This window comes from Thermobia domestica, chromosome 4 (assembly GCF_964235325.1).
Source record: "Thermobia domestica chromosome 4, izTheDome1.hap1.1, whole genome shotgun sequence".
In the NCBI taxonomy this organism is placed as follows: Eukaryota; Metazoa; Arthropoda; class Insecta; order Zygentoma; family Lepismatidae; genus Thermobia; species Thermobia domestica.
Genome location: NC_137457.1, coordinates 156,793,651 through 157,082,008, shown reverse-complemented (window position 1 = coordinate 157,082,008; position 288,358 = coordinate 156,793,651). Strand labels below are relative to the sequence as shown.

At 34.8% G+C, this 288,358-nt stretch overlaps 1 long non-coding RNA gene across 1 annotated transcript; it reads left to right on the top strand.

Annotated features, from left to right (window-relative positions):
* Positions 1-46,209: 46,209 nt before the first annotated feature.
* On the top strand, positions 46,210-287,844 carry LOC145683389 (uncharacterized). The gene is made up of 6 exons (XR_014131070.1): positions 46,210-46,336; positions 60,028-60,115; positions 209,701-209,727; positions 224,663-224,689; positions 229,144-229,167; positions 287,698-287,844. It is a non-coding gene; the product is annotated as an uncharacterized LOC145683389 (long non-coding RNA).
* The last annotated feature ends 514 nt before the right edge of the window (positions 287,845-288,358 follow it).

The window sequence follows — 288,358 nt, the reverse complement described above, 5'->3', positions numbered from 1 at the left end:
GACTAGGAAAAAATGACTTCTCACGAAAGAGGGTAATAGTATCCCGGGCAAATTGTAGCTTATTGCTAAACTTCATTCTACTACACAATAAATTTCACCTAAAGAGGGTAATAATTAACAAGGAAAAAATGAATTCTCACGAAAGAGGGTAATAATATCCCGGGCAAATTTTACCCTAAAGCTAAACTCCATTGAACTACATAGTAAATTTCTTCTAAACAGGGTAATAATTGACCAGGAAAAAATGACTTCTCACGAAAAAGGGTAGTAATATCCCGGTAAAATTGTACCTTATTCCTAAACTTCATTGTACTACACAATAAATTTTACCTAAAGAGGGTAATAATAAACCAGGAGAAAATGACTTCTCACTAAAGAGGGTAATAATATCCCGGGCAAATTATACCTTATTGCTAAACTTCATTCTACTACACAATAAATTTCACCTAAAGAGGATATTAATTAACCAGGAAAGAATGACTTCTCACGAAGGAGGGTAATAATATCTCTGGCAAATTGCACCTTATTCATAAACTTCATTCTACTACACAATAAATTTTACCTAAAGAGGGTAATAATTAACCAGGAAAAAATGACTTCTCACGAAAGAGGTAATAATATCCCGAGCAAATTGTACACTATAGCTAACCTCGCTTGAGCTACACATTAAATTTCTCTTAAAGAGGATAATAATTAACCAGGAAAAAATGACTTCTCACGAAAGAGGGAAATAATATCCGACGTAAATTGTACCCTATTGCTAAATTCGCTTGAACTACACCGTAAATTTCTCCTTATGATCACAATAATTGACCAGGAAGAAATGACTTCTCACGAAAGAGGGTAATAATATCTCGTTCAAATTCTACCCTGAAGCTAAACTCGCTTGAACTACACAGTACATTTCTCCTAAAGAGGGTAAAAATTTATCTAGAAAAAATTACTTCTCACGAAAGAGGGTAATAATTTCCCGGGCAAATTTTACCCTAAAACTAAACTCCATTGAACTATATAGTAAATATCTTCTAAACACGGTAATGATTGAGCAGGAAAAAATGACTTCTCACGAAAGAGGGTAAAGTTATCAGTGGCAAATCGTACCCTATAGCTAAAGTCCATTGAAATTCACAGTAAATTTCTCCTAAAGAGGGTAAAAATTTACCAGGAAAAAATGACTTCTCACGAAAGAAGGTAATAATATCCCGAGTAAATTTTGCCCTATAGCTTAATATCATTGAACTACACAGTAAATTTCTCCTAAAGAGGGTAATAATTGACCAGGAAAAAATGAATTCTCACGAAAGAGGGTAATAATATCCCGGGCAAATTTTACACTAAAGCTAAACTCCATTGAACTACATAGTAAATTTCTTTTAAACAAGGTAATAATTGACCAGGAAAAAATGACTTCTCACGCAAGAGGGTAGTAATATCCCGGTAAAATTGTACCTTATTCCTAAACTTCATTGTACTACACAATAAATTTTACCTAAAGAGGGTAATAATAAACCAGGAGAAAAAGACTTCTCACGAAAGAGGGTAATAATATCCCGGTCAAATTTTACCCTAAAGCTGAACTCCATTGAACTACACAGTAAATTTGTTCTAAACAGGGTAATAATTGACCAAGAAAAAATGACTTCACAGCGATGAGGGTAATAATATCCCTGGCAAATTGTACCTTATTGCTAAACTTCATTGTACTACAGATTAAATTTCTCCTAAAGAGTGTAATAATAAACCAGGAGAAAATGATTTCTCACGAAAGAGGGTAATAATATCCCGGGCAAATTTTACCCTAAAGCTGAACTCCATTGAACTACACAGTAAATTTCTTCTAAACAGGGTAATAATTGACCAAGAAAAAATGACTTCACAGCAATGAGGGTAATAATATCCCTGGCAAATTGTACCTTATTGCTAAACTTCATTCTAGTACACAATAAATTTCACCTAAAGAGGGTAATAATTAACCAGGAAAAAATGAATTCTCACGAAAGAGGGTATTAATATCCCGGGCAAATTTTACCGTAAAGCTAAACTCCATTGAACTACATAGTAAATTTCTTCTAAACAGGGTAATAATTGACCAGGAAAAAATGACTTCTCACGAAAAAGGGTAGTAATATCCAAGTAAAATTGTACCTTATTCCTAAACTTCATGGTACTACACAATAAATTTTACCTAAAGAGGGTAGTAATAAACCAGGAGAAAATGACTTCTCACGAAAGAGGGTAATAATATCCCGGGCAAATTTTACCCTAAAGCTAAACTCCATTGAACTACATAGTAAATTTCTTCTAAAAATTGTAATAATTGACCAAGAAAAAATGACTTCTCACGAAAAACGGCAAAGTTATCCCGGGCAAATCGAACTCTACAGCTAACCTCGCTTGAGCTACACATTAAATTTCACCTAAAAAGGGTAAAAATTGACTAGGAAAAAATGACTTCTCACGAAAGAGGGTAATAGTATTCCGGGCAAATTGTAGCTTATTGCTAAACTTCATTCTACTACACAATAAATTTCACCTAAAGAGGGTAATAATTAACCAGGAAAAAATGAATTCTCACGAAAGAGGGTAATAATATCCCGGGCAAATTTTACCCTAAAGCTAAACTCCATTGAACTACATAGTAAATTTCTTCTAAACAGGGTAATAATTGAGCAGGAAAAAATGACTTATCACGAAAAAGGGTAGTAATATCCCGGTAAAATTGTACCTTATTCCTAAACTTCATTGTACTACACAATAAATTTTACCTAAAGAGGGTAATAATAAACCAGGAGAAAATGACTTCTCACGAAAGAGGGTAATAATATCCCGGGCAAATTATACCTTATTGTTAAACTTCATTTTACTACACAATAAATTTCACCTAAAGAGGATATTAATTAACCAGGAAAGAATGACTTCTCTCGAAGGAGGGTAATAATATCTCTGCCAAATTGTACCTTATTCCTAAACTTCATTCTACTACACAATAAATTTTACCTAAAGAGGGTAATAATTAACCAGGAAAAAATGACTTCTCACGAAAGAGGGTAATAATATCCCGGGCAAATTGTACACTATAGCTAACCTCGCTTGAGCTACACATTAAATTTGTCCTAAAGAGGATAATAATTAACCATAAAAAAATGACTTCTCACGAAAGAGGGAAATAATATCCGAGGTAAATTGTACCCTATTGCTAAATTCGCTTGAACTACACCGTAAATTTCTCCTTATGATCACAATAATTGACCAGGAAGAAATGACTTCTCACGAAAGAGGGTAATAATATCTTGTTCAAATTGCACCCTGAAGCTAAACTCGCTTGAACTACACAGTACATTTCTCCTAAAGAGGGTAAAAATTTAACTAGAAAAAATGACTTCTCACGAAAGAGGGTAATAATTTCCCGGGCAAATTTTACCCTAAAACTAAACTCCGTTGAACTATATAGTAAATTTCTTCTAAACACGGTAATGATTGAGCAGGAAAAAATGACTTCTCACGAAAGAGGGTAAAGTTATCAGTGGCAAATCGTACCCTATAGCTAAAGTCCATTGAAATTCACAGTAAATTTCTCCTAAAGAGGGTAAAAGTTTACCAGGAAAAAATGACTTCTCACGAAAGAAGGTAATAATATCCCGAGTAAATTTTGCCCTATAGCTTAATATCATTGAACTACACAGTAAATTTCTCCTAAAGATAGTAATAATTGACCAGGAAAAAATGAATTCTCACGAAAGAGGGTAATAATATCCCGGGCAAATTTTACCCTAAAGCTAAACTCCATTGAACTACATAGTAAATTTCTTCTAAACAGGGTAATAATTGACCAGGAAAAAATGACTTCTCACGAAAGAGGGTAGTAATATCCCGGTAAAATTGTACCTTATTCCTAAACTTCATTGCACTACACAATAAATTTTACCTAAAGAGGGTAATAATAAACCAGGAGAAAATGACTTCTCACGAAAGAGGGTAAAAATATCCCGGTCAAATTTTACCCTAAAGCTGAACTCCATTGAACTACACAGTAAATTTGTTCTAAACAGGGTAATAATTGACCAAGAAAAAATGACTTCACAGCGATGAGGGTAATAATATCCCTGGCAAATTGTACCTTATTGCTAAACTTCATTGTACTACACATTAAATTTCTCCTAAAGAGTGTAATAATAAACCAGGAGAAAATGACTTCTCACGAAAGAGGGTAATAATATCCCGGGCAAATTTTACCCTAAAGCTGAACTCCATTGAACTACACAGTAAATTTGTTCTAAACAGGGTAATAATTGACCAAGAAAAAATGACTTCACAGCGATGAGGGTAATAATATCCCTGGCAAATTGTACCTTATTGCTAAACTTCATTGTACTACACATTAAATTTCTCCTAAAGAGTGTAATAATAAACCAGGAGAAAATGACTTCTCACGAAAGAGGGTAATAATATCCCGGGCAAAATTTCCCCTAGAGCTAAACTACATTGAACTACATAGTAAATTTCTTCTAAACAGGGAAATAATTGACCAGGAAAAAATGGCTTCTCAAGAAAGAGGGTAATAATATCCCGGCAAATTGTACCTTATTGCTAAACTTCATTCTACTACACAATAAATTTCACTTAAAGAGGGTAATAATTAACCAGGAAAAAATGACTTCTCAAGAAAGAGGGTAATAATATCTCGGGCAAATTGTACCCTATAGCTAACCTCCCTTGAGCTACACATTAAATTTCTCCTAAAGAGGGTAATAATTGACTAGGAAAAAATGACTTCTCACGAAAGAGGGTAATAATATCCCGGGCAAATTGTACCTTATTGCTAAACTTCATTGTATTACACAATAAATTTCTTCTAAAGAGGGTAGTAATTAACCAGGAAAAGGTGACTTCTCGCGACAGGGGGTTATAATATCCCGCGCAAATTATACCCTATAGCTAACCTCGCTTGAGCTACATTAAATTTCTCCTAAGAGGGTAATAATTGACCAGGAAAAAATGACTTCTCATGACAGAGGGTAATAATTTCGCGTGCAAGTTGTACCCTAAAGCTAAACTCCATTGAACTTCATTGTAAATTTGTTCTAAACAGGGTAACAATTGACCAGGAAAAAATGACATCTCACGAAAGAGGGTAAAGTCATCCCTGGCAAATCGTACTCTATAGCTAAAGTCCATTGAAATTCACAGTAAATTTCTCCTAAAGAGGGTAAAAATTTACCATTAAAAACGACTTCCCACGAAAGAGAGTAATAATATCCCGAGTAAATTTTACCCTATAGCTTAACATAATTGAACTACACAGCAAATTTCTTCTAAAGACGGTAATAATTGACCAAGAAAGAATGACTTCTCACGAAAGAGGGTAAAAATATCTCGGTCAAATTTTACCCTAAAGCTAAACTCCAATGAACTACACAGTAAATTTCTTCTAAACAGGGTAATAATTGACCAGGAAAAAATGACTTCTCACGAAAGAGGGTAGTAATATCCCGGTAAAATTGTACCTTATTCCTAAACTTCATTGTACTACACATTAAATTTCTCCTAAAGAGTGTAATAATAAACCAGGTGAAAATGACTTCTCACGAAAGAGGGTAGTAATATCCCGGGCAAATTTTACCCTAAAGCTAAACTCCATTGAACTACACAGTAAATTTCTTCTAAACAGGGTAATAATTGACCAAGAAAAATGACTTCTCACGAAAGAGGGTAGTAATATCCCGGTAAAATTGTACCTTATTCCTAAACTTTATTGTACTACACAATAAATTTTACCTAAAGAGGGTAATAATTAACCAGGAAAAAATGACTTCTCACGAAAGAGGTAATAATATCCCGGGCAAATTGTACACTATAGCTAACCTCGCTTGAGGTACACATAAATTTCTCCTAAAGAGGATAATAATTAACCATAAAAAAATGACTTCTCACGAAAGAGGGAAATAATATCCGAGGTAAATTGTACCCTATTGCTAAATTCGCTTGAACTACACCGTAAATTTCTCCTTATGATCACAATAATTGACCAGGAAGAAATGACTTCTCACGAAAGAAGGTAATAATATCTTGTTCAAATTGCACCCTGAAGCTAAACTCGCTTGAACTACACAGTACATTTCTCCTAAAGAGGGTAAAAATTTAACTAGAAAAAATGACTTCTCACGAAAGAGGGTAATAATTTCCCGGGCAAATTTTACCCTAAAACTAAACTCCATTGAACTATATAGTAAATTTCTTCTAAACACGGTAATGATTGAGCAGGAAAAAATGACTTCTCACGAAAGAGGGTAAAGTTATCAGTGGCAAATCGTACCCTATAGCTAAAGTCCATTGAAATTCACAGTAAATTTCTCCTAAAGAGGGTAAAAATTTACCAGGAAAAAATGACTTCTCACGAAAGAAGGTAATAATATCCCGAGTAAATTTTGCCCTATAGCTTAATATCATTGAACTACACAGTAAATGTCTCCTAAAGATGGTAATAATTGACCAGGAAAAAATGAATTCTCACGAAAGAGGGTAATAATATCCCGGGCAAATTTTACCCTAAAGCTAAACTCCATTGAACTACATAGTAAATTTCTTCTAAACAGGGTAATAATTGACCAGGAAAAAATGACTTCTCACGAAAGAGGGTAGTAATATCCCGGTAAAATTGTACCTTATTCCTAAACTTCATTGCACTACACAATAAATTTTACTTAAAGAGGGTAATAATAAACCAGGAGAAAATGACTTCTCACGAAAGAGGGTAAAAATATCCCGGTCAAATTTTACCCTAAAGCTGAACTCCATTGAACTACACAGTAAATTTGTTCTAAACAGGGTAATAATTGACCAAGAAAAAATGACTTCACAGCGATGAGGGTAATAATATCCCTGGCAAATTGTACCTTATTGCTAAACTTCATTGTACTACACATTAAATTTCTCCTAAAGAGTGTAATAATAAACCAGGAGAAAATGACTTCTCACGAAAGAGGGTAATAATATCCCGGGCAAATTTTACACTAAAGCTAAACTCCATTGAACTACACAGTAAATTTCTTCTAAACAGGGTAATAAATGAACAAGAAAAAATGACTTCTCAGGAAAAACGGCAAAGTTATCCCGGGCAAATCGTACCCTATTGCTAAAGTACATTGAAAATCACAGTAAATTTCTCCTAAAGAGGGTAAAAATTTACGAGGAAAAAATGACTTCTCACGAAAGAAAGTAATAGTATCCCGAGTAAATTTTGCCCTATAGCTTAATATCATTGAACTAGACAGCAAATTTCCCCTAAAGAGGGTAATAATTGACCAGGAAAAAATGAATTGTCACGAAAGAGGGTAATAATATCCCGGGCAAAATTTCCCCTAGAGCTAAACTACATTGAACTACATAGTAAATTTCTTCTAAACAGGGAAATAATTGACCAGGAAAAAATGGCTTCTCAAGAAAGAGGGTAATAATATCCCGGCAAATTGTACCTTATTGCTAAACTTCATTCTACTACGCAATAAATTTCACTTAAAGAGGGTAATAATTAACCAGGAAAAAATGACTTCTCAAGAAAGAGGGTAATAATATCTCGGGCAAATTGTACCCTATAGCTAACCTCCCTTGAGCTACACATTAAATTTCTCCTAAAGAGGGTAATAATTGACTAGGAAAAAATGACTTCTCACGAAAGAGGGTAATAATATCCCGGGCAAATTGTACCTTATTTCTAAACTTCATTCTACTCCACAATAAATTTCTCCTAAAGAGGGTAATAATTAATCAGGAAAAAATGACTTCTCACGAAAGAGGGTAATAATTTCTCGGGCAAATTGTACCCTATAGGTAAACTCGCTTGAACTAAACAGTAAATTTCTCCTAAAGAGGGTAATAATTGACCTAGAAAAATGACTTCTCACGAAAGAGGGTAATAATATCCCGGGCAAATTGTACCTTATTGCTAAACTTCATTGTATTACACAATAAATTTCTTCTAAAGAGGGTAGTAATTAACCAGGAAAAGGTGACTTCTCGCGAAAGGGGGTAATAATATCCCGCGCAAATTATACCCTATAGCTAACCTCGCTTGAGCTACATTAAATTTCTCCTAAGAGGGTAATAATTGACCAAGAAAAAATGACTTCTCATGACAGAGGGTAATAATTTCGCGTGCAAGTTGTACCCTAAAGCTAAACTCCATTGAACTTCATTGTAAATTTCTTCTAAACAGGGTAACAATTGACCAGGAAAAAATGACATCTCACGAAAGAGGGTAAAGTCATCCCTGGCAAATCGTACTCTATAGCTAAAGTCCATTGAAATTCAGAGTAAATTTCTCCTAAAGAGGGTAAAAATTTACCATTAAAAACGACTTCCCACGAAAGAGAGTAATAATATCCCGAGTAAATTTTACCCTATAGCTTAACATAATTGAACTACACAGCAAATTTCTTCTAAAGACGGTAATAATTGACCAAGAAAGAATGACTTCTCACGAAAGAGGGTAATAATATCTCGGTCAAATTTTACCCTAAAGCTAAACTCCAATGAACTACACAGTAAATTTCTTCTAAACAGTGTAATAATTGACCAAGAAAAAATGACTTCACAGCAATGAGGGTAATAATATCCCTGGCAAATTGTACCTTATTGCTAAACTTCATTGTACTACACATTAAATTTCTCCTAAAGAGTGTAATAATAAACCAGGAGAAAATGACTTCTCACCAAAGAGGGTAGTAATATCCCGGGCAAATTTTACCCTAAAGCTAAACTCCATTGAACTACACAGTAAATTTCTTCTAAACAGGGTAATAATTGACCAAAAAAAATGAGTTCACAGCAATGAGGGTAATAATATCCCTTGCAAATTGTACCTTATTGCTAAACTTCATTGTACTACACATTAAATTTCTCCTAAAGAGTGTAATAATAAACCAGGAGAAAATGAATTCTCACGAAAGAGGGTAATAGTATCCCGGGCAAATTCTACCCTAAGGCTAAACTCCATTGAACTACACAGTAAATTTCTTCTAAACAGGGTAATAATTAACCAGAAAAAATTGACTTCTCACGAAAGAGGGTAATAATATCCCGGGGAAATTGTACCCTATAGCTAACCTCCCTTGAGCTATACATTAAATTTCTCCTAAAAAGGGTAATAATTGAGTAGGAAAAAATGACTTCTCACGAAAGAGGGTAATAATATCCCGGCAAATTGTACCTTATTGCTAAACTTCACTCTACTACACAAAAAATTTCACCTAAAGTGGGTAATAATAATCAGGAAAAAATGACTTCTCACGAAAATGGCTAATAATATCCCGGGCAAATTATACCTTTTTGCTAAACTTCATTTTACTACACAATAAATTTCACCTAAAGAGGATAATAATTAACCAGGAAAGAATGACTTCTCACGAATTAGGGTAATAATATCTCTGGCAAATTGTACCTTATTCCTAAACTTCATTCTACTACACAATAAATTTTACCTAAAGAGGGTAATAATTAACCAGGAAAAATGACTTCTCACGAAAGAGGTAATAATATCCCGAGCAAATTGTACACTATAGCTAACCTCGCTTGAGCTACACATTAAATTTCTCCTAAAGAGGATAATAATTAACCAGGAAAAAATGACTTCCCACGAAAGAGGGAAATAATATCCCAGGTAAATTGTACCCTATTGCTAAATTCGCTTGAACTACACCGTAAATTTCTCCTAATGATCACAATAATTGACCAGGAAGAAATGACTTCTCACGAAAGAGGGTAATAATGTCTCGGGCAAATTGTACCCTGAAGCTAAACTCCATTGAACTACATAGTAAATTTCTTCTAAACAGGGTAATAATTGACCAGGAAAAAATGACTTCTCACGAAAGAGGGTAGTAATATTCCGGTAAAATTGTACCTTATTCCTAAACTTCATTGTACTACACAGTAAATTTTACCTAAAGAATGTAATAATAAACCAGGAGAAAATGACTTCTCACGAAAGAGGGTAATAACATCCCGGTCAAATTTTACCCTAAAGCTAAACTCCATTGAACTACACAGTAAATTTCTTCTAAACAGGGTAATAATTGACCAAGAAAAAATGACTTCACAGCAATGAGGGTAATAATATCCCTGGCGAATTGTACCTTATTGCTAAACTTCATTCTACTACACAATAAATTTCACCTAAAGAGGGTAATAATTAATCAGGAAAAAATGACTTCTCACGAAAGAGGGTAATAATTTCCCGGGAAAATTGTACCCTATAGGTAAACTCGCTTGAACTAGACAGTAAATTTCTCCTAAAGAGGGTAATAATTGACCTGGAAAAAATGACTTCTCACGAAAGGGGGTAATAATATCCCGGGCAAATTGTACCTTATTGCTAAACTTCATTGTACTACACAATAAATTTCTTCTAAAGAGGGTAGTAATTAACTAGGAAAAACTGACTTCTCACGAAAGGGGGTAATAATATCCCGCGCAAAATATACCCTATAGCTAACCTCGCTTGAGCTACATTAAATTTCTCCTAAGAGGGTAATAATTGACCAGGAAAAAATGACTTCTCATGACAGAGGGTAATAATTTCCCGTGCAAGTTGTACCCTAAAGCTAAACTCCATTGAACTTCATTGTAAATTTCTTCTAAACAGGGTAACAATTGACCAGGAAAAAATGACATCTCCCGAAAGAGGGTAAAGTCATCCCTGGCAAATCGTACCCTACAGCTAAAGTCCATTGGAATTCACAGTAAATTTCTCCTAAACAGGGTAAAAATTTACCATTAAAAACGCTTCCCACGAAAGAGGGTAATAATATTCCGAGTAAATTTTACCCTATAGCTTAACATAATTGAACTACACAGCAAATTTCTTCTAAAGAGGGTAATAATTGACCAAGAAAGAATGACTTCTCACGAAAGAGGGTAATAATATTCCGGGCAAATTTTAATCTAAAGCTAAACTCTATTGAACTACATAGTAAATTTCTTTTAAACAGGGTAATAATTGACCAGGAAAAATGACTTCTCACGAAAGAGGGTAATAATATCCCGGGCAAATTTTACCTTATTGCTAAACTTTACTGTTCTACACAATAAATTTCTTCTAAAGAGGGTAATAATTAACCAGGAAAAATTGACTTCTCACCAAAGAGGGTAGTAATATCCCGGGCAAATTGTACCCTATAGCTAAACTCGCTTGAACTACATACTAAATTTCTCCTAAAGAGGGTAATAATTGACCAGGAAAAAATGTCTTCTCAGCAATGAGTGTAATAATATCCCTGGCAAATTGTACCTTTTTGCTAATCTTCATAGTTCTACACAATAAATTTTTTCCTAAGGAGGGTAATAATAAACCAGGAAAAAATGACTTCTCACGAAAGAGGGTAATAAAACCCCGGTCAAATTGTACCCTATAACTAAACTCCATTGAAGTACACAGAAAATTTCTCCTAAAGAGGGAAATAATTGACCAGGAAAAAATGACTTCTCAGCAATGAGTGTAATAATATCCCTGGCAAATTGTACCTTTTTGCTAATCTTCATAGTTCTACACGATAAATTTCTCCTAAGGAGGGTAATAATAAACCAGGAAAAAATGACTTCTCACGATAGAGGGTAATAATATCCCGGGCAAATTCTACCCTACAGCTAAAGTCGCTTGAAGTTCAGAGTAAATTTCTCCTAAGAATGATAATAATTCACCTGGAAAAAATGACTTCTCACGAAAGAGGATAATAATATCCCGGAAAAATTTTACACTATAGCTAACCTCGCTTGAACAACACAGTAAATTTCTCCTAAGGAGGGTAATAATTGGCCAGGAAAAAATGACTTCTCACGAAAAAGGGTAATAATATACCGGGCAAATCGTACCCTTTAGCTAAAGTCGCTTGAACTTCAGAGTAAATTTCTCCTAAGAAGGGTAATAATTGACCAGGAAAAAATTACTTCTCACGAAAGAGGATAATAATATCCCGGACAAGTTTTACACTATAGCTAAACTCCATTGAACTACACAGTAAGTTTCTCTTAAGAAGGGTAATAATTGACCAGGAAAAAATGACTTCTCGCGAAAGAGGGTAATAATATCTCTTTCACTCCTATAATGCTACAAGCTTGTAAGATGCTCCCTAAGGAATCTATGGAAATTGCCAATAACGGCAGTAAGTTTTGTGTTCCCTAAAGTTTGTAATGCCCGCAGAGAACTAGAGAATATCTGCTGACAGAAATGAATGTCATTCAATGATTCATTTCATTTTTTTCTTTCATTGCAAGCGAGTGTTCCACGAGCGTCATTTGGGCAGGACAGGAAAGTGTAATTTCCAATCTTTTGAGATTCATAAATACATATTGTTTGAACAAATGTATAGTAATACACTAATAAAAAAGTGAAAATTTTTGTGGCGGAGACTCCCCCCGGATAAAATCTAAAATGATGCTGCTTTTAGCAACACACCTATAGAATTACGATAGCAAATTGCTAGAGAGGTTACATTTGGTTTCAAGAGTCGCAGGTTTGATTTCAAGACATATGAGTTCCTGGGCGACATTGAGAGAGACAGACAGAGAGAGACAGAGAGAGAGAGAGATTGAAATATGGAGACAGAGAGGAATGATTTATATACACAGATTTAGAACTGGGGAAAAATGACCGGACAGTATTCGTATTATGACGAAAATTTTGATTTTCTAAAAAAGAAGAAGGAAAAGTTTGGAACTGCGAGGATCACATCAGGCAGTTGTCGAATTAAGGTGTAGAACACTTTTGAGAGCATCAGATGATTGCGAATGAAGAAAAAGATCTTGAGAACTGAGATATTAAGAATTAAAAAAAATCTCCAGCTTCCGAGACGGGTTTCGATTCGCGAACCTTGAAATTAGCGAGCCATGACTTTATCCATTCTGCTACGGAGAACTCTATACTCATGCATCTTAATGGGATATTCCAAACTTTGACTTGGTGGAATCGCCGTTCTGATATGATATAAACCTCTTGTAACTTGCATAAAGAACATAATGTGCATAATGAACTTCTCCTTGTTAAGGACACTTTTTAGAGCAGTAATTCTATTGTGTTAATTAGGTTACATTTGATAGAAGCATCTGATAAAATAGTGCCAAACACTGTGCGTCATTGTCTGTTAGGTGAATGGTTAATGTAAGTTACTCCTACTTGTATGGTCCGAGCTTCAAACCAAACAATTCTTATTGATTATTTTCTTTAAGGTACTCACACTGTACACTCCAAAAGTTCAATTTTGAAGTAATGTAGTCACAGGTTGTTTAATTCGAAAGTATTTCAAATATGAAATTTGTTATTACATGCGTTTCTTTAACTTGCAATGTTTCAAACTTGATATTAAATCTTACAACCTTAATGTAACTCATTTCCCTACGGCATATCATAATTAATGTTTGCACAACGACGACAGGCAGGTGTTAATACAAAATTCAGTTTTTACTATAATGTATGCATATATATTTAGAAATATGACTGAGAAAATCGTACAGTGCAACATTGACTGTTAGAGGAATTTGAAACGAATTTACTATACATATAAATTACTCTCTCAACAATCTACTGTAGGGACTAAGACACTGAAACCCTTCCAGGGAAGGAAAAGGGTTATAAGTTAAAAAAAAAGTAATAGAATACAAAAAATATTATTGAAAAATTCATAGTTTTCGTTCTCGAAGAGATGAATAGTGACTACCAGATGACACTCCTCACTTGTTTTTAGCCTTGCGTAAATGGAAAATTGTTTTAAAAGAATATTTTACATTCAAGTATGATTGTTTAAAAAATAAAGCTTCTCATTCAACATTATGTTTTATAGTTATTTTCTATTGCATCTCTTATTTATAATAACATATTTTCTATGTTTGTTGTATTCTATGTAATACGTTTCTTAATTACATTTTACGTCTTACATTTGAAGAGGAGCTTATGACAATCCAGAGCAGCAGGGACATACACAGAATGCAGGCCTTGGCAATCCAGAGCTCCTGCCCCACGAAATTACTATTTTCCTGTAAATTATATCTAATTTTAGAGCACTGTTCAACAACGATAATGAAAATTGAACAAAATCAGCTAATTCTTATTGATTTTGTGGTGCTGATCATGAATTTGAAAGTTATTTTCGAATATTAGCTCAACTTTTCGTTTTACAGCCATGTCTAATAATAACGCATTTAAAATAAACATATTCGCTTCGTTTGGGGTAAAATGTTACACTTATCTGGCAACATTGGAGAAACTATATGAACGCTTGGTTTCATTGTGTTCCTTATCTCAGTAGTGTTCTGCTATTGTTAGTAAAGCAGGTTTAGTGTAGTTATCAGCATTTTGGGTGTGACGTTTGTGTAGTGCAGGACATAAAAATACCACTACAAGTACGCAAAAATACTGGTTATTCGAATGTATATTTTTAAATAGTTGTCGGAACTATTTCAAGTGACACTTTGAGGATTTCAATAAACAAAAATGCCGCGAAATTCTGTAAACTGTGCAGATAGCTTCTGCTACGTGTGTGGGGAAGTGACATTTTCCTCACAAAAGCAGACTATAACAGTATTGTTGCTTTATATGTGAATGGGACAGTAGAGATCGTGGATCTTATTACGGCAAAAGTGATTGGAGTACCAGAGAAACTCTTCATCCGGGAGTGAAAAATGTGCAGCATGAACCACTGGTAGATCGTAACCGAATTTTGCTTCCCCCTCTACATATTAAATCAGGTCTTACGAAAAGTTTTGTTAAGAGCATGAACCAACAGGATGAGGCCTATAAGTACCTAAGAGGACAATTCCCTGGATTAAGTGATGCCAAAGTTAAAGAGGGTGTTTTCATAGGGCCACATATTAGGCATCTATTCAAAGATCACAAGTTCGACGAAATTCTCCAAGGTGAGGAGAGAGCTACGTGGGAAAGCTTGAATAGTGTTTGTTCACAGTTCTTGGGAAGACACCGAGTAACAAATTACAAACAACTGGTAGCAAAGTTGTTATTGTGCTACGAAAATCTTGGTTGCAATATGTCTCTGAAACTCCACTTTCTTCATTCACATCTAGACTTCTTTCCCGAATATTGTGGAGCAGTAAGTGATGAACATGGTGAGCGTTTCCATCAAGATATTGCAGCCATGGAGAAGAGATATGAAGGAAAGTGGAGTTCTAACATATTGGCCGACTACTGTTGGACTATTGCAAGGGATGTTCCAGATGTAACCTACAAAAGACAAGCCAAGCGAAGACTCTCAAAATAAAATAAACATAATCCTGTACAAAGGATCACTTGAAACTTTAGTCTACATTGCAGTGTAGTTCTTCCACAAAAAGGTATTTGTATATATGTTTCATGTTTTGGTGTTAATACTGATTTCTATTACGGAACTGTTAATGTTTAACTTGACCACGGTTACTTTATTTTCTGTATCGCTGTGAAACTGGTATTTGCGCAATTTTGAAAAAAGGAAGTACCAGGGTATAGAAAGCTATAGGTTAGGGTACTTCTTAACTGCCCAGCTATCACATCACAGTGAAATAAATAAAAAAGTTAAATGTAGGTTTTTACAAGGATTTTTCTTAAATGTTCTATAAATATTTATACATTTGTATATATTATACAGCTACTGTTGTACAAGGGCGTTTCTTTTTCACAACCTGAGCTAAGAAAATTTTTCTATTACCATTTCCTTTCATATTATGCTTAAATGAATGTAAAAATCGCAATTTCAAAGAATTTGCATACTTTCGATTAAAATTTGTTGAACAGTAATAGACATTTTAATAAAACATGCCCTCAAAAAGCCTTGTCTACGCCCATACAAAGCAGTGAAAATTTTAGAAGGTGAGCAGTAAGTAATATTTCCCCAGAAGTTATATCTCAGATTTTTCCGAGTGTGATATCAGTATTAGTGCATTATCACTTTTCACCCGCAGTGTATTGAAACGGACTAAAAGAAACTGGTTCCCCCTATGACCTCATGTCAATAGGGTCAACCTTGGACATATCCATATCTAAAATATCACATTTTATGTCACAGATCATGAAAGCTATCCATTCGGCACAAATATAGGATATTGTCAATTCTCTTTACCTGTCACTCTCCCATTGTCAACTCTATACACACCAAGGCTTGATTTGGACTTACACATCATCCACAATGTCAGTAATCATCTTTGCACATGAATTCGGCACTAATATTGTTCGTATTTGACGTCTTTTACATGCCATCCTCACCTCTTGGTTGGGGTTGTTTCAATGTACCGCCCTCATAACTATGGAGAAATTTCAAAAAACGTAAGTATAACAATAAACTACCATTTGAGAAATAAGTGTACAGGCGATATTTTTCGGAGAGGAATACGTTAACTGGTATCAACGGATCAATATATTGCCTTTTTAAAGTAAGATCCTATACTCAAACACAAATCATGTCTTTCAAAGCTCTAATAGAAAACAAAACGAATCGTCGTATATACGTTACGTATTTGAAGAGAAAAAGAGCAAAACGTTGATTACACAAACGTATAATGGTATCATTTGCATGCAAATTTATAACTTATAACACGTGTTGGATTTTTCTTTTAGCTAAACTGAGTTTGGGCATTCCATATCTCAAGCATGAACGAAATTTAATACCAGTTAGTGAATTAAAAGTAGCCCACTCAACAGATTGTTCAGTACGGAGGTCTCAGTTACGATTCCCGATGGGAGAGCCTTAGAAATATTAAATGTCTTCGATGCATCTGTGTTTGTGTCCCTCTTGTTCAAAGTTACGGAAAATAAATGTAGAACGTGAATAACCGAATATAATATAGGTAAGTTACGGAGATACTTACGGTCCTTTTTTGAAATTTAAACTTGAATTTTCTGAACTATAAAATTTTATCATGACCGATAAAATCAGTGTTCCATCGTTAATAAATTATTACAAACGTAAACGTTTGCAATGTGTTATATACACGAGTGTTTCTTGACTCTTACTTAAAAGAGCAGTCTTAGGATAGTGGCATGAGCAGTCGTTTCATGAGTCAGGGGTGCGCGGTTCGAGACCCTCCGACGAAATTCAGAAATATTTTATAATTTACAAAGTTGATATTTTTGATGTATAATAATATAAAACACAGTCAATTTCTCTCGTTCTTACAAGTTAGAGTTTAAACGACTTCCTTCACAGGGGGAAAACTAACATGACGTCACAGTATACACTCACGATTCCTACTGAATGAAAACTTGGCGTGTTTCGCAAACAATTCATGAATACAAAACGGTCATCCTAAGGTACAGTATAAGTCATAAATTTGTTTGAAACGACTTTATGAAATTGTTTCTACGTTCTTCCACTCTTACTAAAAATAATAACAATATTTCCGTTCGTCATTTTCAACACGTCCCATATATTCGTTCAACCAAAATTGGTAAATACGAACTATTTTTTGTATATTTATGTTGTTAAAATATCAATATAACGCAAACATAATCCAATGTCTTTTACCCAAAGAAAGGGCGTTGCTATGTATCGCGATGAAGAGAAATCCTACTTAGGTTCCGTTAGGGCAATTGAAGGTTCGATTTTCATATTGTCTAGTAGCTGAAACTTTTCCCCCACTTTTCCCTCCAAAGTATATCTTATAAGACAATTCATCCTTATAGAGGGCCCAAAAATCTTCTTTTGATGTTTCGTAACTTCAGTATGCTTATTTGCATTGGAATAGGACGTAACATTTAGATCTCAAATATTCAGTAATAATAATAATAATAATGATAATAATAATAATAATAATAATAATAATATAGAAGACAAATTCCGTATGAGGACAGATTATATTAATATCTGTGAAATCGCACCTAGGGTTAGGCAAAAGTTAGAAACTAGTCGGGATTGGAGACAATGTATGGACCATCAGGACATATCCTCTGCATACGTTCCTACAGCTAGCTAAATGTTAAACGGAAAGTTTCCAGGCCAATTTCATGTAAAAAGTAGGAATACTGAACTTTAGAGGAGCCATACAATTTTTTTTTTTAAGTAATGGTTATGCCGGCTAAGCTACACAAGAAGTCGATGATGAGAATGAAATAAATATTGAAATAAAGAAGCTGGGATGGGCGAAATCCGGAGAAAACAACACACACGGTGTTTATTCAGCACAATGCCCACTAGGCGGGAGCTGGGTGGAAGAGGGTGAACCACTAAATTAACAACACTTAAGTAATAATAATAATAATAATAATAATAATAATAATAATAATAAATACAAAGTTTTAAAGTAGATCTAAAATTTGGAAAAACTTACTTAAACGTAGGGATTTCGGAGAAGGGTTTCCGTACTTTCAAGATACACCTCTGAAACTACCCACGTTTTAAACAAAAGCTTTCCACTAACGTTTCATGTAGAAAGTGTTCCACTGTATATTTTCAGAAAAATAACTGTAAGAGAAATAATTGAATATCACTCAACAGTAAGGCATATAATATACTAATTTTTAGGATATGCAGAGGTAAGTATAAAAGCTTCGCTTAAAACATACCTGCACAGACCATAATTCAATGAGCTGTAAAATACAAAGTAACAAAAAGCTTAGGAGATTCCGTCTAGAGAGTAATTGTTACTTAAACAATAGACATGCACTATTTGGAAAATCGTAACAAGATGATAAATGTTTACGATACTTTTCATCTCGTCTAGATTTTCATCTCTGAAGCGACATAATAATTTGAGTTACCGTTATCCCGTCTCGAATGTAAAATGTTAATTCTCATGTTATTTTGTTTGTTTTAGAAACAAGCTGAGAAATTTCTCTTCTCGTGGGGAACATTAAACAAAACAGAAATATTCTTGACAAATGTCACGATTCTGCTTGTAACTGTAAGACCGGTGCAATAATTAGCTCCTAGCTTAAATCTTCTACGAGAAAATAATAAGTATTATTATTACTATTATTATACCTGAAGTTTTAACACTTCAATTAATGAAACATCTATCAAAAACCCTAAAGTAAAAAACTGCCCGATGCCGATTCGAACCAGGAACCTATAGATTGCTGATCCAGTGCATTGACCACTGAACCACAATCACTACCCCGTAAATAAATCATCTTTAGTCTTGTTACGTTAGGTTTCTTTGACTCCGTTTGCAAAGTTGTATGTTGTATTTCTTTGTATGAGAACGTCTTTCTTATTTCTTTTATGATGATATAAATGAATAATCATCGGAAAAGTGCATATTAAGAACTTGAGTAAGAACTTGACCTTTTAAGAAAGAGTGAACCTTTGGTTCACAAGTTTGTTTCTTGTCCACAAGAGACTACAGATATAACAAGGTTAATTTTGTTATTTTGCACTCATATTTTGCACTTGCTTTCAAAGTAGTCACAATTAAGCGGGAAAGCAATTTTACCGTCAGGATTCATGAATTTTGTAACAAACAAGTCAAGAAATGAGTTACATGAATGATGGAAGAGTTGATATTAAAGTTGAGTGCTGTAAGCTAATGAAAAACATGTAATAACGTCTCTTATTTCAAAAGAATGTCAGCTACTTTTAATTCACTAACTGGTATTAAATTTGGTTCAAGCTTGAAGATCTGGATGCACAAACTCAGTGTAGAAAAATGCAACTACTACTAAAGAAAACACTAAACAACTACTCTACTAAAAGAAAAATGCAACAAGAATGGACGAGATTCGAAGGTATGACTACCAGCAGAAGAATCCCCTTTACTAATCCCTCATCTAACAAGCCAAAATGTTTAATAAGTTATAAATTTGCATGCAAATGAAATCATTATACGTTTATGCAATCAATGTTTTGCTCTTTTTCTTTTCAAAAACGTAACATGTATTCGACGTTTCGTTTTGTTTTACATGAGAGCTTTGAAAGACATGATTGGTGTTTTAGTATAGGATCTTTCGTCTCCTATAAAAAAACAATTCGAACAAATACAGCTCAATTCACACAGCAATAAAAAAACGTACTGCCTTTAAAAATATTAATAAAAGGGCGAAACTGTATCACGCACCCGGCGTAACTAATGGGAGTGTGGTGAGGGAGTTCTACAGCAAAAAGGGGCCCACTGAAGTTTCGTAATTGCACTTTGGAGGTTTTTATATAATGTCACATTTTTCCTTCAATGGCTAATATGCAACTACTTTAGCCTTAGATGAAAAAGAAGTTTGAAGAAGCTATAGACTCTTAAGTCTACTGAAAAGTTTTTTTCACGTCCCTGCAGCAACAACTTTACGTTTTCGAACAGTAATGAAAAACAAGATTGATTGAAAATTTACCTTAGAATGAAATAGATAAAGTTCTAATCTAATCTTATATAACTCTGTTTGATAGTAATGTTCAGAATTTGTTTAGACACCTATTCTTTTATAAGTTTACCTATGGTGCATGGGTTCCCTGGTTTGATCCCCGCTAGCACCGAATGAACTTTGTTATGGACAAACATTGTGTGCATGAGTTTTCTCAAGTTTCTCCCGTTTCATCCCACTTCTTCATTCCATGATTTCATTCATTTCTCAGCACCAATGTCACCATTACGGTAATCGGTATTAACGTGGGACGTAAAACTTAAATATTTCATTTCATTTTTCTTTTATAACAGTATCTCACTTTTCCTGTGCCGAGAGCAACAGTTAAGCGAGCATTCAGTGAATTAAATCACTGAGGCCTATATTGGTATCACAATTGTTCAGATGAAGTTAAGCATTTGGCAATTTTTACCATTGAAAGCGGAAAAAAAGGCAATACATTGATAACGAAAAACTAGTTAATGAATTCCTCTCCGAAAAAGATCACCTGTATACTTATTTTTCAAAAGGTAATTTATTATTATACTTACGTTGATTGAAATTTCTCCATAGTTATGGGGGCGAGACACTGAAACCACCCCTACCAAGAGGTGGTTTCAGTGTCCCGCTCCCATAAATATGTACATGTTAGAGTCGAGACAGAAGAAGCAATCCCCTGTGACGTAATATGGAATTGTGAACACGAAGTATTACTTAACACAGCAAGGGGTAGCAAAATTCCCCGACATGGCTCATATTAGAACATATTAGAACAATCCAGGTCCCGTCTGAACCGAAGTACTCAATATTCCACTTTTGCATTGCACGTGATGACCCGCGTATTTCCTAGCTGTGAAAAATTTAAACACCCCGAAAACTCGTTGTCTTTTACGGCAACATTTTAAGGATGTATTATTTCTCTTTTATGACCCTATTTTAACGTAAGAGATTACGTAGCATAGCAGGGCTAGTAAAAGACAATGAACACATTTTCCATCCCTTATGTAACAAAGCAGAAATTACATAAGACTACGAACACATAGTAGAGCTAATTAGGGTTTACCTTATTTTTCCTCCCCTACTTAATCATAGCAAGAATTACATAAGGCTATGAGCACAGAGACTACAAACTCATATTTCACCAGCAAAAACCGAGCTAGCGAAAACTACTAACGTAACATAGAATTATGTGGGGTGTACTCGTTATCATTTATGACCACTCTTTTCAACCACTCTTTTCGACCACTTTTTTTAACATATTAGAAATTGCATAAGACAATGAAAACATAATCCAATCAGAAATTACGCAGAGACAACCAACATCTATTTTCCCAAACATCTATGAATATAACAATATTGGCTATTTTAAATACTATTTAACATAGTACAGATTACTTAAGTCAATTAACTTTTATTGCAACCTCCATTTAATAGGAAGCAATAGCCGGAGTGTACTCATTCAATTTTATCAACCCCTATGTAACATAGAATAAATTACACAAATTGTACTACATGTCCCAAAAGCACTGACCATCGTGGTCAAATGTCAAATATTTAACTCGAATAACTCATAAACGGAGCAACGACTTGAGCTACTGTTTCCACATTTATTAATAGATCATCAACTTCTACATGTTCCAAAACTACTGACCATCGAAGTCAAAGATCAAATAATTAAGCATTAATAACTTCTAAACAGAGCAACATATTGAGATGTTGTTTCCATATTTAGATATATGTCACAAACTACTTCATGTCCGAAAAGTACTGATTATCGAGATCAAACGTAAATTATTTCAGCACTGTCTTTTTAACTACCTCAGAATGTATGTACCTACTCAAATAAATGAAAAAATAAATATAACTGTTGTACATTTTGTACCAACTAGAAAGAAATCAAAGATACTTTTTAGGTAGCTGAGAATTTTATACCATTTTGTAGTATTTAAATAAACAAAGGAGTAAATTTATACTAATCAGAAAAGCGAGAAAGGACCACTTTAACTAGCTCAAATAAACGAAAGAATAAATTTGTATCTTCTACGTTTGGTCCAACCAGAAAAAATGTGAACAAATGTTATTTAAGAAGGTCAGCATGTTATACCTTTTTGTGTTACACAAACAAACGAAGTAATAAATTTCAGTGGTTTATTTGCTTTTGTACCTACGTGAATAAACTAAGAATAATCATTTAAACTAGCTCAGTATTTTATACGGTTTGTACTATTTAAACAAAGGAAGTAATAAATTTGAGTGACCTATTGAGTATTGTACCAAGCAGAAAAAAGCTAAGGAGGGCCATTTTAGCTAGTTCATAATTTATTTACCTTTTGTAGTACACAAATAAGCAAAGGAATAATTGTCTACTAATGATTTTCACTAGCTCATAATTTATGTACCTTTTGTATGACTCAAATATACCAAGTTGAAAATTTGTATTAACCTGAAAAGGCGAAATGAGACCATTTTAAGTAGCTCAGATTCTATGTATCTTTTGTACCACTCAAATAAACGAAAGAATACGAAAAGAATCTACGTGTTCTACGTTTTACACCAACAAGGAAAAAATGAAGAAGGTTCATCATAATTAACTCATTATATGTGTACCATTTTGTAATATTCAAATGAACTAGAAATAAATTTGGATGTAGTATTTAGTTTTAGTACCAACTAGAAAAATGAACATGTATTTTAACTAGCTCAGATTTTTTGTATCTTTCGTACAACACAAATAAACGAAGGAATAAATTTGGGCTGAGTATTTCCTTTTATAAAAGTGGAAAAGTGAGGGGCAATTAAAGCTTTGTACTATTCAAATAAACGAAAGAATACATTGGAGTGGCCTATTCATTTTTTATCAGTAAGAAAAATGTGAAGAACTTTTATTTAACTAACTCAACATTTTATAATTTCTGTAGCATCTAAATAAACTAATTATAATTTTAGTAGACCCTTTATTGTGTACCAACCAGAAAAAAAGCGAAGAGGGACCATTTTAACTAACTCAATTTAATATCTTTTTGTACTACTCAAATAGACGAAAGAATAAATTTGGGTGCTCTACTTTTTGTACCAACGGGAAGAAACGAAGAAGGACCAATTTAGCTACCTGAAACATTTATTCCGTCTTGTACTATTTAAACAAACGAAATAATAAATTGAGTGACATATTGAATTTTGTATCAAGGAAAAATGACATTTTTAACTAGCTGAAAATGTCCATACCATTTTGCGATATGTAAACAAACGAAGCGATAATTGTGAGTGCCCTATTCAATTTTGTACCAACGAGAAATGCCATTTATCTAGCTCAGAATTTCTGTGTGATTTTGTGCTACTCATATAAGTATTGTTAACCAGAAGCGACGAAAAAGGGCCAATTTAAGTAGCTCAGGATTTATTTACCATTTGTACTATTCAAATAAGCAAAAGAATAAACTTAGGTGTCTAATTTTTATACCAACGAGTATCGGCATTTCTACTAGTTCAGAATTTCTGTACCTTTTTGTACCATTCAAATAAACGAAGAAATAAATTTGGATGGAATATTTAGAACCACAGAAACGGTAGAGTGAATAAAAGTTTTTTACCAGTTGAAAAAAAATGAAAGGTCATTATAGTATTTGTAAAATTCAAAGAAATGAAGTAATATATTTGAGTCGAATATGCAATGTTGTACCAAGCAAAAAAAAAAAGGAAGAAGGTTTATTTTAATTAACTTAGCATTTGTACCATTTTGTGCCATTTAAACAAACTGAAGATTATTTGGGTGGTGTATTTAGTTTTTATACCAACCAGAAAAACGAAAACTGAGCATTTTAACTACCTCAGAATTGTATATAATTTTGTACAACTCAAATAAACTAAGGAATACATTTGAGTGGGCTCTTAATTTTGTGCCAAGCAGAAAAATGTAAGATATACAATTTTAACTAACTGAGAATTTTATATTTTTTGTAGTATTTAAAAATTGAAGGCATAAGTTTGAGTGACCCATTTTTTGTGTCAAAAATGAAATAGGTCAATTTGAACTAACTCAGCCTTTTTATACCTTTCCGCAGGATTCAAATAAAAGAAGGAATTAATTTGTGTGGCCTACGTAGTTGTGGTGCTAGATTTTGTAGTATTGTATATAGTTGTCCCACCCAGAGAAAGGGGCATTTTAAAGTATTGCAGACCATTTTTTCTGATGCCAATTTTGTAATTCAGCGTTTTATAGTATTTGTGTACAAGGAGAGCCATATTACTATCGTTGTTTAGCCTTGAATGCTATTCCAAATGAACGAAGAAAGTCCATTAAGTTATTGCGCAATATATTTTTTAAAACATCCATCTTTTTATACTAACAGAAAAAATATTGTCTTAAAATTAGCAACACATTGTTGTGATATTTCGTGTGGTAAAACTATAGATTCATACACCAAAATGCTAAACAAGCTGCATTGCTACATAAGTTATAATTGGCTCTGCAGTCACTAAGTAAGGATCCTAGTTATATGGTTAATGGACTTCTGTTTACACAATTAAATCTTACGTTTAGTTATAAGTTAATAAAACACTAACGGCGATGCTAAACTGCAAGGTTTCTCGGATAATTACTAAATATTTGAATGTAAGATTAACCGAAAGGAGCTGCAATTAGTTACAGAAGAAAACATGTTCAGTTAGATGAGAGTAATGTCATACATGCAATTTTTACTTAAATATCTAGACCAGACTCCATAGCAATTAGTATTACTAAGGATAAAGACGTACTAAGGAAAATAAACAAGCAGCATGCCGTGCCATTTTGGATCATCGTGATGATAGAGGAAAACGCAGAAGAAAAACCAGGAGAGAATAATTAGATACAGTTATGAAGAAGAGATCATATCAAATTAAAAATCAGCTCAAATTATATATGTAAATATACATACATACATACACACACACACACACACACACATATATATATATATATATATATATATATATATATATATATATATATATATATATATATATATATATATAAGTAGTTGAAAATGGATCGATCTGGAACAACCTGGAACAAGATAGAACAACTCAGGAGCCCCTGGGAAATTGAGCAAGTTACACCGTGGACCCACGGTCTTTTACGACCTCCATTTTAGGGGTGAATTTGTTCCCTTTTATGAGTACTTTTTAGGGGGTGTACTCGTTCTCTTTTATGAGCACATTTTAAGGGGTGAACTCGTTCCCTTTTATGAGCATATTTTCCAACCCCTATTTTGAACTATGAACACATAGCATAGCAGATAATACATAAGACTACGTATCACATAGAAGATCAGATAACAGATAAGAATATGAAACATAGAAGGGGTTTATTCGTTCTCTTTTATGATTACTTTTTCAACCCCTAGCAGAGACTACGAACACACAACAGAGCAGAGAATACATAAAATTACGAAAGATAGTAGGGGTGTATTTTTCTCTTATATGAGCATATTTTCCAACCTCTATTTTAAGATAGCAGAAATTACATAAGATTACGAACACATAGAAGAGCAGATAAGACATAAAAATACGTAACATAGCAAGGGTGGACTCGTTCCGATTTGTAATCACTTTTTCAACCCCATAGCAGAGACTACGAAACATAGCAGGGGTGTATTCATTCCCTTTTATGAACACTTTTTACGGATGATCTACTTTCCTTTTATGGGCATATTTTTCAACCCCTATTTGAACATAGCATTAATTACACTGAGCCTATGAACACACAGCAGAACAGATAATATATGGCACAGCTAATAAAAGAGTATGGCTCATTTTTCAACCCTTTTTTACCATAATAGAAATCACACAGAGACTATGAAACATAGCGAAGTCTACCTCTGTTTAAACATAGTCCATTTTAGGGGTGGACTTATTCTCTCTTATGAGCATACTTTCCAGCCCTTATTCGAACACAGCAGAAACTAGAAAATAATGGCGAAGTACTTGTTCCCTATTTAACCCCTACTTCCCACAGAGGCTACGGACATAGCAGATTACATAGCAAAGGGGGTGTACTAGTTCTCTTTTATGAGAGCAGAAATTATATAAAAGTTCGCTCTTTTTTATGAGCCCATTTTAGGGGTGTATTCGTTCTCTTTTATGAGCTTATTATTCCACCCCTACTAGAACATAATCCATTTTAGGGGTGGACTCATCCTCTTTTATGAGCATCGTTTTCAACCCTTATTCGAACACAGCAAAAACTAGAAAGTAATGGGGATGTACTTGTTCCCTTTTTAACCCCTACTTCCTACAGAGGGTACGGACATAGGAGATTACATAGCAAAGAATTCTTGTTACCTAGGTCTTATAGTTTATGTGGGATACGTTCTTTCTATGACAATTTTAACCGATACCTAGGTCTTATAGTTTATGTGTGTACGCCCTTTCTATGACAATTTTAACTGATTTGGATGAAACTCGGTATATGGGGGTTTTCGGACATGCTGATTACGAATGCCATTTCTATTTTTACCTGGGTCTTATAGTTTATGTGGGATACGCCCCTTGTATGACACTTAAAACCCAATCACTCGTAAACGAAACAACATATTGAGGTGGTGTTTCCACGTTTGGCAATATGTCATCAGGTACTACATGTCCCAAAATTGGTGGCCATCGAGGTGAAAGGTCAAAATACTTAAGACCTAATAGTTCGCAAACGGAGATAAGTATTGAGATGCTCTTTCCATATTTAGTAATTGGTCATCAACTACTACAAGTTCCAAAATAATGACCATCGGGGTCAAGGCGAAAATACTTAAAACCTAATAACTCGAAAACGGAACCACATATTGAGCTGTTTCCATATTTAGTAATTGGTGACCAAGTACTACAAGTTCCAAAATAATGACCATCGAGGTCAAAGGTCAATATACTTAAAACCTAATAACTCGTAAACGGAGTCACATATTGAGGTGTTGTTTCAAATTTAGTAATTAATAATCAACTACAACAAGTTTCAAAAATAATGACCATCGAGGTCAAAGGTCAAATATTTAAACGCAAATACCTCTTAAACAGAGCACCGTATTGAGGTGTTGTTTCCAAATCTAGTAATACGACATCAACTATTACATGTTCCAAAAGTACTGCCTATCGAGGTCAATGGTCAAATATTTAAGCCTTAATAACTTTAAAGAAAGCCTGTGTGACCTATTCAGTTTTGTACCAAACAGAGAGAAGTGAAGAATGAATAAATATCACTGGCTTACTTCGAGAAAGAAAGCAAAGATATGCCATTTTATCTACCTCAGAATTTTATATCACTTTGTACTACTCAAATAAACAAAAAACCGAAGAAGGTTCATTTTAACTAACTCAGACTTTTATACCATTTTGTACTACTCCAATAAACGAAGGAATACCAACCAGAAAAAAAGAAGTGAAGATTAGGTGGATTATTTTCTTTTGTACCAACTGAACAGAAAAGAAGAGCTGCTTTAATTAGCTCATTATGTACTGTTTAAACAAACGAAAATTGACCATTATGTAACTTTTGAACTACTGAAATGTTTTATTTTGTATCAATCAGAAAAAAAACGAAGAAGCATCATTTTTACAAGTTCATAACTTCTGTAACGAAACAATAATTTCGAAGCTCTACTTTTTATACCAACGAGAAAAAATGAACTAGCTTAATAAACGAAAGAATAAATTTAAGTGACGTATTCAATTTTGTACCAATGAGAAATGCCATTTTAACTGACTCAGAATTTTACTACTCAAATAAACAATGGAGTATTTAGTTTTGTACCACCGAGAAAAACAAAGAAAGGACTTATAATTTCTGTCAACACAAAACCAATTAAACGAAGTAATGCATTTGAGTGACCTATTTAATTTGAAAAACCGAAGCAGGATCATCTTAACTAGCTGTGTATTTTATACATTTTGTACTATTTCAACAAACAAACGAATCCATTTTTATTAACCACAAAAAACAAAAAAGGACCATTTTAACTAGCTGCAAATTTTATATCATTCTAAACTAGTCTAATAAACGAAGGCATAAATGTGAGTGAGCTATTTAGCTTTGTACGAACCAGAAAAAAGTGAAGAAGGTTCATTTTATACCTTCTGGTGCTATTCAAGTAATCGAGGGAATAAATTTGGGTGGTCTATTTTATTTTTGTTCTCATTCGAAAAAAGCGAAGAAGGACCATTTTATACCTTTTTTGCCATTCCTATTTCCTTTTGTTCCAACGAGAACCATTTATAACAGGCTTAGATTTATATGCCTTTTTGTAATCTTTCTACCAAACAGAAAAAAGCTACACAAATAAACAAAGGAATAAATTTGTAATAACCACAAAAAGCGAAGAAATGCCATTTTTAACTAGCTCAGAATTTCTAGACCATGTTGTACTATTTAAAAAACAAAGGGATAAATTTGACTGTTTATTCAATTTTGTAGCAAGAACAAAAAAGGAACGAACTAACATTTTGTACTAACCAAATAAATGAAGGAATAAATTTGGGTATAATATTTAGTCTTGTACCAAGTAAAATAAGAAAAAGCAGTGAAGAACGAATAAAATTTGGATGGACTATTTTCTTATGTACCAACAAAAAAACAAACCGAAGAGGAGTAAATTTGGGTGACCTATTCAGTTTTGTACTACTAAAATAAACGAAGGAATAAAATTGAATGTTCTACAGAAGAAAACGGAGAAGGGTAATTTTATTTAATTTTGTAGTACTCAAATGTACAAAGGTATAAATCTGTGTAACCCATTCAGTTTTGTACTAATCAGAAAATTTGTTGGCTTTTTTTAGAACGACCATTTTATGTTTTGTATTGAGATTTTTTGGCTTATTAAAAAGCGAATAAATTTCTATGTTCTACCTTTTGCGCTCTACAAATAAACGAAGGAAAAGCAAAGAGAGATCATTTTATGTGCATTTTGTAACGAAGGAACAAATTTGAAGGAGGCTCATTTTAACTAATCCTGCTGCGAGTAGATCAATTAGTACATAGATTAAAAAAATATAAAACAATGTGGCATTATTGCCACTTTCATTTTCGAATACATACGGATTAAACCACTATGGAAAAAAATACTACTCTCTTCTTATGCTTATTTGGAGCAGACTTAAGAGGACCAACAATTAGAAAGCCTCTAGTAGGGCGTCGATTCAGTAAAGCCCGTTATGCTTTAGAAAACAAATTCTTTTTTCTACGGTCTTCGGCATGCATTTTAGACCAAGAGCAGAAGGATTAATATTTGTATTCCCCTGCTGGATAGAAATTCGATACTTGGAAATTGACCCAATAAGCATCTGTTAATCGGAACATCTGCAAAATATTCTTTGGTCTGTAAAATTAGTTCTAAACAGTCTTGTATTGGATCCACTCATCAGTATAGTAGTTAAAGATAATACCTCGTAATACCCTGTAAAGGCTTGTCTGAACCGTGAACAAAATCAATTAGATTGTTACCCAAAAATTTGGCAAATAAATATGTTGTAAATTTTAATGGAAGAATTTCCTGTATTCCATCTAAGACAATCTACACCCACGGAATCATCATTGTTACAAATAGTGTTAATATTATTGTCTTTCCATTCAAAAATTATAATACCTGCAAAATCTTGTGTAATATTCTGTTTGTAGATGTTCTGAAATTTTTCTATTGGTACATCTGCTAATTCCATCCTAGTACTTCTTACTTATATCTCCCAAATACTTTTGCACAATTTGTGGTACACCTCTTCCCCATTTAATTTAGCCTTAAATCTGAGAAATTAGATGGTATAAATGTGTTAAAAAACTACAAGCTTCCTTCTTAACTCTTTGGGCTTCGCAACATAATCCCCAAGTACATTGTCGCAGAATGGTGGTGTAATTGTTATCGGGTAAGTTTTTTGTTTACCTAATAACTCTCTCAGAGATCATTATTGCTGGTAGACTAGAAAATGTACACTACAATACACCTTTAAAACTCTTGTGCAATGTAACCTATTTAAATAGTTTTAATGTTCTTGTAAAATCTACTCTCATTCGAAAAATAAACTGCACTATTACAGATTATTATTATTTTATAATCACAGTGCAATACCGCTATTAATTGGAAATTCTTACACAATGTATCTTTCTTGTAAAACCTACTACTAATCGGGGAATTATTGTTATCGAAGTATAATGTAATACCACCTAAATTCTCTTAAGTTTATCTCAAATAAGCATAAGGAGAAAGTAGTATTTTTTGCTATAATGGATTCTGTATGTATAGCTTTATTGTGAGATGAAACATTTGTTATTCTTTTTCACCAAGTTTCCAAATACTGCGAGGTCCAACAGATAGGTATTAGGAGATACCGCAAAAATTCCGGTTTTACCACATCGTGTAAAGCAACCAAGTAAATCTGCAATCTGGATACTTGGCCTGAACTCGCACCCATGATTCCAAAACTGTAGTAGCTCATCCAAAGTGTCCTGTGTTCTCCCATAGCGAAAGAAGCGATAATATCTATCCATCAAATAATTCTCTACCACATTGTTATAGTGGGCATTATGCTCAAAAGAACATGGCTGTATACCATTATGTAACCGAAAATATCTAATTGTAGACCATTACGTTGTACAACAGGGATATGAAAAACTTCGGCCATTGTAAAATAATAAAAAACAATTTGTACTTATACTCTAAAATTCAAAACTATAACGCACACAACCAACTATGTGTTAAAGTTTTTAGTCGTTAATACAAAAGTAAAAAAGCCTTGGTACAAGACTAAATATTCCATACCTTCATTTATTTGAATGTTTTTTTCTCGGTGGTACTAAATAGTACAAAATACTCAGTTTGTTACAATGGTACAAACTAAATTCCTTCACTTTTCCCAGCTAGCACAAAAGAAAATATTCCATTCAAATTTTACTTATTCTTTACTCCTTTATTGCCCGGTACAAAACTAAATTCCTTCGTTTATTTAAGTAGTGCATTTCCCTACATTTTTTTAAACAGCACATTATAATATAATAAAATGGCATATCTTGTTCGTACATATGCCACTCAAATTCATTTATTCTTTCCTTTGACCTCTAAAATAATAATAATAATGATTTAAAATTTAATTATCCATTTTTCCACACTCTCTCTTCATCTCTACTTAATTAAAAAAAAACTATCGTTTCTACTATTACAGTATTTACCCATATGGAACTGTCTCAAAATTATCTATTCGTTTTCTTTTACTAGCTGTAACCTCATAAATTCTAGGATATGGATAAAGTTAGCAGATGCTTATTGGGTCAATTTCCAAGTATCAAATTTCTATCCAGTAGGGGAATACAAATATTAATCCTGCTGCTCTTGGTCTAAAATGCATGCCGAAGACCGTAGAAGAAAGAATTTGTTTTCTAAAGCATAACGGGTTTTACTGAATCGACGCCCTACTAGTAGCTTTCTAATTGTTGGTCCTCTTAAGTCTGCTCCAAATAAGCATAAGAAGAGAGTAGTATTTTTTGCCATAGTGGTTTAATCCGTATGTATTCGAAAATGAAAGTGGCAATAATGCCACATTGTTTTATATTTTTTTAATCTATGTACTAATTGATCTACTCGCAGCAGGATTAGTTAAAATGAGCCTCCTTCAAATTTGTTCCTTCGTTACAAAATGCACATAAAATGATCTCTCTTTGCTTTTCCTTCGTTTATTTGTAGAGCGCAAAAGGTAGAACATAGAAATTTATTCGCTTTTTAATAAGCCAAAAAATCTCAATACAAAACATAAAATGGTCTTTCTAAAAAAAGCCAACAAATTTTCTGATTAGTACAAAACTGAATGGGTTACACAGATTTATACCTTTGTATATCTGAGTACTACAAAATTAAATAAAATGGCCCTTCTCCGTTTTCTTCTGTAGAACATTCAATTTTATTCCTTCGTTTATTTTAGTAGTACAAAACTGAATAGGTCACCCAAATTTACTCCTCCTTCGGATTCTTTTTTTTTGTTGGTACATAAGAAAATAGTCCATCCAAATTTTATTCGTTCCTCACTCCTTTTTCTTATTTTGCTTCTTAGATAACTAAATATTCTAATCAAATTTATTCCTTCATTTATTTGATTAGTACAAAATGTTAGTTCATTCCTTTTTTCTTCTTGCTACAAAATTGAATAAACAGTCAAATTTATCCCTTTGTTTTTTAAATAGTACAACATGGTCTAGAAATTCTGAGCTAGTTAAAAATGGCATTTCTTCGCTTTTTGTGGTTATTACAAATTTATTCCTTTGTTTATTTGTGTAGCTTTTTTCTGTTTGGTAGAAAGATTACAAAAAGGCATATAAATCTAAGCCTGTTATAAATGGTTCTCGTTGGAACAAAAGGAAATAGGAATGGCAAAAAAAGGTATAAAATGGTCCTTCTTCGCTTTTTTTGAATGAGTACAAAAATAAAATAGACCACCCAAATTTATTCCCTCGATTATTTGAATAGCACCAGAAGGTATAAAATGAACCATCTTCACTTTTTTCTGGTTCGTACAAAGCTAAATAGGTCACTCATATTTATGCCTTCGTTTATTAGACTAGTTTAGAATGATATAAAATTTGCAGCTAGTTAAAATGGTCTTTTTTGTTTTTTTCTGGTTAATAAAAATGTATTCCTTTGTTTGCTGAAATAGTACAAAATGGTATAAAATACTCAGCTAGTTAAGATGATCCTGCTTCGGTTTTTTAAATTAAATAGCTCACTCAAATGCATTACTTCGTTTAATTGATTTTGTGTTGACAGAAATTATAAGTCCTTTCTTTGTTTTTCTCGGTGGTACAAAATTAAATACTCCATTGTTTATTTGAGTAGTAAAATTCTGAGTCAGTTAAAATGGCATTTCTCATTGGTACAAAATTGAATACGTCACTTTAATTTATTCTTTCGTATATTCAGCTAGTTCATTTTTTTCTCGTTGGTATAAAAAGTAGAACTTCGAAATTATTCTTTCGTTACAGAAGTTATGAACTTGTTAAAATGATGCTTCTTCGTTTTTATTCTGATTGATACAAAATAAAACATTTCAGTAGTTCAAAAGTTACATAATGGTCAATTTTCGTTTGTTTAAACAGTACATAATAAGCTAATTAAAGTAGCTCTTCTTTTCTTTTCCAGTTGGTACAAAAGAAAATAATCCATCTAATCTTCACTTCTTTTCTTCTGGTTGGTATTCCTTCGTTTATTGGAGTAGTACAAAATGGTATAAAAGTCTGAGTTAGTTAAAATGAACCTTCATCGGTTTTTGGTATATTTGAGTAGTACAAAGTGATATAAAATTCTGAGGTAGATAAAATGGCATATCTTTGCTTTCTTTCTCGAAGTAAGCCAGTGATATTCATTTATTCTTCACTTCCCTCTGTTTGGTACAAAACTGAATAGGTCACACAGGCTTTCTTTAAAGTTATTAAGGCTTAAATATTTGACGATTGACCTCGATAGGCAGTACTTTTGGAACATGTAATAGTTGATGTCGTATTACTAGATTTGGAAACAACACCTCAATACGGTGCTCTGTTTAAGAGATATTTGCCTTTAAATATTCGACCTTTGACCTCGATGGTCATTATTTTTGAAGCTTGTGGTAGTTGATGAAAAATTACTAAATTTGGAAACAACACCTCAATATGTGACTCCTTTTACGAGTTATTAGGTTTTATGTATATTGACCTTTGACCTCGATGGTCATTATTTTGGAACTTGTAGTAGTAGGTCACCAATTACTAAATATGGAAACAACTCAATATGTGGTTCCGTTTTCGAGTTATTAGGTTTTAAGTATTTTGACCTTTGACCTCCATGACCACTAATTTTGGGACATGTAGTACCTGATGACCTACTGCTAAGTGTGGAAACACCACCTCAATATGTTGCTACGTTTACGAGTGATTGGGTTTTAAGTGTCTTACAAAGGGCGTATGCCACATAAACTGTAAAACCCAGGTAAAAATAGAAATGGCATTCGTAATCAGCATGGTCGAAAACCGGTTAAAATTGTCATCGGTTAAAATTGTCATAGAAATTACGTATCCCACACAAACTATAATACACAGGTAAAAATAATTCTTTGCTATGTAATCTCCTATGTCCGTACCCTCTGTGGGAAGTAGGGGTTAAAAAGGGAATAAGTACATCCCCATTATTTTCAAGTTTTTGCTGTGTTCGAATAATGGTTGAAAATGATGATCATAAAAGATAATAGGTCCACCCCTAAAATGGATTATGTTCAAATAGGGGTGGAAAAAAAGCTCATAAAAGAGAACGAATGCACCCTGAAATGGGCTCGTAAAAGGGAACTAACTGTTATATAATTTCTGCTCTCATAAAAGAGAACTAGTACACCCCTTTGCTATGTAATCTGCTATGTCCGTAGCCTCTGTGGGAAGTAGGGGTTAAAATGGGAACAAGTACATCGCCATTATTTTCTAGTTTCTGCTGTGTTCGAATAAGGGTTAGAAAATAAGCTCATAAAAGAGAATAAGTCCACCCCTAAAATGGACTATGTTTAAAAAGAGGTAGACTTCGCTATGTTTCATAGTCTCTGTGTGATTTCTATTATGTTAATATAAGGGTTGGAAAATGATCCATGCTCTTTTATTAGCTGTGCTATGTATTATCTGTTCTGCTGTGTGTTCATAGCCTCAGTGTAATTTCTGCTATGTTCAAATAGGGTGTGGAAAATATGCTCATAAAAGGAAACGAGTTCATCCCTAAAAATGTGCTCATAAAAGGGAATGAAAACACCCCTGCTATGTTTCGTAGTCTCTGCTTTGGGGTTGAAAAAGTGATTTTAAAAGGGAACGAGTCCACGCTTTCTCTACTATGCTATGTGTTAATAGTCTCCATGTATTCTCTGCTATGATATGTGTTCATAGTCTCCATGTATTCTCTGCTATGATAAAATGTTCAAATAGGGGTTGAAAAAATAATCATAAAAAAAACGAATACACCCGTGCTATGTTACGTATTCTTATGTGTTATCTGCTCTTCCATGTGTTCGTAATCATATGTAATTTCTGCTATCTTAAAATAGGGGTTGGAAAATATGCTCATAAAAGAGAATGAATACACCCCTGCTATGTGTTCATAGTCTCTGCTAGGGGTTGAAAAAGTAATCATAAAAGAGAACGAATACACCCCTTCTATGTTTAATATTCTTATCTGTTATCTGATCTTCTATGTGTTACTTAGTCTTATGTATTATCTGCTATGCTATGTGTTCATAGTTCAAATAGGGGTTGAAAAATATGCTCACAAAAGGGAACGAGTTCACCCCTTAAAATGTGCTCATAAAAGAGAACGAGTACACCCCTAAAAAGTGCTCATAAAAGGGAATAAATTCACCCTTAAAATGTAGGTCGTTAAAGACCCTGGGTTCACGGTGTAAGGTGCTCAATTTCTCAGGGGCTCCTGAGTTGTTCTATGTTGCCACATCGATACATTTTCTTCTACTTATATATATAAGGAACGTTACGAATGCGTTACTTAACATTTGTATTGCTAGTATAGTAAGAGTCCTAAGGTACATTGTATTCATCCCAAATTTGCTTTTTATATAAAGCAGGGCACATTGTTTAGCATTTTGGCTCTGACTCCAGAGTTGTACTACACACGAAGTATCACAACAAAGTGTTGATTATACCTTTTTATGATTGTATAAAAGACGCGAATTTTTAGAACATGTAGCACCATTGTTCCTTTTTTGTTTATTTTGAATGGTATACAAAATGTGCACGAACATGGTAGTATGGCTCTCCTTGTACAAAAATAATGTAAAATTCTCAATTACAAGTTTATATCACAAAAATTGCTGTGCAAAACTTAAAAATGTCACTATCTCTGGGTGACACTAAAACATAAAAAATAGTACAAATTCAAGCACCACAAATTAGGGCCACTCAAATTAGTTTCTTCGTTTATTTGAATCCTCCAGAAATATATATGATGAGGTAGTTAAAACGGTGCTTTTTCTTGTTGACACAAACAAGGTTACTCAAATTTATCCCTTCGTTTGTGTAAATAGTACAAAAGTTATGAAATTATTAGTTAATTAAATTGTATTTCTAAGAATTTTCTTGCTTGGTACAAAACTGAATGGCCCACTCAAATGTATTCCTTCGTTTATTTGTGTATTACAAAATGATTTAAAATTTTGAGTTAGTTAAAACGGACCTTCTTTCTTTTTTGGTTCGTACAAAACTAAATAAATCAGCTAAATTATCCTCACTTTATATAAATGCTATAAAATGCAAAGCTGTTTAAAATGTACATTCTTCACTTTTTTCTGCTTGGTACAAAATTGAATAGGCCACTCAAATTTATTACTTCATTTCTTTGAATAGTACAAAATCTGTAATGGCCTTTTACTTTTTCCAGCTGGTACAAAATTAAATAGTACATTCAAATTTTATACGTTCTTCACTTATTTTCTGGCTCTAAATACTCCGTCCAAATTTACTCCTTCGTTTTTTGAATGGCACCAAAGGTACAAAGATTCTAAGCTAATAAAAATGGCATTTCTCGATAGCATAAAAAGTAATGTACCTAAATTGATTCTTTCGTACATTTGAAAAGTACAAAGGGTACATTAATCCCGAGTTTGTTAAAATGGTCCTTTCTCGCCTTATTTAGTTAGTACAAATGTATTTCTTCGTTTATTTCAATAGCACAAAATGATACAGAAATTCTGAGCTAGCTATAATTGCATTCCTCATTGTTACAAAATGGAATAGGTCCCTCAAATTTATTACTTCTTTTATTTGAATAGTACAAAAGCTTTAACTTCCTTTCACTTTCACCAGTTGGTTTAGAAGAAACAAAATCCACCCAAAGTTACTCTTTCGATTATTAGAGTTGTACAAAAGGTACAGAAATTCTGAGATAGTTAAAATGAATGTTCTTTTTCTCTTGTTGGTACAAAACTAAATACTCCATCCCAATTTTTTCTTCGTTTATTTGAATAGTAAAAATTTGTACAGAAATTCCGAGGTAGTTAAATTGAACCTTCTTCTGGTTGACACAAAAATAGGTCAGTCAAATTTTTCCCTTCGTTTGTTTAAATAATTCAAAATAGTCCTTCTTCGCTTTTTTCTGTTTGGTACAAAACTAAATATAATATCCAAATCATCCTCAGTTTATTCGAGTAGTACAAAATATATATCAAGTTTGAGTTTGAGTTGTTACTTCAATTAAAATTTATTCCTCTCTATTTAAATGGTCAAAATGGTATAAAATACTCAGCTAGTAAAAATGGTCCTTCGTCGTTTTTTTGTGCAAAATTAAAACACCCATTTTTCCTTCGTTTATTTGAATAATACACATGCTATAAAATACTGGGTTAGTTGGTATGAAGCTTTTTCACATATCCTCGTTGGTATAAAAAGTAGAACACCTACATTTATTATTTCGTTTATTGGAGTAGTACAGAATGTTAAAAAAATCAGAGCTAGTTGAAATGGTTTTTTCGCCTTTTTTGGTTAGTACAAATTTTCTATTTCGTTTATTTGAGGAGTACAAAAGGTACTTAAATTCTCAGCTAGTAAAAATGGTTAGTACAAATTTACCCTTTGTTTACCTGAGTAGTGCAAAATGTAAATAATAGTACAAAATGTAAATGTTAGTTTAAATAATACGGAGAATATAACATACTAAGATAGTTAAGATGATACTTCTTCAATTTTCATTCTCATTGGTACAAAAGCAAATAAGCCACTCAAATTTTTTGCTTGGTTTGTTTTAGTATCACAAATGGTATAACTTGCTTGCTACTTAAAGTGACATTTCCTGGTTGGTACAAAACGTAAAACATACAAATGTGTTCTGTCATTTATTTGAGCTTTGCTTTTTGCTTTTTTGTTAGTACAAATTTATTTCTTTATTTATATAAATAGTACAGAATGGTATAAATACTCAGATAGTTAAAATGGACCCTCTTCGTATTTTTGTGGTTCTTATAAAATTGAATAGATTACACAAATGTATCCCTTCGTTTGTTTCTAGAAGGTACAAAGAAGAAAATAATATAGAAGGTACAAAATTCTAAGCCACTTAAGAATGGTCCTCATTTTTTTTCTCATTGGCTAAAATAACTAAGCCGCTTAAATTTATCCCTTCATTTGTTGATATGCCATTTTAACCTTTGTTAAGTGAAATTATTCCTTTGTTTGTTTAAATAGTACCAAATGGTATAAAATACTCAGCTAGTTAAAATTGAGTCTCTTCGCTTTTTCTTGTTGGTACAATAAAGTACAACAGCCAGTTGAGTAGTGCAAAATTTATATAAATTCTGAGGTAGTTAAAATGACAGTTTTTCACTTTTCTCTGCTTGGTACGAAACTGAAGAGTTAACAAAAAATTATCCGTCGCTGTGTTTACAAGATATTAATACTTAAATATTTGACCTTTGACCTCGATAATCAGTATTTTTGGGAAATATAGTAGTTGTTGACCTATTATTAAATATGGAAACAATACCTGAATATGTGGCTGTGTTTACAATTTATTAATGCTTAAATATGTGACCTTTGACCTCGAAGGTCCGTACGTGGGGAATGTAGTACTTGATGACTTATTGTTAAATGTGGAAACACCATCTTCATACGTGGCTTCGTTTACAAGTTATTAGAGTTTAAATATTTTACTTTTGACCTGAGTGGTCAATAGTTTTGAGACATCGAGTAGTTGATGACCTGCTACCTGTTACCATCATCGCAATATGTGGCTCTGTTTGCGATTTATTCGCATTTAAATATTTATCCTTTTACCTCGATGGTCAGTACTCTACGGACAGGTACTACTAAATGGCCTATTACTAACTTTGGAAACACCATCTCAATACGTTTCTACGTTTACAAATTATTCGAGTTTAAATGTTTGATCTTTTACCTCGATGGTCAATAGATTTGGGACATGTAGTAGTTGATGTCCTGTTACGAAATTTGGAAACATTGTCTGAATATGTGCTCTGTTTACAAGTTGTTAATGCTTGAATATTTGAACTTACACCTGGATTGTCAGTACTTTTGTAACATGTAGTAGTTGATGACCTATTAACAAATGTAGAAACAGCACCTGAATACGTTGCTCTGGTTACGAATTATTCGAGTTTCAGTATTTGACCTTTAACCCCGATGGTTAGTGCTTTTGGGACGTGTAGTACTGTTTGTGTTATTTCTGTTATGTTACATGGGGATTGATAAAATGGAACAAGTACACTCCTGATGGTGGATCATATTCTCTGGTGTATTAAATAGGGGTTGCGATATAAGTTTATAGTCTTATGCAATCTGTGCTATGTTAAATAGTAGTTAAAAATAGGCCATGCTCTTTTATACATAGGGGTTGTGAAAATAGGTGTTCGTAACCTCTGTATAATTTCTGATTTCATTATGTGTTCATTGTCTTATGTAATTTTTCTTATGTTAAAATAGAGGTTGAAGAAAGTAGACACAAAAACGAAAGCACGTCACATTATTCTATGCTATGTTAGTAGTTTTTCCTATGTTACATAGGAGTTTTGCTGAAATATGCCGTATTCCAACCCACAGAAACGATGTTATACTGTCTGAAAAGAGTTCAGAAAAGCTGTGGCACGAAACATAACAAATCTCTGTCAAGAAAGTACGCCTGAATCGTTTCGCAAAGATAATTGATCTATGGTATTCGTTAGTCCAGAGTATGGGAATCTTTAGCATTTGAGACAGCGATTAAGATAAAACACACAGCTTTCAGGTTAGAAGCAATATACAGACATACAGAATTATAACGTTATCCGCCAATGCATACAGCAGAAAAGTCATAGATAGTATGTCGAAATACATACATTTGTCACCCCATTCGCTCACTGGAAATCACATATCAAGCCCGTTATTCACTGCATCCTGTGCATATTGTGGTTTACTTCCTATTGTACATCTGTTTCTTCTGCGGTCATGTTGATGTTGTACATTTGTTCATTAAAGTGCACGTACCCCATATTTCTAAATATTAGAGCCTCATACTTCCCTTATTTGGCAACAGTAATAACCCATCTCTTGCTTATGTTTTTTTCACTTTTTTTGCCAATTGTTTTAGTATCATAAAATTGTATAAAGGTTAGGTATAGTTTTGTGTTGTGTTTATACTACTTGCGTGACAGTACTGTTGTTTTGTTAGTCATGTATCACCCTCAGGTAGGTATCAGGAGCACTGCATGTATTACCTTTCCTCAACGTTTTAGGGTTATAACTCGGCACAGCATCATCCAGCCACTGATTGGCACTGATTGTTACTATCGCCACAATAACTAGCGATACACTATTAATCAGGGTAAAAATTTTCATAAATATCTAGCAGTCACGATTCGCATACGTCCACTTGAAGTATCTAGAGCAGACAATAGAAAGGAAAAAAGTGAAGTACGCCAGTGTGTAAGAATATTGGGTAATATAGAGCTCAGTTAACAAAAGTATATGAATTGCGTCCTGCTAACAAAATATTTATTAAATATATATATAAAGGATTGTAAATAGATAGTTATGTAATTTCTATGTCAACCCAAGATACCAGAAATTTGAGAATGCCATTTCCAAATCAAGTCTAAATAAACTAGAAGGAAAGGCGTTGTTGAATTTGTTATAAATGGCATTAGTAATTGGAAATAGTAGATTTAGTGTACTGGAACGCGGTGGAAACTAGTTTGATTGATCATGAGATTTGTATAAGGAGAACTCAAACGAGTATACGTTCCACTAATTTTCAGATACAACTTGTTAAATGGATTGGACGAAATGACTGGACGTGAGATGATGGTTTCTTTGCCTTTGAAATAAGAAAGAACTTAGAATACTTCCTATCGAGCGGACATAAGTCAGTACGAAGGATGAACATATAAATATGACTGGAGACCAGAATGAAAGGAGGAGGTGAATGTTTGGTGAGGACATGTGCCCTTTTGTCAAATTCAGGTGAAATACTACGGTCAGTTTCTAAAGTGGCTCTAATGTCATCTGAGTCTATAGAATGAGTAATTGCATTTTCAGGCTTCGGAACATGGTGGTCAAATGATTGTAAGTGAGCAGAGGTTAGCTTAGCTTGATAGTTGATCAAAGATTGAAGGTGTTGCTTTGTGTGCCAACCAATAAGCAGAGTGAAAATAGCTTCTAAAACTGAAGCAAAAAGAATCACGTTGTCGATGTCAGTATTGAGAGCTTGATTTTTGTGAATAAGGTGATAGAATGTGTCAATCGGTTGGCCAGGAAATTGATGGAAATTAGCTAATCTTTCCTGGGATAAGTTTCTGTGGTAAGTAAGTTACACGTTTCAATCGACTGGAGTTTTCTTCATAACTATAATTTTGTTGCATGTTATTCGGAGAAAGTAATTTTGTAGCGGCAGTGCATTCAAATTGGCGCTTATTCTATATTCACGAGAAAGCTTGCCGTGAAGCAGAAATTAATCCAAAATATATTCGCAGCTGCTACGAAAATGTGAATGTACATCAGTAGAAGGAATGGAATTAACCACAACACCCAGATCTGCTGTAGTAAGCTCCGTGATGACTTGCTTAAAACCATGTTGCGCGGTGGCCACAGTAATTGGTGCTAACGGAATCACCGATTGTGAATCAATACTAATTCCGATTGGCCTTATGATAGAGATAGGTTTAACTACCAAGTAAAACAGTTGGCGACTTTGGTGTGAAGTTCCAGTTTAATAGGAACGTGATCGCTGTCGAATGATTCCAGTACAATGATGCTAATAAAAGGAGACAGAGAAGACGAAGCTATTACTATATCAAGTTATGTTGGTACCTGGTCTCGTAAGTTGTGTGAAAATGTGAAATTCACCAGTAGTGGAAGTCTGGCTAAAACCAGGGAAGAGTTGTTTGTCGAGCTGTATTCGACGGTGAAAATTTAAATTTGCATTATAATATAATGCCGGGATTCCGTACCAAGGAAAACAAAGAAATCATAGTTGAGAATCTTTAATAGACAAACATAGACTTTAACAATTATGACAGTGAGATCTCGAAAGTAAGTTGTAGCTACAATGTATTCAGGAAGATTGAAAATTTGATGCATGGTAACAGTGTGGTATGATAGACAAGTGTTAAGACAAATAGCTGTATCATCGTACCAGCGTGGTCCGTAAGAAGCACCATGGCATAAATATTACATTTTGGTGTATAACAATTGAGGTAAGGAGCCAGATATGTTTCATAGATCACAAAGGCATGGATTTGTTATTCCTGTAATAAGTGCGTGGAAAGTGCTTGGCTGTTAGGAGGAGCAGATGTGCATAAATAGGAAGTTGTAAGCTATCTCGAGAAGAAAACAAAAGCAGTACATAAAAGTTGTAATATTATATATGATATTCGAGAACTTGGATTTCAAAATGAACTGTTGGTCCAGAATAGGAGGCTTGAGACAAAATATTAAACAATATGTTAGTTGCATGAATAATTCGATTCAGAATTTGAGTTCGAAGAAACTAATGTGTGTTTTGTAAACTAATTGTGAGAAAGTAGAGAAGATCTTTGGCTTTCAAAGAATGAAGTAAGAATTCGCACATGGAGTTGAGATGTTCAGCAGATCTTATAGGTGTAACAAGTTCTGGTTTGGAAGGCTCATGTTGTGGTTTAGTCTTGAATCTCTAGCTATGATTCGGGTGTTTCTCAGGTCACGTACTGAAGTGCTACCTTTTGATTGGGGATACCCTTGGTAGAATTATGTAACAAACAATATCTGTACGAGTATCGGTAGAACACAAGGATAAGGGTTGTGTATTACACAGTTGACATCTTTGGCATCGCAACGATTACCCTGAATCATCGTTCAACAGGGAAAACTTTGTTATGAAATTCCTAATAAATCTCTTTATCGGTAAGGCCTGATTTTACTCGAAAACTAGCCTTGTTACCCACATGCCATACAAAAAATTGGAGTTCATACACTTTAGTATTATGCCTCTGCGACTTTCCATGATTTCACGAATTTCTGTAAAAGGCACATTTTTAACCAACTGTTAAAAAACTGCGTGAACAGTGTCACAATTCAAGTCAATCATTAAACAGAAAATTATATACAGGATCCGGTTGGTGGCCTGTGATAAAGGTATTGACTGAGGTTGTTTCCAAGTCCTTGTATTGTCTGCTTATCTGATCAATTATAGGTGATATACTTTACTTTGTTTCTTTGAATTGAAATATTATTTATCATCTGAAAGAGACCGTGAGGAAATGAGATGACCGTTTTCAAACAGTAAGCATAACTAGGAGAAACAGAGGTGTTAAATGGAGATCGCAGGGTTCCGATAACAATCTTTGGACTACTTTTCTGATCATCACTAAGGCCGATATTAATTGGATTAATCTGACCAAGCATTGCTCAAGTCCGTCATGATAAGAGAGAAGCCTAGTGCCTACACCCAAACTAAGAGGGTAGCTGAATGAAGCGTTATCAAATGAGGATCAAAACGCAATTTACTCTTCGAAATTAAAAAAGTCGTTAATTAGTCAAGTGCCTAAGTTTGCTAAGTCCACACGTAACTTCTGAAATACTTCTTGATTAAGAATATGCTTGATTAGTTTGAAGGAAGGCTATTTGACAAACAGTCACATGGAATGACCTGTTGATGAGCTGTATGCACCTTCATCTCTCACCTTATTTCCATGTTGTTAATCACTCCTTTATTTTATTATTGACTATGCTCCATCATTATTTTAATTTTATCTTTGTAGAATGATTGTAGGAACATGCCTGTTGTTTTGTATGGCTGCGAAACATGATCACTTACGCTGAGGGAAGAACATAGACTGAAAGTATTTGAGAACAAAATCCTGAGACGAATATTCGGAAGCAAGAGGAACAGGAATGGGGAATGGCGGAAACTTTATAACGAGGAACTACATAATTTATATAGTTTACCCAACATTTTTAGGGTCGTCAAGTCTAGGAAGCTTAGGTGGGCGGGTCATGTACCTAGAATGGAAGAAAGTAGAAACACTTTCAAATTCTTAACTGGAAGACCAATCGGAAAACGACCATTAGGAAGACCTAGGCGCAGACGGAAGTGCAATATTAAGATGGATCTCGCAGAGATAGGAATACAAAGTAGAAAGTGGATCCAGTTGGCTAAGGATACAAGTCAGTGGAGAGCTTTTGCGAACGTGGCATTGAACCTCCGGGTTCCATAGGCCATAGAGTTAGTTAGTTAGTTAGTTAGAATGATTATTTTCTTTCGTCGCTGACTAAAACAGTGTTTGAAATTTAGTGATACTTAGCACCTTCAATGCTATACTAACCCAACGAAATATTATTATAGCATTCGTAATTGTGGTATGTCTGAAATGTTGTCTAGCGCAAAAATATTAATTGGGTAAAACATGGCATACATGAAGCCTTCCTATGTTGGATGGTAAGGCAGTATGACATTTATACTGACACAAGTACGACATTTTTAAAATAACCATGAGATGTAATGTGTTTGAATTGGTCGTTTGAAAACAGCGTAAATGTGATAATTGGGTTATATTTCGTATATTTACAAGCCAATACAAAAGTACTAATGCATACTGTGCTTCTTCATGTCACAAAATATATAATTGTTTTGCGGCTTAACGATTTTCTGCCTTTAAATGAGATTCCCAGCTAGAAACACGAAAACTAATTTTCTTGAAAACGACAGGTTTTAGCTGTCACATTGCCCACTACATGAACTACTTTGCCCCTGTTAGACAACTTATCATTTCGGGAATCAGTTAAGAAATGATAATATGGGTGTGTACACCTTCAGTGTAGTATTAAGTCTAGTTCATATACTGTAGGTTCTTTGGTCATTATAAACATAATGGACTGTAATATACAATCATCAAAGCTTTACATGTAACTTAAGGTGTAAATTGAACAAACAACGGCGATCACTTTTTCGAGGAGAAAGCAGTATCAGACTACTGTTACAAACTGCAACAGAGTAAGTTAGAGTTTCTTTCTAATTCTATTTCTCCCATCAGGGTAGTTTCCTACGTTTAAGTTGAGGTTTACACGCATGATGCATTTCTGTTTACCGATGACCTCACTATAACTCAACAAAATTTATGAGATACTAATCATGACAGTTCGTGAACTAATAAGATATTAGCGTTTAGATATAATTTATCATCTTCCTGACCATCGCAATTTACATTTTTCTGCTCTGTACTGCGGTGCCTTTATCTGTCTTATGAATTCGTTCATCAAGTTACAGGTGTCCATAATGATCGCGGTGGTGATTGTATATTACGTATATGAGTGTTAAGGAAAGTTTCGTAGACACAACTGACTGGGTTTGCACTAAATTGACAAGACTGGTTGTAGTATATATCGAACTTGATGATAGCTGTTTTAAGCAGCATAGCTCGTATTATCCGCTGCTATGGTTGCAAAATTATGGAACTAAAAATTTAAAAATGAGCAAGTGAGTCATATTTCAGTTATGCACGGTAATTTAGCTTAACGTTTTATTATATTAAACTTAATTGCATAGTATTGTAGATCAGGCACTATTTTTTTATATGGTAGTGTATCGAAATTATATAATATTAACTGAGTTTGTCATAATTTTATCCCAGTTATATAAGAGATTTCTTTATAGAAACTGAATTAACGTAATTTGTGCAGTGTGCAATAAATTCTTTTTTAGCATTTTCCTTCATATCAGTGCTTAAACCTCCATTCTCAACATTATAAGCATTTGATATATAGTTTAATGTACATAACATTTTCGATTAGAAGATTGTTATGTAAGTAACAAGTTTATAATCAACTATGAATTTCAAAAGGACCACAAAATAATATTTTCACTTATTAATTAAAAAACTTCTGTTTAACAATAGAACTCAATGAATGTAGTGTTTTGTTTTGTGAAAATAATGTATGAAGCGAGCTAATGTTTGTGAGTTGTATTGTTCATTGGAAGAATTATAGAAAATGTGAATAAGTACCCTTTTACGGGCAACCACTTACAGACTCGACACACATTTTATCTCCTACATTTTATGAAAATGGTAATGCTTTTCATATTTGATCTTGTATGTATTTTATAGAACAACTATTTGCACTTTCATTATTAAACACACTTACTCGTCACAAAGAATGTAATATGGACAAATGTAAAATAATATATATGCTTGTACATTAACAAAATTATTATTTACTCACTTAGATTTCTATGTAGATTTTGTTTAATTTTGCACCTTATTTTGTAATCCTTTACAATCTGCAGGTTTGTCTTATTGTATACAAAAACGTATATTTCAATTAATTGTATTTAGTTTTTCTTTTATGTTAACTGACCATATTGTATAGTATTTATTACCATGGATTAATACAAAACTTTTTTCTTGTATTATTAAAATTCCTTGTGCTCACACTTCATGCGATACGTTAATTTAAATATAGTAAAGAAGAACCATGTCATAGTGGGGTATTTTAATGAATGTAATGCGGAGGTATAAATTTCCTAATAATGATGATTAGAGTTTCGTAATGCAATAAATATCCTAAGTCTAACCATGGTTAGATTAAAATAAAATGAAGAAATATGTCTATATAAAATTTCCAGCAATGGTTAAATGTTTCGCAAATGTAAAATGTCTAAGACAGAACTATTTTTTTTAATGTAAAATATCATAGATAATAATAATGTTTATATTTTGAAAGTTCGTTAAATTTAAGTCGAGGATAGCTACATTTAAAGATATTTGAGTCATGTATAAAGATTGTTAAGTCCGGTCACATACTTTCAGTATATCTATTACAGAAATCTAAGAAAAAGCATTACACATAAAGGAATAGTACCTTGAATAGATTAAACTATTATATAAAAATTCGAAACAAGTGCTGCGAATACTAACGTTGGTGTAGAAACATAAATGGATTTTGTTTCAATGTATATTCGAATGCCTAAACTATACTTTTGTAAGTACATTCAAGAGGAAAAAGGCTACTGGTGTAGAAAATGACCGATAAGATAAAATAAAATTATAAATCCACTTTAAAGTAAAATTTATGAAATGAATTATCAATATTAATGTTCGGGTCAACAACATATAAAACTCTAATTTTAATACTTGATAAAATGAGCGTTTCCTAACCAAGAAAGCAACGACTCTTATTTAATAATTGAAGGGACGTATGCAATAACAAATAACTCGACTTACCTTGATTCCTCGTAAAACGTAGATAAAGAAGATATGATGAATTACTTCCTGTCGCTTCTACTGTGTATACAAAGTGTCTTCTGTGAGATAAGTACAATTTATACCTCATATCGTAATCTTACACTTTACGTTTATAAGCTCTCTAACTCAAAAGCTCCTTTTTCGGTTACCTTGTTGTGTTAAAGGGCGCTTCAATTACAGAGGAAAATGTGTCTGATTAATATCCAGTACTTTATCCCCAAATATTATTTAGTAATATTATTCTATTAAAAATAGGATTATTATTATCTTAGATGATTCGAGAATAAGCCTTCATAAATCTTCACATAGACACGTTGGTGAAATATTCAAGAATAATAGGAATTTTTAATTGCAGTCCCTCAATCGTTTATTAAGAAAATTCCGGTTGTCGATAAAGCAAAATATTCTGAAATGTTGCAATTGAATTTGATTTATTAAAGGATTCTTGGGTGGATAAAACACCTAAACCTTTAATACTACTCATTCCACCTATTGCACTACACGACAGCGTTACTACAATATAAGCTTTAAAGAACATAGGTGAGAAACAAATTATAATATACTGGATTTATTCCTGCTAGTGAAATAAAACTGCGATTCATGTTACTTTGTTTCTTTTATTTTTGTTCAATTTTTAAAATTCTGGCATAACTTTACTTTCTGTTTTGCACATATGAACGTCCTATTTGTTTTACACGTAACTCAACTGTTATGGTTTTAAGATCGAACGCAAGAGACACGTTGTCCTGAAGTTCTCTTCTTCTGTTTAGGTAACCATACTGAGAATCTAAGAAATCATTTTATAATTTTGTAAATATCATGAGACCCGGATTCAAGTCTCAGGAATCGGCCTCATCAAACTAAACGCTAATTTATTTTGAGAGTTCTACGTTTTAATAAATGATCACTAGGTTTTACTTCGAGCCCTAACAAAGGAATCGCACCTAGAAATTTATTGCGACATGAATTAGCAACGTACAAAGTATACACAGGGTCATCCATGTTCCTTCCTTTCTTGTCAAATAATAGGTATGATATACTTTGACCAAAGTCAAAGCTTTATAGTATTCGTTTGAATAATTAAATTATTCTTGGCATTCTGACAGACTTTCATCCCCCTTTTGATTATGTTTTCTTATAACATTGTTACATATTCTTTCCAACTTACCCATAATAGAAAAGAACAATCAGTTTGATATTGAAAACAAGTTTTTATGATGGGATAATAATGTAGAGCTTTCCGCCTTATTAGATGCCACTTTCCTCACTATCATAAATTAATAATCGTGATACAAATGGCAAAGAAGAACCAGTTGTCAAATTCTAATTTATGTTTGTGACATGAACACAAATGACTATTTCTACAAAATAATACTGACATAGATATTTCTTTAGAAGTTGAACATTTCAGGTGTAAATTTAACTATGTAACTTTATAATGTAATAATATCTTTAACATTATAATATTTGTTTCTTCCTTGTCAATTGTCACAAAATAATCACTATAAAAGTAACGTTAAGTCAAAGCAGCTGCGCAACCATCAACTGTTACTGGTAGTTTACTGTGCAAAATTCTGAAGGCAAATGTAGTTTATATCATAAATATAATAGCGACTTATTCACTTTAAACAAGATCCATGATTTCAATCTAAAATAAACAATTATATGGGCACCTCTTTTCTCAAGAATATTATGTACTACATTACTTTAGGACGCTTTATTCTTAGAAGTTTTGCCACTACTATTTTATTTAATTTTACCACTGAGCATGTCACAAATATCAATGACTAAAAGACGGTATTCTGATTTGCTATTTGAAATATACCATGGAAGTAGGGTGGTGACACTTGGGCGAGATTTTTGATCTACTGCGCATGTTCCGGTTTGTGTTCCATTTTCCAGTTCGTGTTCCAGTTTCGATTCTTGTTCTGGTTCCGATTCATGTTCAGATTCATGTTCCAGTAAATGTTCCGGTTCCCTCGAGCAGCGTACGCGCAACGAATAACCTCTTACGACTATGAACACCACACAGCAACACGCTTGCGCAGAAACATTGCACACAACTGCAAGAGTATGAACATGAAACTGACGGTGGTGTTTTGCCACACATTATCTAACATCAGGAATGTATTCGTTCTCTTTATGAGCATTTTTTTATCAGTGGCAGCATTGTAGAGGAAATATTAAGAAAATAACAACAGCATTTGACAAGTCTGGTACTTCACACCCACCCTCAGACAGTTTACGGAACTCTTGATAACGCATGCGCAATAAAATTATAATTCCAATTTAGTAGAAGCTACACGCATGCGCAGAAACTTTAAAGTTCAAATTACGCACAACAACAACATTATGAACATGACACTTCCGGTAGTGTTTTTCCACACATTGTATAACATCAGGGTATACTCGTTCTCTTTAACGAGCATATTTTTCAATGGCAACATAGTAGAGCAGATATTAAATACTAACACCATTTAACGAGTCTGGTTATTCACGCACACACAGACACAAACACACACACATACATATATATATATGGCTTACTTAGAACTTAATCTCGCTCCAGTTACTACTATATTTTCATAAATTAATAAAGCATAATATCATTAGCATCAAAGGTGGAAATTGAGAATTTGTTAAAGAAAAACTGTATGAAAAAACAGACGAGCGACAAGCTAAATACAGAAGACAGTAATGTCAACAAAATTGAGATAAATCACCTAAAATGCGTTTACTGTTTCATGTATAAAATAAGCAATTACATTTTAGAAACGTTATATGATATGATATATTAAGTGTTAGACCGTAATTAGCGAAATATTCACTAACCCGTAAATTTGAGTTATAAACACCAACCGAGTGTTCACCTGATTTATCACTAGAATCAGTGTTTATAGTTATCGCAGCAGGAAATATGTGAATAAAACGTGGAAAATGCTCTGCAGCTTATAGACCAATAAAATAATCATTAGACAGATTTTGCTATAATGTTTCATAATGTTGAAGTCTATTTAACATTTCAATCAACATATATTTTTCTTTGGAAATCATTTCTAAAGTTAAGTTGAGAAGAGAACTCGCCTAAATAATTGTTGTTAAATGAGATGTCAGTGCTTGGTTAAAATGAACCTCTAACGTCCACTTTCTTACGTTGTAGACTAGTATGAAATGCAGCACTAGCACTAGAATCACGAGTTAAATCAATGTAATGTTTTGTATAGAACGTGTTCCGTCAACATACAATGTAAAGACGTTCATACTGAAATTCTTAAAATTAAAAGGATCTGTCGTATAAATACCATTGAAATCAGCATTAGTAGCAAAACCAGTACAATACCTTTAGGCACTATTCTGGAGGACAGATCTAAAAGTGTGCTATCCTTAATACCCTGTGGTAAAGTTTCTGTTTTACATGATCCTTTCTTATAGGATATTTTACTCTAAAGGTAGGATTTTGTAATACATTATTTTGTTCCATTTTTACAACTAGGATACATCCATCTTTTTCACCAGCAGCGTTGCATCTGTAATTTTAATTTTTCCCACAGCAACAGTTTCGCCTATTAGACAAAAAACGCTTTGGTGGGTATTAACTTAATACGCAGTTGTACACCATTCAATAGAAAATTTCTTGATTGAATATATCACCGTGAATTTAACACAGTAGTTCAAATGGTTGTCTTAACTCAGTCAGAAGATTATGTTGTTTAAATCCTACATTCATATCGGCCACACTATCCATATGACTTGCGGTATCTTTAAACCACATAGCAGTCTGAAGATCTGTTGTTTTTGCATTGGCATCGTGATGTAATAGTTTTTCTATAAAGGATCGATAAGGATAAATATGCGCGGAGTAGGATATAAGTTGGTTATTCAGACATATTTTTACCTCACTGAACATTGCACTGTGAAATTAATTTAGAGGTACAATTTTCTTATCGGCAGAAGTTAAATTAGAATCATCAGCTTTAGTGATTTTACCTATAACACCTAACATAGTGTGTGGTAAATCAATATAATCATTAATGTGAGTGGTTACTACAAACTCTATTGGAGCATTAAAAGACGATAAAGCAACCGGTATATATGGCACTATTTCATTACCTATAAAATTTGTTTGAGTGTGGAAACTCGCAAATAAATATAATTCTGATTTCGTACACTCACACTGCATCTTTCTTACTATTAATATTTTCATTAGCTTATTTTAAATAACTTATTATTATTCTTCTTAATCACGACGTCGAAAATGTCATTTTACACATGCACCACCATATTGGAAGAGAAGTCGATTACCTGTACTATTTCTTAAATCAATAACAATTCGATCAAACTGTTTAAGCTGTACAGTGACATAATGGGGAGTTTCAAATATATGCACATTACTGTCACCGTACTCTTTAATATTTGTTTTATAAAATGTAACATTGGAGCAACAATATCGCCTACCAGTTGTAGTTGTACAATATCGCTATAAATATATATGTTTGCGGGTAGTGATTTTTGTAAATTAAGTGGATAACGCGCGTGATTAACAAGTGTAATATTTTCCTTTTCTACATGATCAAATCCTAGTATTTCGGTTAACTCGGAAGATAAAGGAGGAGAAGAACGTTTACGTGAATCAAGATCATCATTGGCTTTGAATTAAAAAAATAATTTGTATTATAAATCTTTATATGAGGGTACTGGTATTTTTTCGTGAATTTGAACTGATCATTGTGTAAAAATGTAAATCATATATAAGTATTAAATTAATTACTTTGTAAACTTCAATATCACTCCTCTATTAGAAATTTACCCTCTCCTGAACACACGATTTAGGTTGCTTACCGAAATGTCCTCTACCTTCATGTATCTCTATATATTATGTCACACGCATTTATATTATGTTAATATTTTTTGCTATTTTATTTAGTTCGTTCAATAATGATTGTCTCTCCCCCATATAACTGGTGCCAAGTAGCAGTTTGAAATGTTTGTTCAAGTATGCATTAAGATAGACTATATTACTATCAAACCCCACTAAATGGTTTTGTTTCTTTCCGTTGGTAGCACATTGTAGCAGCAGTTGTTCCAACGTGCCATGACGATGTTGGACAGCGAAAAAACAGCATGGAAGCAGACACACATAGGCAAGGGTGGACAGTGTGGCTTATCTGGAGGGAAAGAGTAATTACTTCAGACAACCACAACAGATCATTTGACGCATGAGGAGGCAAAGCACCAAGTCACAGATCCATGTTTTGTTGGGTATCCGAATTCAAAGAAGGCAAAGACAGTGCTGAAAAAACAAACGCACTGGAAGTCCTGCAACTGCACGCAGACAAAGCAATGCTGCGCGAGTGAATGATTTGACAATGAGCAGAGCAAAATCTCATTTGATGAACTAGAGAAAGAAACAGGTCTCTCGCGGGATTCCCTCTAAACTACCATTCATGAGAATATGTAGCTGCACAATGGGTGCCTAAAGGGCTCACCGTTGTACAGAAACAAAAGCGTGTGGAGATTTTCCAGCAGTTGATGCAACAGTACGATGAACATCCGACGGAGCTCTTTCAGTATCTGGTCACCGTCAACGAAACTTAGTTCCTCTACGTGACTCCAGAAAAGAAACGCCAGTCCATGGAATGGAGGCATACTGGAAGCCCTCCTCTCAAAAAGACATGGATGGGACTATTCGTGCGGAAACCAATTGCGATAGTTTTCTGAGATCAGGAAGGGATACTCTGGGTGAATGGCTTACTCCCAATACGTACATCGACAGTAGAGCTACTGCAGTTCACTACATAGACTCAGCCGGCGCATTCAACAACGCAGACAAGGAAAATGGGGCCGTGGCGTTCTTCTAAACACTACAATTCACGACTACATGTTAGTCGCCAGACAATTGCCGCAGTGTATGAACTAGGGTTTAGTGTACTCCCGCAGCCTCCATGCTCGCCGGATCTGACTCCTATGCTTTATTCGACACAAGAGGGCATGAGAGGTAAAAAGTTCAGCAAAAATGATGAACTCCACGCATTTGTCCTGCAGTGGCAGAAAGATACCCCCAAAGAATGGTTTGCAACACAAATAAGGAAGTTTCCAGAACGTTGGCAAAGGTGTATAGACATTGCCGGGGAGTACTTCTAAAATAAACTGTAACCGTTCCTTCAATAACTGGTTGCTGTATAAACAAATTAATTGTAGTGCCAATCATTTCTGAACACCTGAAGTAATTGCGTGTTTATTTAATAATGACGTTGTTTTGTATGCTTTACAGGTTTTCTAGCTAAATGCAGTATCATATGACAGTATAAATGAATCTAATATCGTTTAGATAAAATTGGTCGAATTCTTATTTAATAATTTTTTGCTCGGTTATGGTTTATAGGTTTTACTGTTACATGTAGCCTAATAGGGGAGTATAAATAGAAAGCAATAAGGTTTAGTTAAAATTACTGAACTTCTTGTATAACGGTGGTGGTCCCAGTTGCATATTCAATCATTTTGAAACTAATATATGTTATTTCTGTTTAGCAGTATTTATAAAATTTAGTAAAAGTGTATTAAGAGCAGAACAATTATAAACGGTTTGACTGAGAGTTCATATCCCCTCCAACTTCTTCCTATTGCATTTATCAATTCCATTACTATTGATTCTGTCTTAACATTCCCCTTGATACAGAAATGTGTTTTGGCATTGTTACTCCTATTATCTCAATTTTAAATTCCGAACCCTCAGAAAACTATGCGGGGATTTCATTGTGATGAAATAAATTGGTTAGATGCTTGCCAGAGTTTATATATATATAAACACTCTCAACGATTTTTACCCTCAAACATGTTTCATCAGATATTGCGGCAAACTTAAGTGGAGACTAGTGGTTCGAAGACAGCGGCAATCAGGCAGCTCGCGACAAACTACGCTACGCTAGGAGGTCAACATATTACCCTGATCTCTACCTCGTTTCTAAGAATGTTTAGATTATTTAGTCCATTTAATGGGAAAATTCCCTTTAAATCCCAACGGAAGTACCTCGTTGTCATACCATGATTTCACAACGTGCTACTTTTCCTGGGTAATAAGTATTATGTACACGGTAGAAAACAATCTGTGGTTATTTTAGTAACCACTAATTCACTCATTCATGTAGTGAGAACTTATGAGAGAGTGGGTCGCAGTGGGTTGTTAGAAATATAGACACTATCCCTTGTGCTAGTTTTCATTCCTCCTAACAAGAATTCAGAAACGCAGAAGCCAGTTTGGTTATGAATAGAGTTTCGAGTTTAGTCACATACTACTGTGATCTTCAAGAACTTCCTCATAATTTAATTAAGATATTTACATTTATCAATGGTTTTGGTTTTTACAAAATGACAGCAAGACACGCAACATCATCTCTTAATCAAATTCAGAAAAGTATTCGTGGTGTCTAGATAGCATATTCAGCAAGAATCAGAAGAGACGTAGGTGTTTATAAATAAATTGTTATCGTGAAGTATATTAGATTACTTTCGATTGTCTAAGTAATTATTTGTAAACGACTAAAGTTAGGAATAAATGTTTATATAAGAAGACGAGTTATAGAAATAGTATAAAAGACTCGAGTTTACTATTTGAGATGTGGACATACATATCAGCTATATCTGGGTAATAGGGTAAAATTATGGTGTTAAAATCTTCGTTACTTTATACAGACAACCAAACAGAATTCTTAACTTCATAAAGAATTTAAATTGTACGTACAATTGAAAGAAAAAAGATGAATAATCAAAGACAAGAAGAACCTTGTACGTTGTTAGCATCACTGTTGTTACTATGTAGATAATTTATCTTCATAGACAAATACATACTGCAAAATAAAATCATGAAGAACATATTTGAATGAAAGAGTATCACCATATTTGTCATGAAATACTTTCTTAAGTCATACATATATTTTCTCTTGTAGATAACACTCAGCAACATTCAAACATTCTTTCTGTTTCCTATAAATAATAACTGATTCCTATAGATTATTTTAAACTGATGTGATGTAATTGGAACTTGTGTATAAGTCTCCCGGCCTGAGAAATTGCTGATTAAAGTTTTATATACAATATGATTAATATACCAGATCAAACATTACAGTACTCGTAAATACCGTCTAAATTTTGGTGTATAAGTATGAAATTTAGAGGACAGTCTGCAGATACAATTCTGCTAATGTCTGGCCACGAGAGCCTCAAGCAGCCAGTTGCATCTTAGATTTTCATTTAGAGAAAATGGTTTTATGGAATTGTTCCTTCAGTTGAAGGTCTTTGTCACAAAATTGCCTACTTTTAAGGTGTTTGTTCCCTCGGGAAAGGTACTATGCTCGCCCATGGGCCCGAGAATATTCTTATTTGTTTTTATGGACAATTGAGAGCGGAGTAGACTCATCCACACATCCTAAGACATAAATGTAAATATAAACATTAACTTAGAATGCATATAAAATATGTATTTAAACAACATTAATGAAACACCGCATACAGTAGTGAAATAAAATAAGAATAGTGTACTGCTTTACAAAATGTTCTAATTGGCGTTAAATTTTTACGCACTTCCATGTTCTCTGTTACTAAAACAAAATAAGAAAACTTTCTTGCTTCACAAACTGGTAAATGTTATAATCGGTGTATTCTTTTGTACGCTCGCTCATGTTCTGTTTGCACTGTTCAACAATAGTCAAACTAGCATAGAGACCAATTCACATTTTCCCGTGTATTTATCTTCAATAGCGCAAGGTTTGGTTGATAAAATCTTTCACCTAGTTCCTCTGAAACTGAACGTGTTTTCGAGACAGAAGTTTGTAGCTAATGAGGAACTAAGTTTCATAGGCATGTTACAAACTGTTAACATTTTCTGTTCCCCAGAAAATAATTTAGTGAATTCTTCAGCAAAAAAAAAAAAAAAAAAAAAACGCTCATCATTCGTTTTCGCTCCGTGATACAGAAAAATACTGAATTCAGGTAACAGAAGCCACCGCCCTCTTTATCTAGAGACTTGACGAAAATCTTTATTAATCTCTATGTGGAATGGCAGTAAGTGCACATTCTGCGGTTCGACAAGAGTTTCGTAACTAGCAGTATTCTGTCTGGGAGTAAAAAACATCCAGGCTATTGTTTTCCGTTGCAGTGTTGATCGTTTGTCCTACTGTTATATTCACAGAAAAAGTAACAAAATCCATATACCAAGATTACATCCCTAAAAAAATGTCAAAAACTTTAAAATCACAAATGGGCCGTGGATGTTCCGCGTACTAAAATTTCTCAAGCGAAAGCATAATAATTCTTACGTTACTTACTTACAGCATAAGCAACCTTAACAGCAGAGTAGTTATTTTCATGTGTTACAACACTAGTTTTAGACTGAATTGTGAAAATCCATGAATAAATGCCAATCCTACACAGAACACCAAACCTTCGGGATAGTCGAAAAACTTCACTGGTTCACATCCGCGAAAACGATATGTAGCTACTTCTTGTGTTCTACTCTAAAAAGTTCTACTCTTGTAGTCTCGAAACTAGTAGTTCAGCCTGGGACTTGGATAAGTGCAAACAAAATATTTATTTTACTTTAAGATAGTAATTGATGCTGTGAAGATTTTTCAGTATATAAGGATCTTCCTTTCCTTCATTTCCGAAATCACAATCTACGGAAGTAGCACATTCATAACAAACTATCATTTTATCAAACTAGCTACTATTTTGCAGGCGAAACAGTTACAGGTAAGTGTTTGCTGTACTGACAAAATGGAATAGCGGAAGTCAAATTTGGGTATTATATTGACTTACAGTGTTCCATTTAGTCTCCCCCGAAGATTCACTGCACAAGATTTACAACTCAGATTTGGAGCCAATTTTTTATCCTGATCTCCGCTTTTGCAATGAAATTACAATTCATATGGTTTTATCACAAGCCGTGTTATATTTTTCGGTATACCTTAGTACACACAACACACACAATCCTTTCTACAAAAAAGAAATCTAAGGGAGATATTCAGCAACACAGTTTTATCTTTGTCCAACAAATTCAGATGTTAACAATAGGATGTGTATATTTTGAATACCCTTTTCGGGACTGGAAACTTTTTTAGCATTTTTATGAATCCCCTCTAAACTTCAACCGCATACAAAGGAAAAACACACTTTCGTATGGCATTGACGCATCTGTACAACTCATGTAACCTGCAAAATTTTAGCAAGCCCTCTCCGGCCGAAGAAATAAAATGGTCCAAAAGATATATAATTATTAGTGATTGTAATTGCTAGCTGCACATCCCGAACAATTGTGCGGATATCGCTAAAGGGATACATAACACCCCAGTTCTTCCTCCTGTAGGAAAATACAAATTCGCAAGTCAAAACAATAAAATGTAATTACAGTGATAAGGACTTCTACACAGTAATGCAAGTACACAGCGGAATGTGTTATAAACTCGAGAAGAGAAAATGAATATAAAAATTCCCTTTTCCTAATTTTGGGATAATGGAAGCTGATACAAATGAACGATTCATGGTTTTAATATCAGGGCACGAATTACGACTACAGTCAGTGAATAGCTTCCAGTACAGAAAACACTGTAACACAGTGTAATTGTACTACTATTCGTCAATAAAACAACAAAATACAATATGTGGAATATATAGAGAACTATTAAAGAAAGAACAATCACTACGAAATGACAAACTTATTCGGTCAACCGATAAATAATGTTATGAATAAGTATGCAACATAATTTACAGGTAACTTTCGACAAAAACAAGTTAAAAAGGGAACTATATGCGTGTATATAAGTCGTATATACTACTGCGTACAAGTAGTTTCGAAAGCCTAGAAACGTGAATTTGCATTTTTTTTACTTTGTGTACAAAACGACCATACAATATGTTGCTTACGTGCCGTAGTGGGAAAATCAGTTAAAACCTAAGATTACAGCTACTGAAAATCAAACTTAGGTATGTATAATATGAGGATGAAGACTGATGTCCTGCACGTATCCTTACCGTACAGGGTGATTTTATAATGTTAGTAAAATTCAAAGGATTCAATCTTGGAAAAAGTTACTAATATTAAAGGTAAGGTGAAAAGAGTAAGTATTAGGTTATGAGTATAAAGAAATAGCACTAATTTGAATGATTTCTGGGTGACTGGCGTCATTCTTGTAGTATGGAAGGAAAAATATACCTTTCAGGCGTCTTCGTAGTTCTGGATGATAACTCGTAAAATTGGAAGTAGTTGACAACGGGAATATTGGGTCCTCTTCACTCGATGTAACGTCTGGCAAATCTCCATGATTAATACCGCTTGCAAACGTGTCCTCTATAGTTTTGTTAAATGAGAAAACGATTAATCTTGAGATCAATCAACTATGAAGCATTTGCTAGGCTAAAGGAAATGCACGAAAGCAGGAAGGGAACGCCTTATGTTTATTCGTAGCTCTTGCTATGAATATAAAGAAATATATGTCTATCTGAGCTCTCTGGAAATGGAGAACATAAATGAGAAGCGTCTTGTCTTCATTGAATTGAAGATTTTTAATAATTTTAATAATATTCACTTGTAGAATGAAACAAGTTAGTTAAAAATTATAATTGAATTTAACAAATTGTAGCGGAAGTACATATAACAAAGGGCCTCTTCACACTTAGCAAAAAATAATAGTTATATTTTTCTTTCTTCTAATGAACAGGATGATCGATAGGGATAATAAGTTTTGTCTGTTCAATATAGTTTTCTTTTAGCAGTTTTCATCATAAAACAATCGATTAACCATTTGGTCTGCAACTATGTCATTCACAATTAAGACGGGTAGAATTCTCTCTTGTATAACGTTTGGTGGGTATACGATAATATAGAATTATGTTGCTGATAATATTTGGCATTGCTTGGGAAATGTATTGCAATCCTTAAGTAGACAGTTTTTAAAATATTTGAAATTCTTCTGATAATTATAGTATTGCAAAAGTACTGGATATTAATGTAAAAGTAAATGAAGGTAAACTATTTCTGAAAGGCTGTTACCACTGGACCTTAATTTATATGAATAAAATTTCTAATGGTAGTCAAGTTGAAATATAATGTGTTAAGATAATATCTTAAAACATTTAAGCCAAATTTCTTTTAACTTTAAGAGTTTAATGGGAAAAGAAAATGAATTATTCTGTTGTTCAGTGCAATTTTATATATCAGATATGTGGACCTTTATAACAATTAGAAAAAAAATATTACACTTTATGTTCTGCACCTTTGTGAAGCATGGGCACTTACGGTTAGGTAGGATAGCAAAATAAGCATTTTATGGAACTCATCGTGGTACATAATATAAAGAAATTTAAAATAAAAAAAATCCCATCTTGCAGGAAACCTTATGATGTCTTTGTCCTTTCTTAGTCGTAATAATCATTTTATATATTTTTGTAGTTTTTAATACTAAATTTAGAATATCAAAACCCGTTCTCGTCAATCATTCTATTTATTCAATTATATTTACTTCTAGATGAAGCAGCATATGGGAATGTTTTGGATTATTATTACTGTTCTGATTATCTACAACTTGTCAATTTCTGCTTCGCATTACCCAAATGGTAAGGATCGAAAAAGTTTGATTTTATGAGAAAAAATAAATAATATACTTTTAGTCGTAAGTGCACTTTATTTGGTTCAGAAAGACCATATATAATGATATTGGCATTTCTATAACATCTATAATGAACAGTTATGTAGGGTTTGCAGATGATATGTTGCCAGTTGTTCAATTAGAGAAGAAAATAAATATTAGAAAACTGTTCATTCAAATATACTGAAATATAGTAAAAGGTTTCAAATACTAAAATCAATTAATCTGTTCTATAAATTTTATTAACAATAAGAAACTATCTGACAATTATAAACAACTTGAAATGGCAATGTTTATAAACAACTTGAAATTTATTTATAATCAGAACTATACGTTTATAATCGATTCAAACACTTATTCCTCTGTAAACGTACAAATATGACATTAAATGCTCAACTAATTGTGCTTAGAAGAAAAAGACCATTTCAAATGTGCAATTCTTATATATTTTAATTTTTGGACTATAATATGACATATGAGCGGCCCTTTTCACCATATTCAGCATTCAATACTTCAATTACTCCGTCTTGAGAGACAATCAAAAATTACAAAAATACCACATGTATTTAGTATATAAAACGAAGTGAAAACTAATGTCTAATAATATTTCGAAATCCTCGTTATGAAAAAAAATGTTAAAAAATATCGCTGGGATGGATGAATAAATATATTTGAAACTTTTAATTATCACCTTGAAGTTAAATAAATAAGTCGATTTTGTTATTCGAACAATAATTTCTCAAAGAATGTTTCAGAGTATTCATGAACCTCTCCGCACTATACGCTTCAAGGAGTTAGGGTTGATACTAATCTACTTAACACTTAGACTAAACTAGAACAATTTTAAGTGTTGTGAAACGAAAACAGAAGCATTATCCATTTATAGAGGTTCAGGAATATCTAGTCCACTAAATACTTCTAAAAACCTCTTAAAAATCATTAATGGATTCAACACTTCGTTGTTTTTCATAGAACGAATCAATATGTATCGCCAACCCCTATTAGCGCAAATTCGTAGTCGTCTCACACAGGAATTCGGCCCGTAATGTCGAACTTGTAGTTTTCAGAGATTATTTTTTTCATATTTCAATATTAGCAGACTTATTTTTCCTTTGTTAATATTTTTCATTTTCTGGCACTAAATACAAGATTTATCATACCCTCTTACGTCTTCCACTGTGGAATCTCACTTGTAAATTTTTCGTTATTTTAATTAAAGTGCATCATGTCCCAGAATGTCTACAAGATATGTTTTTTCATAAAAGTATTCAATTACTAGCTTTTGTAGATGCTTAGGAATACATATTTTGTAGGGACAGTTATATGCTCTACAGTTTTTATCCAAATAGCACTGTTCAAAGTAGAATCAAGTACATTTTACCTTTACACATTCTCGCTTCAATTTTTAACAGTCCCATATTTATTCCTTTTAAAACATCAATGTTCTCTTTTATCAACGGTATATTCCAGGTATTGGCTATTCTCATTTTTTTCATTATACTCACCCCTACCTGTTTACGGACCTCAGAAAACTCTAAAGAATCCTTAACTCTCGTCAAAAGATCGACTAGCACCTAGTCCTGACACCTAATATGTTTCACCGGGAAAGACAACTAACATAAAGACTCTCCCAAAGTTCTGTATGTAAGTTAGTAGTATTTTAGCAATTCCTTATATCGATTATACACACTTGTAGTCAGTAAAGACCACGTACTAATTACTAATATAGTGTCTAACCAGGTTTATCAACGTAACCAAGAGAATAAATACAATTTCATATATACTCCTCTGTTGATCTGCTTCTGTCAGTTTTTTCGAATAAAAGGCTACTGTTAACAGACGATTTTCCCTTTCAAATTTCCAGAAGCAAACTACAGTATTCTTTCAAGTTCCAACACAATGCACATGGAAAATTTTAAAAAAAAACTCGCAGTTTCTAAGATTACATTATCAACATTTATTATAATTTATTTAAAGTCTTTCGCAGTTCTCTTTCCCATTCAAATTGTTTAATTAAATTCTTAAAGACGGAAACGAGATTGTAATAATCAGAAAAACAACAGAAACTCTGTTTTTCCTGAGAACTGCATGACTATTTTCAGACAGCTGAAAATCAACCTTTCTCTTTGGATTCGGAATATGACAAAGTAGTTATTTAACAAAACGGATGCTATTCCTATTCATATTTTCCTGATGTCACTATCAGCACCTGGAGTAGGACACTAAGCAACAGGACTAATATTGGTAAAGCATGGATTTTCTAAACTGCATCTACTTATATTAAGAGAAAAATACCATGCATTAGATAATGAATTTTTTGATATAATACATACCTGGCAAAAAAGTGGGGAGGGGTCGATATAGCAATAATACGAAATTAATTTCTAGCAACAAATCCTGGTTGGCTTAATGTAGACGTACCTAAACTATCGTCTCCAACATCAATATTTATTGTAAATTTGCCGTCTCGCTTTTGTTTACAGATGTTTACTTTTCGCACTAATTTACTAAACACAAAACATTCAACAATGACATAAGTATAAATTTAACAATGAAATATATCTTACTAACTAACTAACTCTATGGCCTATGGAACACGGAGGGTCAATGCCGCGTTTACAAAAGCTTTCCATTAACTTCTATCCTTAGGTAATTAATCCAGTTTCTACTTTGTATTCCTATCTCTGCGAGATTCATTTAATATTGTCCTCCCATATGCACCTAGGTCTTGTTAACCGTTTTCCGATGGATCTTAAAATTAAGACTTTGAAAGTGTATCTACTATCTTCCATTCCAGCAACATGACCTGCCGACTTAAGCCTCCTAGACTTGACGAACCTAACAATGCTGGGAAACCGTATAAATTATGTAGTTTTCCCTATAAAGTTTCCGCCATTCCCCATTCAAGTTCCTCTTGCGTCCAAATATTCGTCTCAGGATCTTGTTCTCAAATACTTTTACTCTATGTTCTTCCCTCAGAGTAAGTGAACATGTTTCGCAAACATAGAGAACAACAGGCATGATTATCGTTTTATATATTTTATTCTTCAAATTCTTTGACAGAATTCGGGACGACAAGAGATTTTGAACCGAATAGTAACACGAATTCCCTGCTTTTAGTCGACATTTAATTTCTTCCTAGTTACCATTTTCGTCTGTTAATACCGATCATATATATTTGAAAGTATCCAGTTTATCAAAATTATTATTTCACATTTTAACGCATCCACAATTTGCCGTATTACGGTCCCGATGCACTTACATCTATTTAGTTTTCTCTGCATTTACTTCTAAACCCATTTCCCTGCAAGCTTTTAATAAGATCTCTGCATTTCTTTCTATTGTTCTCCTATCATCCCCTATTAAATTTGCATCATCAGCATATAGCATAACCTGGTGAATACTGTTCAACTCTATGCCCTGATTGCTAGCTTTGATTTTCCTTATGGCGTATTCCAGTACTGTAAAATAATGAGTTAGGTAAAAATGGCGACAACGGATGTCCTTGTTTCAGGCTATTTTCGACGTGAAAGCTCATGGACAAAAATTTTCCTACCCAGACCTTACTTTGACATTCATTTAAACATATCTTAATCTCATTAGTTTTCTCGGTATTCCAACTTCTGTATGAACGTTGTGTAATGTTTTTCACCTAACCGAGTCGTACGACTTTCTAAAATCAATAAAAAAATTGATGTTTTGGGGTATTGTGTTCCCCCTTTTTATCGAGTTTTTAGCGAATGGTAAATATTTGGTCGATAGTTGATTGATTTTGTCTAAATCCACACTGATAATCTCCAATAATGTCATCTGCGTATAGGGTCAATCTTGATAATAGAATATTTGAAAGCATTTTACAGAGTGTTGACAAAAGAGAAATACCTCGATAATTATTACAGTCAGTTTTGTCGCCTTTCTTCTGAATTTCAACAATGATTGATTCTTTCCACTCTTTGGTAATTCTTCCTCATATCAGATTAGGTGAATGAGTTTGTGTATCTTGTTCCACAATTTTTCGCCTCCAGCTAAAATTAACTCAGCCGGAATTTAATCTACACCCAGAGATTTGTGTTTCTTTAATATCTTTATAGCGGTTTCTACTTCTATTCGGTTGGGTTCTGGAATATACGGTTCTGCGGTGTGTATCTCCTCTTCTCCACGTACACTAGTTGTTGGTGGCGTGTTCAGCAAATCCTCAAAGAAATCTTTCAATCTATTTAAGATGCTATTCGCATCAGTGAGAACTGTCTCCTCAGATTTCTTTAATATATAAGCACGAGGTTGTTAGCCTGTCTTTCTTCTAAAAGTTTTGAAAGTTTGCCGCCTGTGAAATTTTGTGTAGTTATTTCATTCGGATTTTGTAGCTAATGTAATTTTGCCTGTTTGCTCTGTCTGCTAGATTAAGGCATTCCTAGTCGAACCATGGTTTGTTCCTACGTATTTCCGCGTGTCCCAATTTTTCTATTGCTGAACTTTTAATGCTATCTTTAATTTCAATCCAAGTATCCTCAATACTCGTGCAGTGCGAATCTTCTAAAACCAAGAATTTATTCGAAACTTCAATCTGGTATTCTTTTCTTACCTGCCTCCCTTCTAATTTTCATTAAGTAGAATCTCTACGTTTTCGGGAAATGAGTATTACCTTTTTCAACGATAATATCTCTCTTGTTATCGCTGCTACCAGGTAGTGATCAGTGTCACAATCAGCTCCTCTAAACTACCGGATATCAATTATGCTAGATTGCCTTCTTCTTTCTACTAAAACGTGATCAATTTGATTGTGTGTTTTTACCGTCTGGTGATGTACAAGTGTTTTTATGAACGTCGCAATGTTTTAATTTTGTACTCTTCACGATTAGGTTTTTGGATGTTGCAAAGTTCACGAGCCTAACACAGTTGTCATTACTTTCCTTATGCTGACTTCTTTACCTATAATCGGTTTAAAATATCCTCTGGTCCTACCTTCGCATTGAAATTTCCTAATACAATTTTCATATGGTATCGCGGGAGTTGGCAAATATGCGTTCCACTTCTTCGTAAAAACTCTCTTTTATATCGTCATACTTATCTTCAGTTGGGGCATGTAAATTAAAAACAATGATATTGCACCACCGTCCCTTAAGAGTAATAAAAGAAAGTCTGTCAGTAACAAATTCAACCCGTTTAATTGCTGTTAATATTCGTTTGTGAACAAAACCCCTGTTCCTAACTGGTAATTTTATTTGCTTCCCCGTGGGAAAAGAACGTAAAATTTCCGGAATTCACATATCCATTTCCTTCCCACCTAAGTTCCTGAACTCCTACTAAGTACATCCTGTATTTCTCTAACTCACTCGTTACGGATTTTAACGCGCCTGCTCTATAAAGACTTCTAATATTCTAGGTTCCAAATCTCACGTCCATTTTCTTTTGCTGAGATCGTGCCAAGTTATCAGTCCTTGTCCGAGGTTTTTGTAAATATTTCTGAACAAGTGCTTTTTTTACAGAATAATGTTGTTAGCCTTACCCAAACGCCCAAGCTGGAGGACCACTCCTAGTCGGCTTTCCGCGACTGCTTTCTCAGTATATTCGCAGCTAACCTCTATATCTAGAGGCGTTCTCCTCGATCAGCAACCTGAGGACGCGCCATGTCGTGGTGACAAGAACCCACGTCATTCACTGATGATCTCAAATTATATTCTAGAATTATTTAAACTAAAGACTACATACAACTACAACAACACCTACTGTGAGTTCAAATATTGTGCATTGACAACATTTTAGTAAACAGTGTGTATCCAATTGTAAATCCTTTCCTTTCATGAGAAAAAAGCAATCTTCTCACCTTTGATTATGCACTGAAAGAAACTAAACTGTCTAGGCATCGTACATTTAAATATTTAGTCGCTAGTTTTGATCCTGAACTGAATTTCATGCAGCACTTAAATATTGTAACAAACAGTGCTTATAGAAAATTAAATTTAATGTACAGAACAGGGGGAGACTTTTTCAGTGAGACAACGTTAGCAACACTTTATTACGGATATGTTTGTCAAAGTCAGAACATTGTTCCATTGTATGGACACTCAACAATAAAGAAATACATTCAAGAAATAGGGAGCGTTCAAACGAAATTCTTGAAAATTCATACATAGAAGAACGCTAGTTTTTATTCCAAATATTGTTCACGCAATGATCTAGAAAATAACATTAATTTCCAAACTTTAGAAAAACGAAGATGGATGTTGGAATTCTTATTCTTATAAATGCTACTTAATAATAAGATTGATTGATTTTGATTGGTAAGGAGTTGGTCTAGAAATATCACAGAAGATTCCCACTTGCAAAACCAAAGCAAAGAATACAAGGAATTCTTATTGTCCGAAAGCCAGAAGCAATATATTATTTAAATCAAATATATGGACGCTACATACGTTATATTATGACATTGCAAATAATCCTGATCAAGTGGATGTATTTAGTTTATCAGAGAACAGGTTCCAATAATATGTGAAACAAACAATTTTCTATAGAAACCATTAAGAATTGTATGTACGTAACATTTACTGTACCTACACAACACTATAATTGGGTATTAAGTCTCTTGTGTTGTATATTAAATAAATAAATAAATAAATAAATAAGAGTTTGGAGAGAACAAAAAGTGTTATTAAACACCATTCCTCACATCGGATTATTTCTAAAACAAACTAACCTAACTTAATTTCAAGTTGTATCGTATGTCAGTTGTCTACAATGTCCCCATTTATTCGCATGCAAATATCTATTCGGAAATATGTACAACTTCACATACACATATTAATCTAAGCATAAGTTACATTTTATATGGAAAGAACACTGTGGAAACGTTTGAACGCCATGACAAATGTAACCATTACTCTGTCAATGGTGCAAACAGACAGAAATTAAACTGGACATTTCGGTTGAACTCTGTATACATTAATTACTATATTAAGTTGTATATAAAAAGTCCGAAGTATGAGTGTAAACATGCGGAAAATACCGTACGTACAACTGACCCATAAATAAAGACGATAAGTAACACATACCCCCACTTTGAACTTGGTGTTCCATTTTTGGTAATCTAAACTTAGGAAGTCATATCTTACGTTTGATTTGCATTGCCTTTCAACCAATTATTTTATTAGATTCAACACTGTCTTATTACTTACAAAGTACAAAAAACTGTAATTCCCATTTACATTGTGAAGCAGAACTAAATACTCAAATATAATATGCAACAATCATTTCTCCTCTCAGCACAGACCTTGCCGCCTAGCGAATTATACTACTTCAGAGACATGTACTACAAATTTCAAAAACAGAAGAACAGCGATTCCCATTGTCGAAACCGACTCACTAGAGCAAAAATAGGCACTGGGAGAAACCGAGTTGATGCAAATGCATACACCTTAACCAGTGTTGTGTTAAGTTTTCCAATTCTATTCCGTAAAATTCTAGCTCACAGCTGAATACACAAATCGCGCGTTTCGGTCCAAAGGCAGAAGCGCATTCATACTTCATTGAATGCTGACATAATCCACAAAGTACAGCTATTGTTTACATTCCTTGTCTTTTCTCTCTCTCTCACAAATGCTTAGAAGAAGAGAATTTAAATACCAGTAACTACTATCCACTATTTCTTTTTTCTTCGAAACTACACCCAGAACATTAGTGTCGGCAAAGTTTCTACTTTCAGTCCAGGAAAATAGCATTTCTTCTTTCTAAACCATCTTCAAAGATAGTCTTAATTCTTGCGGCCATCAACATGTGACACAACTTTATTGTTTACGTTATTATTTAATTAATTCATATTATTGATGTTACGCAATGTGTATGATGTTCTATATGATGTTCTGTATGATGTTTCGCAACCATACAGAGCAACAGGCAGGATCATCCTTTTACATTTGAGCTTCAATTTCCTCGATAAAATTCCGCGACGACAACCGATTTTGAAATGAATAGTAATGCAAACACCTTATGTGCAGTCAACATTTATTATTATTATTATTATTATTATTATTATTATTATTATTATTATTATTATTATTATTATTATTTTGTGGACTTCTTTTCACCTGTTAATACTGATTCCAGTCTTTTAAAAGTACCCGCTTTAAAGAATGTATTATTTGATATTGGGTCGCGTCAATAATTTCAGTATTAGGATCCCGACGAGCTTTCCAGTAGTGTTCTCTTCGTTTACTTCTAAATCCATGTCGTTGTAAGCGTTTAATAAGACCTCTCCATTTCTTTCTTTTCTCATCCTATCATCTTCCATTATATTTACATAAACATCATATGCCATAACATTGTGAATACGATTCAGCTCTAGCTCTTGTTTCTCGATTTTCCTTATAGCGTACTCCAGAGCGAAGTTGAATAATTATGGTGGCAATGCATATTCTTGTTTCATGACATTCTATATGCTAAAGCTCGTGGACAGGAATTTTCCTACTATTGACTTTTTAGAAAAAATCTTAAGTAATCTAACTAGCTATATATTTGTTAGTGTTAGTACTATTGATTTCGTCCCATTCGGTGAACAGATCTGAAACGTCTGGAACTTGGCAAAAAAAAATCTTACCAGAGTTTTGTGTTAAAAAGAGCAAGAAATTAATAACTAAATGATATTACATCCATATCTGGCTTCAACTATAATTTACATGAAAGAAGGGCTTCAGTACACAGCGGAAATCATTTTACTTTACCACGGAAAAGAGGATAAAAAGAGTACAATTATGTAAGTTTTGTCTACAGAAAAAAATATTTATTCTGATTTTCTAGTTTGAAAACTACAATGCTTTTCTTGCTTTTCTCAAAAATTTGTTTGACTCAATCCCGTTTTTCATTAAATGATTAATTATTACAATCTAATTTATCGTCTTTCATTGAATTAGAACATTTATTGATTCTTCTCACGCTTGTGACAATTAATCCTTGTTCCACATAAGCAGAATGAGTTTGTGTATATTTCTATACTTATTACACAAATATAGCAAATATAAATTACTATACTATTATTTACTATAGTGCCACATACATAGATATATAGTGCTGGTATACAGTGATTTTCTCTTTTGTCAAAACAAATTGAAGCGAACTAACCAATACAACAGAGTACTAAAAACACGTATGGGTATTGTTAACGGAAAATTAATACAGCATACAAGTAAAATAACACGTTTAATTAAGTATAGATAAGAATGCTACATCCACGTTTCTCTGAGTTCTTCGAATACTTGATGGAATATTACTTACATAGATAACTGAAGCCGACATATCTAACATTGGATTTTGAATATTCTTATTTAGCATGACTGTGAAAGAAAAACACTGAGCTACAATTTCCTGTGATAGAATAAAGTCGCTACATTTCACCCTGGCACTGTAGCTCGAAATCCTGCTGAACACTTCATAATTGAACTCACTTTCTAAGCACGTACGTTTTGCTACAGTATGAATAAACAATTACGAGAATATATATACTGATTCACATCCTTGCACAAAACTTATCACTCAAAGTGCTCTCAGTTTGGTTTCCTCCGTACTAGAAATAGCAGACTCAGATGACAGCTTTTAAAGGATTAACATGATTCCAAAAGAAAAGCTGGTATCCTACCGACATTATTTCTCGTATTTCTAATGTGCTTAGCGTCGTACGACTTACCTATACAAGGGGTCGTGCTAAACAGTGTGTGCAAACTGCGATTTGCTGTCTTTCAAAAATACGAATTTGAACACTGTTTATTTTCCTTACATAGTAATACCACCATCCTAACCATGACGATGAAGATGTCATACTTGTACTTCAACCATGTGACATTTATGACTCCCGATGTTGATAATTTACAGCGAACACGACAAATAACGGTATTTTAATTTATGTTCGTTGTTTACCACATCGAGAAACATCGAGCCGAATAGAAAGATGCAAATATAATCGACTAAAATAATATTTAAAAGAACATTGCGCTTAGAACTGGTTTACATTTAATACAAAAGACATTCTTATGTATTCTTGTTGGCATTTTAATATTTATGACAATGTGTTTTAAGTCTGTGAGAATACATAAGCTTTTTTGACGTTACTTGGACTATTTGAATTTGGAAGATGGTAAATGAACGTTAAGTCTCAAGAGGAAGCGATGACATGTGTTGTATTTCTTATATGTAACTTGTTAAATTGTCAATTAAAATTGAAGACTTTGGAACAAAAACCCGTCAAGACATAAATGTGAAAGCGTAAAGAATATAGCTTCACAAGGATTTCACTTCATCCGATTTTCTTCAAACTTAGCACATATATACTAGACGGAAAATAAATCGAAAGGTATGTTTTGTTTCTTTCGGGAAGTAGGTTAAGGGAGACGAACGGCAGGTTTTCAAAAAAAGCACCCTTGATTGAGAGACGAAAATCCGCCGATTCAAAGATGACTTCAAACTAAGAAATATGTGGTTTATTTTGTTTCTGCGAGGAAATAGTTACAGGGACAATGCCCCCTTCGAAATCACAAAGGACCCCGCACAATCCTAACAGAAATTGCATTTCGGTGGAATTCTGTTTTCTAAAACTTCCGAAGATAACGATATTCTGGATTTCGGTAAAAATGACTGAAATCGTGACATGTTGTAGATATTGTGATCCTGAAAAAAGTTTCAATGGGAAAACCAATTTTTGAGAAAACCAAATGAAATACGAAGCCAATTTTTCAAACCAGCCGAAGATACTGATGAAAATGACAGAAACTGTGATATGTTGTACATATTATCAGCCTGAGAATAGACTCAAGAGGTACGATCACCAATGACTGACCCATTGGCAACTATACGGACACATTTTTGAAAAAAAAACAGAAGGTAACGTTATTCTGGATTTCGGTAAAATTTCTTGAAACTATGATATTTTGTATATATTGTGACCCTGAGGAAAACTTTTAACTAACACTCACTGACCGTTTGGCCATTATGAGGCCACTTTTTTAATGTAACCGAAGATAGCGATGTTCTGGGTGTCGGTGAACATGACTGAAACCGTGATATGTTGTAGATATTGTGATTTTGAGAAAATATCTTTATGGACACTACCAATAATAACTGAAAGTTCGGCCACTTCGAGGGCAAAGTTTTGAAGCCAGTAGAGATGAAGAAAGTAATACTTAGGATTTTGGTCAAAATGACAGAAGCTACGATATGTTGCAGTTATTTTTATCATTAGAAAGAAAGTTTAAATTGAAAAAAAAAACACAAATCAGAAATCGTTTGGTCACAAAAGGGCTACTTTCTTGGAAATAACCGAGTATAACGATGTTCCGGATTTTGGTAAGAATAAGTAAAAATGTGATATATTGTAGATATTCTCATAGTGAGAAGATGCCTTATTGTGCATATCCATAAGTTATTGACCGTTTGGCTACTACAGGTCAAGATTTTTAGAAACAGTCGTGTATAACGATAATTTTGATTTCAGTGTAAATGAATGAAACTGTGATCTGCTGTAATTGTCGCGATATTGCGAAAAATTCTCTTGGATTTCTGAACCATTTAAAGTGAACCGTTTAAAAATAGTCTGACTTAGTCAGAAGCATAACTTGAAACAATAATACAGTATAAGGTTTTCATATAACTTATCATGAAGCAATTAGAGAATTAAACTCGACCATCATACTCACTTGCACAAAACTCAGAAAACAATCGGATATTGTATGGTTTCTATTTTTAAGTTTCCTAATATTGTTTCTATCGTAAGTTCTTAATATTTAATCCTAAGCTTCAAGGATAACAACGGGGTTCCACGCTCAACTAGTATTTGCAACAACACTTAATTATTTTAACACGCTGATCGTGAGTGAAAGATTCCATGATGGAAAATCACCCCAGTATGAATACACTCTATTAATATGGTGTAATGAACAAGAAATTCACAAATTATTAAACGAATTTGCAACCATATTCACGTGTTATAGCTTTGCAGCTCTGAACACGTTATAGCTCCTATTGATCTCTCAACACGTAGATCTTATATCGTCAATGAATTTCGAAAAGAAAAGCCCCTAAACTTCTGACTGAGTTGATACTGAGTTTAACGTCGCTTTCACCAGCTAGCATATATGATCCGTGACGTACTTCCTAAATGGAATCCTAATCACACGAGCTCCGCCATGAATTGAACTAGGCTATTCCAAGCCAAAGATGAGTATGCTAGCTGATTATCCATGAAGGAACTTAAGGAATTTTTTGTCAGAGCAGATGAACAGGAAGTTGGGTGAGGATTTAAAAGGTAAGAAACGAAAGATTGCTGACATTAATTGAAATCAGTTTACAATGTGACGCAAATGTACGATTCGGTCATGGAACCGAAGCTTTCAATGCCTCTTCAAAACAAGTGTCTTAAACTGTATTGTGAATCAGCGAATAGAAGCATGGAAAAAATAAGAGGAAATGGTATGAATGTTTATTGTGTATTTTTAAAGTAATTTTGGGACGTTGGAGTGGAAGCCATTTATCCTACAATACCACTGGCACATGAAAGCAACTTCTGAGAATTAATTCAGATATATTTACGATTATTTTTATGCTCACTGCTAATAAAGAAAAGTTTACATTTTTCTTTCCGCCTTTGTTTTCCTATAAGGAGTAGTACAAAACATAATCCGAGCAGCATGTAATATCTTAGTAACAAGGGAATCAAAAATTACAAAATGCTATATATTTCTAACTAATAATATTAATTTACCTAAAATTTCCACTGAAAACAGCGAAAACAACTTCTGACATCTCATATTCAAACTTCAATGAGGTAAATATAATTTTGATTTCAAGCCTCTAAGAGAAATACTTCAAAGAGAGACATTCCTATTTTGCTTCAAACACCTTTCTAAATAAAAAAAATATACAATATACTTCTATCAGAATGTCATTGCAAAGGATATCCACAATAAACTTTTGTTTATTTCCAATATCACTTACAGGTAAATAGACCTAGAGTCAATAAATTAATTATGTGTTGATTGCGATAAATCTGACGTTCATTGGCACTTACAAAATAAATATTGGAATTTTTAATTATCCACCGCACTCTGTGTACCTTGTTACCAAAATAAAATTCCAGGATTGAAGAAACGGATATCTCTTACTACAAGAAAAATTACTAAACCACCCGTTTTCCCAGTGTTCCAATATTACAACAATTTTAAAGTTGACGTAAATAGCTGCTCAGCTGCGTACATTGTATCGCGGTTAGTTGGGAACGTGCCAACTACATTCAAAAGGAATGGAATGAAGAGGTGATGTACTTGTTTACTGCTCTATTAGCTTTTGCATCTCACAGTGGTGACGTCATTGTCAAAGAAATTTTACTTACACCATGGAGGAAAGAAAGTAAGAAAATATTTTTTTATATATAATTTTGTCCGTTTGTTGCCTCAGATACCTTGATTAATAGTAGTTTCAAGTCATATTGAAGATTTATAAAGAAAGTAATAATTATAACTTGTACAGTGTTATCTAAAGTACAATGTTCCAATAATGGAACACCAGGAACAAATGGGTCCATTATTTTCATTATTGTAAAATTTCATTTCTGTATCACAACTTGAAATTTATGTTACTTTTTTTATTAAAATATAAATAATTTTGATTTCCGCACGATTTCTCTGTTTATATTTGCTTTGTTTCCAGCATCGTCGCAAGCACTCATATTATTCTAAAGTATCGAAAATAGTTTACAATACTATTTGGTTGTAATTTTATACGACTATTTGCACTATTTGGACTCGTACTATTTGCACTATATAATATAAATTCTTTTCTGAAAAGGTATGGAGCATTGATGTATGCTGTATGTATAATTCATCACTGAACTAGCTAGTTTCACGCATGTATTTGGTGCACTGAGTCTGAGGTTCAATTCCCTTTGTAGTAGGATTGTACATTCTACAGAGATACCTGATGCTTTTATGATTTGTTACGTAACAAAGAAAAACAAACACTTCCCTTGAACAGCAGTGTATGACCTAGAGCTTAAGATGGGATTTGGATCACATATGCTATTGCCTGGAATCGAATTTGGGTCTCCTGCAGCAAATGTGAGAACATTAACCATTTAGTCATAAGAGATTATTATTATTATTATTATTATTATTATTATTATTATTATTATTATTATTATTATTGTATGACAATTCATTTTTTATTTGTTTGGTGTATGTGTGAATCTCGAGGATACCTCGTATAGTTTCAGTCATACGCTAGACGAATTGTGAATACACCTCAAGAGACTGGCTTGGGAGAATACGTTGTAATGTAATTGAAAAATTGCCTTCCAAAAGGTATGTATTTTAAGATATACGTGGATAGACTATTTTCATAACTTTCATTAGCAAGTGACTTAGCAGAATTGGGTATTGGTTTCACTGGAACTATTATGAAGAACGGAATAGAGAATGGCCCACTAAAAGATCCACATGATGCAAAAGTGGATTCCACAGGAACAAAAGAAAGAAGGCGGGGGGGGGGGCATTTGATATCAAAACTGACGCAGCTAGAAAATGCATGGTGGTGGAATTGAATGAAGATCGCGTAGTTCATTTGGTAAGCACATGGAATACTGTAGAGCCTGCTGGTTCTCCAAAGAGTTGGATTGCTAGGGAGAAGAAATTACCGGTTCCACAACCTAATATTATTTCAAAGTATGACAAGTTCATGGGAAGAGTGGATAGGATGAACGAAGACATTGAAAGCTACACAATTTCAAGCAGATCCAAAAAATGTTGATGGCCTGGTTTTCCATTCTGTATTGATACCCCTTTCCACAACGCTTGGCAAACCTAAAGGAAAACAGAAACAAACCCACCATTAGATTATCTCGGCTTCACAAAAAGTATAGTCCAAACATATTTGCAGAAATATAGTTCTCCACCATCTTTAAGCGCAAGGGCAAAAAAGAACGTCGGCAGCAGTAACTAGGATACGAATGCCAATATTAATAGATAAGACAATACGATTGTCAAGCAAGGGATTTCTGTCTCGCATCCGTAGAGTTCTAAGACATGACATTTCTGATCACTTGATATCTGCGGCTTCAAACCTTACCACACTCAGATGTAATTTGAGTTCTTGAATTGGTCAGATCTCTCGGCATGAAAATCAAACGGTATATCCTAAATATTAACCTATATTGAATTTGCATAAATGTGAAAATTTAACATGTTAATATTTTATTCATATACATCACTATTAGAACTATAGGATACATAGTTTAGAACCATTAGAGAATATTTATATTCATATTTTGTATTAAACATTTATATTTTATACTGTTCGTCCAGTATTTCATACGATAATATTTCTACGAAAAATATTTGCAAAATAAAAATATGAAAATTGATCGTTTCTTTCATAACGATATTTGTTTCTACAAAAAGTAAAGGTACACAGGGGTGTTTTATTTGTAGAATAAATTACATATATAACAAACATTACTGTCAGGTTCGTTCCTAATGTTAGAGTTTAGGAAAAAATCTCACTGGTACCGCTCGGTCCTGATGTTCTAATATTGGAGCATGGCCAAACAGCCAAATTCATTACGAAAAGAGGCAGAATTTAATATTAATCGTACAAAAAGAAGCCTCTCATTCAAAAAAAAAATTTAAAAAATCTAAAGTAATAAAAATCGGGCAAAAACGGGTTAATTAAGATAATCAATGTATGAATTGCACATACGTCGAAACCTATTTATTATTTCGCCAAATATATGGGCAAGGAATGTCGTCTTTCAATCGGATACGAAACTTAACGATGATGTGTTGCGTTATTATATAATGTTGAGAAAGTGCTTTTACTTGAAGTAAATAATGTTTGTTTCGGACGAGAAACGCATAAGAAATGTAGTACCGACTGAATAATTTTCATAGTACGGGCTGACAGAAGTGTTGCCATTGCATTCCGTAAGTAGAAATACGTGTTGATTTATTAATATGAATGCTAGGGTGGCTGGAAAACAAATCAAAGTTCTTTTTAAAAGTAACGATTTGGTTTTCAAAGCAATGTTTATGGAGGCAACTTCATAAGTTTTATCCATGAGGTCAACTTAATTAAACGCAACACGGAACAACTTATTTTGAAATTAAAGAATAAAAATTGATTATTGACATATTTTTTTCTTTGCGTAGCGATATTAATACTTGAAAGGCATACTACAGAGAAATAAAAGAAGTTTGTTTAAGAAATACATTTCTATTGAACACTTTGTTACTATGGGCATTACGACGTATTGAAATACAAGTATTTTCTTTGGATATAGTCATAACTGAATACGCGTTGAAGCGGGGTCCTTACTTTAATGAAAAGAAGGGTAGTGCTATTTGTTATCGGACTGCCAAAGATACATCTGAATCTAAATTCATTGATCACGTACAATGGCGACGACAAATAGTGATGACGTCGACTCAATTTTATTAAATTAGAGAAAGAGTAAATGAGAGCGAAATTGGAAGTCAAGGGAAAAGGTAAAGGAAGGAGAGGAAGAAGAATTGTAAGAACATAGAAAGTTAGAATGATCCTATAAAGGAAATGTATTGTCTCAGAAGTAGTAGAAAGAAAGTGGAAATTAATAGGGAAAAAACATTGAATTGTTTATGGTAAAAATGGAAGGAGTTAAAAGATTTAGGAAAAGAACAGGTTAATTTAATAAGATTATATAGAAAGTGGTTTAAGTAAATATTTAGAATATTTCCATTAACATTCAGTTTCACGAATTTAATCATATAGTTACAAATTTAAAATTAGCTCATCTTATGAGTCCGATATATACAGCAAGAGATTGAATCTCTCGTGCTATTACTTCGAAGGATTGAATTTCTCAAACGAGTTCCATTTCTCGTAGGTTTACCCAATCTCACTTGTATAGATTGTCCATGTTGGCACTCACTCAATGTCTATGCACGCTTTACTTTCTTGGATTAACAAATAATTTTGATAATTCTATTGATTAATACACTTTTCGTATTCTACAAGCTTAGAAGTTGAAACATGTCACATTGCAATCTTCACAATAAGAGTTAGAGCAATTACATTTGAGGTATTGGAAGCATCACTATTCTAGTCGTCAAGCTACATAATTCTCGAAATACTACTCGGTGGACGGAATGTTTGTGCAAAAGTTCAATCTTCTACGTTCAAAAATAAGCCCGCCAAAAAATAATGAACATAAGGCTTAAAAAGGCTTAAAAAGGGAAAAAATACATTTTAACATTATGACGTCATCACCTCCTATGTCTGGACGCAAGGCGGTCTGAAACCATATGTAATGTCTTCTACAATGTCTCTGGACTTGAAAAACAAAAAAAAACCGGACCAAAAAGCTCAAATAGAAGAGAAATAACGCAATGTGCCATGAAAAATGCGTATGGTATAAATTGTACCAAGGATCCGGAAAGGTACTGATAAACATTTCTAGAAAAAACATCTGTATTGTTTCGATGAAATACTGTACTAATCAAGAGAACTCTTTATGAAGAATGCAGTCACTGAAGAACTTAGGACTCAGTTACGGAAAAAATTAGGTAACGAGCTCAGCTGTGTTATCTGCCGGACACATCAGGAGCCCGCTGCAGGACTATTCGGTTTTACACAATAACAAAAGGAAGATCTACTGCAAGTAAAAGGACGCAGATGGTGCAAGTGCAAAAGCAGTGATCATGTTTTTTGTAGCTAAGTTGTGGAAAGATTAGCTGTACCTCAAAAACTGTGCAATGTTGTGCACGGAATGAATCGAGGGCAATTAGTATGGGATAAAATTACTGTTTTTGACCTGTGGTTCAAAAAATACACACTACACTTCAATACGTGTGTTTATGTTAACACGCTTTATTCTTAATACTTCATGCATGCAATTAGATTCAATTTATCAGAAGTTGTAATTTTATTAAAATTACAATTAAAAAAATTAATTTTGTTAATTTTATTGATCCGTTATTAATAAGATAAAAGAAACATGTTTAACAAATTTCGGAAAAGAACATAAAACATGGAGTTTCGTGTTTTGAACATTATATATCAGCAAGTAACACATATATCATTTGAACATAAATGTATTTTATTTAAAATTATTTTATATATGCTTAATTTAGTTAAATTTTGTGGTGCCTCACAGGCACAATCTTTGCACTCACGTAACAACAATTTCACGGTGTACTGAAGGGTTAATCATGGCAGTAGATTTTGTGCTCCCCAAAGTCAGTAATCCCTGCGAAGAGCTCTAAAGACTACTAACAGAAAAGAGTGTTATTCATTTCTTGTCAATAATTGCAAGGAAATGTTGCAGTTGGCGTCATTTGGGCAAGACACAAGAATGTAATTGCCCCCTCTTTTAAGATTCAGAAATACATATTGTTTGATCAAATGTGTAGTAATATAACAAAAAGACTTCAATCCCACATCAGCGCAAGTAATGTTTGTAGTGAACAAACACTGTGAGATTAGGTTCTCCCGTTTCATCCCACTTTTTATTGCACAATTTAGTTTTTTGCTTATTGTCTGCGACTTCTTTATCCTCCCTGCAAAATCGTGGGACGGAAAGCTTAAAAATTTCATTTAATTTTGTTACTAATAAAAATGAAACTATTATGTCGGCCTAGAACCTCACCCATCCCCCCTCACACCCGGGCAAAATCTAAAATGACACTGCTTTTAACAACAAACGTATACAGTTACCATAGCACATTACTAGAGCGCATACATTTAGCTTCCAGATTCGAAGGTTTGAACCCAAATTCATGGACGACATTGAGAGAGGCAGATATAAAGACAGAAAGGAATGATTTACACATATAAGTTTATAATTGGAGAGAAAATGATCGGACAGCATCCACATTATGATGAAAATTGTGACATTGTGAAACAGAAGAAGGAAATATTTCAATCTGCAAGGATCACATTAGGCAGTTGTTGAATTAAGTTGGAGAATCCTTTTTAGAGCATCAGATGATTGCGAAGGTAAAGAAACATCAAATATGAGGAGAATTAAGAATTTAAAAATCTTTAGTTTCCTAGCCGTGTTTCGAACCACGAACCTTTCACTTATCGATACATGACTTTATCCACTTAATATCAATGTACTCTGTCACTAATATGACATAGCAAAATTACATGGAGACAATATTTGTGTAATCACAAGGCAAATTTTCACAAGCACAACTCATGACCTCCCGGTCTTTCCCGACAGGTGGGACAGAGCTGCTTGCAAACAGCCACTGAAAGACTGTCTTTCTAGATCGATTGAAAAATATTTGCGGCGTTCCCGTTGTAAAAAGTCAAAATATAAGCATTCATCATTCCACGGCATGGAATGATGAACATATAACAATGTGGTACCAACTAACCAGAGGACCGTATTATGTTTGGCTTTTGGGTAATACTGAAATGCAGGAAAGAATAGGAGATCTGCGGTAAATAAAGGAACAGGTGTACGGCAGATCAAGCTCAACTACGAAGGAGGAGGATCCAAATAATATCGGCACCTGAACATGACATAAAGCGATGGTGTAGTGTGTCGGAGTGGCCACAATATTTGCAGGTGAGGGTTGTGGTAATGTCCAATGCGCAGAAGTCTTTCTTGTGTGGCAGGCAGTTGATGAACTATGGTCGTCCATACTGCTTGTGTGTGCAAAGGGAGGACATTGGTTCTTAGATTTTGCCAAATATTGCGCCATTGTTTATTGGGGAACATATCCTGTACCCGGACTCTCACATCTACAAGTGACGCTCTCCACAATTGCTGGTATAAGGATTGGTGAGTATATGTAGTAGGGGAAGCAAGCTCACCAGAATATGTCCATGCTTGAACAAGATTGGTGACATACGTAGGACATAAGTTGCCAAATCTGCAGAAAGGCGGATTCCTTGGTTGGAAGTATTCGGGGCAGAAACATTCGATCCACACCCGTGTATAGTCCATGTGGGGCACAACGTCTTGATACGCATCTACCATGTATAAAACTTGACTTTTAAGACGAATGTTTACGAGTTCAAGGCCTCCTTCGCTGCGAGGAAGATAAATAATGTTGTGGAGGAGGCGGAAGAAGTAGCCCCGCCACAGAAACCACATAAATACAGATTCAATTCGGCGAGCAGCATAAACAGAAGGGAGGGGAAAAGTGCGCGTGTAGTACCAAAGTTTAGCAGCAACATACTGGTTGAGATATTGAATCTTATGTATTATATGCTGACCTCGGAACCGTTGTAAGTATAGCATCTGCTTAATCTGATGAATGATAGGACGTCAGACAGCATCAATTTGTTTGCGTACATCGCTATGAAAAGTTATGCCGAGTACTGTTAAAGCATCAACCGTGGGAATGTGAGAGCGCGAATCAGGTAAGAAGGGTAGGGAGAATCCGTGAAATGACAGTAGTTTGCTCTTGTGTTTATTGTATGCCAAGCCGGAGCACTGGGTGAACTCGTTAGTTATGCGGATGGCGGTGAGCATATCTTCGGGCGTAGTTCCTATTAAGGTTACGTCATCCGCAAATCCGAAGACGTGTAATTAATGGTATTCCGGTATACCGGGAGAGGTAATCTGAGGCAGAGCCCGGAGATAGGTATCTAGAACTATCACAAAGAGGCTCGTCGAGATGCTATCGCCTTGCCGTAATCCGCGTTGCAGAGCAAATGGGTCGGAAAGATGATCATTGATCTGTACTCGACATTGGGCCGATTGGTATAGTTGTCTTATGACTTGTTGAAATTCAGGAGGAAATCCCCAAGCGTCTAAAGTTTGAAGAAGAAACCCGTGATCAACGCAGTCATATGCGGAAGAAAAATCTATGCAATGACCCCCGCTTTAATGCGCCGAGTTTGCACGTACGCTATAAAATCCCGTAACGAACGTAAGACATAACATATGTTATATTTCGGGTGGGTGGTTGCCTGATATGGACTAATATACTTTTGCAATATGGGTTTTAAACGTGCCGTCAGAATTTTGGTGAACAGTTTAAAATCGGTAGGCAGTAAAGTGATGGGTCTGCACTCCTGTACAGTCTGGGAAATGGCGAATTTCGGGATAAATATTGTGATTCCGACGTTACCGCGGATGGGGCCTCCATTTAAATAGGTATTAAATAACTTGACTAGGGTTTCTGAAAGAAAGGACCAGTATTGTTTAGAGAACGCGTACGGCAGACCTTCATATCCTGGCGCGCCCTTTCCTTTTGTTGCCTGGAAGGACATCCACATTTCCTGAGAAGTTATGGGGCGCATGAGATCACGACCCTCTTCCTGCGTAATCAGTTTGGGAATAATCGACAAAAACTGAGTTGTAACATTGGTGTCAGAAGGTCGGGGTTGTACTAATTTATGGTAATACTCACGGAAAACTTTTAGGATCTGAATCGAATCACTAGTCATATCACCATTCGGGAGACGGAAAGCTACTATTGTGGCCTGTTTCCGCCGGTGCAATAGACGCGCAACGTCGTAAATAGTAACAGTTTCCTGGGCAAGCCTATGGTCTCATTAATAAAAGTAGGCATGAGTGTGGGAGCCTGGAGATTTTGGAGTCGTAGCTTGAGCTGTTGCACGGTGCGTTTATTCTGTAGTGAGGGGGCCGCACACCATGCCTGACGCAATGCCTCATAGAGGAATTCAAACACCAACTGCCGATCGAGTCGTGTTTCGTGTCCTTTGCCTTGGAAGTACTTAGGGATTTTAGGTTTAAGAAATGTCGTCCACCAAGAGGCGAGATCTGGAAAATATTGTTGCATCCGTTCCCAATAGGAATATTGTTGTGCCAGTTCCTCCCGATAACCGTCATGGTGAAGAAAGGATGTATTTAACTTCGAGTATCCTCGCCTGCTAAGGGCTGGCAAGGATTGATCTGTTTTTATGTGGAGCTTGATCGCTGCATGATTGGTGAAAGATGGTATAATAGTCTGTACGTCAATAATAGTGTGAAACAAGTCAGGAGTGACGTATATTTTGTCAATCCTACTTTTCGAATGTGAAGTACAATGGGTATAAATCCCCGGTGAATTGGAAAGAATGACTACATCCCTTAAGTGATAAGACCGCAAAAATTCCAAAAATGCGGGACAAGGGGTTGGGCGGAATTGAATCTGCGCTGGTTTCAGTGGTATTCCAATCAGCCATGATTACCATACGAATATTAGGAGGCAGAAATTGTGGCAAACTTTGTCCATAAAATTCAGCCCGTTCTTTCTTAACTGTATAGCCAGAAGGAGAATATAGTCCGACGACCAGGTGCCCCTGTATGACACAATGAATAATACGTCCGTCAGGGGAGAGAGTAAGATTGGTATGCCCCAATCCTTTTCTGATAAACATCCCTACTTCAGTAGTGGGTCCTAAATTAGCAAACACATCATAGTCCAGCATATTGTGAAATGAATCATGTATAAGTTCTTGCACACAAACTACATCCGGTTTATGGCATGTGAGAAATTGTTTTAAATATGCTTTTTTATCGTCACTACTTGCGCGATTTAAATTTATCGTGAGAAAGGATAAAGAGTTTATCACAGTCATATAGAGGAAAATTTCGTAGTATAACACTTCTGTGCAATGTCTATATCTACGGAAGTTAGCTCTATTCAAAGTTAATATGAGTCTAAAACTAAGAAGTGAAGCAAAAAATAACTTACAAAATCCATGATAGATGTTAATCAATATGTGAAGTGCTGCAGTTAAAATAAAACACATACGTCGGCGGTAGATTTAAACACAACTTACACTCAAGGATTTCCTGTTTGTATAAGTGATAAATACCGCTGTTCCACTCTGCACTCTTGCACTATTAGAATCGGAGGGCACTTGTGTTGTACACACGTGACGTAGAGAAAGAACAGAACAAAAAGGAGGCACACACCACACTACTTGGGGTGAATTCGTATCCATTGACCTTGAAGACCAATACCTTATGTATCTGTTTCGAACACCGGCTTTGGGCGAGTACGTGGATCTCGTTCGTAAGACAGAGAGACTTGGCTGCCTTCCAAGTGAGTATTCAGTTCTTCCTTCCGGGATAATCTGCGTCTTTTTTGTTTAGAAATAAAATCGCTAAATTTAATTCTTTGTGTCTCATGCTGGAGAAACTCGCTTTCAAAGGGTTCAAGATGCTCTTCCTGTGTATCTTTCGGGATCTCGCTATCCTCAACTGGGATAGGGGTTTGGTTCAACCTCCATGTTGTGTGAGGTGATATGCTGCTCTACTCGTATGCCGGAGGCCTCTGATGAAGTCGATAAAGACACTCGTTTACTGGGAAGTTGGGTATCGTCCTTCGCTTTCTCAAGAGACGTTATTGTAAGTGCAGGAAACTCCTTTGGGTCCGGAACCGAGGATGGATGCTCAAGATCATCTTCTTGGTCACCAGATTTCGTAGAAATGACAGGTGGGGCAAATTTGTTGGATGTCATAGAAATCACTTTTCCGAGTTCTGTCATGCGAGGAATTGAGGGGGATGTGGTCGGGATTACACTCGTCCCACCTCGGGGTTGAGCCCCCCGTTTCAGTACACAGTTCGCTACTGTGTGCGTAGAGCTTTGGCATCGGAAACATTTAATAGGTTGTCCACTGTATGATACTCGTACTTTATAACCATGGACTAGAAGTCGGGATGCCACACAAGATGTCAGTTTAATATGTACATAGCGAGTTCCAGTTTTAATACCAGGGGGATAAGGAGGGGCCATTCCTGATCTTCTAGTTTAATCACTGAACCATATGCACTAAGAGCCTCACTCAATAAGTTATTCGGTGCCTCGATAGGGAACTCAAACACACGAAGGACGAAGGAGGGTAGTCGGATCTGCTGCGGAAATAATTCGAACTAAACTCAGTTCCTTATTTGAATGAGTGAGTGGGACCTCACTAAGGGCATGAGCTGCAAAGTCATCGTATTCCTGTTGCGTTTTGAATTTTAGAAAAATACAAAATTTTCTCTATTTAACTGCATGGCACTGGTGTGATCAAAAATACCTGGGAAAGTGGAGTTCATCCAATGGTAGATTTCCAAGAGGACTGTTCGAACTGCACGGAACTTCTTGTCAAATTCTAGTTTAAATTGAAGATCTTTTTATATTCCATATTCACGTTTGCACTCATACCCCCACGCTACGCCGAAACGGCAATAATTGAAAGTACGGAGTATAACTCCTACTTCAGTAGATTTGCTTTGATATAGTAATCAAAGCTATGAAATACAACTAACGTATATATGGTCTACGATACTATAGGCTATAGTACACTGTGTAAGCACCAGAGCACCCGTGTTGTCTCGACGGCGGCTTGATGCGAACTCTTCCACTCAGCCACGAAGAACGCTACGTAGCCTGCCACACACTTTTCCTCTTCCTACTAGAATGGGATTTTCAAATCGTTGACTCGTTGCATGTACAGGAACGCTTGTTCAGAGATGCTTTTTTAAGTCAGTTAAATTTATACTTATTGTGTTCTTTTGGTCATATTTGATAGATCTATATGATAAAATAGTGACAAATACATTGCGTCGTTGTCTGTTACATGAATATTTAATGTATTTTTTCCTACTTGGATGGTCTTAGGTTCGAATCCCGACCATTCTTATTGACTTTATCTTCTAGACACGCTCATACTGTGCAATCAAGAAACTCAATTTTGAAGTAAATGTAGTCACAGCTGGTTTGAGACGGAATTATATTCAAATATGATATGTGTTACTACATGTGTGTAGTGCAGAAAATAAATGAGAGTGTGTTAGAAATGGTGGTGGGAGAAAAGAATACTTTTAGATGCTATTAAGAAGAGGAAAAGAAACTGGAAGGGACATGCTTAAGAAGAAATAATATCCTGAGGAACGTCGTAGGGGATATAGTGGCTGGAAAAAGACGGAGGGGGCGAAGGAGACTGCGATTAATGGAAGGTATAAAACAGAAAGACCATACGTGAAGACAAACAGGTTAGGGGAGGAATGTGGAGTAGAAATCTTTAGTAGGGTGGTAAAAGGGACCGACAGTTGTTTACTTATGAGAACAGATAACAGATATCTACTGTTTAACTATGGATAAGGTTGATACGTATTAAGTTTCACAACCAGGAAGCTGATGCAAGAGGCTGATGAAATTGAGTTGTTTTTTCCTGGAGGTAGTTGAATGACCCCCAGGCCCCATGACCCTTCCCCGGTTCTCAGAGACACGATGGATGACCCACAGGTTATGTAATTGTTTAAAATATGGCCCATGCTTCTGGTTCCATGGGGCCGGCTATAGAAAATGACCAAACCCCTCCTTCTCCTCCTGAATGAATTAAAAATGAAATTATATTGTAACATACTCATACACTATGTGAGTGAAAATCTAAAATAACCCCATATTGAAACGATTGAACGGCAAAGCATGGAATCGAACCTGGGAACCCTCCAGGGACCATACGAACAGTGTGTGAGGGAAATCGTTATTCATGCGGGACATCCTCATTTATTTGACGGTTCGTATGGCAAGGAATACTGACGGTTAAAAGTTTCATTAGAAACTACTTGTTAAACGTTGTTAGAGATGGGAGGGAAATCTTTATTCATGTGGGACTTTTTTCATTTTTTTGCTTGCTAAGCAAGCTCAGAACAGCTACGGTGCGAACATTGTGTTAGAAGTCGAAAAGCTCGGTGACCATACTAAATCCAGAGCGTTATTGTCGTACATCCACCTCCGATGAAATAAGGAAACGAACTGAAGTTTTTGCGCGCTTTTGGGATCCGGATAAAATGACCTTAGTACCATTTGATAAACTTGCTGACCCTTGATACATGACCACGCCATGATGAGTAATTATCAAACGAAAACCGTCTACGCATGAGTAAATAAGATTGGTAGGGTATTGATCTTAATATGACATAGCGATAACTAAATATGACCGTTGATACATGACTAAACAACGTATGACCACGCCACGGTGAGTAATCCTGACCGTTGACACCTGAGTAAACACCACATGACCATTAGAGAAATCTGTTGATTTTACATGATGTGAACACGTGATGGGTATAAAAATACTTTAAATACAAGTTATAAGAGACAAAATATATAAAGATACATCATGCAGTCGTATTAGAAGATGGATCACTGCGATAGAAATATTGAAGCATCATCTTCTGATGTTGAAACAGAATTATATGAATCATCTTCAGATGAAGAATTTGATATTGACACAATAGATTCACCAGTGCTAACAGTTTCAGAAACCCAACATCATCACCATCATCATCAAAATTTTGGAGTTTAGACTGTTGTTGTAATAGCCAAAATGTGGACCGAGAATGTATAAAAAAGGCTATTGAAAAATGGGATTTCAACGATACGTTAATATGTGATGGCTGTAGAGAAGGATCGTATCATGTTTATGCTCATGATGGTATGAATGTACCCCCAAAATAATTGGAAATCCGTGCCTGGAGTGTTATAGCAAGTCCTAGTGTTGAATAAGATGTGTTTTATTTATATGCCAACACCCACGTTATTGGAATATATGAACAAGAGAAAAAAATTTATGAAACATATTTGGAATTATTAAATGAAAAAGACTATCACCCAGATTTACTAGAAGTTCTATTAAGAAAAGACAGACGGAAATCGGACATTGCATACTGAAAATTCTATCCGAATAGTGCTAGTGCTTCGTGTGTGTTATGTCATGCTGAAAATATTAATGTGAAATGTGTATTAAAACAATAAAGGAATACTTACGTCATAATAACCCAATTGAATGTATAGAATGCACATTCAATATTCCTCATGATTGTACTCGTCTTCATAATACTGGATCATTTGCAGAAAAGTATTTATCTCTTGATAAAACTCTTGTTGAACTTTTTGAAGTTTATGAACAGGAACATAGTGAAATCCTAATTATAACTTGTGAACTTTTAAAAATATACAGAATTTGTTGGTCAAATTATACCATTTATTCCTTCAGCGCACAAGCGAAACTTCACCATGCGTAAGTCAATATATTATTGATATTCGAGGTTTTAAAATGTATGATAACAAATTTATTATTCGTGAGTTTTGTTTAAGAGCATGTGATGATACAGTAAATTTCCACTGCTTGGTAAAAACACCAATAGAATATAATTTATGGTCATTAGGTTGCCAAAAACAAATTGATTGGTTAACGTTAAATTTACATGTTTTGAAATGGGATAGTAAAACTGAATATACTTATCATTCATACGCAACCTTGTATATCAATTATGTTTAAAGAATTCAACCTTTTATTGTAAAGGTTTAGAGAAATCTCTTTGGATTAAGAGAATATTTGCATTAGATAATGTTATTGATTTAGAAACAAAACATTGTACACCATTAAATGATTTGTGTGGAAAAACATTTAATTAATATTGTTCTTTTCATAGAAATGTTGTAAAGAAATCAGGATTGTATATGGTAACACACAACAATTGAATTACTGGTGGAAATATGAAAGATCAACAGCATTAACTAATGCATTATCAAGATTGTAATGAAGAATTGTAAATTAAATGCATGAATATAGTTAAAAAATTTTATTATAAAAATAATGATAAAAATTATATACAATAATAAAAAATAAAAAATAATATTTGTGTTTTTTAATTTTGTTTACATGGTTATAAACAATATCATCATTATTTTTCAAATTTTTGTCGTTAAAAAATTTTAAACACTTTTCAAATGATTGAGTGAGAATAATATGATGCAAAAAAAAAAAACAAAATATAAGAACAACACAAAATCATCGTCCTGATATTGTTCACTGTTTGTAAAATATATATTAGTAATTTTTAATATTTTTTTATTCCCTTGGGAATGTCCATAGCAAGACTGTCAATGTAGAAACCATGTTTTTTCTCATTAATGTACACCGCGACCCAGTGAGAACCACTTGAATCGGATGTATCAAGATTAATGACAAGTGCTGCAGGTGGTTCTACCATTACAGAAAGTTTGTCAATAGGATAAATTCCAGTAACACTTGCACCAGTCACTTTATCAATCCCTAACAGTTTTAACAATTCGCCACTATACATGATTATTATTTTTTCATAATTATAGTAGGTATGTAATTATCACTGTTTTTCACATGTGAAACTTAATCATACAGTTTTACATATTCACTATATAGTAATGCTTCATGAACACTGCATCTATATTGTCAAAAAAGATGTTTATTATGTGTACAATTGTGAACGTGAAAACTTAATGCTTTATACTTTAGACAGTCTATTTCTTCCAAATTGGTAACATTTCTTTGCAGAATTTCTTCAAGAAAACACTTTCTAGTTATTCCATACGTGTAAAAACTAGTAGAATTTGAGCAATATGATTGAAGTATTTCCTTAAGAAGTGTATACTCTACATCGCCTTCGTGCCAGGTAATGGCATATACATTTTCACTTAGATATTTGTTTGTACTTATGATTGGCTCAGACAACTTATTTAATGGATATGGTGATTTAAATATCCAATTTTGTAAAAACGGAACGTCAGGATTTACAATTGCTAGTTCCTTTACAATAAATTCGTCATCATTATTATGGAATCCGGAGAAGTGTACAACAACCCTCATTCTACTCAACTGAATAAATTAGAAGGTGTTATCAGTATAAATATTTCTATCTTTGTCTACTTGTTGTAACGAACCAAATTGAGCATAGGCAATATATGTAATCGGTTCAGTTAAAGTTTCTGAAAATGATACTTTCAAATTTACAGGAGAATCACGAACTACATCCCAAGTGTTGTCATCTAAAGTTCCAGTTGGAGATAGAATAAAAGCATACAGAGTATATCCATTAGGATATTCTTCAAGAGTAACAGTATGTGAATAATTTTGATAATATATACCAGTACCTGATATCAGAGTATAGTAACTTAGAAGGTAGAAATCATTATTAAATTCAGGAGTAAGGGGGTTGGGAGGGAATGATTTTGATCCAACTTGTAATTGCAGTTTGTTAACGTTAAAGTTCCGGAACTCATATGGATTAAGATGTGATTTTCCATTGAAGGCTGTGTTAGAAATGAAACCAATAACCAGGCCTTTAGGAACATTACACAGAAAGAGTTTATCAAGGTTATATGACTTGACTTCGCAGGAATAGTATGAGATCTTGTTTTTACTCTTGTGAGAGGAAACGCCGTTTCTGAAACTATTCGCATATTTAATTGCATAGCTAAATCAGCAGCTGCATCAATGCGTCGTACATGAAGAATATCTTCTTCAAGTGCAACTTTATAACTTGTATTTTCAGGAGACATTAAACAAAAGTTATCTTTACTACGATGTAATTTTACACGTAAACTTACTTAATTAGGAAGCATACGATCTAAGCTCACAATATCAGTATGAAGACGTCCGTACATTTCAAAATATTTACTATTTTTTATTTTTTGCACGCTATTGAAAACCAGCATTATTATTATCAAACTTATTAAAATGTTTTGCAGTATCTTTATGCCACATGGCACATGCTAAATGTGTTTGAGAAGCATCATAAAAATAATTTAATAAAGTTTCAATGTATGCACGATAAGGATAAGATTCTGATGAAGAAGTAATTAATTTATCATTTAACGAAATATCAATTTGACTAAATAATGAATGTAAGAAATTATTTACTGGTGCAACAATATCATCATTAACTAAATTTGTACCATCAGTTTTAGTAATTTTAGAACGGACATAAATATATAGATATGCTGCATGAATAAATTCTCCTGTTTGTCGAGTTATAACAAATTCAATAGTTCCTTTTGATGTTAATGTAGAAATAGGTCTATATCAGCATTTATAGTTGCTTCAATAGCTGTTTGTGTCATTGCTATCGAAAGAAATCAAATTCATTGGTACAGCATTCAGAACTATCGGAATTTAGGAAAATATATATTTTATATGTTTACGTTTTGTTGGTGGTAAAAAATTTACAATTGCAGGAGCCTTCCTTTTGCGTGACCGTCTCTTACCACTACCCGTTAGCAACTGTCCAACTTTATTAACAACGTTTGTTTTTAAACAATCACAGCTTCTTTTACACGTGCACTAACCGATTCTTTAAACCGTCTATTTTCCAATACATCACCCGCAACTTGTATACCGCTTTGTAATGCTTGACACCCTACAGTTTTTGCACCTTGTTCAAGAAATGTTAAAGCTAAACGAAATAACCCTTTAAAGAAACTACCTATACCATGTCCCCTTTGATATACAGGTCCTGATAAATATGGTATTCCACGACCACGATGTAAAGTAACACGACTAGATCTCATCTTTATTATTATTTATCGGATGCAGGAGAGCGTTTAAAATGAAGTGTTACGGTCAGTGTACCAGATAGGAATGGCAAATTTCGCCCTGCATGATCTTTTAGTAGTATTTCAATTGTGTTAAAACAAAACTTTGCAAAAAGCGTATAATGAATATCTTCAAAGGTAATTGTTTCAACTTTTCCATATTTAATATCAGAAATTGTTGCTATACGCAATAATGGCGCTTTTGTATCACCTAAAAATTGATATTGTATAATATCAGTATAAATAAAAATTTGATATGGATATCCAATATCTACGTATGGTTGTTTGAATTCATGACGTTCTTTTACAAGACCTGATTTTTCAGAAAAACCTAATTGTAGAGCTAACGTAGGTGACAATGTAACAGATTCTACACGTTCATCACGTTCAACACGTACAATAATTGAAACGCTAAATCGTATAAATCTTGGTAATGTATTTAATTCATCTATTAAATTATGAATGGATGGGTAATATCCAACAGCAACTTTACTTTCATAGTGTTTACATTTTTAAATTTGTACCATACCACATTTTCGCCATCAGTAACATTATAACATGTTAATGGAATATGTACTTCACTTAACCCTGCGTACCAATCGGATTCTGATAATCGTATATTATTTTTTAACTGAATTTAATAAAATGTGTTGAACGATTTGTAGAATATACATTTGTACTAGCGTTTGAAACTAATGTAATGTAAAAAATATCATTAATACTTTCAGAAATCATTTTCGTTTAAGTGAAGTGTCAAGTTCAAAGTCCCGAAACGAAATGGTAATTTTAAACCGTGTTCATCTTTTATGTTTACTTGTATCGTATCAAAATATTTCTTTTCAACTTTAACATAATGCGGCGTATGGAACACAAAAGATTTTACATGACCGTGTTGTACATTATATACACAAAGTTTTCGAACTATCGGTCCAATATGTTGTTGTTGTTTTATAATATCAACACATACATTAATTTTATTGGGAATATTATAATCTAAATTACATGGAAATTTACCACGTGTTAATATAAAAATAAAATTTCTAACTTTTGTGTATACTACATTTTTAATATCATTTGTATTTTCATTAATAAATCTAAAAATATGTTGTAATCCTGGTGTAATACCCATCGTACATTGATCTCCTAATTTTAAAGAATGTTTAATCACAATTTGATTTTTATTTTTTAAATAATGTAACATACGAACATTTTCAAGAATTAACTGAAGAATAGATTCAATAGAGGAATAATATCCAGGTGTTACTCGAACATGATGACGTTCAACTTTATCATCGATAACAGAAGTAATTATTATTTCTTCATTTTCACCAACATTATAAAAACTTCACAGAATATTTATATGTGCTACTGCAACACGCGAATCCCCAACACTTATCAATAGCTTGTGCTAATTTAACGCGAAATGAATATGTTGCATTATTATCAAAAAGTTTGCTACTGGCATTTGAAGGAAGGTTATCGTAACAGTCATGCGTAAGGTTTGAATTCATACTTGACGGATATAACAACCATTTTACATACATCCACCCATTTTTACGTTTTAATACTTTTTAATTAGATAACTTTTCTTTGAATTTGTAATTACTTTTTGTAATTCTTGTGTATAAAATATTCCTTTAATTTCTTCTCCATTCCAATCTTTTAATTTATAAGTCACAGGATCTGATTTAATATACATTTATCTACAATAAATATTTCTTGGGAGAATTTACCTAAATTTCCTTTTTCCAATGTATGTTTATACTTACTAACACAAACATAATCACCCGGACTAAATTTACAACATGTATTCTTTTATTTACTGCATTTCCGTATAACTTTTCCCACACTTGATTTACATTGGATTCGTTTATTTCTGCAGATGCCATTTTAATACTTGTATGATAAATATGATGATAATTATTGACAATTTGATTTAAATCATTAATATAACGATAAGTATTCTTTGCAGTAAAGTAACGATACAATTTTTCTTTTAATGTTCTTATAAAACGCCCTGCTAAAGCACATTTAATTTCAGAATGAATACTATAATTATTAATTTCATATTCTTTAAACAATTGTTTTACATAACTACAGTAAACCTTCGTTAACACGAATTCCAAGGGACTGAAAAATCAGGAGTTCGTGTTAAAAGAATTCGTGTTAACCGGGGGCCCAAATTTTATTATTCGAATACATTTTCTCCATACATACGCACTACAGTATACAGACTATACATACCACTACAGTATATTATGTATGTCATAGAAAGCACTAGAGATGGTATCGAGACGAGACTGAGTAGTTTCGGTCTCGTCTCGATTTCGTAAAACACTTCTCGGTCTCAAATTCGAGTTAACATCGAGATATGGACTAGTTTCGGTCTCGGTACCATCCTCTGAAAAGTGAAAACACTACAGTAAGTTTATTATCCTATCTTCGAACATTTAAAAAAAAAATTTCCACGCAGAAAATCCAGGTCAAGTTATAAAATTGATAACTCCGCTAGCAGGGTGAGTACCGCTAGTAACGGAAAGGTATTTATGATTGCTGTCACTAGTTGGGAGTTACGGGGAGAGATGATGTTTTGTCTCGAGCTCTCGCCAGCTCATCTGCCAAGCACCTGCATGTTCAGCGCTTGACGGAGGACAGAATCAACACCTCATAAGAAAGTAAAGGTGCCTGTTTCTGGTTTTTCTCTTATTTACAAGGCAATTTTCGTCTGTATAAATACTGTATGAAAAAAAAACTGATCTGAAGTGAAATTTGAAATAAGAAAAATGATCTGAAAAAAAAACAACAAAGGATTGAAAGTTCGTGTTAAATCAAAACCTTTACTGACTCAAGGGACTAAAAATTAGTTCGTAATTCGTGCTAACCGAAATTCGTGTTAACCGATAAAACTTCCTATAAGATAACGTACAGCAATGCCGGGACCGAAATTTTGTTCGTCCTAACCGAGTGTTCGGCTTAAGCGAGTTCGTGTTAACGAGGTTATACTGTATTATAAAATTCTGTACCTAAATCGTTTTTTACATTAAGCACGGGTAACTTGATTTTTTTAAAAAAAAATCTTATTGCTTTTGCCATTTCAGGGCCTTTCTTAGCATTTAAGAGGACAAAATATGCATATCATGAAAAATATCAATACAACATAATGTATAATTATAATTATTATTATACTTTTCAATATTTTGCATATCTGCCAAATCCTTTTGCAATGTTTCATTTGGTGCACCAACATAATATTTTTCTATTGAAAAACTTTACGAACTGGTGCATGCAATGTATATGCATCTTGAGAATCCAACCAATCTTTAATTTTCGTTTTAGATAATTTTGTTTTACGATGTAATGTTTGTATACTCGATAAAGAATAAGGATTTGAGTAATCATAATATATTTTTGATAATTTTGCCATTTTTACATGCTAAATTCTTTTCAATGTTTAAATAAATTGGATACTGCTTTAGGACTAGATGATTTTCTTATTTTATGAATACGTTGTCTTTTACTAGTACTGCTACTACTACTAATTCAGTTTTGATGCTGGTGTGCCAATAAATAATTTAGGAACATTAAGATCTTCTAATAAATTTTTTAAAAAATGAATTCCTAAAGGGTTTCTTGAATATTTTCTTGCACGAACAACATCATATACTAAATCTATAATATTTCAACCAGTTTATTGTTTTTCCTTGGATACGTACTATACCAGACTTAATTTTATCAGAATTTGTCAAGTCCTTTAATAATAGATATGTTTTCCTACGTAGTGTTTTCGGTACTGAATGTAAAATGTGTGATACAAATGGTAAAATAAAAGTATTGTTATCATGTTGCAAAGCAGATAATTTTTCTTCTTGTTCATCCTGAATAACAGGTAATGTAGTAGGCTTATGTGAAGAAGATGTATATTGTAAATATCGGTGCAAAGCTTGCTGATATAATTTCCATTTTTGTTGTACACTAAGATCATGACGTTTTAAAGTATTATTCATTTCTTCACCAAAACGTGATTGATGTCAATCTATAGGTTTAAGATTGGATCGAATTTCATGTAATGCATTTGCAGGAACTAAAATCATTTTACGTACTTCTGACATGATTATCGACTAAAAATACTAGTGCCTACTGCTACTAGAAGTGCTCCCAAAATTAGCGCACCACCCTTTTGTAATAACAACTTCTTTTCTTATTTAATGCTGTACGTTGCTGAGACAAAGCGCGCAAGATCCTTTTATGTCTACGTAATCGTTGCTTCTGAAGTGGATTTAATTGGATGTTTCACTTTATTGTTTTTAGCTACTTGAGAAATTGTTCTTATTATATCCCCTGAAGCATTTTGTAAAATTTATTTGCATTCTGTATTCTTGCATTTGCACAGAGCACGGTGCGTGTTGTTGTTTCACCTTCAACATCTTGATGTCGACTAAATAAAAATTTCTGTACGCATGTCTTTTATGTTAGCGTATACATGCATGATTTCATTAGGAAAATATTTTTACGTATTCGCACTGATTCGTTTGTTTTTTTGGGTTAAATCAAATAATAAATACGTGTGAGGCTCACGTGTAACCTCCTCGAATACATTCACGATTTCCTTACTATATCGAGGCATAATTTGCCTTGCTAAATACTGTATTTGTAATTTATCACGCGGATTTTTAAATATCATAATATAATTTGCATTTAAACTAATATAACGTGCATGGTTTCGTTTTGGAAACAAATTTTGAATAATAAATATTACAGTCAACTTTTTATGATGTGCATGCTTTGTAAATTAACTAGCAACATCATCATTAGTTTCTGACATTAAATCATCAAGTATTAATAATGAATTTTCTTTAATTTCAAAATTAATCATGTCAGGAATCCCTTCTACAAAACGTATTCTTGCATGTGCGTCCAAGTTTGGTATTACTGCACCATAACACAAGACAATATCATTAAATTTTATACTAAACATTTGATCACGTTCATATAGTAATCGGTTTACAAAACATGTTTTCCCAGCCCTTGATGGGCCCGCAATTAAAATGCTAGAGGGATGTTGAAACTTTAACATGTTGTACTCAAATGAATGCATACAATAGAGCTTTTGCTTTATATACACTCACACATACATTTAACAACATGTGTTATTGTAAATAACACGCACAACAAAATAATCACAGTGTATGTTCTTAGGACTTTACATAGGAAAATGTAACAATGAGATTGTAATGAAGCGTACGAACAAGAATAAAGATTAAAGCTCATTATTGCTCCCATATCCAACCAATATTGGATCAGGGACGTGTGAGGGTCCAGGTTGAGGAGTAAATTGGCTTAAATAACTATGGTTATCCTGTACTTAATGTTTAGGCTAGGGATTGTATACAGGATTTTTTTCCTGAACCTCTTGCTTGGGTATACCCACAGCATTGTTCGTATTTTCAGCGAATCTCCTTATTTCTTCTTCTTCTTCTTGAACGGAATTTAGATCTACTCCATCTATAAATGCCAAGTCTTCATTAGTTTATAAATGTAAATTAGTATTATTATCACTCAAGTTATGAGTTTCTTGAATGGTCACGGTTAGGGGTGTTTCAGATAGAGCTAAGCATTCATTCAAAATAAACCGCGAGCCAAAATTAAAAAAGTTGGATAGCTCGGGATCTTTTATTCTATCTATTGGTCCTTCTCCGCACGCCATTAAGTATATACGAGTATATCTGTTTTGGGCACAATCGTAAGATTCTTTATTACGGAGGAATCCAAACACAAACAACTCTAAAATATTGGCACTGCTTACGCAGTGCTGTAATAAGAAAATGTCATTACCTTCAAAGGCACGAAGAGCGCGCAGTACGGCGTCGCATCTCTCCGACCCACGATATCCTAGCCTTTGCGTTTTCATAATCGCTTTCCACGAGCTAAAGGCTCGGGGGTAATCATTGAGACCACGCAACACCTCTTGCAGTTAGATTTAATCAACCATATTAAGTTCACTGGCTGGGCAAAAGAAATCCATCTGAAAAAATAAAGCGAGGAAAAACTATTTTGAGTTATCAAGTTCAGTTTAATATATCAGTTTCACACAATAAAGACAAATCAATAATTTTAAATCTTCAGTTCAATTATATTGGTATGCAAAGGAAGAGTCAACAAATATTAATGTTAGAACGAAAGTAATCAATAATTTTAAGCTATAGTAAGATTATAATGATATGGAAAACGAATATTCAGTTTCTATAATTAAAAAGTCTCTCTCTGTTCTTTAATATTAATTGAATAATGAAGTATTAGCAAGTATAAAAATATAAAATACACACCTTTTTTGATTGGTAGTTGTTCATCAGAAGATTAAACTCCAAAATCGGGGATGATATTTGGCAGGCCTCGTTACTTTTCTTCTGCCACTGCAGGTTTTTTATTTGTCGGTAAAAATTAGCACAATGTAAAACAGGAATAATATATTTAGACTATTCACTAAATTCTATGTTTTCGATTGAGTACTAGTACTAATAATACTTATTTTAAAATAAGTTAAGGATAGACAACACTTGTATTCAACAAGTTACGTTGACGGCGTATAATAAAATGATATCAAAACCATGTAACGTGTTTATATATATATATAGCATTGCGTCATAAATACCGACAAGTTCATACATGTTTCCACGCAACCCTCCAATAAGTGCTTTCCCTAACGGACAATTGCAAAAAATACTCAGTACACTCTAGCACATGTAGAAAGTGGTTCATCCCTTGCAGTGTGCTCATTTCATAAGCGTTTTAATATAGTCTGTACGCGACCCCACAATATTTTCTTTATTGTTTTCAAAATATGTCGAAAGATTCCCCTAACTTGTCTATGATTAACCCATGTTTTAAAAATCTTCCTTAGTAAGGTACTAATATGTCGCTAAGTTGTCTGTGAGTAAGCGAGATTAACAAAATACTGCGTACTAAAATCAATTAAGATGGGCTGCATTGTAGTTAGCGTATAAAGCACCGTAAATACCTATAGGTTACATTTCAATTTGCGTAAACCCGTATAAATATTCTAGAGGTTACATTACAAATTTGCGTAAAGTATCGCAAATCCAAAGCGGTTGCATTGCATTGTATACTTCGTATCAACTACCCTAAATCCCTATAGCTTACATTTCAATTTGCCTAAACTGGCGCATATCCATAGAGGCTACATTACAAATTTAATTAAAGCATCCTAAATTCAAAGCTGTTGCATTGTAAACTTGCGTAAAGTAGCGCAAATCCTTATAGGAAGTATTGTGCATATATATATTTGTAATTCAAAATAAATCAAGGCAGGAAAAATACTACACATTCACATTACACTCGTGCTGTTAAACGCAAAGTTTTATCGTAACTACCTTCAATTGTACTTTTAAACGGAAGCACAGAATATTCACAAATCACTAGTGTACCGGTTACCGTCCGAGTAATTTATTAGAAGAATATAAAAATATGAAGTGATCGAACAAGAATAAAAATAAAAAGCGTAGCAATTAAAATTGCTGAGCGAGCGCGCAGGATTGTGGGCGGGCAACCATTTAAATTGTAGAATATTTCCGCGGAAGTAAAGGTTAGGTTCTGCGTAGCTGTTCTTACGACTTCTTCACATTAACAACGAGTGTTATTATAAATATCATTATCGAATAAAATAATCACTACACAATGTGTGCGAATAATTATGCGGGAAATAATTTAATGAAGCGAACGACTGAAAAATACAATCCGTAAAATAAATTGCCGTGTGCGCAAATAAATCAGCCAAAAACATTACGCTTGAATAAAACCGTGGACAACCTATGCTAACTGCACCCGTGGATTTTTTATTATTATTACTGTGCGCATGTAAATCAATACAAACATGACGAATTAATAAAACCATAACCAATTTGTCCGGTCAATTTATTATGCAGTATTCCCGGAGGCGTGTCAACAATAGTGGGTAGGGTACTGCCTTGTAATACCAATTTTCAATATGCAATTACGAAGGCGCGTTAGCGAGTGAGAGTACGCGACTGTCTTACAAAACTAAACAAATTATATACAAAGTTCGCAGCGTTGTTTTTCTTAGGAGTATGTTCTGGCATACGATCCAACTAAAGTTAAAAGCGATTTTTAAAACGTTCACAAATACATTTGTTCAACCATGGACACCCTATGCTAACTGTACCCATGAATTTATTATTGTTATTACTATTATTATTATTATTATTATTATTATTATTATTATTATTATTATTATTATTATTATTATTATTATTATTATTATTATTATTATTATTATTATTACTCCAATCTTTCTTGTGAAAACCCCAGTTCAATTCTTGGCGTGGAGTTTTGACTCAACGTTAAGCTGTAGGTCACCTCTTACATAGCCTTACTCTTCAAAAGTGCTAAATAGTCAATCACATATATTAATATTATAGTCATCTTCACTATTAGAAATAACTTACGTTTTCTTCAATATAGAAAAGTAGTCAAAATTTTAGAACACACACACGAATGCACTAACTCAGTAATAATAACAATAGGGTAAGGGGGAATTCAAGGGATTTATGGACATTTATTTTAATATTGTCGTGCATTTTTTCTACGTATGTCACTGCACTTTTAACTTTGGCTTGGTTAAGAAATCATTTATTGCATTTACTGTACGTATTGTGCTTTTAAAATACTATTAGGAAATTTAAATTAGATCAAAAACATTAAATATTTTTTTTTCGTTTACACACAAGAAGTTTTCAAGTCTATACATAGACCATGCTTGCAACATTGAGCATATATATCTGAGGGCATTAATCTCTTTATACTTTGATTTATTTACAACGGCCAATACATCATTTCATGGGTCATCAAAAGTTGCAAAATATTTTTTCGTTCGTTCGTGATCTGTTGTAAAGTTTCGTGTACCAGAGGAGGAGGACCTTACTTTTCAAATTCAGTATCAGTATTGCAAATCCCTTAATCTTAACGTGCAAATGATCAGTATGTTTGCATGAGAAATGTCATCATGATATCACTCAGATATCAGTCAGTCAAATAAAAACAACGCAGTTATGTATATGATTTCATCCTCTCGTGGTCATTCAGAATAAAAATCAGTCACGCCAGTACAATAGCTGTATGACGTCAGTATACCGTGACCATATCTCTTTCTCTAAACTCATTTCAGTTCGTTTAGTCAATTCGCAAGGATGCACAATTGTATCTGCCCAATTTCAGTACACGCGGAAACTTCTGTTCATGCCTTCAGTTCGTAGGTGATGGATGTACGAAAACAACGCTCTGTATATGTAGCTACTCCGTATACGACGTCTTCTCGGAATATAATTCCGCCGAGTTTTCTTTAATGAAAACGAAAGAATAAAAGTTACGAACCAATAAATGATGAAGTCCCGCATGAATAAAAATTTACGTCCCATCTTTAACAATGTTTAACAAAGAATATGGCCCCTGGTTTCCTTACATAATCATAAATTCTTCTGTATAGGTTATTTTAACATCGAGTAATATTTTACATATTACAGACCAATAAAAAAGCAATGAAGGGTCAGGGGGCTATTTTAAATTACTCACACACTGTTCGTATGGCCCCTGGGGAGTCATCCGGCGTGTCACTGAAAAGCATGGTCCCTTTTTTAAGTAGGAGCTTTTTCACTTCTCACACCTGTTTCGAGTAATAATTACAAGATATTAAAAGATATGAAAGAATAAAAATAATATTTAACATAAATATAATTTCATTTTTAATTCATTCAGGAGAAGGGGGTAGGTCATTTTCTATAGCTGGCCCTTGGAAACCAGGGGCAGTCTTCAGCGGCTATTTTAGATTTATCACATGCTGTTCGTATGGGCCCTGCGGGTCATGGGGCCTGGGTTCATCCGGTGTGTTCCTGAAGGAAAAAACTACATCCAGGAAAGAAAACCTAACTCAATTTCATCAGCTTCCTGGTTGTGAAACATACTACGTATCAAGCTTATCCATAGTTAAACAGTAGATATCTGTTATCTCTTATCATGAGTAAACAACTATCGGTGTCTTTTACCACCCTACTAAAGATTTCTACTACGTGGAGCATTCAAGCTTCTCAGCAGAGGCAAGTGACCTGCAAGTAATTGCAAAATACCTGTGATGATGTGGATGACGCTTTTCTTTCACTTACGATGTTTAAACTTTGATATTAAATTTTACTACCTTAATGCAGTTCATTTCAATACGTCATATCATGCTGAATATTTGCACAACTACGACAGTCAGGAGGAAATTATTTTCTACCTCTTAGTTAAAGTTACATATACATTCTATTTCATATACCTAATAGGTACGGATGTTACACCAGTATCTGTGCTTTACCACTTTTCTCTCCCAATGTATTCAAACGAATGCCAAAGGAACTGTTCGGAAATCTTCAACCAACTTAAGTATATCTATCTTAAGTACACCTGTCAGTTGTAGAGCGTTCACCTCTGGTGCACAGGTTTCTGGATTCAACCCCTGCTCTCGCCAAGTAAGTTTTGTAGTGGACAAACACCGTGTGCGTGTGTTTCCTCGGTGTTCTCCAGTTTCTTCCACCATTCCATTCAGTACTGATCATCACCGTCTCCTTTAGCCTAGCCCGCATAAGCCTGGGACGTAAAACCAAAAAAAAATATTTTTCATTTTTAAATATACCTATAAATTACAGTCTGAAAAACAACTGTGCACGCGATCTTTTTCGAAGAGGAATTCGTAACTGCTTTTAAATGCCAATGTGGATGCTTCTTTTTTCCTTTTCCAAGTTGAGGATTGCCAAACAGCGCAATGTGAACTGCACCATTGTGCTATGAATATAGGTCTCTTGGCGTTTAGTTAACTAAATGCTCGCTTAGTTCCTGTTGGCTTAACAGGAAAAGTGAGATACAGTTATAAATGAGTAGTCGTAAAAACAAATACGGAACACTATACCACTTTTCCTGTTATACGGAACACTATAAGGAATGACAGTCATCTAAGAGTAAAAATTCAGCTAATTCAACCTAAGTTGACATTTCACGCAATGCTTTCGTTTATTACTGTCCGTTAAAGTTGTTGCAGCAAAAAGGTGTTATAAGTTTTGAGTAGAGTTTACATTCTACAGTTCCTTTACAACTTCCTTTTGTTCTAAGACTGAAGTAGTGCCCATTATAGACATTGAGAAAACGTGTTAAATTATATTTTAAAAATTTACATAGAGGAATTACGAAACTTTAATGGGCTCCCATCTGACCTGAGCCTCCCGTACCGCGCTCCATTTACTTACGCCACCTTTCAGGGTGCATGATGGAGTTTTACTGTTTAGGAATATTTTCTAAGGCAGTGAGAGTTCTTTTACTCTTGTGTGAATTGAGTTGTATGGGTAGAAATGTATAATGAAGAAGACAATATACCCAAGCACAAATAATCTTTTTCGAATTTCTAATGGAAAATAAACCAATTTGTCTTAAATATGTTACGTTTTTAAAGAGAAAAAAGAGCAAAGAAGTTAATACACATTCTCATAATGGTATCATTTGGATGAGTATTTATAACTTATTTATATTATGAGTATTTATGAGTATTTATAACAAATAGTGATGCTTACGTCATGGCATATTAGATCATACGTTCGTGAGACTTCGTGCTATTCACATCGTCTCTCGCTCGCTGTTAGTGTTGTAACACACGACGAGTCGATTTAAGTTTGTGTACTGTGCGATTATCTTAGTGGGATATTGAATTTATTAGTGTCTTCTAGCTCTTCATATATTTATTTCTTCGAGTGATTTTGTGGTCGTTCTACGACGAAATTTCGACATGAGTTGTTTACGTGAAAATACCTTACCTATAAATTTTGGTCAAGTAAGTCAAAAGCCTTCTACAATTTTTGTCCATGAATGGATCCGAAACACGTTTAAATTAACCATAGATCAAATACACAGCATTGAACTGGACTATATCAAGAAACAACTGTATATTAAGTTAGTCAACAAGGTTCTGTGTGAAGGAATTCTATCTTCTACTCATGGTGAAGTGAAATTCACCGATAGTGACAAGGAATATTTACTTCTTATTGATCTCGCTGACAACAGTATTACCGTCGTTAAGGTGTCTTTGTGCCCCATGGAACTTAGTAATCAACAGTTAACACGAGTGTTTTCTCAGTATGGTGAAATACAGTCAATCCTAGACGAACAGTATTCTGCGGATCATGTCTATGTCACCCGTACTGGACGTAAATTAATTAAAATGAAGGTTAACAAAATATTCCTTCATTTATTACTGTGTGTGGTTTGCGCCTCTTCTGTAGTTATTCCGGTCAAATCCAAACTTGCGCGTTGTGCAATTCACAAGACCATTTTGTTCAAGAATGCCCCCGAAAAAAAGGTCCGGCCTTCAAAGTTCACCCGCCAGTTCGCAGTTCTCCACTGCAACCGCTTCGTACCCCTTATAATCTCCCACATGAAAAGGTGTCTCTGCATACTGATAACTATACGGAATTTCCTCTGCTCACTTCTGCTCACCCTGGTATTTCTTCAAGTCATGACTTCCAGCACCTGAAACATCCCACGATCCCGTCATTCGCCCCGACCTACAAATGGAAGAAGATCGTACTACTGACCCGGAAGTTATTGCCCCTCTGGAATCTACTGCAGTACCTCAGTCTACTTCTGAATGTAAGGTCCAAGAAATTCTCAAGGAAGGACAACTAACTCAGGTAGGTGACCAACAGTCAGTAAAGGATTTACAAATGGATTCTAGTGCTCCCTTGGACCACGATAATCAGTCTGTTGTGCCATTGGTAGCCGACTCGAATAACACTCGTGACCGGAATGTGCAATCATTCACAAGTGATTCCGCCAGTGAATCCGATCTTAGTGCCCCTGTATATGGAAAACGTAAACTTTCCAAATTAAAGGCAACTGTTACTGGAGTTTCAAAAACTTCTAAAGGAGGTCGTTCTTCAGATGTTACACCTGTTTTAGGTGCACGAACACGGGCCACTTTGAAAAAGTTGAAAGCTGGTACCCCTGTTGGGGAAGATTTGTAATTAACTTCTTTGTATTATTGTGGTATCATTTTCAGCCCTTTATGCAGTGTTTACTACTTCGTTTCACTTTCTTTTTGTTTATTTATAGTTTTAGTTTTGCCACCATTAACCTAAATGGATTTACTTGTCCTGTTAAACGAGAAGCGTTAAGAGATTTAATTTACAAAGCAGATATTGATGTGTTGTTCGCTCAAGAAGTGGCCCTTCCAGAATATGGTTCTCTTTCCAATCATACATGCTATTCTCGTTTTACAGAGAATGGGCTAGGTACAGCAATTATCTATCGTAGTGATCTAGCTTTTAAGACAATTAATGATTACCGAAATGAACGAATCTCCCTTGGTATGCTCGAACGCATCAAACTATGTAATATTTATGTCCCCTCTGGTTCTCATAACAAGAGAGAGCGCCAAGATTTCTTCAACACTGACCTTGCTGAGGCTCTATTTAATGGTACTCACCCTTGTATATTAGGTGGAGAGTTTAATTCCGTTTTACAACCCATTGACCAGACTCCGAACTTTAACTTTTCTCCCGAACTCCAGCGCATAGTAAATACGTATGATTTAGTGGATGTGTGGCGTCATTTTCGACCCGCTGAACCGGGTCACTCATTTCATACTTCACAATCCTCTAGTCGCTTGGACCGTTTTTACATAAGCAGCTCACTTGTTGCACAAGTGCGCAATATTAAACTCGAACCTGTTTGCTTCAGTGATCACTATGCTCTAATTATGAGGATAACCCTACCAGTATCCAAATTTTTGAGAAGTAGTCCCCTTTGGTATTTTAACACCTCTATACTTATGGACCCTGAGTATCAGCATTTAATTCGAGAGGAATGGCGGATCTTGTTTCCGTTAATATCACGCTATCAGGGCAAACTTATGTATTTTTGGGACAAGCGAATTAAACCTAGATTTCGATCCATAAGTAAACAATATTGTATTCAACGGACCCAGGCATACAATACTCAATACATCTATTACTCTAGTCTTCTCAAAGAATACATGCAAGAACAATTACGAGGCCGTCCGGTCAGGCCTCAAATTCAAGAAATCAAAGCGCATTTATTGTCGTTGCATAAACAACGCATGCCCGGATTTTTTGTTAGAAGCAAACTTGTCCAGGCCGATGACACGGAACAATCTAACATCGTGCAAATTCACAAAGAACGACTCAGAGGCAAACAAAAGTTAATTTCTTCTATTAAGGGCAAGGATGGCCAAATTTATGAAGGTTCGCAGGTACTTCCCCAATTTGTTCAGTATTATAAGCAATTGTATACAAAACCTAATATACATAATGAAGATGAATCTCTTTTGGACTTTATTCCTCTAAACCTAGATGTAAATGCTCAAGAGTATCTCAACAGTCCCTTCACACTTGATGAAGTCAAGAGATCAATTCAATTAAGGAAACGTGGTAAATCTACTAGTATTGACTCTTTACCATTAGAATTTTATATTACTTTCATTGATATTCTTGCCCCGTTTCTTACGGACCTCTTCAATGAATATCGAGATACCTGTACCTTAGGGGAATCTCTATCCACGGGTATTACTGTATTAATCCCTAAACTGCCTAACTCTAACTTCATAGACAATTATCGTCCTATCAGCCTTTTAAGTGTGGACTTAAAAATTTTAACACGATGTCTCGCGCTTCGTATGAAACAATATGTGGGAGAGTTATTAAGTTCCTGTACATATGGACATGGGCAACATTCTTTAATTCATGAAGCCTTAGCTAACATAAGAGATTTTATAGCCTATCATGAGACTGCCTCTCCTACGCCCGTTGCTATTTTATCTACCGATTTCTCGAAAGCTTTTGATAGGGTATCACACGAGTATCTTTTTAAAGTTCTACAAAAATTTGGTTTCAATGGCGCCTTTTTGTCCATGCTCCAAGGAGTATATCATAACAGGACAACTAAATTAAAACTCAATTGTAGTCTCACTTGTGTCATTCCTTTCTGTAATGGTATTCTTCAAGTTGATAGCATGTCGAGCCTTTTATTGAGTTTCTCGGTTGCACCTCTCATATACGCGGCACAAACCAGACTCACTGGCATACAAGTTTATCAAGCTTCCATTTCTGTAGCAAGTTATCTTGATGACGTTCATTTCTATGTTAACAGTATTTCTACCTTAGAAGATATTCAGAGCCTTTTACACAGGTATCAACAAATTTCTGGAGCGATTTTAAATAAAGACAAAACAAAACTACTATGTATACACCCCGAATACCTGACTACATACAGTTCGCACTATAGGATTGCTGACTCAGTTAAAATCCTAGGTATTGAATGGTTCAATAACACCAAACAAACCATTCACTACAATTCTGACATAATTGCAAACAAAATACGTGGTATTTTAATACAGCATAAGCATTGCAATATGAACATAATCAGTAGGAATTCATTTCTCAAACAAAAAGCATTGAGTCTTTTGTGGTATTTCTGTCAGATTTTCCCTCTTCCCACAAAAACATATAACTTCCTCAACAGTCACGCTTTGTTCTTTCTGTGGAAACACAAGCTGTTGAAAATTGCACGTGATCAACTTGAGCTTTTACCAGCTCAGGGTGGCGTAGCTTATGTAAACATAGCCCTCCAGGCAAAATCACTACTGCTGAAAAGAAGCATTGAATTGTTTACGAACGATAGGGTCAGTGTGTCGTCATCTGTTCTCTCCGCATGTTTAGGTTGCATTGACCTTGAAGCTCCGATTCATATTTTTCCTTGGGGAATTAAATTCCCACACTTGTGTGAACCCATCTTAGATATCGCTTATGCATTAATTGAACGAGCACAAATTGAGTTAATGCCTGTCAAAGCACTCTACCGACATTATCTCAGAACGCAACATATCGTCACGCCCCACATTCAATTGAAAGAATCACAACTTCATTGGAATTATATTTGGCAAAATATTAATGCTCCCTTTTTAACTACCCAGCAACGATCTCTTTGGTATTTTATCGTTAATAATAAATACGAAACGCCAGACAGACTATATCAGCTCGGTATAGTGTCTTGTAATCTGTGTGACTACTGTCATAATATAGATACTCTTGAGCATCGCTTACAATATTGTACAGAGATTCAACATATATGGAACAAATTTAGTACACTCATAAGTAAGATTTGTCATTCTTCACCATCTCATATTACTGCTACTGATGTTCTGATATATCCAGATTTTAACTATTTTCCTAAAGCAAAAAATAACAGCGTAGTCTGGCTCGCTGCATCTACGCTTCTTTATGTGCTCACCACACATCGACCATATCATGTCGATGTGTATTAGTCTTATTTAAGGTACCATTTGCAGCAAATGAATGTGCAGTATAAACAACACTTCGCAAATTATTTTTTTGTCTTAGCTCCATAACAATTCTGTAAACTTTTCAGCTTTATAACCAGTTTTTTTTAATCAATTCGCTCTTGTATTGCTTTTATAACTGTCCAATGTACATGTGATAGAACTGTTAATAAAGAATTTAAAAAAATGTTGGTGTTCCTGAGTTCAAATCTCGTGCATTCTTGCTATTTCTTTCTTTTAGCTACACTTAGTTTATGCATTCCAGGTTCTGAAAGTTGAAGCAAATACAATAACAGCTAGTGAAATAAATTACTGAATTTACAATTTACAATTTACAAAGCTGTATGTAGTATTATTTTCAAAGGTATATATTTAAAACCAACAAAAGACATGTATTAACGTGTCACATTTGAAAAGAATGTCAACTACAATTAATTCACTGGCTGATACTATATTTGATTCAAGCTTGAAGACCTCAATGTATAAAACTAAGTGTAACTACAAGATAAGAAAGAAACAAGAATTGACGAAATTCGAACCTAGGATCATCAGGGAAGAAACACCATTCACTAAACCCTCATCTGTCAAGCAACAACGTGAACCTACTCATTTTCAAGTTATAAATTTGCATAAATTTGCAAGTTACATATATTACAGTAAAAATAGGATTTTTGCTATCGACATACTCTCGTTATAAATTCAACATGATATGACGTAGGGAAAATAATTATTTAAGTAGAATTTAATATCAACATTGAAACTTCGTAAGTTAAAGAAAAGCATGCAATAACCAATATCCCATTTGAATATAATTCCGTCTCAATCTAGCTGTGACTACATTTACTTCAAAATTGAGTTTCTTGATTACACAGTATGAGCGTTGGTAGAAAAAAAGTCAATAAGACTGGTCGAGATTTGAACCTAAGACCATCTAAGTTGGAACCATTTGCATTAAATTTTTATGTAACAGACAACGAGGCAGCGTATTTGTCACTATTTTGCCATATAGTTCTATCAAGTATGACCAAATCAACACAATAAGAATAAATTTTACTGACTTAAAAAGAGTTACTGAACAACGGAGAAGCCTTATAGGATCTTGGCTTTTTGGGCTATTTTTTAGACTTTCAGTCAAGCAGCTACTGCATCGTCACTATTTATGCTAGTATCATGGTTCATACCTCATTCTCTTCAGAATAGAGCTGGCTTTCAAATGGTACCACTTGCATGCCCATACCATATACCAGGAGAGGGAAAATTGATGTCGAAGGGAAAATTTTGAGGGGAATTTTTTTGTCCAACTTTGGCCCTCCCTGCCCCCCTGTGTGAACGCAGAGGACCCCAAAAAATCTGATAAATAGTACTTGGTAAACTAAATGCGTGCACTACATTTCCAGTTTCTATCTTGAATAGTAAGGGCGGGAGAAATTTTATCAAAAATTCCCACAATGCCCCAAATTACCACAAAACACTATGATCTCAGGGAAAATATTTCCTGAGACATCCCTAATTACCCTAGGGACATGCGTCGCCCGTATTCTCTTCTGAATTGAACTGCCTTTCAGGCGGTACCATTCACATGTCTCCATCATGTATCTAAGGCGGGAAATTCCTGAAAAAAGGGATTTTTGGTCTAAATTTCCCTTTTTTCAACTTTTAGCCCCTCTGGACCCCCCGTTTTAACGCAGAAATCTAAAAAAATCTGTTAAATGCTACTCGGTGGACTAATGTTTGTTCACAATTTCAATCTTCTAGGTGCAAAAATAAGCCCGCCAAAAAAAAATTCAGAAAATTCCCCATGTTACCCTATACAGGAGTATATTTTGAAAAAAATCACTGAGACGTCCCTAATTACCCTAGAATAATAATTCGACCGTCATTCTCTTTAGAATGGAACGGCCTTTAAGACGGTATGGCTCGCGTGTCTCCATCATGTGTGTGAGGCGGGAAAATCCTGAAAAACGGGATTTTTTGGGTAAAAATATCCCTTTTTTCAACCCTTCGCCCCTCTGGTTCCCCCCTGTTTTAGCACTGACATCGGAACAAAAAATCTGGTAAATACTACTCGGTGGAATGAATGTTTGTGCAAAATTTCCTCCTATGTCCCTCCTATGTCTGGACGCAGGACGGTCTGAAACCGTACGTAATGTCTTCTACAGTGTATCTGGACATGAAAAACAAAAAAAACCGGACGAAAAAGTTCAAATAGAAGAGAAATAACGCAATGTACGATGAAAAATGCGTATCGTTCAAAATGTACGATAAGATCCCCAAAGGGTTATACACCCTATAACTAAGCTAGAAGAGGTCTGTGTCCCAAACATCGAGTCTACGATTGGAAAATCCCATTCTAGTAGGTAAAGGAAAACTGTGTGAAAGGCTACGTAGCGTTCTTCGTGGCTGAGTGGATAAAGTCATGTATCGATAAGTGAAAGGTTCGTGGTTCGAAACCCGGCTAGGAAGATAAAGATTTTTAAATTCTTAATTCTCCTCACCTTAGATGTTTCTCTACCTTCGTAATCATCTGATGCTCTAAAAAATTCTCCATCTTAATTCAACAACTGCCTAATGTGATCATCACAGGTCGAAATCTGTCTTTCTGTTTCACAGAGTCACAATTTTCATCATAATATGGATGCTCTCCAATCTTTTTCTCTCCAGTTATAAACTTATATGTGTAAATCATTCCTTTCTGTCTTCATATTTGAATCTCTCTCTCTCAATGGCGTCCATGAACTCTTATGGCTTGGGATCAAACCTTCAAATCAAATGTAAGCGTTCTAGCAATGTGCTATCGTAACTATATAAATGTGTTTTTAAATGCAGCGTCACTTTAGATTTTGTCCTTGTTCGGGATGAGGTAAGTAGAGATTCTCCGCTATCATAATAGTTTCATTCTTTATTATTAAAAAAGTAACTGAAATCTTTAAATTTTTCGTACCACGATTATACGAGGATGATAAAGGAGACCCTGACGATGAGCAATGAAGAAAATGGTGAAATAAAAAAGTGGCAGGAAACGGGACAATCCACTCTCGCAGAGTTTGTCCACAACAAAGTTACTTGTCGTTAGGTGGGATCGAACTTCTTTTTATTATATTACTATGCCTTGATCAATCAATATGTATTTCTCAAGCTCTAAGGGGGCAATTACATACTTCTGTCCAGCCCAAATGCCTCCAACTGGAACACTTGCTTGTAATTAGTGACAAGAAATGAATAACACTCATTTCTTTCAGTAGCTTTTAAAACTTTTCCCCCGCATAGCGACTTTGTCAAACACAAAAAACTATTGCCATGATTAACAATTTCCGCAGAATTAACAAGAAGCATCTTCCGAGTTTGATGTTATATATAGCCTTTGGAGAAGGGAAAGAATGCAATTAAAGATGTTTATGAAGCTATGGGATCATTTTGTTACGTTTTGTTTTATTCAGGGTCTAGAAAGGCATTTCAGAACAAACAAATGATAGAGACGGTTTTAGAGCGATAAACCTTGTAATCTGATTCCTGTTTTTTCGGTCTCAATAGAAAGAGTACTTACGCCGCTTTAGACAATTAGAGTTGTAGGCGGGGGTGAGTTGGGTTGAATACCTTAAGCACCTAGTCGATGAAAAGTGTATTTCCGAATGCATAAGCACACTTCGCACGAGTTTGTTCCGAAGTTGAACTTAAACGTTTGTAACATTTTCTATGCTTCGACCTGTACATAATGACCAAAGTGACACATGAGGGGTGTTCACTTACTTAATCCGCTGCTGTGTGAACAGTAGTTAAGATAGCGAGATGTTTTTCTATTCCAAGTATGGTTGTACCATAGTTTATTTTGGTGTAAATTTTTCCTTTCTGAGCGGAGAATTTTCTTTTTAAATTTGATCCCAATATACCTAACTTGTGAATTCCAAATTTCCTTTTTTGGTTTTCCACTATAAGTTCCATCGTTTTACATATCTACTTAGGACATGTCAGATATATACCGCATATGGACACGTTGCGTCTTAGTTAGACTAACTTGACCACTGACAATCAGTGTTGCCAAACAGGAATATTAAAATTATCTGTAAAAAATCGACGTTTCAATGTTTATTTTTAGAAATCCGTACATAAAATTACGAACGCAAATCAACTTACGTCAGTCAAAGATGAATCCTTGCTGATCAAGAGCAAGTACAAATCGTTAGAAACAGGTAATTAAGGGACGCACGATAAATACGAATATAGGTTCTAAAGCTTAATTTTTGTTACTTTGCAGTATACAATAATCATTTTTTTATTATATGAAGTTTCATTTCTTAGATATCGACATGATACTTGAAGGATATACTAATAGTGTACCTCAATTTATTTTAACGTAGTTCCTGTCAGTTTGGTAGATCCTGTTGCAATAGAAAACTTGAATTCCGTTTTTAGAGGAAAAATTCAGAAAATATATCATTTTCCACTTTATATTTTCCATTCTCTGTTATTGTCTACATTGGAACAAATGTACCAGTATATGAAAGCCTCGTTTTTGCCGTATTAAACACAGCATAGGAAGTATTGCTTCAATAATTAGGGGAAGTACGGTTGATGTTTACCGTAGACCATGTTCTCTAAATGAAAAGATAGTTGCTTTTTGTTTCTTATTTACATAGAATGATATTATTTAAATCACATACTTAGTTTATTAGTTATCATCCTTATACTTCTACGTTATATTAGTGGTGTATCAAAGTTTATTTTGAAATTTGTTGCAATGCAACCAGCCACAGAAAATTTTAACTTCCGATTATAGGTGAAAAATTTGAAAAATCTCCCACTTTCCCTCTACAATTGTTAACTACATTGTAACAAACAAACCTGTATCAGAAAGCCTCGTCATTGTCCAAAATGCATATTTTTAATCACGCTCAACCCTAGCCATAGGAGCTAAATACACTGTTCTGATTGGCTGAAGTTATCCGTTTCTCGCCACGTATCATACATAGCAGAAATGAAAGACTACTTGCTGTCGGTTCTCGTGAGCGTGCTAGCGCAGCAGACTAGTAGTCATAATCGCTTTGAGAGAGAAGATTTGGTAGGGGATAATAATTTTCTGTCAAATTATTACCTCCCTGTCGTTTCTGGTGACTTCAAAAACAAACTCAAATATTGCATTATAAGTTGATACAACTCCGTAGGATTTCTAAAGTGGCGCAGTCACTTTGGGCAAGATCGCTTTTATCCTAAGATTTGATGGGGCTAATAGTTCTCCAGGAAACTATTACTTCCCAGTCGGCTTCTGGTTACTTCAAAAACAAACTCAAATGTTACATTATACATTGCTGTCACTCCACAATATCTCTTAACAGACGCAGTCACTTGTGCAAGATGGCTTCAAATCCGAAGTTTCTATCGAGGTAATAATTCCCTAGGAAATTATTGCATTTCTGTCCGTTCCTGGTTACTTCAAAGGCATTGTAAAATGTTGCGTTATAAATTGATGCTACTCCCTGTTATTTCTTATCAGAGGTACTCACTTTAGGCAAGATTTTTTATTTCCGAAAATTTTGATATAGGATAATATTTCCCTAGAAATTCGTACCCCTTGTAGGTTTTTGGTTACTTTTTCGACAACGTCAAACGTTAGATTGTAAATGTTACATTAGCTCTTAACAGACACACTTACTGTGGTTGAGAATGCTTTCTATCCGAAAATTTGATTGGGGGTAATATTTTCGTAGGAAATTTCCTTGAAACTAGATTTCCGGAATGCATTCAGCGAAATCAACCTTGACTCTATGCTTACAGCTGTAAAAACGAATTACCCTTATGTATAGGATTTCACACATGAGTGCTAACAACCTAGACATATATATTTGCTGAAGCTATCATACTCTCCCAGCAAGGTGTTCAACAAAGCAAGCCCCTAGGACCTGCTTTATTTGCTTTAACACTTTAATCTATTGTCAGCAATATCAATACAGAGTTAAACATTTGGTACCTCGAAGATGGGACTATAGCTAGAGACAAGGAGGATCTCCTCGAAGCTTTATCAAAGATTCGTACTCAATTTCGTGACATTGGATTACACCTGAATTTCTGCAAATGTGAGGTCCGTTTTACTGGGAGTCTCAAACGAACAGGCTAACACCCTTTACTCCGTTTTCAACGAACTTGCACCTGGTATTTAAATTATATCATCCGCCAAAGTCTCCCTTTTAGGTGCAGCGCTACACACTGATACTTGACGCATTTTTTATTGTACAACACATCTAAATTATTTATTTTATTTATTTATTTATTTATGACTTCTTTTACGTGGCGAAGTTAAGGCTCTGCAGCCTTCTCCGAGCACTTAACCACGTGCATACATTATGTATATATATATATATATTTTTTAAAAAAAGCACCAATATATAGAAAATATTAACAATTGCAATAAGAAAAGTACTGAACCACATAAAAAGAGAATATACTACTTAAAATAAAAAAAAATGGTTAAACACTTCAAAAACAAAAATTGAAAATAACATACAATAGAGGAAACAAAATAACATGGAGAAAACCTAAATTGCATATTGCCTATAGCGGTAAAAGAAGTATGAATATATAAGCTGTACAAATTAGCATAGGTTACCTATTGGTTGTGTGTTCATATGTGGGTTATTAATAGTCTGGTAAAACGAAGATGCCTCATGTGCTACCAGTATCCTTATCTTTACTTAAGAGAAGGGAATTTACAGATTTTTTAAATTTGGCAACTGTGGAAACGTTGTGTGTTAATTGAGGTAAACTGTTCCAGAGGCGTGTAGTACTTACTGTGAAGGATTTTGAGTATGAATCAGAATTGTGACTGGGTATGGAGAGCAAGAAATTATCTTGTGATCTTGTGCTTCTAGTATGAAAGTCAGATAAATATGAAAATCTACGGGCTAGATACGATGGTTCTGACGTAGTCAGTATTTTGTACAATAGGGTAAGATTATGTAAATTTCTTCTTCCAGCTACCGTCAGCCATGACAGTTTTTTATAAAAAGATGTGAGATGTTCCCTGTAAGTTATATTGAAAATAAATCTAATGCAGGCATTTTGGACTCTTTGCAAGCGCTTTGATTGATTTTCTGTTAGATCAGAATAGACTGAGTCGCAATAGTCAAGATGTGGGAACACCAGTACCTTGACAAGTTTGATCTTCAAAGATATTGGTAAGAAATTATATCTCTTCTTCACTCGCCTGTCTGATATATCTACCCACTCAGCTTTTTATCTCCTACGGGCATCATTAGCCATTCCTGGACTGTTATATTTCCTTCGTAGTTTTCCATCCTGGCCAGAGACAAATCTTTTGGAACAATACCATGAATGCATCCGACTTGGGCTAGAATCTCTTCTCAACTGCCCTCTCACAGATATCTCATGTCTACAAGCATCTTCCCAGTGGATCACGGAGGTCTAGGAATTCGTCGAGCCCTTGACTTGGCTACTCCATCTTTCCTTTCATCCATGTATAGCTCTATGCTTTGATCACTTCTCTTCTTGCCAGGATATCCTTAAGGATTCAGAAGCTGAGATAAATGATTATATCTGGAATTGGATATTGTGCGTCGAACTCGATCTACCTGATATTGGCAAGAGAAGTTTTCAATCTTCTCCTCTCACAGACTTTAGATTAGCTTCTATTCATCAGTCCTCCACCAATCCTGAACATAAGGCACGTCTTCTTGCTAATTCTTTCCCTGAAGCAGATGCCTGGCTACAAGCTATCCCATCTTCATCCCTAAGGCTACGTCTTCCCGACGAAAGTTTTCGAATCGCTCACGCGTCACGTTTGGGAGCAGATGTCTGTCAACAGCACCAATGCCCTGCTTGCGGAAGTTTAGTGTATAAGAATGGTATACATGGCCTATCATGTGTTCACAGTGCTGACAGATACTCTCGACACACCACTGTTAACGATCTCATTATGAGAGCCCTCATCTCCTCTGGAACGCCTTCCGTGAGAGAGCCAATGGGTTGTAGACGCTCTGATGGCAAGAGACCTGACGGAATCTCTTTGGTGTCTTTAAACGAGGGAATGCTTTAATATGGGAGTTCACTTGTACCGACACCCCAGCCTCCTCAAATCTTCCTTCATCTTCCACAAAAACTGGGACAGTTGTACTCGCAGAGAATATGAAAAGATACGAAAATATAAGAACCTCTTAGACAAATACCACTTCGTCACCATAGGCATTGAAACTTGTGGCTACTGAGGTAAAAACATCTAAACATCATTAATGAAGTTGGATACCGCATAACTCTTAACACAGGCGACACCCGAGATTCATCCTATCTTATACAAAGAATACGTATGGCTGTGCATAGATGTAACGAAGCAGCGATGCTAGGAACTCTCTCCCCGAGAAAAGCTTTTGACGAAATCTTCCTTTTGTAATCATTCTCCTCTCACCAAACTCTTGCAATTGCTACTAGACGAAGAATCAACCATTTTCATGCATTTCCTCAAGTTTATATAGCTGAATTTTGTGATATATTGTATCAAACTAATTATTTGTATATTTATATTTATATTCGTAAACTTTGCTGTCAGTTGATGGTTACCTCAAAGACAAAATCAAATGTTACCTTATAAATTGATACTAATCCCTGTTGTCTTTTAAAGCAAACTCTGATTTTGTGCAAGTTGATTGTATATCCGTAATTTGATGTTAGGTAATATATTCCTAGAGAATTTCTACCCCTTGCCCGTTGTTGCATACTTCAAGGACAAAGTATAATCTTACTTTATAAGTTATTATTATATGGTCTGCTTTCTTAACAATCCTACAGGCTGTTTGTAAGATGCCTTTATACCCAAAACTTGATAGGATATTTCCTTGAGAAATATTACTCTTGTATTGGTTGTTTGCTATTTCAAAGATAAATTTCAAAGTCAAATTTTTAAATTATAAACTGAAGTTATACCGTCTTATGTCTTACAAGACTAATTCATGTTTTGGAGGATGACTTTATATTCGAAATATTTATCGGGAGATAATATTTAAAAGTACCAAAACTTATTTTATTTTAAATGAGATGTTCATATACCAAATTGGATAACTTCTGTTTAATAGATTCCGAAAATATACATATCTTAATAAGATAATTTCCACCGGTATTCTTCGCTTCCATCTGGCAATTCCAAAATCCGTTTCTTTGTGGTATATTACGTGGTAAATATTGTGTACTGACGAAGCTTTAAGTTTGCAGCTTTAGCAGTTAAATACGACATGAGAATCTTATGCTCAAAAGCTTTGTACATTGTTGTAGTGGTTAGCTCAGTCGCCTATGCGGCTGAGTTTGACGACCGATGAATACTATACAAGGTTGACTTCGATCTTAATATGTAAGTCTACGTTTTATATAACCTTGATGCTGAAAAATAACTGAAGAAGTACCAACGTTCTTGTTTCAATGTCAGTTTTAAATGAAATGTACTCAGGAAATAAGGTATAAATGAGATATACACTTTGTACTGAGATACACTTTTAATAGACAGTATTAAAGTAGAAAATTGTTACTAGGATGTGGAATGTGGCTGTAATTCAATATGATGAAAGCCTCCCAAATTTCGACAAATTTAATAAGAGTGAATGCAATTCACTGGTCATGATAATAGCAATTAAAAATACATGATCACATACCATGAAGTTGGAAACTGATTACATCATATCTCCTATGGACTACACAATTGTACAAGCAAAAGTTATATTTAAGCTAGAACAAACATTGTCTTCAAGAAGGCAATTTTGATTCAAAAAATGAACAAAATGACCTGTCTAGAATTAAAACGAAAGTCTTAATACGGAAAGTGTACTCCAATTGTTAATTTTCTCCGTAACGATGTTATATTTATAAAGTCAGAGTTGTTGAAATATTCAATATAAAATATAAACACTGTTACTTGATCTTATCATAAAGTGCACAAATTATATGTTCCTCAATATGTTTGAAACAGTATATAGTGTAAACTTTAAATTCTACTCTATAATTAAATTATTTTGTTAAGATCTCTAAATAATCAACATAATGTAATAATTCCGTGTAACATGGGTTCCTTTCACTACGCCATGGCGCGTCCTTAGGTTCCGGGTCAAGAAGAAGGCTTTTAGATGTAGAGGTTAGCTGCGAATATACTGAATAAGCAGCCGCGGACAGATCATTAAGAGTGGATCTCCAGCTTGCGGGTTTGGGTAAGACTAACAACCTCATCCTGTAAAAAAAAGACACTTGTTCAAAAATATTCACGAAAGCCACGGACAAGGACTGATAACTTGGCACGACCTCAGGAAATGAAAACCGACATGAGATTTGGAACATGGAATATTACAAGTCTTTATAGGGCAGGCGCGTTAAAATCCACAACGAGTGAGTTAGAGAAATACAGGATGGACCTAGTATAATTTCAGGAAGTTAGGTGGGAAGGAAATTGGATCTGTTAATTTCGGAAATTTTATGTTCTTTTACGAGGAAGGAAATAAAAATCACCAATTAGGAACAGGGTTTTACGTTCAAAAACGAATTTTACCAGCAATTAAACGGGTTGTATTTGTTACTGACAGACTTCCTTTTATTACTCTTAAGGGACGGTGGTGTGATATTATTGTTTTAAATGTATATGCTCCAACTGAAGATAAGGATGACGATGTAAAAGACACTTTTTTTAAGAAGTGGAACGGATATTTGACCAACTCCCGCGATAGCGTATGAAAAATCTATTAGGGGATTTCAATCCTATGGTAGGACGAAAGTATATTTTGAAACCGATTACAGGGAACGAAAGTCTGCATAAGGAAATTATTGACAACAGTGTTAGACTCGTGAACTTCCAAAAACCTATTCGTGAAGAGTAAAAAATTCCCACATCGCGATTTTAAAAATACACTTGGACATCACCAGACGGAAAAAACACATAATCAATTAGTAGATAGAAGAAGGCAATCTAGCATAATTGATGTCCGGTCGTTTAGAGGGGCTCATTGTGACACTGATCACTACCTGGTACCAGCGACAATACGAGAGTGATTATCGTTGAATATGGGTAATATTCTATTCCCGAAAACGGAGGGATTTAATTTAAAGAAATTAGAAGAGAGCCAGGAAAGAGAGGAATAACAGATTGAAGTTTTGAATAGATTCTCGGTTTTAGAAGATTCGGAGTGCACTAGTGTTGAGGATACTTGGAATGAAATTAGAGATAACATTACAATTTCAGCAAAAGAAAAATTGGGACACGCGGAAATACGTAGGAAAAAGCCATGGTTCGACCGGGAATGCATAAAACTAGCAGAGAAGAGAAAACAGGCAAAATTATGCTGGCTACAAAATCCGAAAGAAAAAACTAGAAAAAAATTCGCAGATATCAGGCGGAAAACTTCCAAAACTCTTAGAAAAAACAAACGCAATGTTTTGAAACTTAAAATTAAGGATGTTGAAAGTAATAGTAAAAATAAAAACATCCGGGACATGTATAAGGAAATCAACGACTTTAAGAAAGCCTATCAACCTCTTGTTTATATATTAAAGAAATCTGATGGAACAGTTATCACTGGTACGGATAACATCGGATTTCTTTGACGATTTGCTGAACACGCAACCAAAAACTAGTGTACGTGGAGAAAAGGATATACCTACCGCAGAACCGTATATTCCAGAAGCCAACCGAATAGAAGTACAAAGCGCTACAAAGACATTCAAGAAACACAAATATCTGATTGTAGATGCGATTCCGGCTGACTTAATTTTAGCCGGAGGCGAAAAATTGTGGAACAAGATAAACAAACACATTCTCCTTATCTGGAATTCATTAAGTTAGGTGGAAAGGAAATGGATCTGTGAATTCCGGAAATTTTACGCTCTTTTACGGGGCAGGAAATAAAAATCTCATGTTAGGAACAAAGATTTTCGTTCACAAGCGAATATTATCAGCAATTAAACGGGTTGAATTTGTTACCGACAGACTTTCTTTTATTCCTCTTAACGAACAGTGGTGTGATATTGTGGTTTTAAATGTACATGCCCCAACTTGAGATAAGGATGACTATGTAAATGACAGTTTTTACGAAGAAGTGGAACGGATATGTGACCAACTTCCGCGTTACCAAATGAAAATTCTATTAGGGGATTTCGAATGGGAAAATAGGACGACAGGATAAATTCGCACCGATTATATGGAACGAAAGTCTGGATAAGGAAAGTAATGGCAAGGGTGTAACGATATAACAATTATAAGCTGTTACTTTGCATGTTACATTTCAGCCCCCAGTTCGTATATTTTTGGATACATCAACACGATCGAAATACATTAAATTAGACACGTAAACTTGTGTGATTAATACATTTTATTCCTTCTCACTGAACTTTATTAATCATACTTTTTTCCTACTCTTGTCATAGCAACGTTTTTTAATAAACGACCATCTGCTGTTATAAAAGCTATAAATGCAGATTACACCTATGAAACCAACATATATTTCAACTATTGAGATTAAATCTTATTTTTTAAAGTTAAATCAATAACATATAAATTCGTTTCTTCTTCTTCAACAGGACAGATTGTCTACGTTTAAGCAGCCTTGCCCAAAATTAAGATATAAAAATATAAGAGATTTCAATATATATATACGGATATATATAATATCAAAGTATGTATGGTTCCTGACGAGTACTTCTTGAACTAGTTACAATTCAAGAAAGAAACCTTTACCGTTGCATATTTATACGTATAAGGTTACATTACTTGTCGAATAGCTCTCGTATATATATATATATATATATATATATATATATATATATATTATTTTATATCAACAATAATATTGCATTTATTTAATAATCAAATGTATTTTAATTCTATAAATTATTCTCTATAAAGTGGACTTACTCAAAATGCGATTAAGTAATCAAATTTATCAGGTCCTAAAGCTTATTCATTAGCACAGTATACCTGGATCTCATTAACAAAATCATTTCGATATACGTTGTCATACTATATAGCTCTTTTCTTGAATTTGGGCATAATTAACATAGCTTTGATAGACAATATTTGTATCAACGCATAGACGTAAATAGCATAGAATTCAGATGAAGTAGAAATTACAAACAAAATTTAACAATTTTCAAAGTGAAGTAAAATAATTCAATATCGTAATAAGAATTAATACAAGTAACGAAATTATGATATCAACAATCAATCTGAGAATTCAACATTGTCTATGTTAATCTTGGATAACACTTCTGAAGGAACTAATGTCTCAACTAACTGTATCCACTTAGATAATGTATGTTTTGACGGACACCACATTTTTAATTCGTACACATTACGTAAACCCAAAAATTTACCAGTTTTCACACCCATCAATTCAAAAAATTTACTTTTAATTTGTTTGATACTCAAATAAGATCCTGCATATAAATCACAAAACTTATAAATCCTTTGTAAAGAAGCATGACTTTGTGGCTGTAATCTCACAAAACTAAATCATTTATTTGCGTTCTGGATTTACCTCACTGTTGATGATCTATCTTCTGATTTCGTAAAAGAAATTTTCGTGTCCTACGAATACGTACCATACTTACAAGATGTGAATAGTGCATTTCATCGTTTTCACTAAGTTTAATGCCAAATGTTGTTCTATATGTGTTATGAAGTTTGTTTCATTATGAATATTCTCTGGAGCGACACTTAATGTATCTGAAACTGAATAATTTGAAAAGTAAGTAGTTTCTGTGACATACTTAATACATTCGTTTTGTTTATCACGACAACATTGTCTAAGTAACATACCAAAACTTCGATGTACATCTTCATTGATAGAACTGCTCGGATCGTATGGAGTAATAAAATGCACTTTAATCATAGCATTATTCATCGCACGAATAAATATATATCTGTGAAACTGTCCACAATTATCACAAAGTATATGCTCAATTGGACCACAATATGGTATGTATACATTCAGAATTCGGTTCACAATTGCTGAACAAGGCTTACGGAGTGGATATGATATTAAATATCTTGTAAAGATATCCATTATTGTAAACAGAAAAGTTTCACCTGTAGCTGCTCTAGGAAAAGGTCGATACAAGTCTACAGATATAAAAGAGTGAAGTTTTTCAGGTAGTACTGACATCATAGATTTATATATAGACTGAGAGTTATGCTTAATTCTCACATATTACTCGCAATCTTTGAATAACTTTTAATTTGCATCCAAAGTGATTTCCAATAAAAGGATTTAGTAATCAGTGAATATACTTTCAAATATCGAAAATGACCAAAATCTTCACCGTGTTTCAACCTATTTTACTATTTACTGTATTCCACCTTATTACATCATATTGCACCACATTGCACCACGCGTGGGAGGATAGTCAAGGCCAATCTACCTTCTTTCTACTGTCTTTATGACCTCGATTTCACCTTGAAGAAGCGCATGGGCAGATACCGACACGTGACAGGAAGTAAAGTACAACTAGCATTGAAGTTGTCCTAGCGGCCAACAGTAGGACTAGCCATTGCTAGGCTATAAACCACACTGCCAAATACATATTTCTGTTGAAACTTGTTATTTTATTATATATAATTATATACTTTTAAGGTTTCTTTTTTTCTTTACAACTGTTTCTTGTTCTGCCATCATGGATGGCACAAGATCTCCTTTGTTTTGTCTTTAGTACTTCTGTTCGCTGCTCTGCGGTCTTACAGCCAACAAAGGCCAGGAACACAGTTTAGCCAGGCAAAGTTTAAGTAAATCATTTCCCGAAAGAATATTTTCTCCCATGGTTCCTGTTACTACGGTACTGCCCCTCGCTCACATTCCAAACTACAGAATCGAAACCCGGCCATCAGGGTTACATGCTACTTTAGATCGTAACATCTGACTGAACCTTTGCTAAAAAAAACAGTAAGAAAGTCTAACGTTATACGTTTATGAAGGCTTTGTAGTTCAGTAACATGCACATGCGGCGTCAAAGAGTTAAGCTGTCTGGCAAGCTTCACTTAAAATATGTTAAAAGAACGTGTCCGATACGTTGAAAAGATATGTACTTTTGAAATTTCCGACGCGCCAAACATCTTACAAAAAGAATGATTGTCTTTTATAAGGAACAACTGTTGTTACTTCACATAATTACACAACTCCTTGGTGTAGTGCATGAGAACCTGATAATCTGGTATATTTGAAACCAGATTAAAACACAACTTTAGTGGTTCTTATGAGATTTGTACACGTTTATTTTCTACCTCGGAGCAGTAGTGGCGATGAGAGGTCAACATGATGTAAACTCTCGGACGGGACACGCAAATTTATTACTTGTAGGTCTTGTATCGAAACTCTTACCTCATTACACTATAATTTCGCATTTACATAAATTCAGGTAAGAGGATATTAAATATTTTTATATTATATGAATTAGGCTATATACAACTTTGGTAACATAACCAAGAGCATCGTTGTTAGCGGCAATTAAGGGTTTTGGAATTACAATTAGAATAGGTTAATTTCTTCTTTGGTTACGCTGAGACAATAAGTGAGACCTATGTGATAAGAATTTAATAGTAGAACATAACTTGAAACCAATTATATCAATGTATTTGATTACTAATGATTATGTCTTATAATTACCTTTAATTGACCTTTCATCAACCATTAGAACCAGTCAAGCAGTTGACATTTTATGTCATTTGGTTTTCTCAACTCAGGGACTCTATTAAATGTATCAACAAATTTCAAATCAATAATACCTAAGGATCAACTATCGTCATACTAGTCCCTGTATTTATTTTCCTTCTGTTGGTTCGTACTTACATAATCTTAAATGCTAATAACTAGGTTATAATACATAGAAATCAAACCTTAAGGATTGACATGCCACTGCTTGAGTCTATTGATAGACATGAAAAACAAAAATCTTTATCTGCTTAAGAAACGGGAGACATGACAAACACTAACCTCCGATGAACATTGCGATGGATATTATAACACATAATTATTCGATTAAGTTTTACTAAGTTTCCTGATTGTTAACATTTTAAGATTATTACAATACATCATACCATGGAAGATGGTATGATGTTTAGTTTACAATACTACTTTACGAAATTAACTTATACAGGAGGAATGGCTCTGTGTGAATGATACTGTTAGGCGGGTGATCCGCTTTACAGTTAACTTTAAAGTTATACATAGGTTGAATAAAACTGAGTACCGAATTATGATAAGATCTTCGAAAGCAAGGCTATTTAAGTCATGCGAGAAGTTACTGCCGAACAGAAAATTTACATGAATTTGGATCACTAGTCGCATAGATAATCATATAACCTTACTTTTCTTAGTATAGATGCTCGACTTTGTACCTCATTAGCATCCTGACCATTACTGAATTGAGGTTATCGTAAGAAGAATCTGATATTTGGAGAAGTTGTTTAAGCTTACACTGAACTATTTTCATTTAGTTTTTTTATGTAGAAATAACCTCTGTATAAACACCTTATATGGGTACTGAAGCGGAATCGATTAATGAATTAATGGATTCCTTCTCTGCCATTGGAAGTTCTATGTTCAACATAGATTGTTTAACTTTAAAACTAATAATAATAAAACCAATAGGATGAGGATGTTTAGAGTTTAGTTAACAACCTGACTGGTTGAATACTCATTGCATTGTTATTTTTATAAAAACTAAGTGGAGCATACGAGTGAATCAGCTTCGAACCCGTGCCCACGACTGTTGATAACTAGGCGGCAAAATCCTATGATTAGTGCCTGTTAAATTTTTATATACTATGTTTTTCATCAGTAACCCCTGTGGGAAGGAATTCCCGCCTGTAAGTCCGGGATTCGGTTCCAAGGTGATTCTCTGGAATAACAAAAGAAAACGAAGAACAAAAATCTAAAACAAGATTAAATTGCTTTTCTTGTGGCTAATTCAAGCTAGCAGGAAACTTTGCTTTGGTACAGGAATACATATCTTTGTTGTGCGGAAACAGTTCTTAGCACACAAGTTACTTGGTTACAAACAGGATGTAGTGTTTCCACTTCATCGTCTAACTGCTAACAACAAGTTGACATAACATCCCTTTTAAGATGCTTATTGTTCATAACATTGTCACATTAAAAATTGCAATATATATTATAATCTAAAATTTTCGTCTTTTATCCCTGAATATACCAGCTTGAAAAACAGAGTACCTACAATCATCGGTTATTATCCCTAATTTCTATACATAGTGACAGCGGTTAGTGATGCGTATATGGGAAGTTTCGGGTTCAATCAAGACGAACATAACATGAGGCTCTTAATGATGTAAACAAGAAAACAGACACATTATGATATTTTCATAACGTTGGCCTCATAGCGTAACGTGGCGTTACGGCTACAGAGAAGTACGATAATATCAATAGATAACAAGACAATATAAGAGTAATGACACATATACAATCCACTTAATTACATGATTAATGAACCGCGTACAAATTATTCATTCAAATTCGGCTTAGTTCGATGTCCTTTGCTGCAGCGTCGAGGCTATACAGGATGGTGAAAGATGTTTCTAAGTTGTATTGCAACCATTTCGGATTCAACTGAAGGGTTTCTCTCCTGGGTTTGATAGTCCGTAGAAGTAAATATAACTGTGATTTTTTGTCAAACAACTGGAACACTGGAATTTCTTATTGAAAGTTCCTGAATATCGGTTCCTTTACGTGTGGGTATAATTTTGAAGTTGCAATATACTGATGTAAAGGAAAAGTCCTGACGTAGATGTTTTTAATAGATGATATGACTGAAGATAACAATAATGTTCATTGCCAGGGATTGGTTACTAGAGTTCTTATTATGGTATTTACTTTTCACGGAGGTGAGTTGACACTGCTACTTATTGCATTTATCATAATTTCCTTATGCTCATAACATGAGATATAAAGTGAAGAGAGTCACTGGATATTATTTTTAGAGCATAGCGTTGTTGTCCCTTCTATCGGAAATTTAGGATTTTGAATTCTTTAGTCCTGGATAGGGACTATAACTTTTGACATAATGACGTTTAAGTTTAGAGTATGTTGCCTTGGTGATCACAACAGTATTAAGGTTTGTAACTTTTTCGATGCATTCGGCAGTTTTAGACTGTCTAATATTTGGAGTATGAAAACGTATTAAACTATATAAAAGTTCATCGCCGCTGATTCATCTAACATCTTTTAATCTTCCTGGTGCGCACAAGCAAGAAATGCTGTTGCGTACTGGAGCATCATGTTACATTGAAGAGAGGATAGAATTGTCATAGTCTCTATCAATGAAGATCTGCATCCTCGGTTAGGCCTTTGGCGTGCACCATAAAGGTATATGACTAGGCTGGACGGTGATAAGCCTTTCTGCTCCGCTATACTTGACTAGTCGTAGAGACTCGCTCCGCTTCTTAGACTCTGATTCTAGGTTCCACGGGTCATCTCGGGTCCGGGCACATTTTGGGTCACTCGGCAGTCATCTGGATAGCTCAATGAAAGTCTCTTCTGAAACGAGGCAACTTGTAACATGCGTAGTGGCATTGGTCTTAAATATGACATCAATAATTTTTACAGTAGAGAAAGGATGACCCATGGGATGGCCACAATTTTTGTAAGCTAGACTAATTGTTATTTCATGGTTGTGGTTATTACCACCAATATTGTATCGGATTATTTTTGTTTTTCTTTGTGGGAAAATTTATAGGGTCATTTGGGGAGAAGTATATCCCAGATAAAAATTTGGTTTAGTAGAAAGTAGTCAGTGCATAGTATCACGTGAAGTCCGTGCTTTTCGGGTTTCGACGAATACGTGTGAGTATTATGTGTAATCAGGAGTGTAATATTGTTCAGTCAATGGGAATATAATTGTAGACTTCTTCCGAGACTTAAATATTGTACGAAAGAAAGATGTGCGTACCACACATTAGTACGGGCTGTTAACGAAATTATTTATGTCGTATCATAACGATGTTAGCAAGAGACGGAAATGACAGATGGAAGGTGTTCTGACCACACATTGTTTTACGGATGTCAATTTTACTTATTTTGAACAGTAAGGCATACTGTGCTAAGTGACAAATTTTTCGCTTTTCGGTTAACATCCTCTTTAGTGTGATTTTAAAAAGTGTACTGTTCACACCTTACTCATGAAATTTTAGTAATATTAGTTCTTTTTTTAAGAAGTGTAAAGGAAAGGAGTGCACCGATTTCTATATTCCTACCGAAGGTTAATATTTTGATTGTAAAGGATGCGCTGACCACTCGGAGTTTAGTGAGGATCTGATTATTGTGTTATTTCTTTTCAGACTTTAACATAGTAGGTGAAGAAAAGGAAGAACAGTAATTGCTATCTAACCATCGTAATTTCCGTTATTTATCGATCGGTGAAATGGGTATGTTGGAGGAAACCGTTTTAGTTTTCACTCGATGCTCATGGCAGCGAAGGAATTGGTTCCAATTAAGTTAGTCGGCCTAATTTCCATGTGGGTTGGCTGCTCCCATTAAGAAACGGATAGGGTAAGTATTTGTCTGCTTATTCTTTAGCCTAAGCTGAACAATGGACAAAGGGAGCTGAACGTAAAGTCCATTCAGTTATTGACGAGAACAATGTAATAATTGCATTAGGGGTTCATGTAACTCACATCACTTACATTAGCCAGTTTTTGTTTTCCCAGTTAAGTTTGTTACGTGCGGAAAGTTTATCCACACTTTAAAAAAAAATCTTGGAGTGTATTGCCTGACGAGTATGCAACCCGAAATAAAGATGTAATTTTTTTTAGCGCCTCTGGCGGAAAGTGGTGAATTACGTACCTACGACGGTGCTTGAAGAGGATGGCTTGGCCATTCGATTGCTACTGTGCAAGTGGGCACTATCTGTTCTACTATATTCAACTGTGTACAAGGTTATTATATATATATATATATATATATATATATATATATATATATATATATATATATATATATATATATATATATATTACGGGTTTTTCAGAATTAGTGAATTTTACCGTTTATTCCTGAAAAAGAAATCTATATTCGGATATTTCTAAAGTATTGGTATCTAATTTCTGAATAGTGTTATTTCGGTTTGGTGATATTGTGTGGATGAAAAGTTCTGTACTGTGACACCCTCTTACTTAAATCGGGAGAGAATGGAATAAGATATCACTTTTGTAAATGGGTGAGTTGTTATACTAATTTCTTATATTCTCTGATTTAAGGTATTACATTAATTAGGACTAAATATATTTTATATTTATTTGAATTATAGAACGGTGTGTGATTAAAACAATTTTGAATATATTTTTTTAAAGAAAATTAATGATATGGAATTGTGGTAGGGTAGATGCTGCTACTCTATTAGACTCCTTAAATATACTTACAGTAAAAACAGTTTCATCCAGTATAAAAATATATATATCAGGATATAAATTTACATATGTAGAAACTACTATTCTTGTTCAAATCCATTGAAAGTAGAGATTGTTTGATTGAATTATTGTTATAAAGTTTTCAATTCACATATATAACCTTTTATTTCAATATCCTAATGGTATCTTTCTGATTATTTATATCATGTTTTTTTGTTTTGCTAAGCTGAAATACGCAGAAATCCTATAGATGGGAATTATTATGGAACATATAGTTAACATTTGCACTAGGAGGATCTCGCCTAATTTCCCTCATTTAACAATAATTATTGTAGGGCATGTTTCCCTTTATAGATATTTGTCCTGGTCATTAACGGCCGGTGGCCCACGACGGAGCCATACCTAAGGCACGTTACAAGTTACATTTGATCGCGAGTTCTAGTTTGAGTAACACAAACTCTAGTGAAGAATTATAACTTCCGTGAGGACGAGGAAAAATTATTTACGTAGCCGGCAACTGGCTTATCTGGTCTATGTGTATAACAACAAGTCTGCTCATTTATACTTCCGGTGGTGAAAAGATTAGTATGGGATTTATAGAGGGGTGAGGGACTCGCAATAGGAAACTATTTGAGGCGTTTCCCAGTGCTTGTTAAAAGTGTCAACGAGGAGATACATCTACACTAATATCAGTTAAGTACCTCTCCTTGTTCTTTCTGTCTTTTTTTTTAATTTTCTTGCTTAGATCTTAGACTAATTACTATAGGCTATTCAAGATTCTAATGATTCCTAATCACTGAAAACAAGCGTACTTGAACTAACTAATTCTGATACTTGTTATTAATGACAGAAAATACTTAATATTTACTTCTGTATGGAACCAATCGTAACTATGAAGGAACATTTACTACTACAAAAAAGAATTGGAAGTAAATTTAAAATAATCTTTATGAATTTTAATATCGATTTACTACAAACTTTAGTGCATAATTAGTAATGACTATTGACCTCGGTAACTTACAGTAATACTCTTAATAAATTAAAATCATAGAAAAGTACTTAGCTTATTCTACGCTTGTTGTAGCCGTAGCTTTGTTCTTAGCATAAGAATTGTATCTTAATTAATTTGAAGACTCTATACAATAAATGCTCTTTTGGTTATCCTTAAAACTAATACGGTAATAGTTTTCAAATAACACTACACAATGTACTATTAAACCATTCGAATATCCCAGGAGAGTCAACAAAATTGTTTATTTACTTAGTCACTTGTACATTAAGTTGCGTATAGCTTTGGTTTCCTGCTTACAGGTTGCTTGTTACAACTACTATATATACGTACATTGAAGAAAACTGTATATGATCCTATTTACAACTGACAGAAGCACGATATAATCAAAGCAGAGGCAACAGAGCAGAAACACGATGACAGAAAACGAATCGTAGTTCGTTACAGTAAAACGAACAGTAAGCAGGTGTAGAACAGTATATTGTAGCCATTTATTATTATTATTTTCAGCAGATGGACACAAGAATATATAATTTCAATTTTTCTTTCAGTCCAGGCATCATACGTCGAATGGAGTTCGATCCTAATAAAATATATGTATGGTATTATGATGTTTAGTGTTTTAATGTTTAAGTAGTTTCCTGTTGCTGTTACGCTATCATATTCGTGGTACTGCGCGACTATTACCATAATACAATATCGTATTTCTTATGTGGTAAGTCGTATGTTGTGTATTAACAAGGTCCATCGTAGTATCATTCAGGTTACTTATCTGGTCTACGGGTGCATGTAGTTAACTCGAATTTTTTTAAACATCCATTGAGTAGCACCGTATGCTCTAAGTCAATTGTAAACATATGGAACATATCCGCCACAAGTTCCCCGAAAAAAATAAATTCGAAGAGACAATTCGGAAAAGGAACTAAAATAAAAATAAATAGCGGAAAGGTTTTCGGAGAGGAAGGACGGAGGGAGGAGAATGTGAGCACCACCACAAGGTTGTCCACAGATAAGACACGGTCTTGTTAGTAATAGCACAAAACGGAAAAAGTAAGACAGTCAATGAAAGTAGTTCTAATTTGCAAGGCAGGCATAGTACGAACCTAAGCAGGGAGAGCCAAATTTAACGTGACTGCTAAAAGATAACACGTGCACATGCACACTCACAAAAGCAAGCTCCGTGCGATATCAGTAGCTCAAAGTCTTATGAACGACAGGGACGTAAGTTAACGAACGGCGGGAAAACACGCGGAGGCACAAAGTAATATTAGGTAAGATAGATACCGAAAACCAAAAGTTTTAACCAAATTGTAAGTAAGTATCTTGTATAAAATTAGCTAAGCGTTATCTAAAAATTTGCACCCAATATCGAAAAACCAGGCGGTAACGAAGTTCACGAAGTTTTAGAGCCAGAAAATGCCGTATTAAGGAACGGAAATCGTACCGAAAAATGAAACCTAATCGATGAGAAGGAAAAAAGCCGGTGAGTTGGATCCAAAACGTGTTTCAATGTCTGTTAGAATATTCTACTCTCGGGGGCTAAGGGTAAAACCAGTTTTCAGCACTTGTCGCGGCGTAGCATTTTTGTCCTGAAAGTGGGGAGAGATGGTTTCAGTACGTGGCGAAGGCGAAAGACAACAAGCCATTTTGGCAGTACTATAGCAATAAGATAAAGAATGTAATAAAAGTATAGTAGATATCCCCTTGTTCATCCGCGTGGGAAAATTTTGGCCTAATTTTGGCCCTAAACTGGCCTAAACCAGTGTGTTGCTATGCTAGAATAAGGAAGAATACTCTTGGACGCCTACCAGATGTAAAAAACAGATAAAACAATGCTTTTTTTCGTCTCCTCATCTTATATTGTTTAGTTATTTGAACCCCCGCCGACCCCTGCTCCTCCTGGAAAGCCGAATATGTCGGAGGCAAGTTTCGACAAGCCTTTAGTTGCTATGTTCATAGCCTTTTACGGCTACCACAGGTACCCGTGGGAAAATGTTGGTTTGTTAGAGCCTATGCTCATAGTGTTGGATGCTCATACTCTTGGACTATTGGATCTTCATCCGAGTCCTATTAGTTATCACGGTCGAAGCTTCCCAATTGATTGATTGATTTTCGTCTTTTCGTTATGTATTGAATAGCTATTTTAGACCTTTACCCCAATCCTTTGATATTCAGTGATCGAAGCACTCCAATTTGATTGGTCTTCGTCTTCCCCGCGCAAGACAATTACTTCACGATTTAGAGTTGAATTAATCCTTGCATGAAAGAAACGAATTTCACGTATTGATTTTAGCTTAGGTACGGAGCTGGGATCGACACTTCTCCTGGAAAGCCAAAGAGCATAAGCGATTTAGCCCCTTGGACCCATTCCCACGAAATGTCTGTAGGTTATGAACTGAAAGCATGATATTCAAATGATCGAAGCTTCTCCGCAGATTGTATGAAATTTGTCTTAGTTGCTAAGGTAAATATTATATTTCATGATTTTTTTAAAACGTGGGACTAGAAACAGTATATGAGTATCATAACGAAACACATACCCATGCAAAATCGTGTTGCTTAGCCCCTTGGTCCTATTCCCACAAAGTGTCTGTAGATTATGAACCGAAGACGTGATATTCAAATGATCAAAGCTTCTCACGAAATTGACTTAGTTGCTAAGGTAAATATTGTATTTCACGATTTTTTAAAAGACGTGGGACAAGGAACAATATATGAGTCTCATAACGAAACACATACCTATATACTCCTCCCGCAGACCTCCTGCGAATGGATTCCAATGATTGAGTATATTCTAATAGCGGAAGCTTCTCATAGCATATCATATTGTTTAAAAACGTAGGATGTGAAATGTGTTATATGGATATTCACATGATGATGTCTGTTATGACAAGTAATTAAAATCACTTATGTAGAGAAATTAAAGAGCAGATTATGCCAAATGAATTTGCTGTCCATGTTAAATCCGTGACGAGAAATTGCAATATAACATATTCCCATAGCACAAAAAACTACGTCAACGAAATTTAGAATTGAAATACAGTCCCATATAGCTACCTGTATAAACAAAATGAAAGATGACTTTCCCAAGTCTTGATGTGAAAGATATTATCTTATGTATTGAAATCGTAACGAGATATGTTTTCGTTTATGGTAGGTATGATCGAACTTGTTATGAAATTTTTATTTAAGGCAAACACGCACACGCGCGCGCGGGTGTGTGTATGTGTGTGTGTGTGTATTTGTGAGTTTGTATACAGAGAACATTTGTGATTCAGTGTAAACGTGTCTGTGTAGATCCTCTTCACTTCATATTTGAAATAGTGTGTGTGTGTGTTTGTCTTTGTGCGTGGTTGATCCGTTGGATGACAAGAGTTGTGAATAAGTGCTATCATAAGACGATTTTATTAAAATAGGTAAGTAAAAATATATTATTAAAAATATTAGGTCTATGATTATTCCTCAAAGAATAAAACAATATGTTAGGTGTTCATTTAACTATAAATGTACTTCAGACACTGTATTTTCTTTGCGTTTCCGTGTTTCATAGAGATGAAATTCTAACGTTAAAAACACATACATATAAGCGAGTTTGTTTGATGCTTCTGTTCGCTGTACGTTGATTTCTAAGAAAATGATAAGATGGAATTCTTGAATGTTTTCTGACTCGCATTGCAATTTGATATCAGCTGACGCAAGAAATGTCTGTAGACTTGGTGTTTTAATTTTGATAATATGATGCATACCTGTCTGTCTTTCTGTTTGTAAATGAAATCTTTGAAAATCTTTGAGTTTTACGTTCCACGGTTGGATATCTTTGAGTTTTACGTCCCACAGTTATGTCGGTTGGAACAGGATTTTGAACCTGCGACATTTCATCTATAAGGTGTTTGTCCACCACAAAGTTCACTTGATGGGAACAGGATATTGAACTTGTGACCCCATACACCAGAGGTGAACGCTCTACCAGTGAACCACCGTCACCCCAAACCCCCCAGTTGGGGGAGTCTCCAGGGTTGATATCGAGACACGAAAAATAATTTAAAATGAACAATATTAGTGTCAAATACATAGTTTTCAGAGTCGCTGTGTTCAATGATGATACTCTGAACTCAATAACACATCATCTAATGGGGTTGAAGTTGGGGGCGGTCTTCAGGGTTGATATCGAAACACGTAAAAATAATTTAAAATGAACATTATTAGTGTCAAGTACATAGTTTTCGGGGTCGCTGTGTTCAATGATGATACTCTGAACTGAATAGCACATAATCTAAGGGGTTAAAATTGGGGGAGTCTCCAGGGTTGATATCGAGACACGTAAAAATAATTTAAAATGAACAATATTAGTGTCAAATACATAGTTTTCGGGGTTGCTGTGTTCATTGATGATACTCTGAACTCAATAAAACATCATCTAAGGGGGTTGATGTTGGGGCGGTCTTCAGGGTTGATATCAAGACACGTAAAAATAATTGAGAATGAACAATATTAGTGTCAAATACACAGTTTTCGGGGTCGCTGTGTTCAATGATGATACTCTGAACCAATAACACATCATCTAAGGGGGTTAACGTTGGGGGGTCTCCAGGGAAATAAGTATAAAAATCACGTACAGACTGTGTATACATTAGATAATACACTTGAAGCAAACTGTGAACATACATTTTTTCACTCCCCATGGAATACGAAAAAAAGTTACAATTTATTTTCACTACTTCAAAGGTATGCTATTTTTTCCCTTGAAATTTCTGCTTTTTCCTTATAATGAATTGAAATTTATGTGTATATATACTGTTTATATTTATTTGGAATTTTGTTATAAGTAACCAGTTCATTTCTCTTTTTATTTTAGTTTGAATATAAATAAAGATAAGTGTATCAGACTTTCCTTATCCTTACCGACATTATTATTCTATTGTTAATAACTTATATATATAGCCCTTTTTAATTTATTCATATATTCTTTTAAACCGCTTTTACTTATATTCTATTTGAAATAATACTTATATATCCACTATTTACATATACATATTGGAAAATTTTTGTTTTGCATTACATACATACATCCGAGGAGTAAAAATGGAAAACAAGTGTACGCAAGAAATATTAAAAGAGATTACCGCATTTATTAAAGACGTAAAAGAAGAAGAAGAGGTGATCGAAGTAAATTTAGAGACGCAAGTTCTTCTAAGAGAAATAGATGCCGTAATTGGAATAGAAGAAGATCATCATGAAAGGAAGGAAGAAGATGAAGAAATGAAGAAAGGTACACAAAAGGAGGCAGAACTCATAGAAGAAGAAGAAGAAGAAGAAGAAGAAAAATATGAGATTATTATCAATACCGAAGAAGAAGAAGAAGAAGAAGAAAGAGATGCAACTAGTGAAATTCAAATTGCAGAAGAGAAAGAAGAATATGAAGAACAACTATTAGAAATATTGGAAAGTGCAGGTAATAGAATGATAACAGAAGAAGAAGAAGAGAAAGCTTCCGAACGTATTGCCCAAATTAAGAAATGGTTACAAGAAGGAGCAAAAGAAGAAAACGTCGAAGAAAGAACAAAAGAAGAAGAAGAAGAAGAATTGCTAAATCTAACGTTCTCCCAAATAATAGGAGAGACTTACAATGAGGAAGAGAAGAAGACAGAAGAAGATGAGTTCTACGAAACTGAGCTAGAAAAATGGATTACCAATTTATTTCCCAATCCTAAAAAAGAAGAAGATGATCAGCAGGAAGTAATATATCCATCAATTATGGATATATTAGCTGAGGCTAATACAGAACATACAGAAATAGAAATCGATTTAGCCAAAAAAAAGAATGGACGAGTTGCTATCCGTATTTGCAGCAGAACGAAACTCAAATGTGCAAGTAGGATTTGGAAATAACCGGCGTAATGATGGAAACAATAGATTTCATATAATAGAAGAACGCAGAAGACAATACAGAAGATGCAATATGGAGGGTACAATGTTAAGATTCCGCTTAGCCTCCGTGCTTGCAGGTGAAAATCCTTTTACTGCAATTGAAACAAGTGTACGGGCTTTAATAGATAATCTGCTACGTAATGTGGACCACCATGATTACGTAGGAATAACAATCACAAATGAAAGAGCAGGACATCGCCCTTTTTGGTTATCGTTCAGAGAAGCAAGAAATATCTCAGCAGAAGTTCTATGGACAAGTTATGAGAAAGTACTGCAAAGTAATGCGGCTTTTCTCATAAATGAAGATTCCATCGTGAATTTTCATCATGTACGTATGCCGAGAGGACAAGGTGGATTGAAACAACATATAATGAATACCGAGGAATATGTAAAGGCAAAACGTGGTATTGTTACAATTAAGAACAAAGGTACAAGGTTGTTTAGCACATGCAATCGTCGTTGCCATTGGATTAGAAAAATACAAGGGAAGAAATCAAGCCGAATACAGAAGATATGAAAAACAATAAATATATAATTGAAAAAGAAGCAGAAGACCTATGTGAAGCTGCCGGCGTAGATCTTATTCATGGAGGTGGAATTCCTGAAATTCGTAAATTTCAGAAATACTTAAAGGATTATAAAATCACAGTGTATAGGGGATTTTCAGGAAGTGATGTTATGTTTGAAGCACCACCAGGTGATAATGAAAGAACACCTTTAAATTTACTCTTCGTAGATAACCATTACAACGTCATTGAAAGCTTGACAGCATGTTTTAGCTGTAAGTTTTATTGCGAAAGTTGTCATAAGAAATATGAAAAAAGCATGAACATTTGAAACATTGTACAGCTGCATGTTATCGTTGTCATCAGAAACCACCATGTGACTTTAAAGAAACCCATATTACTTGCAATGATTGTAATCGAGAATTTTATTGCCAGTCATGCTATGACTATCACAAGTCAGGGCCGTATCAAAATGGAAAGCCTTTATGTTCAACTGTGAAATGTTGTGCCCAGTGTTTGAAAATTTATGTAGTGAAAGAAAAACGTTCTCATGTATGTGGAGAAACTTATTGCAACATTTGCTGTGATATAGTAACACCCAATCATGAATGTTACATAAAAGTGAATGAAAGAAGAAAATCAAAAAAGTCAATGAAAAAATTATCATGGAGAAGAAAGCTATGATTGTGTTTTATGATATTGAATGCACACAAGATACGAGAATAGAAGAGGAGAGCGCAAACATATATGGCCATATACCTAATGTCTTGTTTAGTCAGCATACATGTTACAGATGTTACGAAGACAACGACATCAAAAATAATTGCATCGTTTGTGGAAAACGAGAAAATATATTTGACAGAGAAAATGTAATAGAAGACTTTCTAAAACATCTTCAGCAACGTCGTCCAAACATTAAATCAGTAACATGTGTAGCCCATAATTCTAAGGGCTATGATGCACATTTCATCATTAAGACCATGGTTGAAAAGATGAATTGGGCCCCAGGAGTAATCATGAATGGAGAGAAAATTCTGTCTTTTAAATAGGGAATGTAACATTCATTGATTCACTAAGCTTTCTTCCTATGCCCTTAAGTAAATTAAGTGGTGCATTTGGTCTTCAATCGTGCAAAGGATATTTCCCACACTTTTTCAATCGACGTGAGAACCAAACATATGAAGGTACACTTCCAGACATGAGATATTATGGAGCAGATACCATGAAAGTAGACGAAAGACGCAAGTTTCTCCAATGGTATACTGAACATCGAAACGATACCTTTAAAATGAAAGAAGAACTCATCAAATATTGTGTACAGGCTTTTGAAGTATTACATCAAGCATGTATTTCCTTCATGAATACATTTGAATCTGAAACAAATGTAAATCCCTTACTTGAATGCATTGCAATCGCCAGTGCATGTAATTTGGTGTATCGTAGAAATTTCTTAAAGGAAAATACGATTGGCATCATACCAAAGAACGGGTATCGACGGAGAGATGTCCAGTCAATTGAAGCAGTACAATGGATAGCTCGGGAAGAAAAAACAAGAAACATACATATTACCAATGCTGCACGTAGTAAGGAAAAACGAATTGCATCAATGAAAGTAGATGGTGTATGGACAGATCCCAATACAGGAAGAATACACGTGTGGGAATATGAAGGCGATTTCACACATGGATGTACCTACTGTTACCCTAACGACAGAGATAAACCCATCTATAACAATGCTACAGATACCATGGAATTTCGATATGAAGCAACAAAGAAAAAAATCCAAAAATTAAAAGAATTTGGCTGTGAAGTGCATGAAATATGGGGCTGTGAATTTAAAAAACAATTGGCAGGAAATGAAGAGATGAAGAAGTATGTTAGTAATCATCCGTATAAAAAGAAATCACCATTAAATCCTCGTGACGCTTTCAATGGAGGACGTGTGAATGCCATACGTTTGTATCATAAACCACAAGTATCTGAAGGAGAAACCATTCAATACAAAAGATGTAATTTCGTTGTACCCCCATACTTGTAAGACTAAGACGTTTCTCATTCGTCATCCTACTATCTATCTGCCTGGAGATTCAAATATTCCCACCATTGAAGAAGTTGAAGGATTAGTTAAACTAAGTATTCTACCTCCAAAAAATCCCTTACACCTAGTTCTTCCTTACAAGTCAAATGATAGATTTATGTTTCCACTTTGTCGTACATGTTGTGATGAATTAAACCATTCATCTTGTAATCACAGCGATGAAGACCGAGTTCTACATGGTACATGGGTAGCAGATGAAGTAAAAGGATACAAAATAATAGATATTCATGAAATTTGGGCATATGATGTTGTTCAATATGATGAAGAAACAAAAAGTGGCGGCTTATTTGCAGAGTACATAAACACCTTCCTGAAAGCAAAAACGGAAGCTAGTGGATGGCCAGCATGGTGTGAAACAGATAAGCTAAAGCAGAAGTACATTCAGCAATTTTATGAAAAGGAAGGAATACGTCTCGATGAAAATAAAATTCAACATAATCCAGCACTTAGAAGTTTAGCTAAATTAATGTTAAATTCATTTTGGGGAAAATTAGGACAACGTGAGAACATGGGTCATGTAAGCATTATTAATGATCCAAAGAAATTATATGAGAAATTAACATCTCATGATATAGACGTTCATCAAATATTTCCAGTAAATGATGATATGATATATGTATATTGGCAATACACAGATGAAGTTCTTGTTTCACTACCAACAGTAAATGTCGTCATAGCCGCGTACACAACAGCACAAGCAAGATTAGAATTGTACAAGTATTTAAATCAACTGCAAGAAAGAGTATTGTATTTTGATACAGATTCAGTCATTTATACGCAAAAAGCTGGTGAAACTACAATCCCAACTGGTGACTTTTAGGCAATTTAACAAATGAAGTACTCGGGTATGGTAAAGAGGCCTATATTTCAGAATACGTCTCGGCTGGACCCAAGAACCATGGGTTATGTATTTTTGATCCCAGCACGAAGAAGGAGTTTCAAGTATGCAAGATACGGGGCTTTTCATTAAACTATGAATCTTCAAAACACCTAAATTTTAATGTAATGAAGAAAATGATAGTAGATAGTGAAGAGGATGCGGAAGAAGAAGAAGAATCTCGTCCCACTGAAGTCGAAATTACCAATGAGAAAAAAATTTGCCGCAGGAAAGACCATACTATCTTCAGCATGCCCGAAAAAAAATTATAGGATAAATTATATAAAACGAATACCAAATTCATTTGATACTCTTCCATATGGCTACACTACTTCCAACAAAAGAAGAGGAGAAATGTAATAAGGCCTTTTATAAATATACGTATGACGAAAGAATGATCATACTCTTTAAAATGGACACGACGTGGAAACATCCCTTTTCATGTATTGTTGCTGGATCAAGTGGATGTGGAAAAAACTTCCTTTGTAATACGATTTCTGTCCAAGTTATCACGCATGGTTAATACATCGTTTCGTCATATTTATTGGTACTATGCAGAATACAAAATGCATACAGAGAAATTTCGATAAAAGTACAATTTATTGAAGGATTACCTCGAATAAAAGACTTTTTACCTGAAACTGGACCACATCTTATTATTATCGATGACCAAATGTGTGAAGTGAACCGCAATATAGTTGATTTCTTTACAAAGGGTTCTCATCATAGAAATCTTAGTGTACTATTTATTACACAAAACATATTTCATCAGGGAAAAGGAAGCAGAGATATGAGCTTGAATTGTTCTTATCTCTTATTATTTAAAAATTCAAGCGATAAATCACAAATTAAACATTTAAGTTATCAACTAACTCCTGAGAATCCAAAATTTTTTCAAGAAAGTTTTATCGACGCAACAAAGTTACCATATGGAAATTTGTTTATTGATTTAAAACATGATACGTCATATGAACTTCGTTTTCAAACAAATATCTTTCCTGATAATATTTATCATTACGTTTATGTTCCAACGAAATAGAAGATGCGTTTATAATGTTTGTTTTAAACTGTGTTTCTTCATTCTGGCAATATGTCTCCAAGAGTAAAACACGGAGATCTTCGTACGCTGAGCAAAGCAAATCTTAAATTACGTAAAGCTATACTGTCCAATGCAGACTCTTCAGTGATTCGAAGTATTTGCGAATGTTGTTATAATGTATTAAAAGGGAATGTACCTCTTACAAAGACACAGAAAGCAAGATTAAAGCGATACAAGAGGACGCTTCGATATCTTGTGAAGAAAGGAATCTCCATCCAGAAGAAGAAGAAGCATTTATTAGTGCAGCAGCAGGGTGGATTCCTACCGGCTTTATTAGCTCCTATTTTAACTGGTGCATTATCAAGTTTACTATTTCGTTAGTACAATGGAACACGCAAAGAAGATGATTTAGTTCCACCTGAAGTTCTGAATCGTATACAAACACCATCATCATCATCATCATCAGCCCTGGAGAAACGTAAATCTAATTTGCATCAAGAAATGCAAAAGATTTTACAGTTATCTCGCTTAGTGATGAAGAAAAGTGGAATCAGTATAATAATATTCTTCAAAAATATTTACATTTAATACAAAAACAAGAAGAACCTGTGACACTTTCAATTACGTCAACTAAATCAGAGAAGCCTGAAGTAAAAGAAGAAATATTATTATCTATACCCAAAATGTTTCGTAAAAGAGCTGAATTACTACTACATAGAATGAAACATGATGATAATATCACGTGGGATAATAAAGAAACTGTTTACATCAGAGGTGATAAACTAGAAGGATCTCAAATTGTAGATTTAATTTATGATGTGTCGCGACCCCGGAAACACACAAATCCACCGGGATTGTGATCCGGGATCCAGTAAATTTTGTAATTATTTATCTTCTACTAACACACCTCAAGAACTTATTGGAAATCCAAAACGTTTGTCATATGTTTTATGACGAACTAAAGCATCACCAACAGCATCATCGTCAAGGGAAAAAATACCTCTGAAATCGTTTCCAGAAGACGACGAAGAAGAAGCAGAAGAACAAGAAGAAAAGGAATAAGTAGTATCTCCTATAAGGAAAAGGAAACGTGCCTCTAAACGTCCAGTATGGTCAAGATGGAAACCGTAAACAAACAGTAAAGCAACATTTACTACAACCCTTCACATCCTGCCTCGTTTTCAGCTGTTAATAAATTGTGGATAGCTACATAGAAGAAAATTCCTATACATTGTATAAGAAGATGGTTACTACAACAAACAACATATACGTTACACAAACCTGTACGTCGCCGTTTTAAAAGAGATTTCTATGTAGTGAATACCATTGATGATGAGTGGGAAAGTGATATTAATGATCTTCAATCTCTTCATAAATTTAATGATGGATATCGTTATATTCTTACAGTGATAGATGTGTTCAGTCGATATGCATGGGCTGTACCATTAAAATCTAAAAGTACAAATGATGTCTTAAAAGCATTGAAACTTGTGTTCAAAGACAGAAAACCAAATACATTGCGAACAGATAAAGGAAGTGAGTTTACTAATTAAACAATACAGAAGTACTTAACAAAATAAAACATATTACAACTAAAAATCCTGATATAAAAGCTAGTATTGTAGAACGTTTTAACAGAACTCTAAAAGAAAAAATGTGGAAGTATTTTACAAGGTATCAAACGTATAATTACTTAAATGTGTTATCTCTTCTTGTGAAATCATACAATGAAGGTTATCATTCAAGCTTAAGGATGTCAGCTGCAAATGTTTCTCAAAATAACCTATTCCAAGTATGGCATAATCAATATGATAATAAAATAAAGAAGAAGAAGAATCCAAATCTCTCAAAACATCTTAAGATCCGTGATACAGTACGAATTAGTAAAACTAAACGTACATTTGATAAAGGATATATGCAAAATTGGACTTGGGAAATATTTAACGTGAAGAAGATAATACCAAGAGATCCACCTGCTTATGAAATTGAAGATTTAAACAATTAACCACTGTATGGATTATTTTACAGAGAGGAATTACAACCTGTGACGTTACCAAAGACATTTTACATAGGAAAAATCATACGTACAAGAAGAAAAGGCAGTAGAAAAGAATATCTTGTTCATTGGAAAGGATATCCTTCTTATTTCGATTCCTGGATACCTGCATCATCCGTAAAGAAGATCGAGAAGTACAATGGAACCTGATGGAGATTTTTACGTTAGGCTTCCCAGTAATAGTTCTATGGAATATTTTCCTGACAACACCTTAACATCATACACTACGAAACTTCATCAAAGAATGGAATTCCATGAAAAATGGGAAGTGGCTATTGTTGAAATTCATTATCCTCATTCAATATTAAATATTAATGAAGAAAATAATAAATTTTTTTACAAACCTGAAAAAGTGGTGAATGGAAATTTTTAACTATTCCTGTACGTTATTACACTGGTTTATCAGAATTGATAAAGATTCACAAATTTACACATTTCTTATACTAGTGAGAGTAATACCTGTTTTATACGACATCTTCATAAAGACATAGATGTAGACGTTGCATTATCACCAAGTGTTAGTGCGATGTTGGGGTTTGATCCAAGCGTTGATTTAAAGGATATACAACAAGGCCAAAGCATTCCAAATTTTCGTTTAGGACTTCCATCTACAATGTATGTGTATTGTGATATAATTCAATCTGTATTTGTTCGAGATACAGTAGCACAATTATTACGTATCATAAATATGAATCCTGTGAATCATACATTTGGAAGGAGTGTTATAGAAATTTTTAATCCTCCACATTATATGCCTATAGAGAAGATGCATTTTGAACACATCCAAATAGATATAAGAGATAGTACAGGCTCTCCACTGGCATTCACTTTCGGAACTGTATGCGTTAAACTACATTTCCGACCAGTGCGTCAACATCGACAAATATGAATAATTCATATTTGCAATATTATCAAAAACAAGTTCTTTCTGGAACTGGAAACGTTTATGTTGGATCCTATTATCAAGTTCGACATGGTATTGGAAATTTCCTTTTAGGACTATTTCGTTCTGTCATGCCACTAGTAAAACAAGGAGCAAAAACAGTAGGAAAGGAATTATTAAAATCTGGAGCAAACGTTATTACTGATGTCATCATCGATAATCAACCTATTAACGAATGCTTTCATCAACGAATGGGTGAAGCGAGATCCGTCTTACATGACAATGCAAAAAATAAACTGAAATCTATGCTAGGATCTGGATACCAACGAAGGAAAAGAAGAATTACACATATTTCCATCTTTAACCCTTCATCATTACACATCATGAAGCACAAGAAGAAGAAGGGCAAGAGGAAACGTACACAGAAAACAAAGAAAAATCAGTCTTATAAGAAGAGGAAGTTATCACACGATATCTGATTAAATCTTCACCATCGTGGCTTTCTTACATCATCAATCCTGCGAGTGTGTAAAAAGTGAACTAGATATTTTTTCTACAAAACCAACGCAAACCAGTATATTGGATAATCATGTTGTTACATACAAACCAATGAGTTCACTAGCTAATAATGCTCCTATAGAGTTCGTCATTCCAGGGACTAGTGATGAATACATAGATCTACCACATACTCTTCTTTACATCGAAGCTCAAATCGTTAAGCCTGATGGATCAGCTTTTGTTGAAAGTGATAAAGCTGTGGCTCCTATTATAGACTTTTTTAAATTCAATGTTCAGTGAAGTGGAAGTGTATTTAAATAACAAACTGATTTCATTTCCATCTCATAATCATCCTTATCGATCATACATTGAAAAACTGTTAAATTATGATGATTCTGCTAAAAATACTCATATTCAATGTGCATTCTGGTTTCTAGATACTGCTGGACATATGGATGCAATATCTAGTGGTAATAGAGGATTTCAACAACGTTATGAATGAACAAAAAAAAGTGAAAATTCGACATGCTTGGACATCTTCATTGTGATATTTTTAATCAAGATAAATTTTTAATCCAAGGAGTAGAATTACGACTCAAGTTAATTCCTGCAAAGCCAAACTTTTGTCTCATCGCTAGTGATGCGTCTCTTGAGGCTAAAGTGAATTTTTAGACGCTGCTTTACATATTAAAAAGATTAATGTTAGTCCTACACTAAAACTAGCACATAACAAGCTTCTACAATCAACAACAGCCAAATATCCTCTCACAAGTATGCAAATGAAATCATTCGTCATTCCAAATGATCATCAATCAAAAACAATTGATAATTTATTTTTGGGAGTATTGCCAACTCGAGTGATTGTGGCGTTTACACAAAATGATGCCTATACAGGAACAATAACATCAAATCCATTTCATTTCAAACATTTTGACATCAATTTCTTCTCTCTATACATTGATGGAAAAGCTGAACCTTCAAAACCATTACAACCAAATTTCGAAAACAACCTCTATGTTTCCTCATATCATACCTTATTCTGTGGATCAGGTATTCACTTTTCCAATCATGGCAACAATATTCCTCGCCTTCACTTTCTTCAAGGATACACTATCTTTGTTTTCGACATTACTCAAGATGGAGAAGCCAGCGCTGTGCAGCATTGGAACCTTATACGTCACGGCTGTGTTCGTCTGGAAGTTCATTTTACGAAGCCTCTACCAGCACCTATCTCCTGCATAACGTATGGAGAATTCCAATCTCTCTTAGAAGTGGATCATCAGAGGAACATCATCATACCATATATGTACATGTCTGCATTTTTATACATGATGTCCTCTACACTAGATTTATTGAATGCTTTGCAAACAAATTCTTTATTTCACAATCATTTCGTTGGCCTATATGCAGCCAATGAATTACCAACACATTTTCCATTACCTGCAGCTATCATCATAAATACAGATCCCTCGAACAAACTTGGCACATACTGGATTTCCGTAAATATTCATACTGATGGACGTGCCCAGTACTTCGATACATTTGGATTTCCTCCATATGTAATACAACATATTCAATTTCTACGTAGAAATTCCATTTCTTATACATTTAATAGTAAACAAATTCAAAGTGTGAAATCGTCCCTATGTGGGCATTATATCATATCTTTTCCTATGCTTCAAAGCTAAAGGAAAGTCCTTAAATGAATTTCATTACATTTTCTCATCAATTCCAGAAAAAAATGATCGTCGCTTGCTGTATTTACTTTCACAGGTAATCATGTCTTCATTCTTCTTTTCCGTTTGGTTTGATTACTTTTTTCATATTATTGCAGATAGTCATTTCTTCTTCTTCATATTTATTATAATGTGTTTGTATATATTATCATTTTTGTTTTATTTGTTCATGATTATATATAAAATAAATTTTAAGTTATGTTTTTTCTATTTTTTTTCATTTCAGAGAGTAAAACATCGTCATCGTGTAAATGGACATCATCATTGTACAATATGACTTCTATCTACGTTTCATCACCATCATCAACAGCAGTAGTATCATTAATTAAACTGTGTATAGGCAGCATCAGTGAACAGTATATGGCAGTTGTGAAGTTATCATCACCTGAACAATGAAAAATAATCTAACGTTCTTTTAAAAATGTCTATACTATACTATACTTACCGTCGTTTTAATTGTGTAAATAGTTTCATCAGCAATAAACACTTTGTATGATTCTTTCTCTTTGAAAATAAATTCTTTATTTCTTATTTCCTCCGTTTCCTAATAAATAAATATGTTTTATGATCAATTATGTAATTAAATACACATATCATAAAACATATTTTTAAGTCATTGAATTAAAGAATTTCATAGTGTTTTTTTTAAAAAAAGATTCTAAAACTGATTTTTAATTCAATGATGTAATCACATAACTACATAATAATAATGAATTCAAATACTTAATCAGTTATTCTTTCGTAAATTAAATCAAGTATGTGAATTCAATATTATGATGATAGGACTTTTGTTTTTAATATTTTAATATTAATTATTTTAGTTCCTTTTTTTTAAAAAAAGTAAAAATGTCCGATCATACTTAAGACAAAGTTGTATAATAATAATTTCCAATACTAATATTTATTTTAACATTCATTTCAAGAATTTGAATTCATTATTTTTATTATTATTATTATTATACGTATCACTTATAAAATACGAGCAAAAATATATTAGGACTTTTTTCTTATAAAAAATAAAAAAAACTATCATATTGAGGTGTATAAAACGAACACAAAACACATACACACAAATAAAACATTTCACTTTCACTATATATATTTTTATTACATTTGATATTACGTTGTTTAGTATACATGAAAAAAACAAATCAATTTTCTTCTTCTTTATGAAGAGACGTTCACTTCATTGATACCCTCCGGAGGTTGAGTATCGGTTTCCTCCACCATGGCTGTGTCGATACACTATCAAATAAATCAGCCATAATTGAATCTGTGAGCTTTTGTTTGCAAAATACTTTCATTTCCAATTTTAATCGTTCAGCATCAATGTTCACATCACTGTTCTTATCAAGAGAGACACTTGGAAAACTGATGTTCGTACCATTGATAATACTCTGTTCGTCTACACAGGTATGGATTGCGGCAAGTCCTCTGCATGTAAGACACTGCAATTGTACATGATTACGAATAGTATCTGTACACAAGTCAAAATATTCACGTAGCACAACACTACAAACTTTACTGTTTTTCACAGCATGTTCAATACACGGTAATATTTTCAGGAAATAAAGCCAATCACTTGAAGTTAAGTACACAGTGTCTCGAGGAGCATGAAGTGCTCCTTTCTTCTCTAACATCACTAATTTTTCACCCATTAGCTTTCGCACCACCAGTTCGTTTTTTCGACCAAGAGATTTTATAAATGTAATTTCCACTTGAGAATTTAAATAGTCCGTAACAAATGGGGTCAAATGTACAAGTTTCTCCCACTCTGCCAAATTTAGCTCCACTCCAAACACTAGTTCTATGCTAACACGAATCACTGGTTCAAATGTATCACTATCCAGTCCAATACAGATTAATTTCGTTTTCATTGAATTAAGTCCATATTGAACATTTAACAAGTACTCTTTCTTGGTATTCATAGTTGATGCACAAGCACTCAAAGACATGTTACTTCAGTCGCTGGCCAGCACAGAATAACTACACTATACATACAGATGACTGTGTATGCAGGAAGAGGAGGGGCGAAGAGGAAAATTCATGTTTCATCTTGTTTGTATACACGACTCCAAAAGTGCATTACCACCTGCATTTCTCGTTTTCCTGCAATAGCAGGCAACCCAAAAAGCTCAGCAGTTGAGTTGGTTCCGAATTCGAAAGGCGTTGGACCAAACCTCAGTTTTGTAACAAATATATCAGTGTGGCAAACTGCAAATAAGGTAATAAAACAAATTGTTAAGAATGACAATTTTATTATCGTGGCGGAGTTATAACACATCAAAAGTTACAAAATGATCTTACTTAAGCAGCTCAAAAAAGATGAATGGCAAGAGACAGTTATCAGCAAAAATCATTTCTTTCCTTCCCCCCAAAAAATAATTTGATAAAAACGAGAAATTTACATAAAGTAAATTTTTAATATAAAAGCCCTACTCAAAATATTGAAAGTTGACACCCGAAAGGGAATAACAACTGTACCGAAGTGGATAAAATTTTGCACAGATATTGCAGACATAAAATGAGGGAACACAGGCTTCGTAATTTCCTGGAAAAACGGTAGGGTGGGGCGGACCCCTCCAAACCTTTGATCACGAGATATCAAAAGTGCTAGTAACAGTATCTCCGCTCTATGTAAAGACATGAAGAATTGTTACGCAACTTTTTCTATCGGCAACACGAAAAAGATAAAGGAATAAGGTTTTTTTTTATTTTCCGCGGAAAAACAGTTTTAAGGGTCACAAGTCCCCACGAAAAATTTTGACATTTGACGCCCGGAAGATAAGAAGAAGTGAACCGAAGTGAATGAAATTCCTCACTGATATTAGAGACATAAAATGAGGAAATACAGTTTTTTTCCTTTAAGAAACGGTTGTGTGAGGCACTGACCCCTCCAAATATTTAATCATGAAATATCAAAAGTACTAGTAAAAATGTCTGATGAGTGTAAAGGAAATGAAGAATTGCAACGAAACTTTTTGTGTGGACAATACAGAAAAAGTAAAGAAATACGTTTTTTTTATTTTCTGCGGAAAGACAGTTTTCTGGGGCAAAAGAACCCACACCAATATTTTAAATATGACGCGAGAAAGGTAAAAAGAAGTGAACCGAAGTGAATGAAATATTGCACAGATATTGTAGGCTTAAAATGATGGAATACGGGTTTTGTATTTTCCTGGAGAAAAGGGTTGGGTGGGGCATGAACCCCTCCAAACATTTGATCACGAAATATCAAAAGTTTTAGTATTAATATGTCAGATGTGTGTAAAGGCTACGAAGAATTCCAAAGAAAATGTCTGTATGGACAATACGCAAAAAATAGAGGAATACGGTTTTATAATTTTCTGCGGAAAGACAGTATTAAGGGGCAAAAGAGCCCACCCCAAACTTTTGAAAGTTGATGCCCGAAAGGCAAGAAGTGAGCCGAAGTGAACTAATTGTGCAAAGATAGTGTAGAGATAAAATGATGGAATACGGATTTCGTATTTTCCTGGGGGAAATGGTTGCATGGCGCGCCGACCTCTCCAAACTTTTGATCACGAAATATCAAAAGAGCTAGTAACAGTATGTAAGATGTCTGTAAATGCCATGAAGAATTGCAACATAATTTTGTGTATGGACAATACGCAAAAATAAAGGAATAAGGGTTTTTTATGTTTTGCGGGAAAATGGTTTTAGGGGGCAAGAGTCCTACCCAAAATTTTGAATGTTAACGCTCGAAAGACGAGAATAAGTGAAAAGAAGTGAATGGAATTCTGCACAGATATTGTAGACATAAAATGAGAATTCTGGTTTCGTATATTAATGGAGAAAATGGTTGGGTGGGGAACGGACCTCTCTAAACCTTTTATCACGAAATATCAAACATGCCAGTAACAGTAAGTCAGATGTATGTAAAGGACATGAATAATTGCTAAGAAACTTTTTGTATGGGCAATACGCAAAAAATAAAGGAATAGGGTTTTTTATGTTCTGCGAGAAAACGCTTTTAGGTGTCAGATGCCCTACCCAAAATTTTGAAAGTTGACGCTTGAAAGACGAGAAAGAATGCACCGATTGAGCGGAGATATTGCAGACATAAAATCAGGATATGGGTTTCTTATTTTAATGGAGAATACGATTGGGTGGGACAGGGAGGCCTCAAAACATTTGATGACGAAAAATCAAAAGTGCTAATAACAGTATGTTAGATGTGTGCAAAGGCCATTAAGAATTGCAACGAACTTTTAGTATGGACAATAAGCAAAAAGTAATGGAATACGGTTTTTTTTGTTTTCTGTGGAAAGACGGTTTTAGAGGTAAAAGAACCCACCCCAAAATTTTGAAAGTTGACTCCCGAAAGGTACATCTTGTCTCAAAGGTCGAAGGCGTTCTTTATTGCTGTTTTGATGCAAAAAATTTTTAAGTCCAACTTCGGGTATGTTCGGGAAAAAGTAAACCAGGTTCGAACATCGAAGCCAACATTTGTAATCGGGAATAACTTTGCAGATGTGTTTTCCTTGTTTTAAATATAATAAGACTTTTTACTAATTGTATGAAAAAAGCAACATTGATTGAAATACTTAATGATACAATATTTTGAAACTTTGTATTAATGTCAGCACATGCTTTTTTTCACTTAGCTCGCCATACGTAATTAAATTTTAGATACGTAAACGAATCTTTCCATATGTGAAAGAATGCTGAAAGTTAAGACATAGAACATAATTCTCACCTGAGTACTAAATTAAAGTCAAAATAGAACAAAAACAGCGTTTGCAGGGGATATGAGCCAGAGCTATGCACGGGCCGGGCATGCCCGGTTCGGCCCGGAATGAGCCCGGGCCGACCCAACCCGGCACTGACCGTTTCAACTAATATCAAACTGGACCAGGCCCTAACTGGACCGGCACATTCCGGGCCGAACAGGGCCGGACACAAATACTATAGGGCCGAACCGGGAGCATGTATTTCCGGGCCGAGCCCCGCCGGTGTGGCTCGACCCGGGCACTGAAAGACGCATTGGAAACTAATATTCTTATTTTTTTCTTAAATGTCCTCCACTACTCCAGCCTTTACCGTGATCGTAGGGTTTTACTGGCAGCTTATGTTAATCGTAATGTGTTTGGGAAACTGACTCTTTATTCAAGACCACAAAGTACTGTAATACTACTAATATTACTACTTCTTCTAGTACAACTTCTTCTATTATTACTACTACGACCACAGCTAGATACTACTATAACTGCTACGATTTCGCGTCAGAGTTGATATGTCTGGTGGTACAGAATTTACCTTCTTAGTACAGAAAAAAACAGAAGCGCTAGTTATTATGGCCGGTCTCTACAGAATGTGAAGTGATCCTTGATCTACGAGGGACAACGGTGACTCAGTAGATAAAGCACTCACATCTGGTGCTAGAGGTTGCCGGATCAATTCCTGCTCATGCTATGTGAGGTTTGTGGTGGTCAAACACCGTGTACGTGGGAGTTTTCGGCGTGATCCCGTTTCCTCCCACTGCTTTCATTCCACTAATTCATCCCGTCATTATCCATATGGCCTGAGCCGTAGTTACCTAAAGAACGTATGATGAAGCCAAGGACTTGACCTACTAAATAAATTTGGTACGCTACCATTAGACCACGGAGGCTGAAACCGTGAACTGAGTGTGTTCATAAGATCAGTGCAATTTCTAGTAATGTTCAATTAGCAAGGCAAATACCAAATGGTGTTACAGGTTCCTGTATTGTTTATAGTTTGATACTACAAATATAACAAACTATAATGATAAAATAAATCACTAGGGTCTATTAGGATTTTCCTGGAACGTGGCTCATTGGTGGAGCGTTCACTCTGGTGCATAGGGCCCCTGGTTCGATTCCATCTCGGGCCGAGTGAACTTTGTGGTGGACAAACACCGTGTGTGTGGGTTTTCTCGACGTTCTCCCGTTTCCTCCTTCTTTATTAATGCCACCATTTCATTTATTTCTCATCACCACCCTCTCTTTTAGCCTAGCCGGCAAGTGTGGGACGTAAAACTCGAAGATTTCATTTTCATTGTTTTGTTTTCGTATTACAAGTAATAGCTGTAGTGGTATTCGCTGTCGTATTGGTATAGTAATGAGTAGTAGTAGTAGTAGTGCTAGTACTAATATTTTTAGGAGTGACAGCAATAGTGGAATTAGCACTATCATTCGTAATCGTAATAGTAATAGCAGTATTAGCAGTAGGAGTTGTAGTATTAGTATTATATACAGTGTAGCGTTTTACACATCTTCTCTGTTACGCGTAACACAATAATGAGTGTAGTACAAGACTTTTACCTCCATGAGCTGTATTTTTGTATAATAAACATGGCTGGACAGAGCAAGTACAGATAACAAATAGACAGACAGAATAGAATATAGAAAGTAAACCTTGGGTAACCTTTCAAACGATTTTCCCAATCAAGAAGGACAAAATGACATAATTATAATGACGACTCATTTCTCATTTTCCACTGGGCAAGGCCGGATCGAGCCGGGCACAGAATACAGGTCCATCCTGGCCGGGCGGGCTGGCCGTCTTCGGGACTGGGTTTGCAGGACTCTAATATGAATGTCATAATTATCTAGAGAGTCGAATACATCTCTAGAAGCACGTTCCGAAGAGTCCGTGCGTTGGCTCAGTGGATGCCGGTGGGTGTAGCCGAGCAGTCTGAGGCGTTAGGCTGACATTCGAAGGTGAAACCCATTGGGGGTTCGAATACCTTTGAAGATGAAGGGTGGAATTGTAACTGTCCTCGCTGTTTCTGTGTTTGTGTCCCTGTCGAGTCTAGTAGTCCTGAAAAGTGGTGCAAGTAGAAAATAACTCTGGAAGTTTTTTTTAAAAAAAGTGGCAAGCCGTTGGATTTCAAATTATAAGGTTATGAGTTCGATTCCCATTTGGGTCTTGCCTTTTTGAAATTCTATTTTCTGCAATGCATGAAAAATTATATAAAATAATTCCATTAAAATACAGCAGTTGTATATACACACACACACACACACACACACATATATATATATATATATATATATATATATATATATATATATAGCATAATCATAGCAGAACATAGTAATTATTATGGTAAAAATATAACATCTGATATAAGTGTTCACAGTAGGTCGGTATTATATATGAGAATGTAAAATACAAATTAAGAAAATAATACCATAGCAAGAAATAGGTTATATAGCATATTTATTTGTAGCTATTTGTCATATATAGGAAACTTCTCAACATTCTTATTTTAACATGACATTTATGTTCTTGAAAAATTATCCGAAGCATAAAACGATGGTAAAAACAGAGAATCCAAAGTCGGAACGTTCGCAGGAAATTCATGAGCGTCAAAGGTCACGTGAGCAGACTGGAATTGTCCTTATGAAGCATGCCACAGCAGAAAGTCTTTACATAGATTTTCAATTCAACACCTGATATATGCTTTTGCAATGTTGAAGTGGTGATGCCCTGGGTCGCCCTCTCTCTCTCTCCCTCGCTCGCTCGCTCACTCCGTATATATATATATATATATATATATATATATATATATATATATATATATATATAAGTGGATGTATGTGTCTTTGCGTCAACACAATTCTGACATGTCTAGAGCAATTTTAACCATACTTCTTACAATATGGAAAAGAGTACTGTCGGCATACTTATAAAAATGTTATAAAAGAATCGATATCAGTATCGAATCCTTAGTTCGCTTAGGTAAAAGTTCTACTTTCAATCCAAGTACAATTAAGCTCCCATTAGCACCCAGAGTGGTTACGTAGCGACATAAAATATCGGAACAACCGATATTACATTCGAATCGTAATTTTCAGCGCCACTAACTGTGTCGTACTTCCCATTAGTCCAACTAGCCTCGTGCCTTGAGAGCAACACTTTGAAGAGCGAAATGTTTAAAAATTAAATATTTTCATTTTTTCGCATGAAAAAGTTAAAAAATCAAGAGGAAATATACTATTTCATAAACAAGCCTCTTTTACTATTCTAATATGTTTAATGAAAGCGTAAGAAATCTAAAAATAATTGAGAACATATTTCCCATTTGATATTTTTTGTTACGTAGTTGCAGCTGTAGCATCTAGTGAGTGGTGTTTAACTGTAAATAATTCACTAATTAAACACTAATTGTTTTATTTTTAAGTTAGGGATCAAGGGTCGGAGAAATATGAAGTAATTGGGGGCGGCGAGAGCAAAAGTGCGTAGGGACTCAGAGCTTCTAAATGCATCACTGGTAGCTAAATTAATTGGTGGAAATTTTAATGTCATTTAAAACCAAATGTAGTCCTAGCGGTTTCAGCATCCGTTTGCTCTCCTAGGAGGAATGAAACGAGCTGACATCAACATTATAAAATGATCGACATTAGTGTCGAATCCATAATTTTGGGGGTCGCTTAGATAAAGAGTTGCAATCCAGATGTCATGTAACTTACGCTCGCATTAGCACCCTGAAGGAGTGTGTGAAATATGACATGTAGAAGTAATTGAAAATGACCAATGTTAGTGTCGAATCCATATATTTCGGGGTCCCAAGTTCATTGGGAGCAATTCTGATAACCTTTAAGTTCATCTTCCTGTAGGTGTAAGGTTCCCTAGCACATTTAATAAGGAGAGTCGAAGGGAGTAACATATCCAATGATTCAAAACGACCAATATTAGTGTAGAGTCCATAGTTTTGTTATAACAGAGATCAATAGCAACACTTCTGAACGAACATGTCAGCTGGATGTTGAATTTACAGGGACAGCATAGAATGCATTTTAAGTATTTTAAGTACTGATCTTGTTTTGAGACTTTCAAATTTCATTTTTTTTCTGCCGAAATGTACCTGTAAGCCAAAACCTCTTTAGTAAAACAGAAGAGGACATGGATCATAGTTCAGAGTTAATGACGATGGGTTTTGGTGGGTCGGAGTTGGTCACCATGGTTCAGAGTGGTCCATCGTTGGTGGTGGGTCAGAGTGGGTCATTGGGTCATTTGGGTGATGGATGATGGTGGATCATTGTGAGTCGTGGATCAAAGTTTCATTGACCCACACCATCTCTGGTTAAAATTGTACTCAAGAGGAGAGGCACCAAATTATGCACAAATTTTCACATAGATTGTACTCCACCAGAAAGCAGTACATCTGAAACAGTTCACGGTACCACCTCCTAGAACTCGAGATATGGGGTATTGTCTGTTTGGCTAATAAGACCGCAATGATTTATTCTACCGCAAGCAAGCTGTTAATCATCGTTTCCCTGAGAAAGTCAGAATTACACGTGGCTAGTAATCGTAACGTTGATTGTTCGCGCCCATCGCGCCCATCTTGTTTTAGTGTCTTTTTCTGATTCACCTAAATGTAAACAAAGTACGCATATAGGAGATTTAACGTATTTTGGGGATGTAAATTTGTCGTTCGTTGGCGTTCCGTCGTGTCTCTGCCGCTGGTGTTATAATTTTCAAAACTGAAGTGGAGCAATCGCAGATCGTCGCTTCGAGGCCGTCAATTTTTGACGAGAGATCGTTAGTTGTCCATCGGTGATCCACCGACGCTTATGGCATGGTCCGTTGGCACCTCTAAAAGTCTCATACGGTGAAACATATGAAAATCGGAATACACGTATTTAAGATTTTCAAACGTACCCCGTGTCGAGGTAAAACATATGCCAGTGGGCCCCTCGGATGGTCCCAGGATGAGTCCAACTTAAAATTTGAACATGGAAGGGGAATTTAGTAAATCATTTGAAAGTTTTGCTAGAAGAAGGAATATTTTAAGTCTCGAGTCTCTATGCTAAAGTTGAGCAAAATAGCGAGTCTTCAAGATGGTAATAAATTCATTGAAAATTCCGTGACCATCTCTAGAAATGTGAAACTTTGAAACCGATATCAGAAGATGTAAACACTTGTCTTGTCATTGCAAAGTATAATCCACCAAAGTAGAACAAAATGAATAATGCACCAACGTTCCTTAAATTTTTGTATTCTACCATTAATTTCATAATTCACACTCACCTTGTCCTTTAGCCTAAAGACACAACCATGGAACGTAAAATTTAATATTAATGATGTAATAAACCCACAATGGAGCACTTCTTGTTTTACCTTGGTGCATTATACTTCTGCAATGGTAAGACAAATGTTTACCTCTTCTGATATCAGTTTCACAGTTTCACATTTCTAGAGGTGGTCACGGAGTTTTCAATGAAGGATTTATTACCATCTTAAACGCTCGCTATTTTCCACAAGTTTAGCATAAAGACTCGAGTCTATTACCATCTCTTTTAATTTTGGCAATACTTTTAAATATACTACTTGATTCCCCTTGCCATTTTCAAATTTTGAGTTGCACCTCTCCTGGGGACCTTGGCGCAATTCTTTTACCTCAACAAGGAATACCTTTGAAATTATAAAATACGTGTTTTCCAGTTTTGACATCTGTTTCATCGTTTCAGACTTTTAGGAGTGCCAACGGGCTTCATGGATACCATGCTTCTTTATGCTCTTAGTTTTCAGATACAAGCCCCCATGCCATAAGCGTCAGTGGACCACCAATACGCAACTGACGACCGTTCGACAAAACTTGGTGATACCGCAGCTACGATCCGTGGTGCTTCACTTTTGTTTTGAAAATTATACCACCAGCGGCAGAGACTCGACGCCAACGAACCACAAAATTACTCCCCCAAACTATGTTAAATCGTCTATATGCCTGATTTGTTTATATTCAGGTGAGTAAAAAAATAGGGATGGCCAGAACCGGTTTTCGGGTCTGAATGGATCCGGCACTCGAACCGGATCTGAAAACCGGATATTCGAGAACCGGTTCCGCCGGAACCGGAACTTTGTGGCCACCCCTAGTAAGAACACTAGAAAATAAAGGAAGTACCCCAAGTTGGGCGCGAACCTTCAACCTTAAGTTTACTAGCCGCGTATTTTTCTGACTTCGCCACGGAAAGGATGAAGAAAATCTCGCTTGTAGAAGAATAAATTGTTGAGGTTTTCATTTAGCCAATCAAACAAATCCCACTATGTTGAGTTCTGTGAGATGGTACTGTGAACCGTTTCGAGATTTCTTTCTTTCTGGTGGGGTACATCTATGTGCAAAATTTGAGAAAATCGCCGACGAGCACCTTCGAAGCCACTCCTCTTTAGTACAATGTTAACCAGAGATGGCGTTGGTCAATGAAACCTTGATGCACAACATACTGGCCCACCACACATCGTGACCCACAACCCACCGTCACCCACAATGACTCACCACCCAACGTAACCCATTCACCCAACATAATCCACTCTGACCCAACACCAACTATAACAACTCTGAACCATTGAAACCAACTCAGACCCACTAAAATACATTGTCATTAACTTTGATCCATGATCAACGCCATCCTCTCTACTGACTAAAGAAGTTATATTTGTAATAAACCAATTTTGTCAGTAGTTAGCTACTCTAAAATCTCACAGTCTGAATCTCAAAAGCCAAGTAATAAGTGCCATTTCCATTGTTACAATTGCAAATATCAAAATCATACCTCATTTTATTACCTCATTTTATGTCTACAATATCTGTGCACAATTTCATTCACTTCGATTCACTTCGATTCACTTCCTCTGACCTTTCGGACCACAACACTCAAAATTTCGGGTGGGGGTTTTGCCCCCTAAAACCGTTTTTTTCGCAGAAAATTAACGAATACGTTTTTCCGTATTCGTTTATATTTGTGTATTGTCCCTAAAGAATGTGTCGTTACAATGTTTCTTCAATTTCTTCTGACATACTGTTATTAGCACTTTCCTCGCTTCACCGAAGCAAAAATGATTCTTTGAACGTCATTGAAGGTGTTCAAGATTTGGTTGTCTCATTGAAATCTCAACAAATAATGATAACTCATTATTTGTTTTCGGAAGTTACTAAGCTAACAATGCTTTATCTTGCTATTTATATGACTTCAGTGACACCAGAAAGATTATTTTCGGCTTTATGAAGAATGAAATCTTATCTTCGGAGCAGGCCTACCATTACACAACATAGATTAACTACTTGATGAATCTTCATTCCTACAAAGATCTTCTCGAAGAAGTTATGAAATAACCCATTAATATTGCCAAGGAGCTCATTAGTTGATGTGATTTTGAGTTTAACGTCCTTTGAGCAGCGAGGCTATATGAGACGAGTCTTACTGATTAATAGTGAAATCCCAACCACATGAGCTCTCACCGCGGTTTCTCACGCCAACGGCGCGTCGCTAACCACTTAGCCACGAAGCTCGGAGCTCATATTAGTGAAGAAGAAAGCACATTATGGTCATTTCAGTGCAGACAACTACGTACGACGGCTGTTAAATGAATATTTGTTATCTTGAATATATTGTGATAATTGTCAATCTTATTTGATGTCATTTATTAAAAATAGCATTCTCATTTCTGTAACTCACTATAGTGTATAGTATACAAGTTAAATTTCACACATTGTGCAAAAGAGGGGAAGGAATTACAACATACAGTCACGAAAGAAATAAGTCAGGCGGGCAAGAGGAGGAAATATTTCCATTTCTATTCACGTGAGTTAACTTCTGCGAGAGACTTGCTGCTTTCATGCAAGGTCTGAAGGCATCTTTCCCAAACAAATCCAGTATCTGCTGAAAAGCAATGTTCTTTTCGATACTAAGCTTAGTGCTTTTAGACAGAGAAGGAAAACAGTACTGAATTTGTTTTCGAGGAAAACAAATAATTCATGCATAGTAGTTTACAAGTGCCAGACTACCTATTATAATTAATTCGGCTTGTGATGTGTAACAAGCCGTTCATGTTACTCTAATTGTGACGGAAAGGCGCTCCCGATTCCGACGTCGATTGGTTGGGTGGTGGATTGATTTGGAGTTTACTATTCTATTCAGAGCGAGGCAATTTAAGACGTGGACCTATATCTCAACGTGGAATCTGAACCACATAAGTTCCCACCAGGAATCGATCCCGGGTCTCCCGTGCCGAAAATGAGCACTCTAACTATTACGAGGGAATTCTTCACGGCTCAGTAGTGCTATTCAGCCGGTTCGCTAGAACCGGTGGTTAAAATATTTTCAGTTCGCAGAACCGTTTGTTAAACCCAGACAACAGTAAATGTTACCCAGTTACACCCAGAAACAGGAAATGTTTATTTAACTATCTTTGTTTTTAGAACTTCTTACAACTACAGGGTTAAACATATGATCTTTCAGAACAAGGTATAAGCGTTTATTTCTTAATCTTCAATGCCCAGATATCAGGAATGAGAACTGCGATTACATCAGTATAGTTGTGAGGGTTATTTATATTCGAAACGTATACATACAATTATCAACAACGACGTCAACTTCGTGATTTTTGCTAGTGTTGTTCACGAAGGGGAGCTCTCGTCTCGTGAAGTATCATGGAAATTAAATTTTGTTTTGAAAAAGGTGTAATTATTTCTATTGAACGATGTTGTCTTGTGTCGTTTCCTCAGCAACTACTTTCTGCACACAATAACACACATCAGTAAATAGCATGTGTATCAGTTTTCAGTATTATAGCGTGCCGTTTACTCGTCATACATTGCAACCAAAGATCTTATAGTTGTAGCATCTGAACTATCGTATAAGTTGTGTTTTAAATATCTTAATCATCTATTGCGTAATTGCTGCTCGTGAAATTTCCACCAATATGGTTTCACGCGTTTAACTTAACAGGTTTTATTATTTCTCTTTGTTAAGGAAGAAGGATCACAAATTCTTTATAAGTGAGATTAAGAGATTAAGAAAGAATCGTCCTTAGTGTTGAAGGAAGTAGTAAAAAAAGCCTTAGGTAACAGGAAAAATACCCTTAGATAGCAGGAATAAGAAAGACTTTGAAGTTGAATATTATGCTGCCAACACCAAACGAAAAATTTTATTTTCAGATGGACAATGATCCAGACATCATCTTCTATTAAATAATCAAGAATCAGATCTCATGTAAACGCTTCAAGAAGACTGTTCATTGAAAATGCTGAGAAATAAGAGGTTTCATTTACTATGTGTACGGGGACACTCGATCGAAAGGGTGTAACAGCTTTTTCAGTCCAACCATTCTGAGTGAGGTTTTTCTTCGGTTTTCTTCATTCATACCAGGCAAATGCCGGGATGGCACCTAACGTCCCAGTTCACCTCCTTCCTTTTCCATTCCTGTCTTCCTTCGTCACTAATTGATTCCATGCCGCCTCGAATGAATGCGGTGATAGATAATATTGGTTCGTGGACACACTATTAGGTTTAAAATTATAAGATTTTTATTTTTATTGAAGACTGTTTTGTTCAAGACTAATATTAGTTTGAAGTGTTCACGAGCAGAAGGGAAAAAATAGTTCTACGCATTTGGAATTGCAAAGACATACTGAAATATTTTATCTTGTTCTTTTTGTTTAATAAGTGAAATTATATTGTTTTCTTTTTCGATAGGAATTATTTTTAATTCATCTTTTTTCTATTGGAGTGAGGAAAACATTCTGAACAATTTTGAAACACACAAGGCCAAAGCGAACTTAAGTAGAATATTTTATTTTGTTATTTGTGTGAAATATATTGTTTTCTTTCTTTCTTCCTATATACCAGGGGTAAAAGTGGATCTGAAAAGGTAGGGGGAGGCATGAGTCACGCCGCTCCCCGTGCCTATCTTTGCCCATTGTAAATTTTTAGAAAGTGGAAGGATGTGAAGGGGCGACGTCCCCCGACGTTCCCCCTCAGTTTTACCCCTACTATATATGAGAATTAACATTTCCCTTTATTCATATTATGGAAATAACAAAATGGATATTCAGAATAGTTTTGGTTTTCAAACACTTAATGCCAAGAAGCAAGCATATCTCCATGAAATAAGCATATCGTTCCATTTTTTTCTTTCTTCACTCTTCTATCTACCTAGTCGATCGCCTGAAGGCAAAACATCGAACAGCAAACAAGCTGATTCGACACGTGCCAACGACAGAATGAAAGTCTTGATTTTAGTACTGAAGCTGCCTTCCAGGCAAAAGAAAAAGAAAGCAAAATGCCCGCAGGCGTGACTCTGTGACTAAAACAACTGATAAGACTTTTTTTATTATACAGAAGTTTGTTGTTGAAGACTCTTTATTCCATATAAAACAATATATCCAGATTCACGAAAGCCCACTGGATAGAAAGTTGAAAAAATATCTTTATCATTCAGATCCTTTATTACCTGTATTATTATTATTATAATTATTATTATTATTATTAGTAGTAGTAGTAGTAGTAGTAATAGTAGTAGTAGTAGTATCACATAATATTTTTTCGTTAGTCTTCAGCAATTAATGTATAGCGGCAGGGGTAAAAGTGCTTGGGAACGCGGGGGACGCCGACCCCCATCTCCAAAAAATGTATATGGCGTCGCCCCAGTTCCTAAGGAATTACAATGGGCAAAGATAGGCATGGGGGACGGCGTGACGTCATGCCGCTACCTACTGTCCCCTACCTTTTCAGATTCACTTTATCCCTGCTTAGCAGGAAATCGATAGAAAAGTTAGTAGGACGTAGGGTGGTCCTTAATTTTTGATTTCCGAATGTGTTTGGACGAGATCCCCAAAAATGGTTCCATGTAGGACTAAGTTAAGCCAGGAGAAAAGTTAGCTCCATTGAATAATATTAAATGGTGCCTCAAGCGACCTAAACTTTTGAACCCGATTACAATACATAGTATATGCGAAAAGTATTTAATAAACTCTTGTAATTTAGAAACGCTTTAAGGGAATGCGAAAATGGGACCAGAGGAAGAGATACACCTAATTTTGTATAGTATTGGCATGGCGGCCATCTTGAAGTCCGCCATCTTGGATTGAGATCAAAATTTATAAATAGGAAGAGGGTTATGTGATATATTGTTTTGTGGTAGCGTTTTACCAGAAACACAAATCTGTCAGTATTGTAAAGATAGCTTTAGTCGAGTAAGAATTATTACCTATGAAATGATTTTGGGAATGAAACTCTTGTTTAAAACCAAAAGAATATTATTTTAGTTCAAATGTCAGGTTTAACATTTGAATATTTCAATTTTCTAGTTAGCTTTAATGGAATAATGCAAGCTGCGGATACAATCATATTATATGTCGAAAATGAATTTATTTAATTGGTAGTGCCAACGAACAGATTTTGGGAAGTAAATTACCATCAAACATTCAAGTGTTGAGTGTCTTTTTCTACAACTTGAGAACGGTAAATATTACAGTGAGGGAAAGTGCACGATTAGCTGTTAAAGACACTGAGGTATTTTGGGAAAGGCAAGGATCTCGGTTAAGGATACCCAACGCAATGTTGACAAACTGATCGTATTGTATGAGAAATGTTGAGCATTACAGAAGAACAATGAAACGTCGAGTGAAGTGCAAAGGCAAAAAGAAGTAGTCTTCTCAAATATCTTGCCTGATTTATTTGATATAGCACACACTAATGCTCTAGGTATAATTGAAATCAAGAAAGATAGAGAGTTTCTTTTGTCTCAAAGACAGAAGGGACGAGGTCAACGGTGCTTGCGTTCTGCTAAAGCAGAAGCTCCAAAAAAAACTTCTGTACCTTCCTTGTAGACACCACATTTATAAATTAGTTTTAAAATGTGTATTTGATAATGTGTTGTGTTTGGTTTGCAGCTGCACCGAACGTTTCTCTATTTAAGCGTTTCTCAGAACGAGTGGTATAAAATAAGTTGCACTAACTTTCTTCTAGGAATTGATGATGATGATGTAAGGAACAATATTTCCGATGGAAAAAATCAAGTGTTAAATTTTGGTATCAAACTTGTAGAATCAGGACACCACAGGAAGATTACAGGGAATTTTTAGGACTGGTCATCATATTCTTGGGTGGTATATCTCCTCGAGGCGTTTTCTTTCGTTTGCCTGGAACAGCTCACCATGCAGGGTGGAACGGAAAAGCAATCTACTGTTTAAAAACATTTCTCTTTCGCAAACAATTTCGTTTAACGAAGCAAATAGAAACGGGCCTTAGGAGAGGATGCATTTTTCTAATACGACTATATGTGCAAGCTTGCTTTAAATGTGATTGAGCATCCCATTCACCATTACAAGACCTGCAACTTTTGAAAGGTTTGTACAGTTATAGACAAATAGATGCTGAATTCTCTCTCTAAATTTTCTCGCTGTCTCTGGTCCTTGGCGAAGGAACACGTAGTTTTTTATGTAGTTAGCATTATGAAAAAAATGATTGACAGAATTAAAACTGTAAGGGGAAACCGTGAACAGCAAAGAGGCTTGATTCAATAGATGATACGATAAAAAAATTTGTGAAAAGAGAAATCAGTCGTTTTGTTAAAATAAACACAAATTTTCCTCGAGAGATTTAAAATACCTAAAGGGTTTCTTGAGTGTGATAAGGTTTCATGGTCAAATAATAATGACTATTAAATTCAGTGACGTAACAAACGATGCAGCAGAAAGAGAAGTGAAACAAATAGAAGATTACAACAACGTTCTTACGAAAAATGAGGAACAGAAAGTTTCTTTTGCGGATAGTGAAGGTCCACAGATAATCTTTTCTTAGAAGTGTCCAAAGTGAACTGTGTATCAAATAAGATTGAAAACTTCTTCCAAGTTATAATTTTTCTCTTTCCTCATAATAGTCTATGAGTCATCTTGATGAAAACTTATTTTTAGTTCATAGCGAAACAAAGATTTAGGTTTCTCTAGCAATTTGTTTCACTTTATGTAAAAAAAAAATCTTACAAATATGTTGTCTATAACTACAATAAGAAGCATTTCGGTTTTCATGTGTAATAATTCTTACATGATAGTGTAATAACGTATGTTGAAAATAATGCCAGATTTGTGCTTCTGGTAAAACGCTACCTCAAAACGATATGTCCTGTGACCCTCTTCCTATCTGAAAATTTTTCCTGAACTCAAGATGGCGGATTTCAAGATGGCCGCCATGATAATGCTATACAGGATTAGATTGGTCTGTTTTTCTAGTTCCATTATTCAATATATCTTCCCATTTCCTTCAACCGTTGCTAAATTACAAAGGATTCTTCCAGATTTTCCCGTATACTACGTATTGTAATCTGATTCAAAACTTTAGGTCGCTTTAGGCACCATTTAAAATTATTCAATGGATCTAATTCTTCTTTTGGCTTAATTTAGTCCAATATGGAACCATTTTATAGGGCTCATCCAAGCAAATTCCTAAATTTATTTTTTTCCATATAAATAAGGACCACCCTAGTAGGACAGCTACTCTTTATTGATAAAAATCGTAATTTGGCAGTTATTAAGAGCAATATTTCTGTGTCTAGATGTAGAAGAGAGGGAACTATGGAAGTTACTATTGCCAAGTATAAAAATCAAACCTGTGTTCAACACTGACTACGTATCATTCAAGGATTTGTTTTAAAAAAAGTGAAATACTTACACCTTTTCAAAAGTAAAATTAATATAATTACTAAAAAATACATTCATTGAAAAATTCAGGGTTAGTAGCACTCTTAAATCTACTTGAGAGTGCGTTCGAGTGCAAATTCAAGCAAAGTTTACGCATGGAAGACCCAGGTTCGACTCCCGTTGGGAGTTCATGTGATTCGGATTCGACGTTAATTAGTAGGTCCACGTATCGTATAGCTTCGCTGCTGAAAGGGGCGTTAAGCTCAAAATCAAATAAAGAAAAGTTAAAACAATGAGAAAGTTTTCAACTGTTTTGAAATATTCAATCCTACGTTAATTAAAACTACATACAGTATTTGATAATAGAAGCATCGTCAGAAATATAATATTCAATAAAGCAAACTTTTCGAGTAGGGTTTGTCTGACGATATATACAAATATTGAAAATAGTTTTAAAAGGTGCATAATGTAGAAATACTATTTTATCGCGTATGAACTTGAGGTTTTTAGAACAGCAAGTTCTGACCAGGTATTAACGTCGCAGGACCAGGATATGATTCAAGGGATGGACAAAAGCATATTTTTCAAATTTACCCAGTGTAAATAAAGTAGGATTGAAACCCATTTTATCCAGTGTATACCTGAGCGTCATCGGGGGTTGTAGCCCCTATAAAATTCACCTTGGAATTACACCTGTTGAAACCAATTCATATTTCATAACTTCACACACGGCACGATCAACCTTGAATCTATTGAAATCTTACTACCTAATAATTATCGAGTGTCTACACTTTTTCTATTAAAGCTCATTGTATATTCTATCATAATATAAATTCTCACTCATGTAGTGTGTGCTAATGTAACTAGGGATGCGCACGAGACAAGATTTATGGCTGTCTCGTCTCGAAAATGTGCTGGAAAGGTGATGTCTCGACTCGAAAAATGTATATTTCTCTATTGGAAGAGCCGTGTCTCGACTCGAATTTTGTCAGGAAAATCCTGTCTCGATTCGTCTCGTGCGCATCCTTAAGTGTAACTCATGATAAAAATGTTTTGTTTCCAAATAAAATGAAACGGTTGAGGTGGACGCTGCCGAGTAGAAGACATGCAATATATTAAATCGCCTCGCAACCCACTTGGCCACACACTTGGGTTACACTCTTCAATCTTTTTCGCATGGTATCTAACGTATCGGCTAATCTTAAATTCTCATTGCCGATTCGGGTTTTCTAACAAGAATTATTATGTTGCAACTTAATTTGGATGTAAAATCCTGACTTAATTAGCATTTAAGAACATTGCAGTGTGCATTAAAATCATGACAGAAATATAGTTAAATCTCAGTTTCAAATTTCATGTCTACCGAATACTTGTACTGTCATTTGTTTCAATGTTGGTAGGAACCGAAAGTTCCAATTCATCCCAATTTTTCGCTTTAATTCCCTCTATTTGTTTGTAGAATTTTAAAGAAATATTATTACTAACAAGTAACACTTTCGAAGCGTAACACTCCGATTTTGGTAAAATTTGAAAGGTAGATACTACACATGAAATAAACGAATACGGGTTTCTTATTTTCTGCGAAAAAAACGGTTTTAAGGGACAAAAGCCCCCACCCACAATTTAGAAAGTTGACGCCCGAAAGGCAAAAACCAAGTAAACCGAAGTAAACGAAATTTTACACACATATTGCAGACATAAAATGAGGGAACACGTGTTTCGTATTTTCCTGGAGAAAACGGTTAGGTGGGGAACGGACCCCTCCAAAACAAAACTGAAGGCCCGGAAGGCAAGAGGAAGTGAATCGAAGTGAATGAAATTGTGTACAGGTATCTATCAAACTCCTTTCCTCTTGCCTTTCGCGCGTCAACTATCAAAATTTTGGCTTTGAGCTAATGGCTCCTAAAACAGTTTTTCCGCAGAAAGTGAAAAAAACGTTTTTCTTTATTTTTTGTGTATTGTCCATACAAAAATTTCTTTGCAATTTTTCATGTCCTTCACACACATCTGACATACTGCTACTCGCACAGTTGATTTTTTCTGATCAAAGTTTCTGACGGGTCCGTGCCCCACCCAACCGTTTTCTACATTAAAATGCGAAACCCGTATTCTCATTTTATTTCTACAATACCTGTGCACAATTTCATTCTCTTCAGTTCACTTCTTCTTACCTTTTGGACGTCAAGTTTCAAAATTTTGGGTGGGAGCTTTTGCCCCTAAATCTGTTTTTCCGCAGAAAATTAAAGAAAGCCCGTATACCTTTATTCTTTGCGTACTGTCCATACAAAGGTTTCGTTGTAATTCTTCATGTCTTTTGCACAGTTCTGACATATCGTTAGTAGCAATTTTGATATTTCGTGATCAAAGGTTTGAAGGGGTCCGTGCCCCACCCAACCGTTTTTGCAGGAAAATACGAAACTCGTATTCTTTCGTTTTACGTCTGCAATATCTGTGCATAATTTCATTGACTTTGGTTCAGTTGTTCTTGCTTGTCGGGGGTCATCTTTCACCATTTAGAGTGTTTTTTTATATTAAAACTTTACATTATGTAACTTTTTCTTTTTTATGAGATTCTTTTTTTGGATGGGGAGGATGAAATGCTTTCCTCTGATATCTATTTCTTTACATTCATCTTGTTTGAACTGCTTAAGCAAGACCATTTTGTAACTTTTGATCTCATCCAACTCCGTCACCATAATAAAATGTTATTTTTAACAATTTGTTTTATTCTCTTATTTGCAGTTTGCCACACTGGTATATTTTTTACAAAATCTAGGTTTAGTCAAACGCCTTTCGAAATCGGAACCAACCCAACCGCCGAGCTTTTTCGGTTGCCTGCTATTGCAGGAAAACGACAAGTGCAGGTGGTAATGCACTTTTGGAGTCGTGTATACATGCTACCATACAATTGCGATGAGTAAACCAGTTCAGTAAATTCAAGATCGTGCATGTTACGTCCAGATACATTAATCTTCATTCCTTTATATATTAAACAGACATTCCCACTTTGTAAATACGTTAATAATGCACCATTATCTGCTTCCAATTTTTCAGTATAACGTCCAGGTAAAATCACTTTTTCGCCTCCTTCAAATGTCACACATGCCTTCCTACCATATACCGTTGTGATTATCTCACTGTTTACAATACGAAATGGTACTCCAAACTCCAAATCTCGCATTTTTGTAAAGGGTACCATTGATGGCTTATTAAGCTTATCTAATAAACTCATTGACGATGACATCTTTAAATTTTGACGTTTCTTCCTTTGCAATAGCTGCTAACAGAATGATCTACACAAGCACATACGTTCCGCGTACGCTCTTCGCAGGAGGGCTGGGGGGTTTGGGGATTCCAATTATTAGCCAATACACGACAAGAACACGAAAAAGGCATGTTTTATATTGTTTTTTTCATCTGGTAGGCGTCCAAGAGTATACTTCCTTATTCTAGCATAGCAACATACTGGTTTACACCGGTTTAAGCCCCGTGGGAACGTTCCCACGGCCAAAATTTTCCCACGCGGATGAAGAGGGGGATATCTACTAGTATTCACTTTAGAAGTGGACGAAAGAGAAACCCTGAAAAAAAAATAATTACATGTATGGGTATATCTTGGATTGTTGCGTGATTATACAGGGTGACCACAAAATAGTGTGAGCCCCTCAACAAAATAGGGGTTCTCTATGAGTTGTGTGGAGCGTAGCGTAGCTTTAACAGCGTCATAGCCTCATACGCGTCCCATTTCTCGGCCAAGACTCCAGCATTGGAGGTTTTGAGATGATAGAGAAAACGTTCGTCAGGCATGAAACGTGTAAATCTGGATAAGTCCATTTCTCAGAGCATTTCAAGCTCTCAGACTCCTATCAGTATTATGTGACCTATATCACTGTGTAGACTAGCGAGTAAAATGATGACTTCGGCATTGTGTTCAGTAGGATTGGCGGCAGTAACCGATGAGTGTTATCCCAACACAGATAATGTGTCAGGGCGGGAGTGGACCTCAATATTAGCGCTCACACTATCCTCAGTTTGTGCCTAGCAAGCCTCATTCCGGACCAGGGTGAAGGAGCGGTCAGCTGACGGAACGTCACCTATACTAGGCTGTTTTGAGCGTACATCTTGCAGAACAACAAATCTATCCTCCTCTGGAAGTGTATCTAATGATAGCCCTCTTAGCGAGTGGGGGAAAGCGCGGCTTCATCCGGATCGGAATTTGATGAGTCCCACAAAATCGGGGTACTTGGTGGGCACGCCCTGTTAACGATAATTTATACATATGACATAAAGTAGCATGACTGCAGGTCATAGAATCAATTTCCTGATGGCATGTTAACGGGCACGTCAAAAAAAGATCAAGTTCTGACCGAAAGATCCACGTATGCCAATCCGATGAGCGGTATTTCTGTAAGTTGAGTACGTAGCATATCTGAAAAGCGGCACGCAACAGATTTGTGCACGTAGATCCAAAGGAAAAGACGACTGCACCATATGTACGTGGGAGGATATGCGATCCAGAGCCATAGCTAATGTATAATGGCCAGACTCAAATAAAGTGCGTGTTTCCGCCCGTAGCCACCGATATAAAGGCCTGTGGACGAAAATGTGACGTCATCATCGGTAGGGCTATCACATTACAATGGAGGAAAGCTTGAAAGCCCATTATATTAAAAACGGCTCAAACGATTTACATGAAATTTGCTGATGAAACGTTTCTTGATACGGGAAATTGATCTATTTTGGTTTCAACTTTCGAAAAACTTGTTCAGTGGCATTTTTGGGCGCATCAATTAGGGGGCGCCTCACTTCCATTACAAAAACAACAAAGAATGTTCATCAATTTTCTGAAAATTTATTGTCTCGTACAAGAAAACAATTTAGGTATGGATCAATTATCTACAATTAGTTTAGTGGCGTTTTTGGGCGCTTCATTTTAGGGGCGCCTCAATTATATTCCAAAAAGTACAAGCTATATACACGAAATTTTTCTCAAATGTATTTTCGCATACAAGAAAGTGTTTCAGCTAAGTTTCAAGTTACGCAAATCAGTTCAGTGGAGTTTTCAAACTTCATTTGGGAGCGGAAAAATTTTAACTTAAAATATGTCTTAAGATCATCATGAAATTTTGTAAAACTACCTTTTTTGAGTGTAGTAAAGAGATTTAGCTTAGTCTCAACTTTCGACAAAACTTGCTTACCGGCCTTTTCAGGCGCTTCATCTCGGAAGTGCCTCAATTATATTTTAAAAATAAAGGATCTTCAACAAAATTGGTACAAATGCGTTGGAGCGCATAAGAAAGCGATTTAGTCATGGTTCAACTACCATAAATCACTTTATGGAGTTTTCGAGCGCTTCCATTATATTTCAAAATGAACTAACTATCTTCACAATATTTTGTGCACATGCGTTTCAGGTACAAGAAAACGATTTAGCTAAGACTCAACTACCGCAAAATTAATCCAGCATCATTATTGGTAGGCTCAAAATTTCATAAAAGAGCTCTTATGATCATAGTTTAGTCCCAATTTTCGAGAAATTAATTTGGAGACATTTTTAGAACTTAACGTACTAAATTTTTTAGCTTAGAAACCGATCAAACTATCTTCGTGATTTTTTTTCGTGCGAGGTAGCTATTGGAAAGATCAAATTACATAAATTATCTATCGTGAATATTTCGGCATATAATGAGACTATCTGTAGATCTTCCTAGAAAAAAAAACTTAATGTACACAGCTTCAGCCTTTTTAAATTAAATATTTAGCCCTATTTAAATACAAAATTAGCTTTGATTCTATTTATATAATGCATCATATGGAAACGTAGATATAAGAAACAATTTTATCAAAGGAATTACATCAATAACATCCAAAATTCTCCTATTACCTGGAAACAAGTGTCTTTTACAAAGTGAGTACTGGAGATGAAAGTGTAGTAGAGTAGCAGCTCCGACCAATGAAATTGTCATATCTGTTACCTCCTCTCTTTTCTTTTATTGTAACACTGATATCAATGTTATTTAAAAAAATATGGCATTTTTCTTAAATTCTGCATTTATTTTGCATTATTCATTTTATTTACACTATTTTAAATTATATAACTTAGAAATCTAAGTTCTAAAATAAATAAAATATTCTAGTATAAAAGTGAATAAATATTCTAAAGTTATATACCATTTGAGAAAGCAGCAAAAATATTCCAATTAATTACAGAAATTATACATCAATGAATGATTTTAACGAACTATTAATATATATAAAAGAAAGCAAATATTTTAACCTGTGTGTTGCATTTTGGGGTATTTTCTCCTACAATATTTCTTATCCATTTAGTCTTATTCTCCGGACTACTTGTTCAATTGTTTAATTCATATTTTTATACAAAGAGAGAGAGAGAAAAGAAGAAAACATTAATGAAGGAATTCAACAAGTAATCTGAAGAAAAAGACTAGATGGATAAGAAAACTGTGAAGTTTGCGAAACATTGTAGAAAAAAGTACCCCACGACGCACCACACATGTAAACAATATTTGCTCTCACAACGACTAAAAACGAAATTATTATTCAAGGCTTTAATAACTTGGTTTGACGTATTTACATCTTAATTTATACATATCAAACACTACTGAAATATTAAATAATACGCCTACATACATGGTGAAAAATCGTACACACAATCATACATTAGTACGAGAACGTTAATATAAATACACATGAACGTGCCTGACAGATTTAGAGGGTTAATAATCAGAGTCGTAACACCTAATTGAATGCTGATTAATAAAACGTACGGAGATCATTTTTCAAACTAGAAATTACACTAACTTTTTTCTTTATATTCGTAGTAGACGATATTTCGGATAGTCCATTTTCAAGGACACAACGGCTTAAATAATATGCATAAATAGAAGCGACATCTGACCCAAGCAACCGCTTATAATTACTAATCTGTTTGGCTATTTTTTTCAGTGAAATTTCTCATGTTACTTGCTTCAACATCAGTGGAAGTTAATTAATTTGTATACGAAGTAATCCGTATTTACGGAGCAACGTATTAAAAGAAGACTTATATTCTAAATTTTCCCACACGAAATTCTGTATATGTGATTGTGATAAGTGCAATTATTACCTAATTATATATTCGTTCTTTCTATCTTACAGGTATTTCAGCGTATTAATATCATCTAAATAATATTAATACGATCAAATACCTTAAGACAAAAATAATATCTAAATTGGTATGTAAATATATAAACTGATGAATTTCCACTAGTGTTAAAGGAAAAAGGATGTAAATGTCTTGCTGCATAATATGATTTAACTTGTTGTGACCTTGTACTGTAAATGAACACCTGGTTAACTGTCTGAAATATTCGAGATTATATCAATCTACTAAGAATATAAAAATATTAGTATAATTTCTAATTGAATGTTTGTATTTTCCTTCTTTTTTGTTTCTGCTGAATCCCTTCCATTGTTGTGTCTGACCGTATCCTGCAATAGTTACTTAATAGACAATTACTCGATACATTTAACACCAAACGAATTACAACTTCTGCAGTATGACCATTCGAACACAAATCCAAGGCATCTAACATTTCTCTACTCTGGAGCTCTCTGAATGTTAGTTCCCTTGCCACTGTTCTTTGATTTTGTACTTTTAAAAATTCTTTCTCATAATCCTTGCATAAAATTTGAACAATAAGGAAGTTATAAACAACTGTGTTGAGAACAACATTTGTTGGATACGTAAGTTTTCCCCTGTCTAAGCGTTTCAGCAAGCAACAGTTTGTATCATACGCTACTTCCTTGTCTGAAACCAACATTGATTTGCACTCTTCACACTTCAATTTTTTGGAAGCAACATAGGAACAATATCCTCCCAAGTAAACAAGAACTGGTAAATATGGCTCTGTGCTTTTAAGTGACTCTTCAGAAACATCAATACTAAATGGCGTCATATCCGCATCTGTAACGTGCGACACTTCACACTGAGTAACTTCAGGCATATTATCATCAACATTAGTCACTGGAACATCACCGTAGCTGCCAGTAGCAATTTTTAATTTCATGACCGACTGAAAACGTAGTTTAGACTCATTCTCAAATATCTGACGAAGGGTCACACTATAATTAGCACCTGACATTTGCCTATACATACCGAATCGTGATTCCAAACAGTCAGTTTGATATTTGCCTGGCAAAATATAAGTCATGCCCAATTCACTAGAACAATAAACAGCCAGTTGCATGAGGGAATCTGATGTCGTTTTCAGCGCTGCACAAGTTTCTCTTGATAGTCTGCCAGTATTTGAATTCATCGCATCCCACCGATCTAACCAGTTGACAAATTCACCCAAAAAGGCAAATTTCGGGTCGTCAACTGATGCTGTTAAAGGTTTTCGAAAACTGTCGTTCAAACGGAGTCCTTTCATTGGTGATTTAACATTGACAATTCTCCACCACTTTTCTATAATTTCAATGAAGTTGGCAGTATCCTCGTAGTAGGGCAAGTTGTGCATCTTTCCAAGTTCACGAACACCCACAGCAGTAAATTCGTTGAAAACTTGTAATGCTAATTTTACATTTTGCCTTTCAATATTGGTAGGAGCAAGTGCCTTCAGCGATAGTCGATATCCATATTTTGCTAAACTGTTACTTTCTAAATTGTGAACCTGCTTAAGAATTGAAAATGAAGTTGTCTTAATATTGTCATTTGATTCATACTTAAAGTCAGGATACCAGAAGCATTTTTCTGCATTTTTTACATTTAACCAATTATTTCGTACACATTTTAGTAAATGTACAGGGTCAATAACATAAAACAATGGCCTATTTTTATCACAGGGATGGGGATAAACAATACTTTGAACTGGAGGAGTTGTAAACAACGACACTGCCTTTCTGTTGATTGAATTATTATCTGTCACAATGCATATCACTTTCAATCCTAGATTCTCCAAACCTACGATAATTTTTTCACACACAGAATGCAAAACTATAGCATTGATTGTCTTAGCCGGTAATATATGGACAACGTCTGCATATAACGACTGGATACTGGAGATCATAAAAACATGAGCACTTGTTGCAGCATCAGTGTTGTCAAAAGCTGTCCCAACAATGTTACCTCCTTTATAGTCAAAGAATGGCCTTAAGTGAATTTCGTCTATCATCAACACCACAGTTTTGTCTTTTGATTGTAAATAAGTGTGCTTTTGCTTTATATAACTAAGGTAATCACTTTCAGATTGCTCGCTATGTATACTAGTGGGAAAAGGACTACACACACCACGCAATGTAGAGGGATGCGGTAGAATTATATACCCTGAATTTCTAAAAAAGCGATATGCATGTGGTGCAACTGAATGTAATAATGCAAAGAACACTAACATTTCAGGTAAATAACGGAACTGGAACTTGCTACTTGTGAGGAGAGAGACTTGCTGAGTAAGGAACGTAACAATATTTGTTCTTTCTTCACCAACACTGTTTTTAACCGATGATAACAAAGTTTCTATTATTTTAAAAATGCAATTCACATCTGTGTCTGTATTTACTGCGTTCTCTATTGATTTAAGTTTATCAAGTATGTCCTGAATTTGTGTTATATTGCTAACTTTACATGGCAGTTTTCCAATTCCGTGCATCGAATTCAGGCTCACACTTCCAACATATACATTAACTTCCATGATTTCAGAAATGCATACAGACAATGTTATTTTCGGATAAGGCATTAATTCCATATGATAAAAAGTTGCACTCGCATTCTGAAAATGACATAACCAAAATGATTGTAAATCCAGTTTACCAAGTTTCAATTTCAGTTGTTCTACCGATGATACAGTGGTTTCTTTCTCGTGTCTGAGAAACTCCTCTTCACTTTTCCGAATGATCTTCGATATTTGTTCTTCTTCCTTTCTTAGAAGTCGTTTGTTTGGACTTTCCCTTACGGCCACTTTACCACTCAAATAGGTTGGGCAATTTGGTAGTATCGTGGGTACTGTTCCGTGTAGAAGCTGCGGTACAGATAGTTTTGCAGTAATCCGCCTGCCCGTTTTCTCATCAAAAGCCTGAGAATGCCATCTGATAGAGTTTGGTGCAAAATGTAGTTCACAAATCTGAAAAATACGAAATAAAAAACAAATTAAAATAATGACAATGTTAAGATGAACTATATACGTAAATACAGTGATATTTCGAGACTTACAGAAATGACGGGGAGAGAAAGCTAAAGCCCTTAGTATAAAATCTCACAGTTATGCTCTGTAGACAAAATGAGGGACGATTAAAGGATTAGTGAAACGAAGGGAGTTATTAAAAACGGAAGGATCCTTAGAAACCTATAAAATGATTTTATCCATCAGAACATGGGGACATTGCGTGTAGTAGAATTGAATCAAGCCTTGGAAGCAGAGTTCTGTACTCCACTATGGAATCATGTCTTCCTCGTCTTACGTGAACTGAATCGTATGTAAGTTGACATGGTCCTGATTATTGTAATGTGATTAGAAACAAACCAGATAGCCGTTAAAACAAATATATGAAACGTTAAAGTATTTAATTTAACTTTATGTGCTTGCATATTAACGTAAAATAGAGTAAAAATTAAAATACCTATCTTAGTATTTGTTATTTTCTTTTTAATCCTGATATTTCTCCTTTGATAAAAGTATCAGTTAAGAGTTATTGAAATGCCGGGATAAAAAGAAAAACAACACGTATTAAGGTAAATATTTTACCTTCCTTTATCATGCGTGAATATTGCATTTTATAAGTAAAGAGGAAATTGGAAAATTAAATCACCAGACCATGTAGGGCCAGACCTAAAGAGAAAGATCAATTTCGGCTGCTACCTACATGGAATGATCAGAAATGGATAAACTCGTTAAACTCTAATAGTTACTTATTTATTTTACAAAAAGTAAATTTTGTGTGGAAAAAGTAACATACTGCGATCTTTGCACTAAATAACTATTATTAGCATAGGCGCCGACTTTGGGGGGGCAGGGCACTTTTGGCCCCCCCAATATTTAAAGGTGGGGTCCTCGCCCCCCCAATATAATCCAGTTGAAGAAGAATTACCAAAGAGGAGCAAGAATTTCTGTCGTAAATTACGTTGTGCCTTTAATTCAATATTAGGAACAGCCTTCTTATTCGATAAAAAGCACAGTTTTCAAATCGGCGTTTAACCCTTTTAGGATTTCCACTTTTTGAGGTAAATTTTAGACTTTCACTCAAACAGCTACTGCTTTTTTTACTATACATCGTAGGATCGTGGTTCATGCCTCGTTTTTCTCAGGATAGGTCATACTTTTCAACGGTATCACTCACTTGTCCGTATTATACACCAGAAATAAGAAAATTGAAAAAAAATATGAGATTTTTCGAAAAAAAAATAGAAATTTTTGTGCCCCTCTGGGCCGGGCCTGGGTTATCGTAGGGATCTGAATCTTTTAAAAAAATCTTGTTATATACATAATACGTGCGCAAAATTTCGTTTTTGTATCTTGAAAACTGAGGTCGGGAGAAATTTTTGAAAGTCTGAAGGTGACCCATCGTTTCATATATGTATATAAATAGAGGAAGTTCGGGTATTATGGAATAGTCGGATAATATGGAATACCTCATTAGCTCGCCTGTGATGTGTTGCTTCCAAGCGGAGAGGAAAGAAACTACTACCTCACGTCCCCATGATGCTCTACAGTCAGTCTCCATGTGATTGTGACATTCTTTGTGCTGGTAGGCGTGAAAATCTGATTTCTTATTCAGGAATACTTTTACAGGTAAGTGGTTTACAACCTGTATTTTCCTATTGAAATGTAATAGAACAACAATTCTGTATTTACTATGACGTTGGATATACAGAGTGGTAGTTTGATAAGCGCCATTATCCTATACGCCTTCGAACGCGTTTAACAGCTCTTTCGTTTTTAAGGTGGCGTGGAGGGCAATATGGAATATCCGCAAGAAAAGCATGGTATTCCAAATTCCGTATGGTATTCCGATTACAAAAATATCTATCGGTATTGGGCAATTAAACATACATTTATGATGACAACAATGCTAAGTGTATTTTTTATTACAGCAAATTTTCTGATTATACAAGGGGTGAGCTTGGGTCCAGCGTTCATCATGTTTAATGTCAGCACACAATGACTGTGCCATCCTGAAGCAGAGTATTATATTTATGACTTTCGCAAGTAATCACAATCAGCAATGGCTTGGCATTCAGAATTTTCATATATTGTAACTGTATTCATTGTATGTTCAACAAAAAACTCATTTCTTTTCTATATAGCATTTATATTCCATATTACACGACTATTTCATATTACCCTCCGAAATGGTTTCTTTACAAATTATAAATTTTACCCACCCCTGTAACGAAACTTTTTTTTATCAAGATATACATAAATAAAGCCAAATATGTAAGGCGTATACTTGTCGTCTTCCTTTTTGTTTCAATGTGCAATTATCAGGTAGTAAAGAAAGTTATTGCGGTTTTTGTTACTTCTATTTTCAATTATGTATTTTCAACTCAAGTTCGTTATAATATTGTGATATGTATATATAAGTTTAAAGCGCGTTTTTTGCTCTATCTATTCATTGTATTGGTTTTGTTTTAAAATGTTTTTTTCCACTTTTTTCTGGACTTCAAAGATAGCATGGACAAGAGGTAAATTCGCACGATTTCCTTGTTCCAGTTTAAGCTAGGCCGAAAAGCTGCCCAGACAGTTCGTGATATCAATGATGCGTTTGGTCCAGGAACCACTAACGAACGTACGCACAATGGTGGTTCAAGAAATTCCGCAGTGGTCGGCCATCCGCTGTTGACAACGACCAACTGAGAGCCTTAGGTCGAAGCCAATCACGCACAACTGTTCGAGAACTTCCAGAAGACTTGGGTGTAACACCTATGTCAATTCCCAACCACCTGCAAGAGATTGGCTAGTCAAAAAACACGATAAATTGATGCCACACGAATTGGCCGAAAATAATCGAAATCGTCGTTTTGAGGTGTCATCTTTTTTCCTGCGGAACAAGAACGACCCGTTTCTCGACAGGATTGTTACGTGTGATGGGAAGTTGATCCTTTATGACAATCGGCGACGTTCGGCGTAGTGGTTGGACGTCGGCGAAGTTTCTCATCAGTTTCTGAAGCCGAAACTTCACCCACAAAAGATCGTGGTGACTGTTTGGTGGGCTGCAGCAGGTCCATCCATCACAGCTTCCTGAATCCGGCCGAAACGATAACGGCGGAGAAGTACTGGCAACAAATCGACGAAATGCACCAGAAGCTTCGACGTATGTGTCCGGCATTAGTCAACAGAAAGGGACCAATCATGCTCCACTACAACGCTCGTCCGCATGTTGCACAACAGACGCTGCAAAAGTTGAACGCATTTTGCTACTAAACTCTGCCTCATCCACCACATATGCCGGACCTCTCTTCACCGACTACCACTTTTTCAAGCATCTCGACACCTTCCTTCGCGAGAAATGCTTCAAAAGCCGAGACGATGCCAAAGCGGCCTTCAACGACTTCGTCGCGTTCAGAACTCCAGAATTCTATGCTACCAGCATTACCACACTTTTTTCTCGTTGGCAAAAGTGTATTGATTGTCATGGTTTTTATTTATATTAATAAACGTTTGTTTGAGCTGAAATATGCTCTTTTGAAGTTGTAGGTTGAAAACTGCAAGAACTTTCTTTACAACCTGATAACTGAGTTACAAGCGAAACAAAAATTGTATTCCATAATACCCGAACTTCCTCTATATATACCTATATAAAATATTTTTAAAAATGTACTGCGTCATTCCTATTTAGCCTAGAGTCATGGTTCAAACGCCATTTTCTTCAGTATAATAAGCCCTTTCCAACGGTTCACTCACATGTCCGTATCATACACCTGAACCAGATAATTAGGGGAAAACTCGGAAGTATTTTTGCAAATGCAACCAAAACATTTCGCCCCTCTGGCTAGGCCTGAGTTGACGTAGGGATCTGAATTTTTTTCTAAAAATACAATGTTATGTACATAATATGTGTGCAAAATTTCAATCTTGTATCTTGAAAACAAAGGGCAGAAAATTGTTGAAAGTCTGAATTTAGGCTCTCTCTTTATACACATACATACGTATATACTTAGTATAAAAATTTACTGCGTCATTACTATTTAGCCTAAAGTCATGGCTTAAACGTTATTTTCTTTAGTATGGCAAGCCCTTTCCAACGGTGCCAAACACATGTACGTATCATATTCCTGAACCAGAAAAATCGGGGAAACTGATTTTTTTTCTGAAAAAATCAGCCCAATGGAACATTTGCAGCCCTCGTGCCCTGACTCGGCTTCACGTAGAGATCTCAGTAAAATTTGAGAAATATCCAAAGGTACATACAATTCCAATCTGATATCGTGAACACTACAAGCGCGAAAAATTTTTTAAATTTGCCTTAAGAAAAAGTAAAAAGTCACACCCTTTCGCCCCCAAGTTGACCATCCGGTTCCAAAACACATCTGGGGTGTTCTTTGGGAACCATCATTGACTTGACTATTAAAAAACGACGTAAGTACCTGTTATAGAACCTAAATAAGAGGTCAAAGACCATAGTACGCCATGGTAACAAAAGTTACCAAAAATCCTAAAAGAGTTAATAGAGCACTGAAGCTTCAACCAACACTATGGTAACACTGATATGAGAAGTGAAGATCAATGTGGTGCAGTGAAGTTTCCCAGAATTTGAACTTGAATTTGTTTTAATACGTTTATACAAATTTGACTTGTCATGAATTTAGCAGCGGAGCGGATGCAACAGACCGAGATCTGGAGGGAAGGGGGCTTTATCCAGCAGTTGGTTCCACATGATTATATATTTATTCATTGTTTTGGCCCCCCCAATATTTTCTTCAAGTCGGCGCCTATGATTATTAGAATATATTCTAGAACATTTCTGATGACTAGTCAGTAATAATACGAAAAAAAATGTACCAAGTAAACGACTTGAAATGAACGTAGTCGAACATCGAGTCGTTTCGATGTTTTACCGAAAATCCGAAAACAGTTCAAGCTAAGTGGTAAAAGATTTTTTAAAAAACTCAACATTTAATTATTTTGCAAGCTTAAAATAACAACTAATAGTTATTTTAAAGGTAACGACATTATCATTACCATATCTCGTTTACAGCTCTAAGGCAGGCAATTTTGAAAATGTCGTAGCTTAAAAAAAGAATCCCATCGTCCCATGAAAGTAATGCATTATTATTCGTATATTCAATAAAATTAAATAGCGATTAATCTCTCTTATCATTAGCAATTTTGGCAACGAATATCCTTAACCAGAATTCAAACTCGAAAGGATCAACATAGCAATAAGTCAATGGAATTATTACATACCTATTAATGATGAAAAAAGATATAAATCAAAAGATAAAGGCAAATTAAGGTAGAAAGATGAAATTGTAGCGAATTAAGCTACAGTAATACTTACCTTGCTATATTTATTTGGCACATAATTGTCTCTGTGAATGTTTCGTAGCCATTTAGACTAAAGCTCCGCATCTTTCGGAAATGAAAAAACATGAACTTTTGGTCCATTCTTATAATTACCATTACATCCTGGTACACAACAGGTGTACGGCATACCTGAAATTTATAACAAAACTTGAATTCACTCAAAGAATATTGATGCGTTAAAAATAGTGACACAGTAAGATAAAATTAGTACATTATTAGAATCTACATAGTTTTCTACAACTACAAATTCAGAAGTCAAAAGCCCAAAACTACACTTGATATTTACACCAAACGAAGTTCAAAGCTACTATATTGTGCATCTTTACCTTGTATTCTACTACAGGGACGTACACAGCAATTTATTTTCAGGGGGAGATTAATATGAGTACAAACTGTATTGAAATATGTATAATTGCTCCTAAAGTTAGGCAAAGTTTAGAGAAAAGACGTGATTTCGGGCCTTAACGTTCTTGTGCAATAGCGGTGCTATTAAAATAAACGAACAACTTCAAAAGACTACAGAATACAGATCAAAATTAGTTCCGAGTTAGTTCACTAGTTGGAAATACGTTTTAATTTAATTTGCGTATCAGTTCAAGAAGCAAATAAAGATACGAAAATTTGACTTCACTATAGCTTTGAAGCACTCATCTTATAGTTTTGATTTAAATTAATTCCATGAGAAAAACGTTTAAAGCAGCCAACCCTGTCCAGGACCAACCCTCTGCGTACGCCCCTGCTGTACTGTATAGAACATAATACAATATTGAATCTAATTTACTCTTCAGGCCCCTCTACACACTGTGCAAATTGACGAGAGGATGCCAGGAATTCCCTCCCCCTTTGGCAAAAAAAGCTTTATCCTCCCTCTCGAGAAGATAATTTTTACCCTTGGTAGGGAGAACTTTCCCCACTCTCTCTATATAGTTTACGTATGTGATAGCTGAGTGTGTATCTGGATGAAATTCATCCCGCTGGGAAAAATGTTCAATTCGCACACTACCGGTATCTTTGCAAATACAAAAAAATAGCACTTACAGCCAGAGCTGTTATATAAACAATTTAATGATTAGTAATTAACAATCTGTGTTGTGATTAGTATTTAACAACTTCTATGGTCAATGGTGAGTATAGTGACTTACTATTAATATGATTACTATGTAATGAAATTATTTTGTATTTGTATATAAATATTAATACTTATTCCAATTATACTATAGTAATAATAAGTAGTTTGGTAGTAATAGTAGTACGTTGAATTACTTTAAATAATCTATTCTGTTCTATTAAACAATCGCGGTCATTATTTCATCACGAAAGGTAATCCGGAGAAATGCCAGCTACGGAACTTTACCCAAAGTGACTACCTACTACAGCTTCGTGGGTATTTTCGCATAAAAGCGATTTTTCAAAGTAATAACGCTTATGTCTTTCTGCAGCGAATTTGAATTGAGGAGAGCAACACCGCATATTAAACACAATGTTAGGTACTAAGAGTGTCTCTTGGTGAAAAAGGAAGATTATGTAATTAAAGTGAATTTGGAACGAGGTTCTATACCTGCACACAACATAATGAACACTGCCAAGTCATGAGAAAAATTAAATTAAATACGTACTCAAAAATGTAAATAACCATTATACAATTGAAACACTACAGTAAGGCTGCTTTTCAATCACTTACACGTAATTTTAAAGTGGTTGACTTCCGAAGCGCATTCACATAATTGAGTATATGTATTGTACAAGGTGTAGTTGTTTGCAATATTTATAATGTACCTTATGCACTAAAAAAGTTCTACACAAATTATTTGCAGTGTTTCATTGTGCACACTTCATGAAAACGTATTTTTGTAGTCTATGGACGTACCATATTCAATTAAAGCCTATTTCGGAACTTTTGATTCATATTGACAGTTTACACTCTATAATGATGAATCTCTTTTATCCTTCCAGGCTACAGTATACATGTTTTATTTTCAGGTGCAACAATAAATAATTATTGTATCACTTATGATTTTTATGATCCTTATCGATAAATGGCAACAATAACAAGAGGAACAGATGTTAAAATTAAACTCTTCTATTTATACTGTAGATAGAGGTATGAAATCAAAGATGCTGCTTAAGTTATGAACTTTATGTTATATTTAAAGATTAAACTAAATATATTGACTTACCTTCCACTTATAACGTGTCTTCTAATACTTCTGTCACAAAATTGGTGTATTTCTTCCTTACAATGATACGTTTTATCTTCAAAATTTACAATAAAGCATCAAACAAGAATGCTTATGATAGTAAGTTTGCCCTACAGGATGTGACGTATGAGCTTCGTGACGTCAGCGCCATCAGGCCTTTATATCGGTGGCTACGTTCCGCCTCATATTGTGCAATTTTAATACGGTGGGTGAGAGAACGTCCCGCTAAAGGAAATGCAGGTCGAAGAAGAAAGTGATCTTCGTCATGTATAACAGGCTCTCCAAGCGGCGTTTCATTGATGCAAAGAAAGTTAATTTCTTTCGCGATAAAAAGGACAAAATCCTGAGTGATTTCTTTTATCGCTACAAAATATGCATCAGAAAGTGATTCATATGGGCGCACATGCAAATGTGTCCCTGCACTTTCCGACATACTTGTGCTGCGTTCCATCATAAAACAGTGGCGGCTTCAATATCCAGACAATGGAATGTACGTTAAGTCTGAAAAGAAACCGTACGTTATGTGCTTTATACCGTAAATATGCCGGGTGCAAAGTAACCACATTAACAACTTTGTTTATGTAAACTGATTATTTGACACACAAAAATAACTACGAGTAAATACTGTAACACTTTATGCAGAATGTGAGTTTAAGTGTCCAGCATATCTTCGACATAGATGTGAGTATAATATTTAGACTATTAACTCATTATTATATTGGAACTCTACCATTATAATACAAAACTTAATGGGACAATTGATTTCAGAGTTATCGTTGGAGTCGTTTGCTGCAAACAGAAGTTCTATCCGACCGCATATCAAGACGGCGGACGTTAAAAAATAACTATTTGAGAGCGGTGCTTTCTGTTCAACAGGAAGTTACAATCTATCATTTGTATATTTTTAAGTTGGAATAATCCTGTGCTTTTATACTAAGTGAAACGGCAGGATGTCTACGGCGGAGGAGACCCGTCGCAAACAAATTAGAATTTTTAGCTACTTTTGGAGGCAGATCTGCCGCCTAGTATTTTCGCCCGAGAATTACGGATGTTCACTTGCTTCCGGTACCCGAGACCGCTTTCTGGCGTGGTACCGGGGAACGTTTCGCATCAGTGACGGATTCCTAGCGGTAACGCGGGAGTTGTGTATCCAGCTCGAGGATCTGGACGAGTTCATCACAGTGGAACGTTCTGGCTGCCCCTCTCCCACAGTGCAACTAGCCATGGAGGGGGCTGTTTGGTACCTAAATTACTAAAAATAAGAGAATAATAAATATTGTACTTGTCATATATCTGCAAGTGATTTCCGTGATGCGGCGAAATTCTGTACAGAGTATAGTACCCAGAAGCACTGGGACACTTGGATTTGAGCTGGGTGTGTATGGAGTAATAGTGCTGTAATGTGTGTGTGAGAGAGTATTCGGGTAATTTACGTGATTTCATATCACCGCCGTATGTCCCATGCAATGGGTTTCAGGCTTAATCATCTAATCCACCCGGTCACCAGATGAATGAATGTGACCACAATTCAGTTGGAAAAGAAAGGAGAGAACTTGTATGTATCAAACGAGGAGTTCCTTATTAATAGTCCGGACTAACTTCTAGTTTATTATGCGAGATTATCGTACTTATAGTGCAATGGGAAGGGAAATGCGAGAGGAGAAGGAACACATTCATGGAGGCCCCACATTCCTTCGAAACAAATTCCCTTCACACCATGAACGATTTAATGAACTTCTAATAATGTCTTAGCTCGTCTTGAATACGTTGGACACTTAACCCCAGCAGGTCGGCCGCCCTAATGTGGTTCGGACCATTTTCGAAGTTCTTCGTTCTAACATTAACAATATTGTGACATGTTACAGATGTGAGTGGTAAATATACTGCATCTAATTTCTCTTTTATCACGTTTGCTTCGTTTTTTGTTTATATGTTATGTAGGTTATAAACCCTACGTGCACCAAGGAGGGTTAAAAAATGTTCACCCTTTCCAAAAGTGACAATTTTTATGAATATTTTGTTAGTATTACACCATAACTCAGGTTTTGTGTAAAAAATAATGTAAACTGCATTTTCTGCTTTTCAGTGTTTCCAATTTCTGAAAATTAACCAATTTTTAAAATACAGTTTTCGAAGTGTACATAAAGTACCCACTCTTGGTGCAGCGTGTTACCATAATGTACAAGAAGTTATATGAAGCTAAGTTTAAAATTCTGACGCTAGACGTTGGTGCGGGCACAGCTGATAGCAAGTATCATTCATCCACGACGTTGTGCCAATCGCAGCTTCGAAACCACGCCTCCGCACTAGAACTAGTACCGCGTATTTGTGAAAAAGAGTTGCAAATCGCAATCCTTCGGTGCAAAATGTGAGTGAAGTAAACAGCACACGTTTTCTTTTCTTTTGAAAGCAAATGTGGCATATTTTGTTTCCAATAGTGACATTGAGCGCGAACTGGCAACGAACACAGATGACAGTGACTGTATCTAACGTTCATGAATTTCCAAGTGAAGGTGAATATCACTTCAGCAATGTAGACAATGCGAATTATGATCAAGAATTCGAAGAAATGAATAGTAGTGATGCCTGTAGTGACGATGAAGAGGAAAGTTCTCCTTCATCGGCCATGGCATATATTGTTAAAAGTGGCTGAGTGTATACTAAAGAAGCTCCCCGTCCTACACCCAGAACGCAACAAAATATTATTCGTGAGAAATCATTCTTGCGACCATCATGAAAGGTAAACAGTATAACAGAAGTAGTAGAAAATTGATCGATCAGGGCCAACATCGGACAACATTGGCCAACCTAGGCCAACTCAGGAGCCCCTGGGAAATTGAACACCGTACACCGTGAGCCCACGGTCTTTTACGACCTCCAATTTAGGGGTGAATTTATTCCCTTTTATGAGCACTTTTTAGGGGGTGTCTTCGTTCTCTTTTATGAGCACTTTTTAAGGGGTGAACTCGTTCCCTTTTATGAGCATATTTCCAACCCCTATTCTGAACACAGCAGATAACACATAAGATTACGAACACATAGAAGAGCAAATAACACATAAGACTACGTAACACACAGCAGAGCAGATAACACATAAGACTACGTAACATAACAAGGGTGAACTCGTTCTCTTTTATGAGCATATTTTTCAACCTCTATTTTAACATAGGAGATAACACATAAGATTACGAACACATAGAAGAGCTGATAACACATAAGGCTACGTAACACATAGCAGAACAGATAACACATAAGAGTACGTAACATAACAAGGGTGTACTCGTTCTCTTTTATGAGCATATTTTCCAACCCCTATTCTGAACATAGCAGATAACACATAGAAGAGCAGATAACACATAGTACTATTTTAACATAGCAGTTAACATATAAGATTACGAACACATAGCATAACATAAGACTACCAAACATAACAAGGGTGTATTCATTCCCTTTTATGAGCATAGTTTTCAACTCCTATTTTAACATAGCAGAAATTACACTGAGACTATGAACACACAGCAGAACAGATAATACATAGCACAGCTAATAAAAGAGCATGGCTTATTTTCCAACCCCTATTTTAACATAGCAGAAATTACACTGAGACTATGAACACACAGCATTTTAGGGGTGTACTCGTTCTCTTTTATGAGCATATTTTTCAAGACCTACGAACACATAGCAGAGGTGTATTCGTTTTCAACCCCTTAGCATCAGACTACACAACATAACAGAACTAGTAAAAGACTATGGCTCATTTTCAACAACACATAGTAGGCAGATAATAAACACAACAACCTCCATTTTGGGGGTGTATTCATTCCCTTTTATGAGCATATTTTACAACCCTTATTTTACCATTACAGAGACTACGAAACATAGCGGACATAGCACAGGGGGTGTATTCATTTTCTCCACCCTTATTTGAACATAGCAGAAATTACACTGAGACTACGAACACACAGCAGACCAGAGAAAACATAAGATTCATTCCCTTTTACGAGTACTTTTTAAGGGGTGTACTCGTTCTCTTTTATGATTACTTTTCCAACCCCTATTTTACCATAGCAGAAATTACATAAGATTTTTTAAGACAATGAATGCCATTGTAACATAGCGATTCGATACGCTCTTTGAACCGATTTGGGTGAAACTCGGCATGTGGGGGTTTTCGAAAATGCTGAGTACGAATATCATACTTATTTTTACCTGGGTCTTATAGTTTATGTGGCATACGCCCTTTCTACGACAATTTTAACCAATTTGGGTGAAACTCGGTATATGGGGGTTTTCGGACATGCTGATTACAAATATCATACTTATTTTTACCTGGGTCTTATAGTTTATGTGGGATACGCCCTTTGTATGACAATTTTAACCTATTTGGATGAAACTCGGTATATGGGGGTTTTCGAACATGCTGATTACGAATATCATATTTATTTTTACCTGGGTCTTATAGTTTATGTTGGATACGCCCTTTGTATGACACTTAAAACCCAATCACTCGTAAACGAAGCAACATATTGAGGTGTTGTTTCCACATTTAGTAATTGGTCATCAACTACTACAAGTTCCAAAAATAATGACCATCGAGGTCAAAGATCAAAATACTCAAAACCTAATAACTCAAAAACGAAGCAACGTATTGAGGTGCTGTTTCCAAATCTTGTAATAGGTCATCAACTAGTACAAGTTTCAAAATAATGATCATCGAGGTCAAAGGTCAACATACTTAAAACCTAATAATTCGAAAACTGAGACACATATTGAGATGCTGTTTCCACATTTAGCAACAGGTCATCAACTAGTAAAAGTTCCATAATAATGACCATCGAGGTCAAAGGTCAAAATACTTAAAACTTAATAACTCGAAAACAGAGTCAAATATTGAGGTGCTGTTTCCAAATATAGTAATTGGTCATCAACTAGTACATGTCCCAAAATTAGTGGTCATCGAGGTCAAATGTCAAAATACACAAAACCCAATCACTCGTAAACGAAGCAACATATTGAGGTGTTGTTTCCACATTTAGTAATTGGTCATCAACTACTACAAGTTCCAAAAATAATGACCATCGAGGTCAAAGGTCAAAATACTTAAAACCTAATAACTCAGAAACGAAGCAACGTATTGAGGTGCTGTTTCCAAATCTAGTAATAGGTCATCAACTAGTACAAGTTTCAAAATAATGATCATCGAGGTCAAAGGTCAAAACTCGAAAACTGAGACACATATTGAGATGCTGTTTCCACATTTAGCAAGAGGTCATCAACTAGTAAAAGTTCCATAATAATGACCATCGAGGTCAAAGGTCAAAATACTTAAAACCTAATAACTCGAAAACGGAGTCAAATATTGAGGTGCTGTTTCCAAATATATTAATTGGTCATCAACTAGTACATGTCCCAAAATTAGTGGTCATCGAGGTCAAAGGTCAAAATACTTAAAACCTAATAACTCGAAAACGGAGCCAAATATTGAGGTGCTGTTTCCACATTTAGCAAGAGATCATCAACTACTACATGTCTCAAAATTAGTGGTCATCGAGGTCAAAAGGTTAAATAACTCGTAAACGGAACCACATATTGAGATGTTGTTTCCATATTTAGTAATTGGTTAGCAACTACTACAAGTTCCAAAATAATGACCATCGAGATCAAAGGTCAAAACTCGAAAACGGAATCACATATTGAGATGGTGTTTCCATATTTAGTAATTGGTCATGAACTACTACAAGTTCTAAAATAATAACCTTCCAGGTCATAGGTCAAATATTTAAACGCAAATAACTCTTAAACAGAGCAACGTATTGAGGTGATGTTTCCAAATCTAGTAATACGACATCAACTATTATATGTTCCAAAAGTACTGACTATCGAGGTCAATGGTCAAATATTTAAACCCGAATAACTCTTAAACGGAGCTACGTATTGAGGTACTGTTTCCAAATTTAGTAAACTTGTGTGATCTATTCAATTTTGTATCAAGCAGAAAAAAGTGAAGAAGGAATAAATTTGAGTGGCTTATTTACTCTTGTATTAATGGTAAAGAAATCAAAGAAACACAATTTTAACTAGCGCAGACTTTCTGTAACGCAAAAATTAATTTGGATGGACTAAAAAGAAAGAAAGCAAAGATATGCCATATTAACTAGCTGAGAATTATATGTCATCTTGTATTATTTAAACAAAACGAAGGGCTAAATTTGAGAAAGCAAACCTGGATCATTTTACTCAAATTTGGATGGAGTATTTATCTTCGTATGAACCAGAAAAAATATGAAGAAGGTCCATTCTAACTTGTTCAATATTTCTGTACAATGTTGTACTACTCCAATACACGAAGGAATACCAGAAAAAAAAGAAGTAAAGAATGAATAAAATTTAGGTGGATTATTTCCTTTTGTACCAACTGGAAAAGAGAAGAAGAGTTACTTTAACTAACTGAGAATTTATGTAACTTTTGAACTACTGAAATGTTCTATTTTTTATCAATCAGAAAAACCCGAAGAAGGATCATTTTAACAAGTTCATAATTTCGATGTTCTACTTTTATACCAACGAGAAAAAAATGAACTAGCTGAATACACAAAAGTATAAATTTAAGTGACCTATTCAATTTTGTACAAATGAGAAATGACATTTTAACTGGCTACTACTCACATAAACAATGGAGTATTTAGTTTTGCACCAGTTTGGAGTATTCAAATAAACAAAGGAATTATAATTTGTGTCAACTCTAAAATCAATTAAACGAAGTAATGCATTTGAGTGAGCTATTCAATTTGAAAAACCGAAGTTGAGTATTTTATACCATTTTGTATTTTTTCAACAACCAAAGGAATAAGCTAAAAAAGGATTATTTTATATCATTTTAAACTAGTCTAATAAATCGAAGGCATACATATGAGTGAGCTATTAAATTTTGTAGCTGAGTATTTTAACGAAAGAACAAAATTGTACTAACTAGAAAAAACCGAAGAAGGCCCATTTTAACTAACTGATAATTTCTGTACCTTTTTGTACTATTTAAACAAACGATGGAGCAAATTTGAGTGGCCTGTTTTTTTGTACTAACCGAAAAATCGAAGAAGGTACCTCTGTACTAGTCCAATGAACGAAAGAACAAATTTGGGTGTTCTACTCTTTTTATACCAAACAAAGAAGAACCATTTTGTACTACTCAACTAAACGAAAGAAAAAACGAAAAAAAGACCAATTTAACTAGCTCAGAATTTCTATAACGCAAAAATTAATTTGGATGGAGTAACAAGAAAGAAAGCAAAGATATGCCATATTAACTATTTATATAAACGAAGGGATAAATTTAAGTTATCTATTCCATTTTGTACCAAGGAGAAATGACATTTTTATGTAGCTAGAATTCCTAGTGCATGTTGTATTATTTAAACAAAACGAAGGGCTAAATTTGAGAAAGCGAACATGAACTATTTTACTCAAATTTGGATGGAGTATTTAGCTTTGTATGAACCAGAAAAAAAGTGAAGAAGAACCATTTTAACTAACTCAGATCTTTATACCATTTTGTACTACTTTTTGTACCAATCACAACAAAATCAAAGAAGGGTCATTTTAACTAGCCAAGCAGAAAAAAAGAAAGAATTAACACTTTGTACTAATCAAGTAAACGAAGGTATAAATTTGTACTAACCAGAAAAGGAGAAGGATCAGCATTCTATACTTTTCGTGAAATTTATTGGGGTGTCCTATTTCCTTTTGTACCAACAAGAACTATTTTTAACTCGCTTAGAATTTTATGCCTTTTTGCAAAATTTGTATCAAACCAAAAAAAGCAAGGAAATACCATTTTTAAATAGCTCAGCATGTTACAGCTTTTTGTGTTTTTGGTCTACCCAATTTCTTGACCATGTACTATTTAAACAAATGAAGGAATAAATTTGTGACTTATTCACTTTTGTAACAATCAGAAAAAGGAAAGAATAAATTTGAGTGGCTTAAGCAAAGAAGGTCAATTTATACCTTTTTGTGCTATTAAATTTGAGTGACCTATGAAAGAATGAATAAATTTTGTTTCCACTTAAAAAGGTGGAGAAGGTCTACTTTCTGTACAAACCAGAGAAAAAACAAATTTGTGTGACCTATTCACTTTTATAGCAAGCAGAAAAAAGCCCCTTTTAGTTTTATACCAACCACCATGGGAATACAGACATGTTCCTCAGGATTAGTTACTGTCAACTTAGGGAATTCACTTTGATACCACGCCGTAGCACCAATAGAGGGGTGAAATTCCCAAGAGTATATATCTTGTCACGGCATGTCTACTTTGATTAAACATTCTTTCTTAAATCCTAAATCACTACCAGACCGCAAAGCGATGCCATAGAACGGTTTAAACAAGTCCGTTTAAACCTTGATCAATTGATACTGTTAAGGTCCTTTTATTATTAATTAAGGATGAGCCGACAGAGGTGTTGTTTGTCTCTAATTTACTTATGTGACGGAAACCTTTAGTAAATTCAGTAGCTTTTCTGATTTCCCTATGTTTCACCAGGCGGTAGTCAGCAGTCGACTCCCGACGAGGTGACTGTTGTACCTTTTTTCGTTGGGGTATAAAATTCTCAGCAATAGAATTTGTATTGTCAATATTTTTGTCTACAATTTTCGAAGTATGTATGTCATACTCGGTAGAATTTAAGATTGTCCCTTGTGTGTCCGACTCATGTGCGTCGAACCCAAGCTTTTCTGTAGCAGTACACCCAGATGAGCTAGGGTCAGGTGGGTGTATAGCTGATTGTAGTGAATGGGATGTTTTACCGTCTTCCCTAGGACCCATAGCAACTTCCCGTCGGGGTGGCTCCACCAAAACCTCACTTGACATTAATTTCACTTCATGGACAGTTTCCTGCCCATTGGGAGTCATAGCAGCGTCCGAAGGAGTAGTCTGTATTTCAGCGGAAGTTGATAAGGCACTACACTGTGCGAGAAATTTTTCTCTCCATTTCGGATTTAGCCATAACGGTGCATCCTCTGAAGTAGACGTAATGGGTTCCTTTATTGGGGACCCTACATGTGAGTTGTTTTAAGTCCGGTTAGCAGATTGACTTAATTCTTGCTCTTCTAAGCTAATAAAGTGTGCGGTAGTGTTGCTACTCGGTGAAATGATAGGATATTGCTTCTTTCAAGCGCGTCTGTGAGATTTCTTACAAGAAGATAATTCCATGTCCTTTCCCGTAGAACGAACCGAACTATTCTCATTTGCTCCATGTTGGTATACGGAAATAGTTCTATTATTCCTTTTCCACTATGCGCACTGAGTGTTCCTCGGATTGATAGGTCTTGGGGGTCTATTGTGATAATCATCTAGCGTAGAACAAGAAGTATTCTTCGAGGATGATCCTGTTCTCGCGTTAGACTTTTCATACCCATTCTTGGGGGGGGTACCGATGCTTCCATGTCCTTACTTTGCTCAAACTTACGTGTTGTTTTTGTCTGCGCGGCAGTCGCTCTAGAGTAGTAAAATTAAATTGTCTTTTTCTTTTAGTTGTACTATCCGGTCTTCGAGCTTGCTCAAAATATAAATCGAGCGCGTGCTGGCCAAATGAGTTTGCCATTTCCAGATGGTAGTGCAGGATTGCCAAGCAGTGCTGATGTAGGAAGTAAGCTCCTAAAAAAGTTTGATATGAACAATATCCTGGCGGAATAACAGCAAAGTCTAAATATCTACTCATGAAATTGTTTAGATGGTCTGAGAAAAAAACATGGAACACGGATGACTCTTAACAATTCACCAGATTTCGCGGCGAAACCCTTAATACGAATCCACCCCTTCCGAATCCACCCCAAGATATTTATGCTCCACTATCTATTAACGATGGTACGTAATTCTGTCCTACCCGCATTTAAACAGTACTCAACTGTCCAAAGCCACTTTCGATCCCAAAGCTGTTCCCGTAGGAATTTTTATAGGTCATTTTTGAGGGCTCTGTTGCTATATAATCGGAGGCGAAATGCGATGTAGGAACCAAAGATGGTTGGTTCTTACGTTTAAGTGCAGGCCAGTCCAGCCTGTTATTCTGCCAAAGTATCTGGGGGTTTTCCTTAATGTAAATTGTGCAGTAAACGTTTCTAGCTTTCTAAGATAATCAATACACTGCTATAAATTATTACTATCCTCGAAACCTAGTAGTAACTGCTCTAAGATGTATGACAGTAAACCCGACTTCATTTTGTTCAGTACTTCTGATTTATCTAAATGTGCACGAATATATTTCACGTCTTTCATCAGTTTATACATAAATGCAATACTACTTTCTCCAATTTCCTGTTGTATGCTTGCTAAACTATGTTCCAGATCCGCGCGGTAAGCGATACCCAGAAAGGCGGATTTTAATTAATCTTTCATTTTAGAATAACTCATTTCAGGTATAGAGGCTACCTCCACTAGAACCCAATCGTACGCATTTCCTGTAAGGCAAATTGGTAGGTAATCTCTCATTTGTACACTATCCCAATCATATATGCTAGCTGCCCATTCGTAGGATCGTAAGAAAATATCTACCGGCCGAAAACGCGGTATCTTTACATACGAAATTCTTTAAGTTTAGTCGTAATAGTACTAGAAGTTTAATCATCGCCCTCGGACGGAGAAGAACGAGCATAACCTGCCAAACGTTAAGTTGAAAAATTAGGTTTTTCTAAGCTAGGTGGAGAGGGGGGCCTACTGGCCGGACTAGCTTTAAATTGTTTCTCAGATTTTACACTAAAATTTTCCTTCTCTTCGGAACTAGCTTCTGGAGAAAGCATGACCAATTTTTGATCACTATAACTTTCGTCTGTATATGACGTCTGTGAGAAGGTTTCATTTTTAATTTCTACAATGTGTTTCGGAGAGGACCAAGGTTCGACGTAAGCTGAACGTGAAGAAGTTTCTACACAACCTAATGTTTACCTTCTAAATCTGTACTGTATTTTTAATTAGAGGCAAAAGTTTGCATCTCATTTGTTTCCATTTCAGTGCAATGGCCAACTCCACTAACTGGGGAAATGAACACTATTCGCGAAAGACCCTGCCCCTCTGTCTCTTGGTATTTTTTTCATTTCTTTAGTTCCTGGAGATTCTTCATCACTACGCTTAGAACTAGTATTATTGATAGATGATAAATTATTCCCTAAAGAGGCTAAATTTCCACCCGTAGTACTATGATCTATATTAGTTATACTCTGGCGAGGAGGGGGAGTGCGGAAGATTTTTCTTCCTCATTTTCTCCTAAACAGACTACAGAATCACCATACTCGGCATAATCAAATATTTATTGAATGTTGTCTTGCAATCGGCTTTCGGACCACGAATAGCTATTTTCGTCTTTTTCTTCGTTCACGCTGCCCATCAGGTTATTGCTACCAGGGTAAGTGGGAGTAGTATCACTCTCTTCTTTTTCCTCTTGGGAAGGAATACTATTCGCTGAGACGGAGAGAACATCGCTACCTTCTTCCTTGTCCTCTGGTACGAGGTCTTGCATCATTCGTTGATGTGTTGAGGTGATCACTGGATTCCAATGATGATAGGTGAGATCTTCGTTAGAGCTCCCTAGAGAGAGCAAAGTTTCGTCGCTATGAGGTAGTCTCGGTGCAAGATCAGATTACTTACAGGTAGATGCCCCGTTTCTGCTTCGGAGAGCGAATTGTCTTTTTCCAGCTGTTGTAGTTCATAACCCAACCACTCGTCTTGGAAAGACTGGTCGTCATCTGAGTCTTCACTAATAACGTCACCATTTGACCATCTAACGTTCTTAACAGAACCGAGTAAATTATCAATTTCGCCTAGCTGCTCTAATTTTAGTTCCAACGGTATGTTCGTGTCGAACATAATAGGATGCGTTTGCGAAGCGACGGAACGCAGAACCTTAAGGTCTGGGTCCGTCCCAATATGTATCATTTTAGCAAACCTATAGTCTGTCTTTACACTAACATCTCGTTTTGGCAAGACTTCAGTTTGTGGTGTATCTACATCAAATTTTCCTAGCAATAAGTCTGTAGGGCGCAGGTCCTCTATAGCAGCTGAAGGATCAGTTTGAAAAACAAGACCTATTTTCTCGTCACCCACGTCTGGGCGACGCAATACTGTAACTTGTATTTTCTTATTTCTCATTTGCTTAACCCAGGGTCGAACTAAGGTCCCTACCACTGGTGAAAATCCTGTCTCTAACGATTTTCTAACTTGGTCTACAATTTCATCGGTTCTACTCTGACTCAAGACACGTGAGTCAATTACTTCACTACCGTTGTCATTTTCAACGTCAATATGCTCATAGATAGGCTCTTCGTTCATATTAGTGTCTATAGGTTCACTACTAATATTAGCATACACGGGTTCCAGTGCAGACTGTTCGTGGAAAGACTGGTCAGGAATCTCGGACGGTTCATACCTAATTGAGAAATAAATTGCTTCTATGCCCTCAGGCTCGTGTGAAGGAATTGGTTCTTTATCGCTATTCGTGCTAGACTCAGCTGCGTTTCAGATATTATCTAAAACCATTAATTCTGTTTCACCCCTCGGGACTGGGTTCGATCCTTCATTGGGAACGACAGCTCTTATAGATTCTAGTTCGATAGTCCTGCGAGGGTCTACTTGACCTGCCACTATTGATTCTGCTCTTTTTAACTCTTTTGCTAAGTTTAAGTAGTTTGCTAAAGTCTTCGGATCGACTCCCGGTGAGGTCTCGTTCATTTGTGTCTCAGTAAATAACGTTCTAGGAAAACGTTGCTGTTTCCCACATGTTCCTGCGTTTCGCGGCGCAAAGGCTGGTTCAGTCCCTTCTGGACTGGATGCTGCCAGTGGGATCATTACGCAGCCAGAAGAAGGCGGTTCCTCTATCTTAATACTAGGGTTAAGATATATAGTTCCATCGGCACTAACATTCAGGTCTCCTGAAGTATTTATTTGCCCCGGATTAAATTTAGGGGGAGGACATTGAGGGGGACCAAATCCTAGCGATTTCATTTTGTGGCAATTTGTACAAAAGACATTTAGCCATCCATCTATAATATAATTATGCTTTCCATCATGAGCTGGTGAATTAGGACAATGTGATTTGCCTATGTCCAGCAATTTTGTTTTTAGTTTCTGCGAAAAACTCACGTTTGTTTTCAATCTTCCATTCAGCGAGCACTCGTCCGTGACAATGCCCTTGTTAACCTACTTCTTATATTAGCAATGAAAGGAAGAAGACAAAAATGTTGTTTGCGTTACTTCCTTTAATTGTATCGGACTAAAGAATTTAATTCCAAATTTAGTTTATCAGTATAGACATACTTCATTCTTCCTGTATATTTTTGTCTCTTATAAATGAAATGTAGGATTTGCATATTATATTGATATTCCTGTTTTTTTATTTAATTATGCGTTTTATGTTATTTTATTTTACTTTATCCCTTCCTTTCTTACTTTGACTAACTCTAGAACAGGTACATAGGTGTTCATGAATATGCTATACCATCTATTTCTTTGTGTTAATGTAACACATTAGTTTGCGAACCAAATTGTAGCATTCTGCTCATGTGATCATTGGTTCATGTCCTTAGGTGTTGCAGGAATAATAAAAAAAATGCTTTAAGGTTTGAATACCGTGAATACCAGAGTGAATCCCCTTTATCGCCGGTCAGCCATCGGGCTAGTGTCCTGCTGTCCAGCAACTGGTATAGGTCATCGCCCAAGGAAAGGTAGAGGTGAGGAAGTAAAGAACATGAGCGAATGAAGATAGGTGCTACTAGTCGTTGATAATTCAGTAAAGGGTAGTAAGCATATATCAGGATTCATTCAGGCAAGATTATAATTGACATGCTTAATTTATAGAGCTGTATGCAAATTGTAATTTCTCAAACATATTTGAATTTACCCAGCTATTAACCCACTATTAGTCTAATAAGGTGAAAAACGTAACGGAGAGTATCCCATTAAGCACTGAATTACATACTACTAAGTACGTTCACTATTAGCATTAACATTTTTGTAGCTATAATTGATTTCTTTTTAACGAGCACAAAAACACTACATAACTGAATCGAAAATAAAGGTAAACTACATTTTCCTTTACAAACAAAAAATATTGTACCAACGGCGCTTCCACTAAAAACTGTTAAGATTTTGCTTTTTTTGTTTGTTTGGTGGTTCATCGGAATATAACCCGGCGACCTACCACCAAAACTGTTACGTTTAATTCTCGTGTTTGGGGGGTTGGGATGTTCAGGCTCTAAGTGTACTCGGCACCTGAGCACCAAAAGCTATAACTGTTACGTTTACGGGGTGTAGTGGTGAAGCTCCACCGTTCATACCCGGTGAAACTCCACCAAAACTGATATCTTGTTTGATTGATGGAGGGATCGTCAGAATATTATCCAGCGACCCACCAAAAACTCTTACGGTGTTTTGCTGTGTTGATGTGTGAATTTGGTTTGGGAGCTTCACCACATGTGCAACATACGCACAGGATAGGTTCGATGGAACGAACCTATACTCTTTCCATTTAAAGAAAGAGTTCAGAGAACTCTCCCTTGAATGGGTGATTATATTACAACATATCTCTCTATTATTCTTCCTCCTAGCCGACGGATTTTATATTAATCTGCGATTAACCTCAAGCTGAGCGTTCTTTTCGGCTGCAAGTCTGGAATTAAGTAACTGGTACCTTCTTGAAAGAGAAGTAACATAGAAGTTCGTAACTCAGAGGCTAACGTTAAGACTGTACCTAAATCGTCCGGTACAAATGAGAGGATTTTCAGCTTGTACCTAAATCATTAGGTGAGTCTAATAGATCAATAAATGAATAAATAAGAATTCCATAATAAAAATAATTTATTATAAAAGAACTCAAAAGAAAAGAAGTACAAGAGAGTTACATACAGAGTAACCAGACAGTTGATAGTATTGCACCATGGTTACCATTAATTGCATCACCTTACCTATGTGTTTTAGCCTATAGACTGATCCTCAGTTCGCGGATCTTTTGCAAAAATGTGTGAAGCGAAGGAAAGAATAAAAGGGAGAAGGTCAAGAATTACTTGGACTCGACCAGAAAGTAAGGTGTTATTGCTTGCTTAGCCCTTGGCGTGCTCGGCATGTTATCGCTTCTTAAAGAACTTTAAGTTAAAACATGTTGCTGACGAACTTAGAAATAATTTCTAAGAACGGAAGCATACCTGAATCTTAAGTCGTAGTACTGGTGATGACAGAAACAACACAGGAGGGCTGCGCGTCCAAGACAGGATGAACACAGGATGACTGTAGGCCCAAGACAGGATTGATAGGCAAGGTCGGACTCACCTCTTTTATACTCTCGGGGCGGTGGCTATTTCATCAGATTTCACCGTGTTTCTTCCAATTTCACCATTTCCTGTATTTCACCTTATTGCATCACATTGCACCACATTGCACCACGCGTAGGTGGATAGTCAAGGCCAATCTACTTTCTTTCTACTGTCTTTATGACCTCGATTTCTCCTTGAAGAAGCGCATGGGCAGATACCGACACGTGGCAGGAACTAAAGTACAACTAGCATCGAAGTTGTCCTAGCGGCCAACCGTGGTACTAGCCCATGCTAGGCTATAAACCACACTGCCAAATACATATTTCTATTGAAACTTGTTATTTTATTATATATTTTTAACGTTTCTTTTTTTCTTTACGACTGTTTCTTGTTCTGCCATCATGGATGTCATAAGATCTCTTTTGTTTTGTCTTTAGTACTTCTGTTCGCTGCTCTGCGGTCTTACATCCAACAAGGGCCAGGAACACAGTTTAGCCAGGCAAAGTTTAAAAATCATTTCCGGAAAGAATATTTTCTTCCATGCTTCCTGTCACCACAGCACTGCCCCTCACTCACATTCCAAACCACAAAATCGAAACCCGCCCATCAGGGTTACATGCTACTTTAGATCGTAACTCATTCACCTGTGTTTCAACCACATCTACTGCACTTTGTATAGTTGTAAATTTGGTTTTGATATGCTGCGTAATCTTATCTAATTTATTATCAATCCACTGAGTCATAACCTGTGTAATTTGTTCATATCTAGTATCCATTTCTCGAAATTGAGTATCCATTTGTTGAAATTCTATATCCGTGCTGAAATTGGGAATCCACCTGCTGAAACTTTTTTTCAAATTTAGTATCCGTTTGTCGAAATTGAGTATCCATTTGCTGAGACAAAGATTGACGTGACTGTTTTATAAGGTCAGCTGCGTTTATTGATGAGTTCGAATCTGGTAGCTCTATATCATTGGTTTCTACATTTATGTTCTTACTTCCAGAAACATTCATTTTGATGTTTCTATATATCCTTTTCTGTCTCCTAAGTAAAGTAAACTCCGTTTTGAAAGCTATGTTGAGATTGCCTTACTAAAGTTCAAACTAATCTCGAAGTCCTGGTAAGTAAATCACCATCTAAAATGTAACGATATCCAATTATATCGTGTTACTTTTCATGTTAAATTTCAGCACAAAGTTCGTATAACTTTTAGATACAACAACAAGATCAAAACATATTAGATTGACACGTTAACTTGTGTGATTATTACCTTTTATTCCTTCTCACTGAACTTTATTAATTATACTTTTTTATTCTATTGTCATAGCAACTTTTTTAAATAAAAGACTATCTGCCGTTATGATAACTATAATGGCACATTACACCCATCTTTCAACTATTGAGATTAAACATTAATCCTTTTTATATAGAATCAATAACATATAAATTCGTCTCTTCTTCTTCTTATACTCGACAGAATATCTACTTTTAAGCAGCGTTCCCCAAAACCAAGATTTAAAAATAGAAGAAATTACAAAATAAATATACAATTTCGTTCTAAGGGTATTAGACTCGTCAACGTCGCAACTTACAAAAACCTTATCGTAAAGAATACAAAAATCCCACATCGCGACGTTCATGAATACACTTGGACATCACCAGACGGAAAAACACATAATCAAATTAATCACATTTCAGTAGAGAAGAAGGCAATCTAGCATAATTGATATTCTGTTCTTTATAGGAGTTCAGTGTGACATTGATCACTACCTGGTACCAGCGATATTACCAGAGAGATAATCGTTGAATAAATCTAATATTCAATGTCCGAAAACGGAGATATTTAATTTAAATAAATTAGAAAAGAGCCAAGTAAGAGAGGAATACCCGAATAGATTTTTCCTTTTACAAGGTTTGTAGTGCACTAGTGTTGACGATACTTAGATTGAAAGTAGAGATAGCATTAAAATTTGAGCAAAAGAAAAATTAGGATACGCGGAATTACGAAGGAACAAACGATACTTCGACCAGGAGTTCATTAAACTAGCAGAGAAGTTAAAAGAGGCAAACTTCCGCTGGCTACAAAATCCGAATGAAATAACTACACAAAATGTCGGAGATATCAGGCGGGAAATTGGCAGAACTTTTAGAACACAGAAACGGATTTTTTGAAAGCTAAAATTAAGGAACTTGAAAATAATAGTAAAAATAAAAACATTCGGGACATGTATAAGGGGTTCAGCGAATTTAGGAAAGGCTATCGTGAAAGAAAGGTGTGCTTATATATTAAAGAAAGCTGACAGAGCAGTTCCCAGTGATACGAATTGCATCTTCAATAGATGGTAAGATTTCTTTGACGATTTGCTGCACACGCAGCCAAAAGCTAATGTGTGTGGAGAAAAGGACATACACACTGCAGAACCGTATATTCCAGAACCCAACAGAATAGAAGTAGAAACCGCTATTAAGAAATCAAAGGAACACAATCGTCCGATTGTTGATGAAATTTCGGCTGAGCGAATTTTAGCTGGAGACGAAAAATTGTAGAAAAAGATACACAAACTCATTCTCCTTATCTGGAACAAGATAGATTTGGCACAAGATTCGAAAGAATCAATCATTTTTCCAAATCACAAGAAAAGCGACAAAACTGACTGTAATAATTATCGAGGCATTTCTCTTCTGTCAACATCCTATAAAATCCTTTCAAATATTCTGTTAGCAATATAGACTTCATACGCGAATGAAATTACTGGAGATTATCAGTGCGGATTTAGACGAAACCGATCAACTATCGACCAAATATTTTCCATTCGCCGAAACTATTGGGAATACAATACCCCGGTACATTAACTATTTATTGTTATTAGGAAGGCATACTACTCGGTTAGAATAGAAACATTATACATCATTCTTACAAAAATTGGAATATCGAGAAAGCTAATTAGATTAATTAAGATATGTTTAAATGAAGGCCAAAGTAAATTCCGGGTAGGAATATCTTTTTCTACGAGCTTACACGTCGAAAATGGTTCGAGACAAGGAGATGGGTGGAGCCATTATTATTCAGCTTTTTTTTACTATTCAGCTATAATTAAAATCAAACTTAGCAACCAGGGCCTAGAGTTGAACGGTATCCACCAGGTTATTGCATACGCTGAGGATGTAAATTTAATAGGGATGATAGGAGAATAATAAGAAGAAATGCAGATATCATATTAAACGCTTGCCTGGACATGGGTTTAGAAGTAAATGCAGAGAAAATTAAATACATGGAAGTGAGTGTTAACCGTAGTATAGTAAATGATTGATGCGTTAAAACATTAAATAATACTATTGATAAAGTGGATACTTTCAAATATCTAGGATCAATATTAACAGACGATAAACATATTTACGAAGAAATTAAGTGTCGACTAAAAACAGGGAATTCGTGTTACTATTCGGTTCTAAGTCTCTTATCGTCGAGAATTCTGTCGAATAATTTGGAACTTAAAATATATAAAATTATAATCATGACTCTTGTTTTGTATGGTTGCGAAATATGGCCGCTTATTCTGAAAGAAGAACATAGACTGAAAGTATTTGAGAGCAAGATCCTTTGAAGAATATTAGGAACCAAGAGGAACGGTAATGGGGAATGGGGGAAACTTCATAACGAGGAACTAATAATTTAAACGGTTTACCCAACATTGTTAGCGTCGTTAAGTCTAGGAGGCTTAGGTGGGCAGGTCATGTTGCTAGAATGGAAGAAAGTAGAAACGCTTTCAAAGTCTTAACTGGAAGACCCATCGGAAAATGACCATTAGGAAGACCTAGGTGCAGATGGGAGGAAATATTAAGATGAATCTTGCAGAGATAGGAACACATAGTAGAAACTGGATCAAATTAGATTAGGATAGAAGTCAGTAGAGAGCTTTTGTGAACGCGGCATTGAACCTCCGTGTTCCATAGACCATAGAGTTAGTTAGTTAGTTAGGTCCAAATCTCCCATAGTCTCTATGTTGAAAAGGAAGGCTAAAAGTTATTCAATCAATCAATCAGCACTATGTTATGGGGAGAAAGACCCACAAAGCGAATGTAAGAGTGAATTGCTAAAAAGTGGAGATAACACAAAGTTCTCTGCAGATCATTTTTTATTTTGTTATTCACGTAAAATGTTTCAAAACCGTACAAACTTATCTTTACCGGATGACTATATACACTAGTACAGCATAGAACTGATTGGTTGATTTAGAGTTTAATGTTTCTTTTCACTGCCGAGGTGTCAACCTACAGCTTAACCTAAATTCGACCTACAGATACTCCCACTTGTAATTGAGGTCGAGTCTTTCACACCAAAGTCTCATAGGCTAAGCATAATCACAGATGAGCATCTCAATATAACCGTTGTTCTCACTAAGAAGATATTTCAATCTGTAAGCTTAATGTTTCATGGTCGTGCTCGGGGTAAAGTGATAATGAAGAATGAAAAATGAATGAAAACACCAAAGAATGAAGGAAGATGAAATCAGAGAATACAGAAACCCCCTGTGCAGGTGATGATTGCTTATTACACAAGATCAAATTCGGAAAAACACACCAGAGGTGAGTGTTTTCAACTGAATCACTGCAGCTGATTTTTCTTTCTTTTGAAATAGTATTTATTAACCAACATAAATATGTCATTGGCAACGTGCTACTAAATAAAAATCCCTTCCAAACCACAAAGGATACGGATGAAATATTACGTTCATAAATACATGTATACTTATTTTCTGTCGTAATTTTCAGTGTCAAAGCATACTTGTGAAGGAAATCGTTAACTATATTATCTGCCATAGTTCCTTGCTTTCAGTAAAAGGTGGTCAACTATGAAACCGAAATTCGAACACAAATTGTTTCCCTGTCGCACCGAACAACCTTTTGAATTCAGCATCGATCTAGTTGTTATACAAATATATTCTATTAAATAATATATTTTTATCTTTTTCTAGTCATGAAGTTCCAAAGTAGTTCGTTGTCTTACAGCAATGTTAGAAATGCGTATACACTAATAATGTGAAGTAGCAATTATACTCTTATTCAGACAAATTAAACTTTGATAAAACCAGATAAATCGTTCTATGTTACTAGTTGTACATGAGCATACAACTAATGAGGCAGATATTCTTGAAATTAATATGAAAAATTTATACCTAATAATATTTATTTTTATATTAATTGGGTATCTGATAAAGCTCTGAAATAAGACTAAACTTTCGATCTAAACGTGTAAACCTGTTCTTCTTAGCATTGAAATATTTTCAGTTTACTTCGTGTTCTTTAGTATTGAGTATTATTTTTTTGACATTTAAGTAGCGCTTGCTACCTTCTCAACTGGACGAGTAACTCTACGGAAAATATTACACCGCTCACGATGTCATCGTATAATTTTGCATATATACTTTTCTTGTAAATTACCTAACTCTAATGAGGAAGGTAGGAGGGCTACCGGAACTGTTTCAATTAGAATACTCAATACTATCAAAGACGGAATTAAAGATAAATGCCAGAAATAATTCGTTAGAATTAAAAGCACTGCGAAATCATATCATTGCATAACACTCAAATTCAAACAAATTAAATGAAATTTTTAGTATTATTTCCCAAATTTATATTTTGTACGCTACAGAGGTTGAAGTCTTGAAAGCCGAAGTCCCGAAACAATGACGTTCTGTATTTTGCGAAGCTGTACATGAGAATGTGGTTATTTTCATTTTGAAGGGAAAGAAAACCAGAGGATTATTATTTCTTCCGAACCCTAATTTTGTTTAATTGAAGTAATAACTATGTATGATACTGATTGATACAATTGGATATTGTGCACCACTCCTTTTCGATCCAGGGGTGTGTACAAGGAAATTGCGGGGAGTAGAATAATACATAGTATTCATATGTATTGAATCTTGTCAAGGCAGCATTTTTATTGTAGATTCTATTACAGAGAGAACGAAGGTTGTAGTTGAATAAGAAAAAAAGCTTCAGAAGCTCTATCCCCTAAACAAGGTACCTTTCTTTCATGTGTACTCAGGAGTAATAGCAAATAATTTGGGAGTTGAATTTGCCACTTGAGAAATTGAGGAAATGGCGGAATGAAGAAAGTAGGAGGAACAAGGAGAAATCCAAGAAAACTCACACAAACATTGTTTGTCCAATACAAAGCTCATTTGGCGGAAGCTGGGATCGAACGACGGACACTATGCACTACCGCTGCCATTGCTAAGACCGATTCAAAAGCACTGTACTGTCAGATTGATATCCTGACTGAAAAGTACCGGTATGAAGTCCAAGCATTGTACGGAGAAGACATGAACAATTTTAACCTGCACCAAGCCGAGAATCTAACTAGACGGTACAGGGGGACTGATGGGTAACAGAAATGAATAATAATTTTAAAGTAGGTACAATGAAGGAATTCAAATGAAAAACTGAATGCTGTTCATATTTTCTTCCACACTGTATTTATATTGAGACCTCCTGAAGTTAATCTACAAGTAGTACTGGGGCTTCTCATTTAGTTCATACTCTGCTGAAAGAAAAACAAAATTCTAACCTAACCTGAGAATGTAAGAAATGTCTCACAACTTGATAGAATAGTCTGCTCAAGTAATGACTGTGTTTTTACATTGTAGCTTTTATGCCACTGATTCGAAAGCCGTATTCCACCTTATTTATATGACAATCGAAAGAGAATTACAATTTGTCAACTAATACTTCTGGTGGGCCTTTTAAATTTTATCTGTGCAAGTGGGCAGGCCGGTAGCCAGTCCAAAAATGTAAAGGGGGTGCAATTCAAGAATAGTTCATCAGCCTATTATAGTTCATTTGCAAGCCTACAGTGAAAATTTTAGGGGGGTGTAGTGAGCGAATTTACTACTTTAAAAAAAAACGGTCGCCACAACTTTCGTAAGTCAGACAATGACCAAAATTGTCAAATATTGTTGTTTAACAAACGTATTTATCATCAGCTTAATGATAATTATCTTTCTATTCAAGACTAATATTTGGATTAGTTCAATTTTGACCGTGTATCTGAAAGACAACAATATTTGCGTCATTATTGCTTACGAGGAGTTTGAAAATAGGAAAAGTATAGACAAGAAAAGAAGGAAAAGAGGTAGAACGAGAAGAATTTTTATAGAACCATCTACTAAGTATGGTTTATTTTTTACAAGGAGATTTACTAGAAAAAATCTTGTAGTTCCATTGTTACTACGAAGATAACTTCATCAGTCACTTCCAGCAGCTTATTACTTGCTATCTGAGACATCGAAGATATCAGCTAACAAAACAAATATTACCTAAGTTAGGTTCCCACATATAACTAAATGTACTGTTAACCTAAAATGGCATTCATATACACACCGTTCTCACTCATGACATAGACCAAAGCTGATATTGTACATTACGCAATAAAAAGAAATCTATCTACAGGGTAACAAAAGTTTTATTACGATAAAGAACATATCATTCAGAAACTAAATATCAACTATTGTTCACATCAATTTTGTGAAACATATTATTTCACGAAACCCCAATATAATTATTATTAATAGCATTATTCCTTATAACTTGAAATAATGTACATTTTGAAATTTGATAGCAATCTAGCTATTAGAAAATAGAAAAAAATATCCCAAGTATGACGCATTAGCTTTCTGTGACTACGTATACATAAACCAATAAAATAGTTGTAGATAGCTTAAGATTTCTTTTTACACATTTTATAAGAATTAAAAGCAAGAGAAAAATGTGAAAAATTAAAAAAAAAAGATTCTAACAAACTTTGTAGTTCTTATGTACATCACTTCTCCTGAAGAAAATATTCGGAAATTCGTATGTGAATCTTTATATCAAATTGTCTTTCAATTTAGTTCACCCATACTCATAGATTGGAATTTAACGTTGTTGAGTCTTGTCTCATTGGAAAACATTTATCCTATTATGTTGTCCAAGGTCACTTTGATCTTGGATAACTTCAATATTTCACCATCTCTTCAGGAAAAAAAAACAAATTTCTTGGTACAAATAGTAATATTTATATATTGTTTCCAAAGGGTACAGACCTTGAGACGAATTTTAAAGTTTTTCGGAACGATTTACACTGGGAAATCTGAGGAGTCATACTATCACTTTTGGGTTAGATTAGTTATAATTTCAAAAGAAATATTTTTTAGCTTTTTTTTACTCTAAAGTTATATCGCCAACCTTTTCGGAGATTTATATCCATAGAAAAAGACGTGAGAATGAAGTTAATGTTGAATCTCTGAGTTACTTTGTAACTATTAAGTTTGTCAAGGAAAATTCTCATCATAGCCTGCTATCTTATCCAAACAATTACATGCATGTGAGTCATATTGGGGGTATTAAACACATAAGGTTAATACAAACACATTTATAACATAGATTCATACAATTTTATTAGTATTACCGAATATGGCATCTTATTAAAAAAACAAAGAAGGTCGGGATCGTTTCTGAATTATCGAAGATAAGCACGCTATTTGTTAAGAAACTCTACTCAATTATATATTTATAATTCTCACTAAAATAAATCAACAAAGTATTCTCATATATATATATTTTCAAGTTATATTCATATATTCATCTATTCATATTCCTTCCTCATGCATAGGAATACAACTTTGTATTACAAGTTATAGTAAATCATTTTGACTCCATTATATCTTTAAACAAAGTAATTTAATAGCAGGTTGGTAAAGTAATACCAAATTGAATTTAATTATTTTGAAACCTAATGAATAAAATGATCAAGATATTTCATTCTAGCACAGTTAACATAGTATTTCAGGGAAAAAATCGATATACCTTGTGTTACCTAAAATTCACATCACTGCAAAATTATAAACTTAAGTTTTTGTGGGCCCAGACTTCTAAACTACTCAGTTTATCTCCGAATTATCGTATTTTGAACTATGAACCATTAGATTGTAAGTGGGAGCTACAATTTTATGCAAAAAAATAGGTGACTCGCTCCAGAAGACACGTTTTAAGAAGGAAAAATAAAACAATATTGAACTTCTACCAAAACAGGCGGATTAAGATATCAACGCTCCTGATGAACGACAACTAGTGCAAGGAAATCCAAATGATGAAACCGAAATTTAAAGTTATCTATAACTGTCTCTCGATCATACACAAAGAGCACCTGACCCTACGGGCTAACACTCTGCACGGTCAGTGAAAGAACAAAAAAATATTTCCATGAAAAGTATTAATATTTAAAGTAAGGTTTTAAAAAAATATAATATAAATTTTCTTATAAAAGTTAAGCTTTGTAAAGATAAGGGGGAAGGTAAATAAAAAATATAGTAGGAAGATAGAATCCGATAGGGAAGAAAACGTGAGTGAAAGAAAGAAATGAGTTCAACAGATAAACAGTAAGACGGTATACCACTGCCAGGTAAGTTGGATCAAAGAAACAAAAAACGACAAGCGTCGATTTGAAATCCGAAACATCACTCTTTAACGATAGAGAGCGGGATTAAAATAGCGCCAAGCTGATAAGTCCCCTGATAAGAAGGGAAGCAAGTCTGTGCCCTGATTACTACGTTTATAGGGAGAACATAGTCCCTATAAATATATCAATACTCACTGTCATCCGGCCCAAACCATCAGGGTTTCTCCGAATCTCTCGGCCAGTGTAGTAGGAATCTCCCTTTAGAAATTTCTAACACTAAAAGAAATTATCCAACGCCCCAACAGCAGTAAAAAATCAGTAAAAACTCGAAGAAGGAATCCTCAAAGAAGAGACAAATATCTGCGCAGTTGGGCAGCCGGAACTAAGAAAAAATATAAAAAATAAAAAAGAAATGTGCTAGTAATTACTACCAACCAAAGACTACTAGCCACATCCCAATTCGCACAGTCGTGAGTCTCTGAACGCCGTCCGATTTTCACATTCACTATAATAAAAAAAGAAATTTGAAAATAAGGAGGGAGGGGACATAAGCGTTTAGGACGAAACTCCAACGAAGAAAAAGAAAAAATCGGAGAACTATTAGACGTCATGCAATGTTTCGTATGAATTGGGTGAGCAGCGGTGTATAAAAGAAAAAATAATGCGGGAAATTTAATTGTTAACTTCACCAATGCAAATCTATAGATAAGTTGTAACCCTGTACTCCAACTCTCGCGTGTCGTCTGTTCACTTAAACCACCTTGTACATCAGAACAAGGATATGCCTAACTCAAATAATCTTTATTTGCTAAGATTACCGTCGTAATCGCACCAGAAAACTATCTCGATTTGCAATATTAATAACTAAATTGTTTCAAAAAACTGAGAAATGTGATACTAAACGTAAGCGCTGACTCGACTAAAAAAAATTAATATATGGAACTTATGATCAGAAATGGTACTCGAAACGTGTACTAGCCATTAATTTTACTACTCATTTCACTGCATAAGTTAGCAACATTGGGCGACGTTCATACTATTTCATGAACATTCCACACATTCTCCCGTATGTATACAAGTAACATTTACATAAAAGAAAATTATCACAAAGGACTTTACAGGTCAATTTTACTACGGCACCTTTATTCTAAAAAATGAGGAGGAGGATACTTCAGTCCACCGTTGTACCTAGTATACCTTAGAAGTAAACACCTCGAGACACCGGAAAGTAAACAAACCATATTTGGGTTTGTTAGCACCCTTGTGCTATAGTATCAACTACCATACGTCGAAAAGGTTACAATTTATGGTCTTCATATAATATATCAATCTCTTTGGTTTTGTATTAACCATTTCCTAACGGACGTGGTAAATTAGAAAAACCTAATTCAAGTAGTTACGCCGAAACGTCTAGTTGCTAAACTATACCTACACTTGTTGGATAACCTAAAGACTTGAAACTCTCCTAACTATATTTTAAGAACATAGCTTCCATCTTTTATACGTATGAACGAAAAATTATAAGTTAGAAAAATGTATTTCTTCCATATAATATAAATATCATCGCTAACACTTCGACTCAAAACAGCAAATACATTTGAAAACTGCAACAATATAATGTTACGATATCAGCTCGATATAGCTTTCTGCTTACACCACGGAAATAACATTCCCAATTTAACGCGACACCGAACGTTTAAAATTTTGATTTAACAAAAAAACTAAAAGATATATACCAACAAGATTGACCAGATAACTAAATCTATTGTTTTGCTAGATATATATATTCCTTGTATTCCTGTTAACTACCAAATATTCGTGAAAAATGAAAAAAATAAGTGTTTCTAAAATTTCCTTTTACCTTAACTTCCCTGCATGGCTTTTGTAAACAAATAATGAATACGACTCGCGTTGTACTACTGATAATTCTAGATAGATGGCGCTCGAAATTCTTCTCGTTTTCTACTTGTTACGGGTAGGTTTACTTTAAACGGACCATAACCAGACTTATCAGTTTAGTAATTTGTATCTATTAATATCACTATTGCTTATAAATGAGCAATTTAAAGAATAAAGAAACAAAATAAATCTCCCACATTCCGAGATGAACGAGTTTTCTTTAGCGGATAATAATATACTTTTGTTTCTGTATTCAAAATTTAACAAAACTCATTCCCATCACATACACACTGAACATACAGCACACGGTTACATGCAATTTATTATACATATACATATCACTTAAAATATAGGTACACGTATACATGAATTGTGGGAACTTAACTAGTTTAGATTAATTAATAAAATTTCTAGCTACGGACCTGTATTTAAAAGATTATAATTTCATTTCGAAATGTCAGCTTTCGTGGGGGAGTGAGGTCTAAGGTATTTGATTTACATTACTATTACCTAGGTGTAAACCTTTACTCTTTCCAGGCCCTTTCTGAGTGAAAGGAACCCTTCAGATGCTAACCCGAATTTCTTTCAACCCATTCCGACATACAGGAACGATCCTTGTGAAATTAATGCTGCATAATGAGAATGAAACTTCTCAATCTGAAAACATACTCTACCGCCATAGTCCTAACACACACACAGACTCTATAATTAACTAAGTGAATTTTTACCCCCAGTACACGCTACGTTAAATCAAAAAATTTAGCTTTCTGATGAAACTTCGAAAATTAAAACCAAAATCACTAATATCGAAGAAATCTCCGTTAATATTTTAATGGTATAGCACTAAATACTGTCTACTTATATCACTGGCCACTTAGCTTCCATTTCTCAGCTGATATGACTGTCCGACTACGATTGATAATTCCCAAAAGAACATTTTTGTATAGCTTCTGTTTCAAATTTTCAAATATTAACAGTTATTTCCCCTTCTTCACTACTACAGATTGTCACTGTTTAATTAATTTTCACAAATTGACGTTACCTTTTATTTTGTAAGCGTCCTCATTACCGTCGTGTATCAATAACTCTCACCGGATCGTAGCCATGAAGAAGAATGATAGATAGCGCCAACTAGCTACTTAACATCGAACCGAAATAGTTAAGACCGGATCTCTCACTTTTTCTAAGATGTAGGTATATGCTCAAGGGCGAGGGTTAAGATGAAAAAATTTTACTATACTAGACTGTCAGAGATTTTGCAAATTAGAAATAATGCTCCTTTGCAAAAGTGAGGGATGAAAGGTACTGTATTTTCGGTTAGGAACAGATATAGAAGAATAAAATTGTCATCTTATTGCCACATTTATTTCTTCTCAGTAAAACTAAAGAAAATAATGTGCGTAAGAACGAATAAGCTCTTTAAAAGTTTGTACAGGGTCATTTCTTGATTCCGACTGGTGATAGCGATGAAAATAAATGATGTCTAAACTTTCAAACGATTGTAACCGTCTGGTTACAGCGGAGTACCAATTTAAGGGGAGCCCGACCCCCTAGATCCCCCGTGGATACGAGCCTGCAAGTGAGTTACTTTCGTATCGCCCACCACAAATCTTTTAGTGGAGAATAAGAAGGAAATCAATAAAATAATTATATTTTTTCAACAGTAATTTTGTGTGGTGCGTTAAAAGTAAACATGCATGCTCCAATTCACGTAAAATACAAAGTACACAATTTAATTAATATTTTGGAAAGTTGCATGTCACTAAAAGGACAAATTTGTCTAACATATAGAATGACCAGAAGCATAGAATGAGGCATCTGGGAACAATTGCCTAGAAGCATTACTCATGATTTTCGAAGAGAAATAATTGTCGTCATTAACCGTCAATCTATTACAATGATTGCACAAATGTTGCCTTTACACTTACAACTACATATTACATTCATATTGCTAGTAGTACTTGCTTGTGAAATCTTCTATGGTGTCAGTAACTCCTCTATCTTGTTTTTTGACATATTATTGATAAATAAGCACCAATGTTTTGTATTGCTACTATGTTGCCTTCTAGGGGCGCGGTGTCTCAGTGGTAGAGCGTTTACCTCCGGTGCTTGCGGTCTCTGGTTTGATCCCAGCTCGCGCAGCGTGGACTTTGTGGTGAACAAACATCGTGCCCGTGGGTTTTCTCGGAATTCTCACGTTTCCTCCTACTTTCTTCATTCCACCATTTCACTGATTTGTCATTATCACCGTCTCCTTTAGCCTAACCGGCATAAGCGTGGGACGTTAAACTTAAGGAGTTCATTTCATTTTCTTTCTTTATGTGGCATCGTAACTTTCTCTATGTCCGCTCCATTAGCCAAAATGAGAACATATAGTTCAGGATTAAGAGGACCACTCTGCTCTTATGTTAGCTCGTTGGCACTTGTTTCGATATTATTGGATTTCCAAGCTGTTTATTATATCTCGTGAAATTCAATGATATACGTATACATGTCATAAAACAATATTATGTTTTAAGAATACATTGGTATTTGCTTCTGACAACCAGTCTCTGATTCAAATTTGCAACTAAATTTCCTCATTCTCATTTTTTGAGTTATTTTCTCCTAAAAATTGAGACAAATTTAATCATTTTTTTGAGGACTAAAGTGTGTTTATTTTTGAATAAATCATTTTAACAGTGTATATTATGCAGATGGACATATATACAGGTTGTTTAGTGATTTTATATAGAAATCCGTCAATTCTAAAAAAGGATGCAAATTTCCTGTTGAGATAGAAGGGAAGATCGTTTCCATATGATTCAGCAAATTTTCCATCATCCGAAGAACATATATATTGCTATATCAACAATGGCAGTGGGTGAAATTGATATTATTATCCTATTTCATATTTATCAGAAAAAAATAAAATTTTGTGAGAAATATCTTTACACACACACACACACACATATATATATATATATATATATATATATATATATATATATATATATATATATATATATATATATATATATAAATATATATATATTTATAAATATTATTATTCATTTCAGATTATGTATACGGAGAAGTGTATCTAAGTGAGTACATTATATGTTTATATATTTTTTCTTCTTTAAATACTGGTTCTTTACAGCGTAATAACTTTGAACGAAAGCAAAGATCCTATTTACTAGATATGCTCTTAGTTCGAGAGTAGCATAAATATTAAAATGCAGAACGAGAATATTATTTTCTTGAACTTCTCTTATACAACTACTTTTATTTTTGACGACTTCGTACTTCGTACTTCGTATTTCTTGTTTTATTGTTTTTTAATTTTATATTATATATTTGTCTTTCCTGCAGCATGTCCAGAGATTTATGAACTGCGAAAGAAAGCTCTTTTGTTCATATTCTGAAATTTATAATTTATAAATTTCAATCCCCTTTTATACAAAATTATAAATTTTTGGAGTAATCGGGTTGAGTAATGTTCCATATTGTAATCGTATAGTATAAATTTGTGTAAAGTTTTCAGTGTAAAAATCAAATATAAATTTCTGCAAGAGAGAGAAATTAGTTCAATCACTCTTTCCTTATCACAAAATACAATTTGGCAGAAATCTTTCTTCTCAAAGAAAGTATATAAAAATAAAATATTTCACGAAGAGAAGAAGTTTCTACCCTTAACAATTCTAGTCATATTTAAAGGAAAATAATCATTCCCATCCTCCATCATAACACATCGAAACAATACATTTTGAGAGGAATTCTACCACAATTATATACGTCTGCCAAGAGGTATGTTATACAGATGGACATTATAAAATTTGTTTGGTGATTTTATTTTGAAATCTGTCAATTCTTGAATGGATGCAAATTTCCATAGAGACAAATTTTTCAGATAGAAGGGAAGATATTTTCGATACTGATTCAACAAAGTATTTATCTTCTGAAGAATAAATACTTTTTTTGAAAATACTTGCTTTATCAACAAAGAAAGTGGGGAAATTGACTTTTATATCCTATTTCATATTTAGCAGATAAGGTGAAAAAAGCTGTAAGGAATAGCAAGATAATAGTATCTTATCAATATACATCGGATTTTTAAGCACTTAAAGTGCGTGAATTATGGAAGCAACTACGCCACTAAATGTGTTGAAATATGCACTTACAATATAATAATGTATAAGACGTCGAAACATGCAGCAAAATTGTGACATTGGTGAATTATGATACCGTAAATGTAGTTTAGCTTTTAGGGAATTCTCTTCAGATTTTATTTTTGTAACAGTCACAGTTTCTGTTCTTCGATCATTAAAAAATCATACAAATTATGAGGTTAAAATAAATACAGTCGTGTGAAAACACGATCTTTAGTTTATCTTCATATTTGTATTTTAGAGTGCATTTACTTTACAGGAAGTAATAAGAGTCTCTTTTCTATATTCTTCTATGGTTTAAAAAAATGTTTTTACGAATTTACTTCTTCCCTTAATTAGCCTTACAGTATATCACAATTTGCTTTTCTTTATTATCTAGTGTCAATTTGTGACATTTGTAGCTAGAAAATAGCCTGTTACCATCAATAGATATTACTGGATGATATTTGTATACAGATGCAACTTTAGTGTATATTTTTGGTAAGTTGAAATTTAACCCTTGAAGGTATTTTGCAATAGCTTTAACTGTTTTGTAGTCAGAATTTCGGCCAAAAACGCATGAACATTTCTTTCCCACATATCCTGAATTTATTAGGAACTGACTAGAGGTCCCGCTGCACATTACTTACTAGAGCTAAACATTCACTGAGATGCATTTTTCGCCTCTATGTTTCTGAATTGACGTTGATAATCTATTACAATGTCTTCATCAGATTTCTCTTATAATGTTGATAATTGTAAGAGCCATTGCTCTGCTGGTCGGTTGTTAATATTAACATTATTAACTACATTTTCCTCCATCCTCCCACGCAAACAGCCGTATGTTCCATAGACACACAAATGCTTTGAAAATACAAACTACAACTGGACGTATTCCGTCATAAAAGGATACATCTGAATTAATAACTTATAGAATATGGTAAATATTTTTGTAAGCACTAATATATGCCCTAAGCTTTGAAGTAAGCACAAATATGCGCTATAAAACTTCAAATAGTAGCTGTGTTACTGTTGTTAGGAACCAATACGAAGTTTAACAGAGATGCATGTAAACATATAACACAGGGCGTGAAATCACGAGGGCCCGACGGGGACTTCCCCACTTCAAAAAATTTGTGCTTGCATTTTTCGGTTCTTCCGTTGTGACGCGATGTACACGTTTATCCTCTAGCTAGAATTAGAGCTATCCAAAAGAAAATAATAGTCCATTCACTATCCTCGTGTACAATGCTTGTCCGATACCGACACGCCGTAAGTGGTGAAAATGTCATTAAACTCACCATGGGTGCTTATTTATGGCCGGTCGGAGGAGAGTCAATGAGAATGGTTGAGGCTGACAGTTTTCTTGTTGACACACTTCATTTCATTTTATCCTGTTTTTTTCTAAAGTTGTTAAAAATACCTAGATGAAAATAGTAATTGTTATCTGTACTATGAACAAACTGTTGCAAAATTACTAATATGGTATAGAGCGCTCAATGGTGGCTCAGTGGTAGAGAGCCCACATCAAGCTGATGTGCAGTTTTCAACATGTTCCAAATCGTGAAATATTGTAGAAAGCTATTATATATTTATTATAGTTATCAAATTTTGTTGTTGTTTGATGATACAGTTTCAGATTCCAAGCTTCATTGTTGCTTTAATTCTGTTTCCTTTCTACAGGTATAATTCATTTCTATTGTTAGAATGTATAGTCGATCTATGTTTCAGAATAGACTTGAACGTTTACCAACTTTTTTTACCTTTGCGTCTATTATAGAACATTTTCTTTTTTTTGCTAAGTCAGTTGTTACTATTTACACTGTACTTATTATTCAATTGTTATAATGGTCAATCGAATATCAATGGCGATATGTTCGTTTACTGTGTCAGATTGCACTTGGTTTGCTGTTGTAATCCATCAGTGTTCGTGGTTCTGTCCTCCGTTGTCCTGCCAATAAGTATTCTCCTGAGATCTGGGTAGGACGATGAAGGACCACTCCAAGAAGGGGTTACAAATTGTTTCCAAATCGCTCGTCGGTCTCAATGATGAGATGAGCATTAGGCGCCGCGAGGTTCCGATGACTCGTCCCGAAAACCTCACGGACGATCATGGAATGGAAAGAATGGATCATTTTTTATAATTTACAAGGAAGAGGACAAAGCTTACTTTAGTAATTATCAATGCACTTTTTTTGTGCCAACATTCTATAAAATTCATACAACCATTCTATTAGCAAAATTGACCCCATATGCAGATTATTGGAAATAATCAATGCGGACTTAAAGGAAATCGTTCAACTATCGACCAAGTATTTACCATTCGACAAATACTTGAAAAGAAAATGGAATACAACACCCCGGTACCTTAATTATTTATTGATTTTACAAAAACTCACGACTTTGTTAGGAGAGAACGATAGTACAATATTCTTACAGAATTTGAAATACTGAAAAATTAAGATTTGTCTAAGGGAATTCCAAAGTAATGCCCGGGACAGGAAGGGTTCTGACCATGAGCATTGATGTCTGGATTAAAACAAGAAGATGAGTTGTCGCCATTATTATGTAACTTTGTAGTGGAATACAGTATAAGGAAAATCAAAGAGAGCAACGAGAGCGTAGAATTAAATGGTATTAATCCGGTTATTGCGTACACTGATGATGTAAATATAATACGGGATGATAGAAGAACAATAGAAAAGTGCAGAGGTTTCTATTAGAGGAAATAAAGAGAAATGAGGTAAATGCTAGCAGGAACATGGGTTTTGAAGTAAATTCACTGAAAACTAAATAAGTCGGGATCGTTTTGCGAGAAATTATGAATGCTTTAAAATATCAAATAATACTTTTAATAAAGTGGATACTTTCAAATATCCAGGAACAATATTAACAGACGAAAACCATATTCACGAAAAACTTAAATGTCGTCAAGAAGCAGTTAATTCATGTTATTATTCACTTCAAAATCTCTCTTCGTCGCGAATTCTATCAATGAATTTGAAGTTTAAAACATATAAAACGATAATCATGACTGTTGTTCTGAATGGTTGCGAAACATTGTTCCTTACTGAGAGAGAAGAATGTAGACCGAGAGTATTTATAACAGGGTCCTGAGTCGAATATTCGGATCGAAAAGGACCGAGAATGGGGAATGGCGGAATGTTCATAACGAGGAACTACATAATTTATACGGTTTACCCAACATTGTTATTGTCATCAAATCCAAGAGGTTCAGGTTGACAAGTCGTGTATCCAGAGTTGAAAAAGTAGAAAAGCTATAAAAGTCGTAATTGGAAGATCTATTGGAAAACGATAATTAGGAGACCTAGGCGTCGGTGGGAGGACGATATTAAGACGGATGTCGAAGAAATATGAATACAAATTGGAAAGTAGTGCCAGTTGGCTAAGAACAGAATTCAGTGGGGAGCTTTTTGGAACGCGCCATTGAACATCAGGGTTCCATAGCCTGTAGAGTTAGTTAGTTAAGAATCCTTCCTGTATGTCCCTTTCTCAAATGCGTTACTAGAGAAGGTGCCCTTTTAATGCATAACTATTGGGATAATCGAAATCTCTTTAACTTCCTTCCAAAGGTTCTGTTGCTGAAATAGATTCAAGGTACTATTTTTTGTACTATGAATGTTATTATTCATTTTATCATGTTGTTGTTATTTAACAACCATGTGGGGACGCTCCAGTGTTTCAAAAAAGTCTGAAGTATGAAGAGAGTACAAAAATTAAAAATTGAATTTGTAGCTTCCAAAAACTGTTACACATTACATCTTACATTTAAATTTATGTCGTTCCCCTATAACCTTTCAAGAGTTAGTTACATATTTAGACCTTGTGTAATGCTAGGAATTATCAAGTGAATGACCTTGTACTCGTGAGCACATATTTGTGTATTCGATGCTAAAATATTAGGTAGGTTGATAATGTATGTATTAAAAAACTTAAAAATTCCCAATGAAAATAATAATACTTCGATGTAAACATCTGAAATGTGAGATTTAATATAGTATTCAACTTCTTTAAATAATTTAGTCCTATATGACGATAATCGTAGACGATACAGTACATTTATCAAGATTGTGATTAAAATCTGAAGAAAAGAAAACGCTACATGATTGACGAACGGTAGTTATGAGTCATGAGTTTGATCATGATAAGGTAGGAGGGAAACCTACCATAACCAGTCGACTAATTGATTACATGAAGAGAAGTAAAAACTAATACGAACTAGTAATTCTTTTCTTGAATTTCTATACACTATTGTAAACATTACTAATATAAAGCATCTTAAAATAATATTGATATGCAAAACTGGTTCTTCCCGAAGGCTATTGAAGTAAGTTCCATTAATTATTAAGAGCATCTATATACTATTAGTGCTGAATACATATGCATTTTCCCCTCAATTACACAAATTAAAAAAAATATAACCAGTAAAATCGAAAGAATTTTTGAAAAGTTCAATGGAAAAGGAAATATGTTATTCAAATTTCTTTAGTTTTGTGACAGCAGAACATAGGAGAATCACTTAATATATACAGTACTTGTGATTCCAAATGGATGAGGTAATAAGACCAAACGTATGCCTATGTTTAGTTGATAGAGATTAGGAGTATATCAAACCTTATACGTATATATAACATCTATAAATGAAACATGAGTATACGTTAGTTCATCCATTAAGAATCACGAGTACTGTATACTAATCATATCAATTCAGTGGATTTATTTGTCATATCTGATGGAAGTAGTAAGAATTAAATTTGCATATATGTCATTTATATGTTGTACCGATGTGAGAGGGTGAATTTTTCATTAATTTAAATTGCAGCAACAAGATCTTTCAGTTTGGTCATGTTTTTTCTTATTTATTTTAGTTATTTTAGTTTTATTGTACAGAAGTCGTTCTTAGTTTTTCACATTTTTAATTTATTTGAATCAGTTATTGCAGAAACCACTTATGTGACATTTTTGACGGTTTTGAGTTAGGGATGAATTTTGAACGAGGATAGCAAGTTGCACCGTTTAGTGCAGAACACTACTATGTACTGTATTGCTAAAAGTCTTTTAAATAGCGCCGAAAAATCTGATTATTGCAGAAACAAAGCATGTTCAGAACATATGTTTTTATGATGTAAAGTAAAATGGTCTGATGTCGTTGGCTCCTATGTTCTGGATGCATAGTATTCCATTTTATACATTATTGGAGTAAATGATGGAAAATACTCGAAGCTATCAGTTCAAAGTTATTTCGTATGTGGAAGTCCAAGGGTACAAATCTCTTTTCGTCATTGGAGGTAAATGTATCTAAGCAAATAAACCTAACTTTAATTACTAGATAACTTTTTGTTAGTTAAAATAATTTTCTCTGGAGAAAGGAAAAATCTCTTCTTCATGTGAAATTACACACTCCAAATCAGTATAGTTGGTTTTCTTTGTTTATATTCAGTAACTTTTGATGAGAAAAAGAGTTATTTGTGCCGTTGTACTTCCAAATATGCAAGCAGCCTCGAACCCCCCCCCCATTGATGAATAATGTACAGAATGGAAATATGCGTTCTGGACAGCAGATAGCGTGACAAAGTTAGTAGTCTGTCAGACAAATGTTGCAGTTGGCAGTCCGATTAAAAAAAAAGCATTAGGGCTATCGCAGCAAACATTGTGCGTGTTTTTGTGAATAAAGGTAGTTGTGTGGTAGCCTGCGAGCAAAAATAAAATATCTAAAACCAGTGACTCCGAATACGAGGTTTCAGTTAAGAAAAGAAAGGGAATAGTGAATCGAGACAAATACAAGAGAATTGTCATTTGCGTAGGATTTGTAATCTGCTTGCAGCTGGGAAACCTCCTAAAGATCAAAGAGGAAAAAACTGAAGTGCTAACGCTTTGAGCGGTACAATTTGTATGGCGAAACCTAACAATATTGCCAAGTTTGAAGTTAAAGAGACGCACTACGGCGCGAGACAGAAATTCTATCTAGATGCAAGGCTCAATATGAAGATTATGGTTGAGCTGTTTCTGCAAGAGTATACGGAATTCGCCAATAAGTTTAAATACAGTTTTTTGGTCAATACTTCCTAGAAATTTTTTATTATAGTTTCGGCAGGCCTCAAGTATATGTCTGTAGTAAATGTGAAAGTTCAAGATACAGTTATCAGATGTAGTTCTAAGTGAAAATGCAAAACGGAATGCTATTGCAGAAATAATAATACATCGAAGGCGCGCCATGAAATTCTATAGTGCCTTGCACGCAGCAACTATCAACGAAAATAACGATACTATGGCGGTAGCATTTGACTATACGCAGAATCAACCTTTGCCTCTGGTTCCCGTACAGGACTTATTTTACCTCCGGCAACTGTGGGTAAACATCTTCTGTATTCACAACTTGAAAACTACCAACGCGAATGTTTCGTACCATGAAGCACAGGGTAGTAAATATCCAGATGAAGTTCGTATTTTTCTATTGAACTACTTTGAAAATGAAATATCTCGTACTGTGAAGAAGCTCTTGCTTTTTTATTGACGGTGCATCAGGGTAAAACAATAATAACATAGTGGTACGATTTTTGTTACCCTTGTGTGACAGTGGTAGAATCAATTACCCAACATTTTCCTACTAAGGGACATTCCTTCCTACGCTGTGACAGTGACTTTGGTAACATCGAATGACTTCTACGAAGAGTATATAGGATTTACACTCCAGGACAATATAGTGAGCTCATCAAAAGAGCAAGTGCTACGGGCAAGTTCAGTGTTCAAGCGGTTGTGACTAGTGATATTTTGTCTTTCAAAGAATGGTGGCAAGCATTTTACAAAAATATTGTATTCAGACGAATTTTATGGAAGAGGAATCCCTAGAGAATAAACAGTTGTATCCTTAGATCGAGGATTCTCTGTCTCGTTAAATATTCGAACAGCGCAGGAAGTGTCTGAGGTGACAGCATTCCCAAAAAGAGCGTATATTGGGTGCCCTTCATCGACAGACTTCCTGCAAGTAGAATCAAAGGCACCAGTATCCATGTTGGAAAAAGATCCAGGAGAGGGTGGGGGTGTTGAGTTGTAATTCCCGTAAGTAGGGGGATATACAGTTGATAACGTTGAAGTTTCAAAGATTTACTCTTAAAGTCCATGTAGCACTGAGCATCATTCTAAAATTCCAAACCCAATAAAACAGGAAATTCAAGTTCTGGATAGACAAATGAGCGCACACTAATAAGTTTGTTTTGTATTTTAAAACTGAATCGTACACACTTGTCTAACACAAGTTCGGTATTATTAACTGCCTTTCCTTTAAAAGTTTTAGGAATAATTTTTAAGTTAATTTTTGTTTGCAAAAACTGAAACACTTCATTATTTATTAAATTGATAGAAGGTGCTGAGTCCATACAAGCATGATATAGCCTATTAAACAGCTTAAGCAAAACATAAACACCTCTATTAGTATCTTGTGACATGGTACTGAAGCGTCCCTGGCCTTCGGCATTGTACTAATTTACTTTTGTGTTCATAGAATTAAAGGAAGACGAAGGCAAGCGGGCAGCACTATTTTTATTGTGAAAAGTTGTACCACCTTTTGGAGCGAAATAATGCCCCGATCTAGATTTTTGAAAAGAGTAGGAAGCACTATCAGTAGCAGTTCTCGTAGAAGACGATGTGGATTGAAACGAATTATTGAATTGCAGAGAGTAAAGTTCATGCTTAATATACTGTTCCAATAATTGTTCAAAGTCTCTCATAGATTTAGACATTCCAGCATAGAATAATTTCTCCCTAACACTGGGAGTAACACCGGAATTAATTGCACGCAATATACTTTCTTCACCCACTGTAAGATCTAAAATTTTTACACTAGTACACACCCTCTTTGCATAATCCTTAATACGTTCACGTGGAGCTTGTGGACGATAAAAGTTATTAACCATTAGTTGATGCTGAGCACAGTCAGAAATCAACTGCCGAACAATGTGCCTACATACAGGGTCCCAAGCACTAGCTAAAGAACAGGCTTCAGTAAAAATATCACTAAGAGGATTTCTCAACCTTGATCTCACTGCCAACATTAATTATTCGAAAGGAAAAATTTTTAACTCGTCCAATTCACTCAATTGGACTAATAAGGTCGGGCAATATACCATCGCACATCGGAAGTTGATTGACATACATATCAATAAGCTTCAATTGTACATCTTGTTCTAATTTGCTATGAGGGATTGAACCCGAAATCTCATTCATATGAGGTAGAGTTTGTCCGCCATTTTTATGTTTATTAGTACTACTATCACCTCCTGATACAAAATCGGTTTGAGTAACTTGTGATTTCGCCTCGGGTTTTGAACCCCATACCTTTCCCGAACGAGTAAGGTCCAAGTCCTTATCTTCTTCAGATTCTGACATTATGAATTATTACAAGTATTTTTTTTTTTTTTTGCAAAACAAATGAATGAACTTTGCAATACCTTAACAGAGTATAGCTCTTTTTTATTATTATTAAATAATAGAACGTACCTGTTTTCATAAGTTCAAGGCTACAAACCAACAATCTACACCTGTTGTTTATAATCCAATTAATAACACGAGAAACAAACAGGTTTCTTTCACTATCAAGCTAATACAAGTAGCAGCAAAGACTACATGCCCCCAAGCTACTTCGATTAAAGACCAGAAACACAAACATATGATAGTGAGTTGACGTAATCTATTATGTGTAACCATTTTCTCTCCCCATTCTCACAACCAACCCAAGACAAATTGAATAAATCCAAAATGTATTAGAAAGCATGTTGTAAGGCCAAAGAGACAAAACAGCCACACAGCTGGATGAGTAGAAAGCCTTCCCGAGTAGTTGAATTTGGTTTCTGGTACTAAACGAAATACATATACATATTCTATAAATGCTATTGGGCGTTATTCTGCTGGCTGTAGAAATGTCAAAAGTCGGGAATTAACAATAGTAAATGTATTTTTTATTAGCAAAAATAACTAACAGGAAAATAAACGTAGCTACGAAATTATTTCAATTTAACCCATCACTTGTCAACTCTTACTTGTATATGTAATATTTTTGAGTCCAATATCACCTTGATATACCACGAGGACACAATAGTCCTTTTAGCAAAAAATGGCGTTAGCCTCAAGTTAAAAAAAAACTGACAAATAATTATAATTACACCATCTGAAAATGTATGAAATGCAACACTCGTAAGATTCTCTTTTATATACACTATATAGCAACTTCTCTGCAATATATTGCTATCAGGACTCAATTATAATTTCAGAAAAATAGAAAAACTTTAGCATACTAAAAAATGGAAGTTCACTCACCAGGCAATTACGTCAACTGAAGTATCTGGCAATTTTTACATGGCAGGCCAGCAAATTCCCAGCATGCTTCAGTTGATGACAAATAAGAAATTAAATTCGTAAACCAAAACTACACTACCGTAAAATAAAAATAACAACCAAAGTAACGGAACACTAATAATATTAATAATAATAATAATAATAATAATAATAATAATAATAATAATAATAATAATAATAATAATAATAATAATAATAATAATAATTATAAATAGCTAGTTTCTGAATACATTACAATGTTAGTACATGGGGTATTCTTCTAACTGGTGAACTAGCGGGCTGTATCTATAACAATTATCTAACCTAACCATTGAAAGAATACCGCTTAGGTTACTTTATCTTGGGTAATTGTTATCGATATAGCCCGTTAGGTCACGTTAGAAGAGCACCGTACATTATGTACACGTGACATAAAAGCACAATTTTGCAGTATCGTAGGAAATATTGTGTTGATATTGATAGGATAACAATACCAATGTTATACGATTATTCATCGTTTGTCTATATACACCTGAAACAATCAGTATTTTTGTTCAGATTTTCAGTTTTAGTGGTAGGAAAATAATAACTTCAAAATATTTTAGCAAAACAATGGTAAACGTCACTTGGGTGCAATATGATGGTGTGCCACGTCATTGTTACCTCAAAACTTGTTCTACAATTCCTAAGACTGCACTCATGTTTCTTTCGTTTTCACCACATACTTTTTACTATTTGATTTGCAAAGAAACCTGTTACTAGTTAATATAGTTTAAGACAGTTTCATGTATGTTTGTAAGATTTATAATTTTTAAAAATTTTTAATCGCCGTTTTCTCGAAACACCCTCTTTGTGGATTGCCATTATCTTACATCGATAGGCAAATATAAATAAAATTTATTTACTTTTAGATACTCCTCTATTATGGTACTGTATTGTAGTGCAGAAATTTAACGTTTGTGTGATTTTGAATGGACTTAAGACAGATTATAGTTACATATCGTCTACTAACGGTTTGCATCTATAGAAAAAAATGCATGCTTTTTATAAATGGTATTTCCTTTATTATGAATATATGTAGAAGAAGTATAACTTATAAGTTTACGACTTATATAGAGTTAGCTGAATTATACTGCACATGCTAATAGTTTTAATCACTGAGAACATAATGAGTCACATAATTCTCTGGATGTATTTAATCCAGATATGGGACAACTGACGATTTCCTCTGATACTTTTCTTGGAAGATTTAACAGTTAAAAAGTGTTTTTAAAACCTTTGATTAAATAAATTGCGTACGTCCAAAGCGAAATGAAAGAATATAGTACACGCATATTTAGAGAAAGCTCTTCATTGTTTATAGTGTGTTTCGTTTTACAAATATTAAGGTGAGCGGAAATGCTGTTACACATTACAAATGCTTTTGTTAAGGATGTTGAATGCATGCTTGTTAAGAATAATGTGAAAGACACTCTTAAAGAGTGGCGAATTTGGAATGACTTCAGTATTATAAATTCATCCTTTAAATAGACCTCATTAAATAGAATACTTTTGGTACTAACAATCATATTCGGCATAAATGGCGTATGATTTCGGCAGCGTTAGTTGCTATCTCCCTTTTGACACTACACGTGTGAAGTATACCTTGTTCTTTGGATAACACTGAGGAATAGACTGGATGAGTTAGATAATCGAATCCGATTGACTAATGTATATCAATGAATATGGGTATTAGATTCAAGTGAGGTATTACGGTAGGGCTATTAGTAACACTTCTTCAACATATGTAGTAGCAACATCTTGTTGCATTTACACGTCCTTAGGTATCGTAATCTGATTTTGGGAACAAAATATATTTATAACATTTTTGTTAATATTTCATCGGGAAAATGTGACATTTTATTATGATCGTTAGAGAGAAAACTAGTAATCTACCACAAGGACATACTATGCCCAAAAGCTAGCATTCCTACTTCATCGACAATTCATGCAAAAATACGGATTTAGTCTCCCTCAAAATCGACAGTTCTATTTGTTGACATAATGACAGGGATAAAATAACATTTTTCCTAACTGATACGATGAATCAAAAAAGTCATCACCTTTGCTGATTACCCAAACATACAATATGATCCATTGAACCTTATCCTACCTGAACAATTTCTGCATCACCTGTAGCTTGTATGAATACAAACTTAAGTACTTTATAGGAATCTGCGCACATGTTCTGTAAGCATTTCGCAAACAATTCTCATATGACTTCTATTGATTCTGGTTAATGGCAGTGTAAACATGTTCAATTCTTATTTCACTGCGATAAAATCAAAATTTTCGAGGAGATAGCTTATTTTTCTTTTTTGTTGTTTCTTGGATGTTGTGAATTGCAAGCATTATGGTATTTCGGGACAGTGATATTCTTAACCGATGTTTGGAATGTCGTACTCTTGTGGTCATGAATCATCCAATACTAAAAAACTGCTCGACGATGTATGAAATTTCATGTTGGTCCACGGAACGATGATTACCTGCAAGAATAGAACAGACAAGTATAATTAATTTACGCATTCTACATTGTGTTATTGCTAGTAATATTTATTATATAAAGAGTTCCCATCTATATAGTCCCATACTATGATAACATACATATAACCTGCATATATATGTATGTCATAAATTGAGCAACAAACATATGTTCAGGTGTATAAGGAAAGTAAAGACATCATGGTGAACAAACTGTTATTGAAATTAAAGAAGTCCCTATTTCAGGTCATACAGTAAGGAAAATTACCAAATGAAAGTACATGCTGTAAAAGATTGATGATGGACTTAGGTGACACTGAAACTAGAAAACACTGAAGCCACTTAAAGATGGTTTGCTGAAACCAATAAGGGATATACTCACCGTGCATAGCAATACATTATTCTCAACGCCGTCTTGTGCTGGCAATAAATATTTGTACCAATGCATTTCATATGTAGGTCCATTGTTGACAAGGAGCTCGTTGAAGATGTTTGCTACTTCGTGGAACGGGTATAATGCTTGCAATTCGTTGCCTTAGAACATTCCACATATGCAAGATTGGGTTATGGTCCGGGTACCTCGATAGCCACCCCATTCGTTGAATATGGAGTTCCTCCAAGTATTGATCGACCTGTTGTGATTTATTCTGACAACCATTATCGTCTTCCAGAATGAATATCTGAACTCTAACAAGTGCAAGCTGGACTACGCGACAATCCAAAACATAATCCCCACTGAAGCCAAAAATAGATGGTTTACTTGACACCAATAACGGATATACTCACAGCGCATAGCAATACAGGATTCACAGCATCGTCTCGTGCAGTCAATAAATGTTTGTACATGCTCATTCGATATCTAGGTCTTTATTGACAAGGACTTCATTGAAGATGTTTGATAGTTCCCGGAGCGATTATAATGCTTGCAATGGGTTGCTCTAAAGCATCCCACGTATGCTCTATCGGGTATGCATATATACTCGTCTGGGAACCTTAATGGCCGCCCCATCGTTGAATACGGTGTTCTTCCAAAAACTGATCGACTAGTTGTCCTCAATGGTGACGACCATTATCGTCTTGTATAGTGAATCCCTGACCTCTAGCGGGGAATGAATTCGTAAACACTGCGACCGGTACAATGTGACTACCCATAATATTACCCCGATAGAGCTGAGCTGCCATTGTGTCACGTGGGAGAACAAACATATCAGTACGTCCTCCAAGCGAGATGAACCTGCACGCACTTGAACCACCATATATTTCCCTTTAAATAATATTTTATGAATGGTAACGGGCTCCTGTTTCTCACCAGAGCAGCCTGTCAGATTAAATATAGACTCATTTTTAAGGAGAACTGACTGCCATTGCTCCAGGGTCTATTTCACATGCGCTGTTGCCCAATTTAATCGCTGATTCTTGTGTCTCCCGGTACAGGGTATCGAAACGAATGGTGTCGTTGTATAAAGAACACCTTCGTGAACTTGTCGGCGTACTGTATTCGTTGATAGGTGATGTTTCGTGGCAACAACATTCTGCACACGCACTTGAGTTGATGTTGCAGATATTTTTCTTCGACTTGTCAACGGGATATATCAATCATGCCAGCTGATGTCCGGTACTGCAACTTCGGATGACTGGTACTGCAACTTCTCGAAGTATTTTGCGTTCACCGGAATTTGCTCCATAACCTGTTGACCACTGTTCGATAAACATTGAACCATCAGTCCACGTGGGCCTGACGCTGAGCAGCTTTCAATCTACCGAGATCATGCTAACGTAATTCATTCAGCAAATGATACCTCGTTGGCATTTTCTCGGCAACTCACCTCCACCACCATCCCTGTCATTTCTTTTTTCTTGCACATTTTGCCTTTCTTTCTTAATTTATGACTGCCAATCAATATATATATATATATATATATATATATATATATATATATATATATATATATATGTGTGTGTGTGTGTGTGTGTGTGTGTGTGTATACAGTTACTTAATAAATATTATAATATATTTCAGATGAAATATCACGAGAAGGGCCTGAAGGTGAGTATCTTCTTATTTCATTTATTCCTTATGATCGAAATCCTTATAATTTACAGTATAGTAACTTTAGACAGTATAGTAAGTATCGTGAGATTGCATTTTTGTGGTTCTCCGTAACCAGGCAAGTCAAATAAGCAGTTTTACCACACATAGATATAGAAGTTAGCATATTCCAATTTTAGCCTTAAACTGGAGTGTCACATGGATTTGTTAAATTCTTGCTTTATTTTAAGAAAAATAAAATGGTGTATTTAGTAAAGAGGGAACAATATTGAAACTCTCTTTATTTCTGGTCGTAAGTTTCTATAGTCAAACAGTTTTTAGTGAATTGAGAAGTTTTAATATTAAGTCACACGCACAATACTTCTTAGATATCCTACAGTGGCACAAACATAAAAACATAGTGCAGGAATGGCACATACTAACGACTCTGTATTACATTTAAAGATGTCCAGAAATCTGTGGACTGCGGAGCAAGACTAATTTACTCTTATTCTTGAACTCAATATTTGAGAATCCCAATCGTCTTTTGCAGAACATTATAGATTTTTGGGGGAAACTGCATTAAGTAATTTTCAAATAATATGATAATATATTATGCAATTTTCTGAAATTTGCAGCGTGATATCAAATATGAAATTTGATAGGTGATAGAAATTCTTTCAAACACTTTTCCTGTATCACGAATTAAAGTTTTACATATCTTTTATCTCCACATATACATACATATAAAGAAAATATTAGACGAAGAATTAAACGTTGTTTCCCCAACAAAATTCTGCATGTATTAATATGTTGAAAGAAAATGTTAATTTCCATCCTCCGTTATGATATTCCAAATAATACGAATACAAAAGCTTCATTGAACAGATATGTGCACTGTCAACACGTATCTCATCCAGTTGCAAATAAATAATTGTTGCATAATTGTTCTGGATCAAACTATATGAACTTTTGGAGGCCATATAAAGAAAATATTAGACGAAGAATTAAACGTTGTCTCCCCAACAAAATTCTGCATGTATTAATATGTTGAAAGAAAATGTTAATTTCCATCCTCCGTTATGATATTCCAAATAATACGAATACAAAAGCTTCATTGAACAGATATGTGCACTGTCAACACGTATCTCATCCAGTTGCAAATAAATAATTGTTGCATAATGGTTCTGGATCAAACTATATGAACTTTTGGAGGGCAGACAGTCATCATAGAGAAAACTGAAAGAGATTGAAAATAACATAATTTCTATAGTCATTCAAGAAGAATCTCTCATGAATATACATTTCTTCACAATAATACCTGTATAAAAATTAAAGTGTATGAAAATGACTTTCATCACGGATTTCCAAATTTTTGAAACAGAGGAAAATGTTAATGAATAGGAAGGTAAAAATTATACATGTTTAGTGTACAGCGAACAATTTCTGTACTAATGTAATGCAGGTTTTCACTTTTATATAACATTATCCGCCAAAGGATAAAAAATACAAGGTACTGCAAAAATAGTTTTTGAAAGACCTATTCTATATTCTAAGAGTAAATTTAAATTATTGAGTATGCAAGTTGTTCAAGTTGTTACGAACTTTCTCTTGTATCTGCAATTGCTATAGAAAAACAGTAAAATATATCGGGAAGTGGGATTATGACATGAATATAGTTTGGCGAGGAAACATTCCTTCGACCTTATTATATTTCTCTAGCAAACAGAAGTGAAAGACCTGTGCAACTTCAAAATGCAACGTTATTAAATCACAGTAAAAGTATTCTAATAGATCAAATGAAAACTTATGACCATAAATCGGATCTAATTTATCTAGCAATTCATTTCGTCTTATCAAAAGTGGGTTTTAAATTAATCCTCATTTTTTGTATTGATAGCTCAGATGAAGAATTATATTTAAAATAAATATAAAATTTTGAAATAGTTAACTTATGAAATGGAGAATTATGGTAGATATTTTAAATTACGGGCCCAACACTATGTTATTTAGGAGATACGTATTTTAAACAGAAACTTAGTAAAATGCAATTTATTACTTCATTCCTTTAGTTATTACCATTATGGATCTCTTTCAAACATATCTTGCATTTTCTACGTACCTTTAAGAGTTTGAAGGGAATGCGAAAATAAACAAAAGCAAAAGTAGAAAGAAATAAAATAATGGAGGAGACTGGTACGATTGGTTGTGAAATATCATTCTGCTCATCAGTTCAGAAGGAATTCGTTGACAGAGTTTGTTACAATCAATATATTTTTTTTCTGCTTACATCAATCCTCGTGGTAAAATTATTTCACTCACTGTTATCCTTCCTGTTATTTATACCCTTTCTCAAATACCACAAATCGTGTCCTCTCCAAACTGTGGATGTCAGAATACACAAAATCACTTTAGTTTGTTCTGAAATTGGTTTATAATAATATTCTCGTATTATCGCTGATAGTCGGTTGAATTTACTCATGTTCGAATTAACCCTTTATTTGGCATTGTTGCTCTAAAGCAACATCATCACATTCTATTGCGTTATCTGCACGAGTTACAAGTTTAGTTAATCATTTAATTGGCATTATTCCTTTCATACAATATTGATATACATGATTTGTGGGTCGCTAGATTATATATATATATATACAGTGCGTTCAAAAAGTCTCTATGCACCTCAATTCTCACATATTCAAAGCAACGAGAAAATTATTTTACTCAAAATTTATTATATTTTATGGCATAAAAGCACTATGTACAGGGCGTAGCATATACACACACATTTTCACATCAAATGTTTTAAATGTCCCCCATGAGCCTCCAAACATGCTTGCACTCGTTTCTTCTTGTTCTCAAATACTCTCACAAGTTGTTCATGTGGAATGCTATGAGCAGAACCTCGAATAGCTGTTTCGAGTTCTTGTAGCGTGTGGGGGTTCCCTATATAATCACAATTCTTTGCATAACCCCAGAAGTAAAAATCCGGAGGAGACAGGTCAGGAGACCAAGGTGGCCACAATCCCTTTGAAATTATTCGATCTCCAAAAACCTCTTGCAGTAATCTCATGGATTGGCGAGCTGTATGTGCTTTAGCGCCCTCTTCTTTTATCCAAGCATTACGAATTTCATCTTCCGTTATTTCACCCATGAACTGGTGAATAATTTCACAATAACGAGTTCAATATATTGTTTGTCTTAAAAATATGGGGCCGACATTCTTCTTCTGGATATTGCAATCCACACCCCTACCTTCTGGCTTCTGGTCATGCAGAGGAATTTCATGTATGACATGTTGGTTTTTGCACACCACAAACGTGAGTTTTGGGCATTGACGTAACCTGACAAATGGAACCAGGCCTCATCAGTAAAAAAAAATATCCAAAACATCGTCAGACTTGTCCATAACAAACCTTGTAAACCATTCACAATACTGCACTAGTTTTACGCTGCACCGCTCTCACCTTATACGGGATAAGAAGCAGCTTCTTATGAACCGCCTTTTGTGCCATACCAACTCTTATTGCTTCTTCATGGGGAAGTTTTCGAAGTGGTTTATTGGGACTACGTTGCATTGCATCCGATATGTGTAGCATTTTTTCTTCATCGAGCAGTGACGGTCTACCACTTCGATCATAGTCCATTACCGTTCCAATGTCTCTAAATTTTTCGATCAGTGCCCTTACAGTGTGACAATTCGGAACAGGTGTATCCGGAAACCAGGAAAGGTTAGTCACTACCTTGCTATGAAATAATTTGCCAATTGTAATAAACAATGAACAATATCAAAAATTAGAAAACTACATAATTCAATAGGCACCCTTTGGGCCTGTATGTTAATATAAAGAATAACGCTGTTTTTCCTGAGGAAACGCAATCAGAGGGTGTATTTCAAAAAATACTAGAGCGCAAGACACGGTACGAAATATCTATTAAGTATAATTGCATTAAAAACTGACCAGGGTGCCTCCGAGATACCACTTGGGCCTTTACGTCAAAATAAAAATAACCCTATTTTTTCTGAATAAAATAAGAAAACTTTTGGAGATCTCAACCAGTGAGCATATTCCAAAGAGATAGGAGAATTCTAGAGCGAAAGACACGCGACAAAACATCTATTAAGAATAATTGCATTAAAAGCGGACTGAGGCACCCCTGGGCTTTCTCGGGTTAAGTATTATATTCATCTCTTGATTTTTATTCATTATAACTTCAATCATTAGTAAAAATACGTATCTTCAAATAATAGTAACATGATAGCAATGTTCTTCTTCCAGAACGGTATTAAACTTAGTTTCATTAATTTTCAGTTGTGATAATAATAATGGCGAATATAGATGTACTTCATTTCAGTACCTCAAATTTTAAAAATATTAATACCAGTAAAATCCAATGCATGTTAGAATAATTATATCGAAAAAGAAACATGGCATGTACATGCATATCTATATAAATATTATAATATATTTCAGAGGTGGAGTCAGAAGAGTTTCCTGGTCAGTATTCCCTTAGTGCATTTACCCTTTTTGATCTAAAAAATATAGTTTATAGCACAGCAACTTTAGATAGAATCAAAACGATATTGCGACCAAGGTGATCAAAGGAAATAGTTTCACTACACATGGATAAGGAATTTGATAATAATTCACTTTTAGCCTTAGTTTTTGTGTGCTTCCGTAAGGTCCCGCTGGGGGCACTTAATATTTAACATGAATATTTACTGAACATGAATATTAATATAAATATAAACTGCACATGAATATTTAAAAGTATGTTCTTGCAATCTATCTCTAACTAATCATTTCTCTTTTTTTGTTTCTTCATACTAAACGAGCAAAATTAGTAATTTACATAATGTTCACTAGAAGGTAGAAACTACTAGTATATTGTTTCCGAAAATTACTCCACTATAGACATAATAAAGTAAGTAGCATATGTAGTAAAATAAAAGTTTTATTACAATACGGTACATTGGTTATGACCTTGCCCCCTCCTTACTAGTGTCATTCTTTGAGCTAATATATATCTTCAAACCATCTTTCGCGTTTGAACAGCTTTTGCATAACAAAGTCACTAGTTTCGAAGAGCTTACTTCATGCAACAATTTCAAGAAGATGGCATGACTTGACTATTCTGAGGTGTGGTTGTTCCTATTATTTTGTGAAGTCATCAAGCATTTTTTTCCGTTTTGAATGATGTCAATTATTTCAATAATATCCAAGATCACAGCATGAATTATAGTATTGTTCCGTAATGTATCTTGCATAAAATTTCCGTACAAAATTTAATTGGATTCTCTAAAGGATTGGATTCCGTACAAAATTTAATTGGATTCTATATCCTATGCTATATTTTTCATGGTGAATCACAAGAGTTAATCTAGAATGCCAGTAGGATTAATATAAACCTTCCTTTAGTTTCAGATAAACGAACTAATACATTTAACAAGGAGTGAAACTTTTAAATCTTTCCTTTTTCTGGTCCAAAGCTTCGCTAGACTCCGCGTTATGCACAGTTTATAAATGAGTATAAAATTTTTAATCTTAAATAAAAAAAACACAGTGCTCCTTAGAACTCGTACCACAACATGCATATTAATAAATAGCACGACGATGGTAATTTCTGAAACCTCTATCTTACCCTTAAGTTCCTATTCTGGAATGGTATTCACACTTTGTGTTTATTTTTTTTATTATTTTCATTTGTATTATATTTATCGTCTTTTCTACAACATCGCCCAAGCTTTGTGAATTGCGAAACGAGGCTTACTTTCTCCTAATCTTAAATTCGAAACGTTTATCTCCAATCTCATTTTGTACAAAACTATAGACTGTTGGAATAAGAGAATTAAGTACTTTTTCCAAACTATGATCGTATATTATAAAAATTTGAAAAATTTTCAGCTCACACATCAAGGATACAATTTGAGAAGAGAAATAAATTCCTCGAAACGCTTTTCTCTATTATGAACTAAATTATACTACGCTTCTCTCCTTCACAGAAATATATAGAGAAAGAGAATATTTCACGAATAGTTAAAATTTTATCCTCAACAATAGTGCACACATGGTGAAGTGAAAATTTTCCTTTTCACCCCCTATTATGATAATACATTGACAGAAGACTTCTGCATTAGTTATATACATCTGTCAACTGATAGCTTATATACGTGGAGATATATAACGGTTGTTAGTGGTTTTAAATTGAAATCTGTCAATTCGTATACTAACATTATTTACTATAAAGGAAACCTGGAATATTATTTCCATACTGATTCAACGAAGTTTCAATCTTCTCAAGAATAAATACATATATGCACAATAGTTTCTAAAAAAATGGAAGAAGATGAGATTGAATTTTACATCGTATTTTCATGTTTTTCAGAAAGCTAAACGGAATAGCAAGAGAATAGAGCTTAAAAATACTTACTGCTCGAAGAACAATTTATGTTCGTCGTTAACCGTCTGTACTAATCGAAAATGATTCAAAAGCACCGTTTCAGCATTTTACTTTAGTCATCACTGCGCAGAACAATTTATGGTACTGCAGAAACATGTTTTGATATAATTATTTTCTACTTTAAGAATAAATACAATCTACACCTTTAAAGATCAATGGCGATTTAATTTGTTTTAATAAACATGAACGTTCTGACTAAGTTGTAATTTGTATACAAAATAATGTAGGACATCCAAGACACAATATTATAATATCAGTATAGCTTGGCAAGGTAACGTTTGTTGGACGTCATTACACTTCAGACGAAACGGAATTGGACGGCATCTGCAACCTCAAACCCAACTACTTTAGCACTTAGGATATTTTTTTAAGAATAATTACCCAGAAAACAGATCATTTTTGGTGCTTTTCACCAAAGAATTACAAAATATTCTACTTCTCAGTAGATAAAATTATTACATCAAATTAAAGACCACTGCCTACTCTACACTTGCAAACACTACAATCGTACATGTATCCTGAGCCAAGAGATAGTGATTTATGATAGACATTATTTACAATATAGTGGAAAGTCCCTACCTTGAGTTCTTTTGCTTATTTTGCATTGGTGTGAAATATTCTGACATGCAAAGTTCCATATCGCATTCACGACAATTCCATGTTGTGCTTTTGCATTTTTTTCCAATAACTTGCCCTTCATGCACAAGAACAGACTTTAAAAGATCTACTGAATCTGACTGTTTTGTCTGCAGCGGGATCTTCTGCGAAAAATGTCTCCAAATCAATCTGTTGGTTTAAGTTGAGTTTTGGTAGACAGTTTGAGCTACAATCTTTTTTTTTATCACTCAAGGTTTACTCTACTTTCCTTTTTCAGAAAATCTGCTAAATGCACATTTTTCTTCGCTCGTCCGTTTATAGTTTCCTTATATAGAATCCGTGCATTGGTAGCTGATATATTCAGCAAGTGGAAGAATAGTTTCTTTCATCATTTTAGTTGCTTCCGATTCAAGGGCTAATACTGCACTAATTCGTCAGTTTCGTCAAAATCAACTTTCTCTATATTATAATCAGACAATACGTTTCCTTTCGTTTTCATTACAGGTCCGTTCTTTTAATTTATTCATTCATTCATTTGCCTGTTTTGACTTCCAATATGGAGAGTATCTCCTATAAGTTCTGCAGTTGTCATATGCATATAAACGCAAATTGTAATTACAACTTATTACACCATTAGAAGTACAAAATTATAAACAGATATCACATGTTAAATTTGTTACATCATTACATCATATTCATAGTTCATTATAATTTGCAAAATCCTGAGCTGAATAATATGTTTAGAAAGTAACAGGGTACGAATTTTGTTTTGGGTATTAAAATTTCCTTCTTTACGTAGGTATAATGTGATGGTAACATATTATAAAGTCTCGTATAATTTAAATAAACATTCTTTTGGTATTTGGTGTAATTGTGTTGTACCACGTAAATGTCGTTTAATTGCCGTGTGTTGTATGCATGAATATCTTTTGTTTGTATAAACATCTGTTTGTTTTGTTTCACGAAGTGTACAGATTTAATTATGTATAGGCTTGGAAGCGTTAACATTTTTGGTGATCAAAATATTTGTTTACAGGATGTTCTTTTATTTAGTCTGAATATTATTCGTAGTACTTTCTTTTGCATCCGAAATGTTTCCTCACTGCATGCGGCTGGTTCCCCCAAAAATTCCAAAACTGAGAAGTAATTGAACTTTTCCATAGTATAACGTCAATAAACTATTTCGTGAAACTGTATCACGTAACCTAAAGAACGCAAAACTTCAATTAGTTAACTTTTATTTAGTGTTTTAGCGTGGGTTTGCCAAGACAAATCATAATCGGTGTCAACACCAAGTATTTTTGTTGCATTAGAATACTCAATTTGTTTTCCATTAATATTAAGCGAAGGGAAAAATGGATTCGGTGGAAAGGATCAAAATATCTCTTGTGACTTTCCACTTCACTCACAAGTGATCCATTTCTTTTCAACAACAGTCGCTTTAGGCAATTCCTACCTCTTTTGGCATACACATTCCGGAAGCCATTGTTTGTATTTCCAACAGAATACAGAAAAGATTAAGGGAGTGTATAATCTGTTAATGTAAATAATATTCCCTTTACCTAGATATTTTGATCGAAATCTCTCAAGAAGCTCTATAACACAGTTACCTTTCATTACCTTTGCTAATGTTTCCATATTCAACACATAACCATTCTCGGTATCAGAAGCCAAAAATATATTTATACCATATTTTTGTGACTTGCTTTTCATGTACCTATGGAAATGTATAATTCCTCGAAATCCACAAATGCCCTCGTCTGGGCCGGGAACCAGGGTAACTGTTAAATTTGGGCCGGAAAAATATTAGTAATCAAGTAACAATTCCTCAGTGATCACAAAATAGATTAAATGGATGATGTTTAAAAATGAAAGATCGTTTAAACAATCTGAAAATTTTCATTGCTCAGACAATTTTCTGTACTGTGTAGAACAAGCAAAACAATTTTTCGTGAATCGAAAAATTGTCTGTTCAGTATGGAAAGATTGAAAAAATTTGTGTCGGAAAATTTTCATCATTTTGAAGCAAAAAGTAAATCGGAAAGTTTTATTGCTCTGTGAAAGGAAGTGAAAGAAATTTTCATAGATCGGAAAATTTTCATTCCAATTTACAAACAAGTAGAAAAAAAAAACTTTTCGTAAGCTGGACAATTTTGGATGTTATGTGTAGTGATGTTAGTCGGAAAATTGTCCATTATATTTAACTGCACATTCAGCTACAAAATTGAATTCCTGTAGAGGAAAGTTAGACAGCAACAAATTATAATATTACAATTAACTTTCGGGAACCGGAAATTTTTTTAATATTTCAAGTTGGGAAGTAAAAATTTACATAGTGTTTCTCTCTCTGTCTCTCTCTCTCTCTATCTATCTATCTATCTCTATCTCTGCGAGTTCCTTCGTTGCTAAGCGGTTAGCATACCCACCTTTGGAATGGGAGACCTGGCTTCGATTCCCGTTTGGAGTTCATGTGGTTCGGATTCCACTCTAATAAGTAATAACGTCTCATATAGCCTCGCTGCTTAAAAGGACGTTAAACACAAAATCATGTCAATTCTACTCTCTCTCTCTCTCTCTCTCTCTCTCTCTCTCTCTCTCTCTGTGTGTGTGTGTGTGTGTGTGTGTGTGTGTGTCTTATGTGTATGAGTTCGTAGAGTACAAATAACGCATTCTGTTATTTAAAATTTAAATTTATTAAAAGTGATGAATATTTTCTGGTTCATAAAAACATTCTCTACTTATTCCTACATCGTTGTTTAGCCGTAAAATTTATTGGTAATAAATATTCTCTGAAAATGTTTCATGAAGTAAAAATCTAACTCTTCTTCATTTTTTCAAAAAGGTTTCAAAAACTTCAATGCGTTCTTCATTCAGAATCAACCTTTGATCTCACAAAATTATATATCGTCAGTTTAGTACGCGTTTTCTCATAGCTTTACTACTTTACTAAGTTTACATACTGCAACATTTATAAATAAGAAGAAATAATATAAATCTTCTTATTTATAGCGTAGTATAAATTTTTGACTACCCAAAACTTGGATTTAAGTAACTCATGAATAAAAATACTAACCATTTTCTGAAAAAAATATTTATTTATTGATATGTTCATTCAGAAGAGAATTAAATATAAAGAAGCTGATTTGTGTAGTTTTTCCTTCAATAAAATTATAAAAGAAACGTAAACAGCTGCACTGTTGGCGCTGTGTTCTAAAACCAAAAAGAAATTTCATTTTAATTTACAAAATTATATATATTATTGTTCTATCGAATCTGTATTATTTCTAATACATTTTTATACATAATAATGGTAGTTTAACAATACAAATATCTCTTCTAAGATTTTGGCTATTCAAAATTCCAATATTGACGTTATGAATTACGAGTGTTAAACACAATAAAATCAGAGCATATTTTCTTATTTTCTGTTACAAAAATAATCTTCATAACGAACTTTTATGTAGTTATTTCATTACATAGGCAGGCCTATATTTCAAAAAAACTAGAATTTTCTAGTTTTGAAATATTTGATAAATTCAGGAAGGTTTCTTTTTAATTTCTTTTTGCATTTTTAATATTGGAGTGGGATATTTGTTCTGTGCAAACTCCATATATGTTTCCTGAACTTTACGCACAGACACACACACACACACACACAGAAAGACTATGTAAATTTTTACTTCACAACTTCCCAAAAGCTAATTGGAAAATTATAATTTGTTGCTGTCTACTTTTCTCTACAGGAATTGAATTTTATAAAAGAAAATATAGTTTCCACGTAACATCAATATACATATTAACAATTTAACGGCTTATGAAAAGTTTTTCCACTTGTTTCTACATCGCAATGAAAATTTTCCGATGTACGAAAAATCCTTTCACTAGTTTCTACAGTGCAATAAAACTTTCCGATTCGCAAAACTGTTTTATTTTTTGCTTCAAAATAAAGAACATTTTTCGACTCATAAAAACTTCTTCGATTTTTCATACAGAACAGATAATTTTTCGTTTCATGAAAAATTGTTTCACTTGTTCCTACATAGTAATGAAAATTATGTGAGCCGTGAAAATTTTTAGATTCTTTAAACGATCTTTCACTTTTTAACATTTCTATACATAAATTCAATCAATTTTATGATTACTGAGGAATTGTTACATGATCTCTGATGTTTTTTAAGAATGGAAAATTTTTCTGATAAATATAAAAGAAAACTTTCCACCTTACATCATGCCTAAAAAACGATGTAGAAATAAGTAGAGTGTGTTTGTATGAATCGGAAAATTTTCCGGAAAATTTTCATCACTGTTTGCAGCTTTGCGCTCTTAGTAAGAGAAAACGTTTTCTGTAATCGGGGTATCTCGCGAATATGGTAAAAGCCGAAGAAAGATGGTCAAAGGCTGGTAATATGTGTCAAACGAGAACAGTTATTTTGTAGGACAAGTGAAGAGGATTAGGGAGCCTTTGACAGGCCATTTTGATAAATGTTAAACACGGATAAAGCCCCCTTTAAAGTCCATAGCCATGAAAAGCATATGAAGGTATGTAGTGCATGCTTGTATGCCAAACTCTTGCCGGGAAAATAATCGCCCTTGATTATGTTGCCGATTGCAATCGCAGATAGGGCCAATTGGTTGAAAAAAGTTCGTGTTTGAATACAAAACGAAAGCATTTTTACTACTTTGAAGGACTACAAATATCATGGTGGCGAGTATGTATTTTTTTTCTACGCTTCATCCTTCGCTTGTCATCTAGGCTTCATCCTTCCACTTTACATGTGAATGAAGATAGAGTCGCTTGTTTTGTACGTAGATTTAAACAAGGAACAATAAACCTTTATAACGAAAAAACGTTAAAACCAACGCCTAATATGCAAGCATTATTCGGACCGTTATTAAACATCGTCCTCTGCTTCATCAACATCATCGGAAGAGTCGTTCGTGACCACCCTCGATGAATCCTGAAGAAACGCGTCATAGTTGTCGGGGTACCTCGTGTCGGAGTTGTGTTATTGTTACTCTCTTGGTGATGCGCTTGTAGTACCCAAGGTACCGAAGGCAACATGCGAGCAGCAGCTGACTACGCACGATCCAACCTTGCACTCACAGTACCATCCACTTTACTAACAGTAATGGTACTCAATCCACAGGAAATATTTCTTAGATGTCATAAGGCGACTTTGAAGTAATACCCGCAGAACACCATCGCACTTTTTGTGTGTGTACAGCTTGTACATTCCATCGTCTGCCTCGTGTTCTGCAGTGTAGGATTGAGCTTGCTTTAGTTGATAAACGCCCATAGTGATATTTCGAAGTTCGGCCATAGTCAAAATGGGAAAATCATCGATGTTGCTTGCCTCCATTTCCGTCCAAATTGCTCTGTACTTTGATGTGTTTTCACGGGGCACTCTTTCCTGCAAAGTATTCGGTATTTGCGAGAGACGTAGCATTCTCTGTTCAACTATGTTGACCTTTACTGCATCTTCCAGGGTCCATGGATGTCTGAATCCAGTCTTTATGCTGCACACTATTCTCACATATTCCCCAATATATGGTATGTGTGAGTTGAGCAGTACATTCGAGAATGCTTTAAATGTTTTTATGAGTCCGTTACTAGATTCAACAACACATCTAACAGACATTACTAAACATTATTTGTTGGCTTCATGGCTGGTATGTTGTCTTTTATTTTGCAGAACATGTGGCATTTTAGCAATTAGATCCATATCTTCCAAGAATTGCACAGCATCTCTGAACGCCCTGTCAACAATCAAAACGTCACCTGTTCTCAACCAGGATCTTAAACTCTTGGCAGATGACTTCATGTGTCCGGTTATAATACACTAGTCATTGTTTTTATCATTTTCATAAAACGTCCCTAACACATGAACTATATGCCCTGTTGTGCTTACAATGAGGAAGGGTAGTACCAGCGGGCGACCTTTTTGCAATGAGATAGTTCTTCTTTGGAACTTATAGTTTAAACTATTTTCAACATAAATATATGTCCCATCTAGAACGAGGATCGCCTTGTCTTTCCCGTCCCAAAAACAGTCTTGGCAAAGTCCTTGGCATGGTACTTAATTAAATCGTCTCTCCAAAGATGTTGAAGTTTTAGATGTAGTGGAACAAATGCTAACATGAGGGCTTTACGAACAGAATACACACCCCTTTGAATAATATAATTCGGGAGGGCAAAAGCGTCCAGAGGACATGACATTCTAGGACATGATAGGACATTCTAGTTCTACGTTTCATGAGGAAAACAACAAGATACGTCCTAACTCGGATTGAGGTATTTCTCAATGGCAGTCCACTCTGTTCAATATAACACCTAACTGCTCCAATGTCACCCCCGTTAAATTCCAGTACGCTGCACTAGTTAAAACACCGGGCGAATCAAAATCCATTCCTTTGCGGGATGCAACTGATCTCAAGTCATCCAGCAACACCTGTAATCCTCCAGCATTAACGAGGCATTCGTTTGATGTTTTTTCAATCACAATCCCTGGTGTCAAATACTGTGTTTCAAAATGATCGTGACAACAACCCGTAATTTGGGAATAATAAAGCCATTGTCAACATAAAACTGGCATCTAGCTTTTTCAGGTATTAATGCCAGACACGTCTGAGATTTGTTACAAACAACACATTTTTTGCGAGACAGGGAAACTCGTCCAACGTTCAGCTTGAGATTCTCCGCTGGCTTGAAAAGTTTAGGTATCGTCACATGTAGGGCTGTTTTGCTAGAGGATGCTCCGGCGCATTGAGTCTTTGCCTTTTTTATCATTTAGAATAGTTCCCGCAGAGCTCACCACTCGAGAGCACTTGCGCGTTAGCATTTTCTTTGATGGTTCTAAGTGACATTAGGGGCATATCCAGCTACCTATTAATAAGCTCGCGTTTTTCCCTTCAAACATCACAGAATTGTGTCACTACTTATTCGAATTAATTTCGGTTTACTTACACGAGCACCGCACGCGTCACAGCATACCTGCTCAGTCATATTCCACCACAAAAAATGTAAGCCAAATTTAGGAGAGTTCCAATGCGAAGCAAATGAACTTGTTGTTTTTTTAGCACTAGTAGCAGTAAAAACAAAACAACACTGCAATGACAGCACACGGCAGAAATGTACAAACAAAACACACCAACACAAAACAACATCTACCAGCAATCCAAAGAATTCACTTGTCAGGGACTGAGAGTGGAGCTCGAAGGACGTAATACCACAACTGAGGATTGAATACAGTCTGTAATGTATCTCACAAGCGATATGAGTCATATGATATTCAGACAAATAGTAGCTGAAAACTACTCTGCTGATAACTAGGTTAAGGTCCAGTCTTAGCAACAAGCCCGTTTGTTTGCTTTGTTTTTTCTGTTTCATGCAATAGAAACGTAGGAAAACAACCAAAGCAAACTAGCGTGCTTATCTGCAATCTCACTAAGTAACGTACTTGTAGCCACTTATTTTTCCGATACAAGTTCGGTCTACACTCATCCATACACTAAATACAAAATCACTGCTTTCATGATTTTTCATTTCAAGAGGGCCTTCTCCGTGTTTAACATGTATCAGAATGGGTTATCAAAGATTCCTTAATCCTCTTTTCTTGTCGTACGAAATAAGGTTTCTCGTTTGGTACAGATTACCCTCCTTGCCCATCTTTCTTCGACTTTTACCGTATCCGCGAAATACTCCCGATATTACAGAAAACGCTTTTTCCTTACTATGAGCGTAAGGCTGCAACCTAATCCATCCTAGCCCAACTTGAGCATCTTATATCCCTTCACAACATATTCAGTGGAAATCATGCCACTCACAAGGGCTCTGTATAAAATTAGCCCTGAAATGTCGAAAAACATTCAATTTTCGCGAAAATCGACCCATACTCCCAAGTTTGCGCCATTATTATGTACATATAGAAGAGTGAAAGGGACAAGTTATGCTGGATTCCATGAACTACATAGGTCAACTACAAAATAGCTGAGAATCACCTCATTCGAAGGGGGGCCAAAATCGGCCCTTATCGATACCCCTCCTTTAAAGTAAGTGTGTATCTTATGCAAAATATGTTTAATGTGAATCAAAATAATTTTTCGAATGTTTAGAATGCAATAAGCAGAGCTACATAAAAATTCCTGCTTTGTACGCACGTATATGGCCGACTTGAACAAAATGCTACGCTCGTGCTATTCCCGATCATGGGTTTCAATGTCTTAAATCATAGAAGAAATGCTCTAATAGATGTAAACTACGTGGAAGAAAATAATCGAACTGATATTCTAATCCAATGTTTTATCTTTAAAGTGGCTGAAGCACCAAACTTTTGGCTTTAATATTAATGTCTATAGACGACGATTTCTAATTTAGAATGACCCGAACATTTGAAACAACTAACATATAAAATGCATTGTTACGTTAGATATTTTAAATGTATAGGCCCAATATTATGCATTTTTGTAGATTCGTATATTAAAGAAAATAACTTAGTCAAACTTGGTTTAATACATTATGGAAGTATATACATATTTAGGAAAATTTCTATATATTAATACATTCATTTAGTTATTTAAGTTAAGGAAATATCACAATATAGTCTACTCTTTCTACTTGTTATTTAGTTGTTTTGAAGGAAAAACGGAAAGAACGAACATAATGGAATTCAATCCAGTGGCGGATCGCTATAACCTTTTTTCGATTATTACTCTGCTCATTATGTCATAAGGAATATATTGAAAGCGTTTCCTGCAATCCACCAAATATTTACTTTTCCTTCCTGTCGGAAAGAATATTATTCATCCTCGAGAGAATATTATTCTTTCCTATTGGTTTCCTGATATGCAGACAAATAGTTCATTGTCACTGCAACAATATATCTTTCACCCTAAATCTTACTACTAGGTTTAGCCAAATATACGCAATATTTTACTAACTGTTATTCTTCCTATCCTTTACTTACCTACCCTTTACTAGAAAATGAGCCCTCCCTGAAGCATGATTATCAGATGCTCGAAGTAACTGTAATTAATTTTGAACGGTTCTGAAACAGAAATTGGTTCATAATATTGTTGCCTTATTCCTACTGACATTCTGCTGTATTTTTACATATTGGTGTTGGTAAACGAACATATTAGACGCTCCAGCTTTCCACAATAGTCTACTTATGAAAAAAAGTACAAAACCTAGAAGTTGCAATGTACGCTTCCGAATAATGTATTTTGTAACTTGCGTTCCTTTATTGCACGCTACTATTAGGATTTTTTAATCCTTTCTCTACACCCTCCCACGAATGTGTTGAAAGGATCGTGTGTAATGCTTAGAAATTAAAGGTATATGTAAAATGTAAATGGACTGATATTTCTATAATTACATGCTAAAATATTAGGTAAGTTGATAACGCATATATCAAAGTACCATCGAAATAGATAGGTTAAATAATAGTATCTGGAGGTATACATTTCAAACTTGAGATTTGATAGATTATTAAATTTGCTTTAATAGTTTTATTATATATGAAGATAGTTGTGTACCAAAGTACATTTATGAAAACTAGGATTAAAATCTTGAGAAAAGAACATATAACATGTGGGACGTATAACGATTAGAAATTAGGATTATGTATCAAGATAAAGTAGGAAAGAAATCTACACTGAACCGGTCAACTAAATAATGAAGTAGATAATACGGTGAAAACTGCTTCGAATTTAAGAAATATTTACTTTTCTTGAATATGTTTATATATAATAATTTCAATAAATAGTAATAACAAACACTTTAAAGTAATAGGGATCGACAAAATGTGTTGCTGTTGAACATTATTAAACTAAGTTTTAAAAATTATTAGTTGTCATACTATTAAGGCGAATATAGATAAATTAAACTGCAAGAACTTAAATTTTAAAAATATTATTAGCAGCAAAATTGAGTGCAAGTATGAAAAATGACATGTAAAATAATTTATATAATTTAAATATTTAGTTTTGTGATGTCAGAACATCGCAAATTATAGTTAACTGTGAATTGAGAGCATTACTTAAAATACCTTTAATATAGAGGGTGGTTCATAAGTATTAGTAAAGTGGATAATTTTGTAAACAAAAATTATTAAAGCAAATATGACTAGCGTAGGGCGAACTTGAGTAAAGGAGCGACCGCTTGATGCATGCGTCATGAATGACGGCCATCTTGATGGCTGTCATCTTGGATCCAGGTTATTTTTTCAAATGGGAAGGTAGGCATGTGACACATCAATTAACACTGTTTTTCCAAGAGAATGCAGTGCCGCAAACAGAAGTGAGTTATAATGTGCCTTTTCAAAGTTATGAAACTCCAAAGTCCCACCTACAGGATGTGCTGCCATGCTGCTCGTCCATTGCCACACACAACCGGAGTCTCATAATCCAGTCTTCCTGAACCAGTGACAAAACAGCGGGGGGATGCTATCACAGGTGATCAAAAATATCCAGACATCCCCAAAAATATACATTTTTCATACTACCTTCATTGTGCTGCTACCTACTGCCAGGTACTCATTATCAGCGACCTCAGTAGTCATTTGACATCGTGAGAAAGTAGAATGGGGCTTCAGCGGAACTGAGAGACTTCGAACGTGTTCAGGTGATTGGGTGTTAATTGTGTCAGAACTCTGCACTCGAGAATTTTACACTCCTATACATCCTAGGTGCACTGTGCCTAATGTAATAGTGAAGTGGAAACGTGAAGGGACACGTACAGCACAAACGCGTACAGGCCAACCTCGTCTGTTGACTGACAGAGCCCGCCAACAGTTGAAGAGGGTCGTAAAGTGTAAAGGGCAGACATCTATCCAGACCATCACACAGGAATTCAAAACAACATTAGGATTCACTCCAAGTACTGTGACAGTTAGACGTGAGGTGAGAAAACTTGGATTTCATAATCGAACGGCTGCTCGTAAGCCAGACATTACCCAAGTAAATGCCAAACGAAGCCACGCCTGGTGTAAAGAGCGTAAACATTGCACGATTGATCGATGGAAAAAACGTTGTCTGAATTGACGAATCACGGTACGCAATATCTGATGGCAGGGCGCAAGGATGGTGATTGCGCTATGAACATCATCTGTCAGCGTGAGTGGAGCCAACAGTAAAATTCGGAGGTGGAGGTGTTATGAAGTGGTCGCGTTTTCCTGGGGGGGGGCTTGCCGCCTTGTTGTGTTGCATGGTACTCTCACAGCGTAGGTCTACATTGATGTTTTAAGCTCTTTCTTGCTTCCCACTGTTGAAGAGCAATTCGGGGGATGCGATTTCATCTTTCAACACAATCAAGCACTTGTTCTTGTTGCATGGCCTGTGGCGGAGTGGTTACACAACCATAACATTCCTGTAATGGAGTGCCCTGCACACAGTCCTGACTTGAATGATATACAACACGTTTGGGATGTCTTGAAACGCCGACATCGTGCCATGCCTCACCTACCTACATCGATACCTCTCCCCAGTTCAGCACTCTGTGAAGAATGGGCAGCCATTCCCCAAGAAACCTTCCTGCACCTGATTGAAAGTATGCCTGTGAGAGTGGAAGATGTCATCTAGGATAAGGGTGGGCCAACACAATATAGAATTGTAGCAGTACCGATGGATGGCACCACGAACTTGTAAGTAATTTTCAGTCAGGTGTCCGGATACTTTTGATCGCATAGCATATATATACATATATATATATATATATATATATATATATATATATATATATGTGTGTGTGTGTGTGTGTGTGAGTGTGTGTGTGTGTGTGTAACATTAGACTGAACTTGAAACTAAGGTCGTGCCGCCACTGATTTATTTCTGCCGCTACTGACGTGAGGTGACCCTAATCTTGGGGAAGATCGCTAGAGGAACGTAATTGGTTCTTGTAAGCATCATGTCCACGTGATTATATGTATTTTTTTTTCATTTTATTGATTCTCCAACAGTTTTGGGAAAGGTAACAGAGCAAGCCACAATGAAAGGATTTACGTGAATATGTAGCCAATGATAAAACATGGAAATTTATAAGTCAAGCAATTCACCGAATGTTCTGATATCTCTATGTACACAATTACAACAGAAATACGAAAAAAAAGTTTCTCCTGGAATATGACACTGTGAACTGATGTAATTCCAAAGGTGAAAATAATTATGCATATCCTAGAAGTCGTGGGTTGTGTTAGTATTCCATAGAAAGGAATTACCTCCACATGTACGATAAAGTAGTATAGTTTTATCCAAAAATATATATATATATATATAACAACTTCTGGCGACTCACTTCCTGAGTGGGTAATCCTTACGTCAGACGACGATTATAAAAATTAAATTCTATAGTTGGTATGGTTGGGCTCCTTGTCTTATGCGGTGCTCGATTTAGCGTCATTGTGCACATCGTACGTTGCTGTTGAAGCTATCTCAGATATGTAATATATAAAACTTTAATATTCAAACGCAAAGTGGGGGCAGATATGAAGGTCGGGAGGCTGAAACTTTGGACTTTAAAAACTTTGCGTCATTCGGAACGTTAACTCTAGTTTAATAGATTATTTTTGCAATGCTCCCCTTTTTGGACGTCAGTTGACGACCTTACAGTCCTGAGATATTCAGTGAAATAAAATTATTTAAATGGGTGTTTAATATTAGGAAAAGAGACTACATAAATGATTTAAATATGATATTTATGTCGACTTCTGTAAACCATATGTGAGACGCTGAGTTTTCTTAAATTCTTATTTTTGTAATTTTGTTGTATAAATTATTTTAACTAGCCTTGTAATAAATTTGCTAGCTTAAAAGAATTATTTTGTCTTTTAATAGATTACTGCTCTAGAGTTAATGACCAATTACAGCTGTTTTTGTAGGATCAGTCGATAGACGTACTATGCTAGTCGATCCCCCTAGTGTATTGTAGCTAACGTCCCAGTTAATGGTAGACATGGGAATCTAAAACCTATATTGGGTAAAATATGTTTCTTTCAGGATCCTTCTAGGAACCACAACTAGTGTTCTGCATACTTACGTAGTGACTAAATTAGGGTTGCCACTCCCTCAGTTTTTAGTAATAAATGCAAGGTGAAAATTCATTCATCCACGCAAATATATATATATATATATATATATATATATATATATATATATATATATATATATATATATATATATTTCCATATGAAGTGGTGCATTGTTCAGCAATTTAAATTTTAGCAACTACGTATTTTAGCAACTACAGTAATCGCTAAGATGTAATTAGTTTAGATTAATTTATTTTTTATACTATAGTGATCGCACTGATTGTTGCATACCTGCAATTTATCTCTGGCTGAACATTCGAATGCAATTATTACTATGTAGTATGTTCTCTTTATTCGTGTGCTACTTGCAGAAAGTTTATAATAACTTGCGAGATTTTCAAACAGTTGATAATATAGTTCAGTATTTTAAATACATATACAAACATGGATTAAGAAAAATTACTATGAATGAGAAAGCATAGGATGTGTATAGAATGCCCTATAAATAAAGAACGAACTTTGATTCAGGAAATCATTTTTCAACTTGCTATTAATTAATTTGCAGAACATATCTTTGTATTATACCCATTACGATAATGATTAAATTATAAACCTTGCAATTTCTACTTTTAGCAACATCGTAACCTATACTCTCTATGATTGAACCTATATTTAATGCATTACATAAATCCAACGTTTTATTGTTGAAACTGTTACGTAACTAGTGTTGTAATATTTCCGGAAATTTTGAACCTGTTGGTAGAAACCCGTCCTTTCCGGTTTCTTTCTGGAAATTTGGGAAAATAACAAAAATCTTTGTATTTGATTAGTTTTACTAGTAATGGAAAAGTGTGTTTTTCGAACGTAAGAAATTTCAACATTGTGAATATTTAAAAATGAAGCATTTGAAAATAAAACTGTTGTAATTATTGATGAAAATAAATAGTCTACACCCATTCCTTTATGTACCTTTAAGTCGTTTATTCCTGGTTGCGTATTAATTACAGAACTTTTACAATTGCAATCGTATACCATCATTAAGCGTTTCTGTTGCAGCAAATAAGGCTCTTGAATGAAACTGAGTTCTTAATGTGCTCTTTGATCTGGTGAAACTTTGTTAATTTTAACCAAATTATTTCTTATAAGAAAGAGCAATAGGGAAATGTCACTAATACTCATGCACTAAGACATAAAATTACTATTATTTAATATTCAAATAAGACATTGATATAAACTTAACATACACAATTGTGTATGTAAACAAATACTCATTATCTAGTGCTACAAATTATCTATCTACCTATTAAAATGCTACGAAAGCTATAAAAATGTTTTTAATGCTAGCACATAGGTTAACCCCCAAAGGGTTATGCCCTTTATATGGAAATTGGGGTAAGAGGGATATGTGGTGATGAGTATAGGCGCTTGGTCTAGGAGTATTAAACTTTATTATTATTATTATTCATATTGAACAAACCAACAAAATATACATATATATATTTGATAAAGAACACCGTGGTTATTTGTATATATTGAACAGACATTATAGCATTGAGCTATAATCATAAGGTTGTGTAGGGATAATAAACGATAGAAAAGGATGCAAATTTATTTACAGTAATATGTTATCGTGATTAAAGGAACGACATTATAACATTTATGCTATAATCGTAAATGAGGGGAAAATGAAATGAAGGTGAGTTGCACTGGACATCACAATACTTATAATGTGTTAGAAAGACAAATGAGATTATCTTCCGGTCCTGGGGTAACTAGGACCACGATGTAGACAACGGGTACCCTATTAGTACACATGGACTAAAATGCAACATAAGATGGAAATATGAATGATGAGTAGAAGTCTGGTTTGTAGGCAGCAGCAAGATGAATGTTGGGATGATACGGGGGTAAAGAATAGTGATATAAGGAAAATAGAAAAGAAAGTGGAGTTTGATGAATGGGAGAAGAAGGAGTGTAGTTTCTGTCGAAAATCATGGTTTCTAAAAGAAGGGTTTCCTCGAACCGTTTTCTGATGTACTGGCGTGTGTGTGCTTCGAGGTAGTGTAGGATATGTGGGAAAGGCAGAAGTTTATAATGTTCATGTCTAGGACTGGGTAGTTTGATACGAAATGCGATACGTAATGCGTGGCGTTCAAGAAATTTTAGCTTTTCATAATAAAAGGGAGATGCATTGATCAAAGCCACAAACCCGTAAGTTAATACTAGCCGCAGGAAAACTTTATAGGTACTTAGTACGACCGATGATTTGAGTCTCCAAGTTGTGCCAGTTGTGCCGTAAAAGATTCAGCCGATTATAGGATTTGGTAGCAACTGTCTTTAAATGATGGCGCCAAATGAGGTGTTCGTCAATGGTAAGGCCAAGATATTTTACAGAATTTGATGGTTTTAGGAGCGTGTCGTTAACTGTTAAGTTGAGATGATCTGGATTTTTCTCCACTTTACTACGTTTCTCCGGAGGAAGGATGAACAATGTTTGTGTTTTGTCAAGATTGACCTTTAATCGCCATTTGATGCACTAGCTCTCCAAGCTATTAATGACAAATTGCCGAGAGCGATTAATTTGTGGAACTGTTGTTCCCAGTGCAAGAAAAGCCGTATCGTCGGCAAATTGAAAAAAGGTCTACGCTATCTAATAGTGGCGGTAAGTCTGCAACATACAGTAGGTAAATCAGGTTAGAGAGAACTGAACCTTGGGGTACACCAAAATTTAGAATTATGGGATGAGATAGCGAGTTATTGATAGAGATGTTGGCCAATCTGCAGGAGAGGAACTTAAAAATAAAGCGTACATAGGCAAGAGGAAGTGTGAAATTTAACAGTTTTGCAATACGTCCTTGATGCCATACTTTATCGAAGGCTTTTTCAAGGTCAATCAGAACTAAACAGAATGGTTTCAAATATTTAATGATCGCTTATGATTGTGAGCAATCTTTAGTGTTGGTTATTAATATAATAGTTAGGGCCAAAACCTGCTTGATGATGCGGAAGGAGAGTTTTAGCAGAGAGGTGGAGATGAAGTCTCTGGACAATGAAACATTTCTCTGCAAGTTGAAAAAAAATGTCGAAGAACTTTGGTCATTCTCGATCCGCTGATTAGTTGAATAAACTTGTATATGGAAACATTGACTCTGTAGGTCAATGTCAGGGTTCTGATATTCGATTGTTCGAAGTGATTGAAACGCCACCCATCTTTTGTAATCTACCCGTAACTACTACGTTTCCACTAGAATGAAACGTGAGGTAAGCCGGAGTAGGAGCCTAGAAATTGTGTTCGTAGAACTGAAAATTAGTATAATGCAATCTCGGTATAGTTGTTGATTTAAAGTGCTCCTAGACGTAAGGTAGACGGAAGAAAATGTAAGAAATTTGTGTAAAGTGAACAACGATATATGACTCGGCAAGAATTTGTAACTACAAAAATTTTAATCTATTTTTTCACTCTTTTTGAGCCAACTGCTGCACGTTTTTGATGAGTGGTATGTCTTTGGCCACTAGAATAATCATACGTTGTTAAATGTTTGGGGGATTAAATTCAATTTAAGAGTAAATTTGATATAATAAACTTTTCAAAAAGAATAATCTGTAAATTGCATTTAGAATATTAAATAGTAGAATGCTAATGTGGAATAACTTCCGGACTACCATTCAAAAATTGGAAAGGGTAGAATTTGCAAAAAAAATGCTCCACCAGTGGTTGCTTAGACAAATGAACTTCCCAGTTAGCGTGTTTTGCCAATGAGTTTGCCAGTTACCCAGTTTGTTTATCGAAATGAGACAAGCGGCCCCCGCCTGGGCGCCTCCCTGTCGCTTTTATCATTTCATTTACCACACTGTTCACAGCCTGCCAGCAGCTCGGCTTAAGCGTAGGTGTAACCACATAGTTTTGGTTCTGGTGGAACAGGTTCTTGCAGATCCGGTTTTCAGAACCGGTCCATACCCGGCTCCAGACCCGGATCCGAAAGCCCGTTTCCAGAAGTGGATCTTGGGAATTGGTTCCAGATCTGGATCAGAAAAAAACGTTCCGGAACCGGATCTTCTAGAACCAAATCCACAGACGAAAACCGGTTCCACCAGGAACCGGCTCTGGCTATACCTTCTTCAATGGCCTCAAGAGACGCAATGAAGCGTACTCTGACGGATATCAATTTATTAGAGAAATATTTCCAGTTGATATCGAATTACTTCTAGAAATTTGCTAAAACCTCCAACAAATTCACTTCTTTTTTGAGTTTCCTATGCTTTACTTGTGAGAGTAAGGAGACATACACAGTGTGAAGGAGATTCATGGTCATAACAGAACGATGCACTGAGTAGACAGCGCAGGTTCAGCTAGTATATATAAAAATGAAAGTGACTATACTTGTAACTTAACAACTCTTGAACTAGCAGGCTGATCTCGATAAAAAGTTTCAACATAGAGAGGTTCGGACCTGGAATTTGGCATTTCACTTTGAAGGTGTAACCTGGAGAAAAGAAGTGCGGATATAAATTGAAAAATACTCATCTTAGTGTCGAACTCATAGTTTTTGGAGTTGCTGCGACGAACAGTGACATTTCCGATGAAGTTTAAATTCAAATTCAGCACTGCAACTTGGACCAAAGGTAGAGGAGATATATAAAATGATTGGAAATGACCGATATTAATTCAAATCCATAGTTCTCGGTTTGCTGAGATGAACAATAACACTTTCGATGCTGTTAAATAAAATTTCTGGCCCGCAACTTTGAATAGAGGGAAAGGGATATATATAAAAGGATCGAAACCGAACGATATTAATGTCAAATCTATAGTTTTCGTAGTTGCTGAGGTTAACAATGAAACGTTCGATTATCTTCAAATCCAAATTTATCCCCGTAAACTCGGGGAGGGGGAAAATATATAAAAAATGATGCAAAATGATTGATATTAATGTGAATCCATAGTTTTCAGGGAAGCTGAGATGAACAGTTACATTTCCGATGCAGTGTAAATCCAAATTCAACTCCGACTTTAGGGAGGGGGAAGGGGATGATATATAATGATCGAAAATTATTGATATTTTTGTCAAATCCATAGTGTTCGGGTCACTGAGATGAGCAGTGACAATCCTAATGCCGTTTAAATCCAAATTCAGCGCCATGGAATGGGTCGAAGGGTATATATAAATACACGGCTCACTTTTAGTGAAGCCGTGTCTCACTTTTAGTTAGTAATAGTTTTTTAAAAAAATACTTTTGGATTATTTCAACCACTGTAAAATTTATCTTTTATATAGTTTTAATTTACTTTCGTTTTGATTCGGTGTGGGAGTTGATTATAAATCATCGGAGCTCTGTAATATGTTTCATACTGAGTTATAGATTTACTCATTGCTTTAATTTCTAAATTTTTGTGTGTCACATTTCTGGTTATGTACATGTTTTAATCCGTCCCATTTGTTTCCATTATTTTTAACACATGTTAATATGTTCAACATACAAATATAATTTTGAAAGTAGTAACATTGAAAATTGGTCATAGAGTCTATCTAGACTACGGTTGCCAAATTTTGTAAACAAAAAACCTGGACATCAATCTCAGGCTATACAGGGTGATTCACGAAATCCATAACAAGACGTTAACTCAGGACCTTGTGTACAGAAATCTTTGAAAAAAAATAACAAAATGCATATGCTGAATTCCTGAACTCGTATGGTGACGTTTCTTAAATCAGGGGCGTCTCAGAAATTCCTCTATAGGGAAACAGGTTCAAGATTTTAAATGGAAACAGGGATTTATTTTGCCCCCATTGAAACAATCACTAAATTTTGAACACCTTTGAGAGGAGACCCTTTCCGTTTGAAAGCTATACGAGCTCATTAATACTTCAATGCGAGAATAAAAAATAATTGTTTGAAGCCACAGCGAAGTAAGAAAGTGAACATGAAGAAACAAACGGTTCAATTTTCGAAAACAGTGATTTCTCGTGAATACCTCTATTGGGGGCGGACAACTTCAAAATGTCAGATAGAAAGAGGAGGTCGATTTTGCTTGCGTTGAAAGAAGCACTAAAAACTGGACACTTTCATAGGAATAGCTCATGATAGTTTGTATCGTATGGCTACTACAGAAGCTGAGTTGTTGGTGAAAAATATGATGAGATACGATTTACGATGCCACATTTGGGTGACTTTTGTTGCTTCATATTCCAAAATATCTTGAGAAACAAGAATCGTACGAAAAAAGCTGTACGAAATAGGGAGTTAATATTTTGCACGGAGAAATTAACCTCTGCTTCCCCACTTACGGGCGAAACTGAAAGCTGATATGGGAACTCCATCATTTTAATTACAGATTCGGGTTCTAAGGGGAAAATATGTAAATTTTATAAGAAACAGTTTTTCGAACTCTGATAGCTGCTGGTGTAATCAGTTAAATATATGTTCACTAAGGTATTATTAAATAATTTTGTTAGATAGGAGTTAAGTGCCTTTCTCAGCAACGAGGCTGCATAAAATGCATACGGACTATTTAACGTGAAATTGAAACGACTATAGTAGGTTAAAATCAGGGTTGGATTAACCTATCTGTATTGATACGCACGAGAAGAGTCGAGACAGGATTTTCCTGACAAAATTCGAGTCGAGACATCACTTTTACAGCACATTTGCGAGACGGGGCAGGCCCAAATTTTGTTTCTTGCGCATCCCTATCTATCTGGTAGCCCAGAGCTAGAAAAAATAGTGGTTCCCTGCCGGCTTCAACTAATGCATTTCCGCAAAAGTACAGTCATGTCGCATATCTATAACTGTCTTCTTGTAAGAATTTGATAATGATTTTGTAGGGCTCTTTTAATACTGATACTATTGTATAATCTGGAATGTATGTTTTTGGTTAATTTCATAGGTGAAGAATTATAAGTACGAAAATTATAATGAGTAAAACAAAATGTTGCTAAATGCACAAGAAAGTTTTATTTTCGTTTTATGGTTATTTAATGTTCTTTGACATGAAATTTGGAACATACATTTCTTTGCCGATTATACACATACTAACATTGCCAGAAATACTGGGTGAATTCGTGGCTTGTGTATAGCCCGCTCCCCCCACTTCTTTGTCACCGGAACTGGAAGAGTCAGTACTACTACCACTACTACTATTACTACTACTACTACTACTACTACTACTACTATTACTACTACTACTACTTCTACTACTATTACTACCACTCCGACTACTACTACTACTTATATTGAGAACAGAACCCAACCAACCCCTGCGGGGCTTCTAACCCGTTCCTACTACTACTATTACTAGTATTTCTACTAACTACCCCACTACTACTTCTACTAACTACCACTATTACTACTACTATTACTACTACCGCTACTACTACTTATACTAAAGCCTCCTTACCATAAGATTTACATCTTAAATCTTATAACATGTGATTCCGATTCAATATGAACCGTTAGAATCACTATGATTCGTTGAAAATCACTGGGGGGAGCGGGCTATACTCAATCCGAATTCGTTATCAAATTATACTCGAAAAACATATTTATAGATATGCGACATAATTTTGAATATGAGTGTACAGTAGGAGTGTATAGTATCCATAAGCATTCCTATGCCGTGCGCTTTTCCTTTGCTTGAATCTGGTATAAAGTTTTCTGTTGTCTGACTGTGCTTTCTACTGTTCTCAGCTGAGTGGTAAACCATTGTGTCTATGGTAAAACATGATTAGACTCATCCACATTCTTCGATTCTAAAACTCCTTTTGTATTGTCGGTACTTCCTACAAACTCTTCCACTTTCAAATTTTTCCTGTCTGCCTCTCCAAATCGTAAGGTACATGCTGGTGCAAAGTGTTGTAAACCAGTACAGCGGAAGCAACGCTTCCCGTAACTTTTCTCTTGTATGTGATCCCAAACATCTATTACATCTAATTTGATTTTCATTCTTCTCACTCGTACAGTGAGATGACGACCAATATATAGATCGCCTAAAACTCCTTCCTGGTGTACACAGTCCACTCGATGAATAACTAACCAGCTTTTGTTTAGCTTTCAATTCTTTGATTTCTTCTTTTAATTGACAAATTACAAGGTAACGCTTTCTAAATTCCTTCACAATCCATAGGTGAAGCTCCTTTTGATGTAGTCTTACCATCTTCTGTAGCATAGCATGATGCGTAGATTCCTTTCCATGAGACTGCGCCATTTGTTAGGTCGTCCAAAATTAGTTAGTGCAAAGGTATTTACTTTAATTAACTTCTTAAACTAATAGGCTTTACAAATGAATGACTATACCACTTTCTCTTCCGGTCTATCTTTACTTCACTTATACCACTACATCCACTAAACAGGAACCTCCCTGTTTTCTGAAAACCATTCCAGTAATGTAAGCCACACCTTGCTATACAGTACACTTAAAATATCAGTAGCCACACTAAGCTATAATTCCTCGTGAACATACAAACAAATTCAGCCACACCTGGCTCATTTTAGTCATCAACTAAACACGCATATAAACAATCACCTAGTTACCCTTTTAATGTTTTAAACCATTGTTCTAATCTTAATTACGTTCTTCTTTTGTTTACACAATCTATCTTTTGTTTACACAAACTTTTAACACTTTCATTCCCAACAAGATCCTCATGTAAACCATTTCTACAATCCTTAATCCCAGTCATTAGTGCCGACTCAACAGGAAACAAGTTCAGTTTCATTATTTTATAGATTTCTATACCAAATAAAAACAAACTGTTTTACTCCATCATATTCCGGAAGTATATTCATGTATTTCTGAAAGATATATTTAGCTTCGTATTAACTTTGAAAAAGAAACGCAAAAAGGAACAAGTCCATTACTTATATTACTACGAAATTTCTTATGTTCTTAGTTTTTAACATTGGAATGTCTATATCCTACTGCTTTCTAAAATATATCTACTTCATTCGGTTTACTGAAAGCTATACATTAGCTTACCACTACCACGTGTTACTTCTGAGTCATTGTTTGCTGAGTGGCGTCTGTGGACACCTGAGAGATCTGGTTCGTAGCTGTCTTTCTCTCCACCTCTATTTCTACAAATGAGCTGTTTTCTTGCTAAAACGAAAAATTCCAAATATTCGTTATATCAGAGAAGAGCCCCTCATCACCATTTTCACAATTGTTTAAATGCAATTGTATATGAATTGATTAATGATATGCATATAATCTGGAAACCCAATATACAATTCTCTATTATATACATATGTACTGTAGCAAAGAGCATATATTCTCAATATTTATTTTATTTAGTTTTCTATTTTATTAATCGTTTCTATGTTTTCTTGATAATTAAAAATATTCATTGGGTCATTGATGTAGTACGAGGTAAAGAAATGTAGTAGTAGTAAAGAGGTAGTAGCATGAGGTAAAACAATGAAAACATTACACAAGTTACGAGTAGGACGTTAACATTGATGTAACGATTATATAACTCTCGTATTAGGGAAAATACAATAGAAGGAACAACAACGGCGCATTGTTGTAAGTTTCGTAAAAGGGAAAAAGAATTCGAAATAATTAATAACTGGAAAGTATTAAGGAAATTTGTCATAAAACTTTTTAAGTAATTTGTTAACACCACCACAATTTCGGGTATGTTAAAACTGCTAGTATCGCCGACGCGGACATTTTGGGGATTCTCGTCACTAATCTACTATGAGGAAACTGGCAAGTTTTCTTGGGCACAGAACAATGAAATTTTGACGTAAGTATCATAAGACTAAATCCCGGAAAGAGGAAGCAGAACAAAGCCAGACAGTCGACGGTCTAGAGAGAGAGTTGGAGAAATGACACGAAGGCAGAAAAGACTGAGATAGAGGAAAGCAGGACGAATTGTTATACGTGATAAATAGAAGTTCTTCTACAAGCTCAGAGGAGCCGACGGAGTTGTGACCAGCTACTTCTACTCCAAGAGTCTTGAGATACTTCAGGTTCGCAAATAGTCGCATAAGAGGTATCCGTAGAGAAAACATCATAGCTCTCAGAGGTAAGGACTACATTCATTGTCATCTTTTTCAAGAGGTCTCCACTGCTGGCCTGAATCACCGTCCGTACGTTGGAGGACGACCAGGACCCATCAGTTATGTTTTCCTTCTCTGGTTTAGTTATCACTGGTATAATATCCAGTATTGTCGTTTTCGAAATCTGGTCAGATTACTTTACCCGCAACTACACACACACACTTTACACTTTAATATACAGGTGCTAATACGAAATATGGGTGCGTAACCATTACTAAATCAGACTTGTTATTTCGAATGCATTACCTCTCGCATAAGATTTGTTCAGGTTTTCTGGTTTCTCGTTCATCCTGGAAGGTGAACGGAAGTGGACTGTCCCGCATCGTCTTTTCCCAGAAACCCAGAAACAAACGCGGCTTAGTCCACATGGTGTAGATGCTGGAGGCTTACGCCTTGGTAACGATCTCATGTAGTCACAGAACCCGAACCACACACCCTTTTTGCCTCTCTCGTTTTGTTGGAAAATGAAGATAAGGTTGAGATTAATCAATGGTTAACCCACCAATCCCTCCCACGCAGAATATATATCGGCACTCTTAGGAGACTCAATCTTCGAGTCCTAAGATTGATTTTGTGTTAGGACTATAAATAATTTTCCATCAAGTGCTGTTGTTCAGTTATTTTCAAAGGAGCTTGCGTCAATTGCACGATATGATGAAAATTTGGTAGACCACGGAAAAGTAGGTGAGAGTAAGTCAGGAGGTTCAGGCACACGTAGTAGTAGTGAAATAACGTTCGAGTGCAGTTTAGGAAAGAAAGATCAGAGTGAACAGAAAACTGTGAATAATGTAACATTTTATGTTAATAAACTACCAAAGTTCGATCAAAAACTGATTTAGATATAGAACAATTTTTTGATCAATTTGATGCTGGGTGTGAAATGGCCGGAGTAAGTGAAAAGAAGCGGAAGGAGTTATTAACGAGTGTGTCTAAGGGATCTGGTAGACAGTGGATTAAGTTACTTTTAAAAATTGAAAATGTAGGCGAGCTGACATATAGGGATTTACAAGGGAATATAATTGTTTAATTGACAAGAACAAACGTAACGATGGTTATTGAAGAGAAAATTAGGGAAATATTGCATCGGGAGGATAAATCTATAATAAATTGTATGTATGACATGTTAGTAATTTGTGAAAGGGTTGACTCTAATATGTCTGACAGAAAGAAAATAGGAATAATTGTTAGTGGTTTCGAGCCATATTAAATGGAAAAGGTTGGAACCATACAGTATTCCGCATTAGACAAGTTTGTAGAAGATTTACAGAAAATAGAGAAGAACAAGTGTAAAGTAGATAGGCGAGTGACACGTGAATCAGGCAAAGTAACAACTAAGGATTTAGTTAAGAAAATTAGGGAAAAAGCAGACAAAGATGACAACTATTCAGAGGTAGACATGTTAATATTGAGAAAAGAAATTAGGAGTAAGGAGGAGGCAAAAGTTAAGCAAGAACCACAGAGTATAACCCAATTATCTCAATTAGAAAAGAAGTTACATCAGTTACAGGTATCAGTATTAACAAAGTTTCAGGAAAGTTACAATCGGGAAAGTAGAAATGATAATTCTTCAAAGAATCAAAATTTTGAGAATGGTAGAGAAAATAAATATTTTAGAGCTCGAGGTCAAGCTCAGTACAGAGGAAATAATAATAGGAGTTGGGACAGTATTAAAAATGAGGATAATTCCCGAAATAGCTATTGGAAGGCAATAGAGATAATAGTAACTTTTCTAATGGAACAGGAAATAGAGGAGGTAATTGGAGAAATAAGGAGCTAGACAGCAATGGAACTAATGGCACAAGAGTTCAGAGTGTAGTTGGTTTCAGAGTAGGAATCAATGTCAAAGAGGTTGTAATGGACATCGTAATAGTCAGGATCAGCAAACTATAAGAAAACAGCCTCGATATGTACAGGTAGTGCCGTCAGAGGTTAATGCTACAACTTGTTACCAGTCAGTATCTGCTCCGAATTTAAACTAAATAAAACTGTAAATGAACAAGTCACATTTACAGGGTGTAATAAGAGAAAATTACGTTGAGAAGTAGCCTCAATACCTCAGGACAGAGACATGTTATATTTACCGATAGAAATAGAAGAAAGGAAGACGCAAGCTTTGTTGGATAGTGACCCACAAATCTCAATTATAGATGAACGGTTGATACCACCCAATACTTGGGCAATTTCTCATGAAACAAAGATCAAGAGAGTTACACAGAATGGCTTAATTATTCATAACATGGCAATTGTGTAATTCAAAATTGCAAATCAAACGTTTCGTTTGGCATTTAGAGTAATGAATTACTTTCCTCATCAAATATTATTAGATAATGATCTTCTGAAATTTCAGAATTGTCAGATAGATTATGAAGCGAGTAAAATAATAGTGCAGAGATTCGGAAAACCCCAAATCAAAACGAGTAGCGTCCCAGAAATAATTTCAGTATAACAAAAAGTTGCTGTAGGAGTGAAATGTAGCTTAAAGACGAAATGGGTTTCCGATCATAGAGTTACATTATCACCTAGGACTACTGTTGCTGTTAATCTAGTAATTTCTTGGAGTAGTAGTGAATGTTTATGAGAACCAAGTAGAGATTTAGAGAGACAATATAATGGTTTGACTCCACGTGAATTATTGTCAAATGAGAATAAAAAATTAGAATTAACAAATCCTCCACAGGGAAATTATCTTGGAAAATAACGTAATGATTGGCAAGGCTGAAGAATGTAAAATTGGAAAGGAGTTAAAAGAAAATGGTTTAACTGAGGAGGACATAGAGAGTTTTTTGGAAGTAAGTGGAAACTTTGAAATGTCTAGATTAAAGTTTGGAGAGAAGACAAACCCCGAAAAATTATATTATGACTACTATGTTTTCGCGTGGCGGGGAAAAGAGCTTGGAAGACTAAAGCACTTTTAATATCATATTTAATTAGAGACGAAGTTTCCATCAGGAATTTCCGATACCTATTCCATTACGTGAAAAGTTCAGAGAACAAATAAACATTCTTCTGGAACAAAACATTATCCAGAAAAGTAACAGTGCTTATAACTCGTCGATGCTATTCATTCGAAAGCCTTCTGGTGCGGTCAGAGCGGTGCTTGATTGTCACTTTCCAAATTCCAAGGTCAAGTTAAACAGTGTTGCATTACCACCTATCTATCAAATTTTGACATGCATTGGGGCCATATAAAGGCGATTTATCACCAAGTGGCGATTTCCGAAGAGTCTAGAGAGTAAACTGCGTTCAACATACCAGGTATAGGATGTTAATTTTATAAAGTTTTGCGAATGAGGAAGTGCAATTACCGGCGGCATATACGAAAATAATGGCCATGACACTTGCTTCAGAGGCGTTGTCGTGTTACATGGACGACATATTTGTTTACATAAATGAACAAAAGGGGATAGTTGAGGTTCTGAAGTCCTTATTTCAAAGATTAAGACACTACGGTTTGTAGTCGTCAGTAGAAAAATGCCAATTTGTGCAGGAAAAAGTGCCGACATTAGGCCTTATGGTAAGTAATGCGGGATACTAAATTAGCCCTAAGGTTATACAAGCGACTAAGGCGTGTAAACAACCGAAATCGTCGAAGGAACTTAAGTCGTTCTTAGGATTAACGAATTATGTGCGTAAAGTTTGAAAGAATTGTGCCGAGATAGCGGCAGTTTTTCAACCTCTGCATAAGAAAGAAAAAAGTTTGAATGGACCGAAAGTCATCAGAGTGGATTTGAGAAATTGAAGGAAGACTTACTGAATGTTCCGTTGTTGGGTCCTTTCCGGGAAAACTTGCAGAACCGAGTGTACACGGATGCGTCATCTAAATCGATTGGTTCCGTGTTAATGCAGAAGCTAGAAAATGTGGAGTGGACACCAGTAGTATACAACAGCAAGGTGTTGAGACCTCAAAAAGTGAAACGATTTATAGTAGAATTGGAAAATTTTGCACCAGTGAGTGCACTGCGAGCATTGAATTATAATTTGTTTAACAAAGAGTTTAAGTTATACTTAGATTGTTCTTGTTTGATTTATTTGTAGAACAACCCACAAATTGTCTCCAAATTGTTAAGATGGAGCTTGGAGCTAGCGCAGTAAAATTACACGCCCGTAAATTGCCCGGCGAGAAGAACCCTAGTAACATATTGCCACGTAATACCGACATTGAATCAAGAATGGAAGACGTGGATCTGGAAACATTACATATGAAGAAGGCAGAGGAGGAAGTCAATTTGACACTTCACAAAGACATTGATGTTGGATAGCTGCAGCGCAAGGATTATTTTTTGGTCCTATTATAAACGCATTAGAACATCCAGCCACGATGGTATACAATCAAAGACAATCGGTTATACATAACACGGAAATTGGCTAGCAGAACGAAATTACTTCTGTGTACTTCTTATGCATTAAGAGAACAGGATTTTCGGAATTTTCATTGTTCAGTTTACGGAGGAGGTCATTATTCGTATACAAAGTATTACAAAAGAGCCTTGACATTAATTTACTTTCCTAATATGAAGAATTTTTTTCAAGTGAAGGTAAATCAGTGGATTAGTTGTCAAATTGAGAAGCCGAATAGAGGGAAAATTCCGTTTCATGCTCAAACTTATCTCACATATACATCTTTTCAATTTGTTACGGTGGACGAATGGGACCTCTTAAGAGATCGAGAAACAACAGAAAAAAGTATATTTTGGTGTTCGTTGATAACGAGACTTGTTAAGTAATTTCTCGAGCAGTACAAGCGTTGAATGCAGAAATAATAGCGCAGGTGATTTTTGAGAAATTGATAACTAAGCGTGGTCCCCCGGAGTAACTGAATTTGGACAATCTCTCTGCACATAAAAGTAATATATGGAAGAATTGGCTGAAAACTATGGAATGAATCTTCATTTTGCGAAAACAAGTGCGCATTATTCGATTGGAACTGCCGAGCAAGCAATAGAATCAATACAGCAGGTCATGAAGCATTATATCGACTAGGAAATTACAAATTGGAACGAAATATTACCAAGTATAATATTTACAATGAATACACAAATACATGATGTACCAGATTCTAGGTTTATTATTTATTGCATGGAGTGGAGCCACGTACATTTTAGATCAGGATTTGGAACTACCATGTGAGTATATTGATAAAGAAGTAGAAATTAAAAATGTTAAAGAAGCAAGAAGAATTGCATACCGAAACTTGCAGAGAAAATTTAAATCGCAGAAAAAAAAATTAAGAAAAACTTCGATCAACCAAATTTTTATATTGGTCAGGCGGTTCTCATTAAGCAAATGCCACGAGCCGTAATTTTTGTTGTTTCGGAGAAAGATACATAAACTTAGTGATAAATAAATAATAATTCATATAAAATTCAGGATGAGACAACGAAAGAAGAAACGAAAGTTGATACGAGAGACATGAGAAGATTCAAACCGTTCAGAGAACCGAAAGATGTAATAGAGAGTGATGAAGAAGATCAAGGATCGAGAAGTGAGTTAAAAAAAAAGAGAAGATCTAGTACAAGAAATAGGGAGTACTCGAATAGTTTATCAGTTAGAAATTACAGTAATTAGGGATTTGTCGAACTGTGAACTCAATGTGTCTGGCAATGCAACTGCCAGTATGGCGGCAGTTTAATGACCGAAGTCCAATGCGACGCCTGAAGAAAATTGGACTTCCGTTTATATTCCGGAATCGTTAGAGGTATTTTGGTTAAAGTGAATACTGGTGTAGGATTTTAGAGTTTAGACGTACATATTAAATGTTGAAATTCAATAGTAAACTGTGTTTCTAAGGTGCAAGTAAAGAAATAAACCAAATAAGTAAAAGGCACTACAATCGGGATAAATTAGTATTTGTCAAATTCACCATTAATTTCAGAAAACTGTTTTGGAAAACAGTGAATGGAATTTGAGAAAACGTTGGATCCAATTATTCTACAAGGATTTTTAGGCTAGAAAAACAGCCGTAATGAACAGGGAACATCAACAAGTAACGTTGCAGGACTTAGAAATTTCATTAACGCAAGATGCGTTTGCAGTTCATTCTTCGAATGTTGTATACATGACAATTTAGATGCATACAAATTTTCATCTGTCAGTACCTATGCACAACGTATGTAGCGAAACTTATGACACTTTGCACGAGTATGCGATAGTGGAAAAAAGAATTTAGAAATAACATTGTTAATTCGATACCGTGTCATTTTGTTTACATGGATGGTAGTGTAACATGTCTAAATATTGCTAGAAGTAATCGGTTTATACTTTCATGGCTACTAGGATTGTCATCTATAGGTTTATCTACATATCATTTTATCCACACTTAACGATTATGGTCCTTAATTAAATAATTAACTGTACATAAAAGTTTCTTGACAATGGAAATACAGAATTTAAAGTACTCACTCAGTAATAAAATTTGGATTGCCGATGGCATTGTTATAAAGACACATGTATTGCACGGATATCCTCGTAACTTGCAGGAGTTCTATTGTTATTTACATTAAGCTCAGTGAAAAATCTTGACTAATTTATTTTTGCACGTGGTGAAGGAGCGAGGAGCTAAACTTAGGAACAATATTTTAAATATCAATTATCTTATCACATACTATTGAATTCAGATGTAAAAATATTTATAAATTCTCATGATATGCTAAAACATTCGATTTATAGGTGTCATGTAAGAATGTTTCATAGAGTATCTACTATTTGCCGTATGAGGTATAACTAGAACGAAAATAGTCTTGATTATTGCTAAAAACGCGGATTATTTATGACAACCGTGTGTCAGTAATACACAATGTCATTTCAATGGGTCATCTACCGCCAAATTCCCGAATTTGTATGAATTACCAGAAGCGGTTTATTTGGCAAACGGAATATATCACAACTTAGATAAATCAAAATGAGAATTTAAAATTTTTTATACTTTGTGAAACAATTAAGTTATACGATGAGACAGTGTTTATACAATATTGTGTTCAATAGCTCTGTAGAAATTTACCAACAAAATTTGGAGAAAATTTTGAGAAAACTGATACATAATTATATATACGCTGGGGTACTATCTTCATCGTTGGAAGAATGTTACTTCATGAAACTTGGTAAACATAATGGAATCGCAACTACCAAGTTAATGTATGGTAATTACCGATTGTATTTTATAAATTATAGCTAGTCTTATTATATAATAATAGTGAATTAGCAATTCCGACCAAAAAATTAATCGAAGTCAGTATTCAATATGTAAATTAAATAGAAAACTGGTTAGAAAAGCAATTAACGCAATTAACGTTACAAACTCAAGAATTAAATTCATTGGTTGAGAATCCTTTAAAGTTAAAAATTAGTATTGAAAATTTATTATTTGATGTATGTAATTGGAGCAGTTCACTTTTTGTTAATTCTCACAACTAGTTTGCTAATAATAATGTATTTTAGATTATATAAATCCATCCGGAAATAAAGGATTCAAAAACAGGCGGCATAAAAAATGAAGAAAAATAAGCAACAACTTGCGAGAATAAACAAGGTTGGAACAGGTAAATGATCTACAGAAAGAAAACATGCGTCAGTTACTTACATGTGAGCCATAACCACTATATACAGGGAGTAATATGTAATAGGATACTGACTAGCCCCGTTGAATGAACTGTAGGATAAGGAGTTATATATAGGAAGTAAATTGTCCATTGTAACAACGATATACGTATATAAACGAAAACAAAATGGAAAAGTATAATAAAAATAGAGAAAGCTAGACAATATAGTGCTGTAATAGAAGAAGAGAAGGGTGATATCATAATCAAAACTTCAGAAACTGCAGAAGCTATAAGTTTTAGTAACAAACACAAAAAGAAGTACCGTAAGCTAATAATAAATTGGTTAGGATAAAGGGAAATTATAAAATCTAGAATAGTCCGAGGAAATTCAAAAGTGCCGATGGGATTACAAAGGTTTCCCTCCGATGCACCTCAATAACGGTCAAAAAATCGGTTAAAATATCCATCAATATCATGTAAAGAATACCCTATAGTTGAATCGCCTTAATTCTATTATTTCCAGTACGTTATACAACGAAAGAGTCAAATTTGCGTTGGGGACTTGCAACGTCTCTATCAGTGAAGCGACAAAACGCAGGAGACACCTTGAGCTAAGGTTAAAAATATAATTACTGCCTGCTACTGTTTGCCTAGGTCACTCTGCTGTTAGCCGGGCACATGACATTAAAATAGCAACGGGACATTGGAAACATCGAAATTTATGCGTTTTCAGGCAGAAAAGAGAGTAGAATGTAATTTAATGATATTGAACAGCAATAAACGATTAATTAAACAGGCAATACAAATATAGCACTGTAAAGAAGTAAATCTATTTAAGAGACGACTGCTTGAACAAAAAGAAAAAAATTGTCTTTTGAAACAGGGTTTTAAGCAAAAAGAAAAAAGAAAGTTACCGTGTAATATGAAGGCATTCCAACATTTTGAGAAAATAATATGCAACGTTACACATAAGGAGCAGTGATATTGCAGGAAACATCTAATGTTTGCGTGTAAGAACAAAGTATATGCCTATCACAAAATATGTTGTGAGTTGCAACTAATGAAATGCTAGACACAAGAGTGACAAAATAGATAAGGTTAACTACGACTAACGATAACTTATCTCTGATCATCCGGTCTAAGAATGAGCCCTGACATCCTTTTATTCCTCTCTCCTTTACAGATAAAATTGGAAAATGAATTTGAACAGTGCTTATTTAATACGAGCAATGACGTCCCTAGGAGTATTAGTACTATTTGTTATGATAATTACGGTGTATATTCTGGTTAAAATTAGAAAGATAGAGCAGAAGGAAGAGAATATAAATTATTATAGTTGAGGGATACATCTTGAGGGTACTCCTAATAGGAGTTTACACCTAAAGATAGGATGCAATCAACGCAAAATAAGATTTTCATATACCAGTGTGTATACCAGTGGCATATTTAAATTTTTTATTTTATTGTGATTTAAACAAGAGAAAACAAACAAGTGAGAACAAACGGAACAATTTATTTTCTTTACATATCCTTGAATAGTAATACTTTCCCTATTTTAAAATTTGCAGTAATAGTGTTCGCGAAAATTTTTTACACCAGCCGTGATGAATTTTGGGAAAAGGAAAAAGCTGATGGCGAAAGGCTAGACTGTGAATAGCTATTCCTCACTCAGCGTTCGGAAATTTCCATTGCAAGTGTAACGATCGAAAGAATGCGAAGAAATGACTTGCAACAAATCATCTAAAAGAAAGAGAAAGAAAATTAATACAGGACTAATACACGTCTCAGAACGTGTTAATAATGCACAAAAGAGCAATACGTTATAACGTTACTACGAATTCAGTACATGGAGCGCGGATGCTCACTAAGGCAGTGGAGACTGTTCCACGTTCGAAACATTATTCAAAGGATTCAAATTATGATTAATAAAAACTAATACATTTATTGTATACTTACTTAATACATTTTATATATTATGTATATACACATATTTATGACAGTATGCATATTATTCAAAAAGAAGATAAGAGAATAGAAGAAGAATATATATTATAGGAATTTTAGTACTTCAAAAGGTTCGAATGTTGTTGGTATTATCCATTTTACCACAGTTAAATTTGTAATTTATATATATACAGTGTTTGAAAAAATGTGGTATTACTTTCTGGGTTGCAGGACACTATATGTAGTATTTAACATGTTAAAGATATTTTCTTTTAAAAAGCAGGTAGTTTATTTTTGAATTAGGGTTGTTCAAACATATTATATATTCTGTTTAAGAGCAGTAACAATGTTTCATGTTTCTTAATTACTTTTAAAATTTATATATATATATATATATATATATATATATATATATATATATAACCTCTCAAATCGACTTCTTCTGCGTTCTAGTGAGGACAGCGAAACACCCTCAGTTTAGTTGGGAGGCGTGTAACACAGAGCATATATTCTCAATATTTATTTTATTTAATTTTCGATTTTATTAATCATCTGGTTTTTCCTTGATAATTAAAAATTATTCATTGTGTCATTGTAGTAGCATGAGGTAAAGAAATGTTAAACAATAAAAACAATTCACAAATTGCGATTTGGAGGTTAAGATTTTGTAATGATTATATCACTCTGGTATTAAGGAAGATACACCAACGGGCGTTTTCGTAAAGGAGAAAAATAATCCGAAATATTTAATAACTGGAAAAATTAAGGAAATTTATGTCATAAAACATTGTGAGTGATTTGTTAACACCAGCACAATTTCGGGTATGTCAAAACTGCTAGCACTGCCGACTCGGACATTTTGGAGATTCTCGACACTTATCAACTATGAGGAACCTGTCAAGTTTTCTGGGGCAGAGAACAACGAAATTTTGACATAAGGATGATGAAGCTATATCCCGTAAGGGGGGAGCAGAGCAAAGGTAGGGAGTCGTAGGTCTAGCAAGAGAGTTGGAGAAACGGCGCGAAGACAGAAAAGACTCAGAAAGAGGAAAGCAATACGAAGTGCTATACGTGATTAATAGAAGTTCTTCGACAAGTTCAGAGGAGCCGAAGGAGTAATGACAAGCTAATTCTATTCCAAGAATCTTGAGATACTTGAGGTTTGCAAATGGTCGCATAGAAGGTATAGGAAACATCATAGCTCTCAGGGGAAGGAACGCTCTCAATGTCAATTTATTCACGAGGTCTCCTCTGTATGCCCATATCACCATCCGTGCGTTGGAGGACGACCAGCATCCATCAGGTCTTTTTCCTTCTCTGCTTTTGTTATCAGTGATAAAATATAAAGTAATTTTGTTTCTGAGATCTGGCAAGGTTGACTTATCCGCAACTGACACACAATTTACACTTTATTAATACATGTGTCAATACGAAATACTGGAGTATAGTTTAGAAGTATATTAGTATAGTTTAGTGAATATAGATATCTAGAAAGTTTTCTGATTTCCCGTTAATCCTGGAAGGGGACTGTCCCGTATCGTTGCATCCCCGAAACGCAGACACTAACGCGGGGTGATCCACCATATATATATATATATATATATATATATATATATATATATATATATATATATATATATATATATATATATACATATATATATATATATATATTGTCAATACAACCGTATTGAACAGAATGATTATAATTAGAATTTAATAAATAATTGGATGAAGATTATTAAAAATTAAATGTAGGTTATGTTTATGAGAAAAAGAAGAACATATAAAATAATGTCAGACATTGCTTGTTTACTTGCATGTAGTAAGAATAGAAACATACATTAGTACAATATGGCAATATTATGCTAACAAAGACAATAAGCAATTAAATGCAATGTAAAAGGTTTTGTAAAATGTTTGTTAACAAAACACACGATTTTGTATATGTCAAAACAGTCAGATTGCAAAGGCAGGTGTCTGGAGATTTCGATCACTTGATGAGATTGCAGAAACACAAGTTTCGGCAATGAGATAGGTAAACACCGAAAGGTGTCGATGGATGATGTAGCAGTTTCGTCAGTCAAGAAAGGGGAATAAAAGGGCCATGTTTTAACGAATCAAAAAAGGAGTCGAGGATCAGACAAGATTCAGTGGAGTATAAGTCAGTTGAGATCCGTCGCAGACCAACTAAGTTTAGTTGAAAAGTTGGTATTTCAAATGAGACGAGAGTAGTCTACGAGAGAGGTTAACATTTATTATCATATCGGAATTGGCAGTACCACATTTGAGGTCCGGCCATTGTTATTGTACCAATTCATTGCATTCCATCACACAACGGAGGACGATTGACATGGTGGAGGCTTATAGTTCGATCCCAGTCAGGTTTCTTTTTCAAGTATTGGAGTCCAACATTGGCATGGAGGAAGCTTATGGTTTGATTTCCTGCAGGTAGTCATTAGAAACAAGTTTCTTTGCTCAAATTATTAGCCCACCATTGGCATAGACGAGGACTTAGGTGCGATTCCCGGTTGATTACAATGATAAAGTGAAATAAGGAGAGGTTAACTCACACCACCTACACTTTTCTGACTTTGGAGTAATTAGTGTTATAAGTTTAAGGGTTCACTAAGTTATCCCTTAGACCAGCGCTGTCCAACGTTTTCACCTTATCGGGCGCAACTGCCTCCTGTTTTCCGACGTGCGGGCTCGTCGGCTTCAGAAAAAATACAAAACTACTATAGAAATAAGCCTACCGCTACTAGTACAACAACTCCTATTTATTATTATTTATTTGTTATTAATATTATCATAATCACTATTATTATTATTATTATTTTGAAAATTGATACATACCTAGTGAGAAGACTGACACTGCACGTTTGGTGCCAGTTGAAGGAAATCTGGTGTGTAGCTGGAACAGGCTGCCCTTATTGCGTCATCCAGGTGAGAGGGTGTCAGGGTGGTTCGGTACTTATTTTTGATCATGTTCATGCAGAAAATGCGACTTCGCAAAGATAAGTTGAGCCAAAGCAGGAATAAATTTTTTGAGCAACACTGCTCAGAAGGAGGTATTTTACTCTCTCTGTTAGAATCCATATATTAGTACAAGTAAGCATAGAAAGATTTCAAAACTATATCTTCTTGAATAGTTAGAATTTCAAGTTCTAAATCTTTAAGATTATAATTTCCAAACACTTCACATATCATACTACCAAGATCAATAACATCAACAGAGACAAATGGATTATTGATGAACAGAACCACTGGTGCAAGTGCTACAAACTGGGCAAATCTGTTCCGAAACTCAAGAATAAGAATTTCCTAATGCTTTGAAAATTTTGAAAGATCACAACCAACACAATTTACCTTTTCCACCATAGATTTGAAGTTTGGAAAGTGAGCAATCCACAGCTTCATTTTCTTTTGAAAAGCATTAACTGTACTTATCATCTGCCAAGAAAGCTAAATCTAGCAACCATGATGCTTCATCGAGATCATAATAATACTAACCCTTAGATGACTTAAGAAAGTCCCTGATTTCATTCAAAAGACAACAGAATCGTTCCAGTGTCTTGCCCCTACTACACCTGACGTCTGCATGAAGAAGGACGTCACCATGCTCAGCATCTGATAAATTCAAAATACTTTTGAATAATCGATGACGAGTGGAAGATGACCTAATGTAATTTACTACACGAGTTACTATTTTCATGACATGGTCGAATTTTAAAACTTTTGCACATAAAGCTTCCTGATGAATGATACAGTGGTAAGACAGAAATGTTCGAAATGATTCATCCTTAGCACAAAGAGCAAGAAACCCGTTATTCTTACCAGTCATAGAAGGTGCCCCATCCGTTGTTATTGCGACAAGTTTAGAAAGAGGCAAATTGCTACAATTAGCAAACTTTTGAAAGGTGTTAAATATATATTCCCCCCTAGTATGCCTATGAAGTGGCAGCAATTTGAGAAATTCCTCTTTCACCGTGAAATCATCAAAAATCATTCTAGTAAATACGCACAACTCAGCAGTGTCGGACATATCAGTACTTTCATCTAACTGGAGCGAAAGAAATCACACGATTGCAAGTCCTGGTGCAAATGATTTTGCAGATTATTCGAAATCTGCTCCACCCTTCTAGCAACAGTTTGGTGAGACAACTGGAGTGCACTGATGGAAGACAGGATTGTATGTTTATGTCTGTGTCCATCGAACAGGGATTCAGCGGCACTAATCATTGCTTCTTTCACTACTTCACCATCACTAAAAGGCTTTTCCTTTTTAGCTAACACAAAACACACTTTGAAAGAGGCAATTGTTACGTTAGTAGCTTGTTGAACAGGCCCTTGAAACACATTTTGTTGCATCGTTAATTTAGATTTTAGGTTTCTCACTTTGTGTTTCCTGAGCTCAGAATTTATAGGAAATTCAGTATCGAAGTTTTTGTGATTCGTCGCGAAATGCCTCTCTACATTACTTTTCTTTGAATAGACACGCTTCCATTGCACAATGAGCACACCACCGGTTTTCCTCTGTATTCAACATAACAATATTGTTCCTCCCGTTCACAGTTAAAACTATACGTTCTTTGTCTCTTGGCCATGGCAAAAAAAGCACTGAATAAAAGGAGTCACGAGTGCAGTTGCAACTTTTCGCAACACACACGAGTTCACACAAAGAGTATTCGCCAAAAGAGAGGGAGTCTATCCTCACAATGGAAATTTTTCAAGGCGCGATATGACAAAAGACGATCGGGTAAAGACAGACAGCGCCGCCAGAAGCAGGCACGCGAACTACCGCGGTTGCCATAGCGTAGCGGTAGCCTTATCCAAGTGTAAAGTATCAAATGTTCAAATTAACTGTTGTGAAACTATTTCTTCGATTTTGTTGAATGCTTTTTAACAGAGTTCAGAACAGCCAGAAGTGCAAGTTACTATTTTCGAAATGAAATAACAGAAATAAAAGAAAATCTAATGTTGAAAACAAGTAATTTTGCGTATTTTCAGTTCGATTTCAGAGGGCGCCAGGAAAATGCATGGCGGGCGCCATGGCGCCTGCGGGCACCGCGTTGAACAGGGCTGCCTTAGACGCTGATATAAAATATCAAGTCAATTATTATAATAAATGAATGAATTATTCGCACTAGAGCGCAGAAAACTAGTAAAGAGGTACCATGACATGTTGAGAATTTATTTAAGATAGGAACTCCGGAAAGAAGGGAGCAAGGTAGAACCGCAATTTAACCCGTCACGTGCAGTAAATTCTAAAATAGAGTTTCAAGTAAGGCCAGTTCATAATTTTCCGTCAAGTCCGATGCTGAAATCATTTACACAGGATTTTCCGTCAATATTTCAGTTAGACGAGGAGTTAGTAAATAGAAATAGAGTTGGCTCGAGTATAGTAGAAGTGTTAAAGTTAATTGATAATAGTAAGAAAGTAGAAACTGAGATACACGATAAAAGAAAGATGGCGTTTAACAGAACGTTTTACGCAGATAATAATAAGTTGCCTAAGTTTAATTTGAAATATGATACCGATGTGAGAGGCTTTTTTTTGACGAATTTGGCTACGCGTGTTAGATGGCAGTTGTAACGGTAGAAAAGAAGAAAGAACTATTACAAAGTGTGTTCAGAGGTGAAGGCAGACAGCGGCTGAAACTATTTTTAAAGCGAAAGAATTTAAATAAAATAACATATAAGGAGTTGCAGGAACAGGTAATAGAGGAACTTAGTATAACGAATGTAACATTAGACATAGAAGATAAAATTAGTGGACGGCTACATCAGGAAGATGAGCCGATTATTAACTATATCTATGATATGTTGGTAATGTGCAAATATTTAGATTCTAGCATGTCAGATAAAAAGAAAATCGGAATTATCGTAAGTGGTTTACAACCATACAATTACATGGAAAAAGTAAGCACGAATGCGTATTCCACGATTGAAAAAATTCGGCGAGGATTTGCAAAAGAGAGAAAATAAACGTAAGATAGATAAGAGAGTAAAAAGAGATACAGGGAAAGTGACAATAAAAGATATAGCTAAAAAATTGGAGAGCAAGTTGACGATGAGAATTGTGAACCAGAAGTTGATAGGGTAAGTCTTAGAAAGGAAATGCAAAATAAAAATGACACGAAAATAAAGCAGGAACTTCCAAGCATGACACAGTTGACCCAAATAGAGAAAAAGTTGAATGAATTACAATTGGCATTGTCTACAAAGGTTCAGGACAGTGGAAAGCAGGGAAAAAGTAATAATGGCGATAGGAACCAAAATTTTGGAAACAATAGAGGTAACAGACAATTTGGGAATCTTGGAAGAGATCAGTATAGAAAAATAATGGACGTAATTGGAATAATAAGAATAGGAATTAAAATAGGAATAGGTGGAATAATTACAGATGCAATGGAAATTTCAGAAATAATAGAGGAAATCGAGGAAATCGTTGGAGTAACAATAGAGGTAGTCAAAGTAATTATTGGCGGAATAATAGTCAGTTTAGGCATGTCGTGATGGTCAGGGACAACAGTGTGAACAACAACAACCACGTTATGTTCAAGTAGTACCAACTCAGGTCAAAGGAACTACGTTCTATCAACCCACTAGTAATCAGTCTTAAAACTAGAAGCAACTGCGGATGAGAGAGGAATTTACAGGAAGTAGACGAGGGAAGGTCCGAGAAGTAATAGCCTCGATTAATCAGGATAATAACATGGTATATTTACCGATTAACATAAAAAATAAAGAGATTAAACACTAATAGCTAGCGGTTCACAAATTTCAATTTTGAACGAGAGCTTAATCCCTCCTACTGCGAAAGTAATCCCGCAGCAGTCTAAAAATAAAGGTATAACTCAGAATGTTTTAGTACCTAGTAAACTGGCTATAGTAAAATTCAAAATCGCAAATCAAAGCTTTCATTTACCGTTTCGAGTGATAAAAAAATTATCGTATCAAGTGTTGATTGGGAATGATTTCTTGAAAAGCCAGTATTGTAGGATTAATTATGGGAATAACAAGTTGATAAAACAAAAATTTCGAAAACTCCAAGTAAGAAGAGAGAATGGTCCGGGAACACTGTCAGTTTCGGATAATGTCGCGATTGGCATGAAATTTAATATGAAACCGAAATGGGTATTAGGTAATAGGGTGAAATTATTTCCAGGCAGCCGGACAATAGTTGCGGTTAATTTGATGAATTCCTGGAACGGAAATGAATATTTGTTAGAACCAGATGGAGAATTAGAAAGATAATTGAATGTATTGATACCACGAGTTTTGCTGTCAAAAGAGAATAAGAAATTAGGGAGTGTGAATCCATCTAGTAAACAGATAATTTTAAAGCGAAATATGAGAATCGGGGGAGCAGAAGAATGTAAAAGTGAGCAAGAATTACGAGACGAAGGTTTGTCGCAAGAAGATATAGATAAAGTATTGCAGGCTAGAGAAAATTTTGATGAATCAAGATTGAAATTTGGAAACAAGACCGAACCAGTGATTAAGGATAGAATAGAAAAAATATACTACGATTATGCAGATGTGTTTGCTTGGAAGGAAAATGAGCTGGGAAAGGTTAACCATGTAGAGCACCACATAGAGTTAGAAACAAAGGTCCCACTAGCATTCCAATAGCGTTACCAGACAACGTTAGAGAACAATTTAACATCTTATTGGACCAAAATATCAAAGAATCGTCCAGTAGCTCTTACAACTCGCCTATGCTGTTTGTAAAGAAGGCATTAGGTGCTATCGGAGCTTCCTTGGATTGTCGCTGGCTCAAAAAGCACGTAAAATTTCATAGTATCGCCACTGATACATCAGATACTAACATGCCTGGGAGGACATAGATTGTATTTAATTTTGGACAACAAGGCTGCTTACCGTTAAGTACCGATAACAAAAGAGTCACGTGACTGCACTGCATTCAACATTCAGGATGTAGGAGCATATGCCTAGAAGGTTTTGCCCATGGGATATGTGTAATCACGGGCAGTGTATACTAAAATCATGGAAATGACTCTTGCATATGTCAGTCCCGAGGCGATGTCCTATTACATGGATGATATTTTTGTTTATGTTAACGAGCAAGAGAAAATGGTGCAGGTATTAAAGTCTATTTTTCAAAGACTGAGACATTATCGTTTAAAACTATCGGTTGAAAACTGTTAGTTTGTAGAGTTTGTAGAGACTTTAGGTCATGTAGCAAGTGATGCGGGATATGAGATAAGCCCGAAAATAATACAAGCTATTAAAGTTTATACACCTCCAAAATAACCAAAGGAGTTAAATTCATTTCTAGGATTGACCAATTATGGGAGAAAGTTTTTTACTACACAGAAATTCCATCAGTTTTCCAGCCGTCATTGAAACAAGGTCAAAACTTCTTATGGAAAGAGGAACATCAAGAGTGGTTTTGAAAAGTTGAAGGTGGCGTTACTCAATGCACGATTATTGGCTCCATTTTGGGAGAAGTTGAAGACAAGAGTGTATACGGACACATCCATGAAGTCATAGGCGCTGTATTAATGTAGAAACAGGAAAGTGGTGAATAGACTCCGATAGCGTACTAGTGCTGAGTCCGCAAGAAAAGCAGACATATAGTAGAGTTAGAAATTCTTGCAGTGAAAGATTCATTGCGAGCTTTTAATTATTATTTTTTAGTAAGGAGTTTGAACTTTGGACCGACTGTCGATGCATAAAATACCTGCAGACGATACCAAAATGATCACCGAAATTATTACGTCACAGCTTAGAGATGGCTCAATATAATTACTCTCCAATACATTGTCCGGGGGAGAAGAACCCGAGTGATATTTAGTCGAGAAACACTGACATCCAACCAACAAAGGATGTTATAGATGTGGAAACATTGAATTTAAGTCAAGAAGATTTTCAAGTTTATTTGGCATTTGATGACGACATTGATTTAGGAGAATTACATAGAAGGTGCGCCTTTTTTGGCCCTATTATAAGTGCAATAGAAGATCCTGAAGGAGAAGATGTGAAGGCGGAGAAACAGTCACGTTGGAATACGATAAAGGACAACAGACTTTATCGAACCCATAAGCTAGCGAGAGGTACGAAGTTACTGTTATGCATTCAATTTGCACTCAGAAAACAAGTGTTTCAAAATAGTTATTGTTCAGTATACGGTGGAGGACATTTCTCGTATGCTAAGTGCTATAAAAAAGCGTTGATGTCGATATACTTTCCGAACATGAAGAAGTTTTTTTTACTAGAAAGTAAGCCAATTTGTTAGTTTTCAGGTCCAGAAAAGGAAGTCAGGGAGGATACACTTCCATGCTCAAACGTATATAAGTTATGCGCCTTTCCTATTTGTAACTTTAGATAGAATTGGTCCTTTCAAACGATCGAAGAAGAACCGCAATAAATATATTTTGGTTTTCGTGGATACTGCAACAAGGTATGTGGTATCGAGATCTGTTCCAGCAATTACAGATGAGATAATTGCTCAGGTTATATTCGAAGAAATTTTTACGAAACATAAAGTTTCTGAGGTTTTGAACTTGGATAGATTGTCTGGACACCGAAGCCAAGTAATGGAGGAAATGGCGGAAAGATTCTGCATAAATCTTCATATCGCCAATTCAGATGCTCACTACTCCGATGGGACAGCGGAGCGCGTGATTATGACGATTTAACAGGTCATGAAACATTATATAGATAAAGAATTCACTTATTGAGACTTCAGAAGTACATGACGGACAGGGTATTCACCGTACTATCTGTTGATTGTAAAAGAACCGAGAACGTTCCTAGAACAAGATCTAGACAGACATTGTGACTATGTCGACAATGAAACTCGTATACAGGTAGTTAAAGAAGCAAGGAAATTAGCTTAACGTAACTTACAGAAACGGTTTAAATCTAAAAAAACAAATTGAAAAGAAATATTCACAACCAAGTTTGGAGATTGGTCAGGGAATTTTGATTAAGGAGATGCCGCGAACCGGTGTTCCAGCATGTTTCGACGTACGATATAATATCAGAGGTTTTATATTGGGTACAGTCAATAACAATTCCTATAAAGTAAAATATGGAACAGGTAAAAGGGAAGATAAAGAAGACTCTATTGACGTCAGGAGAATTAAGCTCTTTGTAAGTCAAAAAGAAGAGAAAGGAAGTAAAGAAGAAGATGAGCAAGATTCAGAGTTTGATGGTTAAAAAGAAGAAATAGGAATAATTAGTAAGGCACATTTAGGATGGATTGATTAAATAGGTTAAAGGGAAACTAGGAACATTATTAAAATTAGGTTAACTGTGAACAAAATGTGTTTATTGATGGACTGCCAGGAAAGTGGCATGTATCACTACAAAAGCTTATTGCGATATCTGTGGAAATGCAGATATCCATCTGATTTCTAAATCGTTAAACACGTATTAGTGAAATTAAAATAACAATTATTTTAATCAACACCTCTTAATATTTTAGAATAATTGATGTCTATGTCTTTGGTGTAAACTCAATTTATATAAATACTTTTGATCTTTATTAGAAATAGAAAATAACGGCATCGAACTCCAAGTTATTTGAAATCTTACTTGTGAATATGCATTACTAGCATCAATTACCCACTTCGTCGTGTTAAACTAATAATAATAATAATAATAATATATTTCGTTAGTCAGTCAATTTTTACTATTAGTAAAGCACTCTCTCATATCGGTCATTTTCGATTATTTTTATATCCCTCTTCTCTCCTCTTCCTAAAGTTGTGGGGCTAAATTTAGATTAAAACGGCATCAGAAGAGTCATTTTTCGTCTCAGAGACCACGAAAACTATGGATTCGACACTATTTGTCATTTTCAATAAACTTTTTATCTCCTCCTCCCCCATGTTGCGAGGCACTATATTGGAATTGTCATTGTTCATCTCAATGACATCGAAAACCACGAGTGCGACACTGATAATGGTCATTTTCTAAAATTTTTATATATCTCATTCATACCCCAAGTTCCGGTTCTGAATTTGCATTTAAACGGGATCGGAAGAATCACTGTTCACCTTAGCGACGCCGAAAACTATTGATTCGACACTAATATTTGGTCATTTTTAATCATTATTATGTGTCAGTTTCGATCGTTTTTTTATCTCTTGCCTTCCGTCCGCCAAGCTCCGGGGATGAAATTGTATTTAAACAGAATTAGCACTGTTGATCTCAGAGACCCCTAAACAATAGATTCCATTTTAATATCGGTCATTTTTTAAATATATTATCTCTCCCCCACTCCTAAACAAAGTGATATCACAGGAACAATCTCCGGTACGATCCTCAAATATGTTGAGAATGAGATCCAGTTTGGTGGAGTTGTTTATGAGTTATTAAATTTTATTTATTTTTGTGCATTTTCCATCCCCCTTCTTCTAGTTAAGCTCTACTTTCAAAGTGATTTGATTGAAAATAATCCAAGTCCGAACCTCATCCATGTTGAAAATTTGAGATCGATCAGCTGGTTCAAGCGTGATGAAGTAACAAAGACAGTCACTTTTATTTTTTACATATATGTTCCTCCTCCTCAACCCCTGCGTTGCACCGTGAAAGTAAAATGATAAAAATCACTCCAGGTCCCAACTTCATCTATGTTGAAAATTTGTTCAAGATCGGTCGGGTGTTTCAAAAGTTATTAAGTTTAATATATTTTATATATACCTCTCCCTCCCTCCAACCCTAGGTTCTACTATCAAACTGAAACAAACTCTACAAAACATTTCAGGACCGAACCTCATGCATGTTAAAAATTTCATTAAGAGTTATTAAGTTACAAATTTAGCAACTTTTATTTTTATATTGATTTTTGTACATCTACCCCCTCTTCCTTCACTCTACTTGCTCCGTCAAAGTGAACTAACAGATAGCATTACTCACTTGAGTCTTATCTATGTCAAAAGTTTGATCGAGATTGATCGTTGGGTTCAAGAGTTATTAGCTTTATTAATTATTTTGTAACTCCCACTTATCTCCTCCCCTAAGCTTTATCGTCAAAGTGGAATGATAAAAACACTTCTAACCCAAACCTCATCTAGGTTGAAAATTTGATCGAGATCAGTTGGGTGGTTCAAGAGACAAGGAGTCACAAAAATAGTCAGTTTCAATTTTATAATAAAGATAGTACAATGTTATATCCCGGCCCGAACCAGCCACAGAGGTTTGTGGAGGGAGCACGAATATTTTAGGGGAGAAGTCATTAAAATTTCCTTAAAAATATCTTAATTGTGATCTTTGTGGTGATGTCTGCGGGACTCAAAAAAGTTTAGGTGGACAGACCCCCCTAGCTCCTCTCTGGTTGCTAGTCTGGATATATCGTTTAGAGAATATTTTCTGTATATGGCAAAATATTTAGAGAATATTTTCTGTATATGACAGAAAATGCTCAGAGAACATAAGATAGAAATATCAAAAACATTTTCATAATACTTTTCTTCGGGTTTTCTAGTAGTGGCAAATATTAAAGAAATATTAAACTAGATTCAGATATGAATTTGTGCTAAGAAAGAAAATATTTTCGCGATTCATTTTTCAAATCGGAATTGATATCTTTTCGATTTGCTATTGTATGTAGTTTCTGAACATACTTAAAACATTTTATGGTTTTCAAAATATTTTAAAATCTTTCTGACCAGTTTGAAATACATTTCTTTCTTCAAAACTTAAGGAAATGTATACTCAACAGTTTTCCAGATCTTGTGAGTTAAAATATCTGGATTTCATTTGTGTAAATTTATAAGGTGGTAGAAATTTTCGAATGCTGGAACCGGTTTACAACACACGGAAACTTCTAGCATCACATAAATTTATCAAAATAAATTCTATTATTTTAATTTAAAGATCGAACAAAGAAATGTATTTCAAAGTGTAGGTTTATCGAGGTAATGAAAAATATTCAGAAATAATTTTAAATATGTCTCTGCTATTATCTTAAAGGTACTATTTTAAGTACGTTCTTAAACTGCGTACAGTAACAAATCAAAAACCTATAAATTGCTATTTGAAAAATGAATCGTAAATATTTTCTTTCTTAGCACAATTTCGTATCTAAAGCTACGTAGTTTGATATATTCTTAAACTTTTTGCTACTACAAAACACCAAGAAAAAAATTGAATTTTTTTTGATATGTCTATTTATATTCTCTGAATATTTTGTCATGTACCAGGGATCCCTAAATATTACAAAGCGGCAACACAAGGAACATTGTACAGGAGAAACATCAATCATCTCGGACACACCACATTCTATATCTATGCCAATGTTCTGTGAAAAATGATATGGAGTAACAATAAAAATCGGAACAAATCACATGCATTTTGTGAAAAGTATTTATAATGGAACTCCTAAAAAATACATTACTACAATTTCATACAAAAGTATTCAAATGTATTAAACTTAAAAACGCATTTATATAATGATTTTTTCTTATAAAGAATCATTATAAAACGTGATCCTAACACCATGAAACCATTTTGTTCCACCACGACTCTCACCACAAGGACGACGTGGGCCACTGAGATTTTCATTGGTAGGATGTCTTCATTGTTCTCTTCGCTGTAGGTTATACTCAAGACTAGAATTGGTATTGTAGTGCGTAAAATAAATGACAGAGCACAAGAAACACACCCCGGGTGTCAACATGTGAGTGATTCATGTCGTACTTGTGGTGGGTTAGGCGGTGTTTAAATTTTTTGTATCAGCAATGGGGGAAATAACTGATTTTGTATCATGTAAATAGTTAATGTGATACACAATCGATTTTTTCCTTGAGGTATCGTATATAATAAAACATTAAACCCTTTATCCTTAAAATTACCTGAATTCCACCATCCTACATTATTTATAATTTCGTAACAAATCGAAATCGAAATAAAAATGAGGTTTAAAGGGACAATACACCAAATAAAATCCTGCACATTTATTGAGAATAATAGAAATAATAACTAGTTAGTTTTATGTTAAGTGTCTATTTCATGTAGACAATATATTTAATGTGAATACATAAACAAAAAGTATATTGTAACTAAGTCTAGTAATTACGGTACATGAAAATAGTTTGAAATGTATATACACCTCATCAGTGTATAAATTTTAACCAGTGTTATATGACATTAAAAAACATTTACATTTTAAGAAAAGTTTGAATAGAGTTGCACCTGACATCCATTTTCAGTCTTGTCAAAAGTTTTGCCCATCCCAGCAAATGTAGTTCAGAAGATTAAAGTACCAATCACCGAAAGCCAAGCAGCAGAATCATGCGTTTACTTACGTCCCCCTCCCTTCAACATATACACACACAATATAGACTAAGCTACTTCTTCATACGTTCTCTGCTACCTTTTAAGAATATATTTAACAATATGAAGTAGAAATATTATACATTACTTTAGCATTTGAAGTGTGATTTAACTGCCATAAATTAAAACTGAGTACAATATGCATGCAAATTAGCTTAAATGGGTACAATACACATCACACAAAACGAACTACGCGAATAAAAAAAATAAGAATTAGATATTCAGTCTAGATTTCTAAATTGGTGCTGTTAACTGTATGAATTTTGGGTTTCCTACACTAAATGTCTCTACGCCAAACTCTCTCTATATATAACACGTTTTGGTTCGAAGCTGTGACTACGTGTAAATTGAGCAAACCGCAGGCTAATGATCGGATGATGATTATAGCATGCAGGCTGATGATAATTCATCACTTATAAGAAGACCGTTGAAGTGCTAGGCTAGACAGAACATTCTTCTTTTTCCTGGGATTCACGGTCAAATCTAGTACCGTAAATGTAATACCTATGTGTGGTGTACCTGAAATCATCTCGGTTTAGAGCCTCCAAACACAGTGCACTCGTAAAATAAGGCAATTGTTTTGGAATTATAATTTGCAGCATGTATGGCAAAATTTAAAAACTAAATACATCTCAGAATCAAGGTTAAGTCAAACGAAGCGATTTATCCGTACATTTTATCTTACCACAGGCTATACAAAACGCTAAAACTTTGTTTCCTATAATTTTCGAAGTTATATACTAAATATCTTAGTAGCTGTCACTCAAATTCGCAACGCTGAATAAAGTTGTAGTGTAGATATACAATTGAAACTATTATCCAAACTTCAAATAACGATATTACAAACACAATAAACTTCTCTTAGGATGAAAATGAAAGCTGTAGACGATTGTGTATTACTGAGTGAAGGAAGGAAAGTACCAACGTTAAGGCATCTTCAGCTGGGTTGGAAGTTTGACAGAGTTCTTAGAAAGAAATCGTTCGGTGGTTAATAAATAATGTAGAAAACCGAAAAATTGCTTGCCCGCAGGACTTTGGCGCCTTAAATCCAACTGCTATTTACATGCCTGCAATAAAGGAATAGAGATATAAAGCTTTTAAAAGTGCAGATTAAAGTCTATGAAGTTTACATTTTTAACGATACCTGTAAAACAATAAGTATATGCGGTCGTTTTCACTATGCTCACTTATATACACTTATATGTTATTTCTTAAAGCATAGTGAAAATTAACACCAGCCCTCTGCTCCTAGACCACCGTGTGCTATCGGGGAAGGACGTTTGGACTCAAAGTCGTATATCTAAATAGGTTAATCTACTTAAATGGGTTATAATGTATTTCATAGCTAGAAACTGGGTGATTTCGTTCGAAAAGCCTTAAAAATAGGCCAAGTATCACAAATACTCTTTATTAAAAATATCTGCACAAGCTAAAATAAGGAAGTTCAAAAAGGTGAAATTTGATTCACTAAGTTAGAGTATGTCCTATGGTAAATAGTCATTGGAAGTCTCAGTTGCAAAAGTGCTTAATTTAGTTCTAATAATTTTTTGTATAATGCGGAGGAAAACTTATGGATCTCGTTACGCTTTTTCTAGAATGATATATCCTAATTTCAGAAAAATCGGAGACAATATGCTGCAGAATTTTTTGCTGCATGAATCTATAAGGTGCTAAAATAAAATTTGCTGTCGACATCCTATAGCACCTTAAAGTATACTTCTGTAAACTTATTTTTATATTATCCCTAACGTAAAGGATGTTCATAACTTCATAGCAATTGATAACATTGCATTACTGCTTATTTGCAACAGAGATAGTTGGAAAGGAAACTAAAGTGAAAGAAGAAGTAAACAGTGAAATCTAATATACATATTGATTAATTTAGTTTGCCTTATGTTACAATTACGACTACTTTATTATTCTATGACGGTATTATGGGTCAAATACATCATTATTCTACAATGTCAACAGTTTCAAAACTCTGTTCGGCGGTTGCCTTTTCTTCTTTTGCCTTGAGTCCATTTTGAGATTAACGTCTCGTTCAGCAGCGGGGCTATATGAGACCTGTACTTACTGATGAACGTCGAATCCGAACCACATGAGCTCCCACCGGGAATATTTTTTTTCTTGTGCTGATCATCTTCTCGAAGCATTGCCTCCTACACTAATTCGCGTTTTTTTTTAAAAAAAATGTTCGAAATGCACCAGCACCATATTGACCAATATCGTTCCTTTACTTTAGATATACAATAAAGAACAGAAATTTATTTATTTGGTGGTCTCGCAGGCTATCTAAAGTAAATTTTATTTCGCATATTCTTCTTATTTAAATATATAGTTACTGCCTATTTTTATGAATATTTATTAATAATATCGTGTCTCAACTTTCTATTAACACAATAGTTTCCACTGTCCGGTCTACTTTGCATATTGAAAAACAAAAAAGTGGCTTCCATTTCCATTCAGGCAGAGCGTTTACCATCACTATGTCAGATATTGCTGAAAACTTTTTATAGCTTCCTGCCATATTTTAATGGACCGCAATTTTTGTTTTGCCTAAAAAACCTTCCCGCCATCTAATCGCCACCAAAGATGGGAAGTACAATTTATGAATTTTAGATAACATGGAAAAATATCAACTTCTGAGCCCCAACATTCAGCTATGGAGACAGATAAGGCTAAAATTATTATTGTGGTATGTACATAGAGATATAAATAAACTATATTTTATTATAGTTTGGTTTGCGCATGCGTGTCTTTGTGTATATATAAGTCGACAAATTAACCTCACTTTATCTGAAAAGTCGAGGTTTGCGATTTGTTCAAGCACAGCGGTTCAAATTTAAAAATCGGTTTTCACGGTTACTGAGACCTAGTTACCCGCTTTCTGAAAATACTTTGTATCGCTTCTGTGTGCAACTGTTTTGTCGCAAAAAATTAGAAAAATCGTCAAATTTTCAATAATTCCCATTTTTGGGTGCCATTTTTGAAAAAACACCATAATTTAAAATTCTAAAATTTTGTCAGGTGGTTGAACTTTACATGGATAATAAACACGCCAAGTAGCACTCTCAATCTATGATTCATGAATTACCTACAGCCTTTTGAAGTTTGCGAAATTTTGTTAACTTTGATGTGACAGTTGGCAACACTGAAAAAATGAAAGTGCAACAACTTAGTGATGTTTGTGGTTCGCATTCACTAAATAAAGAGTAAAACTTTCTTCTGGCTGCTTTTCATTACTTTGATCAAAAAGCCTCTCTGACATGGTAAAATGAGCCTCCAACTACTCCGTTTTCTTAAACCGATGTAATCTGAGATGAAAAATACGATTACGTAACACACACATTTTAAGTTTACTTGATACGGCAATCCATTAGATACTGATCTACAGATCTACAAACAGCCTGAACTAGTACCTCAGTGAGGATTTGGAATGTTGAAGTTGAAGTCTCAATAAGTGCAATGTTATTACAGAGATCGAAAATGAACAAAAAAGTTACAAAATCCTATGGTTTTCTTACGCATTGTATCAGAGAATTTTATGGACTGCTAAAACAGAGCAATACCAGTATAAGAATGATTCATTCGAAAGTTTATAGTGTTCGACTAAAGTGGGTCAGCCCACAACGTGCGAGTGAAATGTGTGTGTATTGTGCAAATTTTATGTTAGCTGCTACTACGGTGCAATAAATCAAAGGATCAGCCTGTATTGAAGCTATCATAAGTGCCCTATTTACATTAGTATTATAATTCGTAGAAAATAACAGCTGTCTTCTTTAAGAATATGGTGATTGTCCTGCAGTGGAACGGGTAATTGTGGAGTACTTAATTACAGCTAATGATGGAAATGACATTTGTTACGAATGCCATATGGGAAAACAATGATCTCGTTAAATAAATGTGACTCTTCGTGTTTTCGTATCGTACGTTTTTGCTTTAACTGTAAGAATTGTAATTCGTGACTACATAAAGAAAATCAAAAGAGAATTAATAGCTATCGAAACGCATCGTGTAAAAAATTGCTACCGTAAAGCATCGTTTAAAATTTCTAGATACAAATTCTATTTAACTGCATGTGGACTTCGCTCAAAACTGGACTCTTATTCAGCAAAGTGAAATTCAGAGTGATCACTGGAAAAAAAGCGATCGAATCTCCATCTTTACGAAAGTGGTATATTATTATGAAACAACTGACTGTTTGCTATAATATGCAACGACGAAACACACGATTCGGCTCGTACCTATACCGATAGATAAGATGCTAAAAATATTCGAAGAAAAGCAAAAATATAGGTCTTAGAAAAAGGTTCGACTACGTTAAAATAAGTGTCGACAATTTCCTAAAAAGTTTCAGTGATTTCTGATAGTGCTGCATCCAACTTTGAAAATTGCTTGCAGATGTTCGAGACGCAGACAGGTCCGATTCAGTGAAACCGACCGTGGCAAGGGTCTCTGCGAAGGTATTGCGGGGAGGGGTGTAAAGAATGTGGCAACACTGCATAACCTTAGGAAAAGAAGGTTCACAATATTATATTGCAGAAGAATTAGTGAGTATAGTGCAAGTACAACCCCCGGGTATGACACTTGTTTCGTTGCCAGAAACGAGTTTACAATTTTCGAAAAAAGTAAGAATGGGAAAGTTTACGACCGGTAACCGGTATTCAACAAAGTCATATTTGGCTTTTATGGCCGTAACGGGTCAGTAAAGACTAAGTTCATGCTTCTCCAAAATCGAGCTAATGCAATTCAAAGTGTAGATTTAAGAAATCTGCAAAAATGAACTTTTGTTACATGCAAGTATGATAACCAGTGATGCACAGCAGAAATATTATCAATAAATAATTAATTACATGAGGTTGAAGTGTTCTTTGTGTTTCCAGATAGACCTTCAATAGGGTAGAGGTTCCCAGAAGAGCATAAGAGAAGTGAAAATAAGTGTTTTGTCACTATTAACATCATCCTACGAGAAGCGAGTGCACCAACACCTATTGGAGCATACGTACGGTCTCATGTTATTAGCGAAGAAGACACTAAGCAAGAAATAAATTACTTCAGATGAAAAAATCAGTGAAAATTTGTTTCCGAATACCATGTTAAGTAAGTTAAAGATTTGTGTGTTTCGGAATTTTCATTTCAGGTTACATTGATTTAAGAAAACGGCGGAGTAGAGAGAAGCTCACTTTATTATTTCAGAGAGCCTTTTTGACCAAAATATAAAAAAGAGTCAGGAAAGACTCATTCTTTATTTAATGAATGAAAACCACAAGCATCATCAAATTGTTGCGCTTTTATTGATTATAGTGTTGCACAGTGTGGCATTAAAGATAATGAAACTTCGCTAACTTCAAAAGGCTCTAGTTAATTCATGAACATTGGTAGAGAATGCTATTTGGTGTCTTCATGTACAGTTGAACCATCTGACAAAATTTCTGAATTTTAAATTATGGTATTTTCGAGAAAGTTGTGCCCAAAAATAACGAGTTTTGAAAATTTGACGATTTCTCGACTTTTTTGGACAAAACTTTCTTTGAGTTTTACGTCCCACGGTTATGCCGGTTAGGCTAAAGGAGACGGTGATGATGAGAGATGAGTGAAATGGTGGAATGAAGAAAGTGGGAGGAAACGGGAGAACCCCGAGAAAACCCACGAGGACGATGTTTATGCACCACAAAGTTCACTTGGCGAGGGCTGGGATCGAACCCGGGACCCAAAGCACCAGAGGTGAACGCTCTACCACTGAGCCACCGCGCCCCCCTTTTGGACAAAACTGTTGCACACAGAAGCAACACAAATTGTTTTCAGGAAAGCGGGTGTCAAGGTTTTACTAACCCTGAAAACATAATTTTAAATTTCGAAACGGAAGTGCTCGAGAAAATCGCAAACTTCCACTTTTCAGATAAACTAACGTTCATTTGTTAATTTATGTACAAAAAGATACGCATATGCAAACCAAACTATATTAAAATATAGTTTGTTTATATTATTATGCAAATAACACAACAAGAGTTATAACTGTTTCCATAGCTGAATGGTGGGTCTCCGAAGTTGACCACTTTCCATGTCTTCTGAAATCATAAATTGTACTCCCCGTCTTTAGTGGCCCATTACTTGGCGGGATTTTTTCCCGATAACACAAAAAATACGGGTACTTTAGAAACATTTCTAGTTGCTATAAAAAGTTTCAAAAATATCTGAGATAGTGATGGTACATTTTTTTGGCTGAGTTCGAATTGAAGGCACCAAAAGCTTATGTTATTTATAGGTTGATTCGTGCAATATACATGTAATAACATGTCGGAAACTTACATATATTATAATATTTATCATGGGTAGAAATACGTGATATGTAATGCTTAGTACTCCGTAAATACGCTATTATGTACTCAAGGCATTATGTAAAGTGATGATGCATAACCACATGAGTGAAGTAGTTATGACAGATATAAGGCGTAGTTGTATAGGATATAAAATTTTTGCAACACCCTCGGATATGCGCATATCCACCGTCGCGGCGTGCTTGCCCCATACGGAAGCACACCAAGCTCATCCTGCTGCGCCCTCGCTCTCGCTCTTGCTCTATTAATATTCGTGTTCTTCAGTGGCTACCTAGCACTAGTTGGTTCGTATTTTTCGCATTATCGTTAAAACAATGCCTTTTTCATGATAATCTTTATACGTTATGGTATGGTAATCTTAATACTGTATATATAATATGGTAATCTTAATACATATATGTTTGCGATTGATTTACATAAGAGTTGTACTTCTGCACTTCTGTAGCACAGAGTTAAGTTGTCCAAAAGGCTAATATACTTCTGGAAAGAAGTAACAGGTTACACAAAATACCTAAAATATACAAACCTACTCTTTTCTTTATCATAGCACTCTCTTCTTCTATATTCCTCGTTCAACTAAATGAGGATTTCAATTTACGACGTATCAATAACACTAAAACTGTATTTTATAACCATAGCTGTCCGCTGCAGTACGCGGGAATTACTATATCTATATTTCTCTTGAAACTTCGCCTATATACTACATAAACATCTACATAGCTACTAATTTTTAATAAAGATGAATATATTTATGATTACACCAACCAAAACGATTAAATTAATATGAGCCGTAATTAGTAGACACTACTTTAATTGGTTAGTGGATCGCATACACGACAATGACAACTAGCATATCTGAGGGTGTTTCACACTGACCAGAAAAAATTTCTTCAAAATATCCCATACTGCAGCTAACTTAATATTATATAAGAAATTCGATGCTCGAAGAGAAAGATCAATTGAGACGTGCTAATTTATCTCGTGTAACAGTCCTGCAACCAAGGAAAAGGGTTAAAATATCTAATTGCCTATAACAGCCCAAGTACTTGGCAATAATTAAGTGCAATGAGCAATTACAAAGACGAGAAGGCTATTGTTACCGCAAAACAGTACAATTCTTATTCCTCTTGGTTAATGTATCAAAGTTAGTTGATTAACACCTTTTGCCAATTTTCTAAGTAACTGAAGTCCAGAAGTTATAACGTCGTGGGCTTCGCGCACTTAGACCTGCTCGTCACTGGCGGTGTTGTAACAGGATAGCCAATCACGAGCCAACATTAACGAGCCACGAGTAACGAAGCTGGCAACACCCCATACACGTCAGTACAACTTTTCGCGGGAAGCGAACAACGTTACACCTTCCGTAATATAGTAATCCAGGAAAAGGCAAAGGGTAGTTTCACTGAGTACTGCTTTGTTACTATTCGGCTACACGATTTCTAGCGTAGTTTTAACCGAAATTTGACTACTAGCAAATAAGTTTTCATTTAAATCTTACTATCCACACGATAAAAAAGTTCATGTTGTCCCTTGATCAAACGACTATTGTCTCGGAGCTACAGGCTGCCGAAAATGTGGGAATAGTTAATTTAGAGGTCTATAGTTCCACTACTATCGGACTTATCCCAGTCGGGTCTACACTATTAAGATTTTTGTCTGTAATGCTTTGTTCGTGACATAGGAAAACGCAGATGTTAATGGGGAAAACATGGTTTGTATAATGCCATCTTATGAGTACAAAAAGTCAACTTTGCATGCATATGACCGCATTTGTCCTTCTTACAGAGTACTGGATTGAATATGATCAAACCCTATCCTTCAGGAGAGCGAAACAGCTCTATAAATATATAACTGGTCTTCGAAAGTCATGACAAAGAGTGAAAGACTGCAAATACCAATCATGAGTAATGTATACTGTCACTATATATACAATTTAATTTTTTTGACCATTTACTCAAAGAATTGAACTAGAACCGTCTAACATACAGAAGTACACAAAAGCACATATTAAGCCTTATAGATTACATGTCTCCCATGAACTCAGAATTTTAATGCGGTACCTACACTAAATTGCACCAACCCAAATTATATGAGGATAGTTAATTCCCCTAAATTTCAAGATACTTCAAGGATATATGCATCAAACAAAATGACATTGATTAACTATCGTAAGTATGACACTTAGCAGCCTAAGATATGTATCTGCCTGAGCTTTCTCGAGCACTACTGGCATAACATAATATCTAAATGCATGGTGCAATACAGACAGATAAATAAATAAAACGGTAATACCTACAGATGTTACGAACACGTGTCTTTTACTGAATTTTGAACAAAATAATAAAAATATTTTCTTTTGTAGCTTAAGAAGAATAACAAAGTAATTTTCACTTATGTCGTGTTTTGCCACTGCAGTAAACTCACATTTGTCGATATAATTTTCAGATTTCTAGAAGGTCTTTGATAATACAACAAGGAAAAACTATTGAATGAAAGAAAGCTTTCCACTTTTGTCCGTAAGCTATTCCAAGTAGAATTTTCAATTCCGAAACAAAAGCAAACGCAATAGTAATTATGACAATACAACGGTATATTAACCATCTTGTTCGAAGTTAATATTCAATTTAATTATGTTGTTAATTTATACACTTATTACAGCTATTATAAATTTCTTAAAAAGGTATAACATTATTATAGTTATTCATTATTTAGTTAATTATATAGCATAAAATTAATATGCCACTTTCTTCTATTTGCAGTTTTTCGACGGTGAAAGCTACGTATATCTTTAATCGAAATTTACAGTATCTTTACTTCGATATGAAAAAATCTCTATATGGACTGGAAATATTATGGAACAATATGATGTTATAAATATTATGTAAAAGATTAAATAAACTTACATAAGCAGAACCTAATTTTGTTTCTCTACACTACGTTACCTAAAAATATTTTATTGAATTAAGAAAGTGAATTACATTACAGAATTAAGTAGAATTTCCTCATATATTCAAATGTCGGTGGAGAGTTAAGTTGAATAATATCCGAAGCTACAAACAACAGTTAATACTAATATGTAGAAAATAAAAATTAACGCGTGGTTATAGTATAAGAGGTAAAATTTGTTTGTATATATTCAAATGAAGTATTAGGAATATTGTTGATCTTTCATATTACCCTCTGAAAACATCACAAATTTCTTAAGGCACGTAAAGCTTACAAGGGCATCACTCAACTGTACGGCTAAGAATTCAATGAATTTTTCTTTTTTTATTTAGGACATGTATGCATTATTACTGATGAGAAAAAATTTTCCCATGATGCATGTTTTCTATTTTTTCTATTTTTAGGAATGTGATATAGGTATTAGAGATTACTGCAGAAGTCCTTATTAAACTTTATAAACGGAATGTTAATGAA